Below are 288358 nucleotides of genomic sequence, written 5' to 3'. Positions count from 1 at the left end.
ACAAAAAGAAATGAGTGTAACAACTGACCTCTAAAGGTTGTCTTTAATTTTTTTCAGTATAGAAATACTGAATTTCTTTTGTCCAGATATACTATGTACCAGTCTCCAAAGGTTCCTGTGAAAGATGATGGTTTCTTCATGCTTCAATTTACAGCCAGCTGTTTAAGATACACTGGCATCTCTCATAGAGTGTTCCTACTGTAGACCTTTGGGGATCTTACTAGAAAAGTAATTTGGGGGGGGGATTTGGCTGACAAACTCTACACTTGTATTTCTGTTTAATACTGATTTTCTGGGAAATCAGGTTATCCACATGAGATATGAGTCAGAGATCCTGACTCATAATTAAGCCTGTAATAGGATGCAGCAGATACTCTGTCAACTTGATTCCTGCCTCTTGAATGTGCAGTTGTGATATTGTACTAGTTTGATTAAGTTTGTACAAACCAAGGAGAGGTAAATAAGTTTCAAAAAGCATGAAGCAATTCAGTGCAGATTTGTTTATGGATTTTGGTGGCAGGATGGTGCTGGGGCTAAAAATTTAACTAAATAGTGACAAGTTGAGGCCTACCTGAAGTGTAAGAAATCACAGTAAACCAGGGTATAAGCACTAGTTCTTAGAAGCATAAGCTGATCTTTAAATGTTCCTAAACATACAAAAACCTGACAACAGGAAATAAAGGCTGTACCTGTGACAGCAAGAAGTTAACCTTTGATCCAACTAGTTAAACAGTATAGAAGTCCTGTCAGTCACAAGAACAGTGGCCTTGAAGTTTCCTATCTCAACCAGAACATACAGAATTTAACATAGAAACCCCCTTGGGAGACTCTGATGAACAATATGACTGCTTGTTTTTGAGAGCAGAAGTTGAAAGAGTAAAGAATTCTTGACTTTTAGAACGTTTAACAAGATGACTTCTGACTGAGGATGGCAGTATCTATGCTACTTTACCATGAGGAGGCAGGCCATAGATGAAGCTGATAGGGGTATGGGATGCCTCAGACTGCCTGCATAAGATGACCTTATGCGGGCACATACTGAATGGTAGTGTTCTGTATCCCGGTTGAGACACTGGTGATCCTAATGATTTATGTATCGCATAAATTCATGACAGCCAGAGACAAGCTATCTGTACTTAATATTCACTTAGAAAGGAGAGTTATGTGGAAAAAATAATGAAAATACTGAATATATATATTCAGTAAATATTGAATTACTTGTATTTGAGATTAAAACCTAAGTAGCAAGGAGAAGTTGTTTATTTTAACTGGAGAAGTGCATGAGTTTATTATTATTAGGACTAAAAGCAACTTTTTTTTAATCCAGCTAAAATTATTGATATAAATAGGCTATAATAAGCTATACTAGATACAGTGTAAATGGGAATTAAAGGCAGAATGTTACAGAGACAGAAAGCTGGAGATACGAAGATAACTAATTCTTCAAATATATTAAATGCAAGAAGACTACACATTGCTTTCTTTGGTGTATTGATTCTTATACTTGATCTTGCATTGACTGAATGCAAACATTTTAACACAGAAAACAGTATTTTACAGTTGAAGGCATGTCCTCAAATAGACACGTTCTGCATAAAAGCAGGACTGCATGTAAACTGGACTTAAAACCAGAGGGTTCTAAAAAAGAACAAAGTCCCTGGTATGTATTTTGACTTTATCTACAGTGGCTAGATATCTCAGTGTTTTCTACAAGTGTGCAAAATGGTGCATGCAATACCACGTCAGCTATCAGATTTAAGAGCAGCAGGAAAGTGCCACTTTGTTGCATATGCCTAGTCATGATTATTTTGTACAGGGCATGTACCAATATGTAATAAAAATCTCTGTCAAAAGTCACTGTTCTACTTTGAGCAGGAGGCAGAGTAAAAAAAAAAAGGGTCATTTCAGATGGCTTGCTGGGACACTAGTTCAGAACAGAGGTGACCTTTGTGAAACAGATTCTTCCACTTGATACCTCTTAAGGTGGGGGAAATCATCACAGTGGCTTCTGAAAACTTCGCTTAACTCAAGTGGATCTTCTAATGTGGTCGAGGACTCTCAACAGTATTCTGAGACTGAGTTAGATTTAAGTACGATGAAATATTTGCCTATCTAAAAAACAGTAGACTTGCACGATCAAATAGATAAACTGCTCTAAATGGAAATTACACTATGGAGATCAACACCATCAAGATATCAAGAGTATATTCAAATGGAAAACCCTCCTCAACTATATTGTGCTTTGCACTTAGCACCTTCCTTCTCAGGAACTCAAAGCTCTTAGTATGCTAATACTAGTGAATTTAGCCTCACAACATCCAGTGAGGTAGGTAAGTTTACCCCCATTTCACAGATGGGAAAGCCGAGGCAGAATTCTGAAGTGACTTGCCCAAGGTCCTGCAACTTGTCAGTGGCAAAACCAGGAATACATTTTCAGAAATCCAGATTCCAGACCTCTGTCTGATTAAAGTCCCTCCCCTACTACCAACAAAGCCAGCAATACATGCAACTTTTTTTCCTCCTACTGCTGCCGTAGTCCTGGTGACACAGAGGAAGTGAATGATTTTTCCTGATCGAATTCCTGCTTTCTTTGGCAAAAAGCACCTGGTTCTGTCAAAGTGCTGTATTATGCTCTTCACAGAGGTGTTCTGAGGCACAATAGAAAAAAGATGGTTTCCCCATGGCAGGGGGACTGTACAGGTCCAAACAAAGTAGAGTCTTATTTCTTGCAGAAGACCTGCTGCTTGGCATTCTTCACACGTTGTTCCTCCTTCAGATTCTTCTGCCGCGCATGTTTGCTGGAGATGAATTCCACGTGTTCTGAGGGGAACCAGCCTCTCTCCCGGTCTGAAAGTTTTACTCCTTCCATCCATCCTGTGGTGTGGGGAAAAGCACAAGATGAGGCAAAATAGTCAAAACATTTTTTTCATTCTTCCCCAAAAAACCCCTCCAGCAAGGCCCTAAGATCAAGGAAAAAGATCCCCTTTCAGCTTCCAAATAACGTGTCTTAATGAGGAGTCTCTTCATCCTCTCAATCCAACAATCAGGAATGAGAGGCTCCTTCTGAAGCCTGATTGTGGTGGTAAAGCTTTATACTATTAGAGTGACATTCTACCTGTAATTTAACATAGCCATTGTTCATTCTGCTCACCATCATTGCTGTTCTGCATAACCATGATGATATCTGCTTTCTCCAAAGCCAGTTCATCATTTTCCCGAGCCTTGTAAGTCTTTATGCATTGGACCTGTGGTGCATCTGAAGAGGAGAAAAGATCATAATGGTATACTAGAAAGCAACAGTAAACTTGCATGCATCAGCCCCAGAGGAGACAGGTATAAGGGACTGCCCAAACACTAAAGGGCACAGAACTGGAAGGGAGACTACAGGTCTTCTACCTAATGTGAGGAACAAATATAGGTAAAATAACTGGCAGAACTTGGCCCATGAATATCTTCTTTATTTACAAAAAGGCAAGTATTCTGCCTTGGAGTCTTTTCTGGGATGTTCCACCTCACAGTGACTCCAGCGTCTCCGAGCCAGACCACCCCCATTGCTGTAGGAGCAAAGCAGTCTCACCAGGGCATTCCAGGAGGTCCAGTTCTCCTCGCGGAGGAGCCAAAGCAGAGATCCACCTCAGCTTCTCACTGCTGGAAAACATCACCAGATAGGTGTCAGGATTCAATGTGAGAGACAGCAGTCCGAATGCGGGAATGGGTGTGTATGTGCGTACAGGTTTGTTCGCATGAGGGGTCAGGGAGGGAATACTTAGGGGAAGCAGAGACAGTGGAAGTGGAGAAAAGGGATGGGAAAAGGTAAAACCTCCCATTTTTGGAAGCTGATGGAATGACATAATGTGGTAGTATTGTATGAGCAGCTCTGATGAGAGAGGAGCAAGGTGAATTCATTAAGGGCTTGTTATGACAACAGGATGTTTTTCAAGTCCTCTGCTCAGCAGCTGCATCTGATATTTCAGCATTTGGGTAGCTGAAGGACAACCATCAGGATCCTAGGAGGTGTCTGGCTATGATAATGGGATATACGGAGGGTAACCTTGAGCTCTTACTGTGTCTCTGTACGAAACAAAAACTCCACTCTCTTTCCCTGGTAATTCTGAAGCAGAAAGAGACGGAAAACATTTTTGTTTGTTCCATGCAGTTTCATCTCACACTTCTCCCCACGCACATCTGAGAAAGCAGCATGATCAAACACAACAAAACGTCCACCCCTGCAGGTGAAGAGGAAGCACAAAACAAGATGTGAGTTTTAAGGTGATGAGGGTTATGAAGTGACTCTATGTAGTTTTCTGATGTCAGGAAAGCAAAAAGCTTTTAATGAGTCTTCACCTGCTTCAGGCACCCTAAGCTTTGTTCTTGCTAGAAGTCTTAGAAGGCCAGAGAAGGGAGAGGGGGCTTAATGAAAATGGTAGAAATGCTAAGCTCTGTCCTGTCAGAATTCTATTTGATAGCTTACAGCTTAATGAAACCACCACCCCAAAACTCCAACACAACCAACAACTCTCTTAGTTTCTTGACAAACCAGTGATTTGCACATTCACTAATCTTCGTACTGTCCTTTAGGAAGAAATTATTTACCAGCTAAAGCTAGAATAAATGGTTATTATTGAAGTATTTCACATTATAGAGCTAGAGAGGCAGAATAGAAGTGTTGCACTAGGGACCAGAAGATACCTTGTTATATTATCATATGTTGTAATCAAGAGTTGGGAATATCAGATTCCACACACTTGCATGATACTCACATAATGTAGGGTCAGGAGAGTGACTTGACAAATGCTGCCACTTGCTGGCAGGCAGAGGGAAAGGACTCTCTCACCAAAGCACAGACCCAGAAAGAGACAGGTATTTTAGAAGGGGCAGCAAGAATTGTGTTGAAGCACTCACTCCTTCGGCCGAGACAGGAGCAGACAGTCATTGAAAAGATGTAGGTAGATGGGACGGGTGGTGACTTTCCATTTTGGACTTGGGGTGTTGAAGTCCAGTGCTGTCAACTCACCACACTTCACAAGTCGCCTTGACTGTGAGATGAGTGGGAATATCTGCAAGACAGAAATGAACATTTATGTCAAGTGGGTACAAGGAAATCAGTATCCATGAGTTTTGGATTTGCATTTTTGTCTTTCTTTATGGGAAGTGTGCTTTCATCTCTCCAATGGGACAGGAGTAAGTCATGGTAGGCACCTTCAGCTAAAGGCTGACACGAATGATTGGGCAAGGGAAGCACTAATGAAGAGCTGACCTGTGTATGATATTCTGGTTCAAAGGTTCTCTGTATATTGGAGAGGAGAACAAAAAGTAAGCACAAGTGACTTTGTGAGGAAAGAGAGAAAAGACATTAGGCTAGAACAAGGCCTAGGAAATGGACGAGCTCACCTTGCACTCAAATTCAATCTTCTGGCTGAGGTAGATCAGCTCTTCAGTGCTCTTCATGCGTTGGACGTTTTCATTGCAATCCTTGATGAGCTGCAGAGGAAGACAGACGATCAGTGAGGTGGGAGCAGAACGGCCTGGTGGCATCAGTACTACTCCCAGGAGCCCCTCAAGAGTCAGTGTAAGTGACAATTCCTTAGGCATCCTCCTGCAGAAGTAGTATTTTTCCAGGCAAGCATACTAAACTTCTCCATACCTACAATGATCATCCTTTCTTAAGGAAGGTATTCTTTAGATGAAGTCTCCGTGATAAATATTTTTTTAACTTTGGGATACTGAGGGGGATACTAGAGACACCTCTTTCAGGTGGCACAGGTTGAATTGCTGGTCATTTGGAAGCAGCTCTTATTAGATGCTCCACTGTAAACACAGGAGGCTGATTAGATAAAACATCAGCCCTGATTTATCACGGCCCAGAGCTTGTTGCCAGTACCTGTGAGGACAGGCCACAATGGAAAACAGGTACTTCAGCCTGTAGAAGCTGCCTACATAGCTGCCTGAGGTGATACAGGGCAGCTGCATAAGAGTTTTAAGGAGGTATGTATCATGTTCAACTGGTCTTTAGGTTTGTGGTAGAGAATAGGGGCGAGATTGTAAGGAAGGGAGTGACACTCCAAGAAGGTCAAATCATCACTAGACAGAACCGGAGCTAGCTAGGAAAAAGTCTACCTTATGCTGCTGTACAAATTTTATGTAACAAGTTGTCCCAGAAGACTTTAAATCTTGCCTCTGTAATAAATAAGATAGAGGAAGGGATGCAATAGAATAATGTCTTGCCATGCTTTTTTTTTTTTTTTTTTAAAGCAAGATTTTCTTGTGAGGGCTAGGGTGGGAGTTGATCACTAATTAGAAACAAAAGTAAGGAACACAAAGGGGCAATGTTGGTTAGGAGACTGGAAAGAGCAAATCCTGAAAAAAGTAGTTTGATATCATTGGTGCAGGTTCAGTCGCATCCCAGTTGGCTCCCACTTTAGTGCTTTCTGCTCACAGCTACCACTGCACATGCAGGAGAGTCACATGAACACACTAATTTGTTACTGGTGAGGAATAATGCCAACAGTGAGGATCAATGAAAAGGACTGGGCCATTTAGGTGTCCTTCAGCTGTGTGATGGAGCATGGCTGTGGAGAATCACAGAATATCCCTAAAAGTTATCCAAGAGTGTTGTCCAAACACTTACTGAATACTGTCAGGCTTAGGGCCATGACCACTTTCCTGGGGAGCTCGTTCCAGGGCTTGACCACCCTCTCAGTGAAGAACTTTTTCCTAATATCCAACCTGAACTTCCTCCAGCTTTAAACCCTTCTGTTGCATTCTATCACCAGACACCGGAGAGAAGAGCACCACCCTCTCCGCTCCCCCACATGAGGAAGTTGTACACAGCAATGAAGTCACCCCTCAGTCTCTTTTTCTCAAGATGAACAAACCTCGTATCCTTAGTCACTCCTCATAAACCACGCCCTCTAGCCCTTTCACCATCTTTGTTGCCCTCCTTTGGACACATTCTGCTATTTTTACATCCTTCTTATATTGTGGAGCCCAAAACCGCGCATAGTACTTGAGGTGAGGCCACACCAATGCTCAGTGTAACAATCTCTTCTTTGAACTGATTAACTATGCTGTGCTTAATGCACCCCTGGATACAGTTGTCCCTTTTGGCTGTCAGGACATACTATTGACTCATATTGAGCGTACAATCAACCAAAACCCCCAGATCCCTTTCTGCAGGGCTGCAGGATGGGTTGACAGCCTTACCTTTTCAAGTGCATCATAGGCTTGTGTTGCTTGCACTTCCTCCTCAGACCCTGGCCGAGTTCTCTTCAGGATATTCTGCATGAGAGAAGATGTTTTTCATAATACAAAGAGGGAAAGCTGAACATATGTATGTGGGAGGGATAGGAGAAACAAGGAGACACCAAGATGACAACCTCAAAGGAAACTAAAGCAGTGGTAGGCGATGAGATGTGGAAATAAGGCCAGAAATTTGAGATGCAGAGTGTCACTGATAAGCTGCATTGAACAGGGCATCCCTGAAAATCTAAATCATATTAACTGTCATGTACAAGTTTCATGGCAAGCACAAATGGCTTTACATACGGAATTGTTCTTTGCCCGATACTCCTTTTCTCCTGTTCAAAAAAGGCTCAAATAATCAAAAAGAAGAATTTCATAGAAAGAGCTCAAAATTAATTCATTAGGGACTCCCTGGTTCCCTGTCTGGAAGTCTCTTATTAAGCAACATTGCAGGCAGAGAGATGGGACAGGCTGCCTTCCAGAGGGCAGCCAAAGAACCCTTGTTTCATTTTCCTAGCAGGAAGCCCAAAAAGTTCAAAATGTAAATCAATATGTTCTGCGAAGACTCCATAAATTATTTATTGGAGTACAGTTGAAGTAATGTTGCAACAAAGTCCTAAGCACTATACATACTGCACTGCTCACAGAGACTATCATATCCAATTCCTCGTGCAGGCATCTGCACGATGACAAACGGGTTTGTTTTCGCAAAAGCACATTCACAATATACGCAACAGAGTGGCTTTACAGCCAAGCTTATCAACAGATGCATCAAGAAGGGCTGTATGCAGTCCTTCCACCCAGTGCTTGGAGCTAGCTCATATTTATATGACTTTCAGACTTGAAGAAGGGTCAGCTTGAGAGAAACTGCAGGAAAGCAGAGAATCAGCACAGTTACCTGTAGGAGGAGTTTGAGTCGCGTGATGCGCTGGAAAGGGAGGATGAGGAAGGATTTAAGTGAGAGGCGCTGGCATACTGGATCACTTTCCAGTCTCTCCAGGACTTGCTGGAACCCTGCATTTCCATTTCTGTGGGAGCGGTAAAGAAAGAAGACATCTAGGCATCGCAGCAAATAGTCTTCCTAGTATCAGATTTCGGTGAGTGTTGGAGTACTCCAGGTCCAACAGTCAGGGTTTGTCCGTGGGGCAGGAAATGTCAAGAAACTGCGCCACTGCTTAGGAAGAGCTAGCATGGGTTTCTAACAGCTACAGGACAGCAGTACAACTGTTATTATATCTTTCCTCTTTCTGCCACTGCCCTCTGGAATAAAAGCCAGAAGTAACAACTACATTTCAATTCCCCCCTACCAGTAGGGCACCTTTCACACAGTGGTGGTTTGTATTCTTTCTTTACACTGAATGGTGCAGCTGCAGAGGCTGTCTTCAGGGTCTGGAAACAGCTGCCTCCCCTCTCTTGCTACTCCCGAGAGGAGCTGCGTTCCACTCTAATGTCTCTCTTACGCTCTTAGACACACCCACTGCCATCCAGTTTTCCATGTTGGACAGTAGAGATAAAAGGCTAATGGTATGAGAGCAGCACCGGCCACCAGAGTAGCCAATCCCATATCCTTGAAGAGACGGGGAAGAAGGTTGTAGGCCCAGTAGACATTGCCATAGACAATATCCTGGAGGTCCCTTCTGTGTGGAACTGAGCCTTCCCTGAAGGGAATCAATGGTGAGACTAGATCTCTCCCAGCCAGCAGTACCCAGAGACAGTGCCTGAATAGCCTGTTGGGAACAGTGTCTTCTCCTGGAATCACTGTAGCTTCACTGGGATTGGGTTGTTACAAAGGGAAGCATTGCAGAAGTGGCAAGGACACTTTGCTCAGGATTGGGCCCGTGCCTGAGCAATACTTGTTTGTGCCACCAGGTGCAGAAGAGGAGGGCAAGAGATGTTCCACTCCATCACCAAGAGCAAAAGAGACCAACAGAGGCCCTAGGATTTTCAATCCATTTTCAAGCCTCCTGGATAGCTAGTTTAAGCTTACTGACAGCAGCCGTATTTTTCTTAATTACAGAATCACAGAATGGTTGAGGTTGGAAGTTTCACTTGAAATTATCACTTTATGGTTCTTAGTAATCTGAAAACCACAGACTGAAAACCATTATGCAGGACAGTCATTTTTGCTCTCTTCAGTAGAGAGTAGATGGAGAGAATAGCCTGCAATAGAACCAGATATTCATTATTCCTTCCCTTTCCAGGGCATAATGCTATGGGAGAGAAGCCTGCAGCAGCTCTGGGCTGCTGTCCCAAATGCCATTGAACTGAAGAAAGTTCCTGCCTGTTCTTCTGGGGATGTAGCGTGAGCACCGGCCAATGGCCTGTACCTGCTGCATTCCGCATCGTTTGAAAGACTGAATATTCAAGGTGCAGCAAGCAAGTAAGGGGGAGGGGGGAAGGGTGCAACGAATGAAAAAAACTTACAGTAACCGCTGAAAGGTTTGCTCCTGATATGTCTGGTTTGTTACATATGGTAGATACACCCTGCGGAACTCAGGGGCATGTTTCAGAGCCACATCGCACACGTGGAAGGTAAATATGTCCTCCTCAAATTTCTCCTCCAAGTCAAAGAGGAAACTGCAGCATATGGTTATACAGCCATAAAAAGGAGAGGAAGGTATCAGTGTCATTTAGTAAAGCAGGAATATCCTCCATCCTCTAAAGTCCTGACCACCCACATATAAGCATAAGACGGCTCTTTACTTCCAGATAAAGCCCAATGCCTGTGCAATGACAATTTAGGGCTAGACATGAGCAAGGAAGAAGCAGAGGCAAAAGACCTCTGTTCTTGAGAGAACATACTTCCAAGGGCATGGTCAGGGAACAACTGAAAATTAAGGCATCACCGGTATAATCCCACTAGTAGTAATGGAAAAGGTAGCAGCAAACCTTACTAGCTGAGCGATATATGTAGCCAAGCCTTGCAGGAGAAAAGCAGAACAGAATCCTACAGCATACAAGATTCCTTGCATGTGGGGTCATGTCTACATTTTATGACTTATGCTCAACTGAGTCACATTAGGTTCTGTCAAGTCATGGCTGTAACTTACTTTTTTTTTTTCCCCCCCCTTTTTTCTTCTTTTTTTGATCAGGGCTCATGCAGCTGCTTCTTTTGTCTTGTATTTGGCAGGAGCTGCATTTGGTTTGGGGTGAGGTCTAGGTAGTCAAGTTCGGTTGTAGTAGAAGCCAATAGGGCATGGCTACAGTAACATTTTGAACATTTTGATCTCCTGCAATGAGCTCTGTGCACAATTGCGCCATAGTATCTGGGACTTAACACCAAGATTTACATTGCCCTGTCACCTAAAAAGACGGATGTTCCTTTCAGGGCAGTGTTGGTATGCAATCATAAAGCGCTCTGTGCATGTGTGTATCTACCTTGAAGGTCAGTGAACACGCAGAACTGGAGTGAGAGATGTTATTGATGGAAACGATGGGCTGTGTCTGTGCTTCTTGGCGGGTGTTAGTCCTGGAAGTAAAGGGCCATATCTCACCTGGCGCTGACATCGCGTACATCGTGAAGGCGGGAAAAAAGCCACTGACGCTCTTGATTGGTGAGCATTGCCTGAAGCTCTGATGATCGCTGGAAGTGATCCACTGCCACATTTAAACTGCGCAGGTATGAAGCCTCAGACATTATCAACTCAAACTTGGCCTTGAGAGATAAAAGAAGGGAGCACAGCATCAGTAGACTAGGCAAGTCTGTGAGGAGTCTTATAAAGAGGAGACGGGGCAAAGCAAGAAAACTTCCCAGTACATGATGTAAGTAGCATGTAATTACTGAAGGAATGAAGCATGCCATTATATATTTCTAAAGACAGACAGACTTGGTATGACTTAAAAGGAAAATAGCTACCTGCTCTCATTTTACTTTTTATTACCCCTCAACTCTACTTTCACTAGGTTCCCTTTTTTACATGCTCCTGTAAGTTTTCCAGCATTCACGTCACCCATGTTTTTCTCCTTCATCATGTTTCCCATGCTGTTGTTTTTGCCTCTTTCTCTGGGTCCTCCCAGGGTCCTTCACTTTTCAGTTCCTCTCATTTTCCTCACCCAGTTTCTCTATGTACAATTTTGCTGAACCCATACATCTTACTGTTTCCTCTCAGCCCTGCAGCTCACAGAGGTCAATGTGGTAAACTCACACTACCACAGGAACTGCAATTCACCATGGTTTTATTAGCATCTCTCATAAGCTTATGTGTGGGAGAATGCTGGAAGTCTTCTAGTTTAATATTCTCTTTTGCATTGAACATACTCAAAATTCCTTGTTTTATCTTGTTCCAATTCCCCCATGTCTGTTTTGATGAAGTTACCGATTTGTTCCAGAGTCTGTCCTTCAGCGCTCTTTTTCTCTACAGTTCTGAACTTCAGCACTGTACTACTTCGCAAGCACTGGTACCACATCCCCATGGGTAGAGGTGACACCTGCTTTCAACCACCTGCATTCCCACATCAGACATTTTTGCTCTCTACTTTAACCATCCTTCTGGGGACTGTTTTCTTGACTACAGACCACCCATCTACCTTGTTTCATCTGTCCATTACCTCTTGCAGCTTCTGCTCATCACGGGACATATTGAGTAGCATTCTGCTGCCCCGTATCATGGGGATGTCCTGCCAGAGGGATGCAGTAGATGAGACAGACAGACGTTGCAAATATGAGTCCTGAGGAGATAGCACCTTCCTCCGTAGCCTTGGGGAGCTTGGGAAACTTGACTCTATATCCTCTGCGAAGGAATCCACTCTCTTCTGGCTTTGAATGGCCTTGTTCAGAAGCACATCACTGTACTCCTGATACAGCAATCTTGCTGTGAAGAGAGGCATATACATTTATACTTTCTACAGCACCCACTTGCCCTCTGCTTCAATCTGGAGAAAACTTTGTTACTGTCTCATTTTAGGATAACTGAATACATTAGACCACATGCATTAGACCACTGAATACATCAGCCCACCACACTGCTATAAGCAAAGTGCACCAGCTGCCTAAGTGTACTGCAGGACTCTGGTTTCACTGCCTCCACTGAACGCCACTCTCTAATGCTCCCTCCTTGCTACCATCTGGCAGCAGCCCCTCCCCTCTCCTTTGTGCTCATTGCAGAGGTGGGAGATGATGGGGGAGAGGGGTCTGCCACAGCATTTCTGGCAGAAGGTACTTACAGGAGTTGATCAGTTTGGAGTGCCGGCGTTTGAAGTTCTCCATTGCGTCTGCAGGTTTCTTCTCTCTGTCAGGGAATACGGATTTGGAAACAAAGAGCAAATGAAGAGCACAGCGCCAGAGGTGGCTTATCCAAATCTCAGTAACAGATCTGTCACAGAAAGGACCTCTCTTTTGAACATGCTCAAACTCCACAGGCTTTACTTAGCGATAGAAATACTTCTGTTGCAATGGGGTCCTCTCCCAGAGGGCATACACTGAAACACAGACCTAAGTAATTTTATTATAGTTTTCTGCTCCTTATCATCAGCTTTGGTCCCTCAGGAACAATGGAGAGTGTCAGCTGTCCGTGCTACGCAGGGATGGGGGCAAATTCTAAGGGGCCTTTGAGAGACTTACCGCAATATAACTGTTTCTGAACTGACTGGTGGTTCCCTGTGTGCCTTGTGAGCTTCTTCCTCCGAAGTAACAGGAGAGATTTCTGTGCATGAGACAAGCAGACAGTAAACATTTTACTTCCATTTTTGAAGTCAAGCTACCATCCAAATGATACACAGATACCACTTACCTATACCCCACCTAAGTAGTGGTCTTGGGTTGGAGAACAGGTGCCCTCCTGACCTTTATTTCTGGGTCAGAAACATTCTGGTTTCAATAATCCTTGACATTACTTATACTTTACATCTGTTACTTAGCCACGTTTGCTTTTCATAGAAAGAAAACGGCTGACGCTTGCAGCGAAGACAGTAATTCTAAGAGCTTCCCTCTCCAGTTGCCCAAGCAAAGACACTGCCTGTGGGCCCTATTTGGTGCTGCCTGTCCCCTTTCAGCACCTTGGGCCAGGCATCGGAGGATCAATGGACCCAAAATCACTAGTGATGTCTGAAAGTCTTAGACTTTCTTTTTGTCTGAAAGTCTTAGACTTTCTTTTGTGGACGCTGAGCCCCACAAACTCTCAGTGACTTCTGGAGCAGAAGTGCTGGACATCAAACAAAGTCACTCCTGTGAAGTTTTAGAAGGGATGCAGTCTGAGAATGAAAGCTGTCATCCAATTCTCATATTTATGTGCTATGTGAGCATTCACAAACTGCTGCTTGAGTCATCTTCTGTTTATGTAAAACGGGGACAGCGTGAATTTTTCTTTTATTTTGTGAGGGATTTAGTTAAATAAGGTGTGAGGAAATTCTATACAAAATTCACTGGAAGCAGGAGGAGGAAGAAAGCCCAAAGACTGAGTTGCAAGTATGGGTCAGGGGAAAGACAATACCATTGCCTTGAATATTTTAAAATTTGGAACCAAGAATTTACAGGTCAAACACATGAACAAATTTTGATTGAAGTGCTGCCAAACCTTTTATACCCCTCCATGCTCCCCTCCTTTTCCTCTGTGCCAAAAATCCACTATGTTGTGGAGCTTGGAAAATAAACTAAGAGCTGAGAATAAGCAAGTATGTTTAAAGATCATGTAAGAGATAATAAAGAACAGACACTCATCTTGACAGTAAGTACTGTCTGACTGAGCTGCATTGCAGAAGATGCATGTTTTCCATTTGTGACATCAGTGATTTGGCTTCTATACAAGTTGGGACCTTGGATTTGGCAAATTTGCATTCTTATCTGTAATCTCAAATACTACGTTCTCAGGAAGATCATCTCTTTCAGAAGGTCAAATTGGAACCTAAAGGTGTCCGTTGCAAAATAAAGGGAGGTAGCAAATAAACAAGGAACTAAAACATGCTGTAACAGATACAGGCTACTGAGGGTGTGTGCATGCATTTTCTTTACTGTTTGGAAATGGGCCGCTGCAAGCGCAGCAAAATGCAACGGCCACGTGATGGCGGCAGAGATGACAAGCAGAAGCTCTGAACTGAGCCCCACCGAGAAACTCATTCCTGCAGGTAGGCCAAAATAGCCCATGTTACTGAGGAAGGGGAACAGATCATTAAACATGGAGAAAGGACAAGAAGAGAAACTGGATGCAAAGTCAAGGGGTGAGGGATCCAAGAAGTGAGATAAGCTCTCTGTTGCAGGTGTTACTGTGAGATGAGAGGACTGAGCCCCAGAGTGCAGCCCTATTCAGAGAACAAGCAGGATGCGCTGGCTATGGGCAGCGGAAAGGAGCTAGGGGAGAGCTCGGAGTGGGGAACCTTGGGGCAGGACAGCAATGGGGCTACAGGGCTGAAGTTAGTATTACCAGAAAGGCACAAGAGCAATGCTGAGCTCTCAGCAATCATGCCTCTCTATCAGATTGCCTATTTAATTTAATCCTACGCTGTTGGTATCTGCAGTAAGTTTGTTGGGGGGAGTGGAGGAGAGTACTCACCCTGCAAGATGTCTGGTGGTACTGACGTCCTCTTCAGGCCCTGCCGGTGCCAGTCCTTGCTTTTTACTCGGCGTTTAATTGGGTTTTCTTGATTGATTGCCGGCTCCTGTGCAACTACCCTGATCGATTTTTTGTCTGGCCAACTTGATGATTTCTCCAAGGGTGAATGTCTGGGCATTTCCTCCTTTGGCTGAGCTACCAAGAGGTGTTCTCCTCCTTCTCCTTCCAGCCTTTGTTTGACTCTCCTCTCATCTTCTGTTTTCTCTGTGATTGCCAATGAAGCTTGAATGTTCTTTGTGTCCACACGAAAAATGCCTGCCTGTTGGTCCCATCGCAGCTCCCCTGAGATCTCCTCTTCTTGGCAGGTTGTTCTGGATGGAGAGCTGAGCTGGAGGAAGTGGATTGGATTGGTGAATGCTAGCGTTGGAAGTGGCTGTGCAGAGTCTCTGCTCTTGGAGCCTGTTGATGTTATCAGGCCTTCCAGCGAGGGCCAAGAAGGATGGTCAGGTGAGGATTTTCCATACTGTATGTCCACGTGCTGGTCCGCTGTTTCAGGGCTGGTGTCAGAGCAGCCAGCCAATGCCTCACTTCCAACAGCAGAAAAGCTTTTCGCCAACAAACTGACCCCTGAGTCATCAGAAGTCTCTGTATCGCGGGTACCTGAGTCACCGAGATCCCACTCTCTAATTACTGGAACAAGGTCATCTTTCTCTGCTACATTTTCTCCATCAGAAGCAGAGGCCACAGTGTTAGAATAAGACACAGAGGCGGCAGTCCGGAGAGGATGGCTTATAGTAGGGTGAATGGCTAGTAACTTATTATCATCCATACCACAGTCGAGATGTGGCCTGGAGTAGGGTACAGGAGCCAGTGGCTGGTAACTTTCAAGGGCTGGAGGTTGGGCAAGGTGATTTGCATTAAGTGCAGAGGCCTGAGCTTGACTGGGGCTCTGGACACGGGAAGGAGGATGAGGAAGCTGTTTGGCATCAGGCTCAGACACCAGAGGTAGGCTTGAGTGGGACACAGGAGGCAGAGATTGTTCTTGCTGGTTCACTGCAAGGACCGTATCTTCTTTAGAGGGCCAAGTTAGGGTCCTCAGGATACTGGAGATTCTGGACCCAGGCTCTTTTTGGTATAAACTGCAGTCAGACTGATCAAGTAAAGGCATTCGTTGTGCTTCACGATCCACATTTGCTCCCATTTCTTTTCCTTGGAAAATGGTACTTTTTCCTTGGGTGTTTTGCTGAATTGTCTCTGGGTGGTTCAGTGGAGTGGAAGTCCTGCCTGGTGTTTGGGGTGGTTCTAGAGGCCCTGCAATGATAGCCACGGTCCTCCTATCCTCAGGAAGGCTCCCCTCTAGAGGAAGACAGCTCGTGTATATTACAGAGAAAGAAGATGGGCCACTAACATTTGCATGAAAGCCTTCCTCAGAAGTAAGGAGTTCATGGGAAGTGTTGGCCTCACCTGGATCAGTACTTACAATAGCAGTCTCCCCTGATGTTGGGTCCTGCACATGTACAGAAGCGGCTTGGTTGGCTGGCTTCTCTACAGAGTCTAGCAGTTTGTTCGGGTTGGTGCCAGGACAGTCCTCAGCGGTCACAGAGGCTGTTCCACTAGCATCCTCTTGCTGTGGGCCAGACATTGAAGCCATAGAGGTGAGCTCTGAGGGTAAAGCTGGAATGAAGTCCTGAAGCTCAGCTTTTCCCAAGTTTTCTGTAATGGGATGAGGATCTATGGGATCAGGTGGCTCCAACGTCTTGGTACCAGAAGAAGGGTGTGCTAGAACAGAAGCCTCTGGGTTCTCTGCGCTAGAAGGTGCTGCCACTCCTCCCCAGAGTGTTGCATCTCTTCTATCAAATCTCTGGACAGTCGTTCCATGCCCATCATTGTGCTCATCCTCCCTGCCCAGTCTTGTCCTGTCATCCCAGTCGGTTTCTCCAATATCCTGACCACCAATGGAAAAGCGGCCAGAATCTTCTAGGTCTTCTGCCTGGTCAGAGATATGGCATGTGTGTGGAGGCACCACTGGAGTTTTACCCACTGGGTTCAGGTTATTTGAGGACAGAGGGCTGACAGTGGGTGGCTGACATCCAGAACCCCCTTCTGTGACATGAACTTTCAGCAGTACATCCTCACCAGGATGCTGACCCACAGAAACAGGTTCCCGAAGAGGAAATGCTGATCCTGTTTGCTCAGCCAAAAAAAACTTCTCCAAACCACACAAGTCCACATTATGCCTGGGAACAGAAGATATCTCTGACCCAAAAGCTGATGATAGAGCCTCCAGTTTGAGCTCTTCCATCTGCAGTTGTTCCTGCTCATTTCTTTCCTTGTTTTTCTGATCTTTGGGCTCCAAACATTTTCCTTCTTCCGGCAGGTTCTGCTCTTTGCACTCTTTCTTCTCCTCTTCCTGCTGAAGTTCAGACACTGCCACCTTCTGTGCTGGTTCTTTATGCTGTGAAGTATTCACTTCCTCATTTTTTTTAGCAGTATCTTTTAGTTGGAAGGCACTCTCTGCGGGAAAGGCAGGTCTGCCCTCTGTTTTTCTGTGATCATCTTTAAGACGAAGACATTTGGAAGTGGATGAGGGTTTTTTAGGAACTGTTCCTTGGTCTTTGACCATGCTGCTATTCCTTGCTTCACCAGCTGAGATGTTTCTTTCTGCTTGTAGTGAACTTATTTGGCTGTCATCTGTTAAGGTGGAAGCCAATTGATTGGAAGAGGAAGACTCTGCATTCTCTTCCAAAACCTGGGGTGCTCTTATGCTTTCCTTAGCATCTTCACAAGTGTAAGGTTTAGCCATGTCCTCTGCTGCTTCCTCTGAGGTAGGCTGCTCATGAGTTGCTGGTGCCACTTTTTTGCTGCTTTGCTTGTGCTCTGCACCAGCATCAACCTCCTGCAAAGAATCTGTGGAGATCTTATCCAGAAATGGTTCAGCCTTATAATGCCCCTCTGAAACAGTTTTACACACCAAGAAGCACTTAGGTGTCTCTCTCTGAGAGGAAATGGCATCAGCCAAAGGATATTTCAGATGCTGGGCCCGAGGGTCTGAGCCCTGAAAAGCCAGTTCTGCCTGGCACTGAGGAAACTCAGCACTGAGGTCCACAGCCTGCAGGTCAGCATTGCCAGGGGCTGGCCCATCCTGGGCTGTGCTGAGAGAGGAAGACTCCTGGTTGCTTTCCAGGTCAGCCAGTTCTACTTTCTTAAGTTTCACAGAACTATCCAGTCCACTCTCCTCTAAAAGCATTTCTCTTTCCAATTCTGAGAGTCCCTTTTGAGGCTCTGCATCACCTTGCTCTTGTTCCAGTCCTGCTGGCACTTTTTGCACAGGGTTAGAGGGTCTGCCCAGCATCTCTGCTGCTTGCCCTGGAGCAGAAAGGCAGTCCTTGGGAGTGCTGAGCTCTGGTCCCTTTGCGGAGTCTGATGGGCTGGTGCTCATTTCGGCTGATGCGGGAGGGGCATGATGCTCTCTCTTGACTGCTGCAGAATCCCAGGCTTCCCCACTGGTGCTGCTGGATTCTGGGGGAGTGGTACCTCCCTCACTGGTTTCTTCAGACTCCATCAGTGACACATCCTGATAAAGAAAAATGCATTTTTCTGTTATTCTACAGAATGATACAGTGGATCTAATTGGCTTAGAGAACATTCAGAAAACAAGAAAATCATCATAATCTCCATTAATTTTTGTGAGGCATGGTGGACAAATACTCATGACCTCTTCTAGTGGCTAGCCGAGTCTCAGAGATATCTTTGATTTCTATCAGGAAAAGCCTGTATTTTGGAGCTGATGGCTCTCTTTACAGATCTCTGTGTATGTGCAACACAGGGCCTTATTGCAGCCGCTCACAGGAATTGATTAACAAGACACAGGAGTGTAACAGTTTGATTAACAGATAACTAGGACATGACACAAGACGCAAGATATTTGAAGGCTGTAAACCACATGGGTTGAGAGGACTACCTCTGGTGTGTCTGCATATATCTGCAGACTACAAAGAGAAACTACATCATCATTTAGTCTACCTTTTTAGGGAGGGGGGGAAAAAAAGTCATCTCAGGATTGTTGGACAGTTTCCCAAAGGATATAGTGGAATTTCCCATCCATTACTGCATTTGAAGTTCAGACATGACAAAGCACTAGGGAATGTACATTTGGGAAATGTCTGTGAAAAGGATGGTAGAATCTGAATCACCACTTTTATCTTTCTACCTATCCCATGACCCACAATCCCTACCTTAAAAGACATGCGAAAGAGACAAACCTTAGTTGGTCCCCTCCCTTTTCTTCTGCCTTTGGGACACTTTCTTTAGCGTTCTATCCTGTCTTCTCTATTCCCTATCCCCTGCTTATCAGAAATGGCTTATAAATTTCTGCTTTGGGCCGCTTCACATACACTGGGTACCCTTGCAGTCATATCAGAACTTGTAATTTAGCCCTGAAGGACCTGGTGCAATGTGCAGCCACAGTCAGATGTCCCCCTGAAAAAAACTTCTGCGTTCTCCTCCTTCATCCCATCTAACAGTTGTCAAAGTTACCAGATAGGAACATGTAGTCCTGCATGTTTTGGTCAGAGAAACCATTCCACATTTCTTCAGGTAAAAGCCCACTAGCAGTTTAGTGGTAGAAAAGCCCCAAGGCCTTGCCCTGGACCATTTGCAAAGCTCACACACACACAAAAAAAAAAAAAAAAAAAAAAAGACAGACAACCAAATCTATACACTTTTTCTTTCTCTAATTTCCCTACAATTTTAAAAATAGCATTTTTTTCCAGACTTTCAACTGCTGTTGGGGGTATGTGTGTGACAGTTTCAACTTGGGAGAGTCACAAATAGAGAAAGTCTCTGCACGGAAAGAGAAATCTTTGAGATCAGTGGTGATTTCCTTGTGCTGGACTGGCTCTGTAGTCACAAGTAAATTTTTCTGATCCCACGCAGAAAGTAAAAGCAATAAGGGCATGATTACATCTGGCCTAATTGTCCTAGCTAACTCCATGGCCAGGGCATGCCTGACCTGAAAGCTGGTTTAGCTTATATCATCCCTTACGTCAAGTGAAACAGAACACCTGCTCTGAAAGTAATGAGTCCATGCTCTGGAGTTAGAAATGCTATATACACCTCAATCATGGGGATTTTCATGATCTTGTAGCTTTTAAAAAAAAAATGGGGGAAAAATTGAGTTAACTAAGTTAACTCATCAGCTAACTTTGTTCCTGAATATTTTTTTCTCATGGAATCTTTAAAATTTTTATATATTGAAAAGATAATATTTCTTACAAAGCCAGGATTACTCAGCACTTCGGAATTTTCTCCCCAAGTAGCAAGTGGTTATGAATAGTTATAATTTCAACAAACAGTATGTTTCAAAGAGAGACATCCATTCAGAAAGGTACCACAAGGCTTCTGCCATGTCTTACTGCTGTCAGTTCACAGCCAACTACTTTGGTGCTGCTAAACCATCTTTTGAAACTGTTGCACATGGGAAGAAGGTAAAGGACTGTCAGGAAGAAGTTGCAGCACAGAAACAACAGAGCTCAGCAAAGCACAGAAAGTAGCAAGGTCATAAACTTGTAAGCATCCACTTTGTCCAAGACAGGATCGACTTTACCTAAGCTGTCCCCAATAGGTATGTCTACTTCTCTTTAACAAAGGTTCCATGATCATGTCAGATCACTCTTGTGCTACGCTGCTCTTAGCTCTTCCTGCTACCTAAAGTGAGTCTCCCCTGCTACATGACTAGGAAAAGTACTGCTTATCACACCTAATACAGACAGTTTTCAAAAACAGGCTCCCCAGGAGCAGAGAGACTGTTTAGGGCGATAGGTGGTCTCAGACACAAGCTGATGGCTAAGGAAGGTTTACTACGAATAAAGACAGGACAGCCTATAAAGGTCTGAATAGCAAGATCCTCAAACTCAAGCCCACAATCCATGAGGGGAAGAACACCTCTTGCTCATTGTGCTGTTACAGATGTACACAATACTGGATTTCCTCTTATTAAGCTCAAAGACCCAGTTTCCACTTCCCTGGCTCTGTTGCAAGGGATTTGGACAGGTGAAAGGACAAGTTTAAAGCTGCATTTGGAGCAGTTCCATGATGATACTGGGAGACAGGGTAGAGGGAGGTGCACAGCAGATCAACACTGGAAGCTGCCAAGTGAGATTTGTCTCATCACATTACTGCCAGGTGTTTTGCACACCTCAGGGAAAGCAAGAGAGAAGATTTGAGAAGTGATGCAGGAGAAGGGACAGGCAAACTTTCTGCACAGACAGTGGGGGAGGACTTACACATCTAGTCAGGGAAACAGTTAAGCTCCTGCTTGAAAGCTGGTTCATTGTAGTGAAAGACGCAGATGTCTCTGCAATACGGATTTAATGGAGATGGGAAAGAAAATAATAGAACAAGACTGACTACACCTGTAGTCTTCATATACGGAGGAGCTACATACAAAAGCCCAGTAGTTACTGGAAGAGATTGCCTATGGAGCACTGCCACATTATGCTCCTACTCCAGGTCAGCTTGGTCCTTAACCAGAGGAGAGCCCAGGAGCCCCCCAGGAGCTAAAAGAAAAGCCAAAGAAAACTTTCAATCAGCATTTGCGGGAGGCCCAATAACATGACAGACAAGCGTATAGGAGTCTATCTGACAACTGCCAGCTTCTAGCAGGCTACACAAACTGTCCCAGAAATCTCACCATTACCACTGTTGGGACTTACAAGTCTGATCTCTCTGGATCAGATGCTGAGAGTGCCATCTCTCCCTCATACGCTCTGACAGTACTTCTCAAGCGAGGTGGTCTGATGGCCCCTGTTGACACAAAGCTAGCCACACTCTTCTCCCAGGAGGGCCCAGAAATCCAGGACTTCAGCTCACATGCACACAGCAGCACGAAGCAGCTGCCACCTAACTCGTAGGTGACTCTGGGTGCGCAAGCTCACTGCAAGCTGGAACCGTGAGAGGGTGCAGCTGGCCACACACCAGCATGAAAACAAATGGGGAATGCTTGGTTGTACTGCCATAGGGAGCACAAGATTTCAGAGGGGAATGGTGTGGAAAGTAGCCAGCTAAGCAAAACAGGACAGCAGCGAAAGCACTCGTGGACAAAGCAATTCCTGTGATGATGCACGCATCCATCCACAACTTTCCCAGATTACAAAAGGCAATGTGAATGTCATAATTCCTTCCTTCCAGCGTGGATTAATTCACCTGGATGTAGATGACAAACACTTCTGGTTTTAAATAGAAAGTACCTCACCTTCTCTCCTCCCCCTCCTCCAACAAACAACAAAGGAGAAATAACAAGTACTATCAAGCACAGACAAGCCCTTCAGCTAGCCAGGAAACAAGGCAACACAGAATTAAGTGGAGCCCCGAGATCCTCCTTCTCCTCCAAAACCAGGGAGAAACCTAGCTTTTCAGTGTGCCCCCTTCACCCTCCCTGCATGGTGCTGGCCTTGGCCCCCACAGTGGGGTGGGTCACACTCCCCACCCCGCGGGTGCCAGGGCAGCCCACACACCCAGGCTGCTGCAAACATCCTCCCGGCAGAGAAAGGCCTGCCCTGCAATGATGGGCTTGGCCCGGCCACCCCACCAGAGCTGCACTGGCAGCCAGAGACACTCCATGGCCCGCCAGGCTGCTGGTCACTGCAGCGAGGGCTCCTCTCCCCAGCCCTCCTCCTTTTCGCCAACACAGCAGCAAGAGCTTCTGGCCCTGAGAGGAGAAAGCCATTCACAACTGCCTTTGAGTGGCGTGGACAAGGACACTGATTTTCTTATTAAAACAAAGGCTTTCCCAAGCATTCCATCACTCAGACATATCCTTGCTGGTGTGGCCACAACTTGATGTAAAAATGCCAAAGCCAGCTTTAAGCATTGCAGCTCAGACAGGAAAGAGCTCTGTGTAGGCTGTAACACTCACCTGAGGGGCAACAAGGCTGCCCCAAGCCCCTTCCTGCTATTCCAGCTCAGCTTAATTGGCTTCAACACACGTGTTCAGATACCAGAGCTGGGCTGATGGCAACTAGCTCAGACCCTGCCTTTCTCCCCACAAAATCTAGAGCTCACCATGCAGGAGAATTGCCACCAGAGTTACCATCTCTCCTGGGAGGCCACACTTTCTGTCAGTTCAGTGAGACACCTAGGGAAGAGGTAGGTGCAACCGCTCTAACACAAAGCCTGCCCTACCACAGGTCTCCATTTTTATTTTGATACAACTACTCACGTCATGCTTAGACCTGCTTTCTCAGCTGGATGCCCCCTCCACAAGAGAGATGCCCACGTATTCCTCTGCAAAGAAACAGTTACTGATCTTCATGCACTACCCTGGGCTGCTCTATCTCTGTACAGCACATTCAGAGAGTTGAAGGAGTGGGGTCAAAAATCTTGAGCTCAGGAAGAGATTACACAGGGCACTACAGATAAAAATGAAGGAGAGAAATAACATTATGTAGAGATAGTTTTGAGGGTATAGAGAGCAGATGGAGCTTCCTGAAGGAAAGAACATAAAGAATAAGTAATCTAAAAATTATGTGCCGAAATAATGTTGAGTGTACTGCTATGCTGAATGGTCTATGTGCTGTTAGTATTCTGGGAACCAGGAGCCACCTCAAGTATCTTAGGCATGGGGAAAAAAACCCCACCAAACCTGTCAATAGTACCCAATCTCCTGGAAAATGGATCTAAACTGTTACTGAAGCTCAGGAAAAGTGAATGACACCTCTCGGTCACACCAGTGCAGATAGTCTGCCTGAGTTTTAAGGACCGCAGTAGCACCTCGCTAGCTTTCACTCATGGTAGGCACACTCAAGACACACCGAATCTATTAATTTTATATAATGATTCACTAATTCAGAAAAAAAAAAGTTACCTGTCCTACATTTGTTTCCATTTATGTGGATTATAATACTTAATGCTAACTTAAAAAAAAAAAGCCAAAAAAACATTTTGGGTAGAACAAAATTTCACCTTGGAAGTTGCTACTGAACATTTGCCAAACAGCAAGTGTAGACCACAGCTTGGACTGCACATTGCACTTCCCAGAGATGCTACAAAAATCCCTCAGTCTTAAGATAAAATAGGGCCACCTGTATATCAAAAAAACTGGTTCACTTTAAGCAGAGCTTAAGCTTTATATTCATAAAAGTACTGGATAAGCCTTGATATTCTGCAGTCTTCTGGTACGGGAACAAACAAGAATGGTGTAGTTCTCATTGCTGTAGCTTAGTAAAAAGACTACTGACAGTACTGGGCAGACAGAGGAAGAATTCCCTCAGCGAAAGTGATGTGCAGAGTCACTGCAAGTTGCTCTATGCAGGTTTCTCTACAAACTCCAGGGATGAAGATATGATCAACAGAAACATCTAGGGCACAAAAAGAGGCAAGAACCTCCAAGACATATGCTACGATTTTTTTATGGAGTGTTGGCTGCTAGCAGCATGCTGTACACATTCCTAGACAGCAGGTTTGCTATAAACTAGAGCTCCCAGCTCCTCTTTAACCAGAGCGATTCAGGACCTAGATGGGAGAGATTCACCAGTCAGCAGCAGAAATTTCATTGTCTCTTTCCATGCTACAAAAGCATGAGCCAGAATCCCACGCTGCTGTTTTTGAGTCTCGGATTAAAGAATGCTAATGTTTGCACCAAACCATTTTGACAGATGCAAATGTCATTAAAACATCAAAGGGCTTGGAAACACACTTGAAAGCTTGGCCTTGCCCAGACTGCACAGTGGAACCATTGCTGATCACAGTTGTTGTCACGTTACCTGTACCAGAGCACAGTTAAGCTACAGGCAGATAAGGATGAACAATATTCAGCAAACTGAACTAGGACAAACTGTCCTCCCCTGCAAAAAGGCCCTCTGAAGTTATCCTGTCTGATGTTCTTGGCAAACACATAATATAACCTCTTTCACACCTGGATCAAGTTCCACCTTCCACCTTCTAAGATTTCTTGCTGCCATTACCCATAGCTGTCAGAGCCCTACACAACAGAAGATATAAAGCTGGAACATTTTAGCAATGCAGGACAACTGACTAACTATACAGCAAAATATACCCAGCCATGAATATACTGGCAAAACGCCACTTTTGTATCAATAGGTAAAGTATATCCCATGCAACCAAAGCAATTCCTAGTAATACCAACAAAACTGCACTTGTATGTCATACCATGCTAACAACTTCTACTAGCACAACTTCATCAGCTTCAACAGTTATACCTACAGCAGAAACCTCTACCATGTGTCTGGCTTCAATATTGCTAGTTCCATCAACTGGAGAGAATAAAAAATTGTTTGTATCAAAATACGATGAGATAGCAACAACAAACAAAAAATAAAAGTCTTGAACATGTTTGTCCTTATTTTGTGCTTTCAGAATGCATGTTTCCAGCCTTAGGTCCCCACAGCATTTTTAATTACTTTATGACTCTGGTAATATGATTTATAAAAAAAATGTGGGGAAGAAAAGTTATGAGACTTGTGTCATAATCAAAAATACTTGGCAACACTGTACAATACAGTGGTGCAGCTTTGTACTGAAAACTGCAGCTAAAAGAAAAAAAAAAGTCTATCCAAAAGGGATGTAAGGATGTGCGTGGGGAAATAGATTTTGGTACAACCCTCCCCTCACCCAGCTTTTCAGGGAACAAACCATTCTTTCTTGGAAATTTAATTGGTGTACTTAGACTGAAGAAGCTAACAAGTACAATGAGACATGTTTGCTATTGGGAGGAAAAAGTATTAGATATAAATAAAATGTTATAAGAAATGTAAATGTGGGAAAGCACCAGCGAGGACCCCTTCCCTCTCCCCGTGGAAAAATAGCTTCACACACCCAAAGCCACAGGAATTGTGTGGGTGCTGAATAGGAAGGTACTAATGCAAACACATGGAAAACTTGTTGTTACTCACAGTGTAACGCCTGCATGGCCAACTGGCATAGGTTTACTGTGTGCATCACAGTATTTTCTGGTTTTCATATAGTCCCACTTCCTAGAATAATGTGGTTGTGTGAGAATTTTGGCTTACAATTAAGAAAAATGCATGTCTGGCCTTTAGTGGGTGTGGAAAAGGCCTGAAAAACAAAGCATGGCTCAAAAATGAGATCTTGCTGTCTGGGTTTATCACCATTTTTTAAGCCAAGATGTTAAGCCTTACCTTGTGACTAACAAGAGGAAGGGCAACTCCCCCTTCCCCCTCTACCTGCTTACTGTTTTTCAGCAGTAATTTGGGGACTGATGACACTGAACTTGTTCGCAGAGTATTTAGACCTCATCCAGCGAGCTACACGAGCTACCAGAAACTAAAAGGCTGACAGAGAAATATGCTGTGGTATGACTGGGTTAACACAGATGAATAATCAAATTCATTAGGCCCAATTTAGATATTTGCAGATATTCTGCAAAGTTCATCTGTTCATGGTACAGTTCTTAAAAGCTGCAGAGCTCCTTCAATTCCTTCTGCCACTGCTGACTGTACAGACCACCCAACCCCACCTGCAATCAGGTCCTAATAAATTTTGATTAAGACTTGACACAGCACAGGGCAGAGTAAAGCAATGTACATCCAGATTGCTGCCATCATCTCCGATGCGCCAGCACGCACGTGACCACACGTGAACCAGCTCAGGGTAGCCAAAAAAACAACCAAGAAGCAGAGTGATGTGAGCAGCCATAAAGGTGTGACACAGGAGAAAAAAATATAAAGGCAAAAATGATAGCTCCTTGCAGTAGCTGGATGTGCAGATATACAAGCCGTAGCAGCAACTGCAAGGAGCAGACAGGAATAAGAGGCTGGGCAATAGACCTGTGAGCTGTAAAGCAGAAACCTGGACTTAGACCTAAGTTATTGTGAAACCACACCCAGGATCTACAAGCAAGTCCCTGACGCTCCAGCGTAGGTGTCTTGCTGTGTGTGACTGCCAAACGCTTCAAACACAGAAACAGGTGCACCCTCGCCAACCCACGCAGAACAGAAGCAGCACAGCAGGGAAATTCTGCATTTTCAGTACTGGCCCTCTGCTAGTAACACATTTGCTACCTTTCCAGGTTAGAAGCAGGTACTATGGGAAGTGGGATATTCTAATCTGATTTAAAAGCATTTCCAAGGGAGACGTTATTTCAGAGTTTAATGTTTCCTTGTCTCTTTATTGCCACTGACTCTACTGTTCCCATGAACACAAACACAGCTTTCTCTTCCCAGCAAAGGACTGGGTCTATGAGGACACTGCATGGCAGCCAGCTCAACTCAAAGCAGCCAGTCCCCTGTGAGCAACTCTGAAAACAAGTAACAACATGAAGGAAATGCTAGGGAAAGCCCTAGAAACTTCCTCAAACCCTCTGCAAAGTCTAGCATGGAAATATTCCAAATGGAAGGGGAGGAAGAAGACATTTTTGTGACCTTGTCTTTCAGAACAAGCAGTGAAAAGTTGTAAAAATCAAGGGTTTAAATGGTGGAACTGATATACATCAATCTTATGAAATGCTTTTCATAACTAGCTTCACCAACTACCACTACTTTATTTCAAAGTTTATAGTTGTAATTACAGCTCATAGACGCTGTCGTTAAGATTTAGCATTAGTTTCTAATACCGTAATTAACACAGCATATTATAAAAATTAAAAAAATAAATAAAGACCGTAGAGCCCCACAGGTATAACCTTAAAAAAAATTAAGAAATAGCACTGCCAGATCAACAACACTGATATTCTCTATTTCAGCAATATTTCCCCTTATCTGTCAATGGGCAGAAATTATGCCCACATAGTTTCATGTGCAGTAGAGCTCCAAGTCTGTATTCATTTAAAGTATAGATTTTATATCAGCCTAGAAATATCACTAGCATTTCTATGATGTACTAATTAAAACATTTTCCCCACTTTAATAATGAAACTACTTTCAATCATAAGGAACAATTACAGATTTTTTTAACCCTCCCTCCCTTTTCATTTTTCTGCATATGAATGAGGGGGTAGAGTCTGCTTCCCACCACCACCCTTCAAGATTTCCTATAATAGTACTCCTTGATGGCTCCATGGCTCTTCAGGTACTAGCTGAGCAATTAAAATCCCAAGACTGCCCTTTGGCCATCTTTGAAGACATCAACTCTGACTCCTGACTGGCCTACAGCTTCCTTTTCCTCAACCGTGTGGCACATAGAACTACCACATTCTTTCCCCTCCCAGGTTCCACCTTACCAGATGGAGACGCAGACAAGGTCTGTGTGCCTTAAATTCACCCCAAGCTCATGACTTCAGTGTGCTAGTGAGAAATTATAACTTGAGGCAATTTAACTCCTAACAGTCACTGTGACTAATAGTGTAATACAGACCAAATACAATTTCCTTTACCTCTTTTATGACATGATCACAAAATGCCAGCTCCGGCTGGGGAATGCAAAGTCCTTGCATCCTCCAAGTACTCACATCCACCAACCTACACAAGCATGCATGCTATATTCTAATTGAAGTTGTGCATACTTTAGCATGAATGAGAAACCTCCCCTGGGAAGCTATAAGCACCAGTTAAATGAAATCTAAGACTCAGCTCACTGTCTTTCCCATTACCTGCAACACACTGTGATCAGTGGGGCATAAACAAACACATAAACATCCCTCTCTCCCAAGTTCAATGAGATACAACGGAGCTCCTCCAGTTCAGCCTCATAGGTGGCTCTCAGTCGTAACTTCTGACACTGCCCATCAAACTCACCTAAACCAGTTTATCAGACTCAGCACACAGCAAAATGCTTCGCTGCACTTTAAAAAAGAAAAAAAAAAAATCACTACAGGCAACAGCAAAGAGTACAATCTGGTATGATCGTTGTAGTTTGTGAAAGCTAAGAGCAACAGAGGTGCTTGAAGGCGGAAGGATTGGGAGGGTACCAGGAAAGGGGATGAGCATGTCAGTGGACCGTGCCCAAGAGGGAAAGGAGAGTCCTTAAAGTCTTCTTCCCAAATGCCCTCCTGTATGGAAAATGGTTCTTCAGTCTTACCTCTGCCAGACTGATGCACTTAAGGAACCCAGCTTCCAGCACAAATATTTGCTGACTATTACTAAACCCAGCACCTAGCCTCCTCCATATGTGACAGACAGCTGGTCAGCACATTAGTGGAGAGGCAATGGCACAAAGCGAGTGACTTTTGCAAATCCCTGGCTCAACAGGACAGAACTGCAAGTGAGCCAGAGAGCTGAGGACAAGCAAGGTCCCACCCTCGAAGCACGCTGAGCGAGAGGCTGAGGCAGTGGTCCTTGCCTAGGAGAGGCAAAGCAAAGCAGGAGGGTTTAACAACCCGAGTCCAGCTACTGTTCTATGAGCAACGACTCTGCCTTTGCTTGGTGGCAGAGCCTGCAGCGCTGACAGTTCAATCTGGCTACAACTCACTGCCATGAAGCCGTTGAAGTGATGAACAGCGACACACGTCTTGATGTGACAAATCTAGTCTGTCACCCTTGGCAGCATTTTACACAGGAGGTATGACACCAATCACGGTAGATCAGCTCCCAAGAAGTGATTGCATTAAAGAAGGTCCAATTACAGCTATACCTGCAGCAGGAGATACCAGCATTACTGCTTTTGTCACACACATGGGAAACACCCTGTACTCCGAACTTTTGGCTGTTCCTGCTCTACTAGCATTTACCCTAACAGAAGGTGATAAAAATGCACCCATAGGACTGCTGTTTCAAGTCTAGCCTCTAACAGCTACAGCTTATAATTAGCTAAACGCAGTTGCGGTCACCTAGAAATTTCAAGCTAGTGGGCCCACAAAGGATAACTGTTATCATCAGGAACATAATACAGGTTGAAATGGGAACAACCATTTCCTAACAACCATCAGGATACTAGGAGTTCTCCTTCCTTCAACTCCCCACTGCAGCTATTCATCAAAAGAAGGATCTACAGAAGGCTTAGATTATAACTTTTTTTTTTTTCAAGGCAACCAAGAACTGTGCATTCATCCCCAGACCTCATCCAGCAGAATCACCAGTTCTTAATTCTTGCAGATTCCACCAGTTTCTGCCTGTCCGAGGATCATCTGTGCAACTGAGTTAATACTAACTCCTCCTACCTCACAGACGTACTGTGAGATTAGTTAGGGAGTGCCTGCTCAGTATGCTGAATATACAAAGGCCTGTTATAAACTTTGTATCTGATTGCAATTGTAAACAAAGTCTTATTTAGGCAATCCCTTCCCCACCAAAAATACATTGACTGCTCACTCTGTTCTTTCCTTCTGTATCTTTTGCCTCCAAGCTCTTCAAGATACAAAACACATTACTAAGATATTCTCCTCTTGTGCTGCAGTGTTGTTTAGTACAGATAATAGACACATTTCACAGAAAGTAGCATCCATAATTAGTTGTTTCGGCTCATTCTGGACCAGTGTTACTCTGGTATCGTACTTGTACCGCAGGGATCTCACTGCCCAGTCAATGAAAGCCCTGCCCCATAACTTCACATATGTCAGATACTCACAGCTGTCTATTTCTCACTGTGTCCACATTCAGGTGAGACCCTTTCTACAATTACATCAATTGTATAAGCTTAGGACATACAGCATCAGGTATTTTTGGTACCTCTAAGCACAAAACTGTATCTCTCTACCAAACCGTTCTTTAAAACCAAGTTGGTGGTTTTGCACATGCTTACCTCAACATTTCTGTATTTGGCTCCTGCACCTGTTAGTACTTTTTCTTTCCATGTACTTTGTTCACTCTTTCTCATTGTCACAACCAAACTTTATACAATGCCATCTTTTAAATTAACTTTTCAAATGCAACATTCTAGTAAAACATAATACATTTCAGGGCAGATTTTCTTCCATATTACCCTGCTGAACTGCAGATTTCTGTTTGTGCCAGTTTTCATTACACATACAATGCAGCACATCTCATCTTTTCTTGTTCTGTTCTTTTTTAAAGTCATCTTGCTGTGACTGTCAGAGACAATCCATTTTTCCCCTTTTACACTCAGATGCCTATTTTCCTACACTGTGTTTTGGGCCCCTGACTACAAGACAGACATTGAGGTGCTGGAGCGCATCAAAAGAGCAACAAAGCTGGTGAAGGGTCTAGAGCACAAATCTTATGAGGAGCAGCTGAGGGAACTGGGGTTTTTTAGCCTGGAGAAAAGGAGGCTGAGGGGAGACCTCATCACTCTCTACACCTACCTGAAAGGAGGTTGTAGCCAGGTGGGTGTTGGTCTCTTCTCCCAAGTAACAAGTGATAGGACAAGAGGAAATGGCCTCAAGTTGTGCCAGGGGACGTTTAGATTGGATATTAGGAAAAATTTCTTCACCAAAAGAGTTGTCAATCATTGGAACAGGCTGCCGAGGGAAGTGGTGGAGTCACCATCCCTGGAGATATTTAAAAGACACATAGATGTGGTGCTTAGGGACACGGTTTAGTGGTCGACTTGGCAGTGCTAGGTTAACAGTTGGACTCGATGATCTTAAAGGTCTTTTCCAATCTAAATGATTCTATGATTTTATTCGATGCCTTTGATAACACTATTATTACACACTCAGCAGCTGAACAGGTAAAAATGCTGCTTACAGAATGGTATGTCTGATAATACTGGGCAACTCAGCTGTTACAATTTTTCTATACATGCAGCCAGAATTTTAGGCTGCTTTTTATGGCCCTGACCCTCCCTTGTGACTGGTCAGAGCACAAACTACAATGACAAAACTTGGCATGCCTGGCCTTGCTCTTCCAGGATAAGGCACATTTCATTGCTCCAGCATACGTCCAAATTGCTCATCTTCCTTTCTTCACACCTCTCTAAAACAAAACAGCTCGGTTTACTCCTTGTGCAGGGGCAGGAAGATAAGGTGGGCCGCACAAGCAATGTCAGAGGAAGACTGCCTTCCCAGATGGCACAGGACTTGTACTGAAATAAGCAGTGTTAACCCTGTGCCTATAGGAACACCTTATAGCTTCCCTTTCAGTCCCCACCCATGTGTACTAAGAGAACATCCCCTCATCCCAGTGGTACCCAGGGATAAGGAAGAGAGCAACACTGCAGTAATGTATTTCCCCTCCTTCAACACAGCACCAGATGTTAAGAAATTACTGAGCAACTTGAGGGGTAAACCCATCTCTCTCAATCACTTGTACATTTAGGAAAACACACCATGACCCATAATTTGTTATAAAAATAGGGATACTCCCATTTCTCTTTGCCCACCTCCCCACAGCATCTTCTCTCTGTCCCGAGGTTTGTCACAGCGTAGAGTCTAGGCTGGGTTGTGTGCTGGCTTGCAGCCTTCTTGGTGCTACTCCCACTGCCCATCCAGAGCCTCTTCTTGCTTATACCTGAAACATGCCTTTCCAGAAGAAAACACCTTTCCTGGGGAGAGGTAGAGAAGGAAGAGTGAAATGCATAATTCTAAAAACACCCTAAGATCCATCAGCTATATTGTACTCAGACTCAAGCCTGAAATACCTCCATGTGCAAAATGAGTTACAGGGGGAAAAAAGAAAAAAAAAAAAAAAAAAAAGATGCTGACGAGCAACAAACAATGGGAAGAGTTGAGCCATCCGCAATACCAACAATCAGGACCAAATCCTCACCATTCTAAATACTGTGCAGTGAGACACTGTCCCTGTCCTGCAGGGCTGGCAGTATACATCTCTTCTCCTATAAATCCAGCAACAGAGGGGAAATAGATACACACTGTACCTTCTCAACTTCACTGCTATCAACGTGACAGTCCTCACCTGTGAAAACAGATAGTGATCTAAGAGTACTTCAGAAAGGGAATCAACTCAAATGTTGCAGCTAGATTACATTTCATAGGTCTAGAGTTACCCTCAGACACCTGCATTATGGGATACCTAAACAGAGTATCTACATTACAAAATACCTAAACAGCATCTAAACAGAAGCTCAGGCTTAATCCATGCCAAAAGGATTTTGCCTAGAGATTAGACCCACTAAAGACACAGCTACAGCATCAGAGCTTTGCTAGGCACCAGTACGGCTGTGGCATCCTTCCTTCTCTTATGAAATGAAGTACACTGGCAAAGCTATACTCTTACTGGTATACTCTTACAAAGTTTCTGCTAGCACCTCATCACAGGACAGGAATCTGTAGTAAAGACATAAGGGCCCAGTTATGATTTATGCCATTCAAAGAACAGGCACTTTTGATCATTACACCTGTACATTTTTGTGAGTATAAAGCATACATACCATAAAGCTTACACATGCTTTATTTTTTGTAGCTGCCCAGCAACACTGTGGGCAAAGCATCATCTTCTTATCAGCCCTCCTCCTGCTAGTGGTGTACGTGTTAGTTTAACACTGATCTGGGCATCTCTTTCTATTATTAAGTGAATATGCAAGAGTAGCCATTGCAGCCACCTTGTGGCAGCTGTCAACAATGAACATGTCCAACAGGTTATGGGTCGGCTTGTAACCCAAACTCAGGCCTTGTGCCACGTGTCCCCTGATTATCTCAGGGCTTCTGTGATCTGACTAAATTGTGCCCTAACATGACCAGGATTCTAATCCCCTCCCCTCTAGAGGGGTGTATTTTGGATCCATAAGCTCTATTGTTGGATTTGTCAATGAAGCGGCAGCTGTTCCTCACCTCTCCTCCTCCAGTCACACCCTCTGCAAGGCTGAGTCTGCTCACCAGCCTATGACTCCGCTTTGCCCACGGGTGGCACATGCAGGGAACCACCAAGCTTGTGGATCCCACTGGGCACCACCTCAGCCTGACCCAGGTAACGATTTGGGAAGTTTTGTGTATGATCAGCAGCAGGAACTGTGGTACTGAATGCACTTGAGCACCAGCAAGGCTGGGGCAGTAGACCTCACACACCGAGCACCTGCGTGCAGCTAGATGTTCAATTTGAAATTACAAGTAGTTTGATGTCTGAATGTCACACACTTCTACGTGACTTAGTGCAAATAGGACACATTCTCAGGAAGCTAATTTACGGCAAGCTCTGCTTTAATGTAGTATTCTCTGAGCAGTAGGTTCATGCGCTTCCTCCCACTTCACTTCTTGTATACTATCCAATTACAGTTTCTATAGCCACTCCTCCTCAACCTCTTATAGCATTGGACCACCCTCTATTTTGTATACATTTACATATGTGTGTCTATTTACATACATGCATTTGTACATGTCACGGTTATCACCTTTCCCCCTTCTAAATTCTTCCCACTACCAAAACCAATAGCCTTCTCCCTGACCTTGCACTGAACTTGTGCAAGTCATGGGAATTTCTTCTTTGACTTCACCAGCTGTAATCCAACCCCCAAACCATGAGCTCAAAACTAGTCTCCACCACAGGCTCAGTTCTACATTCTCTGCAGTGTTCAGTATTGCACTTGAAGAAATTACATTTAAAACAATAGATGGGGAATAGATTTTGTCCCAGCAAACTAATTTCACTAGAAGAGCAAGAAAGCTGGAGTCACTTGATGGAATAGACAAGATTAGCGAAGCTTTCCCAAAAGGGTACCCCAGCTGGCTCAGGCACCAAAACCCTACAAGAACCTCACACTTAGAATGCACAAATACACTACCTTGCAACTTTTCTGCACTGATGAACCTTTCACAGGTATCAGTATGTCACAGCCAAGGCCCAGACCACCTTCTTTGTACATTAAATGCTCTTTCCCACATAAAGTCCAGCTCCAACACACACTTCTTGATCACAGACATAAATGCCGCTGAGCTAAACCCAATCTTGTCTAAACCTAGTTCTCCCAAGTCATGTAACTGAGTTAACCTGGGCTACTGAGCAAATCAGTATGGCTATTCTCACATATCTGTTGCAAAGGGAAGGTAACAAAAAAATACATTAGCTGCCATTAAGATTTAAGGTAAAGTGCACTTGTGACAATTGCTGTATCTCAAGCCTTAGTTTCACAAGGTCTTCAGTTTGCCCAAAGGAATCCGGTCCTCTGCCCTCCCTAATCCCACCCCTGCACTGCCCCTTCTCTTCTGGCAGTACAAACGTGTGTGGTCTCACAATGAACCAGAGCAGGGAACTGATGTGGATGACAATAGGTAGGCACAACAGCTTCTTTCAACAGCAGTTGAGAGGATTTGTGCAACCACAGTCTGTTTATCCAACCACAGACATGTAGGAACTAAATGTACAATTCCTTCTTGCATCTGATCCAGCACAGGCACGGGATGCTATGCAAAGAAGTAGTCCCTCTCCATGTTTCTCATGCCCAGTGGCATGCTACCCTTCTGCATCAGACCTAGCACCACCTGGCCACAGGGCAGGCTGAGCCAACTTCCAGATGCAAAAACAGAGTCATATTTTTTGTTTAGGGAAGGGGGTTAATTTTCAGTTGGGGGGCGGTGATTGAACTGGTTTGAGGCCACTTGGTCACTAGACCCAAGCCAAGGGAAGTGGCAGGAGCTTGCAGTCAGGACTGGATGAGAACTAGATAATTTCTTCAGCAGTAGCCTGTACTTGTGTTGGATTAAACTTCATGGGAAGCTGTACTCCAAGCAACACAAGTTATTCAATTACATTTCTCTGAAAGCCCTGTCTGCACACAGACTCCACAGCCAGGTGCACTTAGCCACTGCTCTAAATCGTACCAGCCACCTTATGACTACAGCTCCACGACTGCCTCTTCCCAGAAGCAAGAGGCTAGCATGGATAACAGCTGTAAGCTTGCGGTACAATAGGCCGTCTTTTTGCTGGAATGTGTCATCCTGGCAGCAACAGGCTCTGTAATCTGGCATGAAAATTTGTAGCAAGACTTTGTGGTTAGGAACCAGGCTGGACAGATTGAGATAAGAAATTAGGGAGTTTAATCAGCCATTGGAATAATTTACCTGGGGAACCAGTGCAGTCTATCACTTGATATCTTGAAATCAAGACTGGGTACTTTTCTAATAGAATTTTGGATTCGATGCAGCGGTAACAAGCTGGGAATGTAAATACCTGCCAGGAGTCAGAATAAGGCATCTGTCCCCAAATGGCTGACACCAGGAACATCAACTGTACAATCACCTCACAGAAGAGGGAAACAATTTCTCTCTGTGGAGCCCAAGTGCCGAAACAATAGAGCACAACTACACTTGCACTGAGGACACTTCTAAGTACTTCATTAAAAGATACAACGGGAGTTCAGTGGGGAGCTGCAAAGCTGAAAAGAATTACAAAACTCATCAGGCATGACTACTGAAATAAACTAGCTTTGTATAATTTAGCTAAACAGTAACTATGCAGCCAACATCAAACTGGAAAGATACCAGATGACAGAAAGCATAAAAATTCTTAGAATCAAATATTCAGGGGGAAAAAAAAAAAAAAAAGATTCCAATTATGAATTTGAAATCCCTTGCAGGTTGTTTCTTAAATTTTGCCTGGAATAACCATGGAGAGTGAACATGATGTGCATGAATACAAACTAATTAAATAAAACAGCCCACTTTAAACCAGACTCCAAAGTAGATGACATTAAAAAAAAAAATCTACAGCAAAATTCGTCTCTTTACCTCTAGAAAGCACTTGAAACGAGCGAACTAACTGTTAGAAAGAGGAAGACTCGACATCCATCTAAAGTTAACAGGATGAAATAAAAGTCTCAGGGAACAGACTCTTACCAGCAAAATCTATCAGGATGCACAAGAAGTTCCTAGAGAAAACGTTTGAGTCACACTATTTCAGACAGAAGGAACAGGGGGCTTCAGCAAGAGCACCAAGTTCAAGCCTCGTCACCCGTTGTCACTAACAATTCCACTGTCTAACCCCACTCAGATTTATCAAGATCACTAGGCTACTGTACAGACAGCACAGTACAAATGCTGCCCTCAATCATAAGGTGGCAAAATGAGGTTCTACACAGAAGCCAGCTAGGCTTTCTAAGTATTAACAGTAATTGAGAATTAAGAAGAATTTGGATGTGGTACAACTTCGAGGCTGATTTACGGATGCCTCCTCCTCACCCAATTCAGTCGCCATTCTGAAATCTGGGTCACCCATATATTATCCCTCCAAAATAAGCCACCTCCCTCCCGTGCAACCCTTTAAAAGGACTCTGCCCTTATCCAAACCATCTCCAACAAGCCATTTAGGTTATGAGAAACTCCAAAATACCATTGAATCAGGTCACAAAACTTCAACAGCAAATTATGGATGTGGCTTAGTGAGATGGGAATGGGCACGCAGCTTAAACAGCATCCATATCCAGCAGCTCCTTGGCAAAGTTTGCAACAAGGCAACACAGATTCAGATTGGTATGGGTTGGAAGGGAACTCTGGAGATCATCTAGTCCAACGCCCCTGCTACAGCAGGATCACTTAAAGCATGTTGCACCGGATCGCAACCAGGCAGGTTTTGAATATCTCCAGAGAGGAAGACTCCACAACCTCTCTGGGCAGCCTGTTCCAGTGCTCGGTCACCCTCACAGCGAAGAAATTTTTCTTCATACGCAGATGGAACTTCCTGTGTTCCAGTTTGCACCCATTGTCCCTTATCCTGTCACTGGGCACCATACAACACAGAAGTCAGATCTCCTTCCCTGCCCCTGTATTCCCTACCAGATCTGATTCATGTCTTATCCAACCTGGTAATAAATGAAGCATCAAGCACAAGGATAACATGGGTGCTGGGGGCAGGATGGGTCAGACCAGAGCTGTGAGAGCTCAAAAGCCCCCCAGCAGGTTGTTTGGGGTGTTGAGGTTGCCATCAGAGCTGCTGTGGTGGCTGAGGCTCCGAAGTAGCTGTGGGAAGGAGACGGGAAGCAAGCAGCACGCAGGTCTCTTGCTTTTCGTTCCTCTGCCTTCCCTCTGTGACAGGCCATAAAAGTCACAAGGCGTCAGCCAGCAGAGCAAGGAGGAAAACAACAAGGTGTCCAGAGTTCAAGCACAGTCCTGAGACTCCCGAGCCCCGGCCGGCCCAGCTGGAACTGAAACCCCAGCGAACACCGTGGGATCTCGCTCCTGCGTGGGAGGCACCATTTCTGCGGGAAGAGGCTCCGACTGCTGGCAGCTGAGCCTGAGACCGGGCCTGTGCTCCGGGCCCTACCTGCTGCCGGCAGCAGGACGGGATCCGGTGGCGGGGGGGGGAACGGGACGGGCGCTCCTGCCAGGGCGCGGAGCCTCGCCGTCCCGCACAGGCCGCCGCGAAGGCTGCGGCCCCCCGGGGCCTGCGGAGAGGCGCCCCCTTCGCCGCCCCCTCTGGAGGCAGCAGCCCGCCGGGGCTCACGCTGCGCGCCCGCGGCGGGAGCGGCTCCCCGGGGCTCCGGGCCACGACGGCGGTCCTCCCCGCGCACCCACACCTGTGCGCCTCGGGCCCGGCCCCGCGGAGGAGCGCAGCAGGCCCGCCGTCCCGCCTCGGCAGGGGCGAGCGCTCCCCTCCCCGGAGATCCCTCCGTCCCGGCCCCCTCGGGTCCTAAAATGGAGGAGCCCTCCCTCCCCTTCTGCCCCTGCTCCCCAGCCTGCCCGCCGCCCCGGCCCCGCGGGGCAGCCGCCCCTCCGGCCCGGCCCGAGCTCCACTGGGATCCGGCGCCAGGCCCGCGCCTCACCCCGCCTCTCCCGGGAACACGGCAACGCCGCTCCCGCCGGGCCGCGCCGCCCCCGCCAGCCGCCCTTACCTGCGCCGGCCTCACATCGCCGGGCCGGGGCAAGCGCTGCCCCTCCCGGCGCCGCTGCGACCGTAGCCCCCCACTCTCGTCAGCCGGCCGCCGTCTCCCCGCCGCCCGCGGGGCCGCAGGTATGTCATGAGTGCCGAGGCTCCCAGGTGAGCCGGGCACACCTACAGGAAGGCAGGCGGGCCGCCCTGATTGACGTGCGGGGCGCAGCCCGGCCGGCAGCGGGCCGCGCTCCGACGGCGCGGGGCAGGGCAGGGCGCAGCCGCCGCCGAAGGGCCAGCGCGGGACGCGGCGGCTCCTGTCCCCGGCTCCTGTCCGCGCCCCCCCCGCGTCCATCCGAGCGTAAGGTATTCCTATTATTTTTTTAATTGCAATAACTGCGTCTGACCCGGATTTGGGGCGGGGGGGAAGGCGCTTAGCGCTTGTTTGCTTTGCCTCTGGAGTAAAAGCAGAGCGGGTACACCTGACCCGCTGATTCCAGGTCCCCGGACTCGCTCAAGAAACAGAGGGGATTTTTTTTTTTTTTTTTTTTTTTAATTTTTCTCCGTTACCCGAGGCTCTTCTTTTCCTGCTCCTTAAGGTCACTCCTTAACTTTGCATGCGTGAACCCTCCTGCTTCGTATTTCTTCCTCCCCGCTCCCCCCCCCCCCCCCCAGCAGGCAGCCTGGATTTTAAGGAAAAGCGCCAAGTGTCGGGAGAGTCGTCCTGGCTACACGTGGCAGGCTTTGCCTCTGCAGCAGCAGACCTCGGAGATCCCAAGATTACCTCCGAGATTGTCAAATAAATGTAAACGAATTAAACACCTGGATTCAGAAGAAATTGAGCGAGATGTGGGTAGAAAACCTCTGTAGGTCATCTTAAAAATCTGAATCCACAGCTACCATTCTGAGGCATCCTGTCTCTCCTAGGTACACAGGTGAATATCCCAAGAAGCCCTACCTGCAGCAAAGCTTTCTCTGGTTGCTGTTCCCAGCTGTGGACTGGACAGCATATTAGTTCTCAATAAAGGAAATTGTGTCCCTGTCTGCCAGCTTGACTGTAGCAATAGGGACAGACAGTCTGTAGGGAGGCTTCCCCTGTGTGGGACAGGAACAGAGCCTGGCTGAGAAAAGGCATAAATAAATGGAAAGAAGAACAGGGGAGGAGGACTAGATACAAGATGACGTGCATTTGGGAGTAGCAAGGCAAAGGGAAACCCTGAAATGACTGATTATTGTGATCATAAAAGAAGGAGCAAATTCAGAAATTTTGGGGTTTTCATTTTTCAATGGCAAAATAAGCAGAGTAGGTTGCTTGGTTCTCCACTGCTCCTTTTTTTTTATTTGCTGCATAGATGCCTGGATTTGTGTAAAGGAGTACAGGATTTGTGTGAGAATTTCCTTTATCGCAGTCTAGATATTTGCTCACAAAAAATGCAGGATGAGCAAAGAATTAAGCTAGACAGGTGACTGAGGAAGGAATTACCTGTTATATTTTCTGTCTCCTCAAATTGATACCCAGTGCTGTCTCTTCACTGAATCTTTTTTTCCTAATTATTTCATAAGGCTTGCAGGTGTGTATCCTCCAGGATGTGCTCTGAAGAGTTCTACAAAAGAGAAGGGGGAGCTTGACCCAACCACTGGAGAAACCCTATAGCCCATGCCGTGGCAATTTTCAACCCTCCCTTCCCTGCATGGCCTGTGTGGGGTCTTCCAGGCAGAAGAACCCCCCAGAAGCAGCATGCTGAAAGCTCTACCCAGGCAGCGACCAAATCATACTTATGCTTGCTACTGCTTTCTGATTCAATTAATGCTTCCATTCATTTGTGTGGATGAATTATTTCATCATAGTGGATCAGCTTCTGCAGTTGAGATTCCTATTCCACGTTGCTGCGTTTACATTCAACGGAGAGGAAAGGGATGCTTCAAATTCCCCCAAGCCAAGAGACTGGGGAAGTCAACTCTGGATCATGTCTCTCTTGGGTTGGTGCTCAAACCTCTGGGACATTACATAAATAGGCGATGCCTCTTCCTACTGCATTTTGTAAGTTCCTAACAGCTGGCAGCGGGCTGGAGTTGGACATCCTGACTGGAAAACAGCACCTCTGTCATCCAGAAAAGGACAACTCTTTGTCTAAGAAGGGCTTAACCTTTACCTCTTTCCTTGGCACCTCCAGCAGCTGCAGAGGCAGTTTTCTATTTGCTTTTCTGAATCATATCCTGAGGTACCTTGCTTTCCCTGCCCGTTGCACAGAGAGTTTGAGTGCCTGACTTTTCTTCGTGCATTACATCATAGAGTGTAGAAGTGCCTGAAGCCATGATGTGCAGCTCTCCATATTACAATATCTATATCCTTCTGTGGGTCAAGCTCTCCTTCCCTAACTCAGTGGGAAATGGACTCCTAACTTCTGTCTGGACCCACGCAAAATTACTGCAGTGCAGTTAAGGTACTTCTTTCACCAGTGGCATGGAGGAAAGGTCAATGAAGAATAGGTGTGCTATAGAATTGCTGAGGCTGGTCAGCACTTCTGGATGTCATCTAGCCCACCCCCTGGCTCAAGAGCAGGTTCAGCTGGAGCAGGCTACCCAGGACCATGTCCAGTCAGGTTTTTAATATCACCATGGAAGAAGACTCCACAATCTCTCTGAGCGACGTGGGCCAGTATCGCCACCCTCATGGTAAAATAAAGGGTTTTCTTATGTTTAGAACATCTTCACATCTGGAGTGCTGCACAGTGTGAGCCAGAGAGGTCCTGTCCCATGCTGGGAATACCCCCCCCCTTCTCCTTTAGGAAGGTGAGCTACAGTGAATCAATGTTTTTTGGCCAGTAGATCCCACAGCATGGGGGTCCTCTCCCAGCAGGATCAAAGTTGAGAACCAACATTAGTGGGAAGCAGGGCAGAGAGCAGCACAGAGGTGTCCCAGGTGGATTGGGCTGCGTCATCTCCTATCTCGGTCCACTAAATGCTGAGCTGCACTGAGTACCTAGTGTGTCCCTTTCCCTCCAAGGTAACGCTCGTGCTCCAGAGAGGCCCAGCAGCACCAAGAGCAGGGTCCTCCTGTACCCTGATCTGCTCCTGCTTCTTGCAGTGCCCCGTACTATCTGAGCCCACCGCAACTTCAGCAGGCTGAGAGGCAGTTTGGACACTAGCCTCCCACTCCCGCTTTCTTTTCCTGCGTAGGCATCCTCCTCGTAAACATCCCATCCAGCTAGAGTCCTGTGTTGTCCCATCCTCACCGCTCCATAGCAGACATTATTCTGAGTTTAATTTCTACTATATGAAAAGCACACTGTTGTAAACCTAAAAACCCAGGACAGAATCTGGCAGTTTTAGTAACTCTTAGTTAAGCTGCTGACATGTCAGAAGTACCACAGGTGGTCTAAGAGTCATCTTAAGTGTGACTAAAATCATCTCATGAGCCCTCCTTGGAAAACCAAGTAACTTCCCTCTGCATGTTTAGCAGATACACCTTCCTCCATGCAGGTGCAAACTTGTGTATGTGGCAAGAAAAGCCTTCGTAAGAATGGAAAGAAACAGAACACTGAGCTTGGAAACTGAACCAAAGTAAGTTTATACAAGCAGCAAGTAAAACACCCATCCCCAGTGAGTCAGGTCCTGGCTGTTTCCTTCATTTCCTCCAAGGCTTGCTGTGAACATCCAGCAGTAACGGTTCTTCTGAAATTCAGTCATCTTTTTTCCTGCCTCTTATTTACGGCTTGCTATCAGCTGTTAGCAGAGTCCCAGCATCATTGTGGATGCAAAGCTGAACGTGAATCAGCAATGAGAGCTCACAGCCCAGAAAGCCGACTGTATCCTGGGCTGCATCAAAAGAGGTGTGACCAGCAGGTCAAGGGAGGTGATTCTGCCCCTCTACTCCGTTCTGGTGAGACCCCACCTGGAGTACTGCATCCAGCTCTTGGGGTCCTCAATGTAAAAATGACATGGAGCTGTTGGAGCAAGTCCAGAGAAGGGCCACGAAGATGATCAGAGGGCTGGAGCACCTCTGCTATGAGGACAGACAGAGAGTTGGGGTTGTTCAGCCTGGAGAAGACTCTGGGGAGACCTTATTGTGGGGGCTTATAATAAAGATGGGGACAGACTTTTTTAGTAGGGCCTGTTGTGATAGGACAAGGGGTTATGGTTTAAAACTGGAAGAGGGTAGATTTAGATTAGATATTAGGAAGACATTTTTTACGATGAGGGTGATGAAACACTGGAACAGGTTGCCCAGAAAGGTGGTAGATGCCCCATCCCTGGAAATATTCAAGGCTGGGTTGGATGGGGCTCTGAGCAACCTGATCTAGTTGAAGATGTCCCTGCTTATTGCAGGGGGATTGGACTAGATGACCTTTAAAGGTCCCTTCCAACCCAAACTATTCTATGATTCTATGATCCAGCACTGCATTTCCACAGGCCCCTCTCCAGCACACCGAGAGAAGGGTGGACTCTCCCAGACCTCAGCTCAGCTTTGGTACCACAGGTCCCATGCTTTTCTTGGATTTGTAGTGCTAGTGCCTTGAGCTACAGCAGGTGCTGGAGTAAAAAAGGGAAATTTGTCAGATTTGCACAGTTCACTCACATTATTTGTTTTTATCTTGAATACAGCCTTATTATTGACAGGGGTTTTGGCCTGTCTTCATCTGAAAATCTGCTTCAGTGACAGTTGTGGATGCAGTTATAATGGTGAACACCTACTGTCATCTGGCAGAGCTGTCACTTTTCCCAGGAGTTCAAGAGACTATGGACTTCACATAGACAAGTACTGGATTTCTGGGCTCTTTCCTGAAATTTGCTCCAGCATATGTCCAGAAATGGGTGGCCATACCAGAAAGGATTAGGAATATACAGAACTGGGAAAGTCCTTCAGGTGATATGGCTAGAGATGCTTTCCTGTGTGAAACTAGTTATAAACCCAGTTGCTGATAGGATCTGAGCTAATAACAAAAGCCCTGAGACAATAACGTGTATTGTCAAAGAGCACGTACATCCTGAGAAGGGCAGTCTCAGACTGAAATGGGCTTCCCCCATTTTGTTCTCACCTGCTTTCTCTCCTGGGAATCCCAACTAGCCTGGGGCCAACAAGTGACCTAGACATAACACTGTGTTTACGGTTACAGAATAAGACCAGGAGCAAAATAATCCACTTAAATTATATATCTTTATAATCCTTATTCAACCTTATCCAAGCAGTAAGAACTCTTTGTCCAAATGGATGCCTACACATGTGCCATGGAGTGATAGTTTTATGTCATGGTGCCCTATGCATCAGTTACTATGAAGGTCTACGTTGGCAGGATGGATTAAGAATGAACGGCATGTCTTCCAAAATAATAGCAGTGGTCTTGCCTGATGTGCCAGTTGAGCCATTGTCCTAAATGGGTTGCTTGTTAAACCCCAGTTTCTTATGAGTGCTGCCAGGAAACTACGCAAATAGACAAGACTTTGGACTGTCAATCAGAGACAAAGGCTGCTGTTAGAGGCAGGAGGGTAAGGGCTTGTCTGGAGAGTCCCTGCCTGTCAGCCGCATGAGGTGGTAAAAGCATATTTTTATTTGTATACGTCCATTTATCCCTGCCGTCGCCCAGCACTTCACTTGATTATAAGCTACTGCCTGTTTGAAAAGGCAAGAAGGTGGTTCTTTGGGCCTTGCTGAGGCTGATGGGCTTTCCCAGTTATAATCAGAGCTGCAGCTCTCAGTCCAATCCAGAATGGTGCCAAGGAAAATGGCTGCTTATGCCAGGGATTCACACACGTACATGCTGGTTTCCTTGACCTTTCCTGATTTTGCTTGAATCGGAGCTAGGAATGACCAGCCTTAGATATAAACCAAAGAAAGAAGGAAAAAAAAATCCCCATGACATACCTCCTACATAGGATTTCATACAATTAGTTAAAGCAAAACACAACCCAAAACTTCACATCTATTTCCTTATATACTGTTTTACAAGACAGAAAGGAATAGCTTAAAGGTTAGTCTTATCAGTTAAACATACTTTTAGTCAAGATTAATAAAATATGGACTTCTTGCACAACAAAGAAGCTCCTTTGAATTAATATTGGGGAATAAAATCTGTAACTATATGGGTATATTCTTTGAAGCAGTTACCCAACCTTTGATGATATATACTGTGGTCAAAGCAACCTGTTTCCTGCTCACCAATAGTATTTGGCAACTCAGTGTCTGCATTTTCAGTGAAACAGTAGTAAGCTTTTACATTTTTAGGAAGATTTTCCTCAGCCAAAATTGCAAAAATTACTTTTGATATACCTAATGCAATATGACATCACACTCCTTCCTGCTGAATATTGCTTTTCAAGCCATGCCCACCTGTTTAATATGCAGAGAACTATATGGGAGTGTCCCTGCAGCTAAATAACATGAGTTTGAGATATAGATGTATTTTTTTCCCAGATGGAAAGCATGAACTAGTGCAAGGAAAAGATGGTTTGTGACCAAGAACAGCAATGAGGACATTCCTTGGTACTTTACACCAAATATTGTTATAGGTATCTTTCACTGAGTAAGACACCAGGAGGTCTATGGTCTACTTGAAGAGGATCCACAAAAAGTAACTAAGAAATAGCTGTAAACAAGGATCCTGAAACAAAAAACATGTTAAAAACCAGTGTTATTAAGATGCTTCCAAAAGGACAAAAACACATTATGGAGAAAAAACTTTTGTATTTGGGAACAAGCAGTTGGACAAGGAGAAAGACAGGAAAGCTTCTAATAGGCTTTGCCTTTACTCCATCATTAAAAGTGTTAATTCCAGGGAATCCAGAATGCACAACATTGGTCTTAACTATCCAGAAATATCACAAACAGATTTTGAAAAATCTTAATGAAAGCTAGTTATGCAAATATTTCCAAACAGCTGTTCTTTTACACCAATTGACATAGGCAATTTCTAGCTCAGTTACAATTTTGAGGAAATCTTTGGGCTTATGCTTTCTCCCCACTGAGTTGCTACATGCAAAGGATTCTCCAGTTATTGCTTGTTCCTGGCAGGTGCCTCTCACAGACTGAAATCCTCTGTTGCAGCTCCCAGGGAGGCCTTAGGAGGCAGCTCTCGGTTTCCTGCAGCGCTCTCAATTTCTGTGTTTGTGATTCTGAATGCCGCAAGAGGAATGCAAAAAGCTGCTTTTTTTTTCCCCAAATCCTTTGGTGATGTCAGATACATGTGGCCTTCAAAGATCTGTGAGAACAACTGAGAACATTGTGGGCTGCAGCACCGGGGAGCAGCAGCTTCCTGAGGATACTGGGTAAGTCTGGTCCAGGCAGTGAGGCTGCCACGATGCCTCTGCATCTGTCTGACTGGGATCCAGTTCTTAAGAGAACCGTCTTGAGTATTGCCTTCTCTGAATAGGAGGCTAATTTGCTAACAGCTTTGCTCTTATGTGCTCTTTTTCTTCTGAGGCTCCATCCAGAGCTTAGGCTACATGGCTGTAATTCACAGCCTCGATACTTTAAAGGTATCATTTTCTCTCTTTACTCCTGCAGTACTCTTGATCCTACAGATGTTTAAGAATCACATTCTCCCTGCAGGCTGGCAGGGTGGATGATCTGTGGACTTGGACTCTTGGGATGGAGGAAGTCAGTGGAGATCAGCATCAGCAAACAGGCAAATGGGAATTTGCCAGCGTCGTGTCCAGCCATCCTTCCTGCACGCTGGCAGCAGAGGGGCAGGGAGGGCAGCTGCGCAGAAGGTAACTGCGTGAATTAGAGGCAGCTAAATCCTTGTGCAAACCTGAATCAGAGTCCTAATGCTATGTCTTGGTGCAGTAAATTGTTTCCCAGCCCACTCCATACACATCTCTCTCTCTTTCACATACACATGCAAATAAGTGCTGGCTTGGAGTGTCTAACAGCCTTGCCCTTTACCTGGACCTCACACACTGATGTTTTCCCTCCTTCCTTAGGAGTGAGAAAAGGCCTAAACAGAGAGGATCAATGGCAGTGGCTATTTTCTCCTTTTCTCTTCCCCCAGTGTCCTTTGAGAAGCCCAGGAGAAGGCTACTGGGACTTTTAAAATACTTTCACTCCTTTTGTCAAGGCAAGAACTTAAGCAGAGTCTTCCTCTGTACTTTTCTCATATATATCTGGTCATTCATGGCAATAACTTGATAGGAGTGTACATATGACAGTCAAAGCCTCTTACAGAAAGGATGCTGTCAACAAAGAAATCAGTTCTCTACCAGAACAACTAGGAAACCTCATTCCTTCTTTCTGCTCTCTTCAGATTCAGGTAGGCCAGTTACCCTGTGGTCAGAGAGGTTGTGGAGTCTCCTTTGGAGATATTCAAAACCCACCTGGACGCAATCCTGTGTAACCTGCTCTAGGTGATCCTGCTTTAGCAGGAGGGTTGGACTAGATGATGTCCAGAGGTCCCTTCCAACCCCTACCATTCTGTGATTCTGTGATTTTTTTCAGGCTTTCTGCTCAACTGTGAGTTCTAGAAATAAGTTACTATGAAGGAAAGGTGGAATACAGACAAAGTCACACCACTGCCGGCAATCTCATTCTAATCCAGAGCTGCTCAAACAGTGAACTATAGTTAGGACCTCAACAAAATTGAGCATGGAGAGCAAAAATGAAAGGAGACGCATGCTGCCTTCGAGAGGCTTGCTGAATAGTCCTCTGGTTCAACCAGAAAGGGAGGATCTTGCTGTGTAGGAGCTGGATACAGAAAGCACTGCACATGCAGGTGTGCAGGTTTTTACCCATGCAGGCAGCTGCAGCACCTTAGCGTGTGCAGCACAGGCAGGAGGATGACATCGAGAAGCCTTCCCCTGTGCTGGAAACAGCAGCACTGCCTCTGCCCCATCCCCGTCCTGCCTGTCTGTGCTTACTGGGAAATCACTGTGATAGCTGAGATCCTCATATGATAATGTCCATCTGAGTGGTGTTGCTTGTGGTATAAGTCAGTAGTAATGACTCAGAGCAGCCCTTCACTTCTTCTTGTTGGCTAGGCACAAAATCCAGCCCACAGACAAATTAATCTGTCCCATGCACCAGTAAAGATGATTGCCTGTTAATTAAGAAATTGCATGCAAAAGTCCCTGGCATTAAGAGACTCTTGAATGGCTGTTAAGTCAAGCACTTAAAAGCTCAGAAATTCAGAATTCTCCCTGTGACCTGGATGTAGGGTTTGGAAAGGGGTTGTTTTGGCTTTTTTTGGTGGATATAATTACACATAATAGTGTAACTATTAATGAGACAAACATAGTAATTTTTCATCAGCTTAGTTTTTGCAGAGGAGGATAAGCAAAGCTGAAACGTGCCTTCTTCCACATTCAGTGTCTTTGCATGAGACGAGCCCTTGAGGTGGAATCTCCAAGGCTCTATATGTAATAACGGAGTGCCCTCTGTTGGGAACCTCTTCCTGGTGCTGTCTCCTGCCTTCGTCCAGGTGAGGTAATATTAATACAAATACCATACTCTTGTACATGCTCCTGTACATTGGTGAAGTCTGTACAGTATCCCACCAGCGGTTTTAACTTGCCTTTTCCTCCCTCAGATATTTTTTGTTAGGCTTAAGCAAGCAGTTACACTGGATTACTACCAAGGCTTTCTGTGAGAGTGTTCAAGAAAGATACACAGTTTTATTATAGTTTCATCTTTTTAAAAATAAAATCTCTATGATTTTAGCCACAGAAGGAAATGACAACCCCTCATTCAGCTCAAGGCACACAAGTCAAGCTGGCTCACATCAGCAGGGAGATGTGTGGATCTGCAAACTGGCTGCTTACTCCAGGTCTGGCGGAGATCAGCTTTAGCCCAGAGAAACAGTTCCTAGTCTCCTAGTCTTTGCCCAGACAGAGGAGGGTTGTCAGGCACAGGAGGCAAATCCTACACCCTGGAATACCTGCTCCTGTAGCACAACAGTTATTTATCCCATTCCTGACAGCAACAGGAGAAACCCGTCTCCTGGGCTTTGCCTGGTCTCTCTTCCTCCTCTACCCTGCAGAAGTGGGGCCAAGGTTGGTCCTTTATCTCCCACCCCATCCTGCCATCCTCAACATCCAATCCTAACCATACATCAATGAACCCTCACCCTACTCCAAAAATTGCAATGAGATTAATGCTATGGTTCTCCAAAACACTTGCACTGTGTTGGCCCAGGCTAATGTAACTTGGCAGGGTCTACCTGGACAGCACAGCCCTGGTCGTAGGACATCTTCTGTGTGACCAAATCCTTACCGTAACCCAACTCACACCTAGTTTCTGATCCTTAATATCAGTGACCTTGTTGGGCTTTGAAAATGCATGTTTTCTTCTGGCCCGTGGTAGCACAAGACCAAAACCAAGCTAGGCCACCCATGGTAGCTTTCCTGAAGGCCCTAAACACGAGTCCTATAATGGCCCACAAATTTAATAACAGAAAAGTGAGCACATATTCCTGAAATCACCTCTGCAATGTTGGCACATTTTATACCAGGAGAGGATTCCCCATGCCCCTCACTCCCCTCAGTCATGGAAAATGAAACCTTTCCCATATGATGGGTTGTAAAGATGGATGTGAGCTTGCAGAGAAATACAAGGGTGGAGAAGTATTGTTTGTCTGGAGCTATGATGCTATTGTTGGAAGGGCAGACTGAAACGCAATTGTTTTGTATGAGCAAAGGCTCATTTTTCATGAAGTAAGCTTTTGTCCTTAACACACAAAAAGGGCCTGTTTTTGTGATACACGCTGTGTGATATTTTTAGTTTTCTTTGCATTTAATTAAGAATGACTCAAGAATAACACTGCAAGTGAAACATAAAAGCAGAATGACCCTATAAAAAGTGGTTTTCTACCTTAGGAAAACACCTTACATTGGAGGCTTAGATTGTAAACTGGCTGAGGTAGGAACCACATCCTTGTCCTGTGCTCCTAGTGCATTTGTCACAGTGAGAATCTCTTCTGTCTCTTCTGAAATACTCACGTCTCCTGGGACAGTTGAGTTGCAGTCCCCAAAACATCTGAAAGAATAAAGAAACAAAGACCAAAAGGTTGTTTAAAGGTTAGCTTGTCACAACTATTAAGTTGGTGGATATGGGATCTAGATGTTTGATTTCTGTGAAGGGGCAGGTGAGGGAAACAAACCCTGTAAGGTCCTGTGTAGTTTAAGATCTGAAGTATTTACAGGCTACAGCTAGCAGTGACTAATTACGTGCAAATAATGTTTCATAATAACTCTAGAATATGTTGTACTGTGCTTTCTCAGAACAGAACAAGGATAAAGTTACCTTCTTTCTGTTTTGGCAGGTGTTCCAGATGCCCAAGTTAACTATCAACACAGCATCCAGATAGCTCTCTTAATACCCCAAAGATGTCATTTGCTGTCCTGCTGACTCCACTCACCCTGCTCCTTTTTTTACCTCTTATCTTTCTCTCTTACCACTTCAAGGTTCTCCCTTCCCTGGACCACCTCCTCCCTTCGTGACTCTCACAAAAACAACATGACCTCCCAAGGGCCATCATCTTAGTAGGGTGCTCACATCCAACCACTGTTACCTTACTGCACTGGAGCATTGTCAGATTGTTCTCTGTAGTGTTTGGGGTTTTGCCTCATATTCCCTGCAAGACTTCCAACAATGGCTTAGATATTTTCACCTTTGTCCAATTTCTGGTGCAGGACTCACAATGACCATGCTCTGTTCAGGTGTTAGTTTCTTGCTGAGGTGGGTTCATTGATGCAGAGTAAGGGATGAATCCTGGCTCCAGCTCTTCCCACAAGGAGCACACAGATGAGGCTTCTCTGGTGTGAACCAGCTGATGTTGAGTTAGGTCAGAATTCCCAGAATTGGTATGAATTTTTAAATGATGGGTCTCCTTATTTTCAGCTGGGGCAACATCATCATCAGCTGGAACAGAGGGGGAAAAAAACCCATCAGATACGATTATTGCCCCAAACACCACATGAAGAACAGCATTTATAAGAGTGAAAGGCATGAACTGATTCTTCAGATGAAGGGTTCTTGGGTAAGAGCTTGCAACCTGGAATTCATTCTCATCTTCCATCTGCTACCAATTCTCTCATAGCCCTCATCATTATATCTCTGTTTCATATAGTGCCTCTTGCCAACAGGTGCATGCCACAGTTAAACAAGTGGACAGAACCAAGATGGGGAAGACAGTGGTGGGTGAAGAGACTTGCACAAGGCAGCCCATCAGGCCAGAAGCAGACATAAGAACTGGATGCATACTTCCAGAGTCCTTGACCAGTATGCTCGCCTCTTTCTAGGCTAGTATGTTCATCATAAACCGATGATAAATCTTACTCCCCAGTCTATTTTGCAAAGGTGTGATGTCCTCAGTAGATAGTATCTGTACATGACTTCAAACACTCAAAATTCTTTTTCAGTGCTAATGAAATGAGCAACCTCTAGTGTATCTAGGTAGCTTGTCCAGTTTGTGGATATGCTATGCCTGAAGTTCAGACATACCAGAGCTGACTCTGAGAAGGCCCATCTTATCCTCATAAGGTTTATGAGTAGGAATATGCCTAGATTGTTTCATAGTCATCTTGGAAGCACAGGGTGAAGATAATGTGCCCTGATAGAGCCAGAAGTGTGGTGGAACAACTACAGAGGCACCCAAATGGCTCCCCACAAAGTCAGATCAGACCTGGCAAGGCTGATAAGCTGTGGCTCAGCATTGTCACTGCTGAACCTGTGCTGGCCCTGAAGGTGGGGCCTTGCAGTACAACCTGCACCACACTCCCCAAAATTTCCATCTCCCAGAGGACCTTTTATCCTGCGTACCCAAGAGATGTGGGCTACCTGTGTTTTCACGTAGCACTGTGCCCAAGCTCACAAGCTATGAGGATATCAAAGCACTAGTGAGACAAGTATCTCACCAAATCGCTATGAGCCGGAGTCACAAAGCTCTACCAAGCCTGTTTAGTCATTCCAGTGTCACTGCAGCATATTTCCCAGCAGAGGAAATGGTTTGGCCATGTCAGGGTAGTTTACATTTCTCTGCATGGGATGGACTGAGGAACACCTCCTAGTATTGTCCGGGGACTGCCAGCAAGCCGCTCAGCCAACGCATAGCCCTAACCAGCTGTGCCATTAGCATTAGCTGGTTGGCTGGCCAGGCTTACCAGACTTATCGGTAGTGGGACCATTTGGTAGTGAAAAGCCACACTGAACTCAGCATCTGATTAGATGATTAGCATCAGACACCCATGCAGCATCTCAGGAAAACCTCCCTAACTCTGTGTCCTTTAGGTAATGATCAACTTAATTTTCTCTGATGGACTGGGAAGGTCTGCATGCTTCAGCATACTCTATATGTTAGGAGTATTCTGCTCTACAGTGGGTCCCAAAAAAATCATACCATCTGTTTTTTTCCAGTGCCTGGGATATCCTATGGCTCCATAATCTCTGATGGTGGAGAGATGACTGTATAATCTTGCTATGAGATTGGCCCAACCCGCAAGCATTTCAATAGGAATAAAAGTGCCCCAAAGAACACAGAAGTGACCAGCACTTCTCTGCAGGACACAACCCTGCCGGTCACTACGTGAGAGCAGGAGGAGGAAAAAGGTGGTTAGCAGGAAGGAGGTGTGATGAGGTAACTTGTATGACAGAAACAGTGCTAAAAGATCTTGCCAGCATTTACCCGCTCAAGAACTGCAAGGCAATTTCTTTGAGAGGAAAGATCAAAGTTTGCTATCCAAATGATATTTTAAATTTAAACGCTTGCATTTGTGGTAGTAAAATTAGGATTTGTAAAACTGTAGTGTTTTTTTTATCCAAATGCTAAACTTTTTATTTGTCACCCATACATTTAATGACCCATATGATATGAATGGATTTTTTTTTTTAATTTTATTTTTGAGGAGGTCAGATGGACTTTTACTTTCCAAAGGCTGAGATGTAGTATGGCAGTCCATCCTCTGCTGAGAGATCAGGGTAACTTTTGGTTAATTTGTTACAACTTCCTGCAAAGTGAGTTTCACAACCTCCCTAGGTAATCTATTCTAGCACTGCCTTACTCAGAGAAAGTTTTTGCAACATCTAGCATTTTTCTTTTTTCCTTTCTTCTTTTCTTTCCCCAAAATTAAGCCGATTAGATCTTATCTTTGTCCTTCCAGCAATGTAATCGCTACCTCTCTTAATAACAACCTCTCATGCACTACAACTGCGTTATCATGTCCTGCCCTACTTCCAGCCATGTCCTCAAGACTCAACAAACCCAGTTCCCTCGTTTCTCTGCAGAGGGTGTTTTCCAAACTCCTTATCTCTGCAGATGAGCTCCCGTGCCCACGCTCCCTGCCTGGACCAGCCGGGCTGCTTGCTGTTCCCCTGCGTAGTTTCAGCGGTGGCTTCTTGCTTTTCCCCGGCCGTGTGCTGTCGCCCTGCAGCCCCCAGCCCAGGCACCCCCTTCCCCAGCCCCGGTGGCTCGCCCGCGGTGGGGGTTGGCTGGGATGCTTGCCGGGGCCGAGCGAGGGTGCTGCGTGGGCGCAGGGGGCCCTGCTGGGCCAGGTGCTGGGAGCATGGGTGCCAGGCCCCCGGGCCCTGCCGAGCACAGGAATCAGCATGTGCAGTTTACTCCTCTTACCTCCCAGCCCTGACAGGAAACCGGTGTCCTTGCTGTCTGGGGTTTGTCCTAATTCCCAGGTTCAGGAAAATCACCAGCTCTCTCTTCAGGTGCTCTCAGATCACAGGATCACAGAGTGGTTTGGGTCAGAAAGGTCCTTCAAAGATCGCCTAGTCCAACCCCCCTGCCATGGGCAGGGACACCCTCCACTAGACCAGGTTGCCCAAAGCCTCATCCAACCTGGCCTTGAACACTTCCAGGGAGGGGGCATCCACAACCTCTCTGGGCAACCTGTTCCAGTGCCTCACCACCCTCACAGTAAATCTCTTCCTAACATCTAATCTGAACCTACTCTCTTTCAATTTAAAACTGTTGCCCCTTGTCCTGTCACTGCAGGCCCTGGCAAAAAGTCTCCCTCTGTCTTTCTCACAAGCCACCTCTACGTATTGAAAGACCACAGTAAGGTCTCCCCGGAACCTTCTCTTCTCTGGGCTGAACAATTCCAGCCTCTCAGCCTTTCTTCATAGGGGTAGTTAATTAATTTCTGATTAATTTCTGGTAACCTGCTTTGGAAATACTCTTAGGATGCAGAGGTCTCCATGTTCTACAGATGCGAGCATTTCAGGACCTCCTAGAGGGGAAGGGCTACCAAAACCCAGGTGTAAGTCCTCTCCATCATTTTAGGGGCACCAGCTTCCAGGAGTTACCTAGCCCCACATCTGGCTCTCGACAGTCCTTGTATCAGCTACTTCAATGGACAGTGGTGGAAATCCTGGTCATGTGCAGTGTTACAGAAGCAAATCCTTACAGGTTAAAGACCCCAAACAGTATATAGTTAGCTTATTATAACCAATATTCCCATTAATACTTTATTACAAAAGTGGCACATCCTGCTGTTAGTTATTTCAGCCTGAAGCTCATTAGCGCTCCCTTTTCCTAGGAGCCCTTCCCCCCCCAAATCATCCTTACATCCCTCCTACGTTCCCAACAGATACAGTGTCCCTAAACCAAATGTTCTGACCTGCTGCCTGGACCAGACGTTACATAAACTGTCAAACAAGATAGATAAGGGCCATTCTCTCCCTGCTGATCCTCCCATGGGGGTGCCAGTACGAGCTCTCTGCTGTGCCCAGCCGCTGATCTCTGGCTATAGGAGCATGCTCATCTTTGATTCCTCTACAAACATGTTAAATTTGATTGAAATCAGCCATTTGGCTCCTAAGTGACTAATGGGGGACTGACAGTGTATTAAAAAAAGCCTTATTTCCTCAAGAAACTACAGAAAAAATTCCATGACCCTGTCAAAAGTATATCATAAAATTGATCCCCAGATCTGAAAATATGTATTTTAATAAAGATCAAAAAGAGCTTCTGAACCGTCTTCTGGTCTTGAAACTTCTATCTCATTCTGAATATATCTAAGTGGAAAGAAAATTTAGTATGAATGTCATTTTGGTCAAGATAAAAGCAGAGAAGAATTCAGCAGAAACTCCCTGAATTCACAGGGAAGAGGGGGTAGGAAAACAAATTTTAATTCTCTTGTCCTGCTTCATCCAAAACCTCTTGGTTCTTGAAGGGAGGGGTGGGACAGAAAAGCTCTGCCTGCTTGCTCTCACTGAATGTTTTGTTTGAGAAAGCTGGAAAAGGGCAGGCAAGAAATCGAAGGCACCAGGCAGAGCTTTTGCCCCCCTACCATCAAGAGCCTCCTGCTGCGGGGTGGTTCCTGCAGAAACTGGGGTGCATCTCAGGCAGGCAATCTGGGTGAAGGCTAGGGCTGGCGTTTGCCCACAACTCAATAGCCGTAATATGGTGTCTCCATCTGAGTTATGGTCCAGGCTCCTTTCACAGTCACTGGAGAGAAATGGACACTGTTAGGCAGTGATTCATCTGACCTATTTTAGATGTCTGCCTTAGGAGTAGGTGAATCATGCTCTAGAAATGCCTCTTGAATATTTGAATAAGGGGCTTTTCATGTTTTATTCTCAGTTTGTTATATGCAAGATTTCTTGCTTTTAAGTAATATTTTTAAACTATTTTCATTTTTAATAGAGAGTTAATCTTTGCTCAAGATGAAGATGTGCTGACAAGAGATCTTTCTCTGAGACCTGGGTTTTCAAAAAATTAGCAGTTCCACTCCTACGATTTTGTAGTTTATCTTCTGGAAGGGACGTGTGGAATAGAAACGATGAAGTCTTAAGACCAAAGAAGATGGAAGCCCAGAGGGAAAAAAGGTGAACAAGTCAGAATCTGAAACAACATAGTCAGGAAACACAGATGATGTGGTTTCTGTAAAAAGCTTGTTTGTTCAGTTAGAGGGGAAGGGAATTTGTGCATGCATAACTGCAGTTAAATTAACTGTAGAAATCACTGTGTATATACAAAAAGGTGGATTAATTTATTGGATAGACTACAGATATGATATTATTATATTGGATATTATATGATATAGGGATATCCTATTATAGATTTTATATGTGTGTGTGTACTGTTGTAGACTCCAAATCTATGTGCATAAGGTGGCAGAGGAGCTTGACAGAGAAGGGTCTGTGTATGGAAGGTGGAAAGTGATGGAATAAATATTTTTTTTATGACATCCAATGATCCAGCTAGGTCTGCGTTTTTTTAAAGTTGCATTTCTAACCCTTCAGTATACCTAAGAAACATTTGAAGATGGGACCTAGCTTCACAAATGGTCCTCTAATGTTAAGATATCTGTCTGTAAAAGTTAAGGATGATTTTTTTCAGTTGTCTAAATTTCCTCTCTAGACCCCCTCTGCACCAGGGCAGCATGTGCAACAGGAGATCGGCAGCTACTGTATTTTGAAATAAGTATGTAGGGATGCTGTGCTATTGCTCCTGCCCCTCCAAAGGTGTCAAGAGTTTGGTGTTGCTTTCCCTCTCTTCTTTCTTTTTCTTGCTTATTCAGTCAGCATAGGATCATGCAAGGAGCAATGTGGGAAGTGGCTTAACTCGGCGGGACATAGACCTGAGCTCTAACTCATGTTCCTATGTAAACATAGTTGTCTCCCAGCCATAGGACAGGTTTAAAGGTTCTTCATCACAGACATTTTATTCCATTGTATTTGCTTTCCCTCCCCTTGAGCCCTTCTCAAGCTACTAATTAGCTGCATTCATTGTTCTTTTTTATATGTGTTTGTATGAAAGCTGTATTTTAAAGTATATGTCATATAAAATGTGGTTGTATAAAATGTGTTCAACTTTACTTATGAAAAGGGTTACAGACTGAGGTATAAAAGACATTTCATTGGGCAGAAGAGAGAACTTCGATTACAATAGATAAATGCATTGTTGTTACTCAAACTAAGCAGCATGCAAGTTATTCATGGAATGGCATTCATTTTTAATAAATGTTTTATGTAATGCTGACCACTTAGGACTCTCAGGAATTAAAGATTTGGTAACAGCGTGGTGTCTCATCTTATTTTCCTAACTTTTGATCTCAGTGCTATAAAAGTGGTTGTAAGGTTTTTTTCAGTTCCAGACCCCCTGAACATTTCCAGTGTATCGGTAGACTGCTGTATAGTACACGCAAGCCTATTAATAGATCTTTGCTTTTCTTCATGACCTTTCATAGATTCCTCAGTACTAGTTTTCATCCCTACAAAAGTCAAAGGCTTGTAAATTGAAAATTTGTGGTGTACTTGTGATGACTTCTATTTTGGGGTGTATGTGATGCTATTTTAAAACATAACATAATTGGGGGTGCTTTCCTTGTTGCAGTTACTGATGGCAAATCATCCTGGTCCCTTCACTAGTTCAAACATTAATTTTTGGGAAAAGTGAGTGCCAGAAGCCTGGTTATGAAGCTGTGGGACCATTTATCGGCTGTGCTGACGCTGGAACCTTTGCTGGAGGTAGGTGTGAGGCATAGCAAGCTTTGGCCAAGAGGAACAGAAGATGTTTTGCATACTGAGTCATGGTATTAAATGTGCTTTTTTACAATTATTTACAGTGAAATTCAATGTAAGAATGAATCAGGTCATTGGTATTTAATCTGAACGAGCATTGTGCAAGTTCAAATGACTATGCAGGAGATGATAGGTGGCTGTGACAATGTATATCATCCAGGGCTATGTAGCTCTTCTAGGCAAAACATGTCCTTGTGGTTACGCATTTTCTTGTATTTCTTCTTGCTTATGTAGAAAAACCTGTATGTGTAATAATTTCAGAAATTTAAAGGCTTTTAACATTTCTTAAAGTTATTTATAAATAAATGTCTCAATGTAAATATACATATTTGATTATAATACATATTACTATAAATATAAATGTATACACGTGTTATTAGAAAACAATGTAATAGTCCATTCTCAAATGTTGTATCTCTGTAAGAGGAAGGAGTATTCTGAACTGAGTTTTGTGGTGGCTGATTTTACAGTAGTATTATGTGCAACCAATTTTGGTTTATACTGCGGGGCAGGGGCAGGAACACTTTCTTCTATTTTTAATTTTGTGTCTTAATAATATGGATAATTCACAGTGGTTTCTTTTCTATTTTTCTTGGTTGACTGTACCTAATGCAGTCAAGTCATGAAATATGTGTATTATGGTGGGATGAGACTTTTGCAGCATGAAATGAATCATCAGTATTTAAACTCTGACCTCTAGGTTTGATAAAAATCTTTTTAGATCAGGTGTTACCCACAATGATAATAACATGTAGCATACAAAGCTGAGCTTTCACTCCTACTATCAAATTTATAATTACAATGTTTTTAAAATATTTGTTCTTAAGGGTTTCTTCCTTTCAGAAAAAGTCTACATGTGGTTTGTTTGCAAAGGAAAAGGTGAGATTTACAGCTGAAATGGACATTTATGTGCAGGGGTATTTTTTTCCTGTTTTATTTATTATTTCATTTAGGTAGCATTGCTTTCTCTAAATCTTGTACGTGATTTATTAGTGAATGTTAACTATTCAATAATCCTAGTAGAGAAAGTATTGGCAGAGGAATTGAGACTCAGTTCTTCAGCTCAGAATATAGTATTATAAAGAGTTTACATTGGATCTCTTTTAAATTAAATTACTTATTATCCTACAGAGCTTCCTAACCAGTTTTCTTCCCTTTCTATTTAATTTTTGGGGGGTTGTTTTGGGTTTTTTACACCTTGCTTTTTGTCAACCCAGGATGCAATTCTGAGATCCAAAAAGCCAGTATTTGCACAGCTTTTTGATTTCCTGGGACAAACTCGAAATATATAAGTGGTGGCTTTGTCCACAGAGATTGGACTTTGCTGCTGCAGTCATGATCATCGAAAAGGAAGGAAAACAGACCCAAATGCACCATGCAGACTAAGATGGTTTACAGTTAGACTCGACGATCTTAAATGTCTTTTCCAGCCTAAATGATTCTGTATGATTCTATGACTGGTTGAGGGGTTTTGGGGTTTTTTTGTTTGTTGGGTTTTTTTTCCCCTTGGTTTTAAAATACCAAATACTTCCCGCTCCAGTTCTGCTTTTCCCATTACCTCTGGAAATCGGAGTGGTAATCTAAACCTGGCAGAATGTTAAATTTCCTCTGCCAGGTGCCAGATGATGTTCGAGCTTTTCACCTGTGCAATACTGGAAAAGGCCACAGGAGGGATATTGCAGCAAGGTCGTTGAGACGCTTCAACAGGCGTGTGTGGTACTGATGGCTGACACTGCGTCTGAAAGACTCTAGGCAAAAGTCCGTATGCAACTCTAGCTAACCCATTAGACTTTAATTTTGTTACATGAGGGCTTAATTAGGTCCCCTGTAATAATTCCAGAACACTCACGAAAAGCTGGAGAATGACACCACGTCATTAGAAGCCACAAAATACCTCTGTGAGTCAAAAAACCCTGCCCAAGGAAAGGAAAACTCTTCATCTACAAGTCATTTCTTTATGACTTCACATGAATGTGTGAAATCATTCATTTGACCTTGGAGATCTCTGAGAAAAGTCACGGGTCTCTGCAGTTTCTTTTAGACTAAGAAAATAGGTGCTGCAGCTGATGGGAGGGTCTCTGCTAGAAGGTGACAAGCTGTTGGAAAAGATGGCGAGCAGAACGCCGCGCACGCACTGGCGCAGCAAGGAACAAGGCTTGCTGCCACGTATTTCTGGCACCAGCCAATTATTTTTTATTTTTGTTGGAAGAACAGATACTGCCTTAGGCTAGTATGTTTTAGGTTTGACTCTTAATCATGATTCTGTTTAAATCAACTCCATTTTAAATTTTTTTAAATTTAAAATTTTATTTTAAATCAATAGGGTAAATCAAGAATTAAAACAAAATGAGGTTTTATTAGACTCAGTGCATTTCCCAAGAAAACATTCAGGATTCAGCCAGCCTGCTTTCTCCTGCAGGTAAACTTGAACCAATGGATCCTCCACTGTGGCTCTAGTAGCACCTGAACATTTCTAGCCCTCCATGGAGATGAATGACTGGACTCAATTTCTTTCGTCTGGCCTGAAACTAATTTCAATTACCTCTGTCAGTCAGTCAGCCTCCTTTCTTGGGGACCATTTTTCTTCCCTTTCTTTTCAGTATGTGTGACATGGGCTGTGGCTCTATGTTACTGTGTTGGGTTTGTGTGGCAAGGTTTTTTTTGGGGGGGGGCGCGTGTCTACAGGGCTGACTTCTGTGAGAAGCTGCTAGAAGCTTCCCCTGTGTCTGACAGAGCCAATGCCAGCCGGCTCCAAGACGGACCCGCTGCTCGCCAAGGCCAAGCCAATCAGCGCCTCTGTGATCACATATTTAAGAAGGGAAAAACCAGTTAGAGAGAGCTTTTGCAGCTGGAGAGAGGAGTGAGAAGACGTTAAGAAACTCTGCAGACACACAGGTCAGCGCAGAAGGAGGGGGAGGAGGTGCTCCAGGCGCTGGAGCAGAGATCCCCCTGCAGCTCGTGGTGAAGACCATGGTGAAGCAGGCTGTCCCCATGCAGCCCATGGAGGGAGGATGAGGGGGTGTAGAGATTCCACCTGCAGCCCGTGGAGGACCCCACGCCGGAGCAGGTGGAGGCACCTGAAGGAGGCTGTGGCCCGTGGGAAGCCCACGCTGGAGCAAGCTCCCGGCAGGACCTGTGGACCCGTGGGGAGAGAGAGAGAGAGGAGCCCACGCCGGAGCAGGTTGGTTGGCAGGACTTGTGCCCCCGAGGGGGACCCACGCTGGAGCAGTCTGCTCCTGAAGGTCTGCACCCCGTGGGAGAGACTGACGCTGGAGCAGTTCGTGCGGGACTGTCTCCCGTGAGAGGGACTCCACGTTGGAGCAGGGGAACGATGAGAGGAGTCCTCCCCCTGAGGATGAGGAAGCGGCAGAAACAAGGTGTGATGAAGTGACCGTAACCCCCATTCCCCGTCCCCCTGTGCCGCTGTGGGGGGGGGGCGGGGGTTGAAGCTGGGAGTGAAGCTGAGCCTGGGAAGATGGGAGGGGTGGGGAGAGGTGTTTTAAGATTGGATTTTATTTCTCATTCCTCTCCTCTGTTTTGCTGAGTAATAAATTAGACGAATTTCCTCTCTCAGTTCAGTCTGTTTTGCTCGTGACGATAATTAGTGAGTGATCTCTGCCTGTCCTTCTCTCGACCCATAAGCTTTTTGGTATACCTTTTCTGGCCTGTCTAGCGAAGGAGGGGAGTGATAGAGCGGCTCTGGTGGGCACCTGGCCCTCAGCCAGGGTCAACCCACCACAGTTACAAATTCTGCAGTTTAAGGGGTTCCCTTTTCCAGTTTCACCCCTTTCCTCACATCCCCCTGCCAGGTATGACAGCTGAATGCCCTCTTCGTTACAGGTGCTCGATGGCCAGTGTAAGTGCCCTGTCATAAATAGTTCCCTGTGGAAAAACGTGGGGGAAAGAATGGATACTAGTGTGCTTTGCTCGGAGGTAGGAAGGACTGGTTGGGGTCAGGTAAGGACAGACAGTTTTTAAGCTGGCTTGCTGCCAGAGTGCTTGCACCATAGAGTTGCACCCTCAGAAACACCGACGTTTGAAAGAAAAAGATGCCTCATGTTTCCCTTTTAAACCCATTTTATGGCTGCTAAATCCATAATAAATCACCTAAACAACAGGCAATCACCTTGGATGCTGTTCGCATTGGTGCTTGCAATCAATCCAGCCCCCAAGCTATCGCCATGCCAGTTTTCTGCTTTGTCTTTGCTCTGGTTTCCCCCATCTACTTGCGGCTGATCATTTAGCGTGACATTTCCCTTCTGGTTCTGACCAACCAAGCCTCACAGCAGCCAGTCCCCAGGCAAACAGCAGCATTCCTGCACTTTCATCTACTCCTCTGCTCACTGCAAGACCACTCTCCCAAGAGACAGGCTGGGTTTCTAAAGAAATAACATCCTCATGATTTTCCATTTATCTTCCTGAGAAACTTTTTTTCTTGACAGCAGATGAAATAATGGATTTTTGCATATCCCTTTTTCTGCAGTCTTAAAGTAAATGCTGTAGAAGGTCAGGTGTTTTGCTGAACCATCATTGATGTGATATTCTGTGATATTTCTTCTTTGGCTGACAACTCTGTATGCTATTTTGAGTGAAATCTAGGCAGAAGTCACTGTCACATGAAATCCTTTCTGTACTTGTGCCTTTAGGTGGAACAAAGTCTTCATCTAACAATATCGCCATCATTTCTTGCCTGCAGCAGCAGTTGCTGAGGCACCCTATAGGAGGAGCATGTCATACACCCCACTAATTTATTTTAATTGACTACACAGATTTTTTTTATTTCTATATAAATCTCTAGATTGTTAATTATACTTCCCATTCCATCGTTAAATTATAGATCAGAATTGCTAACTGTCTTTTGGTGGTGGTCAGTATTTAGCTCTATAAAGTTAGTATTTAACTCTATAAAGTTTTCCTATGTCAGCAGGAGCTGGCTAACAGCAATTTAAGCTTTTTTTTTTTTTTTTTTTTTTTTTTTTTTGTGGATTTTGATGTAGTGCTATTAGATATTACAAAATTAGCACCTTTGTCCAGAGACTCCAGTTCTGGACACATGCTCAGGTTCATGCAGCCTTTTATTCTTCCCTGAACATTTTGCAGTAGAACATCTTCCCTCCTTTTTTCTTTCAATCTCTTCCTCTAAGACTGCAGAGATCTTTCTCGTCTTCATGAGCTTTCTAGGAAAGCCATAAATTGAAACACATGGTCCATTGCATATGCTCTGTCTGACATGTTTTCACTGGAGTCACTCTTTCATCTGAGGTGTGTCTGCTGCAATACTGTACTCCAAACTGAGAGACAGATGCTTTAATCTGGACCGCATGGCAAACTGTCTGAAACGGAAGCTAGTCATGTTAGGCAAAGTATTGCTAAAGGAAGAAGGAAAGTCATTTCAGTTTCTGCTTTGGGCTGAGGCCTTACCTTTGTTTTGGCTCTTACTATACTTGATTTATAATTAAACTTGTAGATAGGTCATGCTATTGAAAAAACAGTATTAAATTAAGCTTCTTGTATTTGTAAGAAATTTATCCTATACTATGTTTTTCCCTGGAAAATTACCAGTGCAGGAATCCCTCCCATCGCTCTCTTTCCTCTCTCTCTTTTCCATGCCCCTGGGATCTCCCATCCTGCCACAGGTCTGACTGCTCTCCCCTGCTGTTTCCTTAGCCAAGCCTGTGCAAGAGGAACTTTCTCCTCCTGCTTGAGCTGGTCTTCCGTGCTGGGGAGACCTGGATTCTGCCACCTTGGTCTGCTGCCTGCTCTGCAGCTGGGACACAAGGCTGCAGAGGATAGACATCCAGACATGGGACCTCCCTTTCCCTAAATAAGTCCCCACTTCTAGGTGGTGGAGGATGTACCAGCTCTTTGGTTTTTACCGGCTACTCTGAAAACAAAAAGAAGATGCTTTAGCTCCAGGGTAACGGTCCCCCATAAACACAGGAGGAAATCAGCCCTGACTCCCCATCCCTTCCCTTATGCTGCCTGTCAGAACATGCCACTGGGGAAGGACGAAAGGAAATAGGAGAGAACATCCCAGCAGCCACCAAAAGGCTCAAGGAAGAAGACAACAAAAACCAAGATCTGTCCATGTTACATCAAACCACTTGTGCCAAGAAAACAAACTTTTAAGTCAGGGCGACAGCACGAGACAAAGCCAAGCTGCCACAATTCTGTAAGGACTTTTCTTTGTTTACCCACTCTGCAAATGTGTACTAGAAGGAGGAAGGGAGCAGGGGTTGAAGCAGTCAGTTACCCTGAGCCACAGGGTATGAACATGAAAACACTCCTGTTTTGCAGAGCAGAGAAGATGCCACTTGTTTTTTGCGCTGCAATACAGCCTTTCAAAGCAAGCCTCATGTTGCTCTAAAATACCAGCAGATCCTCTCTAGAGCATTTTCTAAACGTATTTTGCACACTTCTAGCAAATGAAGCTAGGTGACCAAACAAACTATTAAGATGGCAAACTTTGATCTCTGCAGGACTTGACATTTAAGCGCACAGGCTGGCAGAACTACAAGCAGGTAAGAAAGCTATGAGGAACCCTAGCTGCTGCTGCAGCAGACTTGTTTAGGCTCCTTGCATTCATCTTCCCTTGCTTCACTGAGAAAGGGGCAGCTAAACCAGGCACAATGCTATTTTCTTTCAGTGGCACAGACTTGTGAAAGTCTACTTCCCTAGGCCTTGCTTCTTATGTAAGGAGCAAGACAGGCGGCCGTAGAGAAGTTTAAATAATTGCTGCTGGCCATTTAAAGCAATCATTCATGATTGTGGTTTCCCATTTGGTACCCTTGATGATTAAATTCGCCTAAGCCTCTCCTCCCCTTCCCTCAACCATTTTCCCCCTGTCATACTGACACAGCTGTTTGTGTGTCTCTACAGTGGATTGGATCAGGAACTGATCTGGCTAAAAATAACTGAGGGTAGAGTGGGGAACTATTACCCTTCAGCCACTGAAACTTTCCAATCTGTGTCATGATGCAGTTGCACACACAGCTGCACTGGCACAATGAACAGAGCATGGGAGTAAATGACCAGGAGGACACAGAGAGGAGGAGATGAGAGGATGAGACTCATTTTGCTTTTGACAGAAATGCAGGTCGAACCACAGCTTCAGTGGGCTGAACGGGGTAGTATACACCTGGCAGCTCCACTCCTCAAGGGTACTTAGCAAGAGATGAGCACCAATTCCAGCCACGTAACATACATTTGGAAAATAAAAGATTCATAAGCTGGTCCTCCTCTGGAAATATTTCTGGTGTGCAAAAAAAAAAAAAAGGTACAGTTCTGTTTAATGCTTTTGTTCTGCTTGCTTTTAACTTGTTGTTTGCCGAGGGCTGCTGTTTCATGACGTGGATTGCATGGTGGCAATACCAACTTAAGGAACCGCTGAGCTCTTTGGATGTTTGTTACCACCCGCCCCAGACTGCAATTTTCCCTCACTTGTGCCAACCCTGCTGTTTGTGGAACTGTGCTGAGCGCTGGATCAGGAAAGCAATCCAAGTTAAAAATAACCCAGCCAGTGGCTGGGTATGGCAAAAGCCTCAACCATCCAATGTAATCTGCTGTTACCAGTCAGCGAGAGCTGTTTGCAATTGCAGGAAGTTATGATAGCCCAGCCTCAGACATACCTATTTGCTACAAGAAATACGAAATTTTCAGCCAGTTGAAGAACACTTGTGAATGAGGAGGAAGGAATCCTTTGCCCGTGTTCATAAGGGACAAGAAAGCAAACCTCGCTGTGCACAGATGCCAGCACAAAACATCTTCACATGAGCTTTACTTTAGCAGTCCTTCACATGATGAATTTGCAAAAAAGGTAATGGCAGTGTCTGCTATTCAGCTGATGTATGTTGTTTATTCTGTGGATTAGGGAGAAAGTTACTATGATTTTTAAGTGCTGGAAGGGTACTGCAGACATGGGGGCTGTGCTAGCACCAAGCAAAAGAATAGAAGAGTGTTCTTCACAGACATGAATCTAATAGCTTCATGCTACAGAGAGATACCAATTTGCAGATGTGTTCCAGAAGAACACCTCTTAGAAAAAACAGTATCACCATTGTGATGCACCAGCACTAACCTACAGGATCACAGTAGGAGTGATGTGATTTTCACCTACTCATAGGCTTGAAGGGGAGCATCTGTAATTATTAATTCTCTCTTGTATTCCAAGCCATATCTGGGTTTCTTCTGGCTTCTCCCTTCAGTTCACGGTTCAGTTTGAACACTTTTAAATACTAGTCATTTCCTTTTTCTCCCCCTCCTACTTGTGACTTGGCACTTCACCACTTCCCTCCCCAGGAATGCCCCTGCTGGGAGCTGGCAGGTTTGAGCGCTGATGGCAATGAAGGTGAAGCATCAAAAGCTTCAGAGCCTGAGGAATTCCAGGATCTTCTCAGGTTACATTTCTTGAGAAAGGAATTCACTCTTTCTTCACACATATTAGTGGCTCACTGAGGTGGAAGGTGCAGTTGAAACCCACAGTTACATTAACATTAGCAGCTACATCTCGTATTAGCCAAATGAAAGCAAGTGCCTGAGGCTTAAGGCAGGACGTGGCTGCCCTAAGGCAAACTCTGAATGCTCTCATGCCAACCTCTGTGCTCAGAATAGGCCTGAGACATAGCATCACTGTTGACAATACCAGGTGACTCCTTAGATTTCAAGGGTCCAGAAGAAGCACCATCTTCTTTCAACTTTCTAAGAATGTGAGGACTCGTGTTCAGTGATTTTAACTCTTCTCTCTCCAGACACAAGGAAAAATGTTCTGTTCCCACGCCCTTGCTGCTTCCCTTCTTGTGATAATTGTTAAAAGATTATGTTTTTCAATAAAGCAGCTTGTGGTTCCTGTTTGACCCTAGGGTTACATAAAGGTTTGGTCATATGTCCAATGAATTGGGAAGATGTCTGCAATCTCACTAATGCATACTATATGTAAACTTGGTTTTTCCCGTTTTGCTTGGTATTTGCACCTGCCTGAAGGCACAGAGAGAAATCAAAGGTCAGCTGTTAAAGAAATTAGGCAAGAAAAGAAAGCAGCTGACCAGCAAAGAGGCATCTTCTTAAGCACAACAGCCAGGTGCAGAGCTGTGGAAAGTCCCTACCCTAGAAACGAAGATCTTCTGCTAAGGCTGGGAAAAGGCAGATCAAATGACATAGGCCTGTCAAAAGCTCTGCCTTCTGTAAAGGCAGATGCATGTTACATGTGCTGTGGGGTGTTTTGGGGTAAGCAAGGAGAGACTGCCCTTTTATGAGGGGAAGCATTGACAGAAGAGGGACTGACACAGAGAAGCCTCCTCTGTGGTTCTCTGCTTGAAGATGGGAAAGCACGAACACCTGAACCATAGCTAGGTAGAGTTCAGCAGTATTTTGGTGACTGTCAGCTTGAGGTAGAGATGTAGCAGGCGATAGCCTACAGCAACACGTGACCAGCATCAGGAGAATTGCAAGAGCTCTGGAAAGCAAAAAAAAAAAGTCCAGATATGAGGGAGCAATTACCTGGGGGGGTCTGGGAAATGGTGAACCTTCTCCCATGCAGCTGTTACCATCTCCAAATCACCTTGTCTTCCCAGCAGCTTCAGGAAATCCAACTCCCCAGTCTTTCTTCCTTGCTGTTCATCCCATTTCAATCTCTTCTGCTTACCCTTTCTCTCACACGGTGGCCTGGTTCAACCCTTCATCTTTGCAACAGCAAAACGCCTTGTGACACCTTTATTTTGGTTGTGTTGCCCTTCTCATTAATGCCATACCATTACCCTTACCCAAGCCAGGGAGATAGGATTGTGCAGGCCTATTGTGCTAGCAGTATCACCAGCGAAACCTTTCTGAGGAAGCTTTGTCAGGGGTCAGACCAGCTGCATTTCCGAGCAGAAGAACCTTACTTGGTCTGGCCTCCTGCGGTCTGTTGCACGTTCTGCAAGTAGCTTTGCTTTTTCTGATGAAGGGGACTTTGGTCAATTCCTTGAGGCTGTGCAGCCAAGGTTTGCTGTGGTGTGGTAGTGTTATTTTGAGCTGCCTGACCATATGGCTGTTCAGACAAGTCTCTTCTAAGCAATGCCGACCTTTACATCCAACGGAGCTGTGCTTTGCACTGAGTGCCAAAGGGAAGGGAGCAAAGGAATTGACACGTCTTTGCACTTTCTGCATCAGTGAGGATGTTTGGACCCGGTATGGCCTGCTTTAATTGATGAGTGCTTTCACTTACATTGCTCCGATCATGCTGTCCCACCCATCCTAGCATGTCCCCCAGGCATGGAGTCAGCTATCTGCAGCTACAGATTCCTCCACAGAAAGCATCAGGAAGAAAGAGGAAAATTCTGGTTCCCCTAAGAAGTCTGGCTCCTACGCTGTGTGGTTCCTAGGCTCTCGTGTCTGTTCACGTGAAACAGGTGAGGCCTGTGAGAAGAAAACCAGCCAGCTGTCAAAGTCCATCAGGACTGCAAAAGCAGTGTTATCAGGGACATTCACAATTTTTCTACTAAGAAAACCAGCAAGCACTGGAATGAGAAAAGGGAGGGGACAGGTGAGAGGCGGATCAGCCTACTTGTGAGATATATCAGGTTTGGCATGGAAAGGGTAAAGGCCCTTCAGAGCTTGGGGCATAAGCAGCAAAGCAGACTACTCCAGCAACGCCTCTTTTGGCGTCTGTTTGCTCTGTCTCCTGAAATATCCTGTATTTTCATTTTTTTCAGACATAGGGGCTACTGCTGTTGTGTCTCTGGCTATTCAGACCAGCATTGTTGGGGTAAAGAGGAAACAGGGTCAGAAAGAAGTTTGCTGTGCAGGCAGGGGCACTCTTCCTTGAGATTTCTCAAAAAATGCTTTAGAGATTACACATAAAATACTTTTTAAAATTTATTAAACACAGAAAACACACCTCTTGTCCAAGATCAAAAGAAATTTGTTTTCCCAGTCATAAACAACGAAGCAAGGAGGAATGTAAAAGAAGTTGTATTTCAGTCATCACTATTAGATACATTTTTTTCAGCAGTGGACTTGAAAACTGGATCCTATCCAACCCACGTGACAGAACTGGGAAGATAATCTCCTCAGAGCAGCTGCAGCTCTGCTAGAACCAGGTTCCTCTACCAGCAGAATGGTGTGTCACTGCAGAGTAAGGTTCTGCCACTTTCTCTCATAAAGGAATGGTGAGCACACTGTGTGCCATCCTCTGGCTTTTCAGATTCATGCAGAAATGCTGGATCAAAATGAAGACCAACTCTAAGAACACCCCTCACCTGCAGATTCTTATTTGCATTGCATAGCAGCTGTGCTAAGTAATAGTCATCCCTCTGTGAAGGATAACACATGTATTTCCAAATCTGGTCCTGCCAGGGGCCAAGAAACTGATGCTCAGGAGGTCACTCTGGGGAGAAAGAAAGAAAAACAGATGGGATAACAAAAAAACACCAGGGTGAAAAATTTTATTTCAGAGATGTCAATCATCCATTTGTCTATCTTAGGTATTTCTAAAGTGCCATAGTCTCACTGTAGTATCTAAGCACCATTAGCACAACAGGAATTTACAGTATTCTACAGAGCTCCCTCAGCTGGCAGGAGGATCTGGGCACCAGCTGGTGACCACAGGTCTGGGATGGAGCATGCTAGGGATGGCAGTCTGCTGGAATGGTAGTAGCTAATTACCTTTTGCTTTTTCCAGTAGTCTCCCACTATGATCCTGAGGGAGGAGACGGCTGGTAGAGAAGCCAGTGAGCTAGCTGCTGTGAAAGTTAACTTTCTGGTTCTTGACTTTGTGCACATGCCCATACCTCTGTCTTCTGGATTTGGCTCATGAGTTTGTGCTGCCCACAAAGCGATTAAATCCCTGGAAGAAGAGGAATATACCCTGTAACTTCTGCAACAGCAAAGGAAGGGTGGTGCCCAGATTCTCCTCTCCAGCTAGATGATCACAAACAGTAAAGGGCAGACAGGGTAGGGGAAGCAAATTATTTCAGCCAAGTGACACTGAACAGGGAAAACTAACAGTGGCTGTGGAAAGGAACTCCAGAAATGTGCTTACATTGGTGAGCAATCCAATCCTAGCCGCCAAGACTACCGCACTGGCAATGTGCTGTGAACCCTAAGGCCACTTTGATTTGGCATACAGTTTTAAATAAGTTCATAAAGATCTTAGAAATAAATGCATGTCATTCCTTTTAATTTACAGAGCACTGTCAAGTATACACAGCACTTCACAAAGCATATAGAAAGGAAAAGAAATGCTCTGCGGACTGCTGCGAAGGCATATTCAGGGGCAGCCAGCTTCTCAAACAAGAATCTCGATGTGAGACAGTTTCCCTTTCAGTTGAGCTAAGCTATAGGCAGACCTGAGTTCAATTTCATTGATCTGCTACAGCGACTCTGTTCAGATTGCCAAAACAAAGCTGCATTCACAAGATGCCTTTCCTTGGCAAACAGGGCTTCTCAGTCAAACAGAGAGTTTTAGTGCTGTACATTTCCTTTAGGAAACCTTAACTGGAATGGGACAGACCCACACAAATTGATCAGTTCTACAGCTGGACTGCAGCATAATTTTTGAATTCGGTTAAAAATGAGCCTACCAACTGAGAGCTGTAGTATCCCTTCTGAAAGTCTGCTAGCAAATTAAGATATTGATGCTTCTGGAACCAACTAGATGACCAAACCACTTTCCAGAAGTGGAACAGAAATCAAAAAGTCATTGGTTTGAAGCTGTTCATAAAAAACCCAAACAAACACAAAACTAAGAGCAAAAATGTGCATTTGCAAACGAAGGCTTTGGTTCCTGTGTAAACAAAGCCCACCCCATTTCTGAAAGCTCCTTCTACTTCCCTGAGCAGCTGCACATAAAGGTGCCTTGTTCCTCTAGGAGCTGCAAACAATTTCATGCTCTCCCTACGGCTCCTTTTTATTAAACTATATGAAAATTACATTTTGTCAGCAGTTGAGCGTCAAGAAGTGGCTTGGGGCTTGCAGAAAGGATCCCTGCAATCCCCTGAAGAGTAGCAAGTTCTGTAGAGCAAGCCATTCCCAAGCATCCCTGGCCAGCAGCTGCTCAAATCCATGGATCTTCTTAGCATCTTTATTTCCTTCATCTCTTCCCCACCACAGCTCCAGTCCTTTCACTGGCTTCAGTCTGCATTCCTTTTTCCAGAGACCTACTGAAGCCATGGAGCCAGTTGCAGGATTAGTAAGGTTCACTGCAAAACCTTTTCTAAGCTCCAGCAGTGCTGGATAAGCAGACCAGTCAGTATTGTCACTAAAATGATCAGCAGCAAAACAGTCAAAAATATAAACAATGCAAAGTGTTGCACTGCAATTCCTTGTAGTTAAAACCATGAGGGGGGTACATCCTACAACTGCCACCGTACATACCTGTGTAAAACAAGAGGGAGAGCACTACGCTCAGTGACATTTAGAAGTCATCCCTCGCAACCATAGGGGCCACACATTTTTATATAGATAGATAAATAAAACAACTCAATTCCAGATTTTACACACACACACACACACAAAGTAATCAGTGTAAAACTGAATGTCCTGATATGAAAATTCAGATGTTTTGCTACAAAACCTATTTCTCCCAGCTTCTTACTGAGAAATGCTAGCATATACAGTATTTTTAACATTCTGAGAAGTACTGATATGGTGTAGTGTCACACAGCTGGCCATTTTGACCACTGCCATGGTGTGTGCAGGCATGATCACCCACATGTGAGTGTGAAGATACACTTAGTATAACAACTAGTTCATACACGTGTGAATACATACATATAGATGTTATTTACACTCACGTGCACACACACTGGTCAAAATTAGGCTTGAGAAATACTGGTATGGAATCAGGTGAGTCCTAGTACACTGTTGATCTGCCCTGTTTTGCAAAACAGCTTACAGCAGCCCACTTGAACTGTATCTGCAAATCCAAATTCTGCAGAATGAGGCGGCCACCTGAACAAACTCACAGGCAACTTCCATACACCTGCCAAGTTGTGTACCACAGTCTTAGCAGCAGCAAGTATAATTCTGATTATTTTTCTTTTTTAAGCCTCCAGGTATGATAGCTTTCTACATCAGTTACCCACCAGTTCCGAGATTCCAGAATGGACCTTGTCCCTATCCCACAGCTCCCTTGTTCCTACCATCCAAGCAGCATTTGCAGAAAACCTTTGCAGGTGCGCCTGCCTTCTCTGGTTCAGGGTATGCCTACACGTTCCTTTTACAAACAGACTCAAGTGGTCTTTGTGCTTCAAGTTGGCCTACATGCTGTATATGCATAATGCAGAGTCTTCAGCTTCTCAGCAGGACTTAGCTTTGACCTTCCTGATTGCTGGCTTAGATAAGCATGGCGAGCTTCCACAGACCTGTGCAGTATTATATAGGTCACAACATTTCAGCTGCGAGTGGAACAAAGCCCCTTAAGGACCCCATCTCCCATCTTATTTCCCTTGACACAACCACACATGCATATGTTGCGTGACCAAGCACCTTCTCACCATGTGACCTGACGCTGTGCATTCTCTCCTCAGCTGCCAAGCAGACACCTCTCACAGGGAAGTGGGAGAAAACATCTGCACCTTAGCCACACGGCAGATGGCATCCAATTCTAAGACCGAGAAAAGATGATGATGGGGCCTTGGGATGCAGAACTACCCACTGCAACCACTGCTCACTCTCTGTTCATGCCTGAGGTGCGTTGGGAGGAGGGGGTGACTGAAAAGGGCAACATGGGCCAAAGGCATTACTCTGACCAGCTGCCTATAATCCAGGGCCCCTGGTGTAGTCACACCCTTGTCCACCCCCTTGTCCCTTAGGCACATTTTTGATAGGCCTGGACCAGGAGCTGCATCCTAGATCACCCCCAGACCACACCTAGTGACGCTGCCTACCACACATGCACCCGCTGGTGTGAGACTAAGTAGGAGTTGCGACTGAAGCTCTTCCCACAGTGGGAGCACTTGAAAGGTTTCTCCCCAGTGTGGGTCCGACGGTGACGAATGAGGGTAGAGTTGTCACTGAAGCAGGTCCCACACTCAGCACACTTGTAGGGCTTCTCCCCAGTGTGGGTGCGACGGTGCTGGACAAGGTGCGAGCGCTGGCTGAAACTCTTTCCGCAGTCAGGGCACAAGTATGGCTTCTCACCTGTGTGGACACGCCGGTGGATGATCAGCTTAGAGCTCTCACTGAAGCACTTGTTGCAGTCAGCACACTTGTAGGGCTTCTCACCTGTGTGGAGCCGCTGGTGGGCGATGAGGTTAGAGCTGTCGCTGAAGCGCTTCCCGCACTGGGGGCACTTGTAGGGTTTCTCACCTGTGTGAAAGTTGGCGTGGCGAAGCAGGCCTGAGTTCTGGTAGAAGTTCCTCCCACACTTGGCACAGACATAAGGTCTCTCACCAGTGTGGTTGCGCTGGTGCTGCACCAGGTGGGTGCTCTGGCTAAAGCTCTTCCCACAGTCCTTGCATTGGTACGGCCGCTCACCCGTGTGGACGCGCTGGTGCTGGATGAGGTGGGAGCGTCGGCTGAAGCTTTTGCCACAGTCAGCACACATGTAAGGTTTCTCCCCAGTGTGGATCCTCTGGTGGCGAATCAGGTCGGAGCTGCGGTTGAAGCTCTGCCCACACTCAATACAGATGTAGGGCTTCTCTCCTATGAATGCCTGCTGGTGCACCACTGTCTCCTTCCGCTTCCTGAAGCCGCAGCGAGAAGTCTTCTCCAGCCCCGTCTCTGGGGAGACAAGGTCTGGCCTCAGACGGGACACGTCCTGGCCGCAGCCCGGAGGAGAAGCTTCCCTCATGAAAAAGTCCGAAATGGCCCCACAGTGTTCGGCTGCCTCCGGCCCATCTTGCTGGAGATCCCCCTCATTTTCACTCATGCTCCCATCACCTGCTGGGACAGAAGGAGAGTCCAGACACAACCAACACATTTAGTCATGGCCAGCGACCCCTCTTCATCCAGCTTGGCCACCGCAGCCGCCCCCTGCACAGCCCCCGGCCAGGTGCTGCATCCTCCTGTCCAGTCCATCCCGGTTTTGCCGCTGCCAGGGGACAGGCGAAGGCGTCGGGACCGGCTCCATCCTCTCTCCCTGCCACCCACTTTCGCAGCCACCCCCGCTACCTCCCAACCAACATGGGTGCTGAGGAGGGGGCGCACCCCGCGCCCGCCCCTACCGCCGCCGGCGGCAGCTTCCCCCCCCGCCCGCTCGCCACCTGAGGGGGCTGGGCCGGGGCACGGGAGGCCGAGGCGCTGGGCCAGGGAAGGAGCTGCCGGGAGCTGGGGGAGGAGGCGGCAGAGCGGGGGGGACCGACAGACAGCGCCGGGGCCTGGCGGCGGCACCCGACTTGCCCTCCCGAGCCCCGCCACCTTCCCCGGGGGCCGCCCTGGCAGCGACGCTGCGGGAAAACCAACCCCCGCCCCGGGCGCGCCCCCGCAGCCCGGCCCCCGGTCCCTCAGCTGCCCCCGCCCGGGGCCGGCGACCCGCCGTGCCCGCCTCACCTCCGCCCGGCGGCGCGGCACTGACCCAACCCGGGCGGGGCGGAGGGGGCGCCGGGCGCAGCCCCGGCTGGGCGCGGTGCGGCCACCGGCCGCGGGGAGGGGAAGTTCCCCCGCACGGGGCCTGCCCGCCTCCCTGCCCGCCCCGCCGGCACTTCCTGCGGCTCCCGGGAGGCGGCTGGCCGGCCTCTATGGTTGTAACCCTTCCGGCCCCGGCCCGCCCTGCCCTCTGCTCCTCACCGCGCCGCAGGAGCTGCCCCCCTTGCCGGACGCGGGGCTGCAGGAGTCCCCGGCAGGCGAGGCCCGGCCCGGCGGCGGGGCTGGGCTCGGCCGCCGGTGGAGCCCCTCCCCGCCCGCGGCGTCTGCCGCCGGCCGCTCCCCAGCCCGGCCGCACCTCGCAGCCTCGCCTGCTCCCCCGGGGGCTGCCGCCGCCCTGCCGAGGCCTGCCCTGCCGAGGCCTGCCCTGCCGCTGGCCTCCCCTGCTGCCCGCCCCTCCCCGGGGCACTGCCCGCGCCCCAGTTCCTGGCAGCGTTCAGGGGCTTGGAAGGAGCGAGGAGAGGGTGGAGCGGGTCGCCGGCCAGGCGCCGTGCCGACACAGGTCACATAGCGGGGCCCGGGCACGGCTGGATCTCTCTGGAAGCGCAGCATCCGCGCTCAGTCGGGGACCACGGGGCAGTGGGAAGCGAAAAGGAGCGAGGTGTCATGGGCCTTGGCCATCCTCCTGCCCTGCCCGTGCCGCGGCTTCCAGTTCTTGCACTGCTGGCCCACAGCCTCTCTGCTGCGCAACCTTCACAAGCTTCCTCCCACTGCCACATTTTTCTGTTGCCTCTGTTGTTTTCTTTGCCTAACGCTCCCTGGCATGTCTTTGTATCGCAACTGTTTCCTCCCTCACGCTTCTTTATTCCACCTCTAGAATAAAGAGAAAGGCTCCGGGAAGACCTTATGGTGACCTTTCAATATATAAAGGGGGCTTATAAGAAAGACTTTTTACCAAGGCCTGTAGTGGCAGGACAAGGGACAGTGGTTTTAAACTGAAAGAGGTAAGCTTAGAGTGGACATAAGGAAGAAATTCTTCACTGTGAGGGTGGTGACGCACTGGGATGGGTTACCCAGAGAAGTTGTGGATGCCCCATCCCTGGAAGTGTTCAAGACCACATTGGATGGGGCTTTGGGCAATCTGGTCTAGTGGAGGGTGTCCCTTTGGAACTAGATGATTTTTGAGGTCCCTTCCAACCCAAACTACTCTCTGATTCCCAAATTCCAGCATCTGATGTGTTCCCAAACTGCTCTATAAATGAGAAGCAGTGGCTGTTTTGATGAAAGAAAACTCAAGAGCACATGAGAAAAATGAAAAACCCAAAAGTTTGGATTTACTAAAAGGTAAGAAAGCAACCTAGAATTTCATGAGACTTTCATGCAGTTGAGTCACATCATTTGGAAGTAGTGAGTCAACCAAGAGGACAGGACACACCTGTTTTTGGCTCTGAATGCAAACCTTTGCAGAACCTGAACTGATACTTGTCTCTGTGCTTAAACACTAACATGAATATTCCTTAAAAATTTGACTACAATTGTTAAATAATGGGTGTTAAATGCTAGTGTTTTCCAGTTATTTAAAGCAGAAGAGACAAAAGACTTTTTTACGCTTTGGTGCCCTTGAAAAAGCTTACCACAACTTTTCCTTTTGACCTGATACGGTGCGTAAACAGTTCTGTTGTCCTCACTGTGCTTGCTGAATTGTTTTCTGATTTATTCCAGGTCCCTTTTAAACAGCTGTGTTCTGCAGACTTTACACCCAAATGTTGCTCCTTTGAGATAAGTGTCCTTGACCAGGACAATTCCAATTAGTCATTGGAAGAGAGAAATTTAGTTGTGTAAATAAGAATATGTGTTCACATGAGATGGAAAAACAAAAGGATCAGTGAAGTACATACCCACATAGTATCCAGAATAGTCAGCTGGAGGAGGGAGCACAGCTTAAAATCCTGAAAAATAGTTTTAAGGAGCAAGTGATAAAGAGGGAAAATGTGGTAGCGATTGTGTTCAGCCTGTTCTCTGCAACCCAGAGATCCGGTACTTGGAATGGAAAATAGTCCCAGGTAGGGAAGATCAAGTTGTCAGTAAGGCAGCTGCAGGAGTACAGCACAGAGGAAGATCACGTGCATATTTACATGCCGATGCAAAAGAAGATGCTAACTCTAGGACAGGACAGAGGGTGGAGATACAAAGGAAGTGGGTATGAAAAAGGAAGAAGACCTGTAGTAGTTTGGGAATGTTTTTTGTCTCTCGGAAGAAGTACTTCCACTTCTTTGGAGTGGCATGGCTGAGGGAAATGGAAATGAAGCCAGCGGCTCACTAGGTAAGGAAAAGCTGGGAAGATGTCCAGGGATGCATTGCTAAAAGCTTTGAAACATAATACTCGCAGAGGTGAGCATCATCAGAATAACAGCAATAAAAGGCTGGAGGGTGACAGCAGCATGGTTTGTTGTGAATAATTTATAGTAGTTTAATTCATACCAAAATAATTTATATGAAGGATTTTAATCATAGTTTAAATCACCAAGTAAGCAAATTTGAATTAAGTAAGCGATGTTAATCATATTTTTGTAGGCATACTTTTAAAGAGTTTTCTTCACTGAAGAAAAGACTGATTCTCATCGTTTGCTGAATATTCCGAAATCTTAATCTAAGAGTAATCTTTTCACAAAAGAATAACCCTTTTTTTGTTAGTGAGGAGAATATACTACATATACACACAAGTAGTTCTGTAAGTTAACATGCATTTCTTTATTTATTTAACCCACATAAATTTTCAATGTCATGATTTTGTAAACTGTTGAATTACACTTCCTATTTATTAAATAATTCCTTTAGTTATTCCAGACTTGACAAGATGTTTGTGGAATTGGAATAGTTGAAAAGAAAAAAACCCTAGAATTTTCAATTTGTCTTGCAAGTGAAATATGATTAATAGATCTAAGAAATACTTTCTGTTTAAAGATGAGATATTTATTAAACAAAGATTAAGAAACAGATGATAATTGCAATAAATCTCACACCTAATGATTATTCAGATTGGAAGGGTAAACTAAGCTTTCTGGCTTTAATACTGTCTAAGCGTGGTTGATTTTCTTTAAGACATTGATAACAGGTATACTGTGTTTCAATTTATTTTTTAATGTAATAAAAGGCAAATTATTTTTGTAGGTTGCTGTAAATCTGGTCTTTAAAATGGACGGACATCTTTTAATGTGTAATTTAAGTTTAACTGGGGGGGGGGAAATTACACTCAGATTTATTAAAAAAAAATAATTTCTAGTTAAAAAAACAGAATCACAGAATATTTATTAACAACTTGGCTGGCTGGTTGTGCTTTCACACCATTCCCTTCCCAGACTCTCTCATTTCAAGTGCTCTGTGTTCTCTGATGTGTTGACAAATAACATGCAGCCTTCTACTTCCCAAAGCAAACTGCCTTGTTGTTAAGATAAAGCCTTACAGAAGGACTGGGTCACGGACACTGGTTTCTCGATAGCTCCCCAAGTTCTTCCTTCCTCTCCTCCTCCTTTGAAATGCTGTACAGATTCTTCTCTCTTTCCTTTGAGCAATTCGTACCATGTCGTGTACCAGTCTGTGGTGGTTTGCCATGGTTCCCAGGGTACGATCCATCACGGGTTGTGGCCATTGACTACATTCATAGAATCATAGAATCACAGAATGGTTAGGGTTGGAAGGGACCTCAAAGATCATCTAGTTCCAACCCCCCTGCTGCGGGCAGGGACACCCTCCACTAGACCACGTTGCCCAAATCCCCATCCAGCCTGGCCTTAAACACTTCCAGGGAGGGGGCATCCACAACCTCTCTGGGCAACCTGTTCCAGTGCCTCACCACTCTAACAGTAAAGAATTTCTTTATAACATCTCATCTAAATCAACCCTCCTTCAGCTTAAACCCATTACCCCTTATCCTGTCACTACACTCCCTGATAAACAGTCCCTCTCCAGCTTTCCTGTAGGCCCCTTCAGGTACTGGTAAGCCGCAATTAGATCTCCCCGGAGCTGCCTTTTATCCAGGGTGAACGACCCCAACTCTCTCAGCCTGTCCTCATAGCTTCATGGCCCTCTGATCAGCTTCATGGCCCTCCTCTGGACTCGCTCCAACAGCTCCATGTCTCTCCTGTACTGAGGCCCCCAGAGCTGGACGCAGTACTCCAGGTGGGGTCTCACCAGAGCGGAGTAGAGGGGCAGGATCACCTCCCTTGACCTGCTGGTCACACCTCTTTTGATGCAGCCCAGGACACGGTTGGCTTTCTGGGCTGCCAGTGCACACTGCCAGCTCAAGTTGAGCTTCTCATCAATCAATACTCCCAAGTCCTTCTCCTCGGGGCTGCTTTCAATACATTCCTCACCCAGCCTATAGCTGTGCTTGGGATTGCACTGACCCACGTGCAGGACCTTGCACTTGGCCTTGTTGAACTTCATGCGGTTCGCACGGGCCCACCTCTCCAGCCTGTCAAGGTCCCTCTGGATGGCATCCCCTCCCTCCAGCGTGTCGACCACACCACACAGCTTGGTGTTGTCAGCAAACGTGCTGAGGGTGCACTCGATCCCATTGTCCATGTCACCGACAAAGATGTTGAACAGTGCCGGTCCCAGTACTGACCCCTGAGGAACACCACTCGTCACCGTTCTCCACTTGGACATTGAGCCGTTGACCACAACTCTTTGAGTGTGACCATCCCGCCAATTCCTTATCCACCGAGTGGTCCATCCGTCAAATCCATGTCTCTCCAATTTAGAGACAAGGATGTCATGCGGGACAGTGTCAAATGCCTTGCACAAGTCCAGGTAGATAACATCAGTTGCCCTTCCCTTATCCACCGACACTGTAACCCCATCATAGAAGGCCACCAAGTTTGTCAGGCACAATTCAGTTGTGGGTCTCCAGGTCTCACAGACTGTGAAGAAGTCTTCAAACCAGTTTCCCTTTTCTTGCTTGTGTGGATGGAGAATTTCCTTCTGCCCACTGGAGTTCTGGCTGCATCAGAAGGCATCCTGTTGATTCCCTGTAGACTTACATGCTTGGTCTCTTTTGGGACTTTGAAGTGAGCTGAGGGTTGAGGCTTTTTCAGCACTCTTTTTTATTTTGTCATGACCATATCTGTCCAGATGTATTAGCTGGTTACTGCTGCTACTTTGCCATTATCTCCAGTTTTGTCCTGGATTTATACCCACCTCTTGCCCTGTGTTGGTTTGCTGAAACTGCTGTGCTTGGTGGTTACTGCTGTAGCTATTTCATGATTATATACAGATGTTGCTCATCTGTGCAGAGTGGTTTGGGTCTGTTGCCGCAGAAGGCACTCTAGCTGAGAAACCTCTATCCACCTTGTGGTATTAGCCTTGAAATCTGTTTGGATTTGTGATTACTCCTCTTTAAAGAAAACCACATGTCGGACACATAATTTGTACTTCACACGGAGGAGCAAGAACACTTGCTCCTTTCATGTGGAATGAAAACCATGTAATTTTAGTCAGTATCATCCCATGCTGTTTGAAATGTGGAGTCCCCCGGGCACTAATAATCTTGCCATCTACAATCTTGATGACAGAGTCTTTCTTGTGTCAGGGTTCAGTTTTCACATCCAGAGTTTAGCTGATACTGTTATGGACAGATGTAGCTAGTAAATGATTGCCAGCTGAGTAGATATCTTATGCAGCTCAGGAGGACAGAGTTAATTTTTCATCTCACAGGTAATGAACACTTTGCTCCAGATACATTAGGTCATTTTTTGGTTGATCCTTGTTCTTGCTCCATTCCACTTTGGTCCTGGAATATGGACCTGGAGCCTTACTGTGCAGAAGGTAAAACACTTCACAGTCTTAGATGAGTTATATTCACAGTCTTAGACAAGTTACTTCTTCCCTAGGAGGTAAGGAAATGTGATTTTTACTAAACACTTGACTGGGGAACAGAGATAAAGGTCTAGTTGCATCAGTCAACAAATGGCAGACAGTTAAATACGAGTGGCTCTGGCACTACACAGCTTGTGCAAGGTAGCAGTGGCAGGGCAGGGAAATGAAGCCGGCGGGAGCCTGGAGGGAGCACCCTAAAACACTTCTCTCATTTGTGGATATGAATGTTATTATCAGTGTATCAATCTGTGCCTTTTTTGTGTGTGAGACTTGTAGCATCTACCAATAGTTCTACAGTCCTGGAGAGCGAGTCCCAGAGCAGCAACGCTGACGTGTGCCCATCAGTAGGTACTGCAAAATTCCTCAGTTGATTTCTTATCTAAACTGTGAGCAGATCCTCATGTAGCTGAGCACAGGTGGGGATATATATGTGTGTGTGTGTATGTGTGCGTGCATGTGCCATGGCACATATTTATCTTTGTAACTGAATTACATGCTCCAGGATGCACGTGCAAATGAAAATATGTCACTACATCAGATCAAGGCTTTGTTGGGCCAGACTGTGGCTTCAATACTGCATTATCATCCACCCCATCTGTGATTCTTTGTCTCCTGAGTCATCATGATGGCTACACCAAAATTAGTGGTAGTTTCCAATAATTCTCTTTTAATTCACTTTCTCTAAGCACAAAAGAAGAGGCTCTTTTGCTTACCCTGGCTCTAAATCCATTTACTGGCTTCTTTACTGGGAGGTTAGCGAAGGAGTAATTTTCTAGTCTTCATATTCCTTTTACTCATGCAGCTTATAAATAAATAATACCCTGGTCTCAGGACATACAGGGTAAGCGTGGGATGCTAGTGCATCCTTGCTGAGAAGCCAAGGGATTCTAAAGGCTTTAGATCTCCAGCTCCCACTGAGACGACTTCTTGAAACCTCTTAAGTGCCTGACTTAATGCTTTCAACACAGGGGAAATCTTACCTTACTTTTCAGAATTTGCCAGTTTTCAGAACCCTCTGGCTTTTCAGGTGGGACATTTCGGAGTTATCCCATGGCTTTGGTGGGGTTTTTTCTGCCAGTCCTGGTGAGACTGAGAGCGATGTCTCCCTGCGTTTGGCTGAAATGCTGTTTCCCAGGTTGCCCAGGTGGTGGCAGATTTGGAGGATATTAAATCAGGCTTTTCAACCTGTTTTGCCGTGGAGCCAAATAGTTTCCTCCATGGGTTAAAGATGCCCTTTTCTGAAACTGTTACTCTTTCATACCTCTGAAGCCATTTAAAGGGCTTCCATTTAAAATGGAAAATCTCTGCTTTTGAGTACAATCAGTCCTTAACACAAGTGTTATCTGCTGTTATATTTCTTGTTAAATTTCTGCTAAATCAAAGTTTAATGACTATATTTGTTGGGGAAGGGCTTTTTATTAGTTTGTCTACTTATTTAAGCTAATGAAGTGCTACTGATTTACAGAATGTGTGTGTGTGTGTTGAATTAACTCCTGCATCGGTTGTACGATGCAGATAACCCACAGCTTGGCTGTCCCAAAGTTTCCGGTGGGTCAGGACTTGCTCCTAGAAGGAAGTATCTGTCCATCTTTGCTGGGAACGCTCCCTGAGGCTTTTAAATGAGAACCCTCCACGTAGCCACACAATCTCCCAGCCTCACTCCTTGTTTCTTGAAGGCAGAACTTCCATCTTTCTGCATTTTCACCCTCTTCCTGCTACTAAAGTTTATTCAAGCCTGCAAGTTCTGATATCCTTTGTTTATTAGTATTTCCATAGATTCTATGGGGGTACCAGCAAATGGCAGAGAGGATGACTAATAGTTTGACTTCTTGCTTAATGCATGCCAAGGAACTTTGTATAAGTTCTGTCTTCAAACCCAGTAGCTAACCTGTTACTGCTATAGTAATTGCCTGAGTGACAAATAGGAGTGAATATTTTGAGTGTCTTTGGTTTTATGCAGTGTTCCTTGGTTTATGCTTCTGTGCGTTATGTTAGCCGTTTCACCCCAGCATCACCACTGGAGCTTATGTTCTGCTGATATTCACCACGGCTTTTCAAGTCTTTTCCTGCTTCCCATGTGTGATAGATTATCCTATTCTGTAAGCATGGTTTACAATCACCAAAAATCAAATCCTTTGCATTTGAGAAATTCACTTCATTATTCTTCGTTGAAAACCAAGAAAATCCTCAAAACCAAGGAGCCTGCCAAACTCCAAAATGCATCTACAATATACCACCAAAACCAAAATGCATGCAGTAAAAATAAATGTGGTGAATCATGCCTTAATCCTAATGTTACACTCGTCTGATGCTTTTCCAATTATTTGTACATTACAATTTTTCAAGTGTTTTTAAGTAGCGTTCTTGGCATCCTCAGTTATTCAAATAGCCATACTGTGTATAGCCATGCTTTGTGTAATTTCTTAGTTTCCTTGGGAATGTGGTGAGCCTTTTTTATCCTGGATGATTTTGGAAAGCTGGAATTTGGGTCGTATTCAATTATAAAATGGTGAAAACATGCAATAAATCACGCTAGAGTTTATTATATATGAAAGTGCTTTCCATTTGAGGGAATTGCATTAATGTTACTCTAGCACAAGTTGTTTGTGGCAGGAAGCACTGTTTCATTTTGTATTTGTACAATACCAAAGTACAGTCATGTCTCCATCCAGTACAAGGTCACCAAGAAGCTATTGTAATATAAACATAGTACAATAGTACATCTCCACCTGCTGGTTTTTTTCATACATTACACCTAAAATTAGACAACCACTGAATTTTAAGAGAGGGAAAAATTATTTTGGCCATAACTTCTGCTTCTTTATTTAAGGAAAAAAAGGATGGTACATAATACTCAAGCTGATAAATTTGTTATCCTCTGGTGACCTGACAGATGCCACTGAGATCCTGGGCACCTGCACATTCCAAATACCTCTGTACTGTTGAGATGGAATTACGGCCATAATTATTTGCAGGTCACTCTTGGGCTGATTGTCTGACAGATCAGTCATGATCTCTACTCAAATGCTGGCTGCTTTATTTCTTCCCTAGCAGGTGTGTTCGCCTTTCAGAAAGAAAGGAGGAGGAACTGTAAAGGAAGAAAAGCCTCCTCTGGAGGAAAGAAGGATTTAGTCTTCCTCTGAACCTCTGTCTCAAGAGTAAGGTGAACTGGCGCTTCCTAGGAGAATTCCTTAATTTTTTCATGGAAGATGAGGGGAGTAAGAGATGTGGTAGGAAGGGAGTGGGAGTTAACTCTTGTGGCCTTTGCAAGCAAATACAATGATATTTTACGTTTTAACTTAATTTTTGGAGTTATGCAATTATATTTGACTCTCAGTTATAATTACAGAGAAAGTTTTTACAGCAAGTATTTCTTTCTCTAAAAACTGTTTTAACAAAACTGAAATACTTTTTTGGAATATATCAGCTTTGATAGCCTTTAACCATCTTTTGGAAAGGAACAGCTGTTGAAAGCAAACAGAATATTCTGTTATAACGCGCGTGTGGAGAAGATTTTGTTTCCACATTCGAATGAAAAGATGCAGCCCGCCTTGTTCTCTGAGCTCTTGATCTGTGCGCACATGGTACGGAAATGAAAGTCAGTGAAAACGAATTGAGGATATCCCTGGATAAAACAAGGAAGCAGAACTATGGGGCAATTTAAGCTGTGGAAAAGGCCAGCTCGTGGAAAAACTGCAGGCGAAGCTCAGTACCCAGAGAATCTGGGAAAGGAAGGAGCAGAGCCAGAGCCACTTCTCCTGCCCTTCTGCGCTGCGAGCCTGCAGCGTTACCTTTGGAGCACGTGCAAGTCCGTAAAACAGCACCCATCCAGGCGTGGTTCGGAGGAAGCGTGTGCCGTGAGGGAGGTGTGACTACTTCATGGAGCTTGCGGGGAGGGTGCAGAGCACAGCACCCAGAGCAGGGCGGGGATGCCTTCCAGCGTGTTTGGTCACCCTGCTGGCAACAGAGCCGGAGGGCAGGGGAGAGGAGCGGGGCTGCCCTGAGCAGAGTTGCTGCAGGGTGGTTGGTTCCTGAAGCTCCACGTGAAAGGGTGACTACGACATCTATCATTTCTGAGCTCTTGAGTTTCAGGGCCCTCTCTTGGCCGCGGTAGCTGCTGCGTGTTCTCTGTCACGATAGGGCAGGTCTTCCTCTTCACCTTCTTTCCTTTCTCGCCTTGCCAAGCTGTGCCCCACCGGGCACGAAACCCCGTGGAGAAAAGCTAGCGCTTCTACCAGGGCAACGCTGTCCATCCTCAGAGGGGGAGCGGAGTCTGGCTTATGCTCTGTGCCGTGCAGGTGATGAGCAAAACAGCCCCCTCTCACAGTGACCCCGTGGTAAGCCCGGATGAACCCAACGAGTGAGGGTGGCCAGAGAGCAAGGTAATGCAACCACGAAGTGAGCCGGTGTCGGTACCGAAGGGCAAACCCCAGGGGTGCCCGGTGAGCAGGCAGCAGCCAGGGCGCCTGCCCCGCCACTCCGAGCCCGGCAGCCGTTACCCCCCGCAGCGGGCCCGGCGGCGGCGCCGGCGGGGCAGGGCTCCCCGGGGGCCTGGGGCGGCTCAGCATGCTAAGGACGGTGGATCGGCAGCCCTGGCCGAGGGGGAAGCGCTGGGGGAGGCGGCCACGAGGCGGCCCAGGAGCAGCCCCAGCGGCCCACGGCCCGGACCCGCCGCCCTGCGTCTACCCCACCTCCCCCGGGCTTTCAGCCCCATGCAGGGGAGGAGGGGTGGGGCGCACCGCTTCCCCAGTGCCAGGTGCTGCCCTCCCCTCGCCGGGCAGAGCCAGCAGCAGGCCCAGGGAGGAGTAAAGCCCAAGCCCCTGCCCCAGCAGCCGGCCCGGGAGCCCGCGGGAGGGAAGGTACGGGCCCGGGGTAGCTATCGGGAGGGGGTCAGGCTCGTCCGGCGGCCCTAAAGCAGGCCTGGGGCACGCTGCGGTGCTGCTCAGAGGCTTTCGGGGAGGGGTGGAGCGGCTCCGGAGGGAAGGGGAGGCCGTCAGCTGCCCGGGGTGTATTAAAGGTTGGGAAGAAGCACGAGGTGTTGAGGCTGAGACTGGGATCCTGTACTGGGAGCTGATACAGCTTGTTGGTGTTAAGAGGGAGGTTGAGGTTAGATGATACAGCTTTTTATCACACTGATCTCTTGATTAAGCTGTCCAGTCACCAAACTTTAGGTCTTTCTAGAAAACTGTTACATCTTTTTAGGTGTTGTTATATAGCAAGTGTGGGTTTGCCCCTTTTAGGCACCTGTGGGTACTGCCAAAATGCACTGCACTTGTGTCTGCCCTCTCCCCTTTTCCTCCCGTCTGTGCGGGGAAGGTTTCATGCTCCAGGTCTCCTCTATTCTTCTAGATGGAGCCAGTACTAGAGTCTGTATTCTCTCTTCTCGCGGAGCCTGGGAAAAGTGATACTGCAGGATGTGCAGGTGAGATGTAAACTCTGCTAGTTAAATCACAGAGGGAAGGAAGCTTGAGGCTGCACCGACAGGTGCTGGGGACACTCTGTTCCTGCTTCTCAGGTGGCTGCTCTGTCCTAGGTTGCTAGGGTGGCATGGCATGCTAGGCTGGGGCAAGGTGGTTGGTGGTATTTTGTGTTTCTTTCTGCTGTGGGTTCCTGGTAGCTGTTTTAAAGTAAGACATACAGGTCGTTTGGAGTGGAGGAAAGGCAGTGCACTACTCTTTTTCAGGCTTTTTTGTGTGTGTGGAAGGTTTGAGGGAGTTGCACAGTGACTCCCCAGCACTAGCTGTGGATGGGAATGGAGGGTTGTTTGGTTCCCATTTCACTGTTGAGAGACCTGTGATCTCTGCTTGGGTGTCTGGGAATAATCAGCTGCTTGGTTGTAGAGTGAGGGAATGACTGTTCCTGCAAAAAGGAGTCTTCTTCATCCCTCTGGGAGGAAGCTGCCTCTTGGGTGTAATTCCTTGATGTAAGAGATGAGTGTCATCCCCCCCCCAGTGAGTGGGATTATTTGTTTTATTACTGGTATTTACATCTTGGCAGTTGTGGCTATGTAAATAGCATTTTGTTTCTTCAAGGGCATGTTACTTAAGAATTTTATTCCCTGGCATTATAGAGGTCTCTACACTGCAGAGTTTTACATTGAATGTAGAAAGCCTGTTTCTTTGTTAGTGGAATAATCGAACTTGATGTGTTAAATGGAAGTATATGTAGTGTGAGTAACTGAATATTTTAATGCTACATCAGAGATGCTAATGGCTAAGTCCTCTATTTGAATTAATAGTAAACGTCTTGAGATGCTTGCAAAAAATCAAACTTGGATAAGTATGTGTCAGGTGATGCTTATAATTCTTTTAATTCTGAACTGATGCAAATATAAAACTTAATCAGCAGAGTAAGATAACCAAAGCTTACTGTGAGGTACATAATCATACATACTTATTTGTTAAATATATAGGTTGCATTCTTTAGGAAAGAAGGGGCCACGTTTTGAGTTTCCTGTGAACTTCCTTGGAATGCAATTTGTTTAGCTTGTCACTACAAGAAAAGTAGGTGTCATGCTAGATCTAGATACAAAAGAGATAGTAATAGTTAATTGTCAATTAGTTAATTTTTTGTCAGTAAACATTTAACTCCTTTGACTTTTGATGCATGAATATACCATATCCCTATAATAAGTACAACTGTTTTTGTGATAATTAGGGAAAAAAATCCTGACATGCCAACCGGTAAAAGAAGTAATTTAAAATTTTTCAGTAAATATTAACTAACACAAGTGAGAAACAACCTAAACCTCTCTGTTCATTTTTAGGTTAAGGGACTTTTAGTGTTGAACCATCCCTACCTAAATGCAGAGCTTTAAAACAGAGTTTTAGTACTAATTTAGCAGGCCAGAAGGCTTTTGAGCAAAGTCTACAGGAACAAATAGCGAAAAGTAGGTTTTAAAAATTTTATTTTTTTTTAAAACAAGTAAGATGTTTCAGCATGTTCCTTTGCCTGCCTTCATTTTGGTAGTCTTGCTTTGCCATTCCCTGAGGGGAGGAAGAACAAGAGAACAAGGAAATGGGGAGGGGAAGGAAGAGAAGAGGTAGGTTTCTTACCTCTTCTTCCCTGTGCCACTTTTTTTTTTTTCCCTTGTCTCAATCTTAATCATTTCCCTTCCACTTTGGAAAAGGGAAGTCTGGTGCAAGGTGATGCTAGGCCTGAGAAATTCAGTTATTTTGCAAGGAGCAGCTTATCTGCCTTAGGGAAGGAGAAGTGTCCGATTGCTCTCTTACTCCATCAGGGGACTCCATTTTGAGTGACCATGAGGAGGACAGAGACATCCCTGAAGACCTTAAGCAAGATGTACTGTGTCAGCTACCTGATGCCCACAGCCCAGACAGGGGGGCAGCCTGTAATAAACCCCCTCACCAAAAAAGAGGCTTCAAGAAACTTGCTCTCATCGCTGATGGCCAAAAACCACAGACAGAAGAGAAACCCTACAAGTGTACAGAATGCGGGAAGGGCTTTAAGGGGTGCTCCAGGCTTCTGAACCACCTGCAAACCCATACGAGAGAAAAAACATTTGAGTGTATAGAATGTGGGAAGAGCTTTAGCAGGAAGGCCAACCTGGTGGTGCACCAGAGAATCCATACGGGGGAGAGGCCCTACAAGTGCAAGGAATGTGAGAAAACCTTCAGCCGTACCTCAAACCTTATCGCTCACCGCAAAACCCATGCAAAAAAGAAAGCCTTTTCCTGCACCACGTGCAGGAAAAGCTTCAGTGGCGGCGCAGCGCTCTTCCAGCATCAGAGGGTCCATATAGATGAGAAGCCCTATAGGTGTACCGAGTGTGGAAGTAGCTTCCGTCTGTGCTCAAACTTCATCAAACATCAACGGATTCATTTGAGAGAGAGACCCAGTGAATACACATCAGGTAACTGAATTAAAATCTGGTGAGTTTTATTTCAAGCTGTACACACTCACAGGGGATGTATCAGACACTGTGGTCTCTGTTTGTTCCTAAATGCTTCCCCGCTCTTCGCAGTGGATGTGAGCGCGGCTTGTTTGTTTTTCCCTTCTGATATAATATATTTATCTCTGTCATTTGAAGAAGTGCCTTGAAAATGCTAAAGTTGAAATTTAGGCTTTGCCATGAAGGCTGCCTGGGACCTTAAGACTCTGCACAGCTCTGAGATCCCGCTAATTCTGCTTCATAGTGTTGCCTGATGTCTATCCCTAGATCTTCAGAAGCGCTTAGCCAACAAAATACTAAGCTTAGGGATATGGAAAGGATTTAGATTGTGAATCAGGGCCTTGGTAATCTCTAGCGGCTAATTTTTGTTATATGTGGCTATTAAATGAGCAGCTTTTCATTGTCTGTAGTGGGAAGTCTCCGCTGGCCACCCATAATACCCTTAGCATAGCACAAGCTGTCAGGCAAGGTGATTGTTTAATGTAGGGAGTTTTCTGGATTTTGCAATTACTCCGTGTTCTTGTCATGACCAGAAACTATGGGATAAAAACTGACATTGTGGGTTTTTTCTGTTGGTGTACCTTTACATGAGCACTCCCTTTATACTTGGTCCAAAATGTTTTAATTTTTAGTCTTGGGTCTTGCCTAGCCACCCATGGAATTGTTTTAGGTGTTGGAGTCTTGACCACCAGGTCATGTAACAGCAGGGCAATTAAGACATGAGTCCATATGAGAAGAATGTGTTTTGTGTGTGAGGTTTTTCTGGTTTTTTATTTGTTTTATTTTGTTTTCCCTCCTGAAAAAAAAAAAAAAGTCTGAGCAGGAGAGCCTTTCATCTTAACAATGGAAATAATAATGAAGTTATAATGAAATGGCAGAACTGAATTCCTAAGGTAGGGTTTGAGACCGCTTAGTCCATAGATGTAGAGGGGTGGCCTAGTAACTCTGCTAAGGAGCCCTAAAGGTGGGACCTTACACTCCTGATGCGTTTTTTTTTTTTTTTTTGGTCCCCTTGAGGGCTTTTAATAGTGTGGGGGTTTTTTTTAGATGTAAGAGTTTATAATTCATAAGAAAAAAAACGTAGTCTCATTTTTACCTTGGCAGATGGCCAAAAATTAATAACAGATCGGCCTAATACTATGCCTGCTTCAAAAGAAAGTGTGCAAACTTACTCTGGAGTAACTGTTAGCTACTGCATCATTGTAATTAAAGCTCCATAATAAAACTGCTTTCATGATCAAACATATGCTGCATTGGCCTTGTTATGTGTGGAGTAGAAATGAAGATTGATTTCTGTATCTGATATGATTTCAAAGAAGAGGTTTATGTATTTATAACTTAAGTTCATTTTTACAAAATCTTAGCTGTCCTATTCCTTAAGAGCTCCCCTGCTCCAGCTTGGCTTCCTTCCCCCTCCCAGGAAAAACCAAAACAGACAAAAAAAAAAAAAAAAAAAAGAAAAGAGATGGAGAGGAACCAAGAGGAAGGTATCTTTATTGTGATAAAATCCAAGTCTATTTCAGGGGGCTATGTCTGCCTAGTCTTTGTTCTGGTTTGGCTTCGTCTGGGACAACATGTGATTTGAATGAAGTTTTATGTTTAAAATATGAGTGAGAGGAAGGGTTGTTACTGAGCTGCCTTTGCCTTGTGTGAAAGCATATTTAAACTGCTGACCTAGTAATTGGTGATAAAGTGGGCTCTTGACTTACACTGTCTTCCTTTTAGATGCAAACTATTCTGAATTTACATCTCTGCATCTAAAAGAAGAGCAAAGGTGTGGTGCAGAGAAATGTGAGAAGGATCACTTGAACCTTCTTGAAGAGTGTAAGTATAAAAAGGCTTTTAAATTACCACGTGAAGTATTTTTACATAGCAAGCATTAACATTCTTTTCTCTCTGTACAGTGAAGAAAATGAGGGAAAATATGGATATGCTTCTTCTGAATCAGCAAAGTCAGCTGCAGGTCCTGCAAGAAATTCAGAAACAACTGAATATACTCCTCCCAGGCAATGATCTCATTAATTCAAACGTCTATAGTTTAGGACTTCTGCTAGGACGGCAGGCTGCTGCTGCGGCATCCCTTTCTTTTCCCCTTCTTAATCCCAGCAGTCTCCTCCCTGAAAATGCCGGTCTCTTATCCCATTCATCTGCTCCTGGAGTTCTGCCTGCCACTCAGCTGCCAGTCTCTCAATATCCTGCAGCTTCAACAACTTGATCAGCTTTGTGCAGTGAATGTACCCAACGCAAACACATGTGACTACTGTTTTGTACTGTTTTCTTACTCAAATGTCATCTCTATGTTGTAATTGTAGTACCTGTTAAAATGCTGACCGTACACTCAGAGCTCGAAAGATCCATGCCTCAGATGCATCAGCAAACAGCAGTTGATCAAATCCACAGCCCATTCACTTGTTGCAGCATGCAGATGTTTTGTCCAGTAATGTATTTTGTCAAGGCAGCTTGAGAGATGTTTATCACCAGGGTGTAGTTAAGTGCAACGACAGGATAATGCATAAAACTCCAGCATATTTTTATACCTGCTATGTCTTTAATATGTAGTTGGGCAATTGGACCTCTCCTAATGAGCTGAAGCTAATGATAAAACCATCAGGGATGCTTTAAGCAACTCCTGTTAAGTAATTCATATAGAGGTAAGCAACATGCTTATGTGAAGGTGTTTAATTTAACTGCACTTCTGTTCACAGCATCCATTTGCAAAACCTTCCTTCAGGAAGACTTAGAACTTTAGGTGACCTTAGGTGATTCTTAGGCCAGCATAATTACTAAAACTACAAAGAAGTATTTTCTGCTTTTTGTTTAAAACAACCAAATACCTCTTCCCCTCAACCCCAACAAAATACCACCATTTGTGTCTACCTTGCTTACCAAGAGTTTATGAGAAAAAGCCAAATTGGTTTATAGGACACTTGTTCTTTTGTTCAAAGGTGAACTTACTTGAGTCTGTTTTTAGATACTGTCATATCCTATTTGGATTATTACATGTTGACTGTTATGTATTAGTTCATTGGGGGTAGGACTGGAGTAAATAATTACTTTTTGGGGAGGAACACTGAGAAGCTCAGGTGCACCATCTTGCAAAGTCTGCAGGGGGTAAAAAGGTTGTTGTTTGGGGGGGGGGGGAGGGGTTCCTACATTGGGCCTTTTAGGCTAGTAAGCACAGAGTTTTAAGAAGTGTCAGTCCTTTCTACCTCCTTGTTTCTAGCAGTAACACAGGCTAGTAGCAGTATCAGAGCCTTTGAGCTTCAAAAGTGCAAAAATGCTAACTATGATTTACCTTTTAGCTGCTGGGATAAAGAAACTTTGGGGCTTGCGCCTATGCCAAACAGTCTTGCTCTTGAACTGACGTTCAGTTTGTGGGTTGTTGGGTGTGGGGTGTCTATGATGTCTCATTAAAAGGATGCATTGTTAGCAATTAATAAAATATGGTTTAGATTTTAAGAATGGGAAACACTACTTCTCTTAACAAGTCGTCTTGTTGGTGACAGTGCAATGATGTCAGATCCTGGTCCAAAGATAAAACTCTGTGGGATCAGGTAGGACTCTGCGTGTGTGTGTGTCAATACAGACTGTGAAAATCACACACTGGTTCTTACTACGTAGGATTTTGTATTAGTCTTAACTCAGTAGGATATTCATTTAAGCCAAATTGAAGGCTTTAGAGGGCATTCCTTCAACGTGAACTTGTACTGAAACATTTGGGGTTTGTTTTCCATCAGTTGAGCATATCACTCATGTGGCTCTAGACTTAAGAGCTCCCATATGAGTTACTAACGTTCTATGGAAACTCAGGGGTACTGTTCATAATTTCTTGGATGTTTAATTTCATTTTGCTTAGAAGCAGAATCCCCTCTTCAAAGCAATGGTTCAAGTTTGTATTTTAGTGGGTTTTTTATGGTGTTCAATATTAAAATGTTGCATTTTTGTTAGAAATAAATCTTTGTGGAGCTTCTATCCTTTATAAAAAGAGCACCGGTGCTTAGTCTTCAATACCTGGAATTCAGTTACTCTAATGTACATGCCTTCCCTGGCTCCTTCTGTCTTCCTCTTTCCCTGCATTTAGGCATCTCCCTACATTTCTGTTTTTGGAAACTCCTGAAAAAGAAAACAGAGCTAAGTCTGCTGCTTCTGCAACTTAAGACCAGGTAGGAGGAATCTCTTATCTGAGGACTTAAGTAGGATTCTTCCCTGTCGGGAGGGAGTTTGTATATGATGTTTCTGTTTGTAGCTGGCAGCCCCAGGAGCATTTTGTAGCAAACGTGCGGTGAGCTACGTGCTTTTGTGTTAAAGTTCTCTAATATGTTTGTGGGTTCCCATCTGAACTTTAGGATAAAGTCTTGAAATACCTGCAAACTGCAGGTGTACTGGGGACTGAAGGAAGTGTAGATATAGAGGAGTACAAGAAAACATCATTCTTCCTATTTTTGGGTTACCTCTCTCTCTACGTAAGTGAGAGAGGAAGGCAGAAGTCTTTCTCCTCCTATCCTCCCAAACAATTACATGGTCTGAAAAGCACCTTTGATGCTAAAAATACGCCTGTTCCTAGGTGGGGTGGGGCTCGGGGGCTTCTTGCCCATGTTGGAAGGTATCTAGAATGCTTCTTGCCTCTTTTTCTTCCTTGCAGTGCTCTGGCAATGATGTAAAAGAGTGGGGCAATACCTGACAGCTTGCCAGGGATACCAGAGAGCTTTGCAGTGTCCAGGAAACTACAGATGCTCTCCTGGCAAACTTCGAGTATGTGGTCTGTGCATACAGATGTTGGGGACTGGACAGTGTGTAGACAAGCGAAAGCTAATCTGGAGGAAATGAGACATCCTCTGACAGCTGTCACATCCTAGGAATGGAGGTTTAGTATCTTACATAGCATCCATCTGCTTCTCCAAGGCATGTTAAAGAAAATCAACCAAATCTGCACACAAGGAAAGGGCCTATTGAAGTTCTGCAGGCAGGAAAATACAGTCCTCTTTACAATCTGCTTTCCAAAGGAAAAGTCTATTAAAAACATCCCATTTCTAGCTATGTGAAGCAAGTGGAAATCTAAGATCAGGTTTATCTGTTTCCATTCCATTTTAAGTTATAGCAGCTCAGGAGCTTGGCACCAGTGAGAAATGTATTTGTAAATACAAGTGCTCCCACTGCTTTAGCACTACTCTTCTGACAAACCGTAAATATCTGGCTCAAGGCCTATTAGAGGTAAGGATTTGACGTTTTCCTCCACCTCAGTCTTCTGTGGCTAACTTGTGTGACTCTGCTCAGATCTTGCTGCTTCAGTCCCTTAAGCTTTTGGGCTTTTGTCAAAAGACCTGATAGTTGCCCGACATCAAACAACAACTCAGTACAAATCAAATTTCAATGCCAGGAAGGGGACAGTGGTGTTTCCAGTAAAGTATCAGAGCAGAGCTGCCATGTGTGCAAAGTTGCTAAAGAAGGACTTTTCCCTTGAGAAGAGGGGTGTTTGTGTTGGAGTTTAGAGACACTCTTCTGTCCAGAACTACTCCTTGGTGTAGTTCTCTGCCGTATTACAAGTGACACTAGTAGCTATAAGAAGGAGCAGGTACTAGTGATTAGGCCTGTGCTGAGTGAGTAATTCTGCTGTTTGGTCCCAGGCAGCGTGAATACTGTTGTCTGAATACCACAGAGAGCAGTACCTAGCTGACCTGAATGTGTCTCTGGCCCTGTTTTGTGCAGGAAGGTATAAAATAGATAGAGGAGGTGACAAGAGGAAAGACTGCAGGTAGGGTTGCAGCAGATGCAGAGAGATAAAGACAAGAAAGTACCAAATGTTGATGCTTTTAAAAAAAATCCAGGTAATTTTGGGAAACAATGTCGTTCTATTTGTCTGGTCATCTAGCAGCTTTCATAGAATCACAGAATGGTTTGGGTTGGAAGGGACCTTAAAGATCATCTAGTTCCAACCCCCCTGCTGCGGGCAGGGACAGGGACTTTCTTCACTGTGAGACAGCTAAAGAACAATCTCTGCTCTCTGATGCTTATTCTGGGCTGTTCTGGGGCTGGTTTTGTCCTTTTCTTTATTAAGTCCCATTTGCAGAGTGCCAGAAGCATATTAGTCCTTCAATACCATTACCCGTTTCCCTGCCAGCAAGTGGACTTGCTGTACCTCCTGCAATCTTAGCATGTTGTCTTCCTCCACATATTTGGAAATTGCAGTCTCAGGTAAGTAAAGGTGATAGCAAGATCTGCAAATGTGCTAGATTCTCTCTGGATGCAGAGTTACCTAACAAGGGAAAGAAAAAAGTAGGTTTAGCCCCAATGGTAACCACTTTCTGTGATGAATTAAGAATTTACTCCATAGCTTATTAACAGCACTCTCACTGATTTCATTCCTATTATCTGTTATTTTGATCAGTGGATAACTTTCACGAGCATTACAAAATCGCTTGGTGACTTACCTGGAAATCAGAAATAATGTCAACACTAACCTCACATCATTGCATGTCCACATTTTACTTAGATTATTCAGATTGGGTATTTTTTTTGCCATACTTAGTATCATGCTCACTACCAGTTTTCTGATGAAAGCAATGTTTTTGATGGGTGACTTTTAGATTTTTTGCGTCGTCTGAAGACGACAGCTTTGTTAGTCCATGTGAACAATACTCCCAGAAAGACATGCTAAAGTAGGTACCGGATAATCTTGAGGGCCTTCTCCAGTCTTATTTTCTCTAAGATTCCTCAGGAACTGCAACATCTTTGTCTTCATCAGTCCTTATCTTCAGGTGTTCTTGGGTTTTTGCTGCTGTCATTTTTTTTTTTTTTTCCTTGAGTTACCAGACTTGAATTTGCCTTTACGAATGGGATGCAGGATATGCATAAAAACTCCATGAAATTTGGCAGAATCTTATCATCATTAAACTATTGTAGGAGGAAGATTATGCCTGTCTTAAGTTAAGTAACTATTTTTATGCATTCTAGCTAGGTCTTACAGTGCTTTACTGCTGTTCCTACGACAGCAAAAAACCCCTAGCAACTGGTTTGCCCCCTTTTTTTATAAACTCTACAATTAATTAATAAAAGTAGTTCTTGTTATGAAGAGAAAGCCATTCTTTACAGACTTTTTCATCTGAAAAATCATGACAAGCGAAGCAAATCTGGGAAAACTTGCATATTCCCTGTGTGCCTGACAAGGAAAAGAAAGTAAGTGAGGGAAGAAACATGAGAAGGCAGCATAGGAAGAGCAAGCTCCAAGAAACCTCAGCTGCATTGGAAGACGCAGAAGAGGACATGTATATTGCACCCAGACAGCTGAAGAAGGAAAATATGATGACTATAAAATACTTGCCCAGCCAGTAATATATACATTATACCTGCACTGATAACTCCGTGTAGGTAGTCTCTCTTCTTGATTCCTGCAGGAGAGTTCAAGCTACAGGAGACGTGACTGTAAGAAAGCCCTGGTGCTTTCAGCCTATGTCCACTTCCCCTATTCCTGGCGGCCCCTTCCTGGCTCCCTTAGCTGAGGAAATGACTTTAATGCCTGTCCCATCTTTCAGGGTCCCATCAGTCATCCCATCGTTCACTTGCCCCTCGTGTCCCTCCCCTGCGGGACGGCAGCCTGGATGGGAGTACACAGGTACCTCTTCCTATGTCGGGGCTGGCTTGGAAATGCACATCAGTGGGAAAAGCTCTTCGTTACGAGAACAGGAACTGTTGGGAACAGAAATCCTCTGCGTGGGTGCAGAGCTCTGTGGTTTAACCCTGTCTCAGCCTGGATGTTAAAAAGCACACAGAAAATGCTTCCAGTGGAGGACAAGTAATTGGTATTCAGCATTCATTGCAACATGAAAATCGCATCCTTCTTCCTCAGGGCTGTACAGGAAATCTCGAGGACCTAACTTGTAAGGGCCCTAGGCATGCATCATGCAGAGCTGAGAGTTACTTTAAAAAATATATAATTAGGTGTTATATTAAGCTAGTGGCAGCATTTTATGCATTTAGTTAGTGCTTAGATGCATCTAGTTTTGGTTTTTTTCCCTGCTGACTTGGTTTCTGTACTTGGATACCTACTGAAGAATTATTACTTGTAAATACCAATATAGTGAAGACATCTCATTTTTGTGCTTTTCTTTCCAGGTGTGTAGATCTTGTTAAAAATGCTCTGTAGCTCCTCTTTCAATAATAAAGTTTAATTATTATTATTAAAATGTCTTCAAATGCAGACTTTTAAAATTCTAATTTCATTACTTTGAGGGCAAATATTGGAAGTCTTTTAAATAGCTCTTCAGACATTATTTTCTTTTTGTTGAAGTTTACATATTCATAGAAATCAAAACTGTTGGAAAGGATTTAATTTTGATGAATTCCTGTGGGAATGCTGAGAGATTTTAAAATCTGACTGATTTCTACCAGTGTGTCTCCCTGATGGCTCAGCAGTTTTCCTGGGATTTTGAGGCCTTCTAGCTCAGAGATGCATATTCTGATGTTCTTGTGTCTTATGTTAACCCCTTCTGTCCAAATTTATTTTCAGATCCTCCTTTCTTGGCTATATTGTCTGTCTTCCCACATCACTCAAATTCCCTTCTTGGCTCCCTGTCTAGGTCCGAGGCAACTTGTGGGTCCTTATCCTTATTTAATGAGGTAATATGGAATTCTTAATTCTCATTTCCTCCTGAAGCCTATGGTTGCACCAGCTGGAGGGGCGGGAAGGTGAGCGCATGCTTGGATACAGATACAAATCCTAGCAGGTGCAATTATCACAGCATAGAGGCAACTGAAGTGGGTTGATGCATTGCCTTGTCCCTCTCCTAGGAGGCAATTGGGTGCCAAACTCCCATCGGGGAGGCAGTGAAGGCTAGATGCATCCTCGGTTGAGGATTCCTTTCTAATCCAGCTGCCTCTGCGCTTAGGGAGGCTTTGCACCATTTTGTGTCAGCGCAGCTGAAGCAGTACAGCTTCCTGGAGAAGAAAAGTCTGTACTGAGACTGAGCTGTCAGACGGCTTACGTTGCTTTTCAGTCACTGAACAAGCCCTTTGCGCCTCTGTTGCTCGTTCTGAGAACTTGTCTTGCAAGGTTTTGTTGACAGGCCTTTTTGTATGAGGCAGCTGAAGGCAGTAGCAGAAGACTTTGACTTTTGCTGGTAGCATTCACACAGGATCCCAAATGGCGTGAAATATGCTTCATTTTTCCACTTCAGCTCTGCCCTTCAGCAGGGTTGCATGTGCATAGCTGTGGCATGCTCCTAAAGAAGCAACTTGTGGTGGTCAAGCTCCTGCTCATAGAGTAGCTGGCCTCAGGTTTTGCTTTTGCCCTATTTCTGGAAGTACTCGGTCCCCATGTATTTGTTCATTACTCTGCTTTACCGTTAGTTTAGCTGATCCTTCTCTTCCATTTTGCCTAAGTTCTGTCCCCGCCTCCTTGGGGAGGTCATTTGCTTGTTGCTGTGTTTGCCTTGCAGTATTGGTCTGTAAAGTTCCCAGAACATGTTTAAACAACAGCTCCACATAAATCATTGTTGACCATAATAATATCATCTGATAAGGTTTTGGGGGCTGTTTTCGTCATCTTTTGTTCACATGAAATTACTCCTATTATTATTTCTCTTTTTTTATGTACATGCATGATGAAATTTTAAAAATATCATGCATAATGAAATCTTTAAAAAGTAGTAAGAACTGCAAGATAAAAATTTGTTAATTTATAGTAGTCTTGGAACCAGGCACAACTGAAAGAAATGGGAACAAATAAGTCAAGAATCCAATAGCAAGGATTGTCCCTGGTTGAATATCACCGAAAGCAAATACATCTTTTCCCAAAGCACAATTAATATTTTAGAAACTGGAATTAGCATAGAAGCAGAGCTGAAGGAACTGCAAACTTCAGTTAGGGAATTCTGGATAGTCATTGGGAATCTAGAGACTTAAACAGGCAGAGTAAATGCTATACCTGATGATAATTCATCTGCGCGATATTCCTCTTGCTTGTGCCAGAGAGGGGTGTGGGTGTTGGTTGTTGGTGTATGTGGTTTGGGTTTTGGGTTTTTTTTGGTTTTGTTGTTTTTTTTTTTTAAGAATAAGTGGACCTTGAGAGTTTTAAATAGGTCAAATAAAAATCTAATTAACTATCACAGTCAAGTTTCATTTCCTGCACTTTTCATCTCTGAATCCAAGCTGTTTATCAGCATCCATTGACAAAAAAAAATAAATATTTAAAAATCCTTGCTTTCAGGCCTTTTCTAACAATAAAAAAAGCAAAACAGCACACAAATTCAGGCTTTATTCTTTTTCTGCTTATCTTTCCAGACATTCGCCATTTCCACCATGTCATTTACTTCACAGGAGTGTTATCTTTCAAAAGATTTTTACACTCTGCATCTGTAATTATGTTTTGTCATCTTTCCTTTCCTGTGCATTAATGTTTCTATTTAAGCGATCCCAGTACATGTTTCACGGTCAGTGGAATGCCTGAATACTTAGGGCTCAACTATTTAATAAAACTAAGCTATTTGGAAAATTCATTGTTTTGCCCATGTTTTAACAAGGGCAAGCTCTTTAGAACTTCTTGAATATTTCCAGTGTTCCCATGTTGTGGTGCAGGAGCTTCCAATGTTTCCCATTCAGCTCCATGTCTCTGTCTAAAACATCTGATCTTGGTTTCTTTCCCCATCTACTCATTTTCTCTCCTCACTGCCCTTTTTTTCTCCTGTCTCGGTCACCCTGTTTCCCTTGCAGGTTCTGAATTTCAGATGTCTCATCTTACTGCTATCAGTTGTTCAACTTTCCGTCACAGCTCATTTCGTTGCCCTCCGAGCTTCACCGCATTGGTACTGCCACCTCCAAAGGCTGAAACCGAGAGGTGAGCGGGACAGGGGCCTTTTGGGAAAGACAGCTGGCAAACTAGGCAGAAGACCACTGGTTAAGAGCAGGAGGGAGGTTAGGGGAACAGGGAAAACAGGTGGGTGCTGTTTAGTCTCAGCTGCATCAGTGAATAGCCGGGAGAACAGGTTATGATATGGTTATGCTCACCAGCAACGTGTTCAGCCTGAAGGACTGGTGGCACGTGCTGGCAGTGTGGCAGGACTCTGTCATCAAGTCCCCAAAGTGGCACTGAATTGGGAAGGGGAGGTGGGAGCGAGATTTGCTCAAGTGCGAGGCTGCAATTTGGCAGGACCTAGCGAGGCTAGAGGAATGGGTTAACAGGAACATCATTAAATAAAAAAAGTGCAAATGCAAAGTTTTGCACCTGGGGTGGACTAACCCCATGCAACAGTAGGGACCTGACTGACTGCCTAACAGCTCTGATGAAAAGGACTTGGCCAGCCCCAGCAGCAATGAAGGATAACAGTTTTTTGGTCCCTTTCAACACAAATCTAGCCAGTAGATCCAGGGAAGCGATTATTCCTTCTCTACTTGGCACTTGTTAGACTATATCTAGCACACTGCATCCAGTTTGGAGGCCCCTAGTACAAGAAATATATTAAGAAACTTCTGAGAGTACGAGGAAGGGACAAAATGGTGCTAAGCAAGTGACCTGTGATGAGAGGCAGAGGGAGCTGGGGGAGGGAATGGCTTTGGGTAGGGTATGGCAGAGGCCTAATAGCAGCCTTCCAGTACTTGAGAAGATGAAGCTAGCCATGAGAGACAATGGTCATAAATTGACACAGGAGACATTCCTACTGTAGGCAATCAAAATAATATTTCACCAGAAGGATAGAAGAGCATAGGTTGCCCAGAGAGGTTGTGAAGTCTCCATCCTTTGAGGCTTTCAGGGCCTCATTTGACAAAGTTCTGAGCAACCTTCTCTGAATTCAGTGTTGACCTTGCTTTGAGTAGGAGTTTGGACTAGAATCCTCCTGAGATCCCTTCCAACCTGAATGATTTTCCCACATGACATCCTAGTCTGTAAATTGGAGAGACATGGATTTGACGGATGGACCACTCGGTGGATAAGGAATTGGCTGGATGGTCATACTCAAAGAGTTGTGGTCAACGGCTCAATGTCCAAGTGGAGAACGGTGACGAGTGGTGTTCCTCAGGGGTCGGTACTGGGACCGGCACTGTTCAACATCTTTGTCGGTGACATGGACAGTGGGATCGAGTGCACCCTCAGCAAGTTTGCCGATGACACCAAGCTGTGTGGTGTGGTCGACACGCTGGAGGGAGGGGATGCCATCCAGAGGGACCTTGACAGGCTGGAGAGGTGGGCCCATGCGAACCGCATGTAGTTCAACAAGGCCAAGTGCAAGGTCCTGCACGTGGGTCGGTGCAATCCCAAGCACAGCTATAGGCTGGGTGAGGAATGTATTGAAAGCAGCCCCGAGGAGAAGGACTTGGGGGTGTTGATTGATGAGAAGCTCAACTTGAGCTGGCAGTGTGCACTGGCAGCCCAGAAAGCCAACCGTGTCCTGGGCTGCATCAAAAGAGGTGTGACCAGCAGGTCAAGGGAGGTGATCCTGCCCCTCTACTCCGCTCTGGTGAGACCCCACCTGGAGTACTGCGTCCAGCTCTGGGGGCCTCAGTACAGGAGAGACATGGAGCTGTTGGAGCGAGTCCAGAGGAGGGCCATGAAGCTGATCAGAGGGCTGGAGCACCTCTCCTATGAGGACAGGCTGAGAGAGTTGGGGTTGTTCACCCTGGAGAAAAGGCAGCTCCGGGGAGATCTAATTGCGGCTTACCAGTACCTGAAGGGGCCTACAGGAAAGCTGGAGAGGGACTGTTTATCAGGGAGTGTAGTGACAGGATAAGGGGTAATGGGTTTAAGCTGAAGGAGGGTTGATTTAGATGAGATATTAGAAAGAAATTCTTTACTGTTAGAGTGGTGAGGTACTGGAACAGGTTGCCCAGAGAGGTTGTGGATGCCCCCTCCCTGGAAGTGTTCAAGGCCAGGCTGGATGAGGCTTTGGGCAACGTGGTCTAGTGGAGGGTGTCCCTGCCCGCAGCAGGGGGGTTGGAACTAGATGATCTTTGAGGTCCCTTCCAACCCTAACCATTCTGTGATTCTATGATTCTGTGAGTCTGTGAAGTAGAATGGGAATTCCTCACCTGATAGCTATGGTATATCCATTATCATCATATCATGAGAACCTCTGCAAAGCAGACTCAGAGAAGGCATTGTCCAAACTTCAGTACTGGCACAGATATTACTGATCCTGAGATTCTTATCCCAGAAGATCTTTGCCCAAACAATGGGCAGGGATGTAATAATTCTGGAGCTGTCACTGGAAATGCTATGGGGTACAGAAAATTCCTGATTGATCCAGCCACCCCAAGGAGGAGCATGCCCCATATCTCTTTCCCCTGTGTTAGGGGATGGTGTGCTGCTGGCCCTAAAGACTGAGCATGTTTAGGGGACATTAAAGGTCTAGGTAACAGCACAGAGGGGACACCTACTCAGAGGTAACTCCTTAGGAGTTCTGAAATGCCCTTAAAAAAGACTTCTGGGACAGTGGTCTCTAGCTGGGTCCTGGTGGCTCATTGCATTCATGAATAAAGGATTGTGGAGGGAGTCTGACTTCTCTTTTTTAGGGCACTTTCTTTTATTTGTCAGGATTAAGTTTGATTTGTGGAGCATGTGACTTGTTTTATGGCAGTCTTAGGCACTGCTCATTGTTCCCGCTTTTCCAGGTCCTGTTCTGTGGTGACTAATTCCCTGTGTGCTTTGGAGGATCCAGGTATCCCATTCAGGGTTGCAGATACTACTTTGCAATGAAACTAAATTATTTTCCCTGGAATTAATGGTCTCTGATTGTGTTGGTTTTGCGTGGCAAGGTTTTGGTAGCGGGGGGGCTACAGGGGTGGCTTCTGTGAGAAGCTGCTAGAAGCTTCCCCTGTGTCTGATAGAGCCAATGCCAGCCGGCTCCAAGACACCTGCCGCTGGCCAAGGCCAAGCCAATCAGCGCCTCTGTGATAACATATTTAAGAAAGAGAAAAAAACAGTTAGAGAGCGCTTTTGCAGCCAGAGAGAGGAGTGAGAAGATGTAAGAACATCTGCAGACACCAAGGTCAGTGCAGAAGCAGGGGGAGGAGGTGCTCCAGGCGCCGGAGCAAGATCCCCCTGCAGCCCGTGGTGAAGACCATGGTGAAGCAGGCTGTCCCCCTGCAGCCCATGGAGGGAGGATGAGGGGGTGTAGAGATTCCACCTGCAACCTGTGGAGGACCCCACGCTGGAGCAGGTGGAGACACCTGAAGGAGGCTGTGACCCCGTGGGAAGCCCGTGCTGGAGCAAGCTCCTGGCAGGACCTGTGGATCCGTGGAGAGAGGAGCCCACGCCAGAGCAGGTTTGCTGTGACAGGACTTGTGACCCCATGGGGGACCCACGCTGGAGCAGTCTGCTCCTGAAGGTCTGGACCCCGTGGGAGAGACTGACGTTGGAGAAGGTCGTGAAGGACTGTCTCCCGTGAGAGGGACCCCACGCTGGAGCAGGGGAACGATGAGAGGAGTCCTCCCCCTGAGGATGAGGAAGCGGCAGAAACAAGGTGTGATGAACTGACCGTAACCCCCATTCCCCATCCCCCTGTGCCGCTGGGGGGGGCGGGGGTTGAAGCCGGGAGTGAAGTTGAGCCCGGGAAGATGGGAGGGGTGGGGGGAGGTGTTTTTAAGATTTGTTTTTATTTCTCATTCCTCTCCTCTGTTTTGCTTAGTAATAAATAAGATGAATTCCCTCTCTAAGTTCGGTCTGTTTTGCTCGTGATGATAATTAGAGAATGATCTCTCCCTGTCTTTATCTCGACCCGTAAGTTTTTTTTTCATTGTACCTTTTCTCCCCTGTCTAGTGAAGGAGGGGAGTGATAGAGCGGCTCTAGTGGGCACCTGGCCCTCAGCCAGGGTCAACCCACCACACTGATATAGATGTTAATGAGCTCGTTGTGTTGGACACTATTGATTGTCAGTAGACCTTTATGCAGCGTCCTAATATAAACTCCTAGAGCAGCTCAAATCACATTCTAGAAAGGTCTGTGCTTCCGTGCAGGGAAAAAGGGAAGTTTAGATTAATTAACTTCAACATGTCCCAGTATCTAAAGGATTCTAGCCTATGGGTATTGCAGTAATGAGTGTCATAGAAAAGTGAATCAAGAAATTAATTACTTTGTTGACTTAGAGTTTGAACTGTGTAGCATAATAGCTTGTAAGACCACACATAGGTGACAGAGCTGCAAAAAAGATCTTGAAGAGTTTTCTCATTCATCCATCAAGTTCACTGAAGAAACCAGTTGTTCTTTATGCAAAAACAGAATCCAAGTAATTAAAGAGCCTGTCATAATACAGCAATTGGATAGAAAGGTCTGATATGGCATTTTATAATTTTGAATTCTTGAGTTTGGAAAATTAACAATGTTCTTTTTACATAAAAATCTTTAATTTGAAACACATCATTTTCACTAACTTAAGAAGTACTTCCATGCTCCAATTTAACATGAATATTCCGAGTTACAACCCTGCCCTCTGCAGTGCTTGCAGCCTTCCCACCTTGTGGTCATCTGCAGTTTTAAAGAACATATTCTATACCAAATCATTCAAATCATTAATCAATCTATCAAATCATTCTGGTCTGGGGTAAGACATAATATAATTTCCCATCTTAGCATTGAATTGGAAAGAAGTATTGTGATTTTCTGACAAATTTTGCATTTTATAGTATTCTCACCTCAGCTTATTCATGAGAATAATCATGTGAGATAATATCTAAAACCTTTTAAAGCACAGACTGTATGCCATCTTCAACTCCTCTGTTTTTAACAATGCTTTTCACTCTATTGTAAGAGAAAATTTGATATGACATAATTTGGCTTTGGAAATCTATACTGTCTATTATTCTTTTCCTTTTTAACTTTTATGTGACTGCTAAGTCTTGTTTCAGTATTGTTCTTGTATTGAAGTCAGGCTCACTAAAAATAGTTCCCAGGTTCTTCCTTTTCCTTTTGTATTTCCTTTGGTCTATCTTTTACAATCTTGCCCATCTTTCCTGAGCTCTCCATGACATCTACCAGCACACCACAGCTTAGTCAAGCCTACAGGGGACATGAAAAAAAATCTAACCTTAAGTACTCTGTAACCTCTTCTCTATCTGCTTTAACCTGAGTTCTTACACTTTTGTTGCTGATATTATGTTAATTATTTAGTTTCTGCAGTTCTTCCTAGCAAATTACACAGATCTTAATTTCTTCTCTTGATGCTTCCCTCATCTCACTGAACAGTCAGCTCTTCGTATAGTCTTTGTCTTCCAATCAGTAATATTATGGAATGCTTTCATGCTATTCTACTTTCTAGTTGCATTACCTTTTGTTGCTCAACCAGACTTGCAGCAGGGAGGTTTTTGTTTGTTGGGTTTTGGTTTTTTTTTTAAATTATCTTATGCAATCCAACCTACTTGTCACCTCCTGTGTGGTTCCTCTTCATGATTTCAGATCAGTGGGGAAATTTGTGTCTTGTCAGATTTATTCTCTTCACCTTTTGTCCTTCCTCTAGTTTGAGATAGTGCATACTTGTGCACTTAATGTCATTTAAGAGACTGCTAATCTTCCCACTGCCTGTTCTCCATGGATTTACTTGCCTTGGGGTCTTACTGTCAGTTCTCTGAGACTGCAAATATCTAATTTCTGGAAATACACTGTCTGTACTTTATTATTCTCCCTCTTTCCGTTGGTTCAGGTACATTTCCAAATATCACCGAGAAGCTCTATAATGGTTATAGTGTAGGCTTAAGAGGGACAAATACTAAAATCTAGTGGTGGGGGAAATGCAACCAATTTCATATGCCTTGGAAAGTGACCAAAACAACCCAACTTTCAGGTAATGTTATGCTGCAACACTTAAACACAACATACAACTGTCTGTATAGCAAATACAGCATCTGGTAGCCAACTTCAGAGACTTCACGTGAAGCTATAAAATCTTTCCATGTTTAGTAATCATTATAGAAAGATGGAAATGACATAATGTGGATTGGATTTTTTCTTTAGATATGTTTGCATTTTAAATATTTATTTAGGAAATGCTTCCTGTGTTGTTATTTCTTTGTATGAAAATACCTGTGCGTGCTACACCTGCTCTATTTTCCCATATCCTTATTTGTATATTCATTATCATGCGGCCAAGTATTCAAATGACAGCATCTTTAAATATATCCCTCAGGCATGTACACCATGTTATTATATTAAGAGTCACTCTACAGAGCATTTAAAAAAACATATATAAAATGTTTTCCTTATATATGTTTTATAGGGACCTTTTAGACAGTAATACAGAATCTTTTCAGTGGCATTTTTTCCTTCTCCAGATATTTCTCAGTTTGTTTTCTATATGATCTGCAAGTACCAATGAAAAGAAAATCTTAGGAAAGAAAGAAGATAGGCAGAAAAATTACTTTCTACTAAACATACTTGAATTTTTTCCCATTTTCCCTTGCATTTTAAAGCCACCGAAGCAAGTCGACATAATCATCTCTGGTTATTTTTAGATTAAAATAGACTGTTTATGTAATAATGGCTAATGCTAGCATTGCCTGATATGTTCACAAATGTATAAAAAGCCTGTCTTATACATGCAAATTATAGCCAGACTGGGAAATACAGAACTGTCAGCTCTGACTTTTAAAATACATGTTACCAGAGATGGACAGATGAACACCAACCTGTTAGTGATTTTGCTGCTTCTGCAGCTGCCAGGCTCTGAGCTGTCAACCCTGGGGTGTTCTCACCTGCCCTTTGCAAAATATACCTTCCTTTTACCATCCCAAACTGGAGAAACTAACTTCTCAGCTGCTTTCTGTCCAGTTGTTCTTAAATGCTTTCAAAATGCTTTGGAGAAAACCAAATTTACTCCAGCTGCCTTTTGGTAAGGAAAAGCTACGGGAAAACAGCCCATCATGATTCATTTCCTTGCCCTTTTTATTTTGGCTTTTTTTCAGTGTTCGGATCACTGGCTCCCAAGGATAAACACTGAGACTGATTTGAATTCCCAAGGTCTAGAACTTTGACTACGGAAATTACAACTTTTTTGGAAGTGTTTCATGCTTCACCTTTCCACCTCACTTCATAGATTTTTCTGTTAAACTTCTGTTTAAGTCCTTAAAGATGTAAAATGATGTTTCTCATTCTTTAAAAATTGCTAACCTTTTTTTTTTTTTTAAACACATGGTGACACAAAGCCTCTGACCTTTAGAAATAGCAAAGTTAATACTTCCATAGCAGAAAGATGTAGTCTTATTTTATTCAAAAATTAAAGCACTTAGGGCTAGGGAGTTCAGTGTGTAAGCACTGCTATACAAGGCACCATTAACTTTAAGTTAGGATTTACATCAAAATCAAACAAAATGTGAAATATTATCAATACATTTTGAAGTAACATGTTAATTTCTTCAGAAATAAATACACACTATTTTTAAAAAATCAGGCCTTTTAAGTTATGATCATTGACTATTCTGTTGGCAATGTTCACATTTTTGTGATGGTGTTGGTTTAGGTTTTTGTTCACAGAAAACATTTTTGGAAAGCTGCTTCCCACCAGCTATGCACTGCTCTTAAAAAGAAGAAAAAGAGAAGGAGAAGAAAAAGTACAATCACCAAATGAGCCTTGTCATAGACCAAAGAAATCATGCCAAATTTTAAGATTCTGGAAGGCATAAAGAACTGTCACATCAAGAACTTGATTCATCTCACTCATTTCTCCATCTTACTTTCTCCCCCCCCCCCCCCCCCATCCTGCTGAGGAGGGGAGGGCTGGAGCAACTTGGTGGGCACCTGGTGTCCAGCTAAGGTTAACCCACCACAGCTTTTGATTACTTAGCTGTAATCTGGAGAATAAATAGCTTAAAAAAAAAAAAAATATCTATCTGACTACTTTTGACTGTGTTTTCATTATAAGGTTTGAAGGATCATTTTATATGTTTGCTTTTTATAGTAATCCCCTTTTCTGCTGAGCAAGGGAATGCCTCTGAATATTACTGGGATTAAAAGAGGGCTCTTGCTTAGCTCATTTGCTAAGAATGATATCCTCTGTTCCTTATCCCTCAGTAATTCTCTGTCTCAGCTGCTGCCCCTTTTCTAGCTTATCACAGGAATAGACACCATATGTAAAAGAGAAGGTGTTTTAAGGACCTAAAATTAAACAAATGCACACAGTTTTTAAAGTATTTTTTTTTCTAGAAGTGGTATCATGGCTTGTTACCATGCATATTTATTTCTTTTCATGAGATGGTGGCAGTATTGGCATGTAGCCTCAGGAGTGATGGAGTGATGTCGGCATAGAGACTTAAGTCTTCTGCTAAAGGGAATGACAGGTTTTGATGTAGCAATGAGATGTACACACTCTTATCTGTTTATCTACATTGTGTTGGTCTTCTCTGTGAACCTGACTGGTTCCAACAAGTTCCTTCTTGCAGCTGCTTTGTGGTCAATGCAATATGATGGTGGCTAGAGAAGAATATCATCACATCAAAGCAGGTGGATTTCTTTCTCAACACCATTAAATGGCTGGGTGCTGGAGGCAGAAGAATTGGGGTGAGCCCTAAGATATGTGGGACTCCTCTTTAAGGTGTATGATCTGTTAAAATCTTACACGTGATGGACAAGATAAACATCTGCTGATCTGATTTTTCTGGTAACCAAGAAGCTGAGAAAAGCCATAATGTCTCGGCATGAAGGAAGAGTTGTCTTAGTGAGAGACTTCTTAGATTAATGATCATAATATTCTAGTTGATATTCTGGACAGTTAACCTGTGCAGTCTAGGTTCAGCATCCCAAACTGTAGCCTTTTCAGTCGACTTTCTCCCTGTAGGGCCATGTTCACAAGGCTTTTCCCTACCCTGAAGTATTTGCCAGTTATAAACTAGACTGACCCATTTCCAACTTCCATGGGAAAGTTGGGTTTCATTCGGATAACTGGAGCTGAGCATGGAAGTGTTCCCACTCCCCTCCGTCACCCCCCATTCATCACGATAAGCGTTTCTGGAGGAGGGTGAGAAGATGCAGGTGTCCTGTCTCTGCTACAAAGCAATGGCACAAGCCCAGCTGGGGGAAGTAGCTGCTTATTCAGGACAGCTATCTAAGAGACTTGGGCTGATCAGCATTTAATGTCTGGTGGAGGAAGCCAGTTACCAAGATCATCTTCAAGACAAAAACCTGGTGAGAACTGCACACGGAAAACCTGAACCCTGTGCCGAACCCCTGACAGCAGTAGCCACACTGTCATGTAGATCAGGACAGCCAGAAGAGATTGTTGTGGAGGGTTTGTCCTCCACACAAGTTGCTGCTGTTAGCCAAACTGAGGTTAAGTAGGCTCTGTGGCATAGACATGTGAAGAGGAGACCTGGAAATTCATGTATTGCAGTTCCTCTGTTTCCATTCAAGTCTGATGTCTTGGCAAGTCACTACAGGGCTTGAGGTGGGTGATTTTTAGACATGCTGAAATTTAGACTTTCAACTACCAATCTCACATCCCTGCTCAGCAAATAACTCATCTGAAAAAGGCCTAAACTCTACAAAACCCATTAAGCAGTTTCTGAAAAGAATGAATAAGTAATAGCAGAGTCTCCTCACTCTGAGGTGTCTGAAGCACTGAACCATTATGTTTTGAACAATACCTCCATTCTTCCTACTTTCCTTCCTTGCTTTTCCTGTGAATCCCTCCTGGTGGCATAATGACACAGTCTTCCTTTAGGAGTGAAATCCCATCCCATCCCTCACAGTTGACAGGAGGTCGTGTAAAGTGAGTTGATTCTTGAAATGCCATTACAGCGTCTTTCTTCAGGATTAATTCAATCCTTAAATGACATCGGGTGGTCCTCAGAGTTGCTGAACTCCATCAGTTGCCTCTGACGTGCTTTATCAGTCCAGTGGGTGTGGAGTAGAAGCAGCAGAGCAAGGGATGACAGCACATTCTAAGAACAATTAAAACATTGCAAATTTTCTGCCTATGGGGAGAATGATAAATTATGTACATCCACTTACCATATTTGCCATAATTCAGTTCATAATAGTTCAGTTTTTCATTAGTGATTAGAGAATAAGAGATGGGCTTTGCCCTGGAGCAGTGTTCTTCTGGCAGTGAAGCCGTGTTCTCACTGAGGTTTCTGCCTGCAGGTAACAAAAGACTGTTTTCTTTACACCTTCACTGATATATCAACAAGGTTTAATACCAGCTGGCTGGCCACCCACTGCTGTTTATTACCGTCTTAAAAGAATTTCTATGTTCAGATTGATATCCCCCGCCCCAATTTTTTTTAATGTTAATTTATAACATTAAACGATTTCTCTATTTTTATGCAATATTTTTATTATATTATTTTGGCTTTTCTAGTCAAAAATTAATATTTCTAAGTAATATTGTTTAAACCTTAGTTCTTCGGAATACTTTTGTGGGTTTTTGGTGTTTTTTTTTCCCTAGAACTTGTTCCTCAAACATCTATGGTTCTGAATTTGTGCCAGTGAATAAGTAGAATCAGTGCCCAGGTAAGGAACATTTGCTTCCAGCTTTGCTAGGGCCAGGGCTTTAAGGATTGTTCACTCTTGTTTAGCTGAATGGAAAATTGTGGACTTTGTGGATAAATTATTTAACCAATTCTCTTTGCCAGGAGGAACAGGTAAATATTCTTCATGTTGTAACAAAATGAATTTTTGTTCTCTGTGAGGGAAATGATTCTTCTATATATGAGATGGATTAAATGTAATTTTTACAGTACTAGGCACATTAACTAAATTAATGAAAAAATAATAGTACAACTCTGTATACATGGACACTTATGGCAGGAAAAGAGGGGAATGTAAGGATCTGTTATATAGAAAATTCTGTGTGTTTAAAAAAAAAAAAAAGGATCCAAGGCATATGACTTTGATGTTATTTTTATAGTGGTGACTGAACTAAGAGGAGTCGTACAGTTTCCATAAGTTTTATCAGAGAAATATGGGGTTAGAATGGGTAATTTCTGCCAAGGAAATTGGATTTTTTTTTTGAAATTATTTGGAATGCTGCAGGCTAAATGATATAGAAAGTAATTAATGTACAGAGATCTTGCAGCAGTGCCATCTAAAAAACTAGAAAAGGTTTAGGTTGCCAAAATCAGCGTGCTGAATTGAATTCCACTGTTATCTAGGGATAAATTTGTAATTAATTGTTTCATTTTTATAATGACACCTATGCAGACGTTCATGAAAATATTTAACTTAATCGCACAGTTGAAAGGTGCGATTCTGACAATGACAAAATGCCCGTACAACACGAGATTTAACGCCTGGTTCCCCAGAGCTGTGCCATTCAGCCAGGGCGAGTTTCATGGCCCTAGTCAGGGCTAGCCGGGCAGGGAAGTAAAGGCTTGGTTTAGCATCCTCCGCCTGCACAGTACTGACAGTGCGGTTCCAGGCTGTCTCGGGTTTGGACATAGTCCAAAGCCATATTGGCCTGTAAAGTCATGTTACTTTGAAAATTTCATCTCGTAAGATAATTAAATAAGCGCTACCGATGGGCTGAAAAAAGTATTGTTCGGTCATTCTTTGCTAATGACAGTGATGACTGGATCTTGCAATATTTGTATGTCTCGGAGCCTGGAAAATCTGATCTGTCTTCCCATGAGAATGCTATTTCTGTCTCTCTCTGAATTTACCAGGACATCTAAAACTTTGCTCTGATATTTTAAGTGTAACTGGTGTAAAAAGGTGTGGGTAGTGAGCATCTTAACCTCTAACTTATGTTCCTGCTTTTTTTTTTTTTTTTTTTTGGTGTAACTATCTTGGTTCTTTACTTGATCATGGAAGACTGCCAGTGCACACAGAGTCAGAGGGTTCATGCCCATTTTTGTTGCTGAGAAGTAAGTAAAAATTATTTATGTGTCTAGTTTAGTAAAACTTTTCAACGCTTCAGTTCCATATTTATCATAGAACATAGCACTTCCAAATAAAATGCTAATTGCTATAATAAAACAAATCCTGACGAACAACTTGCCAGCAGAGAATTCTTGCTTTACATACCAAAACATATTTGCTATTTTGTATTGCTTGTTGGCTGATTTTATACTGCTTTCTAAGGCTAAAGAATATATTGATTAGAAGAAATACTAATAGAAACTAGTTTTAATTTAATGCATATTAGATCTAGTTAAGTCTTTTGCTTTCTTTCATGTTCTTTATTTTGAGTTAGTAATCACGCAAATGAAGCCTAGGAAAAATATTTTTGAAAAAATTCTTTCTAGAAATACCAGACTCACCTTAATACCAAAGATTAAAAAAATAAATAGCAATTATGTAGCTATTACTTTTATTATCCCACCACTGAGATTGTCTTTATCAAACATGTAAGCTCACATTCTCTCTCCCAGCTTTCTCCTTCCTTTTGTATTACTCATTAAAGCTTTTCAGAATCTTGGTGATGGAGGGATTGCTTGGTCATGAATCAGCAAAGTATCCATCACTTTCTTAGTTTCATCTTGTTATCTCTCACTTTCACCTTTTTTCTAAATACATCTCAACTTATAGAACTTTAAGAATTCCCTTTCTTATGGTTTGATTTTTAAACATCAGCTCTTTTCGTCCTAATCTTTGGCATCCTTCCATCCTCTTTTGCCCACCAACGTACAGACCATCTGATTGCTTTTAGACCTAACGGGATATTTTGGGCTTTTACCACTGACCCTCAGAAATAGTATTCATAACTGAAACCTAGTAATGGAATATACTGTAGTAACAACAAAAAATAAGTAGGATGTTGCTTCCACTGAAGTTCTCATTGGAATAAATGAAAACAAAACAATGATAAAGTGTACTAAGTTTGGACAGAGCAACCGGAGTTATTTCTGCTAAAATGGCTTGCTTTACCTAATGATATTGTACCTGTTAAATGTTTGGCTGATAATTCCACAGTTCTTTTCATTTACCTGGTGGGACTGAACTTTCACTAACTATTTATTGTTTCATATTTGTTGTAGTATTAGGCTATCAACCTAGAGCTAAGTTTGTTGTAGTTTGGATATTTTTTTTCCCTTTCCTTTTCTTTTGTTGATTTGTTTGTTTGTATCATTTTTGCCCTGATGGTAAACCAAAAACTATGTAAAGCAACTTAGATCAAAAAGATTTATGCAAAATCCAGACTGGCAATTCACTGCCTTATTGATAAGTGTTCTCCCTGAGCCTTTAGTCTTTGATAGTTTTGATCCTAGGCTAGACAACCTAGCTCAGGGTTTAGTTTTACTTTGTCCATCTCTGCAAACTATTTCAGAGCAGCCAGCCTTACCATGAGACAAGTTCTCAGAACTTCTGATGAGCAGGCTCCATCCACTAAGGAACTGAGCACAGTGTGATATATTGTTTTTCAGGCTCTCTGAAGAGAAAGCTTTTTGATCGCTCAAACATTGTACTGACATATAACTTTATATCAATAATTAGGCTGGTAAGGGAGGAACTGGATCACAAAAAGATAGGCAATAATATAGAATAAGGTGACAGAGTAAAAGGACTATGCCTAAAATGTTTTTCTCTCTTTTATTACCAAAATAATATAAACAGAACCCAAAATGCTTACAGTATAAATGTGAATGGTTGTAAATGCAGTATTTTGATTCAAGGGGGAGGGTTAGTTACCCCCTGGTTAATGCATTATGAGCACATTTTAGAAAATGGGAAGCTTGTATTAAAATTTGGAGGTTGGAAATAATTTTTGATAAAAGGATTTTTACTGCTAAAACTTGAAGTTAAAACCTTCTGAAAGAGAAATTGTGTCAATTACGGTGAGTCCAGAGGTGGAGTAAGGTGAGCAGAGCAGAGGTCTGTGCAGACCCAACCTGGCACAGGTGGGGGCTGACGGGGGAGGGAGAAGTCCTTTTGTGTTTTTTGGGACCATTCTTGGGGTCAGGTCCTTATAACGGTGGGAGAAATCCTCAGAGGCTGTGTAGCTGTTGGTTGTGCAGCATGGGGCTGAGCTTCATTTTCTGTGCCTTTCTGTTTCTCCTCTCTGCTGGCTTTTCCATCTGGTGCCCTGGTTCATCCAGCCTGCCACAGCATTTCCTTGCTCTCTGGTTGAGCTGGTTACAAGGAGACACTCCTGCTTGCAAGGCTTTGCATGGCGAGGTGGTTCAGCATTTTGGGCTGAGCCACCATCCTCCCTTGTTGCAAAGGATATTTAATTGACCTGAACATGGCAGACAGTGTATGTCTGTCTGCACATCTCTTTGTGCTTGTGGTTTGAGATGGGACTGGTAGGGCTTCCTCAACCTGCCCCTTCCCTCAAGAGAAAAAAGTTGCCCCTATCTCCTTAGCTACTTCCCACAATGTCCGCTACCACTATGCAGCTGCTCATCACCATCACCACAAGCAGCTGGATCATAGTCTCAGCCTCGTGGTGGAGTGGCCAAAGCTGAATGTTACATCTCCACTGTGGTCCCCATCTCATGGCCCTGACTCTCACAGTTCTCCACTGCATCCCACTTTATTTCCTCAGAAAGAGACCTAACTGCCCTTACTGCTACTTTTCTACCATCTTTTGTCCCCCTCTCTCTTCCCCTTGTTTAGTTAAAAATTAGGAAGGCTTCCCTGCCTTTTGTATTTATTATTTAATTTTGAAATAGTAGCTATATTTCAGCCATGCTTTGTTTTGCCTGTTTTTGATAGGCAAATGCCTTTTGGGAGGCTCTCATCTAGTGGGAAAGGGCAGGTGCTCAGAGGCACACCAGAAGTTCACAAAGCAGCATCGAGCCATGGGAGGGGAGCTTTAAGCTAATCCTGGCTGGTCACAGCCCCACGCCAATGGGTGCAGGCAGCGTTACTTTGGGAAGAGGTTGGATGCCTGTAGGGTCAGTGGTGGCAGGATGGCCAAGAAGGGAGGCAAGGTGGGATGGTGCGTGTGTAGCTCTGGGGAGGGATGCATCTGCAGCGATTGTGGGGCGGCTGCTTACACCCACGAGCAGCTTTGCAGGGTGCCATCATCTCCTACGGAAGAGAGCAAGGGTTTGTGCTTGGCCCATGGCATTGGCTGTCAGTAGCAGCTGAGCACAAGCATCCCCATGAAGGACGTGAGGGTAAAAGGGGGAGGATAAGGGAGAAAAGGAGTGGTGCAGGGAAATTAGAGGGTTTGGCACTGCCTAGGGGTTTAGTTTATGATTTAAATGTTGGGAGTACAGTGTGTGCTTTTCAACTTTGTAGATGACATCACCCTGGCAGTGAGAGCCAAAACATCAGAAGATATGATTAGAATTTGAAATGACCTTGATGAATTGGGAAGAACACCCTGAAGACCTTGGAGATAATTCAATACAGAGATGCTCAGGCTCAGTGCTGAGGTAGAAATAATGAGCTGCACGGCTCCAGGAGGGGAGCTGAGGTAAGGAGGCCTTGCAGTGGCTCACAGGGGAGAGAGAGTATGTGACCAAGCTGGAAAGTGAGTGTGGTGGAAGGAAATAAAAAAAAACCAAACCCCTGGAAAGGTGATTACAGTGTTTGGTGACTCAGGGTAACCTGAACTGAACTGAAGCTAACTGCTGTGCTTAGTTTTTATGTTATTTTCAACATATTGCCACCCCACAAGCTTTATTATGAGGATAAGAGGGGTGGTAGATAAACTGAACATAAAATAAATCCTTTTGCAGGTGTTGTTGCACCATGGATCAGGTTGTATCACACAACTCAGTTTGATCAGGGTTTGTTAATTCTCACCTGGATTTACAAAACACAGTTTTTTTCCTCAGAGCAAAGGAGAAACTTTAAGCCTCTGATGTCTTTTTCCATGGTAATGTAATTAAAAACATGAATTTAAAACTCAGCGAATACAGAACAAATGCAAGATTACAACATATTTTTCAAGACTGCATACTGGGAACACGTGGCTCAGGCTGCTCAAAAGAAGCCCCATTTAACTGACTTGTCGGACTAGATACAAATAGATATAATTTTCTTTAGAGCTGCTGTCTAGCTAGTTACTTATGCATGTGAATGTCTACTAGGTCCCAAAATTGGCTTGTGAGGTTTGTCTAAGCAGCTCCCCATCAGAGGATTCAGCCATATCTATGGAAATTCACTCTTGCAATGTAACTTTGAGTGCTTTTGTACCAGGGGACTGTGGTATTTGGGAAATGCAACCCCGACTGCTTCCCAGACTACACTTAGGTGATGTGGAGTAGGGTCACAAATAAAAAGGGTTGCATGTCCTGCACAGCTCCCTGGAGATTCTTCAGTTTGGCTGCTGAGGCAGGCAGCTGGGTTTCTAAGACCCTAAGAAATCAAAGAGGATAAGGGCTGCAGGGACAGGCTCCAGGAGTAGAGCAAGGGGTTTGGAGGATGTCTCTACTTGTCCCTCTCTGTGGCACTGCAGGATATAGAATCATAGAAACATAGAATTTTTAAGGTTGGAAAAGACTTCTAGGATCATCAAGTACAACTGTCAACCCAACACCACCGTGTCTACTGGGCCATGTCCTGAAGTGCCATGTCTACATGCTTTTTGAACACCTCCAGGGAAAGGTATCTGGGCCTAAAGGAGAAACACGTGTTTTCTAGTTCCCTCCCTTCACTCAGTTGGATGGAGTAACATGTCCAAGTTCCTCAGTAGTTCTGGGAGAAGTTGTTCAGTTGTGTTTGGGACATGATGATGCACAAAAATACAAATTGTCCTGCGCTCTGACTTGCTTATACATGAGTTGGCTTTCATTTGAAAGCATTATACTTGGGTTAGTGCTCTGCCAAGCCAAGGCCTGGATTTACTGCCAACAGGGCTGAGGGCTCTTTTAACACTAGGTGGTATAGCCAGAGTCACACAGTGGGGTGGCCCTGTCTCCCATGGGGACTGTGATTCCCTAATTAACCTGTGTGGGAGCAGAGCTGTGCTTACCCGGCTGCCAGACTTGGGGTGGCTCATATGAAGCATCGGTGGTGCGACCATGGGGCAGATGAACTGTGTGTATGGAGGTGCTCTATGGGTGGCTTCCCAAATCAGTCATTACTTATTACAAAACCCAGAACTTTAAAGGTTTTCTTTATGACACCTCGCTCACAAGTGTCACAGCTAATAAAAGGTCTGTTTTGCAGCTGAGTTTATAAACTGGAGGACAAAGTCAATCTGTGTTACTTGGGTTTAATAATAATTGGAACTGTAAGTCATAAGTAATATGGTTGTGTATATCTGCTTTCTTTCACTAGAGCAAGATGAAAAAATTGTTTATTTCTCTCTTCTAATTTCTAATTTATCTTGTTTGACCCTGCTTTAGTGCAGTTGTTCTCCTGATCTGCAGAGTATTGGATCCCTGACTTACTGCTGCTTCGGCCTCACTTGCCTTTTCAAGTTTACCTTATCAGTCTGTTCACTGCTGAATTTGCCCTTGATGACTTAATCTTTTTTAGTATTTTTCTCCATGTTTCCTATCTGGCAGCTCTTTATTTATCAACAAAGTTTCCCCAGAGGTGTTAAGTGGTAGCAAACTTTCCGGAGACCTCCATAGGCAACTGACATTTCTTTTTTCCCAGACTGATTGTCACATCGACCTCTGCTGGTAGGGGAGCAACAAAATGTGCTAAAATGATCGATACTCATAAATTGTGAAGATAGGACTAACTCAAGGAAAAATTTCCCCTTAAACTCAGCGTTGCATAAACAGAGCCATTGTTGAATAAGTTACTGCCATTCACAATTCCAAGTAGCCAAACTTTTATTTATTAATTTACAAACTCTAGTTTTTATTATTTCTAGTTGTAATTTTTTCTTTAGTTCCTCAAGTTATAAAATGTCTCAGTGTTTGAAGGCCCAAGGCAATGAGAAAGAATAAGACAGAGACATTTAAATCCACCCTCCTTTCTCTCCAAGACTGTGCCATACTATCGCTTTCTATTTCTTGTCAAGACGTAACTGGCAGAGTCATGGGGGTACTCGCCTTTTCCTTTGGGGCTTTCCAGTGTCTCATAAAGTAAATACTGTCAGAAATGATGACAAATGACAATGGCAAAGGACCAGCATTGTAACTACCAGAACATTTTCCTTGCATGTGTCAAATCTCGCCTGTTCTCTGACTGCATTTACTGGTCTAAATGCAGGCACAACTTCTTCCTACAAACCTTTTTGCTATTTTTGATGGCATTTTCACCAGCCCTGATTTCTCTAACCAGTTTATATACATTTAGTCCAACTCATTAAGTTGCACTTTGGCAGCAGCTTTTCCCCAAGCAGCTTCCTAAGCCAGCAGTTCCCAAGGGGTTCTTCTCTCAGGAGTAGTTGTGAGCCCAACAGCTCATTTTTGGAGAAAAGGAGCTTGCAGTGAGGAGTGAATCAGAAATACAGAAGTAGCATTACCAGCTGAGATGGGAATTTCTGTTGAAAGCCCTCTGCAAAGCTCTCTGCATACCCTGCTCAGGGAAAACTGGGGAAGGGTTGACTTTTGCTAAGCAGTGGTTTCAAGTGTTCCTTTCTGCCCTGGCCCTGAATCGAGTTACGTGCAGACCAATCTCTACTTGTATCCACGTGCCTGCCATCCCTGTCAGCGGACCTTCATCTATGATGTTCTTTTTTCACACCCCCCTCTTCCTCAGTGGGATCTGAACACGTATCAGGACATAGACAAGGCTAGTGGGTAGGGATGCAGAATAATGGTGTTAAGGTGTGTTTTGCCCTGTTGTGTTCTGTTTCGGCAGCCTACAGAAATCTCTACTAAGTGGCTTTTCAAAGGCAGCTTCAGTCCTGGTGCTGATTTGCGTAATCTTAATTCTGGAAGATGCATTTCTTTGATGTGTACTCTTGATGTGGCTTTTACGTCTGGGTCTGGGTGAAGCTCATGTGATTTGCAGTGTAGTGCACGCTGTTTCCGTGCAAGGAGAAAGTCACCTCTGAGATTGCAGTGCAGGGAGTTGCATAAATTTGTATCATCAGGTCACTTCTGGCAAGAGAAGTAGATGAGTGTGTGCCCCTCTGATGGCTCTTCTGAATGGGACATTCAACTTACCTGCAGGCAGCCATTGCTTCCTTTGCTTTGGTAACCCTTTCAATAGGTAGGGTGTGAATGCTGGAATCCAGAAATCTATCTTATCACTGATAAAAGTGCTGCCACAGCACTTTTCAGAGTCAAATAATCCTAATTTGGGTATTATGAAGTGGGACCTGTGAGGTCTGTTCTAATGAATGACACTAACTTCTGGTTGTCCTTAGTTGGGGGAGATGGGGACAGTTGGCTGGGATCCCTTCCCTTGCTTATTCTGTCATCTGAGCTACGGTGGGTCAGCTAAGGATTGGTTGTCCTACATTATTACATCATTTTCCTTCTCCCTGATTTGCTTCTCTTAGAAAATGAATAGTAATACAATTTCCCTAGTTTATTTAATTGATTATTTGGCTTGATAATACTATGTCATCAGAATGTCAGAAGAAAAGCTTTAAATATTGAAGTCTGCAGGTTGACCTTTAAGTCTTTGTTCTTTAGAATGAATTTGAACTTTCTGGCTGATGGCTTTAATTCATTGATGCATCTTAATGGAAAATTGATTTTTTTTTCCCCCTCCCTAAAGATCACATTTACATAAAAAAAGGGAAAATTATATTTTAAGAAAAGATTTGCTAACAAAATGAAAACAATGTCTTTGATGTATGCCCTGGCTTTCAGGATTTTAAATAATTTTCATTAAGAAAAGGCTCATGATAATGCTGTGGCTTTTTCTCTCATTAAACTCTTTGCTATATTGCAAGGAAGTGAGAGATTATTACTAGACCTTATCTATTCTTGCTTTACAAAAGGCCAACATCATGAGGTGCGTTCTCTGTCCTTCATTTCCAAAACTAGTAGACCTGAGAGGCTTGTCCTCTGTTTGCTCTCTAGAAACAAGCAAACCCTGGAAACTAATAAACAAAAAGCCCTCAACATCCTTCTCTTTTCTTATTGGACTAGGACACATAGTATAAATCTTACAAAACCTAGAGCAAGACTGGCAAAATGCCATTCTGGTGAAAGAGCATCATTATAAAGTCAATACCAAGACTGCTATTAATTTGAAAAGAAGAATGAAAAAGTCTTTCTTTTGAATCTGAATAGCATGGGTCAGATTTTGTTTTTTCATGCTAAATTCTTTTAGGCAAGACTTGGAAAAAGGTTGTGGTGGCCATAGCAGTAGCAGGAAGCTGATGCAAAGGTTGAGACAAACCTCTGCCTTTTATCTGGAGTCCTTCAGTGCAAACTGGAGCGGCTCTCCTCTTCTTTCTCTCCTTACCCCTACTTTTGCTTTAGCCTACATCAAACATCTGTGGACCATCAAGTGGATATTCTGGGGACTGAGAAACATCAAGCTCAGCCCTCTTTCTTTTCCTCTCACAGTGAAGTTGTGACGAGCCAGTTTCCTTCTAATCTTGGCCCACAGACACCCCAGGGTCTTTCTGGACCCTCCTCTCCTCCTCCTCTTCTCTGATACAGAAGATACTCTTACCGTAAAAAAATTGTAATCAAAACATTTCAAGACGTGTGTGTGGGGTGGGGAGAGAGAAGAGATTGTGAGGACAGAGGAAATTTAGGAGCCGCACGACTTCTAGAAGAATGCAAAAACTGTGAAGCTGGGGTAGCAGAAGTAGTGTTGGGGTTGGGGACAACAGAACGAGAGACAAACTGGCTGTCTTGGCGAAGAGGTGCCTTTGAGAAATGTAACGGTGCCAATTTGGCCTTAGCCGTGGTGTGAGTCAAATACCCTTGCCTGCAGCAGTGGATTAGACCTGCAGAGTTTGTGGCACCCACACGTACATATACACACACAGATACAGATGTTTTTATATCTGTTTAGCCTGTGCTGTTGAAAAGAGGTTGCTCTCTGTATTTGCCAGCACTCTATGGGCTGTATGTTCCACGAGACCACTTCTACCACAGTGTTTAGGAGAAATCGGCAAACTGATGATGAGTAACAGGCCCCTTGCGTGATTGTTTACACGGCAGGAAGAAAGACTTCTCGTCCAGAATTAGTCACATGTGCTAAATACCACCTCAGTCTCCGTGCCTTTTTTTTCAGAGTTCGTCCGGTTGTTTCTTGCTTTGCTTTTATCAAGGTATTCTTAGTTTGTCAATTAAAAAAAAAAAAAAGTCTTTTGGAGAAATGTAAAGGAAAATATATTTGTGATTTGGTGAAATGAGTCCAACATGACAAACCTTCTACAACAAATATGATTTTTGGAAAGGAGTTAGTAAAATAATTTCTGACTTTTGACTAAAACATTTTTAACAATAATATGTTGTGAAAATATTTCACAGTGTGCTTTTCGATAAACAATTCTTTTGAAAACTAACAAATTCCTAAGGTGTTTTTTTTAACTTTATAATAATGAAATGCTTTTTTCTTGAATAGTGTTGGACAGAAACTCAAAAATACTAGTTCATCCACATCTACCACCTCCCAGTCTTGGTCCCTCATAGCCTCCTTGGAATTTAAGAGCAGATATTTTTGAAAGGCATTTTAACTTCTAGCATTCAAAATAATGTCTGGGAAAAAACCAAAACAACTAGAGTGTTGGTCACTGAGTATGTATGATTTTAAAAATTAGGTAAGACGTGGCTTACCTTTGTACCGAAATCAAGGCAGCCCTGGCTACCTTTTCTATTAGTTTCCCATTACTTCCATTGGCAGTCCATAGTCTGCCACTATTTACAACATGCTTGCACCTTGCTACCCTCCTGTTACACTTAATTGTAATGGCAATCCATATTAAACCTCCATGCCTCTCCCTTTCCAGAAACCCAGCTATATGGGGATTTGACCCTACTCAGATTAGATCTGCCCTCTTCCCCTGCCTTCCAAAATTTTGTGTGTGTGACTCTATGTGCACTCGTATGTTCATCCATAGATATATAAATGCCAAATATTTTGACCAGTCCTGTCTTGAGACGTATGTATAATATTTATAGTTATACACATATGTATCTAGGAGTATATACATACAGATAAGATTAAAATTTTCTGAAAATGAGATTATTGCAAGGCATTGCATCACTGGAGTTAAAATGGAAGCACTGAAACACAGAACAATTCCAGTTTGGGCTCAGGGTGCCTGATCCCGCTGTGCTCCTGCTGAGCGCCAGAAGAAGCTCAGATAATCTGCCTATCATGAATCTTCATCAAGTGTTGGGGAACGAGCCAAGATCCAGCGGACCAGCGAGAGGAGATGTGAGCGGACTGGTGGTAGGCTGCGCTGTGCATATGCATTTGGAAACAGAATGGAGGTGTTTTGATTTCAGGCTCTTCCAATGCAGATAGCTGGAAACATTTACTAGACTAAAGCATTACTGTTAAAATATAAACAAGTCTTTTTTTTTTTTTTTTCCCCCTCCCCTGAAGATTCGACAGCAGAGACCTCTGAGTGATATGTCATTCTCTTTGTCCACAAATGCACTGACAGAGTGCTTGAATTCAGACTTTGAGACAGTGTCTTTGCTTTGAGCAACTGGAGATTTTTGACTATTCAAGTTTCCATCTGTGAAGATTTTATTTCAGCAAGAAAGATTTTTTTTTTTCCCCAGAACTGAAAAAGGTAAGAATTGTTCTACTTATAAACCAACCAACCAACCAACTTTCTAGTTAGTCCTGGTATTTGTCAAGGCAACTTCATTATCTTAGTGTGCCACTGCTTTCCAAATGGCTTTGGAGACATCACTGAAGTACAGCGAAGTATTTGTCATACAGTCAGAATGTTCTTGGCAATCTTGAGAATTGCTAGCTTAAGAGCTTACCCAACAGCCTGAAGCATTATTGTGTACACTTCTTGGAAACATATATAAACCGTGATTATTTCCCACCCCCCCCACGCATGCCTGTGCAATAACATCCTTAATCTTGTTGTACCTCCTCTTGCCTGTGCAGCAGGTCCTTGTGCAGGCAGCTGCCCGTAGGTGGGGCTGCCGTTCCACGCAGGCATACCGGCAGCTGTGGTACAGATGTGTACAGATGTGCTACAGATGTGATGCAGATGCAACCTGTGCAGAACTGCAATGGCCAGCAAGTCACCATCTCCTTTAGCAACTGAAGCGATGCAAAGTGACGATAGTTTTAAAATATTTTGTTTTATTAAATGTTTAAAATAACATAAACATCATATTAACAATTTTATGGCTGAGGTTCTCATAATTTATGACTTCATCATTTTATCCGATTTGAGAGCTCCAAAGATTACACCTTAACATTAGAAACTTTGTAATTAAGTTTTACAACAGTAAGTTGTCTCATAGCTAACGAGAATAGAAATAGCAGATAGAACCGTAGAAACTTTGGACAGTGGGAGAGTACATATTTTACTATAAACTGGGGTCTGCCAAGATTATGTAAGGACAAGAAACCTTCTATAAGCAGTTTCATGTTAATCTGAACAAACCAACTCAATTCATAGTTGAATTTTAAGCAATAGAGAAAAGTGGGATAGTACATCTTTGTTCCACAAATACGCTTTTTTTTTTTTTAAATTCTCTTAAGTAAGTCTGTACCACCTTCATACCAATATTTAGCACCATGTAATGGGATATTCACCATTTAGCTTCTGGGGAATGTACAGTGTGTTATCTACTCTGCGCTAAAATAAAGGGTCCAATTGTAATAAAAGTTCATCCTTGCTTTCTGCACTAGAACATCAACGCTGGAAGAGCAACAGCATGCTTTCGACCATGAAGCTGTAGCTTATTTACAAACAAAAGAATGCCCCCCTCCCTCTTTTCCCAGTTGCTTATTCATGATGAGGATTTGATTAACAGTTCTACAGGTTAGGTTTCCTTTACACTGGAAACTAGGGTACTTTTTAATCACTTCATCTTAAACTGAATTGGAACAGTGCATACCAAACAAGCACGACCTGGCATTTCAATACGAGCTCCGCTATTTTTACCATCTCTGTATGTTGTATGAGAAGACTGGTGGTGAAAGATGTAACTATACACACAGACATATATATAATCATGTTTTCTAAGAAAATGTAAAATAACAGATCTCTTGAGTAGGTGGGTAATGTGCCAACAACCTGTAATATATCAGTATGTCTGTTAACCACCCCCCACAAGAAAGAATTGTATTTTCTTAAAGTTATTGGGATAGAATGTGGAGGGGTGAGAAATTTTAATTTTTTTTGTAACAGACAAGCTGGATATAAACAGCTTTGGTTGTGAGTCAAAAAGGCAGTTTAAACTCAGATTAATTTTAGGGATTTGGGTTTTTTTGTTATCACAACTTAATAAAAAAAGGAGATACTTCTTAATTGCAAGGTTATGCCCTTTGCTCTTTGACAGTGAAATGATATTCAGTGTTTCATTACCTTCGCCCAGCAGTTCATAGCTATAGCCTACAGACTAGTGTGTATGCATAGTATTAACAAAACACTACATCGGGTTCAGCAGTGGTTTGTGTTACTTCTGTAGCAGCACTGCAGGCTTCTGACACCATGAGGGGGTAGATACACCGCAAGTTCATAGGGTACACACAATTACAGAGGATAGTCCAGTTCTACTGTCTTGTGGCAGGTATTTTCTTTTGTGGCTGTGCAGAATGACTGCCAATACTGTTCTCTATGCTGTCTGTTGGTAGCTGGGGGAAGGACAGAGGAGCTTTTTAGTTCATACATTGCAAGAACCAAAACTGGTAACAAAATGCGTATGGAGCTCCTTCTCCACTCCTTGGGAGGCAGAGTCCTCTGAGTTTGGCAGCTCATCCTTCTCTGATGCCTTCAGCCTCCCTTTCCTCGTTGAGCTGGATGCTCTGTGCCTAGCAATGCTTCTGCTCTCTATGAGCAGAGACTGCAGGAACGCTTCTCCTACTCCTCACTCATCCCCATAGCACTGACCATGCTAACTCTGTAGGGGGGGGAAAAAACCCCAAAACCTGGATCCTGCTTCAACCTTACAGGTATTAAAAGCTCTAGCTTTCAGCCATGAGTAATATCCACTCCTGAGTTGTTCGCGTTAATTTGTGCACGGTTGCCACAGGACCTCCAATTTAACTTAATAACAACCATATTTGGCTTTTCTTTTGTCAAAAGCTTGTGAGTATAGATGAAAGAGCAAGAGACAGAATAGGGAAGAAGAGAAAAGAACTGGCTGTCACTCTGCATTTTCTTTTTCTTCAGAGCACATACAAATACACTGAGGAGCACACAGTAAAACATCAAATATAAGTCACTGCCTGAGGTGAGAACAAGTTCTTATGTCAGGTCCAGCTCCCCAGGATGACAGTCACGACCTGCACCCAAAGGCCATTGCCACAGGTCAGTCTCAGCATTGAGTTTTTTCTGAAACCCTTCCGTAGTTCACAAAATCACCTGAAAACATCTCAAGCCACAAGAAAATGGATTAAAGATTCAAGTTTCACTGCATGTTATGTCTGTGTTAAGAAAAGCTAACAGCTTGTTTCCCCCACAGGCAAGGCCAGAGCTCTGGAGCCAGCTGCTGGCAATGCTGTGTGGGCTCTGAAAGGTCTCCAGAAGAGCATACACCATCTGCAACAGCTATGTTTCTGCAAGATCCCAAGCAGCTCCTGCTGTTTTTCAGGGCTGAGGAGTAGCTTTGCTGTGGCTGTTACCTTCAGCAAAATGCTGAAGAGCTTTAAAATGTGATACCGCCATTGTTCTGAGTGAATCCCGAAGCATCTTTTTGTGTGTGCAGAAAACAGGTCGGGATATGTTCGTGGTGAGCAAAGACACGTCTCGGGCTTGTTGGGACAATGCAGCCTGTGCAAATAGCTGTGAATGCCTACAGGCATACGTGGGGAATGCACGGCATGACTAGCGTTGAGGAAGGGAAAGCAGGATACTTTACTCATAGTAGGCCTGGTCTACATCAGTCAGCTGTTGTAAGTGTAGCAGGTCTGCAGTATTTCATTTTTCTGTGAGACTCAACTTTTTGTCTGTCACGTGCACAGCATTAAGACTTCCGATCCCCTTAGCTGTTGCTTCTCTTTGTACATAAGGCAGGCACTTAAAAAGACTTCTAGGACAGCAGTTAAAATTCTTACCTACATTTTTAATGAAGTTTTTTTCAAAATAATCTGCAATTTTGTTGTGTTTTGGTTTTTAGCCTTTCATATGAGAAGACTAGAAGCTGGCTGGTGACCTGATTATTTACTTGAGGGAATGCAGTCTTGCTAGAGGAATCTCTACAGCAACCTGCCTCGCTCCACCAAGGTAGTCACAGTCTCTGCACAGCCGAGTTAGCAAAGTGCAACGCGGCTGACATTCACCATACCCACTGCCACGGAAGCGCTGTACAAGAACTCTCTGGTCCCCGGCGCCCCAACCCATAGCTCCTAATTCCCCAGGCAGTGACACCTTGCTTGCACAGCACGCGCTGCCAGCTTTCTGGAGCTGGCAAACAACACATAGCTAACAACCAGCACGGTTTTGTTTTCAAAGTATGTTTTCAAGGCAAGAGCTTCCAAGATTTTTATCTTTGTAAACTGGGTGCTTGACTTGAGTATTGATCAGAAGTAATGTGTGACAAACACAGGGAATGCCAGAGCCCTTCCATTTCTGGACATCACGTTTCTGGTCAGGTTCTGCTGCAGGCATCCTTTGGCAATTGCTTAAAACCAAACCTCCGGGATGTACGGGAGGGGGGCAGATTAATTCCTTGCACCTTTAGAAAGACTTTTGAACTAGCTTGGAGGCCTAAGATATAAATCTACAGTAATCATAACTTACTCTTGGCTTCACTGCCAAAACCAAGTATAATGTTTGAAGAATGCCAGCTTTGTAAATAGTCTCCTATTCTCAGCTCTTAAAAGAGCAACTGTGTAATTTTTTTGTGATGCAGCATTACTTTTTCAGACAGTTAGCATGACACAAGACTAGAGAAATTGGATGCTGCATTGTTTCAAAAACTAGCTGCTTTAAAATCTGATAATCTTAAAGTGCTTATTCAGTGAGATCTGAATAAAAAAATATTCTAATATTAGATTTGACTTTGAAAATCTGATAGCATGATAAATTTGTTGCTGTTACACTAAGGTTGTTTTTTGCACCAGCTACTCTGAAGAAGGCTCTCTCTTTCTCTCTTCCCACAGGAATTCATACTTCACTAGGTGAAACAAGTATCTCCGATAGCCATGAGTGTTAGGAAGACCCTTGGGTTCCCTTTCTAAACTGTACTGTAGGACAAAATGCATTACCTTCACAGTGCATGATTGCTTTTACACAGAAATCAACAAAACCTTTCCTATTCTCAGTGAAAACAAGTCTCAGACTCTTGAATTCCTACTGATAGGAGTGGCAGCAGAACTGGCCTGATGGGATTTCCTCCATACATATCTTTACACTTTCTTTGCCAGTGGAAGTGATCAACTGCAAAGTGATTTATCTGTAATGAAAGCATGAAGGACAGTATCAGGCTGTTTTTGAACTACAGGGATAGAAGTTTTCTGCAGACAAATGGAAGGGGGAAAAAAGACATATTCCTCAAAGAGTTTCTGAATTCTTGAATCTTGTAAGAAGTCTTCGCTTCATTCTCAGAGTAAATACAGTATTTTTCAAGCCAAAAGAATGTTCCAAGCAAATGTGATAAATGCAAGAACAGGGTGTTTTAATAGACTGCAACCTTAACCACAGAGAGAAAAAAAAAATACTTCTCCATAAGAAAGCAGCTTGTGAGTGAGTAAACACAGGTAGATGAATTCTATGTGTGTCTTCAGTTATGGCTTGAAAGTATCAGTCCTCAGTAGCAATGTAAGACAAGATCTGAAAACTGTTCAGTGTGTTCACTGGCCTAGTGTAACTGATTTTTTTTTCCCCCTCTAAATTTTGAAAAACTGAAAATGTGAAATAATGTTTTTTTCAATAAGGTACCATTTCACTGAATGCTAATGAAGGAATAGCCTCTTTAGGAAGACCTCTTACAGGTTACTTTCCTTGGCTGGTGCTTTTCTGATGGCATCATTTTCTTCCAAGGTTAAAATTTGCCTCTTTTGAGGAAGAAGATGGGATTGAGATGGCCTAGGTAATACATGGGAAGACAATGACTTTGGTTAATCCTTACTCTTGCACATCAGACTCTAGATGAATGGTTCCAGCTTGACCTGTTCCTAAAGCTTCAGTTATGGCTTTAAAAATTGGCCTGGTCCTATGGAAGAAAGACCACCATGTATTAAAGCATTAATTAAAATTAAAAAGGTGAACATATAACAGTGCACAGTAAATGCAGGCTGCTGTTGAAGGGAGTGGATTTTTCTGCTACTTTCAGACCCCGATGCCCATAGTTGCTGATTAGAGGAGATGGAGGTCCTTCTGGAAGAGGCTGGTTGCTGATGGACGGCTTCAGTGCCTGAGGGTGCTGGATGCCCTGAAGTAGGAAAGGAACTTGTAGCAGAGGCTCACTACAAAGTACCAGATGTTTCGAGCCATCTGTGACCTTGCAATGAAAATGCGCCAGATGATCACAAGGAGGGTGGTGTTGAATGCATATCGGATGTTCCTCAGCCTGAGAAAGAGAGAGAGGCATCTTATGGAGGAAGACAAAACCCAATAAAAAGCTTGCTTCATTTGCTACAGGCCATTTTGTTAGAAATCCCATTTACAAGTGGTGCTCGGACTTTTTGCCATTCCTATTTTAGTGAAGACACTGCGTCTACGATGTCCCTACCATCTCGCCAAGGACTGCGTTGAAGTTGTGGTATAGTGAATAGTTGATGGGATAGGTGGAATACCGATATTGCAAGTCTCTCTTGTTCCATGTACTCTCATTTCAGACCGGAACAGACACTGAATACACACTGAGAGCTGTTTTCTTAATGATAGTTTAGGTCCAATACTTTCTGCTTTGCTTTGGTATGTTGGCTATTTTTTTACTTAGTAGGATTGGTGACAAGCTGGAGGACCTTAGCAAGAGCTGATGAATGAGGGTCTCCTTTTTGGTTGAAACCTTGCATTTAATGTTGGGAAATTACTCAATAATCATAAACGGTCTTCACTTTTGCAGTACTGCAGCACTGGGGGTTTGGGGTTTTTTTTACACCATATATTTAAATGGGGTTGTTGGGTCTTTAAGATGCTAATCATCTTGTCCTCTTTCTGTCAAGCAAAAACTAATGCAGTTCTCTAATTCTTTCCCAGTGTCTGACCAAAGAAAGAAAGCTTCATACTTAACATGCCCAAGACTGGTTTAATTTTTCTAAGAGTCCTTTCCTTTTAAAAATGACCCTAAATGAAGAACTTGTTTAGGATTCCTTGCTATGGCAACACGCTGTTTTATGCTTCTAGAATTAACAATGCACAGTGGTTTTCTTAAAGGAAACAACCAGAGTTTTACTCCAAGAGAGCTCTTCTTTCTCCTTTTGCCTGCACTTCTCATTAAAAGGGTTTGAGAAGACAGAAAGAGCACAATATTTAACTGAATAGGAGAAGGACAATCTCAAATTGCTCATTCAAACCCTCTTAACCTGTCACCAGGGATTGAATGCATAAACTCTGCACCAATTTTGGAGAGTTTTTGCCCATTCTCCTCAAGGAATTAGAAACTTCAACTTTAAAATGAAATTTAAAATCATACAAATGCTCGAAGGTTTTATGCAATATCTTGGAATTGCTAAAAAATTCTAGGAGCCTCATAAAATCTAAATATGACCCTTATTTTTCTTTTGTCATTCTGAACGACCAAGATCTTCTACATTCATGTATTTCTCTTATGCTCTGTAACTTAGTTACTTGGTCATCTGCTGGGAAGGCATAATATCTAGCCCCTGATAGTCAGTGTCATCAAAAGTCCTCTTTTTCTTACAGGATGGAAAAATGAAATACTGACAACCCTCTGCCCCAAGAAATAAGCTATGCTATGTTTATCTCCATATTATTCAACAGTAATTATTGCAATGTAAATAGAATAAATTTCCTCCAAAGCCATTCAAGGTACCCAGGAGCTCTTGTCCTTGTCGCTGGGTATGACTTACTTTCGTAAGTGCTGCTTTGCTGCCGGAATGCCAGCCATGTCCTCATTTAACAAGTACTTCTTAGCACCTAGGCAGTAGCTTTCAATGTATTCTGACCAGTGCAGCTGACGAACGTCAAAGTTGTATAACTGGGATTTAAGGACAAAGAGCGGAAGTTAAATGCCAGAATTCAAAATAAGTTCACTTTAAGCATCAATTCTTCATTGACCTCTGTTCCCGACAACACCCTCTCTGTTAAGTTCTTAAAGCCACCAAGTTTCCAAGAAGACATGGGCACTAACAGAATATTGATTGACAGCTATGAAATATGTCTTACCCAGGTGGGAATTCGGGCAAAGCAAGCAGAAATTTAGTGCTAGCTGGCAGAAAACAAAGATACGTTTGTCTTTCAGGTGGCCATTTATGCATAAATATATGTATTTGTACGCACACAAAATTGTGGAAGAAAAATGGCATTCCACTCAGGCAAATGGATTATTCTGAAAACCTCCATGCAGCTTTTAATGTGGCACTGGAATTAAGTGTAAATAAATGAATTGGACATTGAGTCAACAGGTGCTTCTGCATCAGTATTACTCTGTATTGTGCTGCATTCTCTCTCAGCATCTAGATCAACAGAAGTCCAAGAAATGGGTTACTTTTGTTTGGCATCAAAAAAATCTCATTGCAGAGCTAATTACCCCAGATAATTTCAAATGCTGACATTGGAAAAATTGTTAGCAAGCTCTCAGGCTGTTATCTGTCTATTAGAGCAAAGAGAGGATTTGTAAAGAGGAAGAAGTTTTGTTGTAGAGGATTTTTTTTTTTTTTTTAAATGAATGAATGAAGTGAATGGCATTTCTTATTTACAGCATCTTACAAGGGAAGATACTCGGAAAAATACCTTCACCCCTGCGCCAAGCCAGGCTGTTTGCCTTGGTGCAAGAGCTTTGGTATCAGACCAGCAATAACTTGAGCAGAGGGGGGTTAGCTAACTCTGTCAAATACAGGGGTTAGCTGCTGTGCAGATCCCGGTGTGTCTGTTAGATATGTACAGAGATGTGTGCTGCCCATACTATCTAGCTTGAATAGTGCTCACAACTAGTAGCAGTGGCAACGCTGGATGCAGCGCATTTCTCATAAGCAGCTTAGTAGGACTAAAACACTGTCTGGCTTGCACTGAAGTCCTTGATGCTCCTTTCTTTTTTTTTCATCTTCCTCATAACTAGTTCTTATCATACCACTTTGGTTTCTTCTACATCTGCTGGAGTCACAGCAGTGCCACTGCCCTTAAGAAGTTAGAATTTGCTGCATGCACTCCCTCTGCAGACTAGGGAAGAAGACTCCTGACTCTACTACTGGAAGTTTGCAAGAATTTGATGATGTGAGTGAGACTGGTTTGATGTGAATGTCTAAGTATCTCTTGGCAAGGAGATACTGACCAAAGGTGATGTCAAGCTTATCACAGATCTATTCTTTGTATTCCTTCAGTCTCTCAGTTACAATCCCATTCTTAAGGAGCAGTATTTCAAACTTATAAAGTTTACAACAGAGCTTGACATCCTGCAAAATAATTGCTCTCTGGGGACTTAAATCAAACAGGAACTTTTTCATATTGTTCAGGGTAAGATACAACGTGTTAACTAAGTTTCCTTGTGCAGCGCCCATTAAAACCAATGTGGATAAAAATGTCAAATTCTTTCAAGTGTTTTCCGTCTAGATCACCCATGAAAAGCTACAGATTGCCAGAAAAGATGAGGGAGAAAGTGATGTTGTAAAGAAGCTTAGTTTTCCAAGAGTGAGATACTTAGAAAATTAGGATGAGAAGATATTGGGAATGCTACACAGGTTATCAGTGACTAATTAATTACAATGAAACGCCTCTGAGCACATATCTTTGCATTACCATTGATACTGTCTTCTTGGTGCCCCTGTACAGCAATGCTAGTTACCCTGGTCATATCACCCCATGAAAGGGGATGCCTGAAATTCTCAGGGCCCAGAGCTGTGATGTGAAAACTAGAATTGACTGTTTCTTCTTAGAAAGAGAAATATCATGCGTCCATCATGTGCCCTTAGCTTTCCTGTCCGATAGGTATTCCAGTCTATGTAGCCAACCACCTGGGAGGTCACAAAGTGGCCACCGTTACATACGATGCCTTTAACTTCTCCAACTCAAGGAGCTGAGTACAGCTGGGTCACTGAGGATGTAAAGTTATGTTCCCTTTGTACAGTCCATTTTGTCTGTGAAAACAAATCTAGATTGTTTATAGGGCAAATAGAAACCTGACAGCAAAAGGTAGAGAGCTGCCATGTTAACTGGAAAGACTTCAGTGACTGACCTGTCTCAGAAGAAAGAGCAATACACCTCAGGAGAAAACATTCTCCTATAATAAAAGGAAGGTTCCTGATAAGTTATTTAATTAAACAAGGAGGAAATAAATTATTTCAGGTTAAAGTCAATTCCAGTCATCTAGGCAGATGTCATTTGAAAGCTCAACAATACACCAAAAATAATTGCTGCAGATGAATAGAATTGGAGATTGGCAACCCGTATTCAGGAGATACTTACCTTTTTGTCCTCTGTGTTAAGGTGACTCATTAACATATTCATATTATCTGAAGACCAATCCCAGGACTGGGTGGAGAAATACTGTAAGAGCATCATAGACTTGTGCAGTCGATTGACAATCTTCATCATTCTGAAACACAGGAGGAGCATCATAAGCAGATAGGAAGTTTACCTTTATGTAAAAGCTGGTGTTTTGCTCTGTAGGTGTTTTCTTTCACCAATCCAGATTAACAGGCATTGCAATTCCTGATGAGCACTGCACTGGTGCTCACGAGGCTGAGAACTTGCTCAGCAAGTCTAACTGCTCCAGCTGAGGTCTTGAGCCTACAGCTACCCAGCTTTTATTGTTGGCTGGAACACGGGTGCAAACATGCACATCCCAGGGAAGGACTGATGCCTAACTTACTGGTCTGAACTAAACAAGGGTTGGAGGCCACATCACGTACCACGTGTGAGGCAAAGAGCCCATCTGAACTAGTATAACATCTGCACAGCAAAGGTATATTGCTTGCCTCCCAGTGTGAATACTTAAATTTCTGCCACACAAATGCTCTTCTGTTCTCAAGCCTGAGTTGGCTCCCAAAGCAAGCCTCTGATTTTTGGAGTTAGCTCCAGTACAGAGGTGACTGCACCTGCAGCATGGACAAGCTCTGAAGTCGATTGCTCAACTTCAATTTTCAGATAATGGCATGCTTTTCATATCTTTGGGTTTCTTTTATCTCTGTCTAAAAGAAAATACATTTGTTTTTCTCAAAGGCCATTCCTCTCTCTATACCATATAGTGGCAGTTTGGAGGGATTTTTTTGTCCTTCCTTATACAGGAAGGGTCTGACAGCATGCACTCCAGGTGGATGACCTTGAAGATCATCCAAATCCACAGGCTTTTTTTTTTTTGGTGGAGGGGGGGAACTGTCTGACAGTCTTCCTGGAGCATGAGTGTCCTGGTAAAGATGAAAGCTGCTTCAGGGGCATGGCTGCTAAACAGGGACTTTGGAAATGTAGGTTCAGGTCTCTCATGTGTCTTGGCCTTTTTTTATTATTCATTTTTTATATAAAAGGGGATGACAGTGATGCTGTCCTACCTTGCAGCTTTATTTTACAGTTGTCCAATGGTCATGAGTACAAAAGGCCTCTGGGAGGGAGTTGTTTTAAAGTGTGATGTACAGTGCTCGGTCAATTTTGAGAGAACACCACGTTCTCTCAGACTGGATAAGGGCAAGAGAAAGCAGTAAAAGGCTGATTTCTGCGGAAAACAGAGCTGTTTTCATGAGAAATTTTGAGCTGCCCAGAGGGCAACACAGTCGCCGTGACAAATAAAAGGCAGCGGTCTGGGCAAGAATGGTGCCAGGCTGGCATCTCCCTGTGCAGATGCGACTGCCACGACGACAAGCACCACGCAGGGCAGAAGACGACACAATGAGTGCATCGATTCAGGGGAGAACTGTGCAGCTCACCCAAAGCGAATTGAAAGAGCACTAAAACCTTACATCGCCACTCCTATTCAGAATTTAAGTGACTTTCATTTTAGAAGCAAAGCGCACCATCAGATTAAGGGAACCTCCATTCTGAATAATTATGTGTGCATTGACTGAATGCAGTTTATCTAAACTACTTTATAATTACTTCAGATTAATCTTCCTGATTGTGCCTGTGCAGGCAAGTACTAGGGGGCAAAGCTTTGTGAGTATTTTAATACCTTTTAGGAACGTGGGAAACAAAGTATATGGCTAGATTGCAAAGATCTGAAGTTGCCCCTCGAACTGTCTCCCCAAACGCCATCAATATCTTTAAAGTACTTAGTGTTAATGGAATCCATCAGAAAGAAGTGATAAGATAATAAACTGTATGTCCCTACTCACGTTTTGAAAATAGGCTAGCTACGTGGCCTTCTGTCAATATGGGCAGAATAAGGTCTGACTGTAGATCTATCCAAAGCATCATATCTGAGTGGCTACAAGTAAAGGTCAAAAAGAGAAATGAAGCGTCTGAAAAGGTAGGTATGAAACTTGTGTTTCTTGTTAACCGAGCTCAAATGTTGTGACCCCATTAAAAATATTTACTAATTTGGATGAAGGAATCATCTACTGAAAAATAGCAACTGAGTAGAAGCTATGGCAAAGAATGAGATGATAGAAAATCTCATTCTCCCCTGTGGAGGAACTGAAAGGAAAAAGCAAGTATTAGCTGTCACTGATAGCCTTATTAGTTACACTTCACAAATGCACCTTGTCTTCTAGAAAACTGTTTACAGCAATGATTTCTTTATTTGCTCCCATACTGAGCCTTGCATGGGCAGATTCTCAGGTGTGACAGATTGCCCCAAGAGACTACTAATGATATAAACCACATTATTTTCTAAGTCACAGATGGATGCGCAGCAATAACAGTAAGCCATTTAGGGCAGTTTTGCTAGACATTTGCCAATTTGTGTGAAATGAGCTAACATTTAAAGTAAGCTTCTCAGGAGAGGCAGTATATAAAAGTCTAAAGCTGAAGGAGATGACTCATACCTACCCTTTGGTAGATGGGGTACTGTGTGCGAGAACTACAGGAGGAACTACAACCGAGTTCCTCTGAACCACCCTGCAATTCAACTTAGTGAAGGTCATAGGCTGATCCTGAATAAACAGTAGACATGCAAACCATAACCAGCTCCCAGACAACCTATTCCATATGACAACCCATCACCTTATGATGAGTTGAGTGTGGATACCATAGTGAACTGAAGCCTGAGTCTTGGTCCTGGCAAAGAACTTTCTCCTTTCTGCTTGCAAATCTGGCATAGGGTCATGGAGAGAATTCAAGAAACTGCCATGGAGATGGCTTGTACTTCAATAGATGGGAGTGACAAGTGGGAAGAAAGTTAAGCCTAGGTGCTGTGTTTGAAGCAGATGGAAAAATTAAAGGGAAATATTAAAGCAGGTTCAGTGACACATTCAACTTTTTTTTTTTTTAGTGTGGTTTACTGCCCTTAGACTATAAAGGTCTGATATTTAGGTAGCTGTGAAAAAAAAAAGAAAGAACGAGCTGCTACTATGCTTTCTACCACATTACAGCAATACCTGGATGAACTTTAGTAGTATGTAAAAAAGCAAAGGGGAATTATATTTAAAAAAAAAAAAAAAAAAAGACTTGGTGAAGTCACAAGTTCATTGCCGAGTCGTGTTTGCTCGAGTCACAAATCTTAGAGTTCAGAAGAAGATACTTTCTCAGCATGAGTCCATGCTGAGCTCTATTTGAAATTTAAGTATGGTACTGTGGCCAATGTCCATTGGCTACTTATGCCAATCAACTTTATGAAAAGAAATGTCAATTGGAATGGCAATGCCAAGATCTTACCGCTGCATGTTTCAACAGAGTTTGGAGATCCCAGCCTATTCTTGCTCATATTCAGTTTATCTCTATTTCTAGGGTAATTCTTGCCTCATGGATAAGTGGAAGTCTTTTCTATGGGCCAATTTCCCTCTGTAGCAGAATGTCAGAGAGAAATCAGAGCAACACATCAGCCAGGGACTTCCCTGCAAACAGCTAAAGCCATCTTTCTAACTAGCAGAGGAGTACAGAGCAGCTGACATCAACAGAGTGCTAGCATACCTTTCTTGTGTTGCACAATAAATTCTCCTTTGTGGTGGCAGGGAGTAAAGGAGGACATTGGCAGAGTTATGTTACTTACACTAGGATTCCTTCCACATGGGACATGCATGTTGTGTGTTCCTCCCAGCCATGACACTGCCAAGGCTCAAATACCAATTGTAATGGTAAACTGTCCTCGTAAATACAATTCAGAATTTATTCATACTCAGAAACAACTGCTTCCTAGATTTCAGGGTGCTGGGCCAGTGCTGGCAACTGCTAATTATGCATCTGTTTTATGGGAAAAAAATATTAGCTGGAATGTTCTAAACCTTACCAGTCTCAAGTCCTTCTGCAAGCTCATCACAGGTAGAGGCAATCACATCAGAAAGTTGCAATGGTGGAAATCTTGCTATACAGAGAACAATATAACTATCGTTCCTCTTCTTCTGACTTGGGAACCTCTGAAGTATGTAAAGCTGAGTTTAAAAGACGTGCTGTCCCCCAGGTAGTGGAAAGGGTGGGAAGCCTAGTCTACGCTTAGCTATGACCATGCGGTTCCTTTTCTTTTTGAGAAATCTCCTCAAGACAAGGAGATGGGAAGAAGACCAGGGACTCCAGGCTGAGGCAGCCAATTCTCAGAACTTACTAGAGACCTGCTCTCCATAGCAGTGGCAGGTGTGCAGAGGCGGAGGGCGTGCAGTTTCTTACCTGGGCTTTCTCCCCGTAAGCCTCATGTACAGGTCGTAGAGTATGGCTGGTGCCTTGTGACTGACAGTTACCCAGTACTGGTTTATCAAGTAGCTGGATGTCATATGGGCATTGGGTATTCGGAAGGCCTGCTCCAGCGGATTCCTTTTGAACGTGGACATGACATACTGCCCTGTAAGGGAACAGGCATTTAACTTAAAGTCAGGCACTTAATTTCAGTTGAGTTGGGCACAACCATATCAACATGCTGCAGTAAAGCCCAAGTTACAGTGCTTAACATGTTTAACCTACAGTTCTGCAAACTACGCAACCAGGGGTTCGACAAGATCATCTCATGCGCCCTTCTGGCATTGAAACTGACGACTCCATCTATTGCCTATTTGAAAGGCAATCTGACTCTAGACTTAATAGTGGCAGACAAAAACTTCCTTATCAAAACACCAAAATGTAATAGTGGAAAAGCAAGCAGTTGTAGCCTGAAACATTTCAAGGAACTACAGTTCTGCTTTCCTAGTAGAGGTAAAGGAAATTGATAAGCGTTGCTGTATCTTCAGGTCACTGAAAGCAAACTTTGATCTGCTAGCACAAACCAAAAATGACATTGCTCATTTCTAATCAAATTTTCAAAAGGGCTGATGTTAATATTAGTCTGAGTCAGGGAAAGGTTGCTTACACACATAGAGAGCTGCCTCTTTCCAACCCTATCTGACCCACAACACCGAATACCTCAGCCTGTTTCCACAGGAGCTCTGGATGCATTTTAAAGCAGCAAATTGTCTTGCATTCTTAACAACTTGAAAACTAATGATAGGGCGGCAATCTTTCATTCCCTTTGTATGCTAAGGCACAAAATATGTTGGGTCTGATTCTGAGCTCTTGCAATGGCACAGTGCCACAGAAGTGGCATCTAGATGTGTATAGCTGGAGCATTTGTGTAACACAGAGGCTTAATAGAACTGCAGTAGTTGCATATAAGATTATCATCCTAGAGACTGATAAACAGATGGTGCTCCTATTCCTGAGCACCAGTGAGCTCAACAAAGAAGAATATGTGGGCTTTTTTTACTTTTTTAAACATGAATTTGAGAGTTACGACATCAATCTGTGCTCATTTTATACTTTACTCTCTAAGATTATGTTACAAATAGAAAATCAGATTAGAATTTGCAAGTCACAAGAAACATCCAGATCAACCTCAGATAAGCAGATTCCAATCATAATATTCAGATGTTAAGCTCATGTATCTGTGGTTGGCTCATTACTGCACTTCAAGTAGTGACTTTCGCTGTACTTGTTCTAAGTAACAGCAACTAGAGGAGACTTGTTAGCCACTTAGCTGCTAAGTTTAGACAACAAAGACTTTTAAAGTAGTACAATTTAGTTTTAGTGCAAGTTCATTGTTGATTTTTGTGTCCTGTAGGCTGCAACTTTAATGGCTGAAGATCAGTTCTGGAACTCATGTTGCATCTGAATAGCTAGAACTGACTGCCATCCCTTCTGTTTCACATAGCCACACTCCAATGATGTGGTTATCTTGTGGTCAGCTTGCGGGCTGCGGTATGGAAATCTTATCCTTTGCAGCGTGTTCTCTCAAAATGGCACGAATTAGCAAAAACCTCCTATTTAACTTTCCCATGTAGTTATGCCTGGCAGGGAGGGCTCGCTGGGGCGGTTTTATTGAAGATTTGGAAAGGTGTTTACTGCCAGCAGGGGAGCAGTGGTAAACAGTTTGGGATGGGCTACTGGGAAGGAAGCCGTGGTCCTGGCCCAGCTCTTGGCAGAGTTTGTGTCCATCTAAGCAGTGCATGAGGAGTTTCTTTCCTCTGTGTTAGCAGCACGGCCATTTACTACCATTATACTTCGACAAAGTCATAGCTGGCCTAAACATAAAGAGATCTGCTCCCAGGTTGGAGAGAGCTGAATATCTGTGCCCATTCAATTAGCTCATGGATCAGGAGAGCAATCCCATGAACTCTGCTGCTTCTCCCCTTAAGGCAGTTTCTCCAAGATGCACTTTAAATCCCAGTTTATTTACAAACTCTCATCTTCTTATCAAGTTCAGTTAGTTCCATTTGGTCACTTCATTTCCTAATGGAAACCTATCAGTTTAACTGCAAACCACTGATATTTTTGGAACTGTGATAGTTTTGATATAGCCTGCAGCATGTATTTATAGTTCTGTTTATTCAAATCCTGATGTTAATATACTGCAGATCTAGTTTTCAGCTGTAAACTGGTTGAGTCTTCCCTTTGGAAACACATTAAAGACATTACTGCCCTTCTTTTCTCTTTGCACTTTTGGCATCTTTGGCCAGGACAGCAAGAAAGAACTTATTGGTAAGTGGAAAATGCAGCTGTTGTCATTTCAGATCACGGGCCATACACCAAATTCACACAAATCAGCACCACCCTTATCATCTTGGTTACTTCAGGCTTGTAGTGGAAAATGCAGCTGTAGTAAAGGAGCTACAGTGTTATGCCATGATATTATTTGGTGTAAGAAGCACGTATGTGAAGAGAAATTAAGTTTCCCCATGCTGAACACCATTTTAAAGCCTGCTTTGAGGCTTCGTTTTGAGCAGAAATTGCAAAATGTACTTGACAATTTCAGATCAGCAACACTTACATTGCAGCAAAGCAGAATATGCTTCTTCAGATTAATACTCAGTTGTCTGACCACATTTTTGTAATAGCAGGGAAAATAACAAGAAAGTAAGAAAAAAATCCTAAGGCACAACATTATTTGGAAAAGAAATAAATGAGTTAATGTTCCTTTTAATGGTAGAGGTTTGTATCTGGAGATCTGTAGAATAAATTGGTTTGCAATGGATGTTTAAGCATAAGCTCTTAAGTAGTCAAATAATTCTCTTCTAGATGTCTTTCTCCTCCCTCCCTCGAAGTTCATCACCTTTGTACTCAAAATTGCCCTATCTCAGTCACTTCTGCCACTTACCCAGGGCATCTTCAGTCCACTCTAGTCTCAATTTCTCTCTTTGATCTTTCTCTCCTTTCCTGCTCTCCCCCTGAAAAATCCCTATTCTGTTGGGTTCGCCTGTCCTTCCTACAGCTGGTCCTGGTGTTAAGTGTCCCTAACCAGGTAGCCCAGGTCCTCCTGCCCTGCAAACCCCACGTTTGATTTGCACTAGAACGCTCAGTCCTGCACCAGACGACTCCCATTCCCCACCCTTGTTTCTCAGCAGCTTCCAGTCTTGCTCTCACAACCTTCCACCTCCATGACCGGCTACAGACCCTGTGCCAGTCTGGCCTCCCCAGACTCCTTGAACTGACTCTCCTTCCCTCTGCTGATCTTGTGTCACCTGTACATTTGGATCAAATAGCTTCTTTCACGGTGGGGAAAAAGAAAAATTCTGAGAGAAGCTGAAAAAACAATGGAGGTAGAGACCTGGCATTGACTATTTCAACCTGAAAGGTTGGCAGAGCTAAACACAGTTGGAAACAGGCTTTGGAGAAGAGAAGGTGACAACTCAAGTAGCAGAGGCTGCCTCATGTGCGAAGGAGGGAACTGGTGGGTGAAGTCCGGTCCGTCTGTGCAGGGGCTGGACTAGCCAGTGGTAGCTCTTATTTAAGGGAGATCATGGCTCTGAAAGGCCTGTTGGAAGTGCGTGCCATGGCACTGGCTGCCTAGAAGCCAAATAATAGTGAGTAAACAGAGAAAGTAACATGAATGGGTTGAGAAAATCTGTCTCATATATAAAGATTTCAGAATGATGTGTATTCTAAGAAGAAATTGGTAGGAGACTGAATTGAGAATTCAAACTGGATGGCTGCAGTCATAACATCCTAATGTGATAAACCTTTCCCAAACTCATTTCTTAAACCATGTAACATCTTTAAGGGAAAAATTTTGCTTTTTGATACTCCATCCTAATTCTCTACAGCCTGCTGCTCTCAGGAAAACTGTGGATACAACATGTGGTAGAAAGAGCTCCACAGCATCACTCAGGGAGAAAATTTTGCCTTCAGTCCCATCACACAGCTGAAGTGCTTATGCAAGCTTCTGCTGCACCCAGATGATTCCATTGCTAAATCCACAGTTATAAGCAAGTAACAGAATAAGATCAATTACAAAGGGCTGTTTTCAACAGTAAAATTTCACTGAAAATGGGTTAAGAAAGGCAAACCTCAGGTAGCAGTGCTATGGTGGCTGTTGCCTGAAGTAGTAGCCTGTGGAGAGCTTTGCATTTACTCCTGTGAAAAAGCCACAGAAGATCTGTGACGAACCACAATGTTAGATCTCTCATGAAAAAAATGCCAGGAACTTGGTGTGATGTTCTCCCTGCTCAGCCAATTGCTGAAACCTCTTCTCTGCTAGATCACTTGATCAAATATCATGGTTAGGACATGAGTAGGGTTTTCAAACAAGCCGTGTTCTGAAAATGCAATTGTCGTCCGATTCTCTGCTGACTTGCAGTTTGCCACTTAAATAATGCAAAGACAAATACAAAGCAAAGGCTGAGAGGTGAAACACCACAGTAGTGATTTGCCAGCCTCCTGTACTGAAAGCACAAAGATATGAATGAATGTATAACAGAAATCAAATCAGGCCCTGCACATCTGTCCATGAATGTACTGACTGTATGTAGTATTTCACAGTATACAGCTGAGCCAAATTCTGCTGCTTGGCTTCAAGTGTGAGTTTTCCATCGTAAGGGTGTCAGGATTGTCTCCCTTTCTTTCACCCCCGCCTTGGAAGCACATCCACTTGAAGAAAAGTCAGCCATGAAGATAATTTGAATTCTTCCACTGACAAAATTCATGGTCAAAAGGTGAACTGTTCTTGAAGCACACCCATCATTTCAAGGTTTGCCTTCTCAAGTCTACGCCAATTATTTCTGTTTAGAATTTTCTGCACAGAAAGAGCAAGACAGGCTATTCTACTTCCATAATACACTAGTTTTCATTCACTATCAAGGTTCTCCAGGTGATTTCAAAACACAAAAAGAACCCCAAACCCAGTAACCCCAGCAATCAGAAAAGGAAGATGTTCCATTACGGCTATGCAGAGCACCTTCTCCTAGGATTAAGAGGCTGGTTTTCTGTTCCTTTTCCCACCACTTTAATACCTCGGTGCAGCAAAGCACGTAACTTTGCTAGGTGGTTCTGTGATGACACCCACAGTGAAAACTGAATAGATGCTTTCCTGAGCTGAATGCCCAGCACCAGGAGCTTTTGCTCACAGGACCCTCACTGACTGCAGTTGGGCCTCCCACGCGCAGTTTGAATGACAGACGCTTAATGCCGCCTAAATATAGGAAACCACCTTTTCAAAGCCTGGCTGAGGAATGCTATTGATGTTTTACATGTTCTAGATTTAAATTAAACCTTACCCATTTCTCCCCAGAAGAAAGGGTTGATTCCACCTGTTGTGCAGTTGTACACCAACAGGTTTTTTGGTCTGGAAAAGAGAAAGAAGTATTATTTTAAGGTGTGAAGAAAAGCACCCAAAGCTTTATTAATGGAGCATGAAATCTAACAGCCCAAGAAGGAGCAACATCAGGTCATTAAAAAAAAAAAAAGGCAGAAGAGGGCATTTTTCATAAACATGAAAACACAGTATAAAGTATGAATCTTTGATAAGATTCAGTCAGATTCTGTAAAGTATATGAAGTTAATAAAGACAGATGGGGTTTAAGAAAAATCACCCATATATCACTTATCAAATATTATAAAAACAATAAGGGAAGTGTGCATACTGACAAATTAATGATTCTTTTTAATAGTTTCTCTGAGAATATTGTAATTAATTGGCCCAAGCCAACCTCAGGATCACACTGTGTATTTTACAATCATTTACTTAATGGATATGATTTGTGCTACTTTTAAACTCCATTTGTTAGGGTAGTGATTACGAATCAATCCATTTCAACAAAATTCTCATTTTAGTATTAAATAAAGTTTGGTTGTTATTTGGGCATGGAACTAAACATAGATCATACTGGTTTTATTCCTTCGTTCGATGTAAGGCAAGAATTAGTCAAACAGCCTTTTCGATCTAAGCCTGCCTTGCCCAGGGTGCAAGTGATGGCATCAATACAGCATTTTTCTTACTCTCCATTAGCAGTTGGAGCCATCTGCCAAAATGCTAAAAGAAGTGAGATCTGGCCTTGAACAGGGGATGCAGTTTGGCTGGAGGATACAGCATCTCAGTGCTCCCCAGGCGCCTGTGGTACTTGGAGCCTTTCTCCACTGGAGGAGGCTGCCTATGAGGAACCTCTCTTTTAAAAACTCCTGTGACTGAAGAGACCAGGAGACAGAACCCCTAAACCTGCGATGATAGAAAATCTTGCACAGCAATACTTGAAAACTGCGTTTGGATTCTGCACAGTTTTAATGGTGCTTTTTTAAACAATGCTTTGAAATCATGGCATTTGACTGTGTATTACCATTACTACTAATCGCTAGCAGGGATTCTAGGGATGGTTAGGACTGATAAACATGTGTTAAGCTCTGAATCCACACTCTTCTGTAACTCTGAATTGCTGAGTAGCAGTCTGATAGAGTGTTAAACATAAAAATGCTCAGTAATGCTTAGTGTGGGAAACTGCATTATGGAAATCAGTACTGCAACTCATTAAGGACTAAATCTGTAATATGTGTCCATATAGAAAACTCACCCAGTGCTGAGCTATATGCACAGCCTGATGGAAAGTGCACTGAAGTGAAAGCATAGGCTTCCACTTACTCCAGTGGGTCAGGCCCGTTAAAGACCAATGAAGAGGATTTCTCCATTTTCCCAGCTTTCAGTGAACAGTCCCTCCTTGTTGATTTTTTTCCATTCTCCGCCCTTCAGCTGAGCTGGTGACCTTGGTGAAGCGTAGAGCTTTGTAGAGCTTCTACACTACATAACGAAGATTGCAATTCTCTGCTAAGTTTTAGAATTTAATTTCCCTCAGTAACGTCACCTGCCCTGAAGGATACTGACTTTCTAATTTGATGATTTGGAAAAAAAATTAAATAAAATAAAAAAATTAAGCCATACATGCTATTCTTCAAGACAGCACCTAAACCTGAAACTCTCTCAGAGAAATCAAATTTACAGAAGGCTCAGGCTCTTGGTTTTTTTGTTTACAGATCGCTAACCTTGAGGTTGTGCCCTGCTAGACAAAGCTTTAAATCAAGTTCTGCAATTACTCCTTTAGCCTAATAATTATTTCTGTGGGAATCAGATTAAAACCATGTATCTTTTGCCAATGAACAATTAGAAAGAATGGCACTTCTCCTACCATGGCCAGAGCCAGGAAGTCTACCTGTGTGCTGATACACTTTCATCAGCACACGTTCATCTCCTTTTCCAGCTTTATAGACAGGCTGTAGACCTCTTCATCTGGAGGCTCTCAGGGGCGGGTTTGTGTAAGGGGAAGCTGTATTTATTTTTCCTGGACCATGCTGCTTTGCCTGTTGCTGATGGAGAGGGATGAAACGATGAGAAAAATAAATCTGAAAAGCTGGTGAGATGCCTTTTAGGATCCTTTTAGGATTCCTGTATTTAGGTTACTGTACATAGCTTTTCTCCACCCTCAGTTCAGAGGGCTTACTCTGTCTTTCAAAGTGAAATATTTCTGCCTTTTATTTGCCTGGTATTGATTTCTCAGAGTTGCATAAACCTCCAGAATAATTCATGTGGTTTACTCTGTAGCACTAATAATTAAAGGTCAAAGGCAGAGGTTCACAGAAAAAGACCTTAAAATCTTAATGTCATACATACCTTTCTCAACAATGCAGATAATGGGATTTTTTATCTCCCCTATCATACAAGCCCATAACATATTTATATTGTGCAGTGTTTTCCAAGGAAAACACACAGAGTATTTTCACCAAGAAAACTCTAGAAGCCACTTGAAAAGTGACTCAATGCAGCTGCCTGAGAAAGGAAGCCCCAAAAAACCAGCTGATGCGAAGCTGCACTAAAGCTCTTGACTTTCAGAAAAGTGACTTCTGAGAGACACTTGTCAGCTGAGCCTACGTTGTACTGAGAAACAGGTCTCACCTGTAGCTTTAGAGACTTCCTAACTCTAAAGCCTGCCTTTATTGCTTCTGCTATACTCTTAGCCCTTGCCAACCCGGGGTAGAAAACATGAACCAGAAAATGAATCAACAAGGCTCTTGCACAGGTTTTCAATTAGCTTCTGGTTCCCTTTAAAGTCCTGGTGCAGGCAGTAAATGCCCGAGTCCAGCAGAAAGAGGAGTATCTTCCCACCTGTGCACAGCTGTGTACCACCCAGCTGCAAGGGTGAAGTTGATGGCGACGTCTACTGGAATTATATCTGCCACCGCTTCATTGTTGGCGATGACGGTCCGCAGAATCCCTTTGCCTGCCTGTGGGACAAAGGAAAACAGTCACTGACGTACGGCCATGGTAAGATTTCATCGGCTTGGATTGAGGACAGACCCGTCATGTTAGCACTTGTCAAGCCTGGCACCCGCTGCAGAAGATTATTTTGTTTCTGTGAAAACAAAGATGGATCTCACGTGGATCTCGCTGTTGTGCATTTTCAGAGGAAGCCTAAAACATGATGACGTCTGTGCTGTGTATAACAAGGAAAGCCGTGACTCTTGGTTAATTCAATATGAAATACCTTAAAAAAGAAACCCATTTGAATTTATCACAGTAAAATTCCCTGTGGTACCTGAAGTTTCACCTTCTTAAGCGACCCAGGCAGACAAAGTTCTGAGTGTCTCTCGAAGGCAAGAGTCACTTTGGAAATGACATCAACAGGCTTTTTGAAAAGTTTACTCCCTCTCCTTTGGATGTGTTCACACCCTCCTGTTTTCCAAAGCTAAGTCTGTTGAGCACAAAGATACACTCAAGACGTGGCCCCTGCCTTGAAGAGCTCGCCACCCAATGAAACTCAGGAAAATGAATGAGTGAAAATACACAGTACTGACAACTGAAGAGAAGAGGCAGGCAAGAACAGAAGATTTTAATTTTGCTTTGGTTAGAAGTACATTCATCAGGGGTCAGGCTCCCCCAAATACATATATTTAACCTGAATGCTTATCAAGGGGTTTCTCTGATGACCAATTAGTCTTTGGAGGTTCCACAGGAGAGACATGGCTGGAAGAGGCTCACATGAACAGATGGCAACAACATGTCAGGCTTAATCAGACAGGACAGTTCAGAAATATAGAAACTTGGAGGTGAAATGGGGTGAAGGAACTTCACCTGGTGTGTCAGATATGAGGGCTGAATAGAGCAATTAAAAAAAGAAATCCCAACAGCAGAGTCAAGGTTGCAGCCAGGTTATCTAGTATGTGTGAAATAAGATGTGATGAATTTGAGTTTGAAGTAGAAGCTGAGGACTCAATGAAAGAGCTGGGAGGATAAAAGCGCTACTGAAGCAAGGAAGGAAAAAAGCTTTTATAATTTAGCTTTTATAATTTAGCTTTTATAGTTTAGATCCATATAAAGTCAGAGGGAAGGACTGAGTGAAGGGGCAAAGAAATATGCTCCACAGATCCAAGAATATTAAAAAGGGCAAAGGAAATTCAATAGCAAATTCATCTTTTCTTCCAACCTGAGACTCTCATTGCATCATGAAATAGCTCTCCAGCTGTGAAAAATGAAGTTTTACTACAGCTTCTAGACAGGAAGTGCCTAGTTGTGCAAAAAAACCTTGCCTGAAGTCTGGGGAGAAGAAGGATGTGATGAAAAAAGCATTTAAGACTTGATATTAACTCGTAAAGCATATGCCATTGTCTACTGATAACTGGCGGATTTTCAGGGACACCACATCCCCTGTTTGGGAGGTGTTTATCTGGGTTATTTTGTTCCCTTTCTCTCTCCCTCCTTTCCCCTTCTACAATCAGATGGTTTTGTTACATTTCACAGCTTGCAAGTAAGGGAATACCACTTATGACTGATTTGATTTTCATGAGCAGTCGCATCTCATCCTTGGTGCAGCTGGCAGAGGAATCTCAGACAGAGAGACTCAGAGGCAACCACGTAAGCTTCCCCACGTGATTCCAAACATCCTCCTCAAACCTCTGCTGCCCTAAGCTGAACTGCTGAACTGCAGTTGTTCTTAGACATTAAAACCTTAACTTGCAACTTCAGTATGATTTTTTGTTTTGTTCCTACTAGTGATTTCTCAAGGGGAAAAAAAAAAAAAAAGAGCCAAAACGAACCAAAGGAGGCAATCAAGCTCAGCTATGAATTTTTCACTGCTGTGAACACATGCCCACTAGAGACCACTGTGTGATCAACAATCACGTTTTCATAGGTACACTAAAGAGCTTTTTGAGGTCAGGCTTCAAAACTAGGAAGTTTGATGGATGTGCTGCAAACATGCCTGTATTCAGAGCAGCTTGCAATGGTCATGCGCACATGAATGAATTAGAGATTTAATATATTGTGTATTTAATAAAGACTTCAGGTTTATGTGTTTTAAGTTACTTTTTATCTTGGAAATGGTTTGGTATGCCTTTATTGGGTATGGCTTGATTTCTATTTGTAATTGCTGAGGAATGTTTTTACATGTAATATGGACTGTAATTGAGGCATTTTGTCTCACTGTTCCATATTACATTCCATCAGAAATATAATTAATTTCATTCTAGTTTTCAAGCCACAAAGCTTCCCCCCCACAGCAGCGGGAGCAACTGTAGGCAAAAGAAACATATTTAGACTATCAAGAACAATTTGAACTCCCATATTTCATGAATATTAAAAAGAAATATGTCTATTTGTGGAATTAAATGATCAGACTCAAATATTATAGTGGTGACCGAGGGAAAAAACCAACACACAAACCATTTTGCAAGGTTTGGAGTTCATATTCTGCCTAGATTATCCCAAAGATCATCTGAGCCAAATCTGAATCTGAGGGTTGTTCTCCATATAGGATGAGCTTGGGTTAGAAGTTGAAAGTGAATATTTTAGTATGGAGGGGGATGATGACTTTTAAAAAAAACCCAACAAACATCACAAACACCAAAGTGCTTCCCTTTTGCTTTTTCCATACTTAATTCAGGCTAATAAAGCTACTTGACTAATATATACACTTTGAAATACAGTTGGCAGAGACAGGTGGTTGTAATCACACAACTTCCAGGTAATCAAACTAACACGTAACTCACACGCTTGCACATTCAAGGGTTAATTTGCAAACTACCAAACAGGATTTACCAATTCACCATATCCAAGCACATTAATTCAACACATATAATTATTTCCGCCCCACCTCAGAAGACCAAGAGTCTCTTGGGGTCCCTAATAACAAATACCTTTCACTTCCAGAAAGCTAGTACCAGCCCAACCATGTTCAGCAGGAACTGGAGGTGGTACGAGACAAACACTGTCTGTCAGCTCTGGCAATCCCCCGTTGCTTCTCCCCATCACGGAGTCTCTGCTCCTGACTGATGCCAGCCGACACGGCTGGCCGGGGGCCAGAGAACCACTGGACACTGACAACAACCTTGTCTCTACACCCGCACCTATTGTCACTGCTCTTTGTCTTTTTCTTGGTTAATTTTCTTGATATAATTACGTCTCGAATCGTCACATTTCATCCCTGAAGGGCTCAGTGCAGATGACACAAATGTCATTGTCTCTATTTCCTATATTGAAGAACCTCAGAGCTTCAATCTTGAACCAAAAAATACCATCTCCATTTCAAAACTATTTCAGTACAAGTCAAAGCTTTTATATAAAAGAGAAAGGAAGTTATTTACTACAGTGACCCTGGAATCTCTAAATCTTTACTTTCCACAGAGTTAATTTGGAGATAAAGATACAGGCTGGTATCTATGTGTGAAACCTGGCCTAAGTGAAACCACCCTTAGGTTTGCTGTCACATTCAACAGGGCTAGAAATTTTTGCTTTGAAGAAAGAAAATGTTAGTTACTGGTATGAGTGGCAATGGGTAAGCATAAAAATTATATGCAAGCTACAGTGTAAGTTCCTAAAGCGGACACTATTAAAAAGACTGATATATAGGCAAAATTTCCAAATACTTAACCATTAGGTGGTTTTTACTTGTTGACAGATTAAAAGAAAAATGAGGTGAAAAAATGCCTTTTTAATGACAAAAAAATTGATGGGCATGTTTTTATATGGCTGAAAGCATATGAATTTGGCCTGTGTTTCATAACGTGCTGGCATATAATACAGGTATGGCAGCAACTTGCTGTCATTTGTTACTTAGGTAATATACATGCAGAGAATAAAGAGCAATGCAATGGAAATCTTCTGTATAGCATCCTTCTTGCAAACTGACTCTGGACAAATTTTTGTGGCAGACATTTTAAATGCTCAGAAGTAAGCATTAAAAAAAAAAAAATCAAAACTCGCAGATATTACAAAAGTTTGAACCCGTCACATGAAAATGTAAGGACTGGATCTGCAAAATTAAGGAACTGCAAAATCTTTCTTTATCGTTATAATGACAAGGTGTCATGCAAGAACACAGAAAATGACACAAGATGCTGTGAGTGGAGCATAGAGAAGCAGTCAGTACAAGCTTGATGAGCAGTCAGCAATGAGTAAAAGGCTGATAAACAATTATTTTAAAGACACTGTGAGATGAATAGGGGCTAATAACACTTTGTGAACACAAATGAAGTGTTTGGGAGGGCTTTTGAATGTCTCTGAAATGTGTACCTGGGGTTTCGGATAAAAGCATTACCTGGGATATATCCACTAATTTTGCTAGTCCTGTGGATTCTAGAAGTAACTGCAACAGTTTCTATTTATGCTCTACTTCAGGTACAAATGAGCTTTTTTAACAAGATGATATTTGGATTTTATTCTGCTGTCCTATGATTGTAGACTACTAATCCTTTTATACACTGCATCAGGCTGATTAGAAGATAGTTTTTACAAAGTAATCAAGTTGGACAAATCATACATGACCAAAAATATCTTCCCATAGCTATACAACATTATGCATTGACAAATAAACCTGAGGCAGTGATTTTGGTTCAGAAAAAAACAAAAAAAAAACCCCAAAAAACCCAGGAGAAGTGGTATGCAACTTTACATTCATATGTTAAATTGTAATGATTTTTTTCATATTACAGGGAAAATTTTATCAAGTTATTCATTATTTATCTCATGAGTTTGTTCCTCACCATTTTGCACAGTAGTTATTTACACCAGTGTTCAGTAAGAATATAGTGAATTATCCATGTGACTGGCAGAGTCTGAATTGATAGTTACACACATTATCTAGATGTACTCTGCACATGGAGAATTCCTGTACAAAGCAATGGCAAATGAGACCTAGAGTCTTTGTTATTGTAAAGTGGTCACAAACTATAGCAGTGGACTTTTAGAAATAATACATATGAAGGTAAATGAAAGTATAAGTAATGCTGCCTTGTAGCGGTAATCCAGCCTGTAAAACTAAGTTCTAAGATTCAAGCTTTGACACCTGTGAATTACCCTTAGTTTCATCAATGCATCTTTTTCCCTTTCTTTGAAAATTTGGCCAGATTTGTCCAAAACTAAAAACTACAATTCTCATTTAGTGAACTAGCAACATGAATACTCTTTCATGAATACGCTTTTTTTTGAGCGCAGCATAAACAGACAATCTTCTGGGTCCTACAGGCATATAGATGTATGGCAAGTGCATGACATCTTTCTACCAGATTCAGAAAACTGCTATCATCCTTTTTTGCACACAATTTCTAAGTGGGGCTTTAGAGTAACTTTAGAGTTCTATTTTAGTAATTCTAACTCCACTTTAAGAGGAGCTTAAATAGTAACTAGACGTACCGCAATAAATATTCCACTCGTCCCGTTGAAGTTGTCAATCCAACCCTGCAAAAAAAAGAAGAACGATTACTGTTTCTTTCAGTGAGACGTTGCTTACGCAGGCTTCGAAATGGTGAAAGGGCTGTGGTGTAGACAAAGCAGCAACGAGACAACAGTGAAGAGGTATGCCAGCCCATGTAGGACAGCTGCCAGGAAGCTAACCAGTACGAAGTACCCAACTGATTTTAAATAGGGATGCACTGTGTGATACCTCATACTGTCTGCAATTTACCCATCAACAACAGAAACAAATTTCTGTTTATAGAAACCGCTTCTTTCCCATAATAACTTGGCTACAGGAGTAAACTCTGGCTTTAAACACTGCAGCATCTTGGTGCTGTCACACTTGCTGAAAACAGTCCGTGTGTTAGATACCCTCTAACACACAACGTGAAGATGTCACTGAGAGTTATTTGATTACTCCAACTATTTCTAAGGCAAGGAAGAAAAAAATACCATTCCACTTTTGAATCCTGTCCTACTTCAGGTCAGGGAAACGGCCACTTGCGGGAGCTGGAGTTAAAAGCAGTGATGAACTGTCTGACCCAAAATGCGTTATGACACCTAACAACGGAGTTCTCTGTGTCTTTCCAAGATGGGGAGCTTGGCCCAGATCCTCGGCTACATCTCAGCCATCTTTGGCACACTTCGAGCTGCATGAAAGCCAAAGGTGACTTTATGTTGCCTTTCCAATTTGGCTGCAATCTTAGGGCACATTATTCCTACTAGTATATTTAGCTTAGTGAATTATTTCAGTCCAAAAATACAGCTGCATTTCATTACTGTGTGGCTGACATTTGTATCTGCAACAGGCCCATACAAGTGTGAATCCAGTGACTTCAACAACTACCAACGTAAGACAGAGACACTAGGTAACTGCACATGACATTATCAAATGCTTTCAAGGAACACATGAGGTCTAGGGTGCTCATCAGGACCTCATTAATAGGTTGACTAGACCATGGAAAGACTCAAACCAGAATGCACCAGGACTACGACCAACCCTCAGATCTTGTGTTTCTACAATTAGTAGAAAAACTCCCCTGTGTGTCTGTCTGGGCATGATCCCCTGCGTGCAAGACTGTCAGTCGCAAGTCCAGCATTCTGCATCATTATTATCCCAGCAATTCTTATTATTGCTTAAAAATGTTCTTTTCACTTGCAGGCATCCTGAAGATGCTGAAGAAGGCTTGCTGTTCTACTTTAGCACAGGTCCTCCACCTCTTCCACACATTTCCCTATGAACTGAGGAACCTGTTTCTCAAGCAGAAACTGCTACAAGTAGGGATCAGTTCCTGACAGTACTGCAGCTACAGCTGTATCAACGGGCTCTCGGTAGGGAAATGCTGTGTATTCAGGCTTACTGGGAAAGGCTCATGCCAGCTAGCTCCCACGATGGATGGCCTGATGATAGCAATGTTCAAGTTGCCTTTCTCTTGCTGAATCAGGTATTCTGACAAGGCTTTGGTGTAGGTGTAAGTGTTGGGCCAGTCCCCGAGCAGCTTGGGTGTGATGTCTTCAATGATAGATTCATCCAACCACCTACAGGAAACGAGGAGAACATCATTATCTGCCATGCAGAGAGAGATTAGGCAAAAAAGACCAGTGAGACAGGAATCCTTGCCTGAAACAAAGGATAAGCAAGTCAAAGGCACTGAAGACAAAGCAAGGAGCAACTGGTTTGGATTTAGAACAGCTCTGTGAGGGAAAGGTTACTTTTGTCTTAAAAGTGCAAAACAACCCTGGTGGGCTTCATACTATGATGTCCAGCTCAACTTCAGGTACCTATACAATCTCATTCTAAAGCAATCTCTTGTGTGCTGTGTGCTTCACTGCAATCTGTAACATAGATATAGCTGAGGTCTACAGATTGATGGAGCTTTCCAACCTAGCACTCTCACTAGGTAGCGCTCATCCTTAGCCAACAGTCTCTATATAATCCCAAGTACTCTTCAGGAGATTCCTGGTAACCTTGAGTTACCAAGTCGAGTAGCATTACAAAGGTCTCAACAGCTAGAACATCGTACTACAGTGATATTATTCCAGTAGAACAATTTACAATGTTAGATGCTCCTTCTGACTGGTTTTCTACTGGCTTCTTCACATAGGTAATTAAGAAATTGTCAGCGCTAGCTGCTTAAAAACAATAATAAAAAAAAAACCCAACAAACACCAAAACCCCACAAACCCACCAAGTTTGGGGGTTTTTTGGGGGTTTTTTTTGTGGTTGTTGTTTTGTTTGTTTTTTAAGGTATTCAAATATCTAATCCATCAGAAGTAGTTACATATATACCCTTAAAAGAGTGTCCCTTACCACTGCGGTGCTGCAGCAAAGGCCTAAGGCTCAAAGGCTCTGCCCTGGCACACCATCAAGGCTTCACTGGTCCTGCCAGCACTTGGGTCTAAAGGACAGGAATTGGCTGTACTTCCAGAGCCCTTGCACACCGCTGCCAATCCCCAACAGGCTTTCAGCGGTCTGGTGTTACACCACAGAATCAAAGATTAACTCTTATAATCCAATTTGTAATTAAGTCAATGGACTTATAGTTCAGACTGAATGGATATACTCTTCCCAGGGGCATTGCAAGGATACTGGTTCCTGCAGATCCTTGCTTCACCCCTCCTTATCTTGAATTTCAGAAACAGGTGGAGGTCAAGGGGAGAGGAATAAGGTAGAGACTGTCACACCTGGAAAATTACTTGATCATATCAACTTAAATGTACAAACACTTGATGGCTCAGGTGGCACATCCCTTTTCAGATGGCTCTCATTAGACACAGATGGACAAATTACAAGAAAACTGTTGCATAAGAAAACATTGATTCTCCAAAACTGCAAAACAGTTTGCAGGGGAGGGTTGAATTCAGTGAATCTCTCAGTTTTGGAATGACTTAAAAAGAATCTGACAGTTTTCGCTGTATAGAAATTATTATTTTTAAATTAAAAAAGCCTTATGGAGGCATAAATACTGTCCTTTGCCGCCCCAGTCCCATGTTTCAGAAACAAGGCAGAAAAATTGTTTAAGCATAAAATATGAAGTTGAACAATGCAGAGGCTATAAGCAGCAGACAATATTGACTTGATTTACAAAGCCTGTTTAGGCAGCCATTGAACCCAGCCTCCTCAGGGTCTCAGCTAAATTGCCATTGTTTGATTCTGTCAAATAATTAATTACTAGCCTACCAAAAGGAGATGTCTATTTCTGTGGAGCCTGGAGGAAGACTAGGTTCATTTGGGAACTCAGATTAAGCTGCATACAAATCTCTTTTCATCCTCCTTTTTTTTTTTTTTTTTAAATACTAGGCGCTTATGGGTTAGTGTTTCTTACAAAGCAAAGACAGGTGTAGAACTACAAGGAGGAGCAATTTCCCTCTGCCCTCATCCTTCCAGACAGGCCTCTGCATTACTATAAGTGGTCATCAATAGGACCATGCTCTTGCCTGTCTCAAGGGTACCATCCTACCAGGTGATTTGATCTACCAGCATTACCATCACAGGAGCGCTGAGCTGACAGTTCAGCGAGGAGAACTGCTCCTACTTTTCCGTGACCTACTTTGAAGGTTTTGAAACGCTAAATCACAAAGCTACTGCTTTTGCTCACTGCTGCAGTTGCCCCGTAGAAACAAGAGATGCAAACTAAACAATTAGTAACCTCTTTTTTCACCACGTATACGCACCAAATTACTCTGCCATAAGAAAACATAACTTTCAGTGTTAATCACTTTGCATTAATAAGACGCTTGCTTTCTTGTAAGTGATGACAGATCTACATTTTCTACCCTAACAAAACCAGTTCTGCTTCAGCCTGCACTTCACTGTGTGCTGTGTTCCTTACCTCAGCACACCCTTCAAAGCTGATTTCCCTCAGCTTTAGATTAAGGCAAACCTTGCTTGATGTGGCAGATTATATATTTCCTCTATTGGCCTGGCAGCACTTAGAAGTGTGACTTTTGGTTTACACAGATTAAGCCTAAGGCTTTACTTGCAGGTTAAATATCAAAATACTGGAAAGCAGGGATATAATAGGAGGATAAGAACAGAAAAAGAAACAGCTGAGAGTCCTACTTGGGATTTCAGCTGAATATATCAAGCATATATCATGTGCATGGCCAAGAGCATCATTAAATGGATCTGTTAGTGCATCCAGTTGTGTGCTAGCTGTGAAAGCTTTCTTTCACAAACAACCCTTATCTTAAAGTGTTCTTCTGCAAGTGCATTAAGAGGCATGATCACACAACTGGATGCAGAGTTTTCTCTATCCCATTCTGCCTACATCATGTCATCCCAGAGACTTTCCCCATCCTGCTCCTTCCCATGCTCTGCAGCCCCATGCATGTCTTTCCTGTGTTGCCTTTGATTTGCAGAACACCTTCCAAACCAATGACCCTGGAGACAATGATTTTCAACAGGGCCCACCTGATTTCGATGCCTTTGAAAGCATCAACATGTCTTTCCTGTGAGCAATTATAATGCTACCTGCAAACACTGCAAAGAAACAGATGCCATCCTAGCTGAGGGCGTGCTGTGATTTCTGTATCACTAAAAGTACCAGAAGGTGGTGAACTTATGGAATATGAGACATAGGAAAAACAATAAAACAAATTGAAAAATCTAATAAAAAAAGCAAGAAAACTCATCTCTAATTATGTGGCTAAGAAAAAACAACCAAACATACTACCAAGATAAACACATCAAAGAACACATCTGAAAGCCCATCCTCTGCCACTCAGCCTTTCTTTCAAACACCATCCTCTCTGCTGCACATGCAAACTATGATAAATGAATTCCTAGTGTTTTATATGAAGCATCTGAAGTAGCAACCTCTGGGGCAGCCAGGCACTTCTGCACGCTTCTGATTAGCATTCAGTCCTTTGCTGTAGTCTTTTTTATCTGAGCCACCAGCAGTAATTGTTTCCAAAGTTGCAAGTGATGGTAAGCTTTTTGGGACAGTGAAATGTACTATCGATAGCGATGAACTCCAAAGGACATTGTATAACTGACTCAGTGGGCAAAAAGGTGGCAAATTAGCTTCACTGTAAATAAAGGTAAGGTAATGCATTTAGGGAAAAACAGTCTAAACTGGTGTTAGAGGTTGCTGAACTCGGAACTGGCAGTTGCGGCTCAGCAAGAGCTCTTTGAAGCACAACTGATAGGTCTATGAAATCTCCAAGTCAATGAGCAGTAGCAGGCAAAAGTCAATGAAATGTTGGACATCCTCAGGTACTGAGAACAAGACCAATGGTATCATTTTGAAGCTATTTAAATAAAACTTTGAGTGACCACACCTTGAGTACTCGTTCTGTTTGGCCCCCACATCTCAGGGAGGGAGTGGAGTTAAAAAAAGGCAGAGAGGAAGGGCAACTAAAAATCATCAAGGAGACAGATCAGTTGGCATATGAGGAGTCAGTAAAAACACCGGGACTCTTCAAAGTGCAGAAGAGAAGGTCCAGGGTGAATGCAATACAGATTTACAGAACTGCATAGGTAGTGAATAGGGCAAGTACGGTAGATGCTGCAATGCTGCAACTACGGGACGTGCAATGAAACTATTAGCACGACAGCTTGAAACAGTAAAAGAAAGCTTGTCTTTATCCAGCAGTTAGTAAACTTCTGGGACTTGCTGCCACAGGAGTTGCAGAGGCAGAGTACCAGAAAGTTCAAAAAGGGATTAAACAAATTAATGGATTCAAAATTGGGTCAAAAAATAATAGGATGTAACACCCCTCATACTACAGTTCTGGTTTCTGGGAGGCTACAAGGGGAACGGATTGCAGAAAGTATCCAGGCTTGTATAGCTACCCTGAACAGCATCTCCCAGTGCCACTGTTGAGGGCAAGATATTGGGCCAGGCAGCCCACTGCTCTAATGCACTAGGGCATCTCTTATGTTTGTATCACGCTCCACTCGCTGAATAATTGATAAATGATAGATGACTACTAGCTGAAGTAAACATATCCGAGACTGTGGGGTACTGGAAAAAATTAAAAAAAGAAATCACTGATTTGTACTAAATTTTCTGGAGTAGCTCTTAGTAAAATTACTATTTTTTTTTGGCAAACAATTTTTTGATATAAAACCTCAGTGGTTCTCCTGCTTGGCATTAATTCATGTCATCTCCCATTACCCTAAATCAAGGAGAAGAAAGATTTTATAACAGCTCTTTGGGTTACTAATTCACAAGTCAGTTGCTTATATCACGCAAGTGGAATATCGCTAGAAAATAAATGAAAACAAAGTTACAGCTGTGGGAAAATTCTTCTAAGGGGAAGGTGTCCTGGGGCCTTTATCAGCAGATTTTGTTATTCTTTCTAATTATTCTTGATTTTGGTAAATTCAGTTAAACATGTGTTTTTGTTGTTCCCTCAAAGTCCTGGATTCTCACACTGAACTCTTTCTAAAACAGCCTGTTTCTGACTTATCCCCCTATAACTCCAGTTTAATACTACAGGATTGTTAAAGTAAGTGGAAAAAACGTTGCACATCTGAAGAGATAAAGAAATGGATACAAGGTATATAAAAAATTTCAGTACTTACTAAGGTAGCAACAGAGCAGAGTCTTACAGAAAGAAGCATCACAACTCCATTCCTAATAGCAAATGCACTCATGCATGACTTTTTATTCAATGCTGGACTCCCATGAAATCATACAGTCTTTTTTTAAAATGGTGCATGGAAAAAATTAGAGGTAGCTGAAATCACAGCATTATTAAGTGTGGTTTATGCTATTTTCCAATACTTTTGTATTTGGAAAAGCATCGTTAAGCTCAACCAAATGCTTATAAAGCGTGACTTCAGCAGCTCTCCAGATAAAAAGGCTCCAAAACTGAGTGTCTATTTCTTCTTTTTTCAAAAAACCTCAGTAAAGCTAGTTTCAAGAGAAAATGCAGAAAGGACACATTTACTGGATGGCATTCTGAGGAAGTACCCCTCAAAACCACCTAGAATGAAAGGTCTCTCTTCCCTTGGTCTCACTCTTATTATGGCCAGCACTTCTTGCTGGCATGGTGCGTACAGACAAGGCCATACAGCAATAACAGCAACTATGAACAGAAATCATGGAATCATAGAATCATAGAATGGTTTGGGTTGGAAGGGACCTCAGACATCATCTAGTTCCAACCCCCCTGCCATGGGCAGGGACACCCTCCACTAGAGCACGTTGCCCACAGGACAGGTTATACAAACAATTTGGAGGTCTTCTGCAGAATGAAGCATAACCAACGTCAGAAGAAGCGATGCAGTTCCTACTTACTCGACTAAATCGAAGAGCTTCTTGGGTTCGGCTGGGGGTGGGTAGATGATTTCGTCTATGCATTTCCGGATACAGTTTGCATAGGCGGTGGAGATGTGGATGAAGGCCTCGAGGTTCTGCATCTGCCGGGCCAGCTCTAGGAGCCGCTGCGTGCCCATTGCATTCAGTTGCAGGGCATGTCTAAAGAGGGCAGGGGAAAGAAACAAAAAGCATTTCACTGGAAAGAATATATCAAAGCTGAGAATTATCCAAACTCCAAATAATGAAAAGGCAAGTAAGGGAAGGCAAGGCGTCACAGCAGAGTGGAAAGCTTCAATGAAATGCAAGGGCTAAACCAGCTTTCAGAGCAATGGCTGTTGGATTTGCTGCTCAGGCCACCGAATGTCTCTCAAATATTTTTACTTAATTCAAAGGATCAGAGGTAACATTTCACTAACATCTCTACCTCTGACATATTTGCCACCCCTTCCTGGCACAAGTATTTCCAACACACATGACCACTGAGGCATTATTGGTTCCTATAGTACCCATTCAACTTTCTCCTTAAGGGACCACTGCTAAACCAGATGAACACATGGTTTCAGTAAGCAGCAAAGGGTCCTTGGGCCCAGAAAAACATATTCATACTGAAAGAAGACACAATTAGAGACAATAGTTTAAACTCCCAAGGAATGGAGATGAGAACTGATACGCACAAGAGAAAGAGAGTACTGGCTAGCAAGGTTGACCTTGAAGCACCCAACATAGCTAGAAGTTGTCCTAGAGACTATCTGCAATGGATGTCAGTGAACAGATGTTCAGCTTTGTTGCATGCTTTGTATTGGAGGAAAGACACTTTCATGCACAGAAGGGAAAAGCCCAAGGAATATGCAATCTGTTCGGCCCAGGAGTAGAAGCTTTCAACAACACATAGAAGATTATGAATAATGCTATCAAGTACAGCATACACTAAAGAAATTAATTACACCAAAGTTGAAGATAAATTGTAAATAGTCCAGATGAATGAAAACAGAAGCTGAGTATGATTAATGTTTGGATCACAATAGCTACAGCCAGAGATACTAATTTTTTTAGCATGCTGATATTAAAGAACAGCATTCTGTATAGATTTCTATTTCCTCCTGCCCTTCTAGCAGGATGAATACTTCTACTTTAGCTTCCCTTCATATGAAAGTTACTCTTCCATACATATTTCTATTCAACTGTATCACTTCTGAGAGGGGGTGAACAGAATTGCGCTCAGAATACAGATCCAGCATGCATTTCTGCTGAGATGTTCAGAGTTCCTTTAGCCTTCTGAGGGAATATCATCTAACCCTGGTGATTTGTTACTCTTTATTTTTTCTATTTATATAAAAACTGCATCTACTAATATTTCAATATAACAGTTTCTCAGATTTCTGCCCTCAAGATTTCCATCTGGAGAATTCCCTAAACGTACTACATGTTGATGCCAATAATTCATTTAGTTTCTTTGTTGCTGCTTTTCTAGTATCTTGATAGCACTGCTTTTGCACGTCCCTTATATATCAGCTCTACATATTCTGTGGTAAGCTTCGGGCTTCTGCTGTGTTTAAAAAATATTTTTATTTTTTGTGTTGTTAGCAAATTGCTGCTCAAAATTTTTATTTGAGCTGCTGTACTGTGCTTTCACATTTAACTTGCTAGAACTTTTACCTATATAATGTATTTTATTATTCAGATAGGAATAATTTGATTTTAACAATCTCATATTTTGCCATTTAATCATACCGGATTTTCCTTGTTTTGTTAGAGAGATTTTGACAGATCACATGCAATCAGTCTTTAAATAGTTTCTACACTGCCTGCGAGCAGATGACCATTTTAACTGTTTCTTTTAACTTCTTTCAAGTTATAGTCCTTATTAAAAACCTAGTTTGCCTTTGATGTTACCTGCTACTGTGATATATTTTTATAGCATGTTCATTCATATATTGATTTAAGAACATTTACGGCGATTAATGCAGTGCAGTGCTTTGCTACGTATATCTTGAGCCAGGTTCTACACATGGCTCAAGATTAAATCAAGAGCTGCTTCCTTTCTGGTGGGTTCTCTAATTAGTTGTTGTAAAAAGCAATTATTTATGGTGGACACAGTGGATATTTATTTAGCCCATGCATGAGCAAATGAAGGCTGATAATAGTATCTGTGTTTTATACTCTCACAGCTTTAGCAGTTTTCAAAAAACTCTGAAGATATGGCAATCCAGATCATCCACCTCGGTTTTTTGACCATGATGAAGCACTTATACATCTAATCTTGGTTTAGTGGCTTATTTCTGCTGTTCTTTCTTAATGGAAAGCCTGCCTGGACAGGCACTCCCAAGGGAGCTCTTTGAGAAACTCAGCATTTATTGTAAACAGTTAATTACATCGAGTGCTGGGTATTTTAAAGCTCATGATAGGCTGTTTTCTTAAACAACATCTCATTTCCCTCTTCAGTTACTCAGTGACAAAGAAAGGCCGTTAACACTAACTTTAGAGACAGACACAACATAGTTTCACTTCAAGCTGTCTCCAGCTAGTTCTGCCAAAACATCTCCCTCTTGACCTAAAACACGCTTTTCCCTATCCCAATTTTAGGTCATACTTAACTCCCTTACTATATTACAACCCAAGCTTGCAGTACTTCCTTCTGTTCCCATGGAAATCTGCCAAGATACTTCACTTTTTGACGTGCATATGCACATGACATTTTCAGAGCACTTATATTGCACATTCAGCGCAGAACCACATGTAGCATGAAAATGTAAATGGAGAATTATTACTGGAGCTCTACAAGGATGCCCTGAATGGTGTGTTATGGGCTATTGTGCATTCTGAATCATGCTTAGGAAATATAGAAACCGGGACATACTTCAGGGGTTCATCAAAGCGAACTGTTGCTGCACCGTGGAAGACAACATTGACCTGGGTCAGTAGCTCCTCCTCATCTTCAGCACTGATGGCCAGCTTGGGCTGAGTGAGTTCAGCGTTAATAGGCTTAATCTTCTCGTGGAAATTAGGGCAATCTTCTCGGACCCTGTCAAAGACCTTGAAGCACAAACAGAGAGAGATCAGATACAGAATTAGGCTACTGAGATCACTTTGATTAGTAGCCATTCTGATTACATCAGTCAATGAAACTGGCACAAGAGAGAATGGTTCTTTCAAAGGGAGGACACAGGTGAGCTGATAAAATAGTTAATTCACTTGATTCCCTCCCATGGGAAGGTCTCACAGGGGAAACATAACAAAAATATAGGAGGTAATTGCCCTGAAGAGATGAACGAATCTTCTCTGCAGCACTCATTTCCTGGGACAGCCACTGAAATTCCTCTATCTCCACATCTCCTGCAACCACGCTCTAGGGCTGCTTGCAGAACCATAACAGGAGCTAAAGAGGAGGGCAGAGCATGGAGTGGGAAAGCCTGTGAAGCATTGGACTCAAGCAATTTTCCTGATGGTTCTACAAAGAACTTGAAGAGAGGAGGGGAGCAGGGCACATTCTGGCTCCTCCTCTTCCTTTGCTGCTCCTTACCTACTGTCACTCTTTGTTCATGTCAGATGAGTCCTGTGGGGAACTGCCTTTGGGATGAAAAGATGGGGAAATTCAATAACCCATACTGCTAAAGCTGCTGACTGCCACCAGCAATTTTGCATGACTGGACAAGTGTGCAGCTAGTTGGCCTGTTGAGCTGTCTTCCAGCCCTTTTTTTCTATGACTGTGATCCAATGCTCTTTCCAATACATGTTTTCTGCCCAGTCTTCTGCAGAATGACAAGACTGTGCATCTGAACACTAAAAAGATCCCTACATTTCCATATATTGTTCTGATGACTTGTTCAAAACCAGCACCTGGCACCCTGCTTTGCCTAAGTTCCAAGATAGCAGGTACCCTGAACAGCAAGACAACTGTGCACAAACCTTCTGAAAGGAAAAGGACATCAATACTGTCATTGCCTGGAAAATGCCTGTATGAAAACAGCAGTTCCTCAGTTCCCATTTTTACTCTGTGAGTAGTTCAGAGTCACTGATAACAATATAGCAGGTCTGGGTGCAGTTCCACTTGCACCCTGACAGCAGACGGCTACTGCAGGTTCCACCCGGAGACCTTTTATTTGGTAAATCTCACAGGTAAAGAAGGTGAAGCCTGAATTTCAAAACACTATGTGAGTTTGCTGGAGTAGGATAGGATTTGAAAAAAATCATCATGAATTTGGAAGTGTCTGTTCTAAGCGTTTTGTATTGCTGGCCAGCATTGTTGTATTTGAGCAACTTCAACTAAAATAATAGTAACAGTGAAGTCCAAAAAGCTCTTCCCTTATGAGGGCAGAGTGACACCAAGGGTAGAAAGAATAAATAGAATAGAGAGGCTGTGGGATCTGAAGGGGCATAATCTAGATTTCAAAAGATAACCACACTTCAAAGGTAACTAGGCTATTGACAGGAATGACTAAGTACCGGGACAGATTGCTGACGGATGCTGTGGGCCACCACCTTTGGATGCATTTAAGAGCTGTCTAGATAAGCATTGCCAGGAAAGGCAGGGAACAGCTGAATCCACCTTGGGGCAGAAGTATGGGCCAGCTGGCTTCTCAGTAGATCTATTTTTTCGATTGTTTCCTCTACTCTGTAGCTTACTCACGAGTAACACCGAGTTTGTAAATCTCTTTACCGTCATAGCCTCTTGTTTTGCTAGAGATTGTTGTGTCTTTGATTTGCCCAGTGCTAATGTAGGAGTGGATATTGTGTGACATAAATTAAACATACTAAAAGAAAATGACATATGAAAGATTAAATTGATACCAATAGCAATATTTTCTTGTTTGACTAAGCGATTACCATCTTTCTGCTTATCTGACAATCAAATCTAGATAAACCTCGAAGCTCTTAGGGAAAAATAAGTGATAAGAAAATCATTAGCCTTCCCCACTATGCAGCACACTTTGTACTTGTATTTTTCTTTAACACAGCTGCACATCCTTCATAAACCTGAAACTTGAGCAAGTTAACAGAAATTAGTAATCTCATTTCTCTCAGTTGCACCATCTACATGCATATTTCAGCAATGTACTCTAGGCTAGAACATAGATTTCTAGACAGACAAAGTTAATCATGGACAAAGATGTTGGTGAGAACCAGCTGGACTGTAGGTACTTAATTCCCGATGACTTATGTTGCAAACTGGGTACTAGCAGCATTAATGTCTGTAAAAAGCAAGAGTGGCTGTCCAAATATGCGTCATCTCATGAGAGATCACACATGAGAAAACCCTGATAGACACAAAATGGAAAAGGTTCTCAGAGAACCCATGTAAGACCAAAGCTATCTTTTAAGAGTTTTAGGAACAATTCTGCATTTGTTTATTCTATTGCAAAGACAGCGCAAAACTTCACTGTCCTGGTTTCAGCTGGGATAGAGTTAATTTTATTCTTAGCAGCTGGAATAGTGCTGTGTTTTGGATTTTGGATGAAAATAATGCTGATAACACACTGATGTTTTTAGTTGTTGCCAAGCAGTCAAGGACTTTTCAGCTTCTTACAGTGGCCTACCAATGAGAAGGCGGGGGGCGCCCAAGAAGCTGGGAGGGGACACAGCCAGGACAGCTGACCCCAACTGACCAAAGGGATATTCCATACGATATGACATCATTCTTTGTATATAACTGGGGGGTTGGCCAGGAGGTGATGCGGCTCAGGAATTAGCTGAGCATTGGCTCTGGGTGGTGAGCAATTGTGCTGTGCATCTCTTATTTTGTATATTATTATTATTATTATTATTATTTTATTATTATTATTATTTTCTGTCCTATTAAACTGTCATTATCTCAACTCACGACTTTGACCTTTTTCTTCTCAATTCTCTCCCCCACCCTGCTGCAGGGGGAGGAGTGAGCGAACGGCTGTGTGGTTGTTTTAGCTGCCGGCCAGGTTAAACCACGACATCCACCCAATGAGAGTTATTTTATACTTGTTTGACGTTGGCATAAATAATGCAAAAGCAGAGGAAGAATTAATCAGCCCTTTCTCCATTTCAGTCATGGTATATAAAAAGAAGAGTAGTATTTCTGCAGTGCCAGCCTTGCTCGATTTTGGACAGTTTTATTCTGCCTACATGCCATCTCCTCTTGACGTTCCCACTGCAGATAGATAACATCTCCTTCAGTTTCTGTGCCTACTTCTAGGTATTGCCTACTACCACATGCCACTCAGCAGCTGTAGTTTTTCACCCCCTCCAATGATTCACTGCATTTCTCTGAAGGATGAAGGCAATTTCTAAATGCAAGCTCACAAATCAGCATACTGCTTTGGAAACCTTCTGGATCACAAGAACATTCAGTTCATTGCCACCATTAAATCAGATAACAGGAGCAGCTGTTTAATCAAAGTCTGCTGCCTCTTTTATGGCATCTAAAGATTTCAGACCTGTCAGTGCTTCACAGGAAAAGTGCAAGAAGATTTAAAGACAAAAGAAATGCAGCTTATTCTATACTGTTTCCTATAGCTCAAGGAGTGCTTAACATAAAGGTGATGCTTAGTCTGCAGGTAAGCAATAATTGCATCTCTAAATTCTGATTGACTCACCCAGAGCATATATAATAAATCCCCAATAACTGCATGAGGCCTAAGGATTGTTCGATCTTTTCTTTTTAGAAGCCGTCTGCCAATAAGAAATATGTTCAATGGATAGAAATGGGCTGGCATGCTGTACTGTTGGAACTGCATGAAAATACTGGCCAAGTCAGCAATACTCCAGAAGTGATATATTAATTACCACAGAATTATAGTGAAGAGAAAGAAAAGATGTTTGATTTCAAGTTGATCAGCTGTGTCCAATATTAATTAAACTGAGGGAAATCAGTAACAACGTATCTATCCTGTGTGTCTTTTTGAGCATCCTAAGGCATTCCAGGGGCAACACTGCTGCCTTGACCAAAACATAATAAACGAACCTAAGAGCTGCTATTCTTTTTTTAATCCTCAAAATAGGATTCAAGTTCTGCATAGGCTGTTCTGCCCCTCAGCAGAGGTGAGAGTTTCACTTGGAAATTTGCTGATTTTTTTCTTACGTTATAATCAGGCAACTCCCACTTATAATAATAATCTAATCTCTGTGATTTCAATTTACATTGTCAAGCACTTATTATGAAAACAGGACTTCTAGAATTTCTCCCAACATTATATTTGAGTGTGTTTGATGGGCATCTCTTTCCTTATTCCTGCCCACTTAAGCTTTGACCTCCCTTCCCAAAGGATGTCTGTAACTCTGTGTTCTCTGCTCCTGCCTTAAAGCATTTAACAGTTCAGAGAGATTTCTGCCCATCAATCTTTCAATCAGAAATTTTTCTATACCACAAAGACACAAAAACCTCAAAGAAATGGCAAATTGCACATCTATAGTACAGTGCAGCCAAAAAATAAAGGAATCACTGAACAATGTAAAATGCCAAAGGCTTTACTTCTTCCTCAGGAGACATTTTCAGTGAAGCAAATACAAAATAATGAAAAGCACAGTGCCTATGCTGTAGTCTACTTCAAAAAAGGAACTTGCATGAGTTTGGTAAGACCTGTGTCTTATAACTGCCTTTCAAAGAGGCCTGGGTAGTCCTTCTTTTTTTTTTTTTTTTGACCTATCAGTCCTCACCCCTAAAAAACCAAGTTACTCTAAGAGGCACCACACAGGATGGCACTTCACTGAGAAATGTTGGTAGGAGAGAAAGCAGTTCTCCTATTTGCTTGGTGACGTTATCTAACACTATTTCTTGTGCTGTCCCCTGATGTGAAGGGTTCATCTTCCAAAGTGCTGAATAAACATGTCCCAGCAATGCAAGCCACGATGAAGGTGGGCTACTGCTCTTCATCACCTTATCAGTGGAGTCTGTAACTCGCTGTGGCTCCTTTCTGCAACCAGCCGCCTCTTCAGCGATAGCGCTTACGGCTCTCCCTCCACGAGATCAGGGGCAAGTGCTTTGGTGACTGACCCTGAAAGCATCAAGTTTTTAAGCGTGGCCTAGAAAGGTAACCTTTTTTCCTCCTGCGGTACAAAACCAACGATCAAATGAGGCATCTAAATTACACTATTTTAACCAGATAATAAAAAAATTATCTTCTCTGGTGCAAAGTGAGGCCAGGAGTGTTTAATAGGCACTGGGGTATTAGGCTTCTCTAGGAGGATTAGCAAAAGCTGGTAACTTAACTTATATTATAGTATGCAGATTTCAAGGCATTACTGTAAAAGAACATTTTAAATGGAGAAAAATCAGAGAATTCCCAGAAAATGCATCTCATATACAAGGAACTACTGAGAAGATAAAGGTTGAGAGAGTTCAATTAAAAAAAAAAAAAAAGAAGACAAAAAGCTTCTGTCTTTTCAGGTAAATAAATGTAAGAGATGATTGATGAGTGTAATTCAGGAGAATATAAGCATGAATTGCTTCGGTAAAGGAAATATGATTTATTCTACACAAGACATACGCCAAGGGGTAAAACATTGTGGCAGCAATTCCTTTAAAGAACAAGGTGTTCATTGGGTGTGTGGAGTAATTTTAAAAATGAGGTGCTTGAAATCCCTCTTCTGAACAGAGCACTGGTATATAAATGTTAGGGAACAGTCTATACATAGATACAGAGAATAACATCCCTCTCTGATTTCAATGGCAATATCATAAATGGACATGACGATCAGCACAAATCTAAACTACTGAAGGTACCAAAGTCATGAAAATAACTCTTTAAAAAGCACCTCTGCAGTTTTGTTCTGATGAAAGGGCTTATCCCAGTTGTGTTTGCCACTGATAAAATCCTCCAGTACAGTCTTGAAGGAAGGAAGGTACATACCTACTTTTAGCTTTGCCACTGTAACAAATCTGAGAAATAATTGGGCAACTTCTTGACATAAAGTGATTAGCCTGCAATTAATTTTCAGCCTGGTACATTTCCAGCAATAAGCATCAGGATTGCTCAGTCAAGAAATGTGTGAAAACGCAGCTCAGGCAGCATTAATGGGCATAGACCCTTTTTTCTCCCTTGTGCGCTCTCTGCCTCATTTCCTCTTCGCAAAGTTGCTTTTAAGTATGGTTCTTCTCAAGGCAAATAAAGCATAATTCATCTAATCAGTTAGAAAGCATGCAGCAGAGTGTTCCTCATTATAGGAAAACAAATGGCTTATGCTTCAATCTAAAGCTATTACTTTCCCCCGAGTAGAGCTAATGTAGTGGAAATACAGTACCCATGACCAACATCTAGTAAACAAAATAGCTGATTATTTAAAGATAAAGGCTATAGAAACAAAGAGATGACAGACAGTAAATTTCAATATAGGTCAGCTAAGGCTAATATGTATAGCCAGCTACTTAGGATGTGGTTTTAAATGGCCAATTTCCTTGAAAATTGGCTGCTGACAAAGCCTGCTGTTTTCTAGCAAAAATACTTGGGTTAAGTGTCAGTTAATCTGGAACAGTAAAAGGAGCTCCTTCAGGGCCAGGTGTTGTATACAGGGGCGTTAGGGACTTGACAGACATGGAAAAGGTTTCTGTGGTCTCTAGTACCATATAAGTGGGTGGACAAGTCACAGACAGCATATGGAGCTTTTTCACATTCATCACAGACGTTTCTTGTGCCCCTGTGTGGTACTTAGATATCACTATCAGCGTTTGATGGTGTGCTTGACATTTAAAATGGGAAGAATTTAAGTGCAGGGAAGGATGATGGTGACACTTGGAGCTCTTCCTACGAGGAACCATCTATAACACATTACTTCTCATGCATTTTCCAGAACTGTTTTCCTTCTCTTCTTTCCTACACAGCTGTGCCCCAATGTGGGCATGGGTGTAAGGGGAGTCAGTTGACAAAGGACAGCAGGAGCACTTGGCTGTGACCAGAGTCCCGTCCATCTTCCCTTCCTCAATTCCTGCCACGCAGAATTCACTGCTGACTACTTAGACAATCACTGTATGTACTTGGAGATGTTAACAAGTACAGAGTTATACAGACATAGGATCTGAATCTGCTTTTCCATACCCCTTGCCTTAATTACAGATCTTTGAAGTTTTACTGCCAAATTTGCTTGGGCACTAGGGAACTTCAGGAGTGTTTGCTGAGTTCCCAAAGGCAAACCAGCTGGAACTAAAGGCTGTGCCAAACACAGATGCCTACTTCTTGGAGATGTTTAAAGAAATGACCAGGAAAGACTTTTAAAGACAAAAATTAGTTTCCCATTTGAAAGTACCTAAAAAAAATCAGGTTGATTTTTAGGAGTCTATGAAGATGGGCACAGCAGGTAGACATTGTGATCTCTAACGCATTCTCACTTATGACGACATTAAAACACATTATATATCACAGGTGTAGAACTCTGAGGTTCCTCCCCTCTGAAAATATAAGTTTCGTGTGCAGATGGTATGGAGTGGGGTTTTGGGGAACTGGGGGACCACATGTAGGCAGCAGCTGCAAAATGTGCTTCCAAATAAGGCTCCCGTTCACACGGAGCCTTAGCAGGGAAAGACAGACCAGACAGAGCTACCCACAACTACACATCTGGCTGCCCAGGGATGCCTGGCTCATTAGATCACACAGAAGGAAAGAAGACACGGTGCAGCAAGCGAGTGAGATGCAGCCCTGGCTGCAGAAGAGTCACTCTCAGCTGTGAAGCTTCACAGGATGGAATGATGTGAAAAAAAGGTGGCCATCACAGATGAAACACAGCATGATGGCATCCTCAGCCAGCTGCGAAACAGCTGACCCAGCACACCACCATCAGCATCAGCTCTGCGTAGCAGTCCTTGTTTATACAAATGGTCATATCCTCTGACGGCTGGAACTGGTTGAGCCCCACAGAAGTCTTGGGGTGTGCCTGGCAGAGTGTCTCTGTATGTTAGACCACACAGTAACTCACAGTGTCACTTGTTAATGAAAAAAAGAGCTCTGCCAAAAAGTCACTGAGGGATCCCCACGAGTAGAGACATTCAGGCAACCTTATCTCAGCCAGACCCTGAGGGTACTTCTCCTTCTGCTACAATGTGGTTTCCAAGGAGGATAACCAGGCATATTGGCTGTCACACAGATACTGCTGAGGCAACCAGCACATCACCTGTATAATACACAGTGCTGGTACGCAATTGAAAATTTTGTTTCAAAGGCAACTCTGTGGATGCATCTGGGCTCTACGACTCCTGTAAGTACATCTGGGAAAGTCTTGAGATACTCCATGCTGACCTTGGGCTCCTCCTAAGAGCTCTTCCAAAGGAATGACTGCAGCAGTTGTGGCAACCCAGGGTGGATGTACTGCACTTCCATACTCACTTATTTAAAATCCCTGACCCCTTCCTGAGGCATAAAGGAGAGAATGCCATCATGAAGAAGATCACAGATAATGTGGGCACCAAAGTTCACCTTGATTAAAAGTGTAATGGAGGTAAAAATCCTTTGATGTCACACACAACAGAAGTTGAACAAATCAAGACAAATGCATTAAGTATTTAAAGCTACTCAAATAAAAAAAAAATATAAACATTGTAGTGAGATGGCACTCAAGTGTAGAGAGCTGAACTTCTGGGAAATGAGTACAGTAGAAGAGTAAGTCACTCTTCTAGCATGGGCCATGCTAGAAGATTCTGGGATGTGAGGAGCAGGCAGTCAGCAAACAGTAAGTGCCTTGTGCTGAACCTCCATCACCCAAGAGAGCCAATGAATTCTGTGGAAATATCTATACCTGGAAATTAAACTGTGCCAGGTTATGGCCTGGCACTGGAACTCAATCATCTGTATTGTTCCACTGTTAGAAGGGTCTGAGCATAATTGTGGCCTGAACCATCTATCAGAAAGATGAACAAGTCCCTGGTCACAAGTGAGGAGTTAACCTGGGACAGAGGCTTTTCCCAACAGATATCCCACATGTGGTCATGATGTATTGGAAGTTAAGAAAGTTTAATGGCATGAGTGCAAACCATTTCATGCCAGCTGGTCTCGGTGCCTGAAATTCATCCCAAGAACATTCAATTTATGGATGTTGTTAAACAGTACAATCAAGGAAGTTTTGCATTTACCTAGGACAATTTCTTATTTCATCATTTTTCTTTTTGTGTTAATATCCCATACAAATATTTTGTCCTTCTTATGCCATTCCACATACATTTTCGTTATGTGCATGATGACAATGTAATTTTTTGATTGGTGCTTAAAAGAAAATCACTAAGCCCAGGTACCTCAGCCTGTCAAATACCTGCTTCGTTTCCTTGTTGTCATTTAACTATAATCATATTCTCATAGTAAGGCTACATGCAGCACACAGTAAATAAACAAACTGGGAAATTACTGGGAGATGATCAGAAGGTAATGCAATTTATGAGACTAATAGGAAGAGTAGGAACACCACAACAAGTGAAGGCACTTGTGAAAAAGAGACCAAGTACAGTGAAGAAAAAAAACAGTTGAGATTCTAAGAAGGCATCTAAGAAAGGATGACTTAACCATTATAAACTGATTTTCTGTAGTGTCACTATTACAAGCAAGCAAGGAGGTAGAGGGTTACAAGTAATCCTTGATTTCCATCCAAGGAGCCTTCAGATTAGGGAATTTAAAACTTCTTTAAGAAGATAGAACCATCTGTCCAAATAGTGTCCAGCTACTTGCAATGCAGAGTGCCTCTGCAAGTTCTGCTTTTACCAGGGACCAGCTGTAATTAATGCCTCTGATTATGGCCAGTTCTCAAAAGAAACCATGGAAACTTCAGAAATGGTTGCAGAAGCCCACATGCAAGCCTGACAGCTGGATTCACAGCTCAGACCTTCTCTCTGAATCCAACCTCTTTGCATGTTATACAAAATACGGACCACTTTCTGCATTTGAGACCTCTTTTGACAGTGCTTGGATCAATTGGTTCTGCCCATAATAAACATTCTTAAAATCCACCACTTCCTGGCATGGGTATAAAAAAAAAATATAAGTAGTCCCACTGAACTGTGTCAACTTATCATGATGTAAGGAAAAGGCAAATTTGGCCCATGAAGTCCATACCAGTCTTTTGGCACGTGTACCCCCTTTCCCACTAGCTTGGGTCTCATCAAGCAGGAGGTGTAGTCTTGTTTCAGAATAAAGATACCTGTTGTTAGTAGGGCCATTTAATGTCAGCTTGTAATAGTAACACTTCTACCAAGAGCAGATGTCGCTCACTTCCCGGTACAAAGATCAGAGCGTTTCCACAGATGGCTCAGTTACACCATGTGAAAATTTTCTTCCTATCCTGCCGTTGCAGTTGTACCTGACTAGAATGCTCTGACAGGGCTGATGGTAAGAGACAAGCCAGATGATGTTTCACGCACCCTGCAAGACTATTCCTCCTGAAGGCAGGAAAAGATAAGAATGAGTTTTGTTTGCAGTGAGGTAGGAGTTTCTCCCCCTTTTTTTTTTTAAATGGTAGAGAAATCCAGATATTTCAGTGTGGAACAAAACATACACACATTTTGAAGATGATCAGAAAAGCCCTATCAAGTGTCCTTAAACCAAGCTCAGGTTTTAGCTCACTCTGGCACCTCTCAGAGACTGCTGAAGGGTAATCAACCATTACAAGCCCAACTTACCATCTCTGCCACTCCTATTAATTGTTCCAGCTAAAGCCATAATGTTAAAACTTCCTGATCAGAGGATCTGTGACTCAAGACATCCTTCACACTGACACACAGCCTTCATCTCACTCACAAAATACCCCAAATACTGTACATCTATTAATAGAAAAGTTATTTTTCTCTGCAAGTATATTTTCAGCTCATACTCCTTCCATTGGAGACCTAAGAGGAGAATTCATGTAAGCTGAAATGGCATTCATGTTTTCTGCATGCCCTGCCCTTGGCTTCTAAATCTAGATTTCACCAATTAATTTAATGCTACCAGGTTCATATAGGGCAGAAAAGTGAACACTTGGGCTAATTATGCTTCAGGTGTAACAAATCACTTGCCCATGTGTCACTAGAATAAGCAACCTTTTCAACTAGGTTGAACAACAAAAAGTTGTTCATACACAAAGGTCTCCCCATCTGTCTGAGCAGGGATTACCGTTAATGAGCCTGTGTCCTTGCCCCTAGTCCTACGACGTTATAAATTACTTTAATGCTTTAATCTACTGGTGAAAAACCCTGGCTGAAGGAGTGCAGAAGAAACAAGCAGAACATACCACAGCTAGCTACACGTACTGAAATGCACCTCTCATCCCACAGAGAATCCTGGTTTCACAAATAAGAAATACACAATGTTCTGCAAATACTACTTGCACCCTAACTATATATTTAATTGAGGGAAGTACAACTCATCCCTACATCAAGTCTCCACCTGTTCTGCCATATTTGGTAGAGGCAGTCCATCAATTACCCAGATTCCCTGGGGAAAACAAACCCACAACATACCAATGCTTAAAGATCTGCCCCAAACTACATGGCCCATAAAGTTAGCATCCTTAGGGCATACAGCTTTATGTAGATACTACTACAGAGTGATAAGTTGTAAGCAGGAGGTCCTGATGGAGCACCAAACCTCATAACTAGGTAAGGCCTCTACTGGGAATGAGGAAAGTGATTACAACAGTTCAAGGACAATAAGGCTGCATGAACACAAAACCAGAGTATGAAAAATGTGTTCCTCTGGTGCTGCGGTGTGCAGACTGTGTGCAAAAGGAGAAACTGCTTGTGCTTAATTGGAACTAGGTAGAAGAGTTAAAGCTAAAAAAAAAATTATTTGTCTTGGTGAGTGTATATGGTAAACAATATGATGACAGTATGAACTGGATACTGGTAGGGGAGTTTTGGGGTGCAAAGTTTTGCAAAGTCACCTGTAGCCAGGCATCCATATAAGTAATACCATACAAAGTAAAGACTGCCTAAGTAACAGCACTGAAAAAACCCACCAAACTTGGGTATGGATGTAGCAGAAATGGGATCAACTAGGAAAGAAATATTTTTTAAAGTTATTTATTTGAGGGGAGTTTGGATGGAGAAAGAGAGATGCAAGGGTGCTGAAAAGACACATCCAGAAATAGAAGACTGGGAGATAAGATACAAAATCAGGTATAGAATAAAGGAGGACAGGATTTTTTGTCAGCAGGAGTGTGGACACCTACAGACAGTGATAAGCTGACCTTTGAATCCAAGGATGCCAGAGGGAACCCCACCATTGGACAACCTGCTGGAGCCTCTATCACATCTTTGTCTGAAAGACTTGGTGTGTGAGAGCGGAAAAAGGAGGGATAGACTTGCATTCTAATTCTAAATAGTGGGAAGGGAGATAGAATTGTAATTCAGTAGTAGTTGGGTGTGAGTCATAAGACTTAAGAATGATAATTAGTAGCTTTATAGTTGTGTGTGCTTTTAGATTAATTATCACTTATTTGCTTTATTAATCTCTTAGTAGTGTATTGCCTAATTTAAAAACATTGTAGTCTCTTAATTCAGTTATGCCTCAAGCCTGCAACCTGAAGGGGAGAGTCAGACTCATAAAGCAACATATGGCAACCACCTTTGGCTCACCAGCCTGAAAGACCAGCTCTATCCATTCATCAACAGGGGCAGCCTTCACCCCGTCTCCAGATGGATGCTCAGACTTCCACTCAACCGGTCTCTGTCTCCATCCTCCCACCAAATGACACCTGTAATTCACAGGCTCCAAAGCACTTTTAACAGAGTAGGAAAACATTAATCTTTGTGTTCTCTGACTTTCTGTGCTGAGCTCATGACACTTCTCTGTCTCACATTTGTATAAAGAAATGGCAAGCCTGCTGGTATGTTACGACCTTAAAGAGCTTATGGAATGCCTTCACGATGTTATCTCTGTGAACCTGAGGGAATCATGGAAGCATGAGCAGATCCTCCCCACTGAACTCAGCTGTGATGGAGGGACTCTCTCACTCTGTTGGTCCTCTGCCTTCCCCCATGCTTTCCTTTTGTAGTACCTTTTTCTGGTACTGCAGTATCGCTTACTTTTCACCTCTTTGGGACGCCTAAGTATGACATGCAATATGTTATCTCCTGAGCAGCTATATGGGGTGCCCAAGCAGGAAAGTGGGAGTACTGCTGTGCTATAGCTGCAGAAAATGGTCTCCGAGGTAGCACATGCCCTAATGGTGAAATTGTGTCTCGGATTCTCCAGTAATACGAGAGCTAATGGCCAAGTATCTCATATATGGATTCCTCTAACTTCAGAGGTATGCTGTTTTCAGACTCATTTTTGCAGCAAAAGTGTTTTTAACTCACCAGGTTAGTGGGGCTCTGAGGAAAGAAGTATTGGGAGGAAAATCCTAGTCCCTGCAATTTTCCTTACATTGAACATTTTATGGCGGCTCATCCCTTTCAAATGAAAAGCATTCAGTTTTGGCATCTTCTCTCCAGGGATAATAGCGCAGCTATTATCTCCCCATCATTTACTCAATTCATCACTCAGAGCATTGCAATTTTATCTAATTCAGACAGAGTAAAAACGTACTAAACCAAGAATATCTTCTTCCCTTTTACACTGGGAGAGATGACTCTCCAAAACACTGTGTTTCCTTCCCTCCCACATGCCTAAAAGCATCTCCTGAAAGAGGCTCAAATAATATAATAAAATCTGATCATCACTGTCTGAACCAAGAGAAATAACAACTAATGAACAATGACACTGACAACGCTGGAGCCATCTATGTCCCATGAGGTATGGAGATCACGGATGTGCCGTTATAGAAAAAGAAGCTCAGGAGATCATCTCCAAGATTAAAGCCCACTTCCAAAGGGAAGCTAATCTACGTTTGGGGTTGCAGCCGTGGAGATATGCATTTCCTTGCATGTTGCTCAAAAGACCTTACCACTTTAGAATATGATTTTACCAGGCCAGATGCCAATTCTGAAGCAGTACTGCAGGATGTTTTGTATGGGTAGCCTTTAGCTCTGCAGTTAAGTATCTGTTATTGTAGCTAAGAACTGTTCAAAGCACATATAGTCATTGATTTAAAAAATGGACATTTTTACTGTAATGCCAAAGGGAAGCAGAATTAAGTCTCAGACTGCTTAGTACTGCTTCTATAAAACCTGAGTGACACTCTGCCTTGTCTACTTCATATTTAAGAGCAGCAGCAGAGTGTCTTGGACAACTGGTTTATAGGTCTGGTTGAGAATTTCCCACCACATTTTGTCCAGCTCTAAATTAAAAAGTTTGCTGAAGAAACGGACTTTAAAATAATCTCCCCCTGAGCTGTGCTGGGACTGCAGGGCTAATACACCTAAAATTGCATTTCAGTCAATATAGCGATCAAATGAGACCTGAAAAAATACTGCCAAGTAAGAAGGGGCAACTTATTTAACCACTTTCGGTTCTCACACTGGTAAAATTGAGATGCTGTTTATCTAATTCCCAGCTGGTGGGATGGTTAAACACCCTGAAAATGAAACATCAACGTATCAAATGGCTGGCAAGGAGCTCTTAAGAGATTACTCATGACTGAGCAAATAGCCCACAGTACTGGGTTCTTCTTTTGTAGGGGAAAATCTCTTTCATGGGGAGAGACTTTAATCCACCCACTCAGCAACCTGGTGTCAGAAATTGTTCCGTATTGGTCATGAAAATCATTGTTGGTGCCGATAATTAAACCATGACCTTTAAGGAATAAGTATGTTTTTATTCATGCTAACCGAAGCTTAACTGAAGAATTTGTCCATTTTAACTGTACATATTGGTGGGTCTACAGGATGATGCTTTCTGAAATCTTTCTTTATGCAAACTACCACCTCCCCAGGGAGCTGCAGAGAGGGGCACTTCTAGCCTCATAGGCAGGCAATTACTATCACACCTTTATGGTTCTGGCCTCTCTGCCACAGGACACAGAGACAGACAGGCAGCACAGTCTCTTGCTGCATCAACTCCCCCCATGTTTGATGATCCACGTAACTAGTTAATAGTTGCCTAGTTAGCAGACCTGTGCTGCTGGTCATAGAAGGCAGCCCAGGCAAGGCAACCACATTTGAATTACTACCAATGGCTCAAAGGTACCTACCGATCATCCCAGGTATGGTTTATCACTCTCTTTTTTCTTTCAAGACCTTTGGAGATATCATGTGAAAACTAGCCTTACATTGACCTCCGTCAGAAATTCTCAATGGTTTCCTACACCACCTCCAAGTAGACAGATGTGGCTCTGTAGAGGCAAAATTCCTGCTAGCACAGAATTATTTTCATTCCAAGTTTCATGTGCTTGGTTTTCTGCCCTCCTGTGCTCAATGATAAATATATCAGCATTTTAAAAAGAAAGAGCTCAGAGAATCCTTTCCATAGGAGAGCTATTAAAAAGCGATTTCTTTACCAGGGAGAAATACCACTGTCAAGTATAAAACAAGCAGCCTTGCCTCATAGTTAATTTTTGTGTTTATATTATGGTTATCTTTCATATTTCTATTCTTCAGCAAATCGGTTTGATAGATTCATTCTTTTTTGAGAGTTGGTCTTAGTCACTAGACTCTGCTCAACAAGAACCATCTGTTCCCCAAGATTTCCCTCCCACACAGCATGGTAGAATTACGCCTACAACGAGTTTCTTGTATTAGGAAAGAAATGACTATAACAACCTAGGTGACATGAGTCCCTAGGGAGACAACACAAGTACTCATGTCTTTGTTCATGATTATTATAAAGCGTTTACCCTCAATACCCATTACTTAAGGACTGACTCTGGAGAGTAAATGAACCTGTCTACCCTTCCCTCCCAGAGTTAGAATCTGATCTTGGAAACGATGATCTAAGCTATAGTGGTATCATCACAAGCAACAAACGAGGAAATTTGTCCAACTTCTGTTTATCAGTCACCCGAGAAACATTTAGGAGAGGAAACACTGTGTTTTGATTTTCTTTCCCTTCGTGCATAATGGAGACAATCTGATCACACAGCCCGTGTCAATGTTTGGTCAGCACAAACGCAGATAGCTCCACTGACAACACACATTTCAGCTGAGGACACAGCTCTTATTTTTTTTAATGTGAAAGTTCATATTGAAGGTTTCCCTGCAGTCAAATATCCACACTTCAGTTAGGCAGGGCAGCTGGCCCAGAGGTTAACATACTGACCTGGGATTTAGGTATGGATTTACCAGCTTCAGCTCCCTGCTCCATACTGACTGCTGATTCCCACTCTCTGGCTACAGTACCAAAAGCAAAAAGTGGGGATGGGGAGCGAGTGAATGATGTTGCATCGGCCCTGCTTCCCCTTCCACAGCCTGGGCCTTCATTTCATTGAGTGAGTTTATGTGCAAGTTAGGGGTGATGCCCCTCAAATTCCTTCCTCTGCCTTTGACCTTTTCGTGATCATGCAGAAGTCACCTAATCTTTCTGAGTCAGACTCATCCCATCTACCTTACCTAAGTAAGTGTCTGGGAGAGTTTAATCAGATTAAACTGAAAGAGCTAATAGATCTATTATGAAGGTATCACCTCACATCAAATCTGTTACATCGGCCAAACAATAACAATAAAGCGTGGGCCTTATCTTGGGGTCCTCATCCAAAGTGCAGGACGTAGACAACAGACGAGAAGCTAGGCTGCAGCCTGCGCTCTGCGTTCATGCTTCACCAAATACCAGGATCAAGTGCACCCTGGGTAGCTGTCACCTTCACTTATGTCACTCCAGCAAGAAGACAAATTGCAGTGGAGAAGTGAGTGAGTAAATACATGCCATGCCTTCAACAGAAAACAAACTGGGAAGGAATGAGAAAACCAATTGCTGTTTTCAGATTAAAGGGGATACTATTGAAGAAACAGCACTTCTCTTCCACTATACCTACACAGTATTTTCACTAAGTCCCACAAGTGACCTGCTGAACCAACCTGCTGGAGGTGTGCTGCTGGCCTTAGAGAAAATCTAAATTGTTTTAACAAAATGTTAAGTTTTTCAGAATAGAAATGGCATTTCTTGGCACTTCCCCTTTCCAGTGCTGCAGCTCAGGAGCCCTGGCATCTTATCAGTGCATGGGCTTGGCTATGCCTTTAGAGCCGAAATCCATCTAGCCTCGCTGTTAGAATGAAAACTAATGAAAAGAAGGGAAAAGGAGTGCTGAATAAATTAAATTAAATGCTCCTCCAACAGGAGCACAAAACAATGTGTAGGCAGAGAAATTATCCAGGGGCACAAAAACTACCATGCAGGTGCAGACCTAAGGTGTATTTGTTCTTTGTCCATGTCTGACAACAGCTACAAGGGATGTTTCAAAGAAAGATGTAAGCAGTCTGCATCAGGCAGCTGGGAAATCACATCTTCCCAGTTAGGTCTCATCATGCTTTATAGATGGGAGGGATTGGATTAAGTGTTTAAGTTACACCACTATCTTTCTGTATATATTTTGCTTGTAATATATTTTTTATCCATACAAATGTTTAGTACAGCTTGAAGCCTCATTTCATTGCCTCAATAACAACACATACAATTAATTTAAAAGTCTAATTAATCTTTAGTAACATAGTCTTTTCTTCTTCAGCATTGAACTTGCTTTTACTTTCACTGAATGTCCCCTTTTCTGGACACTGAGTTTGTCTTATTTTGGTTTTATTTATTTTTAGCATAGATGTCTTTGGCCACTCTGGTTTCATGTTCTGCTGATTCTCCTGATGCCAGGGATTTGAACATCTATTAGCACATGAGCGATCTGCAGCCAAGCATACAAAGCTGATTGCTTTCCTAGAGAGCATCTGCATTCCAAGGAACTCACTGTTTCCATAGGCACACGGCCCATGGAAAGCAAATTTAAAGAGGATGGTCTCAAAGCTATGAGTGGCCAGGGAATGACACTGATTAAATGTCCCTGAACCTTCCAGATTAGATTTGAAGCAGAAGGGACAGAAGGGTAAACTAAAGGTCTCCAGACATATCTTTTGGATTGCAAATGGGTTTTTTTGATTAAATATTCCATTAATACCTAACTACAACATAGCCTTTTTCTTCAGTAAGTTCTGTATAAAGAAGAGCCATGTATTTTTTCAGGGGAGGAAATAGACAAATAGATTTGAAGGGACTTACTTATCCAAGGTCACATAACTAAGCAGCGGAAGAACTGGGAGGAGAACCTAGCTATTTTAAAGTCCTTTAAGAGGCGATATTCCTTCCTTAACTAAATGCTTCTTTCCTGAGAGCTGCCATTTGAGTGCCAAATTAACATTAAAATAATGGCACTGACTCAAAGTCAAACTTATGTTTAAAAAAAAAACAGAACACACATTTTAGGATTAGGAATATTATCTCTTTTTACCTGGAGCATAAGAAATTGTGTTTAATAAAGGCAGGATACATTGGGGTGAATAGTAACAAACTTGGGTGCCAGCCCTGTGAAAGAATCTATTCTTTTTGTAGGTACCATGTGCTCTGTCACTGTTCATCACTTTTCTGTCCGACTGCCAGGAGAGCAGAGGCCCCCAGGGAGGAGGAAGGGGGAAGCAGATGGGTGAAGCTCCAGAGAGTACCAGCCCTTGGGGAAACGATTAAAGGTGGTGCTAACCGGGGAATGCGTCTGCTTGCCTCCAAACAGGCTGGCAAGATCACTCTTGCCAACCCCAAGCTTTCAAAGAAAGAGGGTACAAATACCTGCTTTCCTCTTCACCTCTTCACGCCTGTTTCCCCCCCCATAAACTGGTTTTGACTTATTGTAATCAGGAGCTAGCATTTATCTGGAGGAGAATTGCCTAGAGGTAGCAATCCTAATGCGTCCTGCAGAGTTAACATAGGAAATGAGGAAACTGCCACTTAGTGATCCAGGGGTTTCATCTAAAGATAAGGAAAGCGGTGTAAACTGTCCTCAGAGGACACATCAGAGAGGGACCAAAGAGTGAGGGATGTGTGACTGAGGCAGACACTGGCAAATGAAATAAATATATGTATAGCAACTAAGACAGAAAATCAAAAGAATCTTCTCTGCAATTCACAGATCAACAGAGGCAGCTGTGTCAACTCTCATTTGATGCAGTACAGATTCCAAATCAGCACTGAAGTAGGACTGTAATGGTACATGAAAAACATTTACAGAAACAGTCTCAGATCTCAAAAGCACCTCTTCAAGAGCTTTTCATATTGCCCATTTTGTGTAAATGGATGGATAACATTCAATTGGATTAGGCTAAATGTATGTCACTGCTATAAACAGCAGCAGGGAACCAATGCTTTAGGATTGCTAGAGCTTGTTTTTTCATGTCCCCTTCAGCAGGAGGTTAATCTTTGCACTTTATTACAGATATAAGGAAGGCTTCAGTTTAGCCACACCTTTGGGCCTCTAGCATCAAAAATGTTTGCTCGCTCTTGGAACAGTTGCTCAGCCTCCTCACTCTTAACACTTAAATAATGAATCGAGCACGTTCTCTAAAATATCTTTGTGGACCCTCCCAAGGAAACTAACCATATATTTTATTTTGACAAATTACATACAAATGCATTTCTTCTGCAACTGATTCAGTCTGGCACAAAAGGTAATTTAACAGCATGTATTTCCCCGTAAAAGTTGTCAGTTCTACTTAAATTACTTGCTTTCTCCTACTGTCACTAGGAAAATGTTCACCTTTGAATCAAAGACAATGTACAGACACACAGAAACATACTCCCATTTATGTGCACCTACTTCAAGTTATTCACTGCTATTTAAAATACACAATGGCACACATGGAGAGTTAATATCACGTACAAATGGCTTTTCAGTTAAATTGAAAATTTAATATGAGAGAATTTGGTTTTCAGCCTGGTTTCCAAGGAAACATTTCCAGCTACTATTGGAGGAGGTTACAGGTTGACTGTCAAGCCCATGATTTCCTTTGTTCTTGGTCCATCAGTTTTATTTCTTTTATCATCTGGTCTTCCCTACTGAAATACATGCTAATATAGGGGGAAAGTTTCTTAATACATGCAAAATAATCACTATTTCCCAAACAGCCTCCCCAAAAGAGAGACACTCAAAAAGCAGTAGCAGTGATTAAAGGAGAATAAATTAATTAATTTGAATTAATTTCAAACGTGATATCCAGATTTGTATATGTACAAGTCTGTGCAATGTTGATAAATATCTACTTGAGATAATCTACAATTTTAGTATTTATCCCTAACAAGCAGATGGGCTCCCACATTGCCATTTCCAGGAGTACAAACACATTCCGAAAACAAAAACGAAACAAGGAAGAGTTTAAGAATACGTGTGCAGTATTACTAAGGTGAGATTTTATAATCCTTTAGGATACCCGCATATTCTACAATTGCAGCATTAGGAGGTGATGGGGACTGCAGAAAATCAATCACCAATGTCATTGCTTTTTGAAGACAAGGGGCAATACACATTGGAGTGCATATACAGGACAGAAAACAGGTCCCAGCCCCAGAGGCAGGCAGTGACCCGGGCCAGAGGCATGCTGCCGTGGTCTGGTCACCTTCTGGCTTTGTTTCTTACCAAAAAGTGTTTGGTACAGAAGAGAGGGCAGCTGGATATTTTCATGCACGCAGAAATGAAGTCTTGTTCGTAACACTTAATGAAATTATACAGATTCAAAGATAAACCACTGCTGATTCTACTTTTCTCCTTACTTGTGTTTCTGCTTGCTCTTTCTGTGCGCCTTGGCAAGGAAAAATATGGGGAATTGTGGTGGTTCCCCTCTTCTCCCCAGGTGGAAAGGGGTTGGACCCCCCTCTTCTTCCGAGGACATTCACATGAGCCCAGGCTCCGGTATTTTTGCTCCTCTTTTAGCTTTTTCAAAAGCTCTGTAGTGGCAGAAGGCTAGTTATGGCCTTTTAAAGAACACTATTAATAAGTTCCTTCAGATACTAGAGAAGATTTCTAGGAGATATTTCCTCTCTGCCTAAAGAGGAAATCTGCCCAGTCTCCCTCCTAAGCCAGGCCAGTCATAAAATATGGACATACAGGAGGCTGTTGGCATTTTTTTTAACAGCTATAGTTCATCTTTCCCTGGACTGCAATATGCTCTTCTCCGTAAGTGCCTTGCACTGCAATTGCCACAGCTCATGCTTTCTCCACTGTCCTCTCCTCCCATCTAAATTGCATACTAGTAAAACACCTTCCTCTGCTTTGTATAGTACACTTCCACGTACATTTGATTAAAAAGCTCAAAATTTCTCTTCTTGGCCATGCATGACGTCTCCAGTGTCCTTCCATCCTACTTTCCAGAACATCTTCACCTCACACACCCTGTAACGATCATGGCAACCAGGAGCAGAGATTAGGGACTAGGCTTTATATTAATAATTTGGTGATGAACCAAGCTTAATAGCCTCAAAATTGGAGCAAGATATGCCCTGCTTGTGTAAAAGCTGATGCTCCTGTGAGCTGAACCTGACCTTGTGAAATGGCCGCCTTGATTCCTATAGAGCAATGTGTACACTGTGAATTTTCCCTTTAGACATTCATAATTTAAAAAAAAAAAGTCTGTTATGACAATTTCCCTGAAACTTGTCATCTAATTTTCCATCCCTTCCCTCCCATTATATATAAACAGAATGAATTCCTTTCTCAGTGGTCTACAGTGAAATTAGGAAAAGAATGGAAGGGGAGAAAGGATAATATTTATTTCATTTCTGCAGAAAGCTGGTAGAAGAAAGTCTTCCTCTGAAGACGTGATGCTGGACACTGCAGAAAATGCAAACAGAAATGATGGGCGCTCTCAGGAGGACGGCTGAGAACCTGTGCTGGCTGGAGGTGGCAAGGGGGTACCCGATGTCGGCACTTTGTTTCACGGGATGATGACAGAATTAGCACATCACTGTAACTCTGACAGCAGAGAGCCTGCATCGGGGGGAGCGCTGATGGAAGGCTGCTTGTGATCTGGAAAGGGACCACTTCATGGCACCACTGTTCCACCTTTCACCCTCCTGACTGGGAGCTGACCAGTCCCACCAGTCCCACTTCCCCAGTGCCACCCAGCCAGGTCCCTGCCAGCAGCAGCTCCTGCAGCACAGCCTGCTGAGGCTCCCAGCACCCTCATTTGCAAGTGGTTATTGCTTTTTTGTTGTTGTTCCAGGATACTACTCCCTAACTGTCCTCGTTACTGCTTTGTTTCAGTTGTAATAAACACTATTTTATTACTCACTTCCTTTGCAGCAGGTGTGTGAAGGTGCTGGGAAGGCACAAGAGACACAGATGCAGGAGGGCTGGACCACAGCGATGATGTGGGGTTAGACATTGCTCCCAGGACTTAAAGGAACATGGTCTTGAGGGAAAAAAAAAAAAAAAAAAAGAGAAAATGTTCTACAGGCAGGATGGTCTGTGGTTCACTGAAATGTTGCTTAGAAACCTCTCCTTTAACTGGCATCCTAATGTTATCACTGGCAGTGCTTAAAGCTTGATTTACCTCTGTTCACACAATGACTTTTAAGTAATCTATGTGGATCTGGGGGCTGATCTATCATGCAGTTCCTGATAAATTCTAACATGGCTCTAATTTTATTCTAGTGTGAATCCACTTAGGTTGATCCAATTTAGATCACCTAGGATAACGGTGGAAACTTTTCCAATCATGTCATTCAAACAGGAATGTCTGAACATCGTAAGGGTTCATCTTCCTCCCCTGAACTAAACTTGGTGGAGATATTACAATATTATCAAAAAAATTATGGATAGGATAAGAGCAGTATAATCATTTGATACTAGTCAATACTGAAATTGCTAGTGAAATAGGAAGCTGTCAATTTGCTTAAAGCCTGCAGCAAAATTTGCTCAGTTAATAATAAAGTGAACATTACACAGGTTTGTTTATTTTATGCATTTCAGTTCTCAGCGTGACATGCCTTCTATCCAGAGATGTGAGCATATTCGCAGTGTACCTCAGGAAATGGGAACACGTCTGTCAACAAATTCCACTGCAGTTTATTTATGGTTAATATTTTACAGCAAATTAACATTAAATACACTCCCCTCTGATAAGATAATAATCTGAGGGTAACACCTTCTCTTTCAAGGCTTCCAGCAAAATGATAACCTTTGAAACTTGTCAGATGCCTGATGTAAAAACTAAGAACTGTCTCCATCAGGCAATTTAACAACTGATCTATATCTTTATGACTACAACTTCTCATTATAGAGCTATATATCTCCTAAACCACTTTCAGAAAGACACAAGCAAAAGTGAAGAAGTTGTTCTAGGTCCCCAAGTGGAGTTAGCTCAGCCTATCAAGATACTGATGTAGTTCTGCTGGGAAGTCTTCCTGACCAGACAAAACCCAAAACACATACCACTACTCTGGTTAGTACCCATGGGCTGCATGGCTACTATACCTGCAGTGCACTTCAGTGCGTATTTGACTTCCTGTTTTGTTGCTTTCCTTTCTATGGGCAGTAAATTTTACAAGTTCTAGTTCTCTTTTTTCCCCCCAGAACTGCTAAGGACACAGCATCTTCCATAGGTAGACTGTAGCCTCAGTGTACATGTGTTCTTCTAAAAAGAATAGCATTGTTTATCATTCACAGGTAGAAATGAAGAAAAACAGGGTTGGAAGGAACCTCTTAAGACCATCCTGTCCCAGTGAGATGCCAGATACACTGTTGAATATGGGGTTCATGTTGCAGCTGCAGTTGGAAAATGCAAATGTACTTTAGCTGGTTGATTTGTTGAGATTGCACTGCTAGCTGAAATCTTACGCTACGCTGAAACATCAATTTAGGTGCTTGTCCTCTGGAGTGAAATACATAAACACAGAAGATAACCAGTTCATACAGGTTAGGAAGCCCTAAACCATAGCAGTTAAAATAGAAACTAAAAGAGAAGGATGAAAAGGAAGGTGAGAAATACGTTTCTAGCATGGTTGCCCAGGTACCAAGAAGAAAGGCACACAGAAAACTCTTTACCTGAGAGAAGGAGTAAAGGAGATCAAATAGTTAATCTCATTTGGAAAAAGGCAGGCATTCAGGAGTAAGGGATGTGTATTATACTGGAGGGAGAAAAGACATACAAAGGGGCATGGAATAAAGGACTTTGCTTCCTGAAGGGAGTTGGCCTTTAAGGTCAGCTGGCCAGGTCCTTCTGGACCTGCTCTTATTAGGTACGTATTTGATCAGTATCCATGACAGTAAACATGAGATGAGCACTGTCTTATAGAAGATGACTGATACAGATGTAAAAATACTATTTTAAGACTTTGTTTCTAACAACAGACTACTATTGATCAGTTGAGGTAATTCTCCCCCTCTATTAAATGTATTGCTTTACTCAAGCCTCAAAAGATATCAATGAAGATAATGGCTGTCTCTTGCTTTGCAAACTAGGCTATTTAAAACATTATTCAATACTTGCCAGGGCATGGGGACCTAGCCAAAGAAACACAGTACAGCAGCCTCTCAGCAAGGTGGACGGTGTAACGTGTATGGACCAGGGGAGAGCACGCTGCCCGGCAGCACGTCCAGTGCCATTGCTCAGTCACCTCATTTCAAGCGTGACATATGTCCGGCCATATGTGCGGAGTGCACCAGTTGAGACAACTGCCAAGTTAAGATATAACCAAACATTCTCCTTCTGAACATCCTTGGCCAGGAGCTGTTCCAGTGTATCAAAGAGCCAGGAAAGCCCTTTGGGGAACCCTCTGGGGCAGGCACGCTCAGACTGGCTTTCCTAAACTAATCGGCAGTGGCTGTGAAAGCTCTCTAGCCATTAGTGCTTCAGGCAAGCTGCTTTATTTCAGTTCTTCAGACTCTGCAGGTGAGTGAACAAGCAGGTAAGTGCAGACCATCAGCTGTGTATGAAGCACAGCACTCTCCAGCCCAAACACAAGATACAAGGATGTATACGCATTTCTTCCAACTTTCACAAAGACTGCAGTTAAAACTCCAGGTTGCTGACAGGAAAGAGTTCAGGTCTATCACCCTGTTTAAAGGGTGACCTCTGAAAGCACTTGCGTTGTTGCTAGTGGGAAAAGTGAGCTGTGGAAGTGTGGGTTGGTGAGGAAAAAGAATTGTTGGCCATCACCCAAATGTGGTGATGGCTCACTCTCAACAGGAACACATAATCTAATTTTTCCTCTTTCTGCATCTGCAATGATGTGCTAAAATGACAAAGAATTTACTTACTGTTGATTATAGTTGCTGGGGTATATGGGAGGGACAGGTGACCTGACAATGCTGGGAGTTGAAGAAGATGTGTGAAGAAGGAACTGAGCGGATGATGGCTGTAATGCCCTACAGATCATTAAACAGAAAATAGAAGTAGAGCTGGACACAGGATTTGGGTCAGGGTTGACTTGGAAATGTAACAGGACAGCTAGAATCGCTGATGTTAGAGTGACGTTGTGATCAAAATCTTCCCTGGAGATTTCTGGGGCTAGTGGAAAGTGGGGAAATAGGTTGCTAGGCCCTGAAGCAGCAAACCCTGCCTGTCAGAAAGAAATGGAAGAAGTAGCAGGGAAAGGGCAGAAAGAATGATAATCTTCCAAGCTTCAAAAGGAAGGGCCAAAAGGAAGAATTTTGGAAGGATGACAAAATGATTTACTGCTTCCATGCCCTATTGAAGCTCAAGGTCTCTGTGCGGCTAAGAAAGGTGACTGTCCTCTCACTCAATGTACTGTGCACGTGGAAAAATCTGACAGAGAAGAATCTAATTACTGTTCCCTAAAGGCTCAGAGAATTTCCATTGATAAAACTCCTTCAAAATCATACAGCCACTACATTAACAATTCTGAATTGCAGTAAACTTGATTTATTCTTTATTTCTCTGGTATTCAGGCTACAGTGTCCTGATGCCCTTTGGACGTCATACCAAAACTAGTACATTGACTTTGATCACGGTTTGTATTTCTGCTCATGCTGAAACAGAGACAAGCAAAATCATCACTCAGGATTTGCAGCAGACATCAGGCTTTTAAAGTATCAGATATACTGGGTTAAAATATTAGAATGAGAGTAATATCTACAGAGAACATGCCACGATGTATTTTTAGCACATATAAATCCTTATATAAAAGATTTTTTTCTCCTCTGAACTTCTATGCGTTGATCTCTTGTGCATCCTTTCTTAGTGTAAATCCTTCAAATGGATTATATTTAAAGAACTAATTATTTGATGCTTGAAGAGATGCTAAAGCAATATTTTGGCACATCTTTATAAAGTGATTAATACATTCTATTTATTATAGAGATTAATAAAAAAGATGGTCATGTATTTTGATAATTTAATTGAAATGGTAAGGACTAGTACTTTAAATCAGTGGAAAGATAGGAATCAAAACCTGACTGTCCTTTCTTTAACAAACATAGCATGAGCCCTGTGCAGAGAAAATCCCTTCCTTGAAGAACTTGTATGGTGACAACATGCAGCAGATGGATGAAACAAAAAGGAAGGAGACACAGAAGAGAGTCTTGTCTCTCAGTCCTTGGAGCAAGTCTGTATTTTCTCTGCTTCTCTTTCTGGATATGCCTAGTCATGTTACACAGCCCTCTCAAAATTCTTATCTACAATACAGATTATCTCTGCAGGCTATTTCTATATTTCCCCACACTCTTTATGACAAGCAGCATTAACAGTTATATGTACATGTATTTATGGTTCTCTGTCCTTTTTGAAAAAAAAACCCAACAAACCAAACACAACCCACTCAAACTCACCTTAGCTTTTCTACTTTCTCGAAAACAATAAAATAGCAAGCCCTATCTTCACAGAGGAATCCTTGAGAGAAGGATTCAGCCAGAGGGTTTGGGGTTTCTGGGTTATTGCTGCCAGGTTTGGGGACTGGATTTTGTGCAGGGGAAGGAAAGAGTTGCCTGTGGGTTTTCAGAGAGACCAATTGCTTACCTGATTTGCTATAGCTATGCATAAGGGCTAACAGCAGCACACGCGAAGTAGCCAGATGATGTGGCATGTGGTGACACCATCCTTTTCGGTCGAGTCAGCAGGGACTTTGGTTGGCTCAGGTCAATCATGAAACCGCACCCCTTAAGTAAATGCCTCTTTTAGAAGCTAAAGCTAGGGAAGATTAACCCTGCTTTTAAAGGTTTTTGGGTTAAAGCCACAAATCAGAACTCATGAGACATAAGCTTCCTTGCTTGCTTTCTGCTTGACACTGGTCAATTAAATCTTGCTTCAGGAAAATGCCTAAGCAAGTATTTTCTTTAAAGCATGTTCATTGTAATGGGAACTCACTGCAAGTTTCATATTAGGGCAGCTTTTGACACATTGGGTCTGGAAGCTGTACATCTATTTTGTCCCTCATTAAAACAGGAAAAATTATATTAATTTATTTGACAGAAGGGGTAGACTGAAATTGATACATCTAGATATTTAAGTAGTTGTCCTAAAGGAAGAATATGAAGTTCTGATATGTCTCTTTCACATCTCTAAATTAAAGCAGGTGCATACCCCCTTCACCGAATCAGACATTTAATTACACCAGACTTTTAATCACACCAAGCCTCCAGTATGCCACTGACACCTTTAGTTGGAGGCTACATATTAGTATTGTTAGCAGCACCGCATCTATTATAATCCCTTTGCTGCCACCTGCTCACTTGCTTCACTATCACCAACTCCACTAATTCCTGTGAGTATTGCAGTATAGCCTGGAGATACGTATTTTTTTAAGGTGTTAAACAGAGCAGGTCCCCAGACAAACCCCTAGAGAATTCTGCTTATAACTGGCCTCCAGGCAGAGCATGAACCATTAAATCCTTGCAGTCTGACCGTCCGTCTTGAGTGTAGCATCCCAATCTGGTTGTTGGCATACTCTTGGAGACTATGCTGAAAGATTTGCTAATGTCGAGGTAAATTATATCCATGGCTTTCCCATCATCCACAGATTCAGTCATTTTATCACAGAGCACAATCACGTTGGTCAAGCCAAAGCTACTGATGGTAAATCCATGCTGATCATTCTCAGTCACCTTCTTCTCCTTCATGTACCCAGAAATATGCTCCAACAAAACTCACTCCATGATTTCTCCAGAGACAGAAATAAAACTGCCTGGTCTGCAGCTGCCTGAATTGTCCTTCTTGCACTTTCCGACAATGGGAGAAACATTTGCCTTTCTCCAGCCATAAGTGTGCTCTAGAATCAAGAAAGCCTGGAGGCTTCTCAAATAAATAAAATATACAGTTTTTCATACTCTCTTTGTCCTTGTGGCAAAGAAATTTGCTGCAAAACATACACACTTTTAATAAATTCAACTTCCTGCAGATCATAGCAAGGACAGCGGCTTGGGAACTGCCCACATACAACGGGGAGTCAAACATCAGGGAGACAGTATGCCTTCAAGCATGGATACAACACACTAAGTAACAGAGCAGATTTTTTAAAAGGTTATTTCCTTTAAGCAAGCAACCTCCCCAAACCAAGATCTATACATAAAAGTGTTTTTCCTGCTGAGATAATATGTGGATGGATAATTCAGGTGGTTAATTCCATGGGTGTGGGTACACATGCAATGCTAGAAGCAGTACAGTTGTATTCACTTTGTCTTATGAAATGTGACTTTATCACTTGGTTCAGGAGTAATCGCCGCAGAAAGCAGTATGATAAAACCTTTTGTTACCCTACTGCACCCCTATTGTATGTTCTCACAGCCTAGTTTACACGTGAATACCTTGAATAATAAGTGAAGTACTTTTGAAAACGTTTAAAGAGGTCAGACTGAGATGGTTTGCAAACAGGATCATGAAACTTTCCAGTGAGGAGTCTGACTACATGCTTACAGTGTGTGTTATCAGTTTTTATACATCTTTCATAAACAAAACGCTAGTTTAAACTTGAGATCAGTACAGAGCCCTCTGGACACCTTTGAAGATGTTTTCACTATCCAAAAAAGAACCTATATAACTTAATTCTTGATTGATCTAAAGGGGAAATTCTCAATGACATGAAAAAAATTGTCAAGTGACTAGAAATTTTTGCTCTAAGTTTGAGCTCTGGTTCTGCAATTTCAAAAATAAAAATTTGATATTTTTTTTTTAAATATGCTTCTGAACAAAAAATGGGAATTGTTATTTTGGAAGAGGTCATCCCAAAATATTTTGGGCTTTGATTTTTTCCCTCTTTCTAGGGCCCTGGTGTTGCAGCTCCACCAAAGCAATCCAGGTAATTCAATACAAAAGTGCATTTTCATAGAATCATAGAATCACAGAATCACAGAATGGTTAGGGTTGGAAGGGACCTCAAAGATCATCTAGTTCCAAACCCGCTGCTGCAGGCAGGGACACTCTCCACTAGACCACATTGCCCAAAGGCCCATCCAGCCTGGCCTTAAACACTTCCAGGGAGGGGGCATCCACAACCTCTCTGGGCAACCTGTTCCAGTACCTCACCACTCTAACAGTAAAGAATTTCTTTCTAACATCTCATCTAAATCAACCCTCCTTCAGCTTGAACCCATTACCCCTTGTCCTGTCACTACACTCCCTGATAAACAGTCCCTCTCCACCTTTCCTGTAGCCCTTTCAGGTACTGGTAAGCCGCAATTAGATCTCCCCGGAGCCTTCTCTTCTCCAGGCTGAACAACCCCAACTCTCTCAGCCTGTCCTCATAGGAGAGGTGCTCCAGCCCTCTGATGAGCTTCGTGGCCCTCCTCTGGACTCTCTCCAACAGCTCCATGTCTCTCCTGTACTGGGGCCCCCAGAGCTGGACGCAGTACTCCAGGTGGGGTCTCAGAAGAGCAGAGTAGAGGGGCAGGATCACCTCCCTCGACCTGCTGGTCATACGTCTTTTGATGCAGCCCAGGACACGGTTGGCTTTCTGGGCTGCAAGCGCACACTGCCGGCTCATGTTGAGCTTCTCATCAATCAATACCCCCAAGTCCTGCTCCTCAGGGCTGCTTTCAATCCATTCCTCGCCCAGCCTATAGTTTTGCTTGTCCTTATCCATGTTTTCTTTGCCAGAAAGACTTGGGGGGGAGGGGAATTTTTTTTTTCCTTCCCTACTAGGAAGATACTGACTGTTCATCATGAACATTTGATTATATATATGAAATACTCATAGTATTACACACAGTTGTAAGGCCCAATAAGACCCAGCTTGGAGCCAGATTCAGGCTCCTGTTTTCCTGAGCTGAGCAGTAGTATGAAGGCTTGAAAACAGAGTTCAGGGTTCTGCAGATACAAAATAAAAATAAAAGACTTTGCCCCTAAACTAAGCTCTGGAACCCCACTTTTAAGACAAGATGGCAACAAAAGGAGACAACTAGCAGAGCCAATGAGAGATGATAAGAATACGCATGATAATGCAGATCAAATGTACACACAGAGTTAGCTAGTATCAAAGGTTTGCTTGGTTTTTAAACAAGGCACATGTCATTGTTTGGTTTTGTTATTATTATTTGCTGTTTATATTGCAGCAGTGCCCAGAAGTCCCATCCGGACATACCAAGCTCGTCTCTGCCTTTAAATTTTGGTGCAGACATGAATAAATGCAAGTTACTAGAATCAGTAATTTCTCCTCTCAAATGTGTGCCTCCAGCAGACTGGAAAAATGATGACCATAGATTTTTGGTAAATTCTGCCATTCTAGCGACCAACCTTGTTTCTTCTTATCACAGGTATAACGTGCTGAGCATTGCAGGCATCCACCTGCCTTGGTCTCAAGTCTTTATCCTTTGTAATTCGCCTTGGTGCATCCTCTGTCCCTCTGCTGTTCTCCAGTTCTATGTTTTTATAATCCTGTGGTCTTTTAAGCATTTCACTGTGCTGCCACTGTGGGAGCAGATTAGCACTGGCATCAGCTGGTTTCCCAGCTCTGATTTTGCTTACTGTACACTGAATGCATTACCGATTCTCCAAACTCAAGCTTTTGACCCTACCAGCTTATTTTTTGGCACATCTGAACTCTTCCACTACCACTGCCCATCACATGCCTGCTGGGATATTTTAGGAACTGACAGGCAAACTAGTTACTTAATCCAGTGATTATCCCAAAGCTTTATGTATGAGAAGGAGATCGTTCTAAATTTTCTCTCTTATCTAAATCGTGCCTGTAAGCAATGAGCTATACATTCAGCAAAACTCACCCAATTCAGTCCATATCAAAGCAAGGCAAGATTCTGTTAACTCTTCAGTGGCACCCACTTCGACACAACCTCCTTGAGTTTAGGTTAAAACAGACCCAAACTACAGCACAAGACTGACGCACCAGTGAACGATGCATCAACTTTCTTCAAAGAAAATGAATACTGCAAGGCTTGTAAAATATTTGTCATCACAATACCCAGACTCTTTTTCAGGTATCTATCTCAACATCACAGCCTCCACCAGCACAATCCACGTTAGTAACCACAGTAGATGTAGGTCATATTAGACTTGCTTATAAGCTGCTGTCACTTTGCTTGCTGCAGATTCCCAGCAGATTTGCAGGTATTTTAACTTTTTCTGGTTAGGTGACATAAACACACAGGACAAAATAAAAACATGTGAAATAATAACATAATTCCATCTCAGGGGAAGTACAGTCACAAGCTGTGACAACCAGGCAGGAACACAGATGCACAAACCCCCATCAAACTGACATGAAGTGCCACCTGGCATGGCATGGTGTTAGGTGCTATGATGTAGGAAAACATTCAATCCCGAAAGTACACCTTGGAAGCAGTCTTCTTTTACAGTTAAGATTTTTAAAGTGGAAGCTTATAGTAACTAAGCAACTACAGGATAAAAATCAGTCTAATGATAATTTTCAACAGAGTGCATAAGGCATGCCTTGATTTTAAAAATCTTTAGCTAGACCAGTAACCCTTTCCCTATGCCAACTCCAGATCAAACACAAGTCTGGTCACAAACAACAGGCTGTAGACAACCTCTTCCACGGTCCAGAGTGTGGAGGTGAATCATCCGTGTCCACAGAATTAACAGGGTTCCTCTCCACAAAATCATACCAGCTTATTCTCAATGTTTGGCTGCAGTCAACCAGTTGCTGTTCGTAATCACACCATCGTTCACATTTAACTATGAACAGAAGAGCTGCTTTGCCACAGTAGTTTTTCTTTCAAGAAGCAAAATTTACAACAGGCTAAAACTAATAATACCCCCACCCCTGGCTCCCTTAAAAGAAAACAAAAGGACTAATACAAATCTCTAGAAAATTACCAAACCCTAATTTTCACACTTGAGTTCCTTGGCACAATTCAGAAATTTTGATTTTTGTATGTAATGATGCAAGTCAGAACTTCGTATTTTTTTTAAAGCATCCTCCCTAATATACTTGGTGGTCCTAATGGATTTGGTAAATGAAATTAAAAAAAAATAGGCTGGATTTGCTAGGGGTAACTGCAGTAGAAGGTGACCTTCAGCCAACTTTTAAGGTCTTTGATCTTTTGGAGGATTAGTTTGGGGTCAGTGGTTTGGTACGTGATGCAGCAGTCAGTACCTGTACGAACAGCCTTAGGAGCATCTTCTGGTAACCATGGCATCCTGGTATACAGGGATACCCTGAATTTGTTTTCACTCTTACAGTCAGAGCTCAACACCAGGGACTGGGAGAAGGATGACGCATGAGCCAGCAACTCTTCTTTGCAGGCAGGGCGCCTCGAAGATCAAATGCTCTGGACTGTGCATATCAAGACGTCTCACTGTGCCACAAGTGGGAGCTCTCTCTTAGGGGTCCTAAGGCTCAGAATATTTCTCCCTGTCCCATCTCCCCAGTATTTTAACATCCTTCTTTGTAGAAAGTATTATCCAGTGATCTGGTCTGAAGGTTTTGTTTGCAAAGTCAAAATAGAAGACTAAAAACTTTGCCCCACTATATCTAGGATTTCCTCTTAAACCGCAATGTTTTGTTTACAACAAACATTCTTTGCAAGGTCTTCTGACATAAAATTGGTTTTAGCTTCCATCATTCAGTCATAGTCAGCTGCCAGATAAGAAAAAACACAGGTAAGTAAGACTAGAGTTAAATTTAGGAAAACAGAAAAGCTTTCTTTAAGAAAAATTAGAAGGAACAGCTGGGGATATAATGTAATAAAATCAAACATGAAGAATGAAACATAACTTAACTTTGTCTTTTGTTGAATGAACGAATAGTAAAACCTGCTCTTTGTGTGTTGACTGATATCTCTATTACCAACCCACTTAAGAAAAAGATAAGCCTCCATTCCTAACTATGATTTGCAGTCCAAGATGTTCCCAACAGAGGTTGCCTGAGGTTAGGTGTCCTTATTCAGCCCCAATTCAAAGCAAGGAACCCAAGCCCACGTATGAGCTTTGGTACCTGAGCAGCTCTGTCAGCATCCAGACTGGTTCTGAAGTGCAATAGCCAAAAAAAGAATAGTTCCAGCTCACACACGTCAAGAGCCAAGTCAGGGGCTCCAGCAAAATGAGAAACATCATTGTTTAAAAACATGTTTGCTGAAGGCCTTGTTGGTGAACGGGTCACTTGGCAAAATAGTGAACACAAAGCGTGCCGTGCAGCTGCCTGAAAGCTCAGCTCTCCCGTGTGCCTGAGCAAAACCAGGATACAGGAGAAATAAGGAGGGTTACAAAGGATGCCCGACAGGACTCCTCTAATGATGTTGCTCCATGGCCTTGATGCTGGCAAAAGCTGCTGGGAAATAGCTCTGATTTCTGTTACTGATGTAAACTCCCGAGCCTGTGGAGTGGAGATTTTCTCTTCAATGCTTTTTGTAATTTTCCTGTCCTCTTTGAAAATGCCATGCTGAATTCGTTTACCCTCACTCACCCTCGTGCCGCATTTCTTTCCTACCTCTAATGCATGCTCTCTCACTTCCTTGACTGTTACCACTTCAGATATGCAGACAGCAGTGGTGGCAATGCTGAAAGCTTTCTGCTGGCAAGGAGACCGACATCCAAAAAGGAACAAATTCCTGGATGGAGACATCTCCGACTAGCATAAAAGTGAATTTTGTGGATTAAAGAATCTAACTCTTCCCTTTACTCATTTGCAAAAATCTAATATTATGATACTATTTCCATTTCCAACTTGACGCACAATGTCAAGTTCAGATGCAATCACATGGACAAAAGAAGTGGATGAGAGTCAGCAGTACCAATAAAACCATTGCTTCCTGGTTTTGGTAGCTTCCAAACCCAGAAAATGTCTAGCTTGCTTATCGTCTAAGGCTGTTAGACTGGAGTCAGACAGTATTGGTTTCCCAGATACAGAAGAATGATTAACTGCATTTGCATTACTGTATCAAGCACTTATTACCATGTTTAAATCACTATAATCTGAAATTGAAATATTGGCAGTGAAATCAAACTCATACGTGTATTTTTTTCTATAAGAAACAAAGTCATCCAGAGGAAAAAAAAATCCAACACAATGACATATAATTGAAAGGACAACTGTAAATTACTTATTTGGGCCCATCACCTCTTTGAAATCCACCCTTCATGAGATACTCAACTAAAGCTAAAAGAAGATACCAAGAGAAATTCTACTGATTTCAGGAACTGGGCCTTGGCTGCAAACCAGAAAGCACGTAGGCATAAATGCAAATTCAAGCAATGTTATGAAGATCCTTTAAAGTTGTGACTCAACTGCAATCTTAGTTTGCTAACTCCCTGATGAGATTCCCTCTTTCTTCTGTAAGACACCCTTGCACATTAAAGAAAAAATTATCGTGAAATAGACACAGGCTACAAGTGTCCCAAAATATCACTGCTTATGAAGAACTAAAACTGCATTTCATTTTACATAACAGTAGCAAATGCAGCTTGACTGCAACCTCTAGGCTGTTACTGACAAGAGAAAATCTTACTTTTGAGGGTTTTTTAAATTGCATCATTCTTAACATACTGCCTGCTCATTTGCTTCAAGGGCTGAACCTTTCTTTATTCTGTCATTTATCAATTGGCAGAAATCTTCACTGTAGACATCATCATTAACACACAAACCCCTTGGCATATCCACCATAAGATAAAACAAAAATGGCTAGCTTAAAAGAGGTTACCTTTATGCATATATGTGCATTTGTGTGTATACAAATGTGTATATATTAATTGGACTGCAGAGCACAGTTTTGTGTTTACTGCACAAGATGCTTGCCCATAATGTTCCTTGCATAAAATGAGGTCCCTGGCCATTAGAGTTCTCAAAGAACTGCATAAAATTAGCCATAATATCTTTAAAAATTTAGCAGAATACTTGAATATTTATATTTAAACTTGTGTATAAGTCTCTTATTAGATATCTAACATGAAACTATGAGATTTGTCCTTTCTTTTATTTTCTTTTTTTCTTTTTTTTTCTTTTTTTACTTTATTGCATTAGTAACACATGCATTAGCATACAATTGGCTAGAGGGATTTTTCTGGAACATATTTGAGGCTCTGTATTCTTCCCTGGAACTGTTGCTGTTTAGATCATGATCTACTTAACCTCAAGAAGTGATTTTACGTAAAAAAACAACTATCCAAAAAACCCTTTTGAAATCTGATGATTTATTGTGATTCCAGTCCAGGCCAATGAAAAGTCCTATGAAATCAAGAAGTAAAGATAAAAATGAAGGCCAGCCTTTACGTATCATTCTGCAGGTGGTGGGTATTTGTGTAGGATAACGACGTGCAAGACAGAAACCAGTAACTCCCTTGCTGTTGCAGCTGAGCCAGCCTGCGCATCGAAAGCTGAGTGCCAGAAACTGATCTTGCTTGATCCTTTGCACAAGATGTATTATTTTCTGTGCACGCACCTAGCAAAGACCACACGCACCTCGTGTAAGGGCTGGTAAGAGAGGTGTTCACACGCAGCGGGGCTGCAAAGCAGTGCTCTGCTGAGATGGCAGCTGCTGCCAGGCAGGTGGCCTCTGGTCAGACAGTGATGGTGGGTCACCATACCTCACGCTGGGTTTGTCCTCCAAGTGCCTGAGCACCTGGACAAGTATCAGTGTTACTGCCATTCTGCTGGTCTCAGCGGACATGCCACATCAACACCTGTAACAGCTGTTTTGAGCGAAAGATAAGGAAACTGATGAGTCAGATTTTGACACCGAAACATTTTAATTCACAAAATGAAAGACAAACACTCTTGAAATGAATTGTGAAGCATTTTTGCTCTCAGAAAGACTCATTTGAGAATAATTTGCCTTGATTCTGCAGTCTCATTTAGCACTGTGTCCTTGTTTTTCATTTAGCAATTTATGCTAATTAAACAATGTTAATTTCATTGTGATTTATTGTGTAACTATTGCAAGTAATGTATAACTCGAGTAAATTGCGGTCTATTTTAAAAAAAAAAAAAAAGAAACACAAGTTGTCTTTACTATTGCGAATACCCCCAGGAGCTGAAGTACTGCAGACAGTCTGCAAAGCTGGAGCACTAAGCTGTGAACTCTCCTCGGCAGTGACAAAACTGAGGTTTGTATTCTGCAGAGCTTGTGACCAGCAGACAAATGACAGGCCCCAAGGCTTGTCTGTATTCCAGCTGTATCGCTTGCGGTAATGAAAGACAACGCATCACATGATGAGGTCATAATCCTTCCTAGACCTTCAAGGTACTGTGAGTTCTGCCTTTAAGGGACAACATCAGCAGGGACTATTTTGATAACACCCAAAACCTGCATCTCTAAGTGACCAGAGCCTTATGTTTCAGGGAGAGATTCAAGCAAGAGTACAAGGAGAAGCCATGTAACAAGGGACCCAGCTTCTCCCAGTGGGAAACACCTTTGTGACCCGCATAACTTATTTGTGCTTTGAAGACATACAAATAGAAAAAACAGTATCTCAGTCGTGGCCTCTAGCATATAAGATGTTCTGAAACTCCTGGTGACAGTCTTTTTCTGCCTCCATTGCTACTGTTAAGAGAATCTAGAGTGCTCTGGAAGTCAGCTTTAAAGGATGGAGTTTTCCTCCTCAGAAGGAGGCACTTCAGAACTGATTAGCCCAACACATAGCTGCCAGCAGCACTGCCCAAATGATTAACTTCCCCACTACTTCACACTGGTGAGGCCACCTCTGGAGAGCAGCGTCTAGTTGTGGGTTCACCAGCACAAGAGAGAGATGGATGTAGTGGTGCAAGTACAGTGAGTGGCCACAAAGATGATGAAGGGACTGGAGCACCTCTCTGTCCCGGTTTCAGGAGAGATAGTTAATTTTTCTTTGTAGTAGCTGGTATAGTGCTGCATTTTGGATTTAGTATGAGAATAATGTTGATAACACACTGATGTTTTCAGTTGTTGCTGGGTAGTTGTAGTGTCTACACTAAGTCAAGGACTTTTCAGCTTCTCACGCCCTGCCAGGTGCACAAGGAGCTGGGAGAGCACAGGCAGGACAGCAGACCCAGACTGGCCAAAGGGATGTTTCCTACTACAGAACGTCATGCTCTGGCTATAGCTGGGGAAGCGAGCCGTGAGGCTGGATCGCTGCTCAGAAACAGACTGGGCATTGGGTTGTTTTATTTTCCCTTGACATGCAGTGAGCAATTGCATTTGTGCATCGCTTGGTTTTTGTTATTATTATTGTTGTTGTTGCTGCTGCTGTTGTTATTACTATTTTATTCTCTTCCTTTGTTATCCTATTAAACTGTCTCTATCTCAATCCATGAGGTTTTTTTTCCCATTCTTCTCCCCATCCCCTTGGGAGGAGTTAGCGACCAGCTGTGTGGTGCTCAATTACCGGCTGGGGTTAAACCATGATGCTCTCCTGCGAGGAAAGGCTGAGAGAGCTGGGGCTGTTCAGCCTGCAGAAGAAAAAGCTCAGGGGGTCTCACCAATGTTTATAAATACCTGGCAGCAGGGGTTAAAGAAGAAGGTGGAGGCTGGCTCTTCTCAGGGATACCCAGTAACAGCACAATGGGCAAAAAATGAAACACATGAAATTCTGCCTGAATATAAGAAAACACTTTTTTACTGCAAGAGTGATGGAGCACATGTGCCCAGATAGGTTGTGGAGTCTCCCTCCTTGGGGATTCAAAATCCAGCTGGACATGGTCCTGGGCAACCGGCTCTATCCGACCTGCTCTGAGCAGGAGGTTGGACCAGACCAGAGGTCCCAACCTTGGCAGTTCTGCGATCCTCTGAAAAGGTGCAGAGACAGGAGTGTGCAAACAAGTTAGAAAGGAAAAACACTAGCTGAAACGGCAGTGAATAGATTTAAAAATATATAAATAAATAAAGGACACTACAGAGGTTTTATTATATTCTCTACTGATTAAAAAAGATGAAATTTCCTGGGAATAGCTACTGTACTGTGACAGTATCAAAGACTGATCTTAATTAGAAGACAAGAAGGAGACTTTATTTTCCCCTGAAACTGGAGAACAGTACCTCTTTCAGACTCTCAATATTAGTGGCTGGGAGGAACGTAGAATTACTCAGGCCGCAGGGTTGTCTGTATCATATTATAACACAGGTGGAGAGCAAGACAGAAATGAACAATTTAACTGCCAAAGGAAGAAGAAAGAGTTTAGAGCTTGTTCTACAAAATAAAATATTAGTTCTGCATAACTTTCAGGAGCTGCAGAGAAGAGAGAACAGGACGGGCAGTTCTCATGCTTAACCTCTTCTGTTCTGCAACACAGTTAAGTCTGAGGGGTAGAGAATAACCTCTGTGTAGTTCAACAGATATTCATCAACAAATTACTTTGTCTTTTCAATAAATGACCACAAAAAAGTTAAAAGTACCATCTAAGCGAAACACGAAAGACTTATTTTACAGACTGTCTTAAATGAAGCCTAAAAACTCCTCTCCCATGCTCCTAAAAGCTCAATGAAGATTAACATATTTAGCAAAATTTGGGATAAGCTGGCAAACATTGATCACCTTGATACAGGATAAATAATGAATTCAACAGGGCTATATGACAGGCAGAGGGCTTTTGGCTTTAAATCAGGCATAATCCCTTTTATAATTCAAAAGTTATGGTGTTGATTCACTCCCATGGGCTCTGTGATTACCCTAAACTGCTCTCCTCTCTGCTCATGACCTTCACAGGCTTTTCATTCAGACTGAGAGACTTTTTGGACAAAGACCTGTGCTTACATAGCTGTGGCTCCTGAATGTCAATGTAAGGCAAATAAAATTAATCACATATCAATACCAGAAAAGCAGGTTTCCTCTTCCCTCTCATCCTTACCAACATCATTTTCTAGTCCTCCTTTACTTTTTTCCTCTCTCTAGCTCCTAAACCCCATTCTCTTCCAGACCCTTGCCCTGACTTGCACCAGCAATAATGTCCCACTCCTCACGCTTTCCTTCTGATGCTTTTTACAAACACTTTTTCTCCAAATGTTATCTCTGATAGCCTCTGCAGACCTGCTCTCTTCTCCTTTTGCCTCTAATTGTTTCTTCAGGTTCTCTTCCTACATTTTCATACTACTGCAGCCTTTTATTAGTCCTTTTATCTCCCCATCTGTACTGTTTTTCCTCATTACGAAGATTTCCACTGGTGTCACAATTATGTCATAAACTCATCCCCTTACTATTCTGTTCCTGACCCACTTCTCTCTCTCTCTGCCATCTTTGAACTTAGTTGACATCTCTCCTTTTGGATGGCTTGATGTTCATTGCAACTTCTCATAACCAAAATGTAAGTCTTGTCTTTCTTTAGCAATATCACCAACTTATTATTTAACTGCTTCCACCCTCTGTCTCTGAATGTCTAACATGCATCACAATCCTGTCACCCATGTTTTCTCTCCAGCTTCACTAAAAAATGAGAGCTCATCTTTTGAGAATGGTGTATAGATACCTCCTTACATTTTTTCATGTCTGCTTTAGTATTTACATAGAACCTTACAGAATAAGGCTGTGGTCCTAAAAGAACAGGCATGGACACAGCAATGTGTTTTCACAGGTACAGGATAAGTGTTTTCAAAGTGACTGTTGATCTGAGCTGCTCCATTTTTAACATTTCTAAATTAAAGTATCCCAAAGGGAATCAGTCGCAAAAGGGCACTGACATTAATCAGACTCATCAGACACATTGGAAATTTTTAGAAAAGAAATACATTATATACAGAAAAGTATAGTTATTATTTATAATAATGTCATTAGTCACATGTAAGTGTGACAAAAGTTGTTCTAAATCCCTAACTCTGAATTCATCTCTGACCAACTTACACAGTATGTGGAGAAATTCTAAATTATGGTGCAGCATTTATGTATACTAAGTAGTGATGGCAACTGCATTGTGACTATGAAACTGTGCTGTGAGCCTATTTTCTCTGGGAATTGCCTCAATCACACAAAGACATTCTTTCTTCCTCAGCAGATTGCGGCCTGAATTTATCTGACTGATGCAATGGAGGACACAATTTCAGCTGCCACCTTTCTTTCCCCCTTCCTTTTATCATGGTTTCTCCTCCACATCTGAGTATGCATAAAAAAAATCTATTAGAACCCCCCTGCCATTTCCAGCACTTCTGCAGAATGCAGTCTGTGCTGACAACTGTGCAAGCGCAAAGGAGAAAGGAGGTGTAGGAAGCCAAGTTTGTCTGATGCTAATTGATAATAACACGGACCTTTGTGCTTCTCAGCTTCTCCATTAGACTCCTGGCAGGCATGGCTTTGCATGCAGTATAGATGAAAAAGCAGGTAGAGCTGCCAGATCTCCCAACTTAGCTGAAAGCTGACGGGTGAGATTCCACACCCTGAGTCATTAGACAGGTTGGATGTCCATCAAATGAGGAGACGCTGTCACCATACAAGGCTGCAGCTTTGGTGCAGCACCCAGAAAAGGCAATGCCATTGCACATATCTTGTTCCAGATGCCCCTGTTCCAGCAGAGCCTGGAGCCAAGGAGCAGCAGCAGCAGCAGCAGGGCTGCAAGTATCCAACAGTAGAAAGTGACACCAGGGACATGTGAGGAAGTCTTGAGCTCAGGACTAATGGTGGCTTCTTTTTTGTCCAGTGTGAAAGGTTACCTTGCAGGAAGCACCAGCTGTCTTGTTGGCCCTTCCTTGTGCTATAGGAAGCAGGCTATTAGCTGATAATATATAAAGCAAAATCTTACCAGCCTTCTTCAAACAGAAACAGAAATTGAAGAAGAGAAAGACATTAAATGGAACAGATGGTGTTAGCTTAGGAAAGAGGCACAGAATGGTTTGAGACCCTTGCCTGCATTTGTGTCAGTTATGTTACCACCCTTAAGATGGGTAGACATGGTTTACAAATCATGGGGTCGGTAAGAAAAATTTTTTTTTTAAATGTCAGATTTGTTCCTGTAGTACACAAATACCAGAGTTACGTCTGATAATCTACTGATCAAAGTGAGGCAAAGCTAAACATATAGTAAAACAGAAAACATCTTCAGCTCTGATTCACTCCAATTAGCAGTTTCCAGACCTCTTAATGAGCAAGTGGGATCCTGTTCCACCAGCCAAAAAAACCTCATAACTCTGATCCAGGTACTGATCCACGCACTATGACCGAGATCACAACACATTTAGGGGGCACTGGTTTGGCATGGAGAACGTTTACTGCTCACGGTGATGAAGAAGGTGCATGAGTGAGGGAGTAGAGAAAGGGCTAGTCAAGGGAGGTGAAAAAAGAGAAACCTGGCATGATTTGGTGAAATTTATAGGGCTAACAGAGGGTCTCGCTGTGTATTTGCTGATAAGCATAGCACATTTGACAAGGCAAATGCATCTGATAACATTGGACTTCTGCTGCTTTCAGTGGTCAGTCCCATCACGTGTGATTCCAGACAAAGCTTTGCAGGAAGAGGTGAAAGAGAGACGGTCTGTCTGTACTATCCATTGTAACTGTTGGCAGCATAAGGATTAACTGTGGTTGGATGGTATGAAAAAGTAGTAGCATTTTATGGTATTTCTGGTCACGCCCAGCAGTATCTGCTCCCCATTTTCAAGAAGCGTCACAGCGTCCCCATTTTCTCTCTGAATTATCACAGACATTAAGAAGAGTCCTCATTGTGACTGATCTTTCTAATTAGGAGCACTGAATAAATAGATCTGAGAAACAGCCCGGCAGCTGCGAGCAGCCTTGGTTCACTGCACACGGGGCATGGAAAAAGCTCTGCTCTCCCAGGGATAACGTGAAAGCTACAACCAGTGACTCAGCGTCAGCCCAGCGACTGCTCTCCAGGGAATCTGAGAGAGCCCCTCCAAGCATTCCTGCCTCGTTCTGCCCACGGAGGGATCAGATAACGAAAAGTACTCTTTGAAACAATTCCCTATCTCTGATAAATACATACCTCCCATCAACCAACGACTAAACAGTGCTGTCAAGCTTTGCCTTTTGATCCACCTCTATGGACACATCCAGGGTGAAACCAATACTTAAATTTGGTTTTTTGTGTATCAACAGCAGTGCTCTGTGCCATGCAGACATGGCATTTCATTAAGCACAGGGTAATAGCTTGATTCCCTTAGGGATTCGCTGCTGGAAAATAGAACATCTCCTTTCATGGAGAGGCAAGGTCACCATGCACCACACGTTCCTCTATGCACATGCTCATTTTGGAGTTGATGTTGAGATAATTGAGTATCTGTTCATCATATGTTTCATATTAACACAATAACGCATCTTCATGTAAAACTAATTTTACAGGATCTGAGGAAACTCAACATTATATTATATTTAATGCCATCTGTTCAGCTACTCCAGAATACAGTGGAAGAATTCTGATTTATGCCCAAATTATTTTTTCTATTTTACTCTTCATGTTGCATTCAGAATTTGAAAATTTCCATGTAATACACATTTGAAAAGCACAAACTAAGGTATTTTGCCCCTTCACATCACATCACCCTTTTGTCACTTACAGTTGCTTTTTTATTTAACAGGAGTCATCTTCCACCATATTCACATGTACACACTGTGAACAAAACAGTTCACAAATGTGACACCTCAAAGTTTAATCCCCTGTAGAAATAATGATAGAAACCACAAAAATTTCACAGATATATATGAAGAGAGATCAAAAATGACAGGAAATTTCTTTCAAAATATTGTTAAGTACTACCAAAAATCAGGACTCCCCAGAGTACCTTACATGAAGAACCTGAACTTTATGCAGTGCAACTAATTCCTGCCAATCTACTTTGCTTTCATGGTACTTCATCGCAAATACTATTTTTATCTGCTTGTTTAGAATATTTAGAAGCTGGCAACCTGTTTTTCTCTGTTCCTCTGGTTCCTGCCATACTTCCCTTCTGGATGTGAAAATGAGAAATTCGAGAGAATAATACTGGGTCAAAGCATAATGTAAAAGAAGAAAGAGTTACTTTCAAAGTGAATGTGTGATTGGTCAGGAGAGGTGATTACAGAGGGTAGAGTACAAAAGCAGAAATAAATTATTTTCTCCCAAACCCAGATACAAATACTGTATTGCATTAAATCCAACAGTTTGTGAGGGAAAAGAATAATTGTGCAGCAGAGATTAGAAATTATATATGTACATGTAAGGAAGAGAAGAGATTTCATTCTGAATTTTTCTGTGCTTACTCAAATATATGCATTCTTCATCAGAGACTATGATCTGGAATGTCAAATGCAAATGTTTCCTGAAGACCTGGTATAAGCTTTTGCTGCATTTTTATTTGTTATATAGCTCAGGGGTTTCCCAAAGCGGAGAATGCAAACCCCAACAGTAAATGAAACTGTAATGTCTAGATTGTGAATGACTGATTATGTGGCTTAAAAACATACAGCAAACTTAACTGGAAACAATCTGCAAAAATGTTAAGAATAATGTTTCTTGCCCTCTTCATCTGTGATGAAATTAAGTTACTGGAATTAACAGTTTCACTTCTAGAAAAAAAAAATAAAACCCAAATGCTGTCAACATTTTCACATGGAAATAACCTTTGAAGAGTCGGGGTTCTGCCTTAGGAAAGCATTTTTGTTTTATTTTAAAAAGATCAGCATCAAAAAGACACCTTCTTCCTTGAGGGGACCTGAATGACTTGTGAGCAGACCCCTAGAGTGTTTTTTTTCAAGGCTGCAGCAACCTTAGAGACTTGTCACATTCTTTTGTTTGTTTGAAACACTTTGAAGCAGGCTGTCAAAGGTTCAAGGAGAGGTTATCAAGTCCTGTTTGCTGTTGGCATGTCTAAAACTGCTGACACATGCTAGGGGAAAAAAAAAAAAAAGGTACATCTAGTACAGCTACAACAATAAAACGGCTACTAGGGAACCTCACCTACAGCTAACACCACCACTATGCTGTGTTGGCCAACTGAAGAGATAAGCCAGTACTATTTATACATAAAATGCAAAGCTTATAGAAGGCCTGAAAAATATCTAGGTTTGTAATTTTCTTAGTTGTTTAAAAAAAAAAAAAAAGGGCAAAACCCCCATGCAAACACACCGCATTTAGGATTTTGTTGTTTGGTGATGAAAACCACAGTGATGAAAGCTGCAGAAACAGCTGAAAAATGTTCATTGAAAGGAAAAGTAATGAAAAATTGTGCACTTGACAGGCTTGCAAGAAGTAACCAATGTGATGGTTTCCTTTCATATCACTCACAAATTCCTCTGAACAAGAAAATAACCAGTAACATTGAAAACACACCAAAAAAAAAAAATCAAACTCTGTTGTTGGACATTCTTAAGATTTTTCTAGCTTGATGCCTCAAAACACTAGGAGGAAAAAAACGACACCTTCTCCCAGACCTACTTGTCTCTAAGTTATCTATAGACCTATTTTACCTCTAACTCCAGTGGAAGGAGGAGGAGTACTTTTCCAGTCAAGTCTTGGTCAAAGTTTTAGATGAATATTCTAAAGATATGCTGACATTTCTCAGATTAATTCCAAGGAATTCCTTGCCTACCAGGGCCAGATCTGTCCCTTCCCTTCATTTCACATCAGCTATGTACAAATTCACACTAGCAGTAAACATTAGGTTGAACTCTGGCACTTAGAGCTGAAGGAGTCTGAGCAAGTTCATGACTCCACCACTGGCCTAAGTTCCTGAGGACCTTGAGGGACCTCAGGCCAAGTCCACTCTAGATAACTGGTCTAGCAGTTTCTCCTTACAAATCTTTACATTAAATGCAGCAAAGGGCTTTGACATCCTTCTTGACACTAGAGATCTGGATTTCCTCACCGGGGCAGCAAGCAAAAAGCTCAACAGAAACAAGCCACATGGGTGGAGGTCATACAGGTCTGCTCTTCAACTCACAGGTCTGGCTTAGCCTTTGTGTTCTGCTGCAAGCAACTTTGGAAAACACTCTTTTCAAACACAGCAGTATTTTATCACTTCATAAGTGAGGTTAAACTGGAGCTGACATCAGAAGATGGCAGATGCCTTACTGTACTGCAGCAATGCACAGCCCACTATACGTTGCCACTAGACATTGTCTTATGAAATTAATTTAATGCCCCAATTAAATTACAAGGAGTAGGGTGTGATGGGCTCACGTTCAGTTTTATTTTTGAATGCTAATATTCAAATACTGAGTTTTGAAAGTGGGAGAAGGAAAAGAGTTCATGAAAGCAAAATGCTGTTCTTGTAAAAAAGAAAATTTGCTAAGGTAACACGCTTTTGAAAAAAATAATTCTCAACAAACAGCAATGCAAAAAAAAAAAACCAAAAACAAAAACCCAATTACATCACTATAGTGTAAAATGTTGTATCACCTACCAAAACCAGACAGATCCAGGTTCACTCACGTATAATTTTTTTGTTCTTTTGTTTTAGACACAACAAAAATATACAACAGTTACAGAAGAAGATGGTATTTTGATCTTCATGAATTGAGTATAACAGAAGTCCTTTGCTTCACCCAGCTAAATGGATTTCAGATTAGACTCTAGAATAAAAGCCAGAAACTTACCTTGCATTTCAGCATGTTGGCCACTCGCTCTTGCATTGATTGTCCAGCCTTTGGCCTGACAAGTATATAAACTGCTTTCACTTCAGGGCTGGAGCGCAGAAGCTTTTCCACCAGCACTTTGCCCATGAAACCTGTAGCTCCTGTGATAAGTACACTCTTTCCATTGTAATAAGCTGAGACTGAAGACATGGTGCTTTCTTGTTCTGTCCTTCCTTTAACTTCCTGCAGGAGGTACCTGAGAAGATGCAGAAATAAAGCTTTAAGGGCTTCTGAGTCAAGACATAGATTAGTTATTTGGAAGCTACAGTCTGAGACAACCTTTCCTAGTCAGCTATGGCAGCTCACATTAGTTCAGTCAATGGCAACTTTAAAGATGATTTAAAAAAACCCAACAACTTTATTATGGCATTAAACCACAAATATTAAAAAGGTTAATCTGAGAAGCTTCAAATATCAAGCTCAGCCTTATCCTCCTTACTCTACCACAGCTGCACCCAGCAGTCACAGTTTAGAACATAGCTTGTGCTGTCCAAGACTCCTAGCAGTAGATGCTCACTGCAGCGTTGAATAGCATTTATCTCCCACACTGTGAAGTGGCAGCCATGAAGATATGCAGTTATCCCTACAAGACAAAGTAGAAACAGATCTCCTCACAAACATTGCAGGTACACATTGCTGTGTTTTCCACTTTAATTCCACTGTGCCAAGCTGTTGCATTTCTTGTCAGTCATCACTCAGCAATATACTCAGTCTTTTCCTGTTGTCTTGGCTTGGAAGAAAACCATGAAGCATGCTCTTCTTCATGGAAGATACAGTGCTCCTGTGTATAGGTCATCACCCATTATTGGCTGTTAAGGCCAAAATTCATCCCACTTAACTCTAAAGACCATAGATGTCATATGCTTTCTCTGAAGAGTTTAGGTTGTTTGAACTGCCCTTTGGAGATTCATTGACTATATACGGGGACTGACATGACTAGGCTCCCACATGAAGTATCCCAGTTAAGTATTTTAATTAGATACAATGGTTTCAGGCCTACATGTCACCAGCCATCCTGATTCAAACTCTAAGTTGATTAAATGATGAACAAGGCCAGAGTGAATCCTCTTAGAATAGCCCCTCTCTCTGTTAGACTAACGGAAGGAAAAAAAACCCTCCTATCTTTGAAGTGCTGCAGATCACAACATGCACAAAACACTTATGGCAAGGGAAAGGCTCATGAAAAAATACAAATAAATGTTTTGAAAAAACCCTACTAAATTTGAAACAAAAAGAAATGAGAACAGTAGAAAGCTGTCAATCAAGTATTCAAGAACCAGGACAATGATCTTCAGATACCACAGAAAAACTTCTCTTCCTCCTGCAGAAGCTTCAAAACCACTGTTGGCCATTTCAAGTTTCTCAATATGACATGAGTTAATTGCATGCTAATAAAATGCAAATACATCAAAAGAGAAATACAGCACTTCCTGCATTTTTGCAGTCTTCCAAGATTCTCTGTTCTCAACAATCCTTTTGCATTTCTGAAACCTAGAAACCACTCGGGGACAGTGAAGTAGCAGAACTTAGAGCAAAAACTGCAAGCCTTCATACAGAAACATCTTGTATAAGGAGTCCTTGGCTTGAACCAACACAAATGAGTAACACCAGAGAGTTTAAAGTACTGTAAGAACCTTGGCTACATGTGATGGTAGGTTAAATTCCCTTCACTGCGTAGGACCACGAGAGGAATATAGCTTGTCCTACAGCCCATGCCCTCCTCAGGATGGAGTGAGGTATCTTACCCCAGAAAATTGACCACCAGCTATGTGAATCAAGAGAAGCACTACGGATCAACCCTTACAAGGCGTACCGTGTTTATTACAACACTCAGGAATGTGTTTAGCTGGACTGTGATCCCCGAGGCGTTACCACTCACAACAGTGAAAAGTGATCCACAATCTGTGTCAACGTGCTGTCATTATCTGGTTCTACAGCTGATGCATCTACCCAGACCTGTCTTTGCATTCCTACCAATCTGCCAGTTTTCACAATCATTGTACTGCTATACGGGAACACTGAATGTCTATTTCTATTGGGCACAGACACATAAACTGGGGACTCAAGCCCAACAAAACATTGTCCTTCTTTCCCAGTGCTGCCTGGGACCGCAGTATAGAACATCAAACAAATGAAAATCCGCAGATTTCTTTATCCATAACAAATCATCAGGTGTGCTATCCAATTTAGAAAGTGGGTCAAGCAGAATAACTTCTGAGGGATACTATTTTACAAATTAATAGCTGTGGGTATTCTGGCTCAGTGAATTCGGGTATTAGCCTACTTTCAGATATGGCCTAGATTACAATTTAAATGAACGTAGCAGGCTCATCTAGGCCTATTAAAAACCTGTTCTTATTAAAGAGCTGGCCACTTGGGAAGTTAAACAAACAGGTTAAACTATTAGATAATTAACTTATTTATAATAAAGTGTCACATCTCATTCAGGTTCAGAAAATCTGAGTGATACTGGAAGACAGAAACTTGCAGAACTGGGAAGTTTGTGAAAGGGTGTGTGAGTCCAAAAGTAGATATTAGTTTAGCCAGGTGAAGATGAAGGTGACAAAAGACTTAAGAAATTTAGTACGACACATGCCCTGCAAAGCAGAAAAATTAATGAGAGAAGTCCTTAGTCAGTAGAGGCCATGCAAATTCTACGGAACATAAGGAAACAAAAAGATGAAATATAAGACCATTTCCAGTCACTGGATACTTGCTTTAAACTCATGTTCAGAAGATCATATCTACCTAAACTCACCTAATATTCTGCTAGAAAAATGGTACATTTATAAAGTACTTTGCACCACAAACCTGGAGATTACCACAGTGTTTAACAGGAATTACTCTCCTTCCCACACTTCAGTAGTAGAGAACATTTCCAACCTGCATCACTAAACATTAGTGCTTTGCATTATGGTTGTAGACTACTGCAAAAATAACTGTTAAGATTTCCAAATGTGGACATCAATTTATTATGTTGTTTCATTTGGGTTCTCTGTTTGAGCTATCCAAATGGCGCTTCATTTGGTTTGGCCAGATGTTCAATGCCTACTGGAATAGTAAAAAAAAAAAAGAAAAAAAAGAAAAAAAATCACACTACTTTAAAGCGTCCCTAAAATTGTCCAAGTAAATTTAAAGAGGCTTTTACTAGGTTCCAAATTCAAAAGCAGATTCCAGTTTATATTCAAGATTGCTAAGGTATTTTCAACTTTTTTATTTTTCAGAACCATCTTTTTTTTATTTTATTTTTAAGAGTATGATTTTATAACAGAATTTATTCTCTGTTTTAATTGATTTTGCTCGGCCTTTGTAAAGAAAGTACTGAAGAAATTATGGAGATTTTAAGGAACTAGAGGATTTCTAAGGTCAAAGGGTGTGATCCAAGTTATGTCTGCTAACCTGACCCTTTGGATGTCTACTTCAAAACAGAGAGAACTATATGCATGCCTTTTTGACTTTTTTACACTCACTCAGTCAAATAAAGAAAAATTGTTTCCTGCAGAAGCTTATACTTTGCTTTTAATTTTAAGGAATAAACACTCACTACTGGACATTAACTATTTCCCTGTCAATTAAGCTGCAAGGGATTAAGTGTCTGGTAAGAGAAAACTGTTCAAAGTCTGAACCATGGTCAGTAGTTGCAGTGAGCTGACCCCTACTGAGGTGAAGAAGGATAAAGACTAGTTCAGAGCCTGAGGTTCTTGACTCTTCCAAAACTGACTGGAGGTGAGAAAGCCACTCCATTGTGGAGAAAAGCACACACAAGGGCTTCTTGAAGTCCAATTCAGTTGAGTAATTACAGGCAGCTCTGGTGGTTTAGGCACTAATCAGAGCAGGAAAGTAATCACTGATGCCATCTGCATTACTGAACACAGTGTCTTTGCAGCAGTACACATCTCACTGATGCTGACTCATCTCCAACCGTAGCGTAAAAAACCCCACCTTTTGGACAGCCAGCCAGGAATCACACTGAGCATCTCTGCAGACACAAGTACACAAGCTGCTTTAAGGGTAAAGCTCTGTTACTGATGCCTGTAACAGTCTCCTCTGGATCAGACATAAAGGACGATCTACAGTGCTGCATTACAAAGCCATGATCTTGTGCCAGGGGCATATGCCAAAGGACAAGCAAAGGGAAAGGTGGGAATCCTACCAACCTAATACTTCCCTCCTGCAAAACAAAACCCTCTTATCCTCAACAGAAAAGGAGAGCTTTCTGCCTCCAAGAGCAGATACAATAGAGCTGATATTTAACAAAACTGATACCCTGTCTTCATCTTCCATATACTTCAATGATGCCAAATCTGCATTCGGATTGCAATGGTGTAATGCCATGAGTTAGACTGCTATCAAAGCCATAGCAATGGGAAGGGAAATGTATATCTGAAACTCACTGACTGCTGCTACAGCTGCTGCCTGGAGCAGGTCCGTGGCTGCAGGGTTTTAACAAGAGGTGACAAAATGGAGCACCAGCAATGAAGGATGGGTAGACTGGAGCAGGTTAATATTTCACTATGGTTTGGACTGCTACTAAGATTTCCATGCCCTACTCAACTAGGACAGCGGCCATTTCAGAAGTTTATCTGTTGAGATATTCACTTTTTCAACTCAACAGCACAAAATAAACAAACAAAAAAAAAAACCCCCCAAAAAAGGAAAAAAATTTAGTTTTGTGCAAGAGCAAAGGACTCTATGTCTGTAAATATACATCTAGATTCACAAACGGCCTCTCTGCCTTCTCTTTCTACTTGGTCTGGTTTTGATGAGTTTTCTCACATCTGGTGCATTTTCACAACTTTCTGCAGGGATGTAATTTCTGTAAACAAGAGGGTGAGGCTGTTCAGATGAGTCTTTTAGACATCATATAATGAACCAGCTTCAACTATAATTACAATTAATGACAAATAACATTTTTTGAAACAAGGGTACAGACAGCAAGAGTCCTTTAAGACAAAATAATTTTTGGCCACTTTCTGAATATAAATTTTTAATCAGGTACAAATATCCAATCATGCATAAGACAGTTTTCTTTAATCAGGATTCTGGAGGAGTCATAATTAAACTGGGACATGCAGAGAAAGAAAAATTCCTCTGTCATTTCAGAGAACTTGTACAGCTGAGGTCAGAAAAAGCAATATAAAGTGGTCACAGACTATTTCAATCTCATCAGTTTGCTTCCTCAGTCTATTAATTATTTTATGAGTTTCAAATGGACTGAAGACTGGGGATGCCTGAACAATGTATCTTCATATAATTATTTTCTTTTTTATTTTTTGCCCCAGGACGCATGACAGAGACTCCACAAACTATGCACGTAATTACAATACATAAAAGTAATTCTTTCTAATATAGGTTCTTTGCCTGAAAGCATTTGTGTATAATTTCTTGTTGGTTAACCATCAGCAAGTAAATAATCCCATGACTATGACTGTCAGGAACAACCTGATCTTTTCACTTTGGTGGCCAGTAGAGGTGGATACTTACACAAAGAGCAGTTTTCCTCCAACGTTAATGCATATACTACAATTCTATGGTTTGAAGCAAATCAGTATAATCCCAGAACAGTGTGTACCTGGATGAAGAGGCATGAATAGTGTTAGAAGTTCAATACCTGTACACCACCTACTATGGAGCTAAGCCTAGTCTGAAACAAAGCAACTTTCCAACCTTCTGATTCCTGGAGTAACAGAATGCTCCATTCCATGCTTAAAGAATAAAAATTAAAAAGACAAAGGAAAATGCACTAAGCATCTACATGTTTCATTTATGTGCTGGCACTAGAAACATGGGATATAAACAGTGTCCTTCAATTCATAGTGAAATCTCTGGTGTATGCAGGTGCATTAGTTGTGCAAGCTCTGTCATCGGAGATGCTTTAGATGGATGTCAAGGTTTTGTTGAGCACCAGGCTCTGCTTCAGAGATTTCACAGATTATTTTTAGCCCCAGGACATCTGGAAGTAACAGAGCATGCTGTGGCCTTAGAGTCACAGAGCAGAGTCCCACACCGTGCACACTAGCAATAGGTGAAGTAGTCGCTTGCTTTTTATCATAGCGACTTAACTCCTGGCTTCTCAGTAACACCAGGAGGAAGTTTATGTCACTCAGCTCCATTGATCTGATTTACTGGGCCAAACTCACAGTCAGAGTAGTTTCACTGCAATGAAACTACCCTGACCAACGTTTCAGCTGGGACTAGCATGACTTAGCTTAGATTTGAGCCTTTATATTTAAAATATTTCTGCATTTTTAGTAATAAATAACAGTGAGTCAGAACAGAAAAGGTCTGTAAGTTCAACACTGCACAATATTTTTGACAACAGCGCTGCTAACATGAACAAGCACACAGTACCAACAATGAAGCACTGAAGTTACATAATGTTTTTTCAAAGGTCTTTAGGCACATAAAGATTTGTGTAGTATATGATGTTTGGAAGAGGTAGGGGAGATTTTACTGATGGCAGAAAATGAAGCAAAGAGGATGTTAAAATGGCTGATCTAGGGACAAATTAAAAGATCCTTATGGTTTGCTAAACTTCCATAGTTATTTAATAGCACTAACAACCTAACAACAGTAACAAACTGGCAAAGATAAACCTCTTAGCTACAGAATTAAAAGAAAGGTCATAATCCATCCTTCGTACAGGCACTATAGATGCTAATACTGCACAAAGAAATAAAATCCTGTGCTTCAAAGATGGGCACATTTACAGTCAGACTGAACTCCTGATGATAATCCCCTTTACAAAAGAGATTTTGCTCCAAGCAATTTACACCAAATATAAATGTTGTTGCTAGAAGCCTGAAGGTTAAATTACTTTTCTCTAGCTACTATATTTCAAATAATTTTTTGTTTGCCAACAGTACCGACTCAATTCCACAACAGCATATGCAAGTAGCAACAAGCAAGGAGAAACTCTCATTGCTCCCGGAAACCCTTCATGGCTTGAAAAACGACACCAGTTTTGCAATCCCTTTCAATTTATAAGTTAAATCTAAAGAGATAGCGCAGTGTGACAGCATAATTAAGAGCTAGAGACAACGAGCAGCGTGCACAGCCGGATCCTGTGAACTGCTGAACGTTACATGAAGTGCAGAGAGAAGCTCTTGATCCTTCAGAAACCACTGGGAGTTGTGGCTTTTGGGCTAGAGATCTGCCCACAGAACAAGACCCAGATGTAGGGCAAAAACTTGGATTTCAAGATTTGGTCATTGCTTAAGCATTACCTGTACAGTTTCACAGATTGCCTGACTCTCCTAAGTAGTCCAAACTGTTTGACCACTGTTAAGAACTAGAGAAGAAGGAATGAAGCACAAGGGCCACTGAGGTAACAAAACCAAGGAGAAGTCTCTTGATTTTTTAGTGAAACCTGTTAGTCTCTCTCAGTCTCGCTGTTCTCTCTAAAATTGATGAAAACAAGTCCATTAGCGTTTCAGAGCTAAGACAGGGAAATTTTGCTAAGGATATACCTATGTATGCAATATGGTATTTTAAAGAATAAATATTTCTCAGTAGCTCAAATATAGATGTATTCTGCCTTACTCCTATTTAGTTAGCGTACTGGTAAGAACAGCAGCTCCCAGAGACATCAAAGGAGCAGCTTCTGCAGGCTCCTTTCTGTATCATGCAGGTCAGCATCTGGACCCACTCTCCCCCTCTTTTTTTTTTTAGCAGTGCTCACTTAGAGCTAGTTCTTGCAAAGCCATTGAGCAGGTTACAGGATCAAAGCTTAGGTCCTGTGCATATATAAGGACTAGAAGAGAGTTTTTGCTCTGCCTCAGCATAATTAAGAGCACTTCTGCAGGCACATCAGAGCACTTCTGCAGGCGATCCTTCCCCTTCTCTTTCCACTCACTCACTCTTCACAGCCATCGCTGCATTTCTTTCTCCTTTAGCTGTGACTGGGATCTCTGCAACCAGCAGTCCTCTCCCAAACCCCTAAATCAAAACCTTTGCCATACCCATTGCACAGCAATCACACTGCAACTTAGCATTGCAAAAGGGAGCTCTCTCGGTGCTCAAGTCAAAGGTCCCTGAATCTCTCTGTGATGTCAGGGTGGTCCAGCACATTTACTTTCTTTTGGAGATTTCAGTTCATAACTTTGTATTAGCATTCAGCATTGCTTAGCACTGTATTCAAAGAGTTTCTGTCCTTTTCCACCACTTGCTCTTGCCCATTCATCTAAAATAGTGGCACTATCATTTATGGCATTTGTGGGAAGAGCTGGATTTGGAGACTGATCCAGTTTAAGAATACTTGCATACAATTTGAGGGTGATAGGAGGCTGAAGTGTTTTGGTGGTTTTTTGCAAGACACACTTTTTGGAACAGTTCAACCAACACAGCTGCTGTTAAGGACAACAGCAGCAGGACTGCCACCTCCCCTCAATTTCCACATTCCAACACTCATGGAAAACCATCCCTTAGTGACCCAAAAATAGACTGGGTAATTAAAGCCAAAAGCATCTGAAAACCAACTGCATTTCTGTAACAAATGAAAAAAACCTCTAGTGATTGAAGGTAGCAATGCAAATGTTCATGTGATTCCAGCAACCATTTCTTCACAAAGGCACTCTCACGACATAAAGACATTCAAACATACACACATTTACCCTCTCCAGTTTCTGACGAGCTCAGAATCCCCCATTCAATCTGTCTGGATTTTCCAAAGCACAAAGGCTTCGGCTGAAGACGACTTTTCTTTAGTGATGTGTATGCACATACTTGTGTTTGTACACACACACATGCATAGAAAACCATGTTTAGGTTGTAGATGCAACAATCTGTTAACTGTGTTTCTCCTTGAGTGGCAATCATTTTGGGGTCATCAAGACAACAACTATCTTCTACATGCTGGTGGCTATAGAATACCCTCTTACTGTAAACTTTTACAAGCTGTAACAGCAAAAAATGTTCCTTTTCCTCCATTCCTCCATAATGTCAAAATTTGCTAATACCTTCCCTATAAGACAGAGGAAAGTACTTACTAGCTGAGAAGCTCTTGACATGTTGTCAGTGAAACCTCCTGATGAGCTCAGATAATATAGTAGCACAGTGTACGCTGCTTAACAGAAAAATGTGGTGACTATAACTAAGAAGTCTAGAAGTCCTGTGACAGCAAGCTAAAATGAAATTTCACACTTTAGATATCAGAGCTAACAAAGTGGAAAAAATTACCTGCTGTGTTCGGCCTCAGATTTAAGGTTAATTAAATAACTGTAATTATTTTCCTTTCCAATAGAAAGCCAAGCTCAGCAGTCTGAGCATTTTTATATTCAGGGGTTTTTTTAAGAAGCACAGCCTAGAACCTACTCTTGTCTCTGTTGGGGTTGAAAGATAAAAATGCTTGGAATATTTCCACCAAGAGAAGTCTTCTTAAAAGGATAACCAGATGGATGTGAGAGTCTATGATATCAATTTCATAGCAAAGCATATATAGATACAGATACATGGTTTCAAAACCAAAGATTTAAGATACTATCAAGTCTTCTTTTCATATTGCAACCTAAAAGGGAGCATTATCAATGGAATTCCACAGTTTTGCCTATGTATCTTTTACCTCATCATTGTATCAAAACTCAGATTAGACTAAATGCGAACAAATTTTTTTTTTTTTTTAAATTTCTCCCGCATTTCTCTATTGTTCACACTTAGAGCATTTGATGGCATCTGGGAATCCATCAGACAACAATAGCAGTCTCATTTGTTCTGTCCAGCTATTGAAATAGGACAGAAGCTATCCAGGCTTCTGCTATGCAAAATTCCCCTCTCAAGTGAAGCTCTCAGCAGACAGAGCAGGATCAAGCCCTTCAGGAATGGGGAAGCAATGCAGCCAAAGCATATTTCGTTCCAGGAAGTCCACAGGGAATTTTATGCCACTTAGTGCGTGCTGCTAGCTGGCTTATTCTGCAGCAAGCCAGAGCACCAGCATCAGTGACCAGCTCTCCAATAATTCCCTGTATCTCCTGTTTTTTTGAAAACAATTGTGGCACTACCTGAATCTGAACCAGGATACACTGACACATTAGCTGCCAGAGTCCTTGGCACTAAAGTAATGACCCCGCACAGGCAGCGTAGGAGTGCGGAGCTGCAGCTGTTTCCCAGTTTGGCAGGATGGTGGCATGTCGTGACTCTTGCTGTGCGAATGTGATCGACTGACAAACATCTCATTCTCCCTTTGGAAGTGCACAGAAACCACAGCGAGGAGAAACTAGTGAGCAGGGGGAATTGGCTGATGTAGTTGCCAAGCCACTCACCATGATATTTGAAAAGTCATGGCAGTCAGGTGAAGTCCTTGGTGACTGGAAAAAGGGAAACATTGCACCCGTTTTTTAAAAAGGGTAGAGAGGAGGACCCTGGGAACTAGTGACCTGTCAGCCTCACCTCTGTGCCTGGGAAGATCATGGTACAGATCCTCCTAGAAGCTATGCTAAGGCACATGGAGGACAGGGAGGTGACTTGAGACAGCCGGCATGGCTTCACCAAGGGCCAGTCTTGCCTGATCAACCTATTGGCCTTGTATGATGGAGTAACTACATCAGTGGACAAGGGGAGAGCTATGGATGTCATCTATCTGGACTTCATAGACTCACAGAATCATGGAACAGTTTGGGTTGGAAGGGACCTTAAAGATCATCTAGTTGAAGATGTCCCTGCCCATGGCAGGGGTGGTGGACTAGATGACCTTTAAAGGTCCCTTCCAACCTGAACCATTCTATGATTCTATGATTCTAAGCCACTTCCTCCTACAAGGAGCCATGCATGGAGCATTGGCAGGGGGGCAATGGTGACACTGGTAGGGGGCTTGCCTACTTCTGAAGAGAGGGTGAGGAAATGCAACAGCAAAAAATTTTAGACTTTATATATAAAATACAGAAAAAATATAAAGCACCCTAGTTCTTAAGACAGAAGTCAGTGAGACAGAAGGCATTTCAGAGAGATTCAGAGGTGTTTCTGCCTCCCATTACACCTCACTGTTCTGGGCAGACTTTTCCCCTGCTTTGTCTGACTGTCCCTGCGGGGATGCACTCCCAAGCTCTTTAATCCTTGATCTATTGCTTCTAGCAAGACAAGAGAAGCATGGCGTTACAATGCACAGTTGATTCCTGCTGCTCCTCCCGAGGCTGCAGGACAGCTTGGGGCCAGGGAATGAAAGTTTCAGAGGCTGCATGGGCACAGAGAAACTACGAGTTTTGCCTCTGCCCCTTCCGACAGCAAATGTCATCCTAAGAGTTTGAAAGTTTTATTCCTTGGGATCAACAAACACAGCATGAGGGCAGCATGAGCGAGAAGGCCTCCTTCTCTGGAAACTTGAATAGGGAATACAGAAGAAGCCCAGCTAAGCCAGAAGCTTCACTAGCCATATGAAAACAAGTGAAGTACATTAATAGGTAGCTCCAAGGTAGCTGCTAGGATTTTCAACAGAGTGAAACAGTATTTGATCAAAGTGGAAAACTGAAGGAAATCTACTGAACATGGGCAGGCTGAGGGTGAATATATCTTGGATGCTAACTGCTACCAACAGAAAGAGAAAGATGAGACTGAAAAATGTAGCTTCTTTTTTAAAAAATTAAAAAAAGCCAAGAGAGCAGCAAAGAGAAGAGTTGGCAGGACTCTCTGTGATTAGTATCTGAGTCAGTCTGTTTATGGAGGACTTCTCATTCAGCTTCTAGCAGATGAGCCTTACATCTCACAATGAACTGAGTGTGCAAATCCAAGAGACCACCTCACTATTCTATGCCCAGAATTACCCACAGCAGCTTAAAACTTATAGTAGTTCTGTGATCTCTAAATGCACTGAGCCAAATTACTCCTGGGTGATATCCTAGCAATGTTCAACACTGATAACATGGAAACTAAGCTCTTCCAAAAAATAGTTTCCTTAAGACTAAGAAGAGACCAACAGCTGAAAGAAATGAAAAACAACTTGCAAGGGTCTCCTCATGTTCCTTGGAAAATTTGTAATTCTCATAGAATTTGCCAACTGCCGCACTGTGGCTAGCTGGCAACGGAGTCTGCTAACACGGCTGCTGATCAAAACTTGCAGAGAAGGCAGGCTTTTGTCAAGCAGTTCAGTAAGAAATGGATTGAGATCTTCTCACTTCTTGACATCTGACAACTTAGTCGCTGTCTGTCCCTGAGAGATTATCATATGCAACGAGCCAATGTCATATTTTGAGATAAAGTTTAAAGGCGCAGTTTGTAAGAAGGTATCAATAGTATGCAGAAATTATGGTCTTATTTGCTGTTATAAACATTAAAATCATTTTTCTACCCCAATCAGCTCTTCCCTTACTTGAATCCCAGCTATGAGCACGCAGAACTCATTCTGCTAACACAACACTTTCACAAAATCTTTCATAATTCAACTGATCGTACTCTTGATACTAAACATAATCTTTACTTAATTTCTGAGAGTTTAGTTACTCTTCGCGGGTGGATGATGTCCTTGGGAAATGTGGGAAAAGAGATCAAAGCAAAAGGTCAAATACAATGCAAAGAATCCTATTCTGGGTGAGGAAAGAAGAAAGCTTGTATTGCCATTTTCAGTCTTGATTTATTTGACTCTAATGTCAGCTAACAAATTGATAGCTGCTTTTCAGGGAAATGGAAAGACTGGAATATTCTTCACTGTCTTATGCAGAAACAGTATTTTTAGTGCTTTATTAAGGAAAATAAGACTAATTAGCACAATACTCTTCTGGCTACATCCTGTCTGCACAGCGCATTACTCGGCAGAATTATCTAGATCCTTTATGTTTTACTACCTCCTGATCCTCATCAGACAGCTTTAAGGATTTCTGACCCTTCAAATTAGTACATGTCTCCCTCTTCTACCAGGATAGACAGACTGAGAAAACAGAAATAAAACTAAAAAGCAAATGCTAAGCAAGCCTGAGTATGCTGTTTTAAAATACAGTGATAGATGCAATATTCTGAAACATGTATGCCTCCAGTAGAGACTACAGATTTGCTGCATCCCAAGCTCTTTGCAATGGGAACTATGCAAGTGCAATAGTACTAGATAGAACAGGTCTCTGATCACAGCTGAGTCACCTAGAAGTTGCTGGAGTGGAAATAATTTTTCTGGATCTGTACATGTAAATCAGTAACGCAGCAAACACAGCATAGCAATGTTTAGCCTTCCCTTATGCTGTTAAAATTTCTTTTATTATATTAGTGTATTCACTCATACCCTGTTTTATACACATTAGCTAATGAGCTCTGAAATACCCCAGAGAAACAAAGTAGATGTGTATTTTATTATTCCCATGATTAGAAGCAAGGCAATTCACAGTGGCTGTTAATGAATTAGAGTTAATGATGCAGTGCCAAGCAGGCACTTTTTTGCTCTTTTTGCAAGTTGTGTCAGTTCTTTGAAACTGTTTAGGTCAATTTATAACAGGGATCAGAAGTAACTTCATTTCACAAGCCAAAAAGCACAACAGCAAGTAAGACTATAAATGCTGTAAGATACATTGATTTTATCAAAATAGTTGTTCTAGTATTGCAATTTCATCGGTATCATCTGCATATGGAAATAAAAAAAAGCCTTAAAAATTGTTTTGTTGTCACTTTCTTTGGGGGGTTTTGGTGGGTGTCAGTTTGTTGTTTGGTTTCGGGGTTTTTTTTGTCATGCAGTTATTTCTCTCACTCAAGAGCACACAGACCAAAGTGTGGATTCAGGAGGGAAATTATAATTATATATGGAAGAAGCCAAACTAGAAGATCAAAATAATACCCTTCCAAATTAGATTTTCTCACAAACTGCAAGGAAAATAACACTCCTTAAATCTCCTCACTCAGTTTCTGTGGAAGATAGGCAGCACGGTCTGCAGATTTCTCTCCCCAAAGTTCTCCATGAAACACAAACATTTACTCTTCAGATAGATAAAGGAAAAGAGCAGGAAGAGGAAACTAAGGAGAATTCCCTGGAGTTACTGCATTAAGGAACTTTGCTCAGCACATCAGCGGCTCTGAATAATGAGGCAGCAGAGAGCTTTGCAGCACTGGGAGCCTTTGAAACACACTTCTCCAGAAAGAAGAGACAATAAAATGTAAATAGCAAATGCCTCTTGGCTGGCACATACTGGTGCAGAGAAAATTCTTCTCCCTTTCCACATACAGGGGTTGATTTTTTTCTTCCCTCCTTCTCCAATATTTAGAAGACACGCTGATGAGAGATGACAAAGCACATTTATAGAAGTTCAAAAAACATCCAGCATTGAATAAAACATAAGTGCAGTATCAGAAAAGGGTGGTCAGGCTGTACTAATGTCATCTAGTACATCCTCTGTGCACTGAAATGCAAGGAGGGAACGGAAAGAAGTAATTCAATGATGATTTGGTTCTAAATATTCAAGAAAAGTCTGAGCTAAGTTTCAAGAACTTGAATAATCCTGTTGTAATCAGTGCCAGGTTCAAATTAGCACACATATGTTTTCATGGATCACAAATTACCTTCTCATCCTTAAGAAGCTCTGCATTCAAAACTGACATATACTCCTACACCAAATAAAGTTTATTCATTATTTTTTCTTTTTTTTTTCTTTTTTTTTTTTTTTCCCCAGTGATTAACAGTTAAAATCTTAATTATCTGGTAAAGAAAAATATCCACAAATTTTGCAATGCTGGCTTCACACCTCCCCCTCCCCCCCATCTCATCCTACCACGATCTACAAGATAAAAAAATTCTTCCTACTTCCAAGGAATCCCACATAGTCCTCTTAAAGTCAACCCACAGTTTAAATTTTGGAATAATTTTAATTTAGGTTAGTTACAGACCCAGGAATACATCCTGAAAACGAGATACGTGTGCTGACTTCACGAGGCACGGCCCTGCGGACCAGCACCAAGCGAGCCTCCTGCCACCGCACCGACCCTTGCCCCTCCAAACGTCAAGCCATGCAGCCTACAAAGCGGCGGTGCCTCTGGGCTGATTCACACCTACCTGTCCTCAAAATGCACAAGACCACACGAAGTTGCGAATGGTGTATTAGCTTAGCTTCATGTAGCACAGAGAGCTACAGAAATACAAATGCAAAGGTGTATGACATGTTTCAGATGAAGTCAGGTATGCTCCTAGATTTTTTCCGTGCAGCATCCGAGCTACATATGTGCTGAGCCTTACGGCTAGCCGTCTGTCAAAATCCGGCCGCTTTCTCTCTGGCAGTATTCTGTCAACATAGATGGGGCTACTTATGCTTCAGAAAGTTAGTAACAAAATATACATGAGATGCAATATCACAAAATAGATGTGAGTTGATTAATTACATTATGCTCGTATACTGCGGTAAATGTTGTGCTACTGTGCACCACTAATTTCAAGCTTTCAAATACAGAGTGTTGGTGACTCCTGATTTAATCTTTTGTTTTAAGACATCTCCTCTTTTGTAGAGACAGGAAATTGTTATGTTCCAAGGTAAAGATATTTAGCTGTGTTGTGACTACATAAGCATTAATGTTTGATCAAACATAAAAACAGAAATAAAGGGCCATTGAGAACTTTTCTAAAAGGAAGAATTTGTTCATATAATTTAAGAAAAAATAACTTATGACTCAATTCTTGTTTACATTTTTTTTATTATATTTTCCAGGAAATTATGCTCTTTTTGACTTTCGCATGACCTCATGGTCTTGGAGACAAAGCTCACAGTCTGAGGTTAAAAATATCAAGCAAACATTACTAGTTTTGAAATGGAAACACTACCAAGGTGCTTCAGTGCTTTTAGCTCCGTTGCACTATGAAACTCTATCTTACATCTCTCTATTTTGTATACTTAAAATTTTGAGATTCAGAATAAGCTCAACCACCCTGTTAATTAATTTGTGCCAAGCAGAATAGAAAAGATTTGAATCTTAAGTCAGGTCTCTCAGGCCCCGGGTCTTCGCAACGCCATTGAAAGTCCCAGGCAGGCTCAGAGTCTCTCCTCAGCCCAAACCCCAGAGATGCTGTGAAAATAAATATCAAGTGACTTGGTGTAACAGTATAAGTGCATGGCAGGCTACCTCTTAAAAATAAACTGTTGTCAGCCCCTGCTTCTCCAAACTGTAGCCAAAAGGTGCAATGTCCTCTTCAATTGCATTATTATCCCAATTCTTCAGACGTAAATTATTCGCCTCCAAGTCTGTTGGACACTCTCCATCTTGGATTTTTTACCACTAATCTTTGGTCCAGATAAGAGTCCTATTAAGAAGGGTTGAAGTGAGTTACATGCAGATTGCCAGGCTGGAAATTCATTGCCAAAATACACAGCTTAATCGGGTGGGACGTAACATGTAGCATGTATCCGCACTAGGCTTGCCACAAGAAAGAAAGAAGTTGTATTATTAACAGCCAAAACACGCACTGACCTTGCCAAAAAGTAGTCTTTGAGGCAGGACACTTCCAGTAATACAGAGATATTTACCAAAACGTGCACACAGAGTAACGCTCCCGTTCAATTACACCTCTTAGGGAAAAGAGCAGTAGGGAGCAAACATGCCTACAGATAGTATCAACCATTTTTTCTCTCCAGTTTAATAGCATAAAAGTGGTACCACTTTGTTGCTTGTGAAAGCAAAGCAAAACAAAACAGGAGCGGTGTTTCACTTTGCTCAAAATTTTATTTCTTCAAGTCTCTGTAGCATAAAATCCTATTTTAGGAAAAACTTTTTTTCTCCTGGCAGTGCAAACCAGCCTGAAGCTCAGCATATTTGGCTTCCTGATAATTTTTCCTGTCTGAGTACTCACAGTCTACAGAGGATCTCTGTTATAATTTTTGCCAATTCCCTTTATTGACCCCTTCCCAGTAGGATGACCAGAGAACAAAGGTGGCAGTCAGAGAAACGGTATGACCCAAGGATTCTCAGATCCTTATCAGAAGGGTGCTTGAAGCCAGAGAAAACAATGCACTAGAGGCAGCCTTAATTTGCACTGGAAGTTTTGGGAGATTTAATGGTTTCGCCACCACATCCATCCTCTTTGATCTTATATTGAGCACACGCCAAGCAATCTGGACCTTAACAACTGAATGGCAGAGATGTCCTGCAAGAGATGCAGTCCTAAATAACCAGAGGGGAAAGAAATCATGCCTGTGAATATACAGTGAGTCTTTTGACAGGAGGAAGCTTAACCATAGATACAGAAGGGACACGGTAGGTCATTCGTGCTTGCAGAACAAATTTACTTTAGATTACTTACTTGCAAATTATTTGATCTAGTTGAAATCTTCTAATAACAGGATAAAAAGGTTGCTGTCAAGACCCACGTTTCCCATACAAGTTGAGGGGCTGAAGAATAAATGCAATATAGGGATGCTGTGTACCCAAAACTCAAGCAGCATAAAGAGATCACTTCTAAAAAGCCTGGATGTTCTGTTTCTTACAAATAAAAGTCAGTCTTTTTTTTAGATTTTCAAGAACTTTAGAAAGTTTCAGCATTCAAATGCAGGTTAGCAAGTCATAGTGTTTAACAGGAAAGAGAGAACTTAAATCAAGTATTTCATAGAACAAGTAGATCATCCTTAGAAACAGTGACAGAAAATGAAAATGACTATCTAAAATCTAAAAGACAAATGATGAACTGCAAGGGAAAGTAGAAGAAAGGCACCTTTGCACAGCCAGGCTTCCCAGCTGGCTGTGAGATGTCAGGCTAGCCAGATGTCAAACGTTTCATAGAAGCTATTAGCACCACTCATCACTATATAGCACAGAGATGCCCATAGGTGATACTGAAGCTCTTAGATCATCTTTACAGTACAGGAACAATTTTTTTTACAGCAAGTTGGTCCTTCCAAATTTACAGCACCTGAAGTTTAACTCCAAGGCAGAGCCTGGGCCAATTAATTTGCTAAATCTGTACAATCATAAGCCTTAATTGCAACATTCTTCAGTTCTGACAGTAAGACTGAAACAATCAATGCACTGCATTTCACAGGGGAAAAACATGGTAATCCTTAACTGCTCTCTTTCATCAATCTCTGGAGTTGCACTGTGGCTAAACACAGAGGTTTTGGCAGCAGCTTTAGGGTTTTTTTTCTAGAAATTCCTACCTTTAGCAACTCAGGTCATATTTTTCTAGCCCTTTTACTTGTGCAGGAAGAATTCTTGTGGGATCAAGTTGTGAGTTAAACAAATTCACTGGACTGGTTTACGATGTGGCTTGAGAAAGAGTTGTGTCAGCACCTTTGAGGACGTTGTGAGACAATGGTGGGATGAGAGGCAGGGGCAGGAAAAAGCAAGAAACTCTGGCCTCTCAGCAGGAATATTGAATCTACTCTTGTTAGGACGTACTCCAATTTTAAAATTTAGCAATTGTAATAGTTACTAGCAACTTTCCCCAGGATTTGCATGAAGTATCACCTGAAGAATTTCAGGCCATCTCTCCTGCTCCTCGTGGGTTCTTTGCCAAGACTCTGCTATTCCCCTTCAAAGTCCTTTTTTTTTTCTTTCCCCTTACTTATACTTCAGTCCAACCTGGAGTGTTGTCTTCTGAACTGGGAAGCTGACCATAGCAACAGATCCTCCATAGCCACCAAGCAAGGAGGAGTAAAACAAAACCCTGGTGGTTACCGTCAGCCTTAATCCACCAGTTCTATGAGACAGTCCTGACTGAGGAGATGGGAATGGAGAAGTGAGGAGTAGCGGGACCACTTAGGAGGAAGAATCCCAGCCCAGCATGGAAGAGAAGGTCTATTGTCACTTACAGAGCAAGGATTTAGGAACATGGCTTACCTGGAAACATCAGCTCTTACACAAGTTGATCTACATGCAGTTAATTTAGTCAGGAAAATGAGCCAAACTCTCTAGCAACACAGGAAACTTTATAGCACAGGACGAGGACCAGCTAGTCCCTCCTTTCTATTTGCTATAAGGGAGGTACTGTAAGGTTTGCAGGAAGTAGAGAAGCCATTAGTTATTAGGAAATAAAATGGCTCTAAGATACATTGGATACATGCAGTCATGGCATACTATAAAACACAGGAGGAGAATTGCAACAGCTACAGACAAGTTGACACAATAGCTAAGATGAGGCAACATGACCAGTTTGTTTATCTGACAGCTATTTCTAGAAGATACAGCCTGATCTTTGTGCAATGGGCTTAGCATTTTTGTTAATTTGTAGTTGAATGGAAAGATGAGTCACTTTATCACAAAATAACTTCATTGTAACTCAGGTTTCAGCCTGTGAGAGCAGAACTGCTGTGCACACAACACAATCTATTAAGACAATTTATCACTCCTTTCCTAATGCCTAGGAAAAAGAGGCTCCTATTCCAGAGTTCATTGTATCTTCATTTTCACTGAAATAGCCCAATATGATGCTTTCATATTCTTCTCCACATATCAGAGCAGATTTCAGGCTGTAGTTCTTCCTCATGCCCTATCCTAAAGCAAAACCAGTCAGTCCATCAAGAAAGTAGAAGAAACTGAGAATAAAAATAAAAATTACTTTCTGTCCCCACAGAGGATACACGTATCTCTCAGCTGCATCTAACATTTTTTCTTTAAAAGCTTGGTAAACGACAAGTGAAAATATGTATGCTTTACTCATATAACTTGTCCTCCTGCTTACAAAGGACAACATTGACATGGACAAGACACAGTAAAAGTGACAATGTCTTTTTTATATATGAACCTTAAACCACAATCCTAATCAAACAGACTGAGTAGCTACTATTGAAACCAGCCTTTCTTGACTCACAGGGGACTGTAGGGAGAAAGATGGGAAGAGGAGGCCATAAACCACCCTGAAAAGAAAGGAGCTCAAGGATCTCCACCCTGGCCCTACCCATCGGCATGGAGAACCTCCCAGCTCAGAGCCCCAGGAAGGGCCTTTGCTCCCTGTGGGGCTCCCACCAACTGCTCAAATGCTGGTCCACTCCAGAAAAAAATGTGTATTGAGGGACCAGCTCTGACCTGTCCGCACTTCATTATTCCGTATCCACCGCAACTTCCGTTTCTTGTGTTAGGAGTCACTTTAGCCCACAGGCTGAAAAAATAACCAAATACCAGTTTGACATTTTAGCATGACACCTGAAATGAGCTATTGGTTTTCTTTCCTGTTACTGTGACTCCTACAGCAGGTGTTTTATATACTCTTAAATATAGTATATAAGTATAGTATATACTATATCTATATATATAGTATATACTATATCTATAGTATAGATACTTATTTATCTCTTCATTTATCTCAATGAAGAGATAAATTTGCGCGAGCTACTTTGGAGGCCTTTTCTCCCTCAAAACTACACAGAGAACATCCTGATTAAATACTATCCCGTATGAATAAATATCCCTTTCACAGAAGTATTCATTGAAGGGTAACAGCTGATGACTGTTGTACAGCCGATGGATGAGGTACGCATGCTGATCTGGAGATCTTCATGACACAGCTGAATTAAATTAAGTGTTGCATAAGTGTCCTGCATCTCTATAAAACCCACTCTTCATCTCAATAAGCGTCACTAAACTATCTATTTTACCTTCCTTTTTCTACCTAGACCACCACACATGCCGTGGTTTTTGGAAAGCACACACAGCTTCCTCAACTTGATATACACAACATGAAAATATTCTACCATGTCACAACGTACAATAACTTTTCTGATGCTGCATTTACATGGGAAAGCCAGTTTGGGAATCGATGGGTAGTTTTCTCTCTCTTTTCTTCTCTTTAATTTACAAACATATTTTCAGTCATTTTACTGAAATATTTAGATTTATTTCCATCAAAAATCCTGAACCAAAATGTTTCTCCTGGAGCCAAGGTTACTCAGAATCAACTGGCATCTATAATTTTGTCAAAACTTGTCTCATTTTGACATTGATCCGCATCCACCTGTATTGTCACTATGCAAATGACAGTTCTAGCTTACCTCTTGCTCACATTACCACTATCAGCTGGGCCTCTGGATGGACTGTATCTCCCCAGAGACACACACTCATGCAAACCCTGGCGTATGCTGTGACCTCCACTTTGCTAGAGCTCTTTGGATGCAGAGCGGGAGGCACGTAAATGTGATTCACCACCACAGAAGTGCTTGGCCAGTGACCCCAGCTCGCAGTGATCAATGAGGACATCTCTGAATTGCCGTTCCCAGGACTCATCAAAAGCAGTGGAGGAAGACATAATGTTAAATTGGTCTTTTAAAAAAACCCACCACCATCTTTTTGAAAACCGACATTTGTCATAATACTCCATTCTACCACAAAATTGAAAATTTCTTTATTCCTATCCAGCATAAAGATAAATGCTGAAGTTAGCAGAATTCCCTGAGGGAAGGAAATACTGAGTTTTAAATCAGCTCTAGTTATTCCTCCTCCTCATTTTATCTCAATCAGTGCTTCCTATGTATTCTACTATTAAATTTTTCCTCATATATCTTTCCCAGCCAAATCTTTTACTTAAGCTGTTCTTTAAAAGCTCTCTCTGGTTTGCTGACTGTTATCAGAGATAGATGAGACAGAGCATCAAGGTTCTCCCTCACGGGAAAACATCACAATCTCAGATGAAACTACATTGGGTTCATCTCCATTTCATTTCTTGCTCTCAGTAGCCTGGGCACTTCCAGCCAGTTACCAGAGCTGCATCCGCCTTTTTCTCATGCCTCCACCCTCTCTCTCACCACCATGCCACAAAGCCAAAATTCATTTTATTACCCACTGTCAACCCTTAACTCCTTTGGAGTGCCTGCGTAGGAAGTAAAATTGCTGGAGAATCCTAGGGCAGGAGATGCTCTGAACACTGCATTCTCTTGGCATAGCACAATCACAGAAGTAAAATTAACCAGAACTGCAAAGGGAGATTAAGCTAAAAGTCTTCACCTTGGAAGAAGGCGGGGGGGGGAGCAAAAAAAAAGCTTCACAAGCGTTTTAAAACCACTTCAGGTTTCCCTGCAACTTAAAGGTCAAGTAGGATTGACACAGAAGCGCCTACATTTAAAATACGATATTTTACATTGCATATCTTTATACAATATGTGAAAGTACACTTAACATAAAAGGTCTGCTTTTTCTAATTACCTTCCTTTCTTGTTTCTCCATTTCCCCTTCTGCCTTCTCCTGCCCTTTTGCTCATGCACTGTGGCAATTCACACGTTACGTTACATTCCAGCATAATGGCAACAATTAAAAACATCTAATGAAGTAACAGCTAATCTTGTCCAGTTTGAGAGGAATAACGTAGGTTATTTGCAAAAATGCCAAATCCTAATGGATGGGATCTTGCTTAATTACTGAAGTCTTTATGACTATACACAGATATTTGGATAGCAAAATATAACTTCAGTAGAGGAAATACTCTAAATTTCTGCTAAGTCTGCGTACAAAATACAAATTTACAGTCTTTAATTGCAAGGCCTGTCCTCAGATCTCCCAGGTGTCTGTGTCTCACAGCAAAGTCTGGGGGAGCCTGGTAGAGGAAGATGGAGTGAGGGACACACGCATAGCAGATCTACAGAGCTCTGTGGGACTCGATGGGATGCATCCAAGGGGGCTGATGTCATTGGGATAAAATAAGTCTAGTATTTTGGGAAGGTCATGGAGGTTGAGAACAGACCCGTGGACAGTAAAAGGCAAATGTCAAGACCATCTTCAAGATGAGGAAGAAGAAAGATCCAGGGATGTACAGTCCAGTCAGCCTGGCCTCAGCTGCAGGAAGACTGTGGAGTAAACCCTCCTGGAAGCTGTTTGCAGGCACATGGAGGACAGGAAGGTGACGGAACAGCCAGCCACTGGCAAATCATGCCTGATCAACTTGATCACATTCTACACCAAGACGACTAGCTCCCTGAATGAAGGTAGAACAGCAACCGTCTTTTACCTCAACTTTAGTAAGGCTTTCAACACAGATTTCCTTAATAACCTTGTAGCTAAATTAGAGATGTAAAGACTGGATAGGCGAGCTACAAGGGCACGTGAGACCTAGAAACTTCCAGAGGTGTCTTCCAGATAAACCATTCTATGTTTCTATAATTATTGACTGCTATGATTATAACCACATTTCATATAATTTTTTCCTTCGAAAAAGACAAGGAGGAAGAAAACAAACCCATAAAAAGGGGAAGGGGAGCTGAAGATGACTGTTTCTTCGCTGTATGCTGGTCCCTGGCAAATATCTGTAAGCGCAGGCCTTAAAACAGTCTTCATTAACACTTGTGAAGATGATGAAAAAAACCCAAATCAAAACTCAATACAAATAGTTTAGGTAAAAAAACCTTAGACATTATAGATGGACATAAATGCAGCTAATTTTTCCAAGCTATATAAAGAACTCTTTACAGAAAGAAATAAGAATACCTTCAAAAACACTACATTTCATGGAGCTATGCAACATCTCTATACATTTTTTCTTAGTGCACTAATCAAACAACTAGTTTCTTATTACAGCAAATCCTAGTTTTGGACAATAGATTACCATGGAGCCTAAGAACTATTTTGGCCAGAGAGGCTTTCCTGAGATGTCTCAGTCTCCTGCCTCAACCTGTTCCCCAGAAAATAATTCCTTTTCATCAAGGAAACACTGCCTGATTAATGATAGGGTTATGAAAATCCAAATGAAATATTTTTATCTTTCCAGCATTGGGAAAGCCTCCAAATAGCTACTGAATGACTAAAATCAGGGAGTGTCCGAGCAGGGAGATTGATTCAGAAAGAAAAAGGCTTTGCCTTCACTCTCTGGAAGCCACAGCCAGTGAGGTGGCTTGTTCTATCCCTTTCACCCTGGGAGCACATTTTTTTACATTTTTCTGAAGTGTTGTTTTATCAGAATGATAACCCAAAATGTACTCTTACTACTCCAATTCTATTTCCATGCAGGTTTCTGTGGGAAGCTGGGATTGAGCAGTGGCTCCTTTGCACACACAGCCAGTGCTCTCCCTTCTCCTGGCTACCTGTGTCAATAGCTCTGCTTGCTCCCTCAAGGTCATAACAGGGACAGCCCTCAAAAAAAAAAAAAAAAAAAAAAAAAGACAGCAAAAACTGATGGAAAGAGACTCTGACTCTCCTTGTTGGATACTCTTATCTCTCCCCACTGAATATATGAGGAGCAAGAACTGTTTGGCCCTTAACTCTGCGGTGCCACAGATGCATCTACTTCATTGTTACTGACACTGTCCCAAAAAGAGCCAAAAAGTGAGAAGGAAAGAGTACACAAAGTAAGAAACCAGGACTTGTGGGCAGCAAACCGTTCCAGAGTCCACCTGTGAAAGGCAGTTTGAGCCAAAGGACATTCAAGGAGGTTCATCTCCCCAGTTCTGCGTGAGCTTCTCACCCACAGCTGGGTATGAAGGACCATTGCTCCTCACTCAACATGTATGTTAAAAAGGAAAGAGCTTTTACAGAAGTGGACAAAAGAACAAATGGGATTTGGCCGAAAGGAAATCTTTTATATAAAAGATATAGTACTATAAAAACAAATGCCAGGGAATACTGACCTCTAACTGCTAACAGAAGAAATAAATCAATTTTTGTCTTTCTTACCTACAGCAGAGAGATGATTAGAGATGAATGAAAGTTTCAGATAGATACTATATAAATAAGAGTTTTAATTGAAGATATTCTGATGTGTTAAAAAAAAACACAAGCAAAAAGGTATTGGTCAGCAATTTTTTTTTTTAGTAGTCCTGAGAAGTTTTTTTAAGGGAAGATATTTTCCTGACCAGTAAAATAAAAGGATATTTTGTGTTTGCTTTGTGAAATATTTACTAGTTGTCTTGGTCATTCCCTATCTTTCTACCAGCCGTCACAATTCTGCTGCTATGGGCTTCTCTCTCCTTTTCTGCAGTTCTCTTTCCTTCTCCCCTGAGTGCTTTTTCCCTTAGCTCTGTAATATTCCACTTTTAAAATAAATACAGAGAAACTGCTGCTTCCCTAGAGCATTTCCAGGGGCAGCTATATAGGAGTTTCAATGAAATGCTGCTTCCTGGGTCAACAGCCTGACCTGAGGTTTTTTTTCCCTTTCATTTTTTTCTTTTCTTCATAAAGTCAAGCCAGAAAAGATGCAACATTTAAAAGCCCTGTAATTGGGGAAACCTGCATGGCTGAAACTCAGGACTCTTGAATTCTCAGCAAAAGAGAACTGCAGAGAAATGGTTCCATAATAAATCATGAAAGCTGAATTTCCAGGTAGCCTGAATAGCTTTGGTAGACTTAAATTACTTCAAAATGCACAAAATGCATTTTTGTTGTTAAAAAGTGCAACAGTATGCACTGGAATGAGATTTACATAAAAATCATTCCATATCACTCCATCATTTCAAATTTTCAGCCTCTGACTTTCCCACATGTTTTGTTGGAATTTCACAGTTAGGGAATAAGAGAAGATACGTCCATCTACCTTCAGAACTGAAAAAGGAGCAAAATAGCTGGCTGTATTTATTACAAGATACACTATGACAATGAGTTTATCCTTATGATACGGGCATTTACTTCAAGTATGAGAATGGCCTCTGCTAGACTAGACCCTACAATAACTGGGCTCTAATTCTATTCATTGCACACTTTCTGGACAACCGTACACAAAGCCAAACCCACAAAAGCTTGTGATTTTTACTAACTTCTCCCATATTTTATTCTTTTCTAATCCAAGCAATACAAAGCAGTTTCCAGCTCACTGCATCATTGTAAGGTAGAGGAGTAGTGTTGTACTTAATTCAGACACTGGGAAATTAAGGGATCTGATCAAAGGTGCACAGAAATAGTCCAGGAGACAGCTGGAAACCAAATAGGAGAAAATGGAGCAGAAAAGATCTGCTACAGTGAATTTCATTCTTCTACAGGATCCATTCAGTGCTTAGTAATTCAGGGCAGAATGAGGATGTACCTGGTTTTGGGTGCATTCCCTTTGATATATTAGGAACACTGTAAAGCAAGAAACTTCTACAAGACATATGCAAAATAATTTCTTAGTTGCTGCCCAACTGCGAGAAAATCCTCCCTCTTAGCTGCACAGAGAAAACAGAGAAAATGAAAACATCTGCTGCAGTTGCTGAAGATGCTGAGGAATTTTTGGGTAAAATTCTGATGACAATTAATAAAATCAGGCTGCATCCTGCATATGCAACAGAAGGAAGCCAGGGTAGGAAGTGCAGAAAGACTCATACAAAATGGTAGTCAAAGTAAACATGCTCTTCCACATCTTTATTCCCAAACTACAGCTGTAAAAATGGTCTACAGAAGACATCTGATATCAGAAAAGATAAAAATTTCCAAAACTGGCTGTAGAATCAGCTCCACACTGGTCCCTCACAGTGACCTCTCACGTGTCTCTGAATTTAGGCAGTGTTTTTTGTTATTATTTGTGATATTAATAAAGGAAGGAGCTTATTATTTATTCCCACACATATCCCAAATGCTCGCTGTATCCTTTTTTTTTTTTTCTTCCCCCCCCTACATATGATTGAAAGAGGCCACCTTTGGTCAAAAGGCTTTGGTCAAAAGGTCAAATGGGCTTTGATTCCCTTACAGCTTCTAAAGAGGATGGAACCTACGCTATTAAGAAAAATCTTAACATACATTTCCCAGTTACTGTAAATCCAGGCTGTTTGTTATCTGTTTACAGCCCAGAGAGAAGACAGCGAGAGGATCTGTGAACGTGCAGCAGTACGGAATGATACTGCAGAAAACAAAAATTTGTGGACAAAGACTGTGGATAATATCCTGCTGGGGGGATGTGGCATAAAACAGAGCCTTTGGATAAAGAAAGAGCCCGGTGTACGAGAAATATGGTTTTAAGGAGGGATTCCAGAGTAAGCTAGCGGGGGAACAAATCTGGAGTGAGAGGCAGAGGACAGGGAAGTGTTAACAGGGCAGACAGTTTAACACACCAGCTGCGTGTACCCCAGGGAGATGTGAATAGAGAGGGCAGAAGGCTGCAGAGTGAGAGGAGAGGAAAAGAGAGGATGACTATGGGTGCAGCCAAAGGTTGCTGGGGACTAAACGAAGCTCCGGGGTTAAGGGAGAGTAAGTGAAGTCACTGACCTCTGAGGAGTCCTCAGGAAAAAAAAGTATTTTTCTCTGCACTTGAAATACTGATTTTCTAATTGTACAAAGATCAGCTAAAGAGTCTGTCCTCCAAAGTTAATAAGCTCAAAAGGCGTCATTAAGCACGCAGCTTCTTATCATTTTAGATCTCTTTGGAGGGAGGAAAATGGGAACAGGATGGTAGCGTGACTCACGATTTTCCAATATTAGGTACCACAGTTCTGCAGTGGTAGAGGCCGAGACTTGTGTACCCTACTTCTTCTAACCCCGAAACTGAAATAGCCAAAATAATTGCCAATGCAGCTGAATGGGGTACGTACTGGTTTGTCCATTCCTTCCCCAAAGCCACACTCAGTTTAGAAAGATAGCAATGGAGATCAGCGTTCAGCTGCAACCTACACTGAATAATTATAACATGAATTAGGATTTCCTCACCTGTCCTTCTGGTTGACATGCCACAGTCAGAGAGCATTACACACACTTAAACCCAGCCATCCAAAATAACACTGTACCTGCAGCTCTTCCTATGGGGGCAGGCTGTTGGCACTCCCAGATACTTGGTGTACAAACAGATTTCATCCAACTTGGCTGCGGCAAAAGAAGATCTGTAGATACTAAATAAAAATCAGGTACAGTGACATCAGAGTGATGTTTCCCTTCAGATCACTTGGTAGTGTCAAACCTGTTCTTAGGCTGCCCCTCTCTTCAGGGAGGAACGAGATGAATTTGGCCGAGCATCGTTGAAAAATCTGATACAATATAAACATTTAATCCCTAAGTAAATCACTTGAGCCTCGCTCCACTATTCTCAAGCCTAGCATCTACCACATAAGCTCACAGAAACGCAACGACAGGAGCTATCAAGTTCTGTCCCCATTCCTAAGGTTCCATCAAAGGAACCCCTCCACAGGCCGGGTGTTCAGCAAGGACAATCGCACACAGCAATGCACACGGGAGATTTCGATTCCAGGACCCTCCATGCGCATCAGCAAAGGTTACACTCACGCACGGATGTCCGTGGGATGCAGGAGATGAGATCTGCTGGTCAAAATTCACTGCACAGGTTCACTTGGCGGCAGCACATTTAAGCCAGCGAGGTATCGCTTTTTCTCCAGGGAAGGAGAGGGCCATACTCTCAGAGACAGACAGCATAAGACTGCTTTTAAAGAAATATTTCAAACATTGCAAAACTTAAAAAATTTACTTACTTCATAATAGTACAATATTTACCATTGCATCTGAGCATGCATTCTCAATCTTTCCTTGAGTTTCTCTATTCCAAATATCACCACAAAATAAAATACTCATTACCTCATTAAAATAATCCTCTTGCTGTGCTTCGAAAGGGACAGAAACAGGATAAAGGCCTGTTGCTTTTAATTATTTCATAATTGGGTGCTTACTATATTCCCTGTTGATGAAATTAGGTACTTTAAGAAGTTTTCCATCCTCAAAATTGTTGATTTCTCTGACATGAAAGTTAAAGCTATTAAACATTTTGATCTGGTCATACTATCTATTCAAAGGGGCTTTCCAAATTTGTTTGTGCAAAGGAACATCTGTGCAGGCAAGGCAGCTTTCCAAATCTGCTCACTTGTCTGGCTGCCCTAACAGCTACACTGTCATCCATCACCTGCCACCAAAGCTGCGAATAACCAGGAAGTTCATGAGAGAAAAATAGTCTTCTCTTACAGCTGCCCATGGACAATACTCAACCATAACTGAAAGTATTAGCCATGCTTTCTCTCCCAGTCCCTTCCTGAAATGATTTACAGATGGTGAAATACACAGACACAAAAATCCTGGCTCCAATGCAGCCAGTGGTGAAGGACTGCTACTTTCAACAGAACCAAGGATTCATGCTGTATCTCCAAGCCACCTGACATTTGTCACCACCACAAACTCCTCTTCGGTCTTTTGCAATAGCCTGGAAAAAAAAAGGTGTGGATTTGCTTGTTTTCAGTTGCAACAGTCATCTAATTAGGAGGTGATTTAAAATCTTTGTTGCCCAAGACAGTTCATGCAGCATTTGAAGGTACTACTTCCTTCTCTTCAGCAAGGCCCTCCTTGATCCACTGAAAAGCGGTCTTCTGCTGGTGCACATCTCTGACTTTTCTTGTGCAGGGGACACACTCATTTTGCCGAGCACCAGCTGCACTCTTCAGAAATCTGATGTCATCGAAAGCGCCTGAATTGCTGTGATTCTCTGCAGTGAATCAGCTGCAGTCCCTCACAGTGGCAAGTCCCGTGTAACTGTGAGCAACCATCACGTTAACCATTGGGCCACCGGCCACTTTTAAAATCTTTCACGAAAATAGAAATGCAACCATTCAATCTGACGTCTTGCTGCTGGCAACCCTGCCTACCTGTCACCTTCCTCTTTTCCCAGCTATTAGGCTTTTCTATCTGCCCCAGCTCAAAATGCACCGGGGTGTGGAGCAGAAGTAGCGGGAAGCACCCAGGAGCCGTGGGTGACTGCAGAGCTGAGCCCACCAGGCAACAAGGAAAGCACTCTGGCAGCGAACAAGGAATATTCTAAAATATGTCTGCAATATAGAAAGAAAGGAATGGAGAAGACGGATGAAAGCTTACCTTGCTTGTTCAACTGAATCAGCAGACTGCAGGCAGAGAGGAGGGGCATGTTTGTTTTGAAAGCAATAAAATAAAACCAGCACACATCATTCCACATCTACCATCCTTAACAGCACTCTTCACACAATGCTCTTCTGTTACGCACAAAAAACAGATCCTTTGTGTTTTTAATAAAAAACGAAAACATCAGTGTAAAAAAACAACAAACAAACCCCAAAAGACAATCCCTTCTCCCAACAAAAAATGTCCAAAGGCTATCCCAGTATTGCCAGTACTCTAAAGACACGATACACTCACCGAAGCAAAACAGTTGGCTTTCTGTAGAGCTGTGTTTACCAAGCCCTTTCATTTGTAGCACCTGAACCAGCAGCCAAGGCAAGCACGATGGCTACATCCTGCTGAAAGGACCACGGAGCAGACGTGCGCCTCGCAGCAGAGGACTGCAATGATGCCCAGCCCAGCTGCGACCAAGCTGCTTCCAGAAGTGAGTGATAAAATCAGCTCCAGGCTGCGCTGCTCCTTGCTTAATTAACATTGCTCCTGTAAGCCACGTGCAGTGCTGCCAGCTCACGCTTTTGAACACACCTTTGAAGATCGAAGCCCGTACCACCCCATGGCGCTGCTGTGACACAGACAGAGGCCCCAGCCCAATGACCGCTCTTTGCACGGCCCTCTGTTGTGCAGCACAGGCGTACCCTCAACTAACACAACCTCTTAGTTGTCTTTTATTCTCCTTCATCTTGATCTAACAGCGATCTCCTTACACAAGGGACAGGGAGCACCTCATCGAGCAAGTGCCACAAAAGTAACAGACTCGGCGCAAACTGATCCCCCCGCTTGCCTGAAGTCAAGCACAGCAATGGATTTGGATGCACATAAAGTCATTTTGGATCTGCGTGAAAAATACCACAGCTGGAAAACAAACAGATGTGATTTGAGAGAGAGAATATAAACGTGAATATGTGCAACTTTTAGGGCTGCAAAAGACTCAGAGCTGTGGGCAGCACCTTACTATTTTTACTATTTTACATTCAGGGAAACGGATCTTTGCAACACGGAGACAATTTCTCTTCCTGATCAGAAGGATCCTTAACTTTTAATTCTTATTTTAGTCAAATCATACTTTGACTAGATGAAACTGTTACCTAATGAAGGTTGAACACCATGCCTCTGCCATTTCCTAAGCCTGTCCATTGAATGTCAGCACACCCTATTCACCAGTAACACCAAAGGGCAAAGTTTCGGGAAGATAGTTTAAAAAAAACCCCAACACACACACACAAAAAATTCCCACCCCATATCTTGCCAGATTCTGGCAAGAGTTTTTAGGTTGGGTGAGGGTGGTGTTTCCTCCTCTTTGCATCGTCAGGATAGATTTTGTCAACAATTCAGAGAAAGTTTAAATAACAAAACTTCTTTTTGCTTAGTCACAGCTTTATTCGAATCTGGTAAATGTTCTGATGAGGAAAAGAGTGTAACTACACGGGTAAATTCTGCCCGCTAAGAAGTCTTTCCACATGCGTACCAATGTTTGCAGCGCCAATGGGATGGGAATGAAAGCTTCTTACAAGGAAAACAAATGCAGCTCAGTTAGGAGAAACGCAGCTGGGAGAAAAGATGCAAATAAATAACATTAATACTGGAAGGAATTTTCAAACAACAGTGTTACTCAGTGCTCCTGGTGTTTTGAGGATGTTGGAAAACCTGCCCATTACCTTTTTCAAAGTTTATGATATTTTTAAAACTAAAAACTATTAGAATTTTGGTGATTTTCTCATAGCAAATTTGAAGGTAGAAGTTTTGTTTCATTTATGGATTAGATAGTTATGGGGAGTTTTCCCATCCTAAAGGCTGCATTCCAGTTAGCAGCAGCATGAATGGTGTCAGTACGTTAAGCCTAAGATAATGTCTGTCTACAGTCATATCAAGGGCATTGGTGACAGGGATGTTAAAGCTTGTCATTACAGGTCAGCCCTCACACTGAGGGCTCTCCCCAGCTCGATTAATCTGGAAACAGGTACCTCAGCTATTGAGTCAAACCTAGATGGATATGATCTGATTTTAGCTACAGAAATCAGAATGCTTTAACCATTGCAAACCAATACTTTACCAAAATTGACCTAGGACCTTTTTCCTAGATTGGTCCATATGGAACTTTAACAGTCTGCTCTCAGGAACCAGTGTCCTTCTGAAAATATAGCAGGAGGGATTCCAAGCAAAAGGGAGGGAGAGATGAAGATATTATGAAGTTTTGCAAGAAAAAAGGTGTAGGAGCAGGAAGACAGCTGTGATGCACTTTGTAATGAAACACCATTCAGGTGGAGGCAGTGAGCCATGCGGTCTGATTCTCAGTTGGCAAACAAAGGTGTTTCCAGCCCTGAGGGTTAAGACTGTGTTTCAAAAACAGCTGGGTGGCTATATAGGGAGTTTTCCTAAGGTGAGGAGAAATTTATTGTGGCTGACTGAAGGACAGAATTGGTGCTCCTTATGATCTGCGGGGATGAATGGGGTGTACAGGCTTGATTTAATGCAAAACCTGGATGATGCCTTTATTAGGGCAGCTATGGCATTGTCCCGGTGTGGAAGGAGGGCAGACCAACCTGTGATGCTCCCACAAGACTAGGTATCTGCTTCTCAAGCAGAAACTGAGAAGCAAACCTGAGTATATTATAGAGTAGATTTCAGAGTCACAATTTCACTTGCAAAGCCAAGACAGACAAGCATCTAAATTGTCACTGCAATCTCTGTAAAATAAACAGATATTCTCAAAAATATCTTAATTATGTGCTGTAGGTTAAGTACTCCAGAGTGATGAAAAGAAACCCAAAGGCTAGGGAGATGGAAGATCTTACTAAACAGATGATCCTAAAACGTTGCCTTAGAAGAGGCCCCTGTTGGACTACTAGGGACAGGTGAATGTGGCAGACGAAGCGCTGCAACATGGAGCTACACCCATAGTCTTCAGCCTTTACGCCCCTGATTCAGCCCTCTGATGTGCTCATCAGAATACACTTTTATTGTGTGAAACAGGCTGTTCATGTAGTGTTGTTTCCTTATGGTATATTAACTGTCAGACATGATATGTTGGAAATAGCACAATATAGACACACCTTGAAACAGCATCATCGGCACCGAGATCAAGCATCTTAAATGTAAGAGTAATCTGATGCATCCGCTGACTTCTACCCATATTTTGCTATGGAAGTTTATTAGGAAGCGCTATTAGAGGCAAGCAAAAACTTTTGACTGAAAGTTTCTTGATGAAAAATGAAGATCTTGGTGATGTCGATATTTTTAGAGTTATGTCACTTTTGGTGTCAGTTTCACATAATTATTTGGGGAGGGGGTAAAAAAGCCTCCCCCCCCAAAAAAAATATTTTATTTCAAAATTTTAAAAATGAAACAGCTTTGCTTTAACATTTATCACTTTTGTTTATCACTTGGGGGGAGGTGGAGCAGCAACCTGAACTGTTTATTTTAACCAGAAAAGTTTTCCTCCTCAAAGTCATGGGCCAGTGATTTTTCCTCTGATTTTTCAGAGCTAGCAATGATCTGAATATTGACTAGCCTGAATTCTTTAGCTAGAGCAGCAAATAATCCTTATCCAACTGCACCTTCGTCTGTGTAAACTGCCCAGAGATGAGCCTTTTCCTTTCATGTTTCAAAATACTGTAGAAAACTGCCTAACGCTTGCTTAGGAGAGGAAAAGAACAAGACACTTTAGAGAAGTAGCTCCTTTTCACTCTGCCCAGCTCCTACCTGCACAGACAGACATTATCAGGAACAGAACTGGGGGTGCTGGCCCAGAACGAGGGATGGAAATGTCTCCAGCCTGCACCACAGCCACCCGCATCCAAGCTGCAGTGTCTTCCCTCCTCCTCCCCAGATGGACATGAAAATCAAACCGCGGAAGAACTACTTGGGCTCTGGCTTCTCCCAGCTCATCCACACAGGAATGCAACCTCTTCATTATCTCCAGGCTTTTGTTATTTGCCAGAGCAAGTATAGTGGTATAGCAAGGTGGAGGACATTTAGTATACATGCTATAATAAGCTGCAATCTTTGAAAAATGCTATTAAGAGCAGAGACTGTCCCTTTCTGTATCATCTCCTGTGTTAATGAAACTTTCCTTTAGCCAATAGAAAATTTACAAACTGTATACTACTGCTTCTGCTATTTTAGCTTCTTGAAATAATAGGCTTATATTATATATGTGCCTTCAACTCTAGTTGAAGATCACAGAGACTCCAAAGATGCAACATTTTTAGTAAAGCTCTGCTAATCTTGACTGCAAGGATATTATCCTTAAATATTATTAGCACAGTATCAGTGCTGTCTATCTCCTGTTGCACAGGTGGCTATAGGCACTTTTCTGCTCCTGTACACCCAGCTGCATGCTTTGTTGGCCTGATGTGAAAGCCTTGATGGCACAACTCACCTGAACCTTCCTTGACTGTTACCCCTTGTGCTCAGGTAACTGAAATCCAAAAACCTTTCCTTCTTAGCATTCCCAACTGTGCTGATCACCTCTGAGATGACTGATCTATAAAAAGAACACTCACCGCACACACACAGAGTTTTAGGATTCTCCAACTCCTTACTGGTATTTACCTGGTGACTAAATTGCCACCAGTAGCACCCAACTTTGCTGGAATCATTTTCACACCCCCGCCCATCATCAAACCCTTCCAACAACATGCCAAGAGTGACTGGTGACGCTACTTTAGTTTTACGAGTATTGCAACTCAGACTAGATGGTCTCCATGGGTAAAGAGAGCCGCACTCATGCAACATGAGGATGCTCCCAGTATGGTGTGCAGCAGACTCCCATCCAGAAGAACTTCTGCTGACCTTAAGCAAACACCTCTGCACCCAGTGCGTAGCCACCTGAGATGCTCTGGGTGGTCTTGGCCACGTCTGTCAGGTTTTATTAGCCAAAGCAGTAGCCTCAAGGCCTTCAGCAAAGAAATGGCAGTGATGGCAATCATGCCTGCTAGGTGTGAAAAGGATGGAAAGAATAGGTAGAGGAAAAATACAGAGGGACAGAAAGTGAACTGGTTAAGTACAGAACATAACCAGTATTCCTGAAGTAATAATCAGACAAAAGAAGGGTAAGACTCATCAGATAAAGTGTTACAGCTGCCTATCCACAGTCATTCATTTTGGCTTGTACACTGCTGCCCGTGGCCTAGCACATCACAAGAGAAACTCATTTTTGGTGCACCTTTCACTGACAGGAAGATTGTTGAAATACAAAGTAGCCACTCCTAACTGTTATCGCCAACATCTGGGAAGCATCTGCTGAGGTTGGCTGGCTGTAGCCCATCAGAACACAGGTCTCCCAACACTGTTTTCCTCACTTGGCATGCAGGTCTCCACAACCTAGATACTGTAACAGAAGGAGCATCATCACCACAGGAGGCTGCAGGAAGAAGAAAATGCCGGAAGCAGTTTCTCTAGTTGCATTGCTTCACCATGTCATCATGCCTGGAATACAGCTGGTGAAAAAACAGAAGACCAAGTTGAACCCTTCACATGGCATGTGGAAACATGGAGCAAGGAAATGATCATGGCACTGCCCGGAAAAGCACTAGTGAGGCACAGGTACTACTCCAGAGCTCACGTGCAGCGTACAAAACTTGTTTGGTCTGCACGTAACTTACAGTATTTGTTACATCCTCCAGTGTTTCACAAGTGCCTCAAATTATGTTAGAAACTTTGCCTTATCATGGGTGTGTGCTGCTGCACCCACTGAAAGTGGATAGACAGAAAGGCAATTTTTTTCTCAGCAATCCCAGGATGGGTGGACTGAATCCACGCATCAGTGTCTTTGTAATGTAGAGGTTACAGCACACAGCCCAGTTATGATAGCCTGTGTTGCCGGGGTGCAAGGATGAGCAGCTTCTTCCTGACAGCTACATCTAGATCACTTTCTCCCTTTGTGGAAAAGGAGCATAACAAACCACTGCATCATGTGAGGCTGATGGCTGCTGTTACAAGAGCTACCTTGAGGCTCCAAGGCACAGCTATTATCTTCATCTGTGCTAGCATGCCTCTGTGCTGCAGCATGACCCCATGTCGTGCACTTTGCAAAAGGAAGGCACTGTGCCATGGAAAGCTGCAAGCAACCGGTATGACAATATCAAAGCTGCAGATTAACATTTTGAGGCTTATATAGTGGGTGTGATGAGAGCAGCGATAAAGGGATAGAGTGGTAAGACCATGCATAACAAACAGTGATGCACATGGAAGGGTGGAGGAAAACAAGATGAAGGGTTTATCAGTTTGTTATTGCCATTGTCTGACATCAGGAGGAAAAAAGGGTGGAAGAATATATTACAGATATCTGATATAAGATGCATAGTCTCTCCCACTTTACACCTCCTGCAACCTTCATTCTTAACTACAGCATTACTAGTAGATTGATCAGGTGGGACAGGAAGAAGAAAAACAGTTGGCAGGCAGAGTTTTTTATACAAATACATATCTAGCAGTAGTTTAAGAAAAAGCGACAAAGAAAACAATGGAAAGATATGGCAACTAAGCACACAAAGTGTTCATTAAGCATAATTTTTTTTTTTTTTTTTCCCAAGAAAGCCCTTTAACTTGTAGCCTCTTCTTGGAGGGAAGAGAAACAACTTTAAACTAATTGGTGCTAACATTTTTTTCAGTGATTTAAGAAGCTTCCCTTCTAACAGTTTGGTATACTGTGTGCATTTGGGCTTCAGTAGCTAATGAATGGATCAATCACCTATGAATCAAGGTGATTTAGGACTGTGACTTCTTTACAGATGCATTTACAGGACTGAAATGATCCCTTTGCAGGATGAAAAGGGGCAGTTTTCAGCCCAGCTAAGAATCCACACAAATCTAAAAAGCAAGGAGATGACATTATAGCTGGCAGAAAATTAAAACCCGTTTTTCTTTGGAGAAACAATGCTTTTCATTCTCTTAATCTGTTACACAAATTTTATTTGCTTGGTGCAGAAAGCTGATGAAGAAAACCTGTTTTTCCAATTCACGTTGCTAAGTTGCAGCCATGAGCCCAGAACCATCACTTCAGTCTGCACCAACGTAAAACAAGAAGACAGCTCTTGACCAGAAGAGCCCAATTGTTTAAAGCAGTAAATGGAAGGAAGTTTTGACAACGAAAATACGCATATCTGGAAGGAAATATATTCCAATTAGCTCTACTTAACACTTTATAGCAGGAATGATGGTTTTTGTATGGCACTTTTTGTTATTAATTGTGTGCACCTATTATTTGACACGTCCAGTGTGACACAGTATCACATGAGCTTTTAGAAAAGCTACCTGGAAAAAAAATATCATATCTGTAAATACCATGTATTTGTAATCTTTTGCTAGCAGGGAAACATGTATAGAAATGAAAAACCTGTTTGTTTAATATCTGCTCTTCAATACAAAAAGGGAGCCACAAGGTAGCAATTTACAATACATAGGCTTCCACTTATTTTAGGACATTGAGGGAGGAAGCAAAGGAAAAGCTTTCTGTATATCTCATTTGTGAAAAATATCGTATTACATAAAAAAACCAATCACAGCAGGATTCCTTCCACGTCTCAGATGATACCATGAAATGCTTCTAATCCTTGTACCTGGACAGGCAGAATTAGGAAGTCACATTAAGAGTTATTTTTAAGAAAGATTTCTGACTTGTTAACAACTTCTAATTAGGCTTCCCACTCTTCTATGGTATTGCTATGAAACATCTTAAAACAGCATTCAACAAATGCCTCCAGCTGTCCCTGTCTCGCTGCTTTTTAGGTTTCATCTTTCACAGAGGTACTCCAGCTACTATAGTGTCTTGGTTTCGACTGGAATAGAGTTAATTTTCTTTCTAGTAGCTGGTATAGTGCTGTGTTTTGGACTTAGTATGAGAATAATGTTGATAACACACTGATGTTTTTAGTTGTTGCTGGGTAGTTGTAGTGTCTACACTAAGCCAAGGACTTTTCAGCTTCTCACACCCTGCCAGGTGCACGAGAAGCTGGGAGAGCACAGGCAGGACAGCAGACCCAGACTGGCCAAAGGGATATTCCATACCATACAGTCTCATGCTCCATATATAACAGGAGAAGCTAGCCAGGAGGCAGGATCGCTGCTCGGAAACAGGCTGGGCATCAGGGCGTGGTTGGTTTTTTCCTTCCGCATGTGGTAAGCAATTGCACTTGTGCATCACTTGTATTATTATTATTATTATTCTCTTCCTTTGTTATCCTATTAAACTGTCTTTAACTCAACCCATGAGTTGTTTTGGGTTTGGGGTTGGTTTTTTTTTTTTCATTCTCCTCCCCATCCCCTTGCAGGGGCAGGGGGGCAGTAAGCAAGTGGCCCCGTGGTGCTTAGCTGCCAGCTGGGTCAAAACTACGACATATAGAAAGAAACTTAGTTTAGCTCTCAAGTTTAAAAACCAGCAATCACTCATTTGCCCATCCAGCTGGTGGGCAGACATGATAGGTGACTGAAACTGTTCGTTTCTTACCATCACCAACAACTAGATTTGTTACGTGCACATCCAGCACATTAATGACAATAAAACTCAAAGTAGTAGCCTTTGATCTGCAAAATCAGTGGCTCAGAAGGGTGAGCAAGGAAAGGAGCAGCTGCTCAGTCTTCTCTGCTGGAAATCACTCTTTGATACCTTACCATAAAGATGTTGTCGGCCAGACACTATTGAATTAGGAAACAACAAACTCTCTTCTTTCATGACATCACTTTCCTGGTTTCCTGCCACTGATGCAGATGCCCTAGACGGTGGCCAAAGACTACTCCTAGGGGGGTCTGTGAATGACTGCCAAAATCTAGAGGTAGAAAGAATATATAGAATATAATTTTCACAAACCAAAAAAGGTTCAGAAACACTGCTTAGGCCAATTTGATCAATTTGCTGCTTGGGAAAGGAGCGGGTTCATACCGTGTACCACACCAGCTGTTGAGATTGGATGGCAGGGACAGTAACATCAGGTACCAATCTGAAGATATTATAGATGCCGGTACCTTCTGCTCTTTTCCATGTCATCCTAGCTTGAGGCAACATGAAACACATAAAACGGCCAGTAAATTGAGTAGATGACAAGTCTTGGCACTTATTTGAACTTCCCATATCATTGCCCTTAGATTTGACGTTGTAATTCAAGATTGGTCTCATGTTATCATTCCTACATACTCTATCTAAACATAAATCCCCTTGAAGTTTTCATGCCAGCATCTATTAATAAATACAAATGAAAAATATTCCTATTTTGGTAGATGCACAGTTTAGAGAGAAATATAAAATGCAACCAGAATCCAAGATGAAAAACAAACAAGCAAACAGCTACCATTAAATATAAACACAGTTATCTTTTCAGGCTTTCAAAACAACCTTGACGTATTACTATCACTGGGACACAAGATGAAGGTCTCATGGTTTTCCTGTTGTCACATGCAGTTTGCTTCTGTTGTGCATGTCATGCTGGGATGCTGCATTAAGAACACATTAAGAACTGCTGCTTTTCACCAGAAAGGTAAAATACAGTGTTTGGCAGAAGCTGAGGCAATTCTTACTGCATAATGCTTGGGGCCAAAAATAGTAAGAAATTCTTTCTCTTCCTTCCTTCTCCTTTCTATGGTGAAAATTCTTCAAAAGCTGGTAAAGGAGGGCATTCTTGTTGATCATCTCTTATGCTCACCAGTACAAAAAAAATATCCCTCAATAAATAAAAATATCTCAGGAAACACAAGACATATAACATATATGAAACATACTCCAATGAAAAAAAATTGCATACACCCTTCCTAGTTTATTCACCTTTGACTTTTATAGCAAGTACATTTCCATCTCTGAGACTTGCTAAAGAGCAAAACGTGCAGGAGGATAATGGGACAATTAAAGTTTTATCAGGATTTTAAAAAAAGACAGACAAAACAGTATGCCCCAAATGGCATGATCACTGCTAAAGAACAGACAAAAGTAGTAAGTTGGCCTGAATACAAAGTTATGCTTGCACTGTGGTTAAGTGGTACGTTTCTCCCCAATTCCAATAACCATTAATCCTAACAACTGTTCAACTCAACCAAAACCCTTTAGAGTTAAAAACAAAGGTTAGCAGCCTGGTAGGGCTGTAAAAAGCCCCCACATCCTATCCTCTTATAGATGCTACACAAATCAGGAAAGAGGTGTTTAGCATACATGCAGGTGCACATATACATTGTATGGTCATGTTCTATTCAGTGTTAGTTAGCAGTATTACTGTGCTCCTCTAGGTGGATAGACAGTAATTCCTAGGCAAAGACTTTTCTAATTATTTGTAATTACTATTTTTATCAGTATTTCTATTAAAAAATGCAAGTGCTAAACTTTGTTCCTTAATGCTACTGTATATTCACAGCAAGATGCAGGGAACCCCCACAGTTCTCGGCTGCGGTGCCCTTCCATAAAGACTACCATGTGGTGCCAGGAAAAAAACAACCCCTAGAACCCTTTAAAATAAAATTTAAAAAACCAGACAACAATAACCAAAAAACTTTAAAAAAATATGCCAAACACCTGCAATCTCAGGTTTTGACTCAGTCTGCCCCTCCCAAGAAAAAACCCCCACAAGTACCTTAATATGCAGGTCAAGGATCCTCAGGAAGGACCCCTCAAAGCTCTCCAGTCCATCACTCCGGGTGGGGGGATTCTTGCAGGCTCGAGGGCTGAGGTCAAAGCCTCCCCTCGACCTGCGGCTCCCAGGGTTTTGTCCCTTTCCCCCCTATGACAAATAGGCTCTTGTCTCTGGGCACACGATGTCAGCACTGCCCACAGAGCAGCAACGCTCAGGAGTTGCGGATCCTTCGCAGGCAGGCAGAAATGTGCCAGAGCAGACAATCTGCAAAACTTCAATTTTATTAAAATTTTTCCAAGTAGGTCTGATTATCAGACTTCCTTCTGCTGCATATGTAAATGTATTGGCTTAGGCTGTAAAACACAGCATCTGGGTGCACGGCCAAATGTCAAAACAGTTTCAAAGGCACCATTTTGAATAACGGTGACTTTGAAGTGAAGGTAGTTGTTTTGATTCTCCCTGGCACTTACTGGGAGTGGGGCTTGGTCAAATGAAATTTATGACAAGCAGTCGTCTGATGTTTATAAATTCAGAAATTATTCAGAATTAAAAATCAGAAAGACAGCATGACAAATCAAGTTACTATATTCTCTTCAAGCCAAACTGAAACCTAACTTTCCTGAGGAATTTTTCCTTCTGCACAGTTCCACTTATAATTAGTAAAATACAAATTCCTAACTTTTCTATCTCTATTTGGATCCCAACTTGAAAAATGAATTTTTAAAAACTGCTGCAAAACCCCTGTTCAGTTGTCTGAAAGGAAGCCTGTGAGAGATATGACTATGTTCCATAAGGTTAATAGGTTTTAGCTGTTCTCATTAATCACGGAAATAATACAGTAGTGCTTGGCTTCAAGCACAGCTAGGAATTATGGAGAGGGTGCTGCCCTGTCAAATTTCCAAATGCACATTTACCAGGTCTTGTGGGCCTTTTACAGTCTAGTGAAGTTTTAATTCTAAAAGATACAGATGTATAGCTTAGTGGAGTCTACAGTCTTTCTCTGATTTCTTATCTTCTCAAAAACAGCTTTGAGAGCTAAGGACATGGGTTTTGCAAAGCACTGCACTCTCATCTTCAATTTATATCAGCTGTTCAGCTTTCAATAGCAGTTTGGTATTAGCCATGTCAGCAGAACTGCCCTCCAGGAGTTGCATCTCTAGCCAAACCTCAAAAGAAAGAATCACTTCTTGGCACCGGCAGCTCCTCCAAGCGTGCTCTGCTTCCTGCCAACCACTTTCGGTTGAGTCCCAGCCTCCAGCACTCAGCAACAGAAGATGCTGCCAACAGGAGCACAACTGATGCTCTCGACCCTTCCAGTTCCTCTCTTGTCTCAGAGCTGTATCCAGAAATAGCTGCAAAGATCTGCAGTGACCTAGGAGAAGAGAGACTTGTGCTCTGGTAGGACGTTGAGAGCTCTGACCAACTGGAAGGCATCTTCTCACAGTGCCTTGGCTTTTGCCTTGGAGGGGAGCGCTGAGTGGAAGCTGGTTGCTTTTAAAACCCATTCCACAAGTTCATCTGCAGCACGCAAAATTTACTAACTCAACAAGCACAGTGCAAAATTCCTCTTTGTTGTCAAGCATCTGTTTTGCTCCAATGACACTGAAGCATGTTTTGCATGCATGTGTAAAAGATTGGGATAAAAGTGGTTTTGCTTTAATGCTTGGCAAGCGAAAAAAAAAAAAAAAAAACAACCAACAAAGCAAACCACATTCAAAACTAGACTTAATTGTAAATTAGCAGGGACAGTTGAGTGGCAATTCATGCTGCCACAATTCAACGTAGGAGAGTCGATGGTCCACCAGAGACTCACCCAAGATACATCATTTTGTAATTAATGAAATGGTTTTCTGAATTTTAGGGTACAGTATGTATCACTCTTCCTGGAGTGAAATACAGGTTTTGTTTTGTGGTTTTATTTGGGCACATTGTTGACCACAATTAAAGGACAAGAAATTATGCACATATATATATATATAAAATTTCCTCTACAATATTTTTTTTGAGAAGTCTTCCAAACTTCCCAACTGCCAGGTTAACAAATCAAGCATCCTATAGATTGTACGCAACATAACAGCATACCACTTATTAGTGTAAAACTAAACCTAAATAGAAAAACATTCATCATCAGTTTAACTCTGTTTCCAGTGGAAGAACACAGCAGAAGCAAAGGGGTGAGCAGCAGCAAGCCTATCTCAGGAAGGCTGGTGAAGGCCTTGGGGCATGAAGTGGAAGGATGTTAGCTTAGCACTAATAAAAGCTCACACATGCAAAAGATGAGAAAAAAAAAAAAGAGTCGCCAAAAAAAAAAAAAAAAAAAAGCAATTCACATGGGGATAAAGCCCTAAATCTGTTAAAATGGGTGCTGGTGGTCTATGGTTACAGTAGTACTTAATTCCCACAGGTTCAGCTGCTCTACCGAAATCATAGCATCCCTTCGCCAGTTTTGCAACACCTTCTTTCTCCTAGAAATGAATGTCCTTTAATTATTTCTGGGCATATTGCCAATTGTCTTCAAGACAGGTGACATTATACACAGCTGCTGTAAATGCGCTATAACTAACTGTTAGGATGGCTTTCCACTTCAAATATTATTTTCTGCACTCATTTCTTTTAATGGAAATAATGCACCTGAGTTCCTTACATCTAGAATCCATGCTGGAGCAGAACTTTTTAAGCTTTCTACAAGCACAAGGAGTTTAAAAAAATAATTACAGAACAGACTCTGTTGTTAGGAAACCCCTTCAAAACAATTACAGAGAAATTTCATAACTCCTCTTTGGCATATACTTTCTCTTTGCTTGACTGCACTTCACAAACTACAAATTGATTTAATTTCATTGGCCTCATATCTGAAAAATCATTGCTAGACTTTCAGAATGAATGAGCTAGTAAGAGAATTACCAAGGACGTAATACATGTCATAACGTAGCACGGAATAATTGAGGATGACGTCATTAAATCCATGATTTTGGAAACTTTTCCTGTTCAGGACAGTATCCAAAGCACATCTTTCAAATGGAAACAAATTATAAAGTTCTAAAAGGTTATCACTTCAAAGAGACTTAGAACTCTATGTATCTGTTTAGCCAATAGGACTTTACCTGAATATGAATCACAGGTGTAGACAGAAGACACAGAATATTCAAAAGCCCAAGATGCCTAAACATGAAATACTAATAAATAAAATATAATGCTGTCTTCAAGTCCTACGATAATTCACACTTTAAATGAACTTCAGCATCTTTGCACTTCACCATCAGATGTAGACCACAAGTACCTGCTCAAGTGAAAAGAACACCATTGACACTCTAAATGGTTGTTGTGCATTCCCCCTTATAGTCCTTTCTTTTCCTGCTGATGAATGCCTGTCTGCTTTCTCTTAAAGGAAACTTGTCAGACAGCAAAATCAAGATGTTCCAAAACATTTCATTTCACTTGGGCTGTGGCAAATAGTCAAAACAAAGATTACATCACCACATGCCAGTAAAAATTTGCAACTACAAATCATTACACTCAATGATTTATTTTTTCTTGAATGAAAAAGAAAATGCAAATAAATTGTTTTGTAAATCAAAACACAACATATTAGATGTGAAAGTTCTTGGAACAGAGAATAAACAATCCCTTCTCAAAAAAACTCCCAACAAAACAAAACCCTCAGGAGATGCTTGCATACAGGATTGCTAGATCTTAACTTTAAAGTTCACCATGACTGTGTTGAAACACATGACTCCAGGAGCTGTAAGATTTATTAAGATGAAATCAGCAGCAGCTAAGTGGTGTTTATTAGAAAATAAAATTCCACAATGCCTACAATCTCATACTAGAAGCCACGGAAAATTAGTCTGGTTTGAAATGTTAACCACCCAGACTGAATTTGCTAAAAGGTGTTTTAGACCTATACTACTTTAATCTGAAGTTTATACATTATTGTTGCATGAGGCTGAGTAAAACTTGTTAAATATCCCTTTCCATCTTTGGCAACATTCCATCTTTGGCAAAGGACAAGCTTAAAATGAAAAATGAGGAAAACAAGGGGTTGGATGAAGACTGATAAATTAAGATTCTTGCCCATGTATGAACCAGTTGGTAACAACTAGCTTTTCTCATTCCCTTCTACATCTAACATGTAAGAAACCAAAGTCTAGGGTGCAAAAGAGCACTTGACTGCATACCAACAAAAAATCAGTGGTTTTTATAGTATTAGCTTTGAGCTAACACCAACAAGGCAAAGTACACTGTGCTTAAAGGCAACAAGGTGCTTAAGTTTCCTTAAACCAAATATCAAAATGAAAACCATACTGAGTTCAGCTGTCCCTTGTCATGATCTTCTTGGGTCAGTTGTGATTGTATTTTGCACCAAGGAATAACCCAGAAGATAAAATAAGCTACATTTTCTTACATCCTTTTTACCCATAGCATAACAATTTTTGCAATAAACGAATTGTTATGTGATTTCAGTGGCTTCTTCTTCTCAACTAAATAAAACCCACAAACTTTGCCTTGCTTACAAGCAAAATGAATTGACAGCTGATGCATGGAGAAAGTTGCACAATATTTAAGAACCAGTAGACGTCATCCAACACAACATAGATTGATTTCAGTTATAGCTAAGTATCTGTTACATACAGACTATGCTTGAATTATGGTATTCTTGGCCTTAGCAATACCAGAACAATCCTTGCAGTAGTGATTTTGTTGAATAGCCAGTTCCTGGACTCCCTGATTACATGTGAATTCTGCTTATATAGCCTCAATTACTGCAGCGAGAAGACTAAAGATCATGAATTCAAACAGATTTGCTCATTTGGTCTATTGTTTTTTTATTCAGTACTTTCTCATGGTTTTTGAGGACGTGATTTATGTTTCCTGAATAGCCGAGTCTGGCAAAACTGGTGCCACTTGAGGATAACAAAATCCAAGAAGAATCATGCTTAAAGCTAAATCAAAATGTCTATGAGTCAGGCACGGAGGAAGGGTTCCAAGGTTATGTGCTCCCAACTCATCTGCTTGGTTTATAGGCTTCATTAAACAAAGCAAAATTTACAGTGGACAAATTTAAAAAGAAAAGTGATAGTTTACTGTCCAGTTGGATTTACACAGCACTTGATACACTTCTTTAAGCTACAAAATGAAGCATTTTGAAGAGCTTTTAAAAAAACCTAAGTACAGTTGACAAGTTTAATACCTGAACGAAAGCCATTTACTCGAGTTACTTAATAAAATAGCATCCAGCATTTCCCTTCCAGTTTGCAGCACACAGCATCTGGCATTTGGAGGAAATGCAATGGGGTTTTGAGGCATTGAATCTATCCATTTAACTAACAGGTAGGACAGTACACTCCCTTTACTGAGCTTTTGAATTATTCTGGGTCACAAAAACAAGCCGACTGCCTTCACAATTATGAGATTTAATTAGACCATAGACTCTAATAATGAAAACGAAAGAAAGTTTTGCCTTCAGACTTTGCCAAATTGTGTTTCTGCAGCTCGTTGCACTTGCAGCGTGCAGACTGGCTCCATGTTGTGGTAGGAAGCCACGGAAATGCAGACTGCTGGTCTAATAATGCTTTGTGGTTCAGGCTTTTGCTGTTGCTTAGCAGTTATGAAAACAATCCACTTGACAAGGTCAGAATTCATAACCAAGAAATGTGTGGAGCAGAGCAAAAGTTACATATACAGCCCTATCTTTTGAAGTATGAGCCAAGGACTTGGAAAGAACATTGCCATAGTCATTTTATTAAAGTTAGAAACATTGTAATCTCTAGTAGGGAAATCAGACCGAACACTGACACTCGTTTGTTTCCCTAAAACATGCTCCATTGTTGCACAAAAAAGATTTCTGTAGCCTGGGTATCAAGTTCTCTGCAGCTGCACTAAGTTTTCAGATCATGAAGAAAGTGAGCATTCAACACCCAACGTCACACAGGTAGGCTTTGCTGGGAGGCAAAACCTGGCTAGCAGCACAGTCCAGTCTAACGATGCCTCTCCAGCTCCATCGACTCTTGCCGTCAGGTGCAGCCTGGAATCAGAGAGAAGCCATCCCGAAATACATAATTTTAGAGAAGAGAGACCAATACACTGAGGTTTACCCATAAAGCACGAGACTTCACAGACCTGTGTGATGGGTGGCTCACTGCCTTTGGGACTCACTTTTAGGTATATTTCTGCACATAGAAAGTTTTGCCTACAAATGCCACATTATACTATGTAATCCCATGCTGGTGTTTATATAATATTTCCACTATGAACGGTGTTCCAAATACAGAGCTGACTGTATGCTGAACATATGTATTAAGTCCATGCTGACTCCTGTGATAACTAGCTTGCAACCAGCTTAACTACAAGATTTAGAGACACTGGTGTTCCCACCAAGATTCTGTTGACTCTTGGATGTCCGCATGGTTCTGCCACTAACCACACAGCAACCAGCTTTGTTTTAAGCATTTTCAGGTTCCAAAAAACATCTGTGCAATGTGATGCTCCCTGATGATAAAGCATTAGCCGTATGCCACTCTGTCTCCTTCTCTCCAGAGACACAAGTGATTTTACTTCTACTCTACATGTTTTCATGGCATAACAACAGTCTTTTTCTTCCTTATGGTCTAGGATGTCAAGCACATAGAGAGAGAGGTATTACTGGGGCTCTTCTCCCAGGGCAATTTCAGGAAAGGAGCAACTAAGTCACAGCCTGAGGTTTGGATGAGTCTGTTCTCAATAACTCATCGAAAAGAGAGAGAGGTGGGATCACATTAACAGTGTCACTTTGGTACAAGGGGCCCAGGAACACTTCTTCTTACCTATAACATGTAGACAAAGGTCCTTCAGTAAACTGTATCCACGTCCCAGCTTGAAAGCCTTGAATCTTTCAAATAAAATGCAGTCCAAAGCCTAAGCACAAAGTGGAATTTAAAACAGTCCAAACCAACCAGCCACCTATTACAAGACAAACAGGAGCAAGAAATCCAGGTAATGCTACAATTTATTTCTAAGGTATGTGCCTATCATTTGTTACTCCAAACCCTGCTGGGAGTTACTAGCTGGGCCCCTCAGAGGTTTGAAGAAACTGCAGCTCACCTCCAAGGGATTCAAAGAGAACTACGCAGCCCCAAACAGGTTTATACAGCTTCTAGGTCAAATTGTGATTGCGTGCGATTGCACTCCTACCTTAGCTGCTGTCACTCCGTATTTTTTAAATTCATTTCATAAATGCTCTTGCATAATGTACAAGGTTTAATCAGAATTAGGTTTGTACATTCTAATTTCTAGGGGCTTGGGGGTTTATACACATAGTCTAACAACCAGATTCGGATTCGCTGTCTCTAGTCAAGCAGAGTTCACATTCAGGAAGCATATTTAATATGACAGGTAAAACATGTATTAGGGACAAGAGTGCAGAGTCACAGCAAACAGTAGGAGAGGCAGCACAGCTGAACTCGCAGACCCAGCCAAGTGCAGGCTGATGTCTGCTCAAGTGACTGAGCTGCTCCCAGCTCTGACTTGCTGAAAGACACTTGCCTGGATGTAGTACCAGACCAGATATAGCCCCAAGCTATTACAGCCCCCGGACCATGCTGCAGAAAGTCCTGAATTTTGCTGGTTGAACTTACTAGTCCCCACTAAAGGCTGACAACATCCATGTCAATACAAAACAACTGGAAATCTGCATTTTGCCCCTCACCCACTCTGTTCCTATGCTTCATCGTATGGAAACTCCCCAGCTGGCAGAAAGCTCTTGGCTCAGACTGCAGGGGAAAGCTGCAGAGCTGCTTTTGGGCTAGCACTGGCCCTGGGCATTGAAGAGATGCCTGAGCGTGGCACTGCAATGAGTTAGCACACATGGGAGCCAGCATGCCTCTGTGGCATGGTTTATCTGAAACGGAAAGTCGAATAATGCAGTCTTCAGAGAGGATTGTTTCACTGCACTATTTGTATTGCCACTGCAATACTGAAGGCCATGAGAAAACAGATATTTCTCAGCAAAGTTATCACTGCCCAGGCCTAAATAAGAACATCGGGAAGCCCCGGTGAAGATCAGCAGAACAAATCTAATCTCTCGGTGCTGATTCACTTCCCACATTCTCTATTTAGACAGCTCTTGTGCATACACTTACTCCCTGGTTGCTGCTTCTACTTCTGCATTGAAAACAAATATGAACATACACATCCTCCTATTACACAAATCATGAGATTTAAGTTTACACAAGAAATGCTTGTCAGGAATATATTCTCTTTGAAATGTATTTTCAAGATATTCCACATGTAAATAATTTCCTTTTTTCATATTTGTCTCCTCAGAGATCTAGACTAGGTCCTAATTATCCTCTTGTGAAAATTTATCCAGAAGAGGCAGAGACATTCCCACCAAGAATCTTTCCAGTAAAACTGCCACAGTGAATGCTGATGGTTAAACTAAGCTGCAACAAATGTATTAAATCCTGAGAGTGAAAAACTGTGTTCACATCTGTCAACAGCTTCCTGAAAAACTGATACAGGAAATTTCCTAAAAATAAAATTACTTTCTTGAAATAATAATCCAGGTTTGGTGGGAGATGAATAGGAAAAGCAAGTATTTATTTCATTTGACATTAGAGTGTTCATTGCTAAATACAGATATAATTTACCATATATAAGATCAATGGCAACTTTTGTAATTACAGTCATGGTTTGGAGGGAAGTGTTGCTATAGCAATACCAACCATAGGAAGGAAATGCACATCTACTCAGAACATTATTTCTACATATCATTATTTTTTATGGTGTAGCACTCTAGCAAAAAAGGGTGCAGTAAATCAATAACAATGCCTATTTTAATCACATAGGAGTAGTAAGGAAAAGTATTTCACAGAAACACACTGAACAAGGAAATGAAAGACCATGACTGCATGCTAAGTAAGGTTCTGTTTGTTTTAGTTACTTGAATGTTGTTCCTTGAATCAGCTTACATCAGCTAAAGTCAAGAGTTGAAATCCAGACTTTCCCGAACTGACTCCTCCTGGATTCAGAATATAAAATGTTTCAGTTGGGTTTGTTTTGTTTTTTTTTCCCCTTCCCTGTTCTCTGTGTAATCCTGTGTTGGTTTTGCGTGGCAAGGTTTTGGTAGCAGGGGGGGCTGCAGGGGTTGCTTCTGTGAGAAGCTGCTAGAAGCTTCCCCTGTGTCTGATGAAGCCAATGCCAGCCGGCTCCAAGACGGACCCGCCGCTGGCCAAGGCCAAGCCAATCAGCGCCTCTGTGATCACATATTTAAATAAGAGAAAAAACAGTTAGAGAGAGCTTTTGCAGCCAGAGAGAGGAGTGAGAAGATGTAAGAACATCTGCAGACACCAAGGTCAGCGCAGAAGCAGGGGGAGGAGGTGCTCCAGGCGCCGCAGCAAGATTCCCCTGCAGCCCGTGGTGAAGACCATGGTGAAGCAGGCTGTCCCCCTGCAGCCCATGGAGGGAGGATGAGGGGGTGTAGAGAGTCCACCTGCAGCCCATGGAGGACCCCACGCCGGAGCAGGTGGAGACACCTGAAGGAGGCTGTGACCCCGTGGGAAGCCTGCACTGGAGCAAGCTCCTGGCAGGACCTGTGGATCCGTGGAGAGAGGAGCCCATGCCAGAGCAGGTTTGCTGACAGGACTTGTGACCCCGAGGGGGACCCACGCTGGAGCAGTTTGCTCCTGAAGGTCTGCACCCCGTGGGAGAGACTGATGCTGGAGCAGTTCGTGAAGGACTGTCTCCCGTGAGAGGGACTCCACGTTGGAGCAGGGGAACGATGAGAGGAGTCCTCCCCCTGAGGATGAGGAAGCGGCAGAAACAAGGTGTGATGAAGTGACCGTAACCCCCATTCCCCGTCCCCCTGTGCCGCTGGGGGGGGCGGAGGTTGAAGCTGGGAGTGAAGTTGAGCCCGGGAAGATGGGAGGGGTGGGGGGAGGTGTTTTTAAGATTTGGTTTTATTTCTCATTCCTCTACTCTGTTTTGCTTAGTAATAAATAAGATGAATTCCCTCTCTAAGTTCAGTCTGTTTTGCTCGTGATGATAATTAGAGAATGATCTCTCCCTGTCCTTATCTCGACCTGTAAGTTTTCTTTCATTGTACCTTTTCTCCCCTGTCTAATGAAAGAGGGGAGTGATAGAGCGGCTCTGGTAGGCACCTGGCCCTCAGCCAGGGTCAACCCACCACAAATCCCAAGCAACCTAAATGAGATCTGATACCCCTTAAACTGGTTGACTCCCAGCAACCGCAGGTCTGCAGGGTTTCTTGGCTCAGGCATTAAGTCAAGCAAATAAAACTTGTTTGGGACTGGAATCAGCCCCGAAGAGATACAGCCACATTTGCATGGCCCTACCCCTGATGCAGCTGGCATTGGTGTTAATCTGGGAGTCAGATAAATCACGAAGGATGACCAACATATAACAACAATACCTTTTCCCAGCCAGTCCCGAGGGAGGGCTGGTGCCCAGGGCACACTCTGTGACATTCCCACCCGCTGGCTTCTGGGAATGGGACTTCGGCTGCAGGTTTGGGGAACCGGGACTTTGGGTGTTTCTTTCTTGTGCAAAGGTTGACCCCATTCTGTCTGGCTCCACTCCTAGCCTGGATGATTGATAAAATCATACTCCCAATTATCCTGGCTTTTAGTTGACTATTTTTCCCCTTTCCATAAGTTGTCTCCTTCAATTAAATGTTGCAGCACTCACAACTGCAGTCAGATTTAAAAGAAAGAATCAACTCAATTGAAAACAAACAATCACCAACACTGATCTGTGAAAACAGATCTATTATGATCCTGACAACTAATTTTCTCATGTCTCTTTCTCTTTCTTATTTTCAACAAATTAGTTTGAACAACAGATTTACAAACATTTCTACTGCTTCTAGCACACCTAAGAGAGAAGGAATGGCTAAAATAGAAGTAATTCTCAACATATAATAAGTGAAATACAAATTACTTGGATTCCTATGGTCACGTGAACATTGTGGGTTTTTCCAAAGGCAAGTCAAAAGAGCAGAAAATTTGAAAATGGCTAAGCCATATAAAACCACATAATATCATATAAAGACGTCTCGTACATGGATACAATTCAAGCTGATGGTAGGGAGGAAGTCTTTGTAGAAGAGGGGCTTCCATTGTCCATTCCAGATCCACCACTGTGGACATACAAATGTCACAACTTTACAAATTCTGCATTGCACAGTGCTGCTGTGCTGGGCAGACTCTAACTTCTTTGAAGTCAGAATCACAGAAAAGCTGGATGGAAGAGACCTCTGCAGATCACCAGTTCAACTCTCTGCTTGAATAGGGACTGTCGCCAATGCTAGATCAGGTCATCCACATCTTGGCCCAGGTGAATCTTGAAAACCTCCAAGGAAAGATTCCACCATCTTTCTGGGTGACACGTTAAAAGTCCTGTGGTACTCTCTGGTGAGAAACTTTTTTTTCCTAATGGCCAGTCTGAACTTCTCAAGCTGCAACTTCTGACAGTTATCTCTTGTTTTTAAAATCTGCCACTAATAAGAGTTCAGCTCCATAGTTATTGTAACTCCTCTTCAAGCAGTTACAGGCTTCTATGAGACTGCCCCTTAACCTCTTTTTTTGGCCAGATTAAACCAGCCCAAATTCCTCAACCTCTCCTTATAGCTTATGGATCCCATGGCTCAAATCACCTTAGTAGTCCTCTGTTGTATCCTCCCTCCATTTTTTAAACATCATCCTTTTCATGTGAGGAACCTCAAAACTGACTGGAGAAGTACAGTACTCAACAGTGCTGAGAAGGATAACTTATCCTGATCTGCTGGCCATACTTTTAATATAAACCACTATGCTGTTTGCCTTATTTGCAATAAAAACGCATCACTGGCTCATTTTCAACTTGGCAGCAACCACAATATCCCATCGCTTTCCCACAGATGTTCTGTTCAGCCAGTTGTTTCCCAGCCTGTACTGTTGCATGGAGTTAATCTGCACAGGCACAGAACTTCATGATTATTCTCACTGAACTTCATGAGGCTTCTGTTGGCCCAAAGCTCAGGTTTCACAAGATCCAGCTGAACTGAATTTCTACCATTTGGTGTATTAAACTCTCTCTCCTGCCAATTTAATGTGATCTATGACTTTTCTCAGGGTGCACTCTGTCTCACCATCCAAGTAATTAACAGACATGCAACAGTACTGGCCCAATCCCTCATGGGCCACTTGTTACTTGTCTCTAATGAGACACTGAGCTATTGAAGATTATGCTTTGAATCCAGATATCCATGCAATTTTAAATCAATCTAACAATCTGTATCTCCAGACCATACCTCCACAGCTTCCTCAGTGAGAGATAACAACAAAACCTCACTGAAGTCAAAGTGAGGGAATGCTTTATGTAGGGATGTTCCCACATCTACATAGTAATTTAATTGCAAAAGGCACTCAGGTTGGTCAAGTATGACTTGCCCTTGATACATCTGGGTCAACTGTTCTTGATTACCTTCTCATCCTTCTCACATTGAGAAACAAATTCCCTGAGAACATGACACATAATATTTTCAGGCCTATAGTTCCCTGAACTCTCATTCTGACTTTTGTTAAAGATGGGTATAATGACAGCTTTTCCTTAATCTTCAGGGACCTCCCTGCCATCTTTTTTCATAGAAAACAATTGCAATTACATCATCCATATTTTTCAGCATCCTAGCATAAATCCCATCCAACCTGATGGATTTGAATATAACCAGCTTTTCTAAGTAGTTCTGCAGAATAAAATATTCTTTGTTTCCAGTGCAGCACTGCTTAATTATGTTCTCCAAGGCAACCTTTGCTTTTGTAAAAAATCATATTTGGAATAGGAATTTATCATGCCTCTTGCTCGGTGGGCCATATTGCAAGACTGGTCATCTCTTGCCTGCACACTCAATTCCACACTGCTTGGGCTCTGAGAACACAGGAGTTATCCTCATCTCACCCTTATAAATTAGGAAAGCACTCTAGCCCCTGACCTTAATGAGCAGCCATCTAGCAAAAAGTACTTCTCACAAGTAGCCAGTGATATTGGAAAGAAGAGAACCCAAATCTTCTGAGCACTAAATCTCTACATACTGATTAAGGGAGAAGAACAGAGAGTTCAGAAACACCCACACAGCACAAAAAGAAAACTTTGGACTCTACCTTAACAGTATCTCCAAAACAACTGGAGGAATGAAGAAAAAGAATAACTCACCTTTCTGACACATGACCTCATACTTGCTTAACAGGACTAAACTTACTAGGTTCCATTTGGATTCTGCTAGGAGGTGGTTCCTTCAGGGGAAGGAGGGAGACCCAGCAAGAGTCCCCTTCGCTGACCTATGATCTGCTGCAGACTTGTCACTACTTGCTTCTGAGTTGAGAAACAAGAGGACCCAAATGTTCTCTCCTGGCACAGCTTCCAGGGGTCTTCAGGCAAACCCCACGGTGCTGTTGCCAACTCTCAGTGTTAAGTTAGAACAAAAGAAGGCAAGACATTTCCACCATAGGCAGTTTTTAAACACTAGTCCCATGTCATATGTGTTAATACAATGCATTCATACTGCGTTAATCTTATTTTCATTGTTAAAAGTGAAGTGGGAAACACAAGTGCAAAGCACTGTCTTGCCCCCTCTTCGTTCAGCATATGACGCACTGGCAGACCTCTATATCTGATTTGAAATCTACCACATTTACCTAATTTCCACAAACCTTGTACCACAGATTACCACTTGTGTCCTTTGCTATGCTTCCTTTGCTTTCAAGTACTAATACCACACTATTACAAGGAAAACGCACATCTCCAATGAGCGTATGAGTAAACACAAAGCGCAGATGCAAGAGACTTACTATACCAATAAAATCGACATGTTCTGGCAGAAAACGTTTTCAAGATGATAGAGACCACTTCACCTGTTGCCCAGCATATTTTGTTCTCATATCATGCAGCTCTGGTGGAGATGTATTAGTTTATCCTAAGACATTAGAACATATGCTCCCTTGCTAACACTACACCAGATATTTATTTGCAATATATTAAAGAGATGATTTAATCAATGAAGAAATGTTCAACACAAAAAAGTGGCTTCTACAGTTGTAGGTTTACAACTTACGAATAGGAATACAAAGAAAACAGAAAGTTGACATATTTTATCTTAATTTTTCAGTCCTATTCGTTCAGAATTTGCTTTTTAAAGAAAAGAAGGTAAATTTCCATAAAGTATGGAAAATGTGGCATTTTAAAAAGCTAAGGCAATGAAGTATGACCTTTTCATCACAGAATTAGAATTATCCTTAATGTATTTTCCTGGCCTTAATTTTCCTGAACCTTCAAAACAAGTGTCAAATAGATGCGATACCGCTATTAGTGCAAGTGAAAAAGTTCTGGTTTGGTAAGATTTTTGCACAACGCTATACAGAATAAAAAACCAACTACTCATGGGACACCCTAGTGAAAATTCTATAATTAATTTAAAGGAAGTTGCTGCTGCCAATTATGAGCACTTTAGATTAAAAGTATTCCAGACGGGATATTTTGGGCACTATGTTTTGCACCACAGGACACAAGGATGCACATAGCAGATAAGAATTTCAAAGGCAGACAAAGACAAAAAAGGAGTGCAAAGAGGTGTCCATTTTATTTTATAAATGAGTCAGCAGTATGGGGTGATGATATTTATACAAAGCTACATGGAGCAAAGCACCAAATGCTGTCAATGCTACTCTAGAGTGAAAATATAGACATCACACTGAAAAAAGTATACGTTTAGAGTAAAAATACATGTAAGGACTTGCATGCATCAAGTGAAAAACAACCCTATTGTCTTGATTACTTCCAGCTATCAGACATAACAAATTTAGCTTACTCTTGTTACCCACGAGACAAGATACAAGTTTCCTGCTATATATCTAGGAATGCTAGGAGACCTACTTCTATAATTCCACTTTTTATTTTTATAGCACTTTAGGGGCTCACAGTCACAATCACATTAGTCACATTAGGTGTAGGCGTATGTGGAAAATAAGAGAACTACTCTCTTTGAAGGCACCCTGTCATTTAATGAAACATAGCTTTACTTTTACAGTATTGTGACTGTTTTAACATTTTGAACACACGAACCTTAGATCAGAGACAAGTTCCTATGAAGGGCTCCGAATCACCTTACTTCATCTCCCAGAACAAGAGTTACGCAGGTTGCCATGGAAATTAAATGTTAGTGACAAGTAGAGTACTTGGGTTTTGATAAATGCAAATTATGTTGCTTCAGAAGGCAAGAACCTTCCCATTTTCAAGGATGCAATCTACAGTCAGCGATGGAAACTCTGGCATTGTATATTATTTTTCATTTTTCAACATGACTATCCAATTTTCAAGGTGAAATACTGATAGTTAGGTGTGCCAGCCTATAACCTTTAAGCCTGGAAGTTTAAAATCATATTTAACTTCAAGAGCAAAGCAGAAGCAGTCACAAAACAACCTGTTCTCCTACATACATCACCATCCCGGTCTGGGGGAAATCCAGCCTTTCAGAAAAGACAACAGAAACATGTTCAGTAATAATGCAACTTCAGCCTGTCTGTGATTCACCAGCAGAAAGGTGGCTATTGAAATACAACCATCTATTACTTGAAAACCAAATCTGCTGTAAATGTAACATTAACAGGCAAGAGGTTTCCGAGAAGAACCTTAGAAGACCCCCCTCCCCTTCAAGTGGTGTAGTACGAGCATCTAATGCATCTGTATGCTGTGACTGACTTGCTGTCTAGTTTTGCATAGGTGGTTGGTTCAACAGTACAACTCCGTTGGTAGAGTCCAGAGACCTCACCTTTAAATATGGGATGTTACCACATCATCTGAGAAGCATATAGTTCCATCTGACCCCTGACTTGCTTGCTGGGAATTCTTTGTGGGCAAGTTCATCAGCAGTAAGCAATGCCTAATCAGTTCTTGAAAAACCTTGAGCTAGTGTATTGGGTTTGTGTGGCAAGGTTTTGGTAGCAGGGGGGGCTGCAGGGGTGGCTTCTGTGAGAAGCTGCTAGAAGCTTCCCCTGTGTCTGACAGAGCCAATGCCAGCCAGCTCCAAGACAGACCCAGCCCTGGCCAAGGCCAAGCCAATCAGCGCCTCTGTGATCACATATTTAAGAAGGGAAAAACCAGTTAGAGAGAGCTTTTGCAGCCGGAGAGAGGAGTGAGAAGATGTAAGAAACTCCAAGACACCCAGGTCAGCGCAGAAGGAGGGGGAGGAGGTGCTCCAGGCGCCGGAGCAGAGATCCCCCTGCAGCTCATGGTGAAGACCATGGTGAAGCAGGCTGTCCCCCTGCAGCCCATGGAGGGAGGATGAGGGGGTGTAGAGAGTCCACCTGCAGCCCATGGAGGACCCCACGCCGGAGCAGGTGGAGGCACCTGAAGGAGGCTGTGACCCCGTGGGAAGCCCGTGCTGGAGCAAGCTCCTGGCAGGACCTGTGGCCCTGTGGAGAGAGGAGCCCACGCCAGAGCAGGTTTGCTGACAGGACTTGTGACCCCGTGGGGGACCCACGCTGGAGCAGTTTGCTCCTGAAGGTCTGCACCCCGTGGGAGAGACTGACGCTGGAGCAGTTCGTGAAGGACTGTCTCCCATAAGAGGGACTCCATGTTGGAGCAGGGGAACGATGAGAGGAGTCCTCCCCCTGAGGATGAGGAAGCGGCAGAAACAAGGTGTGATGAACTGACCGCAACCCCCGTTCCCCGTCCCCCTGTGCTGCTGCGGGGGGGGGCGGGGGTTGAAGCCGGGAGTGAAGTTGAGCCTGGGAAGATGGGAGGGGTGGGGAGAGGTGTTTTAAGATTGGATTTTATTTCTCATTCCTCTCCTCTGTTTTGCTTGGTAATAAATTAGATGAATTTCCTCTCTCAGTTCAGTCTGTTTTGCTCGTGATGATAATTAGAGAATGATCTCTGCCTGTCCCTCTCTCAACCCATAAGCTTTTTGTTATACCTTTTCTGGCCTGTCTAGCGAAGGAGGGGAGTGATAGAGCGGCTCTGGTGGGCACCTGGCTCTCAGCCAGGGTCAACCCACCACAGCTAGCCAAAGCAATAGGCTTTCTACCGGTAGACAATTCAATGCTACCCTCTGCAGATAAACAGTTGCCTGTGTCTCAGTTGTATATGGTCCAATAACAAATATTTAACAGAAAAAAATGCGGGACCAAAACACTTGATGCCCCATGCAAGGAGCATTCCATTACCTGGAACTGAACATCCGTTCTTCGCATATCAACTGACTTGGATCCTGTAGCAAACAGCAGTGCACAGGATTTGAGCCAGGTGCCTGTAAAGCACATTTTAGCATAAATCAAGACAGCTTCAGAACATGGTGGAGATGGGTTAAATTCTTTTCTGAGCTGCAGGGATTAATACAGAGCTAGCAGTTTGCCCGATGCTACGTAGCAATGAAGGGTCAGCGATAGGCCAAAATGACGGTGAAGTGACACATCTCAGGCATGAAATCAGTCTTTACGGACACAGTCAGACTCCTTATCTCCTCTCTCAGCTTAGTGACAGCAGAACAACGCAAAGGAACAAAACAAAATGCCTGGGAGAAAACACAGTGATTAGGAAATAGGGGAGATGAAAGAAAAAAATATTAACTGAGAGATGCATCAAGATCCAACATTTCCCATCAAATCAATATATTGTTTAAGATGCCCTGAAACCTTGATTCAAGTATAATAGAAACCCACAGGCTGCTTTGAGGATACACAAGACAAGGCAGCAGTCAATGAACATAAACATAAGAATGAAGAAAAATTAAAGCTACAGCTAGACAGTGTTATGGCAAAAGTTACTGGTTATCTGCAGAACCCCTAAGGTTTTCCACTGAGTTGACAGGTTTGACTACTGCATCGAGGTGCAAGATCTGATGGTTGTTCAGATACATACATAAGAGCATGGCATAAACACCCTGGAACCTCTGGGCTCCTTGCCCTCTCCTCTCTGCAGTGTCATCAAGTTTATTTCAGATGCAAAGAAAGGCACAAAAAAAAGTGTGGAGGGGATCACTGACATTTTGTTCCATACTAGGAGTGTATTAGCTTAGTCAGTTTGATCTGGAGTATCTAATAAAGATAGCAGCAATGAGGGCTTGAAGGAGGTCACCAGTAGAAGACAGTGTCATTCAGTGTCTGTAACATCTCGATCTGGGATTTCACTTCTTCCCGCACATGGCAAACTGAAGGGCTCCAGAGGGAAGTACAAGCAGAACCACATCAAAGCAATAATGTACATTACTGGAGAAAGGATCATAGGGCACATAAAGAGCTAGGCTGAGAAATTCCAGTTGCAGTCACAGGAATAAAGTGGAATTTACTGCATGCAACATTAGACTACCTGACTATCAGAGCTCCAGGTTTGCATAAACAGATCTTTTGTCAGAAAAGCAAGCAAATGGTTTCTCTGCAGTCTGCAGGATCAGATATACAGCAGTGAGGTTGCAGTTATATGAAGTGAGGGTTAACTAAGGGTATAATTCTGTCACATTCAATTTAGAAATGTGAATACATGATAGTTTGGGTCTTATTAATGGCCTGCGGACCAACAGTCTCAGTCTCTTCAAAAATTTTTCATCCAACAAAGGAGTTTGGTGCTTTACCGCAATGACATTCAATTCAATAGCCAAAGGAAATCTAGAAGCAGTACTGGACTGTGACATTCCCCTTGACTTAAAGCTAGAAGCAATGAATAAGCTGATGTCAGTGCATGCAATAGAAGTTTTGCTAAGGGCTCCTTCTGTAACAAAATTTCACCCTCAAAATTGTCCTTAAAATTAAGTTTAAGCAGAATCATGCCATCCATTTCAGACCAGGTGATAACAAAAATAAGTCCCATTGACAGCACTGTGAGCGTGTACAACATCAGAAAGTGTTTTATTTTGGGCAGACAAGTCCTTTTTTTCCTCTCTCTCTCCCCCTCACAATGGAGCACTTCTGTCGTCTCCTAGATGAGCTATGGGCATATAATGGGGGAATTTCAGAAGAAACTTACTTATATTGTGATACTTAAAGAGAAAGATTTTTAATACTAATGCCCAATAAGACTGCGTGCTTGTGAATAAGCCGTGACAGGTGGTAAAAGCAGATGGTTTTGAAAAGATTTGCGGCAGTCCCTGGCTCTGCTGTCCTAGTGGCTCCGCGGGATACTGGCAAGAGAAGCAGTTCCCCTCCTCTTCTTTCCTTGCCTCACTCGAGAAAACCAGCAGCAGCCGACCTCGCTGGCTGCCACAAAGCCAGGATAGGACTGGCGAAGCTCGCTCACTCACGTTCTTCACCCCACCTCCAAACTGCTTCTGCCTCGCTGCAGAAGCCCAGCCAAATGCAATACAGGCTAACTAGACGGACGGTCATCGGAGAGCAGCCACAAAACCACCTCTGCGTTTGCTGGTCCCAAACAGGAACAGAGCAGGCAGAGCTCCTGGTTACAGCAGTTATTCACCACAGATCTTGACCACTTTGCTTCTGGGAGCTGCTGCTGAAGGTGTTACTTCTGACCACACCAGAGGAGGGTATCTACGAGTGAGCATCACTGAACACTCCAGTGCTGAATCCAGGCACAAACAGCTGCCTTCCTCTGCTGAAAGCCCTAGCTCTTGTTTCTGAAGGCCTTGGTGACGAAGGAGGCATCTCAGAAAGGAGGCATCTCAGATGCTTCAACCCTGCATAACCAAGCAAACTTTCACAAATGGTGAATAACCCTGTGTCATTAGTCATAGAGTGATACTGCAATGGGGAGCAAAGCTCAGAGAACCATAATTATTCACATTATAGCTCAAAACAGAGAGAGCAGGCAAAAAAATTATTTCATATGTTAATGAGAGCAGTAACAGAAAAGCATATTTCCAAATGAGCGTTGTGTGTTTGGCCAAAACAGTGCTGACTGCTGCAGCTACAGCCTTCTCCAAGTTAGTGTTATTTGTGCTTAGGGAGCAAAGACCCACTACTAATGAGAAAACGGTGCTAGCTTCAGGCTGTCGTTTTCTGCACCCTGCATCAGCTGTAGCACACCACTAGTTAAAAAGTCAGTTGTAACTCTCTTTTGCAATATCACAGTACACCTATAAAGATGACTCAGGCAATTTCATATACCACCAATCAATCATTAAATGGTACCACCTTTGGCTACTATCAAACCCATTTGTATAGCCCATTGTTAACTCCACAGTACACTCATCTCAAAGAGCCTTTTAGAACTCTGCTGTGCTCTGTTAATACCTACACATTTTGTGAATAAATTAAGGATCTCTCTTTCAAGATCTGCTAAAGTGTATTGTAGGAACTACTCTCCTGAAAAGGGCCAGCACCTTTTCTGTGTAGCATCTCTGCTTTTCAGATTTTCCTCAGAAATACGTCTGATGGACTCAATGTCAACATAACACTTATTCTTGTTTTCCATTTCTTTAACGAGCATTAAGTGTATAGCTTTGTAAGAATCTTTTCCTTATTGTTCATCTAGAGCATTGTAAATTGCAATCAATTTACATTTTTATAATTTCACTCACAGTATCAAGGTAGTTTCTGAAGGAATATTCTAGAGACAGTTGTGACACTACAGTGTAATTACATTCAGCATCCCCTAAATAAGAAAGACCCTCCCGAACCATCTACAGCAAAATAAATCCACATTCTTTACACAACATCAGGGAATCCTTCTTTCCTTCAATCAACGGGTTTTATGGTTGCTTTCAGGAAGGTAAATAAAAAAAAAGGAGTTGTCAATGCAGCTGGAGCCAATTTTATAAGGCATTGCGGAAACGTTGTGAAACTGAACTGAGTTTACTATAAAGGGTGGACACAAGCCATTTGAACCTGGAATCACAAACTTACATTTGTTTCCAGAGAACACCCCATAGTAAAATTGCCTATCACCTTTGGGCACAAAGGATCTGGGCTTGGATAAGACAAGACTGAAAGATAGCTTTAGAAATTTAATCATAAGCGTCCAGGTTTGTGACAGTCCTGCCATTCTTGCATGCATTAAGCGGTCACTAAGTTTGTATTTCTTCTGTTAACCTCACAGGACCACTTACTGCTTCTCAAAGCAGATATAGGTGATGGATACTGGCACAATGGGTTAAAAATGAAATGAAGTATGAGGAAAACCTATAATATGCATCTCTTAAGGGCACAGCTGCTCCACAATTACTTTCAGCAAGGAGAAAACATTGGAGTTAAACACAATAGTGTATTTTTGTGGCACAAGGTATCTTCTTCTGTGAGCATGGGTGGAAGAACAGAGCCCTATGCAATTTCCAGTCACTTGAAACTGCCAAAGCATAGGTACACACGAAACACATGTACAAGCAATTCTTGCAAAACACAGCTAATATAAGCTTAGAACTGAACACAATTATAGTCGAATTACAGGTATTTTTGCCAAACCTTCAATATGCCTCATGCTTTAACAAAAATGAATGTAGCCAGAGATTTGAGGGAGAGGGGATTTCCAGTTTCCAGTAATTACCAATATAACATTAATAATATGCCTACGCACAAGATCGTACTATTGACTATTTCACTGTGTAAAGAGCTAATTAGCTGTTATTTTAACACTGTATATCACCCAAAGACAACTACATTTTCTAAAGGAAGACTGAAAGCACTATTTAGATGAGAATTAAAAAAAAAAGACAAAAAAACCCAGACGAAACATCTACCTCAGATGGTGTTAAAAAAGCCATGAGGCTTACCATTCAAAAATTGAATGGACAAAATATAATATAAGACAAAGCATCAGCTGTAGTATATTATTTGCAGTGATAAAAATAATGAAAATGAACTCATGCCAGACACAGCTGCGTATAAAGAGGGCTGAGATGCTACAAGTGTATGGTGACCCATGGTGGTACTACCCAGCAGTCCATGGGGACTGATTCACAGAAGTCCAGAAGACCTCACAAGAGCGAGCAAACTAAGGAAATGCTCCCCCATGGCTGCTCCAGGTGGCTACAACCATCCCGTACTGAAAAATTGTTATTGTCAGAGCAACAAAGAACTTGCACGACAAACCTGGGCTTTATCAGCACGGGCCATGGGCAAACACAGAGCAAAAAAAGAGAGAGACTGTAGCTGAAGCAGTCTGCAATTTAAATATAGGATAGGCAGACTTAGAAGCAACAGGAGTGGTGGTGAGGGTATAAATCAGGTCAGTGGCAGAACTGACCCCAAACCTAAATTCAGAGCTCTACATCCCGAGCGGAGAGAGGCAATTTTTTAGCATGCCTGAGTAACACCCCACCTCCTTCAAGAATTCATGTATTTAAAACAACTTTTTGTCCTTCAAGTTTCCTCTCATTCACTCAGCTCATCAGGCCATTGAAGTCTATGTCTACATGAGCCAAACCCAATCTGGAAGCCATGCAGAAGCGTTAACACGCACCGAGCGAGCTCATTAGGTTGCAGGTCCATCATCATTTTAATTTGGTCCAAATGGGATTCCTACCAAGTGCGATGAGGATCAGCTCGCTCTTCCCTCAAGTGCACGTCTCTGCTGACTCCTTGGTGCATTTTAGTCACGCATTGAGTCAGAACCAGGAACTCATCCAGCTGAAAACCAGGCCAACAGCAACAAGAGCAGATTTGCATTTGGCCACAAGTGATAGTACCAGCTACAAGCGAGAGATCAGGAATGCATCGCCAGAGGTGAGGCTGGCAGGCTGACCCTTTGGCAGGAGCCCACATTTGTGGCAAATTTAAATGACTGCTGAACTGCAGCCTTTGCCTTGCAGAGAGGCAAATTTCGGTTAGCTCCAGCACAGCTTCATGTCAATACAGGTGAACAGCTCCTGGACAAGGACCACCTTTGTGTAACAGCTTGTTGCGTCAGGTGATACTTATTCCTATGTACGTCTAGAGATGCCTAACTCTACCGCTAATAACTCAGATAATGTTAATCTCAATGAACAGCAGTGCAATATTTAAACTTTCATTTCTTAAGCCTCCATTGTGGACCCAGGACCCTTAGGGAATAAGAATGCAATGATTTTAATAGTAATAATGGCATAATAATGCAGCTACAGAGCAATACTAACATTATACCCTGCAGCAATTATCCCCAACATTTTCCTACAAACACACCAAACCAAAAAATATAATAAGATAAGCAATAGTCCCCAGCTGAGCCACGCACTCATTGGTGGAGTTTCCCAGACCCACTGAGTTACTCTCCACTGCCCTTCACCTTCTATGAACTACTCAGATCTGTGGTATCACACACACACCCACACCCCCCCCAAAAAAAAAAAAAGGGAGGCAGGTCTCTCCTCCCTTTCCCATTTCAAAACATGGGCTTTTTTCTCCTTTCCTTTGCCCTTTTTTACATGATCTGTCCCTTGTATAGATCAAAATTACTTGTCATTGGGGGACAAAAAAAAAAAAAAAAAGACAAATTGATCAGAATTAGGAGCTTCCTACATGGAATGTAAGGAAGAAAAATTGGATTTTTTTTCCCCAATGGCAGTCTAATGCTGCAGACTACCCCAATAGAGCAAGGAATCTACACTCTGCCACAGGACTTAAAATCATCAGTATCCAAGAGATTTCTGAAGCATTGGCCACTCATTCATGTTCCTCTACTGTATGATGCAGACCAAAGGGCAGTCTCTGTGCCTTTGGTCATGTTACCCACATTCCCTGCCACAGTCCTTCTCCCCTGTCATTACTCATGTTCTTCCTACCAGCACCCCCACACCTCCCCAACCCACCCATCCCATCCACCCCCCCCCAAGATCCAGGTCTGTCAGATCTAAACTGAGTTCAGGGAAAGCACAGGAAGTTTATCACCCAAAGCTGCCTCCACAACAGAGCTGAAAACTCTGTGCCTCTGTTAACAGGCCATTCCCTACTACTTTTCTGGCAGTCTATCTCTAGATTCTTCTTTTTTTTTTTTTTTTTTTTTTTTTCTCAGCTGACATGCTATGGGTTTTATTTACTCAGGCTTTTCTTACATGGTCTTCAAGATGTTTTAAAACTACATCTCCCCACCACTAATATAAACAAGCCTTAATAGGGATTAGAATTGAAACCCAAATTGGCAGAACTGAAGAATTTGCAGCTTTGTTACAGTATCAGATGCATCCTCGAACATCCTCTAAATATAGTAAAAGACTGCCCTAAATCTGCTATTGCTTCATGTTTAATTCAGATATCTTTGAATGAGTGCATCTCCTTCCCCCCCCAAATTTTCTATTCTCATCGTCTATGTATTGAAGTTTATGGTGACTTTAACTTAGACAAACACCCCAAAACACAAAGGAAGTGTTTTAAAAACTTGTTTCTACAAAACTATAGTTTATCAGAGGGAGAGAACACAATAGATCTGGAAATTAAAGCACTGCATTGTAACAGGGATTTTACAACTTCTCTAAAGCAGCTATCAGTGTAATTTTTAAACTATGCGGTTACTTTAAAGAGAAGATGAGTACATTATAGAGTAATGAACAGAACTTGTCCTTTCCTATTCAAGAACATTACAAGTAAGCAGGAGATGATGATGCTTTTGATACAGTAGATGCAAATGAAAACAAACTCCAGTAGCAGATCTCTGAACTGCCATCAGCTTCTTATCAAGTGGAGATGAAGGTTCCCAGAATGCCAGCACATGCAGAAAGTTACACTCTAAAGTAATATGCCAAAGCAATGTGAGCTTTGGTATTAAAAGCTTCTGAAAGGCCATGCATTTTGGTACACCTTTGGGATCAACTAATAGTGCCATTTTACTCTTATTTTAATACAAATTCAAGTGAACCAAAATTAGAACAGATATGGATTTTGGAGTACATTTTTCTAGCCTAGTAATGACCTTCGTAGATAGCAAAATCTCAGTCTAAATGAAGATGTAAAACTGGTCTTTTGACTGAATTTATAGTGCAATATTTCTGGGTGAAGCAACTCCCATTTAGTTTTACTGCTTCCCACTACAAGATAATGGTCTGTCACTACTTACTTGTCTCTCTAGTTATGCCCTTAAAAGGCTCCGAGGCAAACACGTAAAAGCAAATTGTTCCGAGTAAGAACATTACGGTAAAGGACTGTATAAGACACGACAAGGTCACATGTCTCAAGTTTCTAGAAAACCGAGGATATCCACACAGGATCCTGCAACAAAATTCGGGTTAAATCTTTGCGGTGCCATGTGGGTGGGCAGGCAGGCAGGCAGGCAGCAGGGGTATCCAGAAGTTTCCCAATCGAGAGATGGAAAACAGGATCAAGGCTCAGAATAAGAAGCCCTCCTCATACGATTAAATCTCTATTGCTGTCTAATACTACACTTCTTTTTAAAAAATGTATGGGCCCAACAGGAGGGAAAACAAAAAGGCAAACCTCCCCTAAAATTATATTGCATCTTCTTACATTTTTTTACAGCATCGCAGTGAAGATTACACCTATCCGGAGGAAACCCAGCCGTGAAACTGAGCAGAATCCGCTCACCACATCCTCTCCTCATTCACAGGGTGGCACTACGGATTGAACCGTCCCAAGGAGAAGCCGAAGCGCCGCCTGGGCTGGGGCCGCCGCTCCCCCCCCCCCCGCCCCGGGGCACCGCCCGGTGCCGGGGGTCCGGTCCGGTCCCGCACGGCTCCCCGCTGCCCCGGGTCGGGGCTTGCTCCCGGCCCGCGATACCTGCCCGGCACGACCCGACCCAGCCCCGGCGGAGTCTCCCGCCATCGCGGCAGCCGCGGGTGCTGCAGCCGGCCCGACCCCGCCGCCCCCGGCCGGCTCCCCCTGCCGCCTTCCTCGCCTCCTGGGCATCACCCCTCTACAGCGTCGCCTCCTCCTCCTCCTCCTCTCCCCACCCCCCCATTTTTGTTGTTTTGTGGTTTGTTTGGGTTTTGGTTTTTTTTGGGGGGGGGGTGTCTGGTTGGGTTTGGGTTTTTTTGCGCTTCCCTTCCAATATCCCCCAGTGTGTTGTTACCTTCAATTACCGCTTTTCCGACCAATTCCTGTCTCCAAACCGCTTGCCCCCACCTTCCCTAGCACACAAGCAACTCCCGGCAAAATTAAAGGAGGAGGAAAAAAGAAAGAAAAAAATTACAAACCTCCCCCTCTGATACTATATATCCGGCCGGGGGAGGGAGGAGCAGTGCCTCTGCTCTGCCTTCCCCTCCGCCGCCTCTCGCACCGAGCAGCTGCGCGTACCCGAGGAGGAGGCTGTCTGCCCGGGGATGCGAACCAGCTCAGGCCGCCCGCGCTCGGTCCCTCTCCTTCACCTTGCCCGGCCCTGCTTTCCGTGCGGCCGAGCTCAGGCTGAACGGCAAGCGGCGTGGCTCTGCAGGGGGAGCCGCTAGGCACGCCAAGCCCACCGGGGGCGGGGGAGAGGGGCCATCCCCGACAGGACTCGGCCCCGCGTCGTCCGTCCCCGCCTCAGGCCGTTCCTTCTCCCCCGGTCCCCGCCGCTGCCGGCATCGCCCAGCAGCAATGAGGCAAAGCCACATTTCGCTGCCCCCTCCCTGCGCAGCCTGCCTCCGCCGCTCCCCCCGTTAGCCGTGCCGCAGGGTAGCCGGGCACGCCGCAGCAGCCGCAGCAGCCCTCGGAGGAAGTCAGAAGAGCAAGCGAGAAAAGGCTCTCTCCCGCAGCGCTCCTCTCCTTACCGGCGTGGCGGGGCTCCTCTACCGGCGCGGCCGCCTCCGGGCTCCCCGGGGCGCTGGGGCCGGGGCGGCGCGCAGGAGGCGAGCTGCGGCGGCTCCTCAGCGCCTCCCCGAGCCCCTTCCCTGCCCCCGTCCTCCCCCCGCCTCCGCCTGCCACGGGAGAGCGGCAGCGGTAGAGGTGAACGGGCAGCCGGGCTCTGCGGGAAGGAGAGGGCTGGGCTGCAGCCCCCGCAGGCGTCCGGGAGCTGAAAGGAGACGGCCGGGGAAGGCGGGGGAGCCGACAGCCTTCTAAATCCACGACGAAGGGGCAGGGCAAGTGGTCCCTCGGGTGTCCTCCAAGGTTATTACATCTCCTTCTCTCTTCAGCTTAAACCAGAATTTACCTCTGTGGTTGAAATGATCAGGAAGAATGTTGTACACAGAAACAGAGTTATAAATCCGGCATATTAAGTTAGTTACACAATTCGTCTTACAATCATTAGGAAAAAAACGAGATGTGCAGCATACCTACTCGGCCGTGAATATTAATTTTCTGTTTGGCTATGGAAGATACACCCTTAGAAAGATATTTTCAACCCAACATAAGAATCAGCAAGATGCGACGCTTTTATATCCTCTTATTACACATATAGTATGTACAAGCATTAATTAATTTTACAAGGTTGTGTTTATCTAATTACTATCTTCAATGTCTTAGTGCTGAAAAAAAGCCCGCCCCAGAGAGGTTGGGTAAGATGCCCACTGATGACTGAACCAGTATCAGAACTGTCAGCAGAACTCCACACACAAGGGGATTAGGTACTACACCCACAGTTGCACTTCTGCAGCTTCTAGCTCCTTTCTCGAGAAGCTTGAAGGCTGCAAGTGCCTGCCATTTCCACATGAGAGCTCCCCTCACATGTGTGCTTGCACACCTGGGCACTAGTAGTTAAAACTTGTCTAAGGTGGAGTGTCCAAAGCCTTCCCATTTTCACCTCATTCTGGCTAGTGTCTTTACAGCACATGTCCCACTACCCTTAATGTGACACCTGGGCATAGGGCTCTAAGACCATCGTGGACCATGAAAGTCCAAATTGCCCAGGACACAAGATCTGTGTCAACTGCTCTCCACACTACACCTACAGAGTTGGAGTAGGGTTATATATGTGGTGTCAGATAGAGCCATTTAGGGAATTCATTCCATGTAAAGGGTTGGGATGTAGAGTGCATTGACTTAATCATTTGTGTAGATGGAAGGAAGGCTGCTGCCTTCACAAACGACTCGGTGCTATCTCAATGGATTGGAGTACTCAACAGGAGAGTGGAAGCTCTGGCTTCAATTTTATTTTCCCCTTTACAAGGAAAAACAACCTACAACTTCTTTTATTGTTGGACTTGATGATCTTAAGGGTCTTTTACAACCTAAAAGGATTCTATGATTCTAGCAAAGAAGTTTCGGATTCATTTATTGGAATGTAGCAGAAGGGAGCTTGCAAGGAAAGAAAACCACAGAAAGTGGTTCTTACCCAAGCAAGTCGCAACTATTTGCAGAGAGTGAGTGACCGTTGCTGGGTTAATTCTGAGTAAACAGGGTTTTGGTTGCCTGCATCTCAGTCATATTCTTAACATAAACATCTGCCTTGACAGACTGGCCAGGCCTCTGTCTAAACTGAAAAAGCCATACCTGAGCTACCTACTTGGCTCCAAATGGGGAAAAAGCAGACAAGATGTGAATTAACAGAACAGGCAGTTGGGGGTGGCTTTGTTCAAAGACCTGTGATCTTGCAGTCTGAAAAGTAACCATTAAGGAAAGTTTCTGGGAAGCACAGACTCAGAGAGAACTATCACTAGCATTATCTTTCAGGACATTGAATAGAGAGTTTGATAAGCATCAGTTCTTGCAGAAACTCTTTCAAGAGACATGTGCATGGGAGACAAAAGTACATTCAAATCTAAGAATCTATGGAAATTCCTTTGTGGAGTTTCGAGAAAAAGCAGGCAGGGTTGAAGAACAGTTCCCAACTAAGTGCCAATTAGGACATTAAACAGGTAGCCCGTCAGAGACAATTCACGACAGCTTCCCAGAAAATCTCTGGGAAAAAAGTTGAGAGGATAATTTGGTTAAGGAGATTAAGAAACAAGAAAGAATCATTAAAACAGTGCCAACCTGAGAAGGCTACCCTTTGAACCGATGAAATGAAGGTAGTAATGCAGCTGGCAAATGTGTCAAGGGCTAGGGGAAGTCTAGAGGCTTGGCTGAAAAAATGCCTAGTAGCTAGCTAAAGTGATACATCACAAATGCTTAAAAGGAGTAAAAAACATAAAATCTCCAGGGTACTCTGCCTTCAGGGAAAAATGAGAGAGATTAGCCTTCATTGTTCTTTATTGAGTAAACCCTCTTAATTCCGTCATTAATCGCAGTGATTGAGCTGGAGAAAGAGCTGTTGCAAGGCTTGGGCTTCAGTGCATATCACAAGGATGAGGCATGAGTTTGAAACCGTCCTTGCTAGAGATTGCATACACCTGAACTTCTATCTAAAGCATTATAAGGAAGATGTAAAAGTAGGAAAGTTAAATTCCACATCAAACTACCATTAAATGATTTGATGCAAAACTGCTTAAGGACCGAGGGGCAGAAGATGAGGATGAAAGAGTTGAATGTTTGAAACACGTGACTGAGTATCTTTGGGACAGATTAGCCTCAGTACAAACCCCTCATCTTTTATGGGTGATGAGCTAAGGAACTTCACAATTGCTTCACAGAAATTAGAGATGGTTGAGCAGCTTAATTCCTGCAAGGTCAGTCAATAATCTTTCTGTTGCAAGTGCAGGTCTGTACGAGATGCAATGATGCCTTACTGTAACCTGTTGGCATAGCCTTACCCAGTGTATCATTTCAACATAGGCCAAAGAGCAAACATCACCCATTGAGGACTTGCGGTTCTTGCCCCCTTCCTATGCTAAATTCAGGAGTATGGTTTAGGTATGAAAAATTCTGTTTCAAATTGCCTATGGATTCAAAATGAAGTGTACCTCTTTTGCAGGTTTAACAGTACCTACTGTCTCCTTGAAAAAAAGCCAAACCCCAAGAAACTCATTTTTCTTCGACCTTGATTTACACACCTTTACATCATTAAAAAGTTAGAGAACTCAAGAGAATGTCAACAAAGCCTTAGGAGCACAAAACCAAGGAAGCACTTAAACAGAGTAATAACTTCAATACCTAACAACATACCTCAAGTCATTCGCAAGCCATTAGTGAAAGAATCCTATCCTAGCAGGGGCATAGTTTCATCTAAATGCAAGAGTGAAGTGTTTGATCTGCTCATTTACACAAGAAAATGAATTGCATGCAATTTCTTTAGAAATTACTTTAATTCGTAGTCAAGTAACTTGCCTAGTTGCAGTTTATCTGTGGTATATCTTAGTTGTACCAGAAAAAAAAATCCCACAACAGCTGATTAGTTTAAAAACCGCTCTATGATGCTAGTGTCTTTTAATAGATGAAACACTGAAGAACTTTATTTCTGTTAAAATAAACATCACTGGCAGTAACTCTGTATGGTGCCCACACTTGGTTGAACACCCAAAATCAGTTTAGTACTCATCTCAAGTCTTAAAAGGCTGGATAGAACATTTGTAACCAGCTCTTGAAAAATATTATTGCTTATTTTGACGTTAGCTGTTACCCTGAACGTGGAATTACTATTAGCCACAAAAAATGTTTTCAACATCTTTGGAATAATAAGCACAGATATGGAGGTGCTGGTGGTGGTGGTGTTTGTTTGTTTGTTTGTTTGTTTGTTTTAAATACAAGCAATGAAGCTTAGTCTGAAGAAACAGTACAAGAATGCAGAAGATCTGGGAAAAAAACCCATCCAGGTCCTTGGGGCTATCAACATATCAGAAATCTAAGGGAATCTAAGGGTAAAGGTTCAGCAGCCTTTTTGATATTGCTGTTTTATATTCTAATAGAAATTGCTAAAGTTGCCTGCTGAAATTTATTTTATTCCTGCTTTTTAGTTGCACTCAACCTTTGTCAACAACTTCTTTTAAGCTTGCCTTTTTCATGCCTCATTTCAACAGAGAAAAATACTTTATTCTGGAAAGTGTGTATACTCTCTGATATGATTCCTTCACAGGATTGAATTAGATGTTACAGACATGGATCTCAAAAACAGTAGAAATTGGGGTCTTCATCCTTAGTTTGTCAGGAAGAACTGATGTCCTTTACGCCAACCAAGGAAGTATTAACATTTACTTTCCTACTAATTGATATCTATGTGACTCCTGTCTGTTACATCCGAGTTCATCCTGTTTCCCCTATCTGAGACCAGAGCTAATAGAGGAGGCCCCAACTTTAACAACAGCATCATCAAGACGAGAAATGTGAACTATTTCTCTTCTTCCCAAGTTCAGCTACGTGAGGGTATGAAGGCAAGATCCTCAGTTCAGACAAAGACTTCTCCAGCTCCTGGCTTCAGCTGCAGTGCTGACCAGCATCCCTGGTTTACCAGAGACATGAGAATAACCACTTTGACTTTTCAACCCACAGACAGAAAAAGGGTTTGCTTTTTCTGAGCAAAGAAATGTTCTAATTTCCTCAGTTGAGATCATACTTACAGGTAAAATGATGCTGACTTGCATTAGGTCCTGTTGCCACCTAAGCATATACTACTCACATAAGAAGTTGCACACTTTGCAGGTTTAACAACTACCTTACGAGGTTTGCTGCCTGCTAGTTAGTAGATGTGGAAATCTGGGGTTCACATCATATCCAGGAGCCCAAAATGAAACATCTCTTCATTCTCCTGGGGCACACTGTTAGCAAAGGCTCTCTTAACCAGGATCAAGATCTAGTCAAAGAACAGCTCAAGGAGCATGTGAGAAAATTCAGGTAGGCAAGGATAAGATCATGTTGTAAAACTCTTTCTGTTCATTAAATACACACAGTTTATACTGTTCTGGCTCCTCACCGTGTTCATGGCACAATCTTCTGGGCAAGAAAAAGGCCACAGCTCTCAAATTTCACAGCCTGTGTGAAACACTCTTCACTCTTTCCCCAAACAAAGGGAAGAAAGACATTATGATAACATCTCTGGTTTTATACTTGCTTGAGAAAGTAAGATTTATCAAAGTAATTAATATATTGGCATTCACAAGGAATCATTCATAACATTTGTAAGAAATCATTTTCCTAAGGGCATTTGATGCTTAATTTTGTGGCCTCCTCTTTAGTTAAGAGGACTTATTTAACAGTATCAAACTTATGCAATGACTACTTGCCTCAAAAATACCCTTTAAGAGAATTCTGTGTCAGTCTTTACCTTGTGCTTCCATCAAGGTAAGTTTAATGCCACCTTCCTCTCTCATGTCAGAGTGATTTTCTTCAAAATCTCTGAGTAAAAAAAGAACAAGGGAGAATAACTCAGAGGTAGGGGCAGGTCCAGCCACGGCTGCTGAAGTGTCTCCAGATGTGGTGGGGGGTCCATTCCCTTTTTAGGCCAGAACTTTACCCAATGTTAATTGATATAGCTCTGCCGATTCACTTTTACTGGCATAACAGAGAGAGAAGGAAGAAAGGCAGCCAGCAAGACGTTTGCAGTATAAAAACACAATTTACAGAGACTGGTGCTGCTGACATAATCACACAGTTACTGAAGCAAGACCATCTCCTGCAGGAGCACCCAGGAGATGCTAAGCACAATGCACACGTGCAGTCCCTCATGTACACACCGTTCAGCATGGGCTCCTTAGGTTCATGATTGAGCTTTCCCCGCTGGCTGCGGAAAATTTTTTAACCAAATACTGAAAAGGCCATGCCTGAAATATTTATTTCAGACTCAATTTTCCAGTCATGATTGATATAAATCACAAAGTTTATTGCTTAGTTAGAAAATTACAGTGTCTCTAGTAGCACTGCCTGTATTTGAGACTGTATTTCTGACTAAAGAACCCCAAGAGAGTATGTGAAGGTCTCAGATAGGGTTGTTCTACATGCACTATCCAGATGCTGATCAGCTCGAGAAGCAATAATAATCTGTCTGAAGTCTTGTGGGAGTGTATAGAAAACACATGTTACATGCTTTTTTAGGATAAGATGGACAGAGGATGAAGAGCATGAGAACAGTGCGGAGTCAAACATCTGCAGTTTCCTCTGAAGCGGACTGCAAGTACTTTGATATGCTGGGAAACTCGTGCTACAGTTCTCAAAAACTCACTCCTGAGCATCATTTTTGTTGTTGTCCTTGTTTTAATTTTATTAAAAGATAAGCTTTCTTTTGCTCATTCCCAGAGTCAGTGTCTCTGTTTCTCTGAATTCTTGCCAATGAGAGCAATTCAATCTTTGTGAGGTACTCTGAGCAAAGGAATCATTTTCCATTAAGCATCCAGCAGGGAAAAAAAAAAATGTTTCTTATGTAAGAAAGCATAAAAAAATAAGTAACTCTGTTTTTTCCCCCAGAAATTTCTATCCGTAGCTTTAAAAAGTTGCAGCTTGACCTATGATATTTATGTTGCTTTGCAGTTGTATTTGCCCTGTTACCACTGCAATTCAGGAAGGGAACTTCTGAGAGGAGCTGATTTTAGATAATATATAATTCTACACTTATTCTTTCACTTGCATTTTTGATAATATAGTGCTTATTCAGATGAAGATTCTGAACCACAACTAGCAGGATCACCTACTCCAAGAGCACATGCATAAAACAGACTGCAGAGCATCACAGAGATAGTTTAGCTGTCATGAAAAACCTATACTGTGGGTTAGAGGCCTATGGGGGAAAAAAAAAAAAAATCAAATAACTATTAAGTTTATTCTAAACCCTGTGTGATGATGCCAGAAAATCATGTCTTTATTAAAATAATTATTACCAACCACTCACTCCTACTTATGGCTGCCCAGCTTCATTGATCTGAGAGACTGGATTGAAATTTCTTTTACATAGTGCTTATTTAGCAACCAAATGTTAAATGAACACCTGTTATCTCTATGGCTTCCAGTATACAGTTCTGATATTTCTGACTTAGCAAGTCAGCTTGCCCTTTTCTCCAATACAGTTGTTACTGTGGGTTTGGAAAGGGTATATCTTCTGCAACTTTTATAAGATCCACGGTTACAACATGGCCGGTGTGCACACACATTACATAAAACTATCATCCCATTGGTTTTTAGAGTGCTGTTAATACTATTTTTATTAGGTTAAAGTCATGATCCGTGTTGCAGGGTGATGGCACAAATGAAGCAGAATGAAGCAAATAAAACTTGACTCAGGACTTGTTGACCTGAATTTCTGCTTTGCTGCTGCCCATGCGGGAGGCTGGAAGCGCACTCACAGAGTTGCCTGCCCAGAGCTTCCAGCACGGTCGTCTTTCAAGACTGTGGGGACTTCAGCCAACGTGTGCTCACACAAACACTCTCTGGGTTGTGGCTACACTCCAGTTCTGCTGATGTGACAGCAGTCACACAGATGCACAGCCCCTCTTTCCTACCCATGCTGAGCCAGGATATGTCAGCTAATCGTCAAAGTTCACACTATCCGTCAGGATAACCCACCTAATACCCATCACTATACTGCACCCCACCTTTACAGTTGGACTCGATGACCTTAAAGGCCTTTTCCAAACTAAATTATTCTGATTTTATAATATGCAGCAAGTGAGTAAAGCAAACTGAAAAAGTAATGAAAGATGTGGGGTTTGAATCATCTTTTAGACAAATCCTAAAATTCTGATTAGTGGAGTAACAGACAGTTGAAAAGTAATAAATGAGTCAAACTCCAAACAGAAGATTAATTGCAACATATTACAAACAAGCTTAAAAAAATCACTTTGCTACTGATATATAGTTAGCTTTTTTGTTGGTTTGTTTTTCTTTTTTTCCTTGGGGAAGGGAGCAAATTAATTAATTGAAGTAATGCTGCTTTTATTTTCTTAATACAAGGAATTTACATTTTGCAGTTTCACTTTTTTCCAATAATTTATTAGCCTTCACCCAAGGTACATGTGAAGATTAGGGACTCAGAAGAAACTTAAAAATTAAGCCTACAATTAATGTTTAAAAGTGAGAAGATCATATTACCAGATCTTGTCACCTGTCAGCCTGATTGAAGTTAATTCAAACCTGCTGTTTATGATGAAGGAAAATCATAACTTTGCAGTGGAAAGCTGCCAAGGGACTTCGGACAGGTTGATTTCTTAAGTAACAGTAATCTAACCCACTTACAACTTCCTCATGGTCATAATACCTGAGGAGATGGAGAAGATGGCAAGTATTTGAGTGCAAACTAAAAAAAAAATCAAATGTTGATTTTTAAAAAGAATCAAGAACTGCGGTGCACAGAAGTTTAAAGGTTAAAAGGTTTCAAGGAAGTAATAAATTTGAGAAGGTCACACTAACATACCATGTTGCATTCCTGTTGGGCATGCCATTTCTGATACAAGCCAGGATGCTGTTGGCCTTCTTGGCCACCTGGGCACACTGCTGGCTCACATTCAGCCAACTGTTGACCAACACCCCCAGGTCCTTTTCCCCCAGGCAGCTTCCCAGTCACTCTTCCCCAAGCCTGGAGCGTTGCCTGGGGTTGTTGTGACCCAAGGGCAGGACCTGGCACTTAGATCATCCCCCTGCACTCAGCACCGGTGAGGCTGCACCTCAAGTGTTGTGTTCAGTTTTGGGCCCCTGACTACAAGACAGACATTGAGGTGCTGGAGCGCATCCAAAGAAGAGCAACAAAGCCGGTGAAGGGTCTAGAGCACAAGTCTTATGAGGAGCAGCTGAGGGAACTGGGGTTGTTTAGCCTGGAGGAAAGGAGGCTGAGGGGAAACCTTATGGCTCTCTACACCTACCTGAAAGGAGGTTGTAGCCAGGTGGGTGTTGGTCTCTTCTCCCAAGTAACAAGTGATAGGACAAGAGGAAATGGCCTCAGGTTGCGCCAGGGGAGGTTTAGATTGGATATTAGGAAAAATTTCTTCACTGAAAGGGTTGTTAAGCACTGGAACAGGCTGCCCAGGGACGTGGTGGAGTCACCATCCCTGGAGATATCTAGAAGACTTGTAGATGTGGTGCTTAGGGACATGGTTTAGTGGGGGATTTGGCAGTGTTAGGTTAACAGTTGGACTCAATGATCTCAAAGGTCTTTTCCAACCTAAATGATCCTATGATTCTATAATTTGAAATTAACTGCTGGTTTTCACCAATTCAGTGTAAGCACTGAATATGAATAACCAGCAGTGAATCATCATTACACTGCAAATAATTAAAGAAATACTGCACAGTTTCTGGTTAAATTATGCCTAAACAAATAACTCTATGTGCAAGTCTGAAGTGCCTTACATCACAAAATGTCAAGTCACTTAGCATGAAGTGATTGATGCCAGCCAGAAATAGGCTCCTTGTCACATGAGCCTTAATCCTGCTTTTTTAACTATAGACCTTAAGCTGTTTGTACTGTAATGTTTCAACTTTTTAATAGAGGTCCAAAGGTGGAATTCATTATTTCCTTATTGGCTGATCTGTAAATCTGTAAATGTCCAGATTAGCATGTTAGCAGTTTTCTGCTATAGCATATTTTTTATTATTTCCCCAAATTATTTGATCTTTATCCAAAACAGTGTGATCTGGAAATCAGATTAATACTGCACAGAAATATGAGCTGACAAGACCGCAATATTTCCTGTGTTTCAGAAATGAAACTGAGCTTCAAAAAACTTACAGAAATCAAGCCAAAAATCAGTTCTGGGGTACGCATTTACAAGGCTTTTTCATTTTATTGGATTTTCCCATACCTGAATACAACTGGATGCTTATTACAGGAATAAAGTTACTATGAGAGGACATCTAGTGGTACTTTGCAGAAAGTCAGAGGTGTACACTAGATATTCTGAAGGCACTACATTCTCTATATATATATGATATCATGCTATTCATTTTTCCCTACTGATGTCTAAGTTGTGATACGGAGCATCAGATATTCCTTGAGAATACTAGACAAAGTGTCAGATATCTTGGCAACTAATACAAAGAAAACACAAACCCAGTTTATTCATATAATTACTACAGAATATTGTATCATTCTGTCTGCTCCTTTGGGGATGAAGCATTATTCCGTAACAAAAGAGCTTAGTGTAAGAGGCCACAATGCACCGGCGAGCAAATCTGAGCCCAGCTTTGAGAAAGCCACACAGAGCAAAGAAAAGACAGTCTAACTTGTAGTGAGCTACTGTGTGTACTTCGTAGTTCCAGATCTGGAAGAGCAACAGTGATGAAGCTGAAAGCACCTGTGCAGCAGTGCCATATTTAGGAGGTCTTTAGCTGCGATGAAGCCATCACCCACTTCAGTGCAGTGGCATCTAGATAAGCTAGATATATGAACAATCCAGAGAATCAAAGGGAGCCAACAGCAAGGTGCAACAACACGAGCGAGTAGATTATAGTCCAATAAGCATACTGGCATCAAATCCATGAGGCCTAGCAGGCCACACAAGATGGTTTGAATGCCCCTTCTCAATTATTTGTAATATTTGTAATGCCATTGTAAAACAACGGACAAACAAGAGTAAATACTAGCACAAAAGACAGTTGAAGTGACTTGCAAAAAGAGAAGATACAGCAGATGTCTTGCTTGAAGCTTGCCAAGAAAGATGAGTCTGGTGGAACTACCAGGGTGTGAGTCAGTAGGAACATCATTCAAGGGTTAACTGCTCTTTCCCATTCCAAATACTTCTGTTTTAGCAAAGATATAAATTAGTATAAAAAAAAATCCAGATCCATATCAGAAATACTGACTTCTACTACAATGTGTTATAAAAAGAGAAATTATTTAACGCATTCATTAATCTGATTTCTTGGTTCTCATATCTATGTCTCATTGGTAATATTAATTTTTTACATGTGCAGATGTTTCGTCTTCTTGCAGTTTGATAGCACAGGCTCTTCCTTCAAATATTTTCTTTTCCTTACTGGCATTTCTTCGTGATGCAATCCTTGCCATAAACTGTCTTGTCATGAGTAGGGAGTTTCAGCATTTCAGTAAAAGAATTCAAAGTGTGACACACTCTTAGTAAACCACTAGAAGTGGGGTTAAACACCAATTATCCAGTAAATATTATTTATTATTGGGCTCCAAAACACCTATAAAGTTCCAGAAAAAATTACTGTTGCATGATCTACAGTACAGGGGGCTACCTTCCCTTGACCGTTACCCCCCTTCCGAGAAGCACAGGCTCTATGATATTGGCAAGCTTTGAAAAAATAATTTTTTTGTTGAGCTGTAGAAGAACATCCCATGCAAGACAAGAAAAGTAAAGACCGACGTGAAATTGAGACAGTGATAATGTCTCAAGAGAAAAAATAACTATGTAGAAAGTGTCAGACCTCAAGATAAGAAAGACATTGTAAAGTCAGAAGGCAGCTCAGCAGGAATAAGGATGATCCTGTTTAAATTGCACAGGCCAACATTTTCCCACCGGATTGCCACCTGACCGGACCAGCAGACCTCAAGAACTGCCTGCATGGGACTGGCAGGCATACTAGTGCTTAGCCAAGTATCACATTAGTTCTATCTTTCTACTATGAGTATTAGCCAAAAATACTTAAAGGTATAATTGTCAATAATACCTAAAAATAATACCCAAAATCACCAAAAAGTTATGGTCCTGCTTGCAGGCACTCTGAACATACTAAAAGATGCTCAAATAAAAGCAACAAGTCAGCAAAGGTTACAGTAGGGTTGTGTTACAGAGAAACAAATTTTTTGTTCTTTCCTGTGGTCAAAATGATGATAAACTTGATGAATAAAGGACTGAAAAATGAAAGAGTTTGTTCTGGTTTAATAGATTCCAGTTCGTGGCTTTGATTCTCAAGTAGCTTTCTCAAGAAGATTTAAATGATTCCTTTGGCTCTGGAGATTTCTATTCCCAGCATTTACCCAATCTAATTCTTCAGTAAGAAGAAACAGAGTAAGGAACATGTTTGAGCAGATCACATCCTTTTGTCATTGGAAAAAAATCTAAATCAGTGAAAAGATGTGTGTGTTTTAAGGGACACCCTGAAGCAGCACTACTCATCATTTATTTTCTTTAATGGAACAATGGCAATTGCTAGCTTAAATCACATTCTACACATCCCAACAGTCAAATCTTTGGGCTGCCTGAAGAAATTAACTAAATAAAACCCTTTAGTAGCAAATGATTGAACCTAAGGAGTCAAATTTTCAGGCAGCTTAAATTGCTCTAATGAGCTTCCTTCATTAATCTTCACTGCAGTAAAATATCCAGTCCTTGTGTAGATCATAGTAAACACAGCTGAACTAAGATAGCCACAGTTTGAAAAAAATAAACCTTAAATTATGCAGGACTGTGGAAATAATTTGTCAGAAAAAAAATTGAGATCAAGGGGTTTATAGTTTTAAAATTTTCAGGGTTCAATAGGCCTCTCAGCTATTTTGGCTATTCTCTTTTAAAGTGCTCTGTTTTTGAATTTGTAAAAATAAAAATAAGATGACCAGAACAAGAGGAAGAAACTATATCCAATCACCTGTGCAACTGAGACAAAGATCAGAAAGCTCGAGTGCCAGTGGTAATTTGGACAGTTGGACTAATATGTTGAAGAGATGACTGGATGGATTTGTTTTTTCAAGTACCACTCAACAGCAACATAATGCGAGAAAGAATATAGATGTAAATAGATTTCAATCCTACATATTGCATCACAGACACAACCTCCTGAGTTCAATGGGATAATAGCTACAATTATAAATATTTTTTGCTCGTATGCTACCTGGGATCTTTGTTTCTTAGTCTTGTAGTAATGTTTTGTATCATATCGACAAATCATTATTTTGCCTTCAGAAAACATGATTGATCGCATACAGTGATAACTCCATTCCAAATCAGCTACTTCATTCTCTTCTATACTACTGTATTTAGTTACTACAGTATGGTTAGGTATTATGAATTAATAAAAGATCTAGCTTTTGGTATTAAAAATTCATTTGTATTTGAACTAGTTAAACAATGAAATATACCTGCAAAAAGAGGTGTTGTTCCTCAACAGATATCCATGTATTTTATTTATTTACACTTGATGGTAATTTTTCTAGTGCTGCACAAGTCTGGTTAAGCTCTTATCTTCCAAAGTCCAAACACCATTTGGGGGGGGGGCACATGGAATGGGGAAGGAAGAGGGGAGAGGTCCTGGGAAAAGTCAATACTCTATTAGGAATAAAGAATAACTATTTATTGAAGTATGAGGGTTGATGGCTTTAAAACTCATTTTGAGACATAAAGCGAGCAAGACAAGGTGATATAATTAATTTCCATCTCAGGCCACCATCGTGCACACATGATATAACAGAGCACTGAGCCCAAAATAGCTCAGAAAGTATGTGTATGAGGCCTTCAGCAATTCCATTGTCTACTAAATCCTACCATCTCTTCAGCTTTCCAGTGATGCTGATCAGATTTGTGATGAGCTTTGTTACTCAAGCCCTCGTTTTGACTACGTTGTGTTAAAATGTTCTGCTATAACCAAGTTGATAAGATGGCACATCGAGACAAGATGTGTCAAACCTGACTAAAGTAACACAAGTCAATTATTAACGGGCAACGTAGCATGGCACTAAGTAGCCATGCTCATATGGCAAGGAGAGAGAAATGCATCAGTCACCTCTATACAGAAATACTTTCTTACCCAAGCCTTTTTGGGCTATCAGGATGCATGGCTCTTGCTGAACATATACAGGACTGGAAACACATTTACTGATAGTTGTGGTGTTTGTCAGGCTCTACCGTTTAAACCGTACAGGCATGGCCACAGGAGCTTTCTAAGTATGTACATCTGGATTGAATTTTAGCACTTAGAAATGTAAATGTAAATGTAAATGTAAATGTAAATGTAAATGTAAATGCAATTCAAAGCAAAATAAACCAAAACAGAACTCCAACCTGCTCATGTGATTTTGTAATTGGTTACTGAGAATGCCCATCCCATCCTTCTCACATAAAGAGAATTTGTTTGTACATGTGAAAAAGGAGGAAAGCTTGAGAGGATGATAAATTTGCTTGTCTATCATCATACAGAAAGTCAGAGAGAAGAAGTTAATTTTCAGAAATTACTGATAACAAGTATAGAAAGCAAAGAAACCAACAAAGCAATAAGCTTGCACTGATTTCACTATTAATGACATTAAAAAAAAAGACAAGGAAAAAATGTATTTGTAATTAAGTTTTTCAGGAATTTTTGTTGTTGTTTGAAGCTCTTCTGAGTTTAGAATTCCTTATATAATGAATTCTGGACACTAGAGGAAATTTTAGCAATCCAGGCTTTTTGCAGGATTGCTTTTCCTACTTCTGAATCAAGTCTGGGAAAAAGATCAGATTTCATAGCAAAGATGAATGTACATACAAATTTTGGGAGGAGAGGAAGTAGTTGAGCTGAATTATTCCATCATGTCCAAGAGGATGCTTGGGGGAAAAAAAATCACCAAAACCCACAGGAAATGCTTTTTGTGTGGGAAGTAGTAAAGGCAAAGGCTTAAGATGTACAGGTGTGCTTTGGTAAAACTAGCATATTATTGATTTTTACTGCAATAACAGCCAGACACCTCAATGATTAGTCAAGGTTTTCCTGGTTGAGGCACTGGACAAAGCAAGAGAAGAGTCTTTGCCCCATCAATCTCATAGTCCTCTGGAAGACAGACTCTGCAGTTTTAAAATGATGAAGTGGATTGCAAGCTTGAAGCATGGTGACATTCATAAAAGTTTATAGCATTAAAACTATATGACATTTTATTGTGTGTAGGCGGCAAGAATTTGGTAGCGTGATAGGCTGCAGGGGTGGCCTCTGTGAGAAGAGACCAGAGGCTGTCCCATGCTGGACACAGCCTGTCCCAGCTGGCTCCAATGGACTGTGACCATAGATGGACACAAAATGAAGGCATCTTCATCACAGCTGTGCTTATGTCTCAGCCTCTCTGCTGTCATTTACCTACCCCCAACTCTGAGCTCAGATACCATTTTCTTCCCCGCAGAGTGGGGGCATCCTTCCTCCTACCAGGCTCTAGCCAAACCCAAACGGCCCAAGTTTTAGACTACTCATCCTCCAGTGGGGGTGGTAATACGAGTGTAACTTTCTCTTGCATTAACTTGATTCCAACTCCAGTCACACTTTGCTCCATATGAGAGCATGGTCTGTACTTCACTCTTGCCTGTTGCACTTTGGTAAGCATCCATCTCTTTGGGACCTCTTTCAGAAAGCAAGTTTAAAGCTATTCTTCAGAGTGGTCCCCCATTTAAGAACCTATCAGATACATATGTCTCCTCTTGGTGTGTTTTAGACCCAAGCTGAGGGCTTCTATAAATCTCCCCATGCCTAAACCAACAGATCCTGTTGAACAACCCCACTTTGCTGCTGCTGAGAGAAGGTAGACAAGCTTACCTTCTCCTGTTGGAGAGCCCTTACCACAGAAGAAGGCTGATTGAGAAAAAGCCTCGCTCTTTTGGATGTTTTGAATAGAGAGGTAGAAAGTGGTCCAGCACCACAGCACAGTGAATTTGTCCTGGCATGAGGCATGGGTGTTTAGCACTGGGGCAAAGTTTCTGTTTTGACAGTGAAGTTCAACATTTGCTACTGATGATACAGCTTCATTTAGAGTATATAAACATCTATTATTGAAGGAAATATGGTGCCTCCATTAGAAAGTTTTTTATAGCATTATGACATAAAAAGGTGTCAGGACAATTTCAAGTAACATTCTCTACTGCCTTCCAAAATTTTCAAAAATTGTAAAGATTCTGAGTCTAATTTTATGCTTCTAAAATAATTTTAGCTTTCTTCCCGATTTAGCACTAAACATCCAACAGCTGGCAATGGGAGTGAGTAGGTTTCAGTTGTGAGAACAAAATAGTTGATGTTTCGAAAGGCTGCATCCAAAGGAATTTTGTTCTGCCTAATGGCCAAAGGTAAGATTTTTAATGATCAGTATGTAAGCTGGAATTTAACAGGAATCAAGATTCCAGTACACATTTAATCGGCGCGGGGGCTGGGGGGGGAGGCGGGGCAGGGGGAGAGGTTGAAGAGACCCATAGAAGCTGTTAGACCCCACCTGGAATGGCTGGTGGATTTTTGCATTCTCTGACATGGGCAGAGCACCCCATCTCCATCCACCTCTTCTTGTTCAGATCACAGCTAGGCTTAGCTTTGCAAAATGCAGCTTAGAAATCATCCCCCTTAAAATCTGCAATGTAAAAGGCCAAGAGCTCTCCTTCCTGAAAGTATGGGGTCTGATGCAAAAAAGAGGGTTATTTATCACACAGCTTTGAAAGAAGCAGGGGAAAACAATTGCCTACCCCTCGAAAGGAAAATGCATTGCATGACTCAGCTTTCCTGTTTAGCTGCTGAGAGCAGTTTGGGCCCGAAGGACATGATGCTGAGGTACTGAGCAAAAGAAAGAGCTGGTTCTGAGCAGCCTTGCACACCAATGACAGGGTATCATTTAAACCTTTCTTGTAACAGTGCGGTGAAGAGCAGGGAATATGAGGCTTCAGGACGCATGCAAATGTCCTACATTTATTTGACCTCCAAAGTATTAAAAAGCATTCTTTGAACGTTCTTCATCATTAGGCCGAAGGGAAGGGAAGTCCTAACTGAGGCAGGATGACAGCTTTCCACTCTGAAGGGGAAATTTACTTGGCAACAGTAACCTCTCTTCCTGGACTCCTCACAATTCTCATCCCTACCAGTCATCTGGCATGGGCTTTGAAACATCAAACCATCATTATTTGCTGTATTCCTAGCATGACATTTTCTTCAGCAGAATTTCATATGGTTTCTGTGGCATTTTGTTATTGTTTCTTTTCTGAATGTTAATAAGATTTTCTTAAAGGGAACTGAGGAAAAAAAAAAGAAATTGAGCTTCTGAGGTAAACAGAAAGGAATAAAACAAAAAAAAAAGGCAAAAAAATCAACTAAGAAAAATATCTCTAGATCTTATATAAAAAAAAATTCTAGCTTCTTCTACTTAAAACTAGTATACTAAAAGATTATCCTAGCATCTTATACTTGAAATGTTAACATGAAGAGTAGAGAATTAGTATCGTGTTGACAATGTAAGAAATATGAGTAATTGAGAGAAGAGTTGTTAAAATGTTTAAAATTAAGTTTGTCTTTCTTCATTCATATTACTTTCAAGATTGAATTCACATGTATGAAATCATACCACTGCTAGACACTTATCATCACTATTGCTTCAGTAAAACTGT

The 288358-nt window shown here is 42.5% G+C and overlaps 3 protein-coding genes and 1 long non-coding RNA gene across 14 annotated transcripts; 1 reads left to right on the top strand and 3 right to left on the bottom strand.

Annotated features, from left to right (window-relative positions):
- Positions 1 to 1285: 1285 nt before the first annotated feature.
- Positions 1286 to 38625, bottom strand: ARHGEF5 (Rho guanine nucleotide exchange factor 5). Of its 2 annotated transcripts, XM_075761280.1 has the most exons (16): positions 38313 to 38412; positions 32771 to 32820; positions 14727 to 18300; positions 12803 to 12884; positions 12406 to 12470; positions 11791 to 12053; positions 10737 to 10897; positions 9667 to 9819; positions 8141 to 8270; positions 7204 to 7278; positions 5392 to 5481; positions 4903 to 5057; positions 4065 to 4226; positions 3578 to 3648; positions 3152 to 3256; positions 1286 to 2874 (listed from the first exon to the last, which is right to left on the bottom strand). In XM_075761280.1, the coding sequence occupies exons 3-16, from the start codon at positions 18286 to 18288 to the stop codon at positions 2720 to 2722; spliced, it is 5229 nt and encodes a 1742-aa protein (XP_075617395.1). In that variant the 5' UTR covers positions 18289 to 18300; positions 32771 to 32820; positions 38313 to 38412; the 3' UTR covers positions 1286 to 2719. The 2 variants fall into 2 exon arrangements, with proteins under 2 accessions (XP_075617395.1, XP_075617405.1); XM_075761290.1 differs by lacking the exon at positions 32771 to 32820 and having other exon boundaries at positions 38313 to 38625.
- LOC142602941 (uncharacterized) lies at positions 38303 to 59371 on the top strand. Its single transcript, XR_012836795.1, has 3 exons — positions 38303 to 38431; positions 56563 to 56696; positions 59170 to 59371. It is a non-coding gene; the product is annotated as an uncharacterized LOC142602941 (long non-coding RNA).
- An 8217-nt stretch (positions 59372 to 67588) lies between these two features.
- Positions 67589 to 73555, bottom strand: LOC104631862 (uncharacterized). 8 transcript variants are annotated; one of them, XM_075761333.1, is made up of 4 exons: positions 73218 to 73446; positions 71615 to 72608; positions 68391 to 68571; positions 67589 to 68112 (listed from the first exon to the last, which is right to left on the bottom strand). In XM_075761333.1, the coding sequence occupies exons 2-4, from the start codon at positions 72595 to 72597 to the stop codon at positions 68020 to 68022; spliced, it is 1257 nt and encodes a 418-aa protein (XP_075617448.1). In that variant the 5' UTR covers positions 72598 to 72608; positions 73218 to 73446; the 3' UTR covers positions 67589 to 68019. The 8 variants fall into 8 exon arrangements, with proteins under 8 accessions (XP_075617448.1, XP_075617488.1, XP_075617429.1 ...); XM_075761373.1 differs by lacking the exon at positions 68391 to 68571; XM_075761314.1 differs by lacking the exon at positions 67589 to 68112 and having other exon boundaries at positions 68126 to 68571; positions 71615 to 72611.
- Positions 73556 to 120972: 47417 nt separating this feature from the next.
- Positions 120973 to 271245, bottom strand: FAR2 (fatty acyl-CoA reductase 2). Of its 3 annotated transcripts, none has more exons than XM_075761222.1 (12): positions 271124 to 271245; positions 204329 to 204563; positions 158582 to 158757; positions 155704 to 155883; positions 149815 to 149992; positions 148412 to 148456; positions 142892 to 143010; positions 140022 to 140089; positions 134674 to 134845; positions 130390 to 130519; positions 127839 to 127966; positions 120973 to 126373 (listed from the first exon to the last, which is right to left on the bottom strand). In XM_075761222.1, exons 2-12 carry the CDS (start codon positions 204515 to 204517, stop codon positions 126211 to 126213), a joined length of 1548 nt encoding a protein of 515 aa, XP_075617337.1. In that variant the 5' UTR covers positions 204518 to 204563; positions 271124 to 271245; the 3' UTR covers positions 120973 to 126210. The 3 variants fall into 3 exon arrangements, with proteins under 3 accessions (XP_075617337.1, XP_075617345.1, XP_075617354.1); XM_075761230.1 differs by lacking the exon at positions 271124 to 271245 and adding an exon at positions 270448 to 270562; XM_075761239.1 differs by lacking the exon at positions 271124 to 271245 and adding an exon at positions 231847 to 231867.
- Between the last annotated feature and the right edge of the window lie 17113 nt (positions 271246 to 288358).

This window comes from Balearica regulorum, chromosome 1 (genome assembly GCF_011004875.1).
Source record: "Balearica regulorum gibbericeps isolate bBalReg1 chromosome 1, bBalReg1.pri, whole genome shotgun sequence".
Classification (NCBI taxonomy): Eukaryota; Metazoa; Chordata; class Aves; order Gruiformes; family Gruidae; genus Balearica; species Balearica regulorum.
This window is presented reverse-complemented; position numbering and strand designations above follow the sequence as displayed.

Bases quoted from the DNA above. Each gene is read 5' to 3' on its own strand.
- ARHGEF5 (XM_075761290.1), bottom strand. From the start codon at position 18,288: ATGGAGTCTGAAGAAACCAGTGAGGGAGGTACCACTCCCCCAGAATCC. The intron at 4,227-4,902 runs GTGAGTGCTTCA...CTTCACCTGCAG, and splicing joins CTCCTGTCTCGGCCGAAGGA to GGGTGGACGTTTTGTTGTGT. The intron at 3,649-4,064 runs GTAAGAGCTCAA...GATGTTTTCCAG, and splicing joins TTGTTTCGTACAGAGACACA to CAGTGAGAAGCTGAGGTGGA.
- LOC104631862 (XM_075761323.1), bottom strand. From the start codon at position 72,597: ATGAGTGAAAATGAGGGGGATCTCCAGCAAGATGGGCCGGAGGCAGCC. The intron at 68,572-71,614 runs GTAGGCAGCGTC...CTCTTCTTCCAG, and splicing joins CACCAGCGGGTGCATGTGTG to GGATTTAATCGCTTTGTGGG.
- FAR2 (XM_075761222.1), bottom strand. From the start codon at position 204,517: ATGTCTTCAGTCTCAGCTTATTACAATGGAAAGAGTGTACTTATCACA. The intron at 143,011-148,411 runs GTACGTCTAGTT...TTTGTCCCACAG, and splicing joins CGAGTGGAATATTTATTGCG to GCAGGCAAAGGGATTCTGCG. The intron at 134,846-140,021 runs GTAAGGTTTAAT...GTTCCCTTACAG, and splicing joins TTTCTTCTGGGGAGAAATGG to GGCAGTATGTCATGTCCACG.